The sequence below is a fragment of the Gordionus sp. m RMFG-2023 genome, chromosome 1 (genome assembly GCF_954871325.1).
Source record: "Gordionus sp. m RMFG-2023 chromosome 1, tfGorSpeb1-WG-v2, whole genome shotgun sequence".
Taxonomy (NCBI): Eukaryota; Metazoa; Nematomorpha; class Gordioida; order Chordodea; family Parachordodidae; genus Gordionus; species Gordionus sp. m RMFG-2023.
The window spans coordinates 2,588,548-2,873,834 of record NC_088775.1 but is presented as its reverse complement, the minus strand read 5'-3'; the positions used below and the strand labels follow the sequence as shown (position 1 = coordinate 2,873,834).

At 29.6% G+C, this 285,287-nt stretch overlaps 11 protein-coding genes across 12 annotated transcripts; 7 read left to right on the top strand and 4 right to left on the bottom strand.

Annotated features, from left to right (window-relative positions):
- Positions 1 to 32,167: 32,167 nt before the first annotated feature.
- On the top strand, positions 32,168 to 39,629 carry LOC135922144 (uncharacterized). Its single transcript, XM_065456560.1, has 4 exons — positions 32,168 to 32,247; positions 32,290 to 32,354; positions 32,397 to 32,550; positions 38,816 to 39,629. The coding sequence occupies exons 1-4, from the start codon at positions 32,213 to 32,215 to the stop codon at positions 38,868 to 38,870; spliced, it is 309 nt and encodes a 102-aa protein (XP_065312632.1). The 5' UTR covers positions 32,168 to 32,212; the 3' UTR covers positions 38,871 to 39,629.
- LOC135922142 (sodium- and chloride-dependent GABA transporter 1-like) lies at positions 39,588 to 58,818 on the bottom strand. The gene is made up of 13 exons (XM_065456559.1): positions 58,311 to 58,818; positions 49,881 to 50,012; positions 49,193 to 49,556; positions 48,518 to 48,650; positions 47,953 to 48,087; positions 46,573 to 46,676; positions 45,887 to 46,011; positions 43,943 to 44,055; positions 43,036 to 43,167; positions 42,737 to 42,839; positions 42,587 to 42,687; positions 40,241 to 40,411; positions 39,588 to 40,021 (listed from the first exon to the last, which is right to left on the bottom strand). The coding sequence occupies exons 1-13, from the start codon at positions 58,582 to 58,584 to the stop codon at positions 39,851 to 39,853; spliced, it is 2,058 nt and encodes a 685-aa protein (XP_065312631.1). The 5' UTR covers positions 58,585 to 58,818; the 3' UTR covers positions 39,588 to 39,850.
- A 25,628-nt stretch (positions 58,819 to 84,446) lies between these two features.
- Positions 84,447 to 88,595, top strand: LOC135922746 (uncharacterized). Its single transcript, XM_065457195.1, has 6 exons — positions 84,447 to 84,669; positions 85,207 to 85,365; positions 86,624 to 87,367; positions 87,705 to 87,790; positions 87,878 to 88,244; positions 88,405 to 88,595. Exons 1-6 carry the CDS (start codon positions 84,495 to 84,497, stop codon positions 88,593 to 88,595), a joined length of 1,722 nt encoding a protein of 573 aa, XP_065313267.1. The 5' UTR covers positions 84,447 to 84,494.
- A 5,450-nt stretch (positions 88,596 to 94,045) lies between these two features.
- On the bottom strand, positions 94,046 to 132,648 carry LOC135931652 (neuroglian-like). 2 transcript variants are annotated; one of them, XM_065468905.1, is made up of 15 exons: positions 132,633 to 132,648; positions 118,534 to 118,917; positions 105,993 to 106,193; positions 104,549 to 104,763; positions 102,534 to 102,660; positions 101,079 to 101,183; positions 100,772 to 100,890; positions 100,470 to 100,659; positions 100,234 to 100,356; positions 100,011 to 100,094; positions 99,329 to 99,430; positions 97,311 to 97,421; positions 96,504 to 96,653; positions 96,002 to 96,157; positions 94,046 to 95,031 (listed from the first exon to the last, which is right to left on the bottom strand). In XM_065468905.1, exons 2-15 carry the CDS (start codon positions 118,841 to 118,843, stop codon positions 94,739 to 94,741), a joined length of 2,286 nt encoding a protein of 761 aa, XP_065324977.1. In that variant the 5' UTR covers positions 118,844 to 118,917; positions 132,633 to 132,648; the 3' UTR covers positions 94,046 to 94,738. The 2 variants fall into 2 exon arrangements, with proteins under 2 accessions (XP_065324977.1, XP_065324976.1); XM_065468904.1 differs by lacking the exon at positions 132,633 to 132,648 and having other exon boundaries at positions 118,534 to 119,011.
- Positions 132,649 to 141,809: 9,161 nt separating this feature from the next.
- Positions 141,810 to 143,497, bottom strand: LOC135922739 (piggyBac transposable element-derived protein 3-like). The gene is made up of 2 exons (XM_065457186.1): positions 143,303 to 143,497; positions 141,810 to 142,793 (listed from the first exon to the last, which is right to left on the bottom strand). Exons 1-2 carry the CDS (start codon positions 143,495 to 143,497, stop codon positions 141,810 to 141,812), a joined length of 1,179 nt encoding a protein of 392 aa, XP_065313258.1.
- A 5,253-nt stretch (positions 143,498 to 148,750) lies between these two features.
- On the top strand, positions 148,751 to 157,963 carry LOC135922955 (islet cell autoantigen 1-like protein). Its single transcript, XM_065457506.1, has 11 exons — positions 148,751 to 148,787; positions 148,873 to 149,044; positions 149,174 to 149,246; positions 149,292 to 149,415; positions 152,399 to 152,597; positions 152,963 to 153,187; positions 153,490 to 153,651; positions 155,228 to 155,333; positions 155,500 to 155,608; positions 155,955 to 156,193; positions 156,286 to 157,963. Exons 1-11 carry the CDS (start codon positions 148,777 to 148,779, stop codon positions 156,558 to 156,560), a joined length of 1,695 nt encoding a protein of 564 aa, XP_065313578.1. The 5' UTR covers positions 148,751 to 148,776; the 3' UTR covers positions 156,561 to 157,963.
- A 13,829-nt stretch (positions 157,964 to 171,792) lies between these two features.
- Positions 171,793 to 173,216, top strand: LOC135922738 (nucleolin-like). The gene is made up of 3 exons (XM_065457185.1): positions 171,793 to 171,859; positions 171,933 to 171,992; positions 172,915 to 173,216. The coding sequence occupies exons 1-3, from the start codon at positions 171,793 to 171,795 to the stop codon at positions 173,214 to 173,216; spliced, it is 429 nt and encodes a 142-aa protein (XP_065313257.1).
- An 8,548-nt stretch (positions 173,217 to 181,764) lies between these two features.
- On the top strand, positions 181,765 to 192,328 carry LOC135922724 (uncharacterized). Its single transcript, XM_065457169.1, has 7 exons — positions 181,765 to 181,876; positions 183,319 to 183,378; positions 183,876 to 184,059; positions 187,911 to 188,016; positions 188,440 to 188,491; positions 189,835 to 189,900; positions 192,234 to 192,328. The coding sequence occupies exons 1-7, from the start codon at positions 181,765 to 181,767 to the stop codon at positions 192,326 to 192,328; spliced, it is 675 nt and encodes a 224-aa protein (XP_065313241.1).
- Positions 192,329 to 201,305: 8,977 nt separating this feature from the next.
- On the top strand, positions 201,306 to 202,652 carry LOC135922721 (uncharacterized). The gene is made up of 2 exons (XM_065457166.1): positions 201,306 to 201,599; positions 202,323 to 202,652. The coding sequence occupies exons 1-2, from the start codon at positions 201,306 to 201,308 to the stop codon at positions 202,650 to 202,652; spliced, it is 624 nt and encodes a 207-aa protein (XP_065313238.1).
- A 1,220-nt stretch (positions 202,653 to 203,872) lies between these two features.
- On the bottom strand, positions 203,873 to 217,804 carry LOC135922641 (uncharacterized). The gene is made up of 16 exons (XM_065457062.1): positions 217,655 to 217,804; positions 217,485 to 217,600; positions 217,352 to 217,440; positions 217,152 to 217,298; positions 214,553 to 214,913; positions 214,219 to 214,498; positions 213,462 to 213,671; positions 213,157 to 213,350; positions 212,222 to 212,341; positions 212,029 to 212,145; positions 210,909 to 211,297; positions 208,840 to 209,720; positions 207,689 to 207,840; positions 206,272 to 206,441; positions 205,024 to 205,460; positions 203,873 to 204,796 (listed from the first exon to the last, which is right to left on the bottom strand). The coding sequence occupies exons 1-16, from the start codon at positions 217,770 to 217,772 to the stop codon at positions 204,687 to 204,689; spliced, it is 3,891 nt and encodes a 1,296-aa protein (XP_065313134.1). The 5' UTR covers positions 217,773 to 217,804; the 3' UTR covers positions 203,873 to 204,686.
- Positions 217,805 to 224,895: 7,091 nt separating this feature from the next.
- LOC135922718 (prion-like-(Q/N-rich) domain-bearing protein 25) lies at positions 224,896 to 227,433 on the top strand. The gene is made up of 6 exons (XM_065457162.1): positions 224,896 to 224,936; positions 225,068 to 225,186; positions 226,216 to 226,335; positions 226,686 to 226,811; positions 226,892 to 227,005; positions 227,420 to 227,433. Exons 1-6 carry the CDS (start codon positions 224,896 to 224,898, stop codon positions 227,431 to 227,433), a joined length of 534 nt encoding a protein of 177 aa, XP_065313234.1.
- Positions 227,434 to 285,287: the final 57,854 nt, after the last annotated feature.

Sequence of the window (285,287 nt, the reverse complement as noted above, 5' to 3'; positions counted from 1 at the left end):
TCCCTCCAAGCGACGCACAGGGTGTAGACCTCCATCCTGTGAAAAGTAAAGTAAAGGTCAAAGCAAAGAAAACAAGATTAGCAAGTTTGAATATTGGGACGCTTAAAGGTAAGAAGAGAGAATTGGCATCAATGATGAACAAGAGAAAAGTTGATATAGCCTGCATACAAGAGACGAAATGGAAAGGACAGAAGACTTTGATGATTGGAGATGGGTATAAATTGTACTATAATGGACTTGTTAGCAATAGGAACGGTGTCGGCATCATCCTCATTCAAGATCTAACCTCCTCAGTTGTAGAAGTCAACAGGATCTCTGATAGACTAATGAAGATAAAACTCTGCATTGGTCAATCAATACTACACATCCTTTCATTATATGCTCCTCAAACGGATTGCAAGGAGAAAGAGAAAGATGATTTTAGAGCTATCCTCGATGAAGCTGTAATGGAATTCCCTAAGGATGACCTAGTCATAATTGGTGGTGACTTAATATGTGGGGAAAGCAAGAGATAGCTATAAAAATGATGGTTTTGGATATGGAGAAAGAAATGATGAAGGAGAGCATATGCGCAAGCCTTCGACCTTGCCTTAACCAACACCTACTATAGGAAAAAGGATAGTCATTTAATAACATATGAAAGTGGTACAAGGAAAACACAGATAGATTACATACTAATCTCTCGCAGAAGATTACAAGATGTAATAGACTGTAAAGTCATTCCAGGAGAAGATATCGCCGCACAACACAAGCTACTAGTCATGGATTTACACATCTCAAATAAATCCACTCAAAACAAGATAAAACCGGAACCATGCATCAAATGGGGCAAATTAAAAACAATGACAGATGCCTTTGCAATCAATGCAAACATTGAAACAATAGATTCCTCACAATTCAGTGAAAAAATGTGGACAGACCTTTCATCCAGATTAATAGACACTGCCAAATCGACACTAGGCTTGACAAGAGGAGGCAACAAATCATACAAATAGTGTTGTTAAATGGCCCGTTTTGAGCCGATTTTTAAAAACGGCTAACTCAATATTTCGTCCAGAAAAATATTACGCAAGCCTCAAGATTTTGCTCATAGAAGGAACAAAGGTCTAGGCATATATTATCGAAATCTCGAGGCTTAGGCAATATTTTCCTAGCTAAAATATTGAGTTAGTCGTTTTAAAAAATCGGCTCAAAATGAGCCGTTTAACAACACTACATACAAAGAACTATGGTGGTGGAATGAAGAGGTACAAACCACTATCCAGGAGAAAAAAGCCCTTTATAAAATATGGTACAAATCCAAAAACGCAGATGACAAGACAAGATACAAAAAATCCAAGAGATTAGCTATGAAGGCGGTGGCTAGAGCCAAATCTATGGCATACGATGACATGTAAGAAGATCTACATACCAAAGAAGGGCAAAATAAAATATACAGATTAGCCAAACAGCGAGAAAAGAACTCTAGGGGTATAACGGAGCTCCGAAAGTAATCAAAAAGATGGGAAATTGATAATAAAGGAAAAAGAAATAATGAGTAGATGGAGAGAATATTTTCAGGAGCTTCTCAACTTTAATCCGCACATACTGCATCTAGACAAACACTCCCCTTGTCAAAACCTTGTACAACCTATAACACAACAAGAAATAATCACATGCCTCAAGCATATGAAAAACAACAAAGCTAGGGGTCCAGACGATATTCCAATAGAAAGTCTTAAAGCACTAGGAGATGATGGCTTACAAATCTATACAATAAGATACTTGGAAATGAAGAGGTTCCCCAAAAATGGAGGCAGAGCTATCAAGTTCCTATCTTCAAAAATAAAGGGGATCCACATAATTGTCAAAATTACAGGGGCATAAAACTAATGTCACACTATCTAAAACTATACGAAAAAATAATAGAAAAAGATTAAGAGATATAATCGAAATAGGAGAGACTCAGTTTGGCTTTATGCCTGGAAGATCAACAACCGATGCTATCCACGCAATTAGGCAAATGAGTGAAAAATACAGGGAAAAGAACAAAAAGCTACACATGGTCTTTCTCGATCTAGAAAAGGCCTTTGATAGAATCCCAAGAAAACTTATCTGGTGGGCGCTACGCCACAAAAAAGTTCCCGAAAAATATATAAGAATAATACAGGATATGTATATGGGCCATACAACAATGGTCTGTAGCACAACAGGTACTTCAGCAGGCTTCGCAATAGCCGACAGTAATAGATGTATTAGCACAGTCTATACCTCAAACAGTCCCGTGGAATATGATATTTGCAGATGATATTGTGATACTTGCCGAATCTAAGTATGAAATGAAAGAAAGACTAGTGAGTTGGATATATATCCTAGAAACGCACGGATTAAAAGTAAATAGAGAAAAGACGGAGTATATGGTGATAGGAGGAGATGAAACAGAGAGTATTGATATAAATGAATGGCAGATGTACGGCAATTGAAAGCTGCAAATATTTGGGCTCCACTATACAAACAAACGGCACAATAGAAAAAGAGATAAAGAGTAAGATTAATCAAGGGTGGCTAAAGTGGAGATCTTTATCTGGAGTGCTATTTGATAAAAGAATCTCACACAAATTAAAGGGAAAAATTTACAGTTCCATAATACAACCAACTATTCTATATAGTTTGGAAACATGGCCAACCAAAGAATCAGACGAGAGAAGTCTACAAACCATGGAGATGAGAATGCTGAGGATGATTGCTGGGATAACAAGAAAGGATAAAGTGCGCAGTACAAGAATACTAAGTAGTTTAAAGGTAGTGCCCATTAAGACTAAGTTAATAATAAACAGACTTAGGTGGTATGGGCACACAATGAGAAGGCCTATGAACTACATAGGAAATAAAGTTAAGAGTTTGGAAGTGATGGGCAAACGTAAAAGAGGAAGGCCAAAACTTCAATGGGGTCATAAAGTTAGAGCCAATATAAAGAAGTATAAATTAGATAAAAGAGATTGTATTAATAACATAAAGTGGAGAGAGATGTTGAAGGAGCTTACCACCAGAAAAGGTGAAAGCTAAAGAGAAAAAAAATAAAAATTCTAATAAGTTAAAATTACGGAAAAAAACATTACCACCCAACCCCGATTTATAAAAAAATCGGCTATCCAGCTGTATAGAAAAAAATGATAATATTTAATCTATATATTATAATAATGTATTTAACCATAGCGCTTTCAAACGGGCGGATATTTAATAATTTATATAATTATAAAATGATTTTTGGGAGATGCTAGACACAGCATATCATATTGAACTCTTCGTGTAAAAAATTAAATAGATTAAAGTTGTTCTACCCTCTCATGGACACGTGATTTATAGTTGTTGTAACTGTTGAAAAAAAGAAGAAATAAATTTAATATAATACATCAAATGTCAGTTATTTTCTGACAGGGAAATTAAGTTTTCCTTGGGGGAAGAAGAGGAGATAGGGATCACGGGGTGTGTTTCATTGTTCGGAAAAACCCGTAGTTGGAGATTAAGAGATATTGGATTAGATGTCAGCTGTGGACCTTTGGATGTCAGCTGTGGACCTTTGAGAAATGAAGAATTGGATAATTATATTATGTTATATTTTTCTACATATTTTATGTTAGATTGTTGTGGTTTTATTGGAAATAAAGATAATTATGTTAAATATGGATCGTCGTTAATGGTCAATGGTATTTATTTAATATTATTAGAAAGAATTATTTTGGGTTGTTAAGTTATATAATTGAGAGTAAAGGGCATTTTTATTATATTTAAGGTAACTTGTAATAATAGTCTCTGTATTAAATAATAAAAAAACACTAATACAAAGTGAATTAATAATTTACATTTCAATATATTATTTATATATTAAATTTTACTATGATTACTAGTTGAAATAATATTTTAGTAATCTCGGTATAGAGTTTATTTTTACCAAATAAACAATTTTTCTTTTTATTTAAAAAATTATTAAAACTGGAGATCGTTGGCTCATAATTAAGAAATATCAGTGGAGTTTTATTCTGGAATTTTAAATAATAATAAAACGAGCCATATATGTATCTATATATAATTTTACCTTATTCTGTAGGCTATGTCCTAAATTAAAAATAAAAAATTACTCAAAAGTTTTACGATACGCACAAATTTTGAGAGTTTTGAGAGATACGAAATATGTCCCAAATCATCCATTAAATTTTGAAAATGTTTTGATGATGTCAATGATTTACTAATTCTGTGCTGCATCCCTATATTTTAAGTCGCTATTCCACCATTATCTATGTGGTCTTATATTTACCATCAAATGATATTCACTCGCCATTTTTGTCGCAAAAATTACGCAAACTACAAAACTTTAATGAAAGAAAAATTAAAGTTTTACAAATAAGAATCACGCAACTTGCCCAAATTAAAAAAATCATTTAGGCCAACATTTTAAATTTTCCATTAAAAATGCCTTATATTATTATTTTTTCCATAGGACATAGCCTTATATAGCAAAGATAAATAATTATGGAATATCGTATTTAGCCGCAAGAATATAAATTTTATAAATATCTAATTTTATTTTAAAACAATATGAAATTATATTATTAAATTTTATAAATGTTTTTCAAAAAAAAATTCGAAGATATGCAGATCTAATTTTAACTCCATCATCTGCTCTACTTTTCTAAAAAATATTTGTAACATATCTTGATCTGTTATTTATAATTTAAAAAAAAGGCGCGAACTAGATATCGGTCCAATGGCATACTCGGACAGAATCACAACTTTCGATATAAGGAATAGATGTAGTAAAAACATTATAAAAATATTAGATGCTATTTTTTTTTTACCGACATCTTTTATCATTTATTTATCAAGAGCTTAAACCTTGTTTCTTCAAATAATGTATTTTAATTGGTAACAAAAAAACGAATAATGAATCAATAAATCACATTCAATGTTGATTAGTATAACATCATATATTTTTTTTTAATATCAACTATATGTCTAAAGATGGAATGAAAAAATTTAAATAGGTAAAAGTTTATTATAAAATATATATATAATAATTTAGCTATCAATTTTCAGAAATCTGGATATAAAACACTATGATTCTCAGCCGACGGAGGGGGATGCCAGCGTTGCCCTACCCGCCCCCCGCAAACATTAAGAGATTGCCTTGCTTTTCGGGGGGGGGGGGGTGGACAAGAAACCTTAGGGGCTTTGGCCGTGAATGATCAGGGGTAGCTATTATTTTCGATAGCATAGCTCTCTTTGCGTTCCACCATCCTCAAATCTCCCAAAGTACGAGCCACTTTAAAGCTTCAGGTTCGAAAATGGATCAAAGTTGCTCTCTAGTAATCTTTTCTTCAGAATATCCTTAGTAACGCTTGAAGTGCATAAAGGATCTCCAAGGCGTGAGAAGTCCCTCGCGAGAAATCTCACCACATTTTCCATTTATTATTATGTCCTGCTTAGAGTATCTAAATAATAAAAAAAATGGGCATTTTTAAAGTCTTGTAATTCTCTTACAACACTTACAGAAAAGTAAATGTTTTTTTTTAAAGAAATAAAACACTTTGTTGTTAAACTTGTACTGAAATAAAAAACATAAAACTGTTTAGCTGTTTTTTTAAACCCCGCACCCCCCTGCCCCCCCCCCCTTCCACGCTATATCATTTTATTTAAAACGCACTATTTGAAACAATCAGCAAATACAAATCGCATTTAATTTGAAAGCACTTATTAAATAAGAAAGATTTTAGCTTTTTTTCGCACAAATGCTCCAATAATTTATCGGAAAAATCATTTATAAAAAATTGGTTACGCAACTGAAAAAAAAGAGGAATAATATTTAATATAAATAATATTTTTATTAACCTATAGCGCCATCTAGCGGGCGGATATTTAATTATTTATATAATTATTTTGTGGACACTGAGACTCAGTATATTTATATTCTAATCCTCGCGAAAATTCGAATAGATAAAATGGTTAGGGTCCACCTCTTCGTACGAAACTTTTATGAATATCAATATGGGTTATCCAATCTTTGATTATCTTGTCTATTTTGTGGGAATCTTGGCTATTTTTTGGGGAATATAGTGGCCAATTGCAATACATTGCTTTCTTGCCATGATTTATGCAACGCATAATCGTATCCTCAATAAAATATACAAATTTTTATTTAATAAAATATACAAATTTTTATTTTGTCTAGTTTTCTTAAAAAAATATAAATTATTATATGTAAATTAAATAATAATTACACTTTAATTTCTAATTTTATAAGCTTTGATATTTTTGTTGTGAATTCTCTCTCTAACCTTTTTATAAATTTCATGGTTACTTCAATTAACTAACAATATGGGTTTATCCAATTTTTGATTATTATCTTGGGTATTTTTTTGGGAATATAGCAATGACATTATAATACCTAGACTGACGATTCATTCATTAAAATGTTTTTAAGCGTCGTTAAAAAGTGAATCAGCTGGACCCGACATTTTAGTAATACATATAGTAAATTATTCTCATGTTGAAAAACTACTATTAAATTGATAACTTGCTTCCTTATTATCTCGATGATCCGGTAATTCTTTAATAAAGTTTGCATCAGATATAGGAATAAATTGGGCTCTCGTTCAAAATTTTAATATTAATTACGGTAACCAAGATGGCGTCCACAGCTGATTTGTTTTGTCGCACACTTTTAATTAATGAATCGTCAGTCTAGGTATTATTATGTCATTGATCCCTTTATACACCATTTATGAGGGCTCGAACTATAAATACTCGCATATGATAATGAATAAATTAATTAATATATCAATAAAATTTTATAACAACTACATCTATAATCAATATATAAATATATAATTAAAAGATAGGGATATTAAATAAAAAATAAATTATATATTGGTATGTCGGCGGGGCTTAATGACCCATGTATGGATATGCAGATGAAACGATTGATTTCGATAGATATTCTTTCGTAACCTTTGCCCTATTGTTTTGAATAATTTAAGGGCTTAGGGTCCAAATGATCCACAGGTGTCTTCTAATACCCCTATCTTTCAATTATACATTTTTATATTGATTATAGATATAGTTGTTGTTAATATGAAATTATTAAATTTTATCAAATTTTATAAAATAAATTGAATTTTTAATTATGCAGAGTTGTTAACGCTCCTTTTTAAAAGTAGCTCGCTACTACCTTCTCAAAAGGAGCTAGCTCCCACTCCTGCTACTACATTTTTAAAAGGAGCCAGCTCCCGCTCCTACTTTCTCAAAAAGAGCTAGCTTCCACTTCCGCTACTACATTTTCAAAAGGAGCTAGCTCTCACTTCCGCTACTACATTTTTAAAAGTAGCTAGCTCCCGCTCCTACCTTCTCAAAAGTAGCTAGCTCCCACTTCCGCTACTACCTTCTCAAAAGAAGCTAGCTCCCACTTCCGCTACTACATTTTTAAAAGTAGCTAGCTCCCACTCCCGCTACTACATTTTTAAAAGGAGCTAGCTCCCGCTCCAAGTAATGGAGTGCCACTCCATAACCGCTCCTTTGATTTTCATTTTTTATAGAAGGTATCATATTTTTTTTTATCAAAAAGCTTTATTTATATTAAATGATCTATCAAAATAATTATAACCTTTTATTAGCTTTTATAAGTAATAAATCTAAATTAGAATTTAACAAACATCCACGCCTCTCCCCTAAGACCTGTTTTGCAATACTAAATAGGCACTCCACAGGAGCACTAGTGGGAAGCCGGGTATTTGTATTTTATAAAGATATTTTTTTTAATTCAGGGAATTTATCACAAATAGTAATTTTGGTATTTTAAAATATATTTGTTAAAACATATTATCTTCCTGATGATCCAATTTCATGGAATCCAAAAAAATCTTCCAGCAATTTGTATTTAAGAGAAAGATTTTTTACTTTTAGAGAGCATAACTTAAATACGCGCCCCGCGAAAACTATGCGCCCCCTATCAAAGAAGCTTAATTTAAATTATATTAATGCAGAATCGTATTTAACTTCATAAGATGAGTTAGAAAATGTTTTATTTTTTGATTTAAAAAAAAATGGCAATAGAGTAATATTTTTTAACAAAATTTAGTCAAAAAAGAAGAAATTAAGTTGTATTTTCAAAATCTTAATAAGTTATAATTAGTATTAACATTTTTCGATTCCTTTTAATAAGTTATACATGATTCTGCGTTTATTTTTTTTTATATATTAAGCTTCTTTGACAGGGGGAGCGTGGTTAAGTCATGTAAAAAAATAATTTTTTTTAAAATTTTACTATGTTGCCATTTTTTTACAATAAAAAAAAAACAAGAGAAATCTCAGCATTTTTCCATTTATTACTATGTCTTGCTTAGAGTAACAAAAATAATATAAATGGGCATTTTAAGTATTATAATGATGCTCTTACACAGAAAAGTAGTATATATTTTTTAAAAAAAAGAAACAATGCTCGGTTGTTAGTATTGAACTATTCTTTTTTTTGTTCCAAAATGGGAAAATAATAAAATATAAAATAAACACTGTCACAATTGAGATGTTTGTCATTGGAACTTAAGAACCTAAATATAAAAAGAAATATATACTAAAATTATAGTTGAATCCTGTATTAAATAATAATAAATATAATTAAATACAAAGTGAAAAACATAATCAAAATAAAAGAAAAATAAACTAATATAAGAAAAGAAAAAGTAAATTTTAGTTAAAAAAATATAATTCATTTTCGCATCATAATTTCTCCATTATATATACTTTTTCTTTAATCAACATTTACATAGTCTCAATTTGCATCGAGATTTATTTCTTTTTTCTTGAGTAGATTTGAATATCTTGCGGCTTCGTAATTTTGTTTAAAAGTAATATGCCTATCTCTCGTTTTTCTTAATCTAATAAATTTGAATATTACCAAAATTACAACAAACACAAACTGTTTAGCTGTTTTTTTAACCGCACCCCCTCCTACCTCCACCAATGTTTGCAATTGCGCGATATCATTTTATTTAAAACGCGTTATTTGAAATCAAATAAACAGCTGATACAATCGCGTTTAATTTGAAAGAGGAAAGAAGAAAATAAGAAAGATAAGCGTTTTTCAGAAAGAAAAAAAATCCACTAATAATTGTCCCGAAAAATTATTTATAAAAAATTGGCAGCCCAACTGAAAGAAAAAATATAATATTTTAAAACTACAATAATTTATAACCTATAGAGCCAACTAGCGGGTAGAAATTTAATAACTTATAAATTGACTTTAGGATACGTGGACTCAGTACTTTATATTCCAATCTTAGTAAAAATTCAAATAGATAAGATTGTTTCACGCCATCTTGGACACGTGATTAATAGTTTCTTGAGCTCAAACTATATTTGTTCTACGGTCTTAAATAATAAAAAAAATACGAGTATGAAAGTGAATAAATTATCTATATTTACAATAAATTTTATTTAATTAAAAATATACCTACGATTTGGTAAAAATTTTCTTATATCCATGCTTGTTTATATTTACCAAATTAAACAATTTTTATTTTATTTAAAAAAATAAATTAAAATTTTTAAAACTATCTAAATTAGTTTTGTTATGTTATTAAATTTATAAAATATCTAATTTTGTTTAATTTATATTATTTAAATTCATAATTGTTTTTTTAAAAAAAACATCTTTTCGAGATATGCAGATCTAAATCTTCATCTATGCCACAAATTATTTACAATAATATCTCTATAACCCCCCCCCCCCCCCTTCCTATAACCTGTTATTTAATATTCTAATTCATATAATTTTTAATTTAATATATTTTTTTTTAAAAAATAATATTAAACCATGTAATGTGATCTTTTAAAATTGAAAAATTCTTATTTGTTTGTTTTAAAATATATATTTCATATTGATATTGCTAAATTGAAACTTAAATTAAAATTATTCGCAATAAAAAAAATTATCTCGGAGGTTATGGGGGCGTGGGGGGTTTAACCTTAAACCCCCGTTTAACCCTAAATCCGCTTCATCTTTGTTCTACGCCACTGTTATATGAAAAAACATTTTTTAGGTGTCTACGTCTATTCTATTAAGCTTTTATTAACCATAAAGTATTTTAATTTTTGCTCATTACAATCATAATAAATAGGAGAATGTAATAACATCTAAAAAATTTTTATTAAAGAAAGCCATCGCTATGACAATTTATCAAATTAATTGAATTTCATTTTTGTATTCATTTAATTGTTCCTTTTTTTAAAAAAATTCATGTATATGTAGAGAGCTGCACTGCACGGGCTGCCCCAGTCATGACCCTAGTCTCAGACGGACTTGGGTCGTAGCTTAACCCTAGACCCTACCCGAATATTAAATATTATAAATATGTTTAAAAGTTATTTTGTTACGGGGAAAAGTCAATCAGAATCACATGTTATTTTATATCTTACACATGTCATTCTTTACATAATAACCTATTTAGAGTTAAATATATATTTATTTGAGGTGGCAATGTAGCCCTCTACAAGTAGCGTCTTTTTTAAGTAGGGGTAGCTTTAGCGCACTACTTTTTTAAAGAAATATAGCGATAGCGGTTAGCTCGCTAACTATTTCGCTACGTTGAGTTTTATGTAACTTAATAATTTTTAAATATACATATTTATAAAATTTATTCTAAAAATTATAATTTTTTTTATTAATTTAAGTTTATATTTAATAAAAGATAATTTTAAGTAGCAGATCATTGACGAAACAATTCCAGCGGAAAATGATGAGGATATGGAATTCGAAATATTTGATCATCCAATCCTAAAATTACTTTACAAATTATTATCATATACAATAATCAATTGTATATGATAATACATAGACTGACGATGCATTCATTAAAAGTGCAACACAAATGAAAAACAGCTGAGGACGCCATTTTGATTACCCTTAATCATTATCAAAATTTTTAAACGAGAGGCCAATTTATTACTCTGTCGGTCGAAAATTTTATTAAGGAATTGCCGGATCATCGAGATAATAAGGAAGCAAGTTATCAAATTTAATAGTAGTTTTTTAACATGAAAATAATTACTATATGGGTTATCAAAATGGCGGTTCCAGCTGATTTGCATTCAACGACGCTTTTAAATACCTTATTATGAATGCATCATCCGTCTTCATTGATGTTAATACTATTAGGAGCATCAATAGCCTATATAATCTTAGTAGGGGCTCAACAAAAAAAATTTTTTTTTTTTAAAATTATTCTCAAAATGACCTTCTTTAGTAACGCTTGAAGGACTTTAGGATCCCCAAGGCATGAGAAGTCCCTCACAAGAAATCTCACCATTTTTATTATCAAGTCTTGCCTAGGGGTTTTAAAACAATATAAATGGGCATATTTAAATCTTATAATGCTCTTACAATACTTACAGAAAAGAAGTGTGTTTTATTTTTTTTAAAAAGGCTTTGTTGTTAAAAATTTGAACTGGTATTTTCTTTTTTTTTCAAAATTAGAAATAATATAATAAAAAACACAAACTGCTTAACGGTTTTTTAAACCCCGCACCCTCCTACCCCACCAATGTTTCCGATTGCGCTATATCATTTTTTTGAACCGCAAATACAATCACGTTTAATTTGAAAGCGCTAAAGAAACGAAGAAAACTTGAAGCGTTTCTTCAAAAAAACACAAATAAAACAAATAAATTTTTATTTTCTCTTAATGTTTTAATAAATGAACGCAAAAATCATTTATAAAAAAAAATGGCAGCCCAACTGTAAAATAAATAAAAATGATAATATTTTAAAAACTATAAAAGTTTTTAAACTTTACCGCCCACTAGCGGACATAAATTTAATAATTTATATGATAATTAACTAAGTTGGAACACGTATGCTCAGTATACTATAATCTAATCGTAAAATATTAAAATAGACAAAATAGTTCTAACCCTAATCTTGGACACGTGATTTATAGTTTCTGTCATAATTTTTCTTATCTTATCATTTATTATTATTATTATTTTTTAATCTATATTCCCATAGTGTTAGAAACTCTTTTAGGTTTCTTTGGAATAATTGTAAATAAAAGGCTCCACAGTCTATCGTAAATCATTATTAATCAAAATTAATTAATTAAAAAAATTTTTTTTTAAATATAATTAAATGTCTAATTAAGAAATAATGAGATTTGATTTGAAAATTTTTTTAAATATTTAATTCAGAACGGCCCGGCCCGGATATTTTTTTTTCAAAAATTTTTCCGGCCCGGCCCGCGTAACCGGGCCGTGTTGGCCGGGCCTGCAGGTTTCTGAACACCTAACTACATAAATAAATGGAAGACATTTCACCATATGATATGTTAGCGTCAATGTTCGTTTTTTTTTCAATCAATGTTTTTTTACTACTCGGATTTTAAACGGAAATATGTTCTATCATGTTCGAAATATACCTATCTTACGAATTGTAGACAATTTTGCTGTAAACATTTGACTCATTTATAATTTTGTATCAAATAAAAAAATATATTGAAAAGTTTAATTATAAATTATATTAAATTTAAAAGCTCTGGAAAATTGTCCCTTTCTCTCTTGAAAGAAAGAAAGAAAGAAAGAAAGAAAGAAAGAAAGAAAGAAAGAAAGAAGGGTAAGGTATTCCAAACAATGACGGCATACATTGCTAGTAAAATCAGATTTTTTAAATTTTTTTTAAAAACGTGCTCAAAAAAAATGATTTAAGGTTAATACTTACTACTAGTGTTGTTAAAAGGCTAGCCGAACTCAATACTTTGACCAGGCCTAAGCCTTGAGATTTCTATATCATATGTGGTGTAGACCTTTGTTCCTTCTACGAGCAAAATCTCCAGGCACTTGCGTAATATTGTTCTGGATGAAGTAATGACCTTGAATTCATAGTGGCGCGATTGCGATCGCGATTTAACAGCTAATTGATTTTTAAAATCTGTTTATGAGATCAATTTTATTTATTAATATTAATTTTATCTTTAATTCAAATTTTAATAATAATCTAAGAAATAATGATTTTAATAAAGAATAATTGATCTCATAAACAGATTTTAAAAATCAATCAGCTGTTAAATCGCGATCTCAATCGCGCCACTATGAATTCAAGGTGAGTTAGCCGTTTTTAAAAAATCGCATCAAAACGAGCCGCTTAACAACATTGCCGAAAAAAACACAAATTGACGGAAACACCATACTTGTCTCTTTCTTTTCTTCTATTATTTAATTTACTATTTCACTTGATATCACGATCCCAAATAAAAATTTAAACAGAATTATTTTAAAAAAAATAAAATAAACTGTATTATTCTTACAAACAGACTTACACACATTATTTCTTTTTTTTAATGTGAAGAGATATATTAATTGATATCGTTATTTAATTGATGTCGCATGACACGTGTCATGCTTTCATTGACCATTTAATGTTTCCCAACGATCATTTAAGCTAATTAAGAAATGTTCCACCACGATCATTTAAGTTGATTACGAAGATTGTATCAACGACACTTTCATTAAAGTATACATCAACGTAAAACAGCTGGAGACGCTATTTAGATTACCCATTATCATTAGTAAAAATTTTAAACGAGAAGACCAATTTTATTCCTATGTCTGACGCAAACTTTATTAAAGAATTGCCCAATCATCGAGATAATAAGGAAGCAAGTTTTCGATTTAAGAGTAGTTTTTTTTTATAACATGAGAATAATTACTATATGGGTTAACAAAATGGCGGCTCCAGCTGATTCTCAGTTAACGACGCTTTAAAACGCATTCTTATGAATGCACCGTCAGTCTAGGTATTATTATATGTCATTAACTATAATACAGGAGCGTCAATCACCTTTTTCTAATCTAAGGAGGGTCTTAACACAACTCAAAATGATCTTCAATTTGGTTCTTCTTAAGCTAAGACATTTTTTAAATGACCTCTATTTTTTAGGTATAAAATAAAAATTCGAATCCGCCCGCCGTGACGCTACCGTTTAAGGTGTACTTCGTATAAATAGTATCTCCCTTCCTTAAGCGAGAAATTGTTTGTCTAAAGAGGTTGTATCTTAATTCATTCATCTCTAATCTCGTAGTTTATATTACATTTAGCAGAGATAGATAATTATTTTATTTTTTTTGTTCGTGAAAATCGATTTTTTGATTTTCAAATTATTCAAACAAGGATTTTGTCAGAAATTATGGAAGGGATAAAATTATATTTCGGTTTTAACTTGTGTATACCAGAGACCTGCAGACCCGGCCCGGTCTAGTCCGGATACACGGGTTGGGGCGTATTTTAATTTTTTTAAATATCCGGGCCGGGCCGGAAAATATAAAACCCGGGCCGGGCCGAAAAAATTTTTTCGAAAAAAATATCCGGGCCGGGTCTTGCAAATGGTATCTCAGCAGGTCTCTTGGTCTACACTAACAAATTGTTGGTTTACTAGAGAATAACAAAATATATCTTAAATTTTTGCCTATAACTTAATGAGGGGTTTAATTAGTGTAATCATTTAATTTGATAAGGGGGTTAAATCAGTTTAACTATAATTTGATGAAGGGTAGATGTTTTTAAGAAGTAATATAAATGATATTCATAATTCACGAACTAGGTACAGATTATCCAGTGCAAAACTGGGTCCGGCCCTCTACACAAGTTGTCCGGCCCGGTCTGTTAGGAGAGTTTTTGTAAGGCCTTAACCGTTAAAGTTTCTTACCCAGCCCGGCGCGTAAACGATAATTCAGGCTCGGTACCGCTAAAGTTTTACGAAAAGAATCCATCCTGCCCCGTTTATTTTGTTTGTGCAAATTTTCCCGCCAAAATTTTTTTTTCCCGCCTAATGTCAAATTAAGGCTACTTATAATCTCTCCTTCATATCTATACATCTAACTTATCTATTTCTTCAACAAAGTTTTATAAATCAAATTGTGATGATTCGTATCTTTACCGTGTGTTGCATTTGTATCATAATAGTGAATAAATTTGTATTATTATTATTTAATTTTTTTAATATATTTATTTATTTATACTTAGACGGCCTTTTAAAAAAAAACAAAGAAAAATGAGTATATTAATAATTTATATTTTTTACAATAATAGATTAATATAAAATCAATAAAAAAAAGTTAGCTTAAAAGTTTTAATGCCCGGGCTGGCCTATCAATAATTTTTACAAAATTGAATAAAGAAAGAAAGAAAGAAAGAAAGAAAGAAAGAAAGAAAGAAAGAAAGAAAGAAAGAAAGAAAGAAAGAAAGAAAGAAAGAAAGAAAGAAAGAAAGAAAGAAAGAAAGAAAGAGAGTTTTGCGAAACTCCGCCTTATAAACCCTACCCTATTCGGTTCAAAAAATTTATACGCTCGAATTTCCAGGTCTGTAGGTTAACTTTTTTAGCCCGCCTTTTTTTAAAAAAAAATTATCGGTCCTCGGGTCGTGCCTTTGGCAATAGGCCTGGGGCGGACTTTGCGAATCTTTAATTGGACATGTTAAGTTACCAAATTATTTCTGAACATAATTGTAAATGAAATTCTATTTACCCTTAAAGAGAACCTGACATGCGTTATCTATTTAAGAGATAACTAGCTTATTATGGTCCAACCATTTAGGATATTCTGACCTGCCATCGTAGGGATGTTATCTGTTCCCTACCAGATCTTCCTAGCCATCAAGAACCTTCAATTGTCAGCGACTGTCTCCTGATTTGTATAACAGCTGTTTCCTTTTTATAGTTTAACCGATACTTTCTTACTCAGGGCATCGTATACTTAATTTTTTTTTAAAGGTAAACATTTCCGTTACAATTTTTTTAAAATTAAAACAAATACAATTTTAGTTTTTAAAAAAAAAAAAAAATTCTTACTACGATTAACGAACAAAATACACTTGAATAATGAATATTGTTTGAAAAAAATGATTACGATACAAATTATATATGTATATACATTGAAAACTAAATAAAACAAGCAATTTTATGGTTTCAATACATTTCGGGTTATTTATGTTTCTTAATCTAAATTAATATTATATAGCTTCTTATTCTCCTTTCTTTCTTTCTTTCTTTTTCTTTCTTTCTTTCTTTCTTTCTTTCTTTCTTTCTTTCTTTCTTTCTTTCTTTCTTTCTTTCTTTCTTTCTTTCTTTCTTTCTTTCTTTCTTTCTTTCTTTCTTTCTTTCTTTCTTTCTTTCTTTCTTTCTTTCTTTCTTTCTTTCTTTCTTTCTTTCTTTCTTTCTTTCTTTCTTTCTTTCTTTCTTTCTTTCTTTCTTTCTTTCTTTCTTTCTTTCTTTCTTTCTTTCTTTCTTTCTATCTTTCTTTCTTTCTTTCTTTCTTTCTTTCTTTCTTTCTTTCTTTCTTTCTTTCTTTCTTTCTTTCTTTCTTTCTTTCTTTCTTTCTTATTCAACTACAATATATATATATATATCAGAGACGACAGTGGTAGGATTTGCACGGCCCGGTACGGCCCGGTTTTTCATTTTTATAGCTAATAATGGCGATTTTAAATATTCGGTTTTAAAATATACGGTCCGGGCCGGGCTTCGGGTCTGCAGATCTCTGATATATATATTAAAAATGTTCTATATTTCGGTTATTCACTACAAATATATAATTTTCTTATTTTACTTTTCAGGATAAAATAAAAAAAACAAAACTAATGTGTTTTATTTTTCGTCAATAAAAAACAATTTGTTATAATTTTTTGTTTAAAAAAATAAAAAAAATAAATATAGATAGAATGAATGAATGAAAGCGTATGGCATATTTGCTAAAGAAGTTCTATAGAAAAGACAGATTAACAAGTATGTTTCTGACTTTGGACCCTAAGTAAGTTAACTAATATAGCAAAAAAAAAATCTGGGAATATTAATCTCTAAAACGTAAAGAGAAAGAAAGGGGGGGGGGGATCCCAATTTTCGCTAAAAGACTTGATACCTAGGTCGTGAAAATTTTAATTTTTGTCGATCTTAAGAGAAGCAATATTTAGTATAATAGTAATAAAATAAAATAAAATTTTTTTAAAATCCTAAGTGCTGGGCTGGTGTGAATGGTTTTGGAAAAATAATAATTTTTTTTTTAAAAAATGGAGCTTAAATACTTGTGTGCAAACTTTATAAATAAGCGACAATGATTATTTTATCAATTTTTTTGTCAAAAAAATGACGATTTTACGATGATTTTTATATCTGGATCGAAAATGATGTTGATGTATACCTCGAGGGAAGCGTAGAGATATCTTAAAGTTAAAATGATTAGATAAGGACCTCTTTCGGAGAGTTTCAGAAGTTTAATCGCTACAAAATTCCTGGTGACTAGGGTATAAATGACGAAAGGTAAAGTCGATACGATTAAACACACATTTTGGGCTACGATTAATTTGTGATACTTGTTACTGTTGTTGTTGTTCCTTTTCGGGATCACGATCCTATCATCAGGATATGGATCTCTGGACGATGCCGTAAACCGATTGGGGTATTCGCCGTTTTCGTTCGACAATTCGAGTCGAGGCACGATATTCTGCTTCTTACTCTTAAGAGCTTTGTACAATTCTAAATTACCGGTGAGCGTTAACGCTACAGGCGTAGCGTACATTAAGTAAAGTATGAAAATATCGTAGGAGTAAATCCAGGGCTTATCAATTCCTTTGGAATAATATATCGTGGTATTGTACGAGGAGACTTTAGGATCAGTTCCTACGGACAATGCGGGAATTTCTTTGATTATCTTTAAGAACTCGATCTTGAAAAGGTATGGTATGCAGAAGAGAAAATTTACAAAAGTATACGTGGAAGTCAGAATCAAGATATTTCTCCTCGAAGTCATTTTCTTATAATGGAAAGGTTTCCTGATAGCCACAAGTCTATCAGCGACAATTATCACGTTCATCCAATTAACGTTAAATAACGTCAGCTCCGACAGGGTAAACGATTTAGATATGAAAGCGGCGATAAAGTAATTTGTCAACATGTCACCCTTCATGTAAGTCGCGACGGGCCAAAATAAGTGGCATATGCATGACAAGGTATCGTTGACGATGAGGTAATATATGTAGATGTAAAAATGGCTGTGCCTTTTGAGTTTGAACGCGCAAAAAAAGTAAACAGAGTTCCCGATCAGGCCCAGCACGATCGCCAACAAGTTAACGCTGATAAATATTTTGGAATACACGGATGATCGCATGAAAGATGAAAATTCTGTGAATTCTTCCATTTCCTGCGGCATAGCAGCAAAGAAAATTTAAATATAATATATATTTGTGCGAACAGAGATGAAGACTGTATAAAAAGTAATAAATATTTTTATAAATCTATATTTTACGTGATACGTGATATATAGCGCTTTTGCCCTCTAACGTTGAAGATTCAACAGAGCTACGCTAGGTTTTCCTCATTTCCATCTAATTGGAACAATTTAATTTGGGTATAAAAATAAAAATATGAGGAGCCCTCCACAAGTTTGTGGGCAAGCCGCACGTACTTGTAGGCACAACATTTCGAAAAATGCTGCTTAAACCTCTATAGGCTTTAATTTAGAGGGAGTGGGACAAAGAAAAAGCCTATACCCGAGAACTACAGTATAATTTAATTACTTTAAAGGTGGGTGATGGCTGATTTTAAGCTTAATTTCTTTAATGTAAGTTATATCTGTAAATAAATATGATTAAAATAAAATAATATTTACCACCGGATGAACCCTATGAAATATATTGGTTCCCGTTCTAAATCGCTAAAGTAATCAATCTATATTTTATGGCCTAAATTGATTAAAAAAAATTTTTTTTTTTTAAATATAGATATATCATATCACAGCATGCTTTTGAAGGAAGCATTTCATTTTAATTGATTACACTTTTAGGAAGATCGATCATTGGTTTTGATTCAATTTTCTATATTTATATATATCTTCTTTTAGAAAGAAAAGAAAAGAAAAGAAAGAAAGAAAGAAATAAAGAAAGAAAGATAGATTATTTTCATAATTATACCTTATCTTTTTTAAAGTTAAACATTATCCAAAATTACCTCTTTTTTAGTGGTATAAAACAAAAATATTCAAAATTTTGAGGGTGGCTCTTAAAATTTTTCGGGGGGTGGGGCTCTAGTCCCTGCGCCCTCTCCCTTCAGCTCCTAGGGACGCAACGTCGTTAGATCCTAAGAGTTTTACTAAATAATTTACATTCATCGCATAAATACCAAAATCAATAAACTAAATATTTTGAGATTTCTTTCCTCTTATTATGCTTTTTAAAAAGTTTCGGAAGAAAATATATAATCATGTGGTGGGCTGGGATTAGGCAGAAATAAATTTTGATTTACAGGTTCTCTAGTTCCAAGATTCATTATTAAAAAAAATAAATAATCAAATCGGAATTAAATAATGTCAATTCAAAAGATTAGGTGAGAATAAAAAGAAAAAAGGCAAATGAAAAGAATACTACTTTTTGAAGTTCGGTTAAAACAGCTGGAAAAAAAACTAGGCGATAGTCTGATATCTTTTTTTAATAGTTTACATTTTTTTAAAATATTTTTCTCGGGTGAGTTCGGGTTACGATTATTGTTTCAGGCCAAATCGGGTCGGTAAATAGCCCTTACCCGAAAAGATAAAATATTTATTTTTTTTAAAAATTTGTTTTAAAAATAAGGGTAATTCCAACAGCCACGCATAAAGGGGTTATGATCCAACTAAATGGAATTTGCCGTTATAACAGCTGATTTATTTAATTTTTCTATTACCTCCTATTTATTTATAATCACACGATCTCTCGGAATTTGTACAAGTTGGTTAATAAAATGATTATATTCTAATTTATGTATGTTAACGTCAATCAACTTTAAATCATATTTTGAGCGCCTTTTTTTTTAAATTTAAAAATCCGATCTTACCGGAAATGGATTCCATCATGTTTGGAATACCTACCCTATAAATTCCAGACAATTTTGCCATAAACTTTAGAAAACTTATAATAAAATTTATATTAGATTTTCTATAAATATTTTTCATATAAATTATAATTGACTCAAAGGTTTAACAGCAAAAATTGTTGTTGATTCATAAGATAGGTATTCCAAAACTTGATTGAACGTATTTCCGGTAAAATCAGATTTTTTTTAAATTTAAAAAAAGGCGCGTTAAAAACGTAACACGTTGACGCTAACATATATCTTAACCCTAACTCATCTGCATGCATGTCTCTAACCCATTAATGTTACCCTTAAATACTTCAGATAGATACTTGTTCAATTTTAAAATATCTCCTTCAGCTGAAAATTCCTTGAGTTTGGGCTATTATCCACATACGGATGTACATGGACTCATATTATAATATAGGTTGGTGGAATTCCTGATGTTGGTTAGAGTTTTGTTAAAGAGTTCTCATTGCCAAATCTTACGATTATTTCAATTTGATGTAAGGAATTATTATTATTTTTTTCTATACTTATATCAGCTGATTGATCATCCTTAGAAGAATAAAAAAAAACTATTTTGAATGAAACAAAATCCACCCCCCCCCCCCCTTTTATAGGTTAAAAATTAGTCTAAAATAATAGGCTCTTCCCTGTACAATGTTTCAAAAAACGAATTTTAATTTGTTAGTATACGATTTATTCGCTAACGCGTTCACTTTGGAAGGAATACGCGCGTTTCACTTTTGAACGCATTTGTTTTTGCGACACTATTAAATACAAATCTTATAGAGGAAGAAGAAAGAAGTAATAAATTTCAGATAGGGCTCAACTAAACTAATTTAACTTCGTGTTCATGTTGTTCTCATTTTAAACGAGACACTTCTATTTAGTAACTCAATATTTTAGCCAGAAAAGTATTGCTTTAAGACTCGAGATTTTGTTAATAGATGTCTAAAAACCTTTGTTCCTCCTACAAACAAAATTTTCTCAGGCTTGCGTAATAGTATTCTGAATTAAATATTCAGTTAGCCGTATCAAACACTATTAATTACGATTTATTCACTTAAATAAAACGCTTTTGTTTTTGCAACACTTATTAAATACCAACAATATTTTAAGAGGAAGAAGAAATATAAAAAAAATATATAATACAGATAGGGTTTAAACTAAACTAAATTGACTTCGTGTTCATATTTGTTCTTAATTTAAAATGAGACGTCTATTAGATGTATTTCTTCTACCCATTTACAACAAAACAATGAAATTAAATGGTAAATTACCATTTAATATTTATTATATAATTTTCTAAAATCAGTTCTTTTATATATATATATATCATATCTTATTTTAATTTTTATTTCCACCTTTCCTAAATTTACCTATTCTAAATTGCTTTCTAATAATATAAAAGCACTCACCGGGATATAACTTTCTTAATATATATGGTGTTAAAATATTTAATATTTAATTTTAATATATATTATACTTTAAAATATTGTTAATGAGTAAGGCCCATTTCTTACTTTTATATTAATTATTCATTATAAAAATCGATAATTTATGGCCGCCATTTTATTTAGATTAGAGAATTGCCTTAACAACGCTTCAAAGGATAATAGTAATATACTTTAACAGATGCCCGTATTTCTTGATGAAATACATATGAGCCTTTTTCAAACCCCGCTTTGCGAGCGCGAATAACGCATTTCAAATGGCCTCGCGCAAATTGGGTAAAATTTACCGTTTGGGCGTTAGCAGCCATTTTTAAAAACGGAAATGGGTTTGCCTTTGCCTTTGCCTTTACATTTACTTTTTCTTTATTCTTAGCTTTGTAATATTATATATAAAATTGTAATAATAAATAACTTACTTATAATCCTAAAAAAAATTTAGAATATTTTAGAAAATTTAAGAAAATAAAAAAGGCAGACGATAATATAATTTTCGATGACGAATCATTTTTTTTTTTTATTTTTAGAAACTTATTTAAAATTTTGAATCGGTGCTCATTAATAAAAAGAACAACGTCAATTTAAACAAGGGACGCGTTACGTTTTTTTTTAAATTTAAAAATTACGGCAAAACGTAAACGCTCAATTTGGGCGCGCTATAAGATGTCCTTTTTCACAACAAATTAGGGGGTCATTTAGCAATTCATATTGTCATTTTTTTTCTTCAAATAACTAAAACAGGTTATAAGATTACTATGTTTGTAATTCATGATTACATTTATAATTCCTTTTTCGTTATACAATTAATTTTTTCTTATGAAAAGAAAAACTCTTAGGCCGCGTTCATAGTGGGATCCGATCCGACACGATTTAACAGCTGATTGATTTTTAAAATCTGCTTATTAGATCAATTTTTTTTTAAAATTAATTTTATCTTTAATTCACCTAAGATATATTGGTTTTAATAAAGAAAAATTGATTCTCGTAAACCGATAATCGGTCAGCTGTTAAATCGTGTCGGATCGGATCCCACTACGAATGCGGCCTTAATAATTCTTCAATATGTCATTCCTATTTTTTTTAACAAACTTGGACTCTGGCGATAACTCCGATAATTGGAATTCATCAAATACTATTTTAGATTCAGTAGAAGATAAATCTACCTGATAAACATGATAATAATGTCGTTAATTTGATTGGTCATTAAATTTACTACACCATTTGGTGCTCAAGGCCTGCTCTTGCGCACGAACCCGGAGCTCAGACCCTGAGTTCAGATTACTAAATATCCAATATGTCAAAAAATTAAATAAAACAAATTGACATTTTTATTTTTTAAAAAAAATTCAAATGAACAATTTATATTTTTCCTCTTAAAAGATGGAAAATCTTTTATGTCATATTACTATGCCTAGGTATAAAAATAATCATTTTACGAACAACATTACATTTACGAGAAAATTTTTTTTTATTTGATATCTTATTTATTATAATGATATTTTTTTTAAAAAAAATAAAAAATTTATTTTATTACAGAATAATATAATACAATAACATATTTTAATTCTTCTATATTAATATAAAAATAAAATCATGTCCAAAAATATGATTCTAAAAAAAAACTAGAAATTTAACTAACAACGACTTCATAATTAACGGTATATTAACAATAGATATAATGGAAATATAAAGTATAATAATAGATTTAATGGAAATATAATTAATGCAAATGATTATTTGAGGATATTGTATGTTAATATTGTTAATTAATCTATAAAAGTGCTATTTAGGAAAAAATTATCAATAGCAAGTAAGAAGGCAAAAATTAATTAATCTTAAAAACCCTTATTTGATCAAATCAATTTTTGATTGATGTAATAAATATAGTATAATTTTTTTTTTAAAAAAAATCTATTAATTAAAACAAAAAGTAAATACGCCAACTTGCGGGGCAAATTTTATATAAATATAAAAATGTAATTATAAATTATTTTTTAAACATAATTTAATTAAAGGGGATTTTAAACTATTTATTACGAGATAAAATGGATATTCAACTATTAATGAGTATACAACTATTAAATGTATATTTCCTTTATTAGTGAATATATCTAATTAGGTGTGAATTTTTTTGTAAATAAAGATAAACATTTACTTTGACATTCACTTGTAACATCTATTCTGAGTAAATTGGTCAATGAAATTGATATCTTCAAAGCTAAATATGAACTTTGTATTGATATTGATATAATTTTTGCTTGCAGCAATTTTTGTTTTTTATTACATTTAATTAATATATATTATTTAAAAATATTTTATCTACCATTGTAGTTACACTCTTTAAATATACTTAAATACATTATATGAGTATCCCTTTCCCCTTGTAGGACCCTTTTGAGTATACATAATAAGTAGTTGATTCATTATAATATTTATCTATACGGACATCTACAATTATAGTTAATTTATTTAGCCATTTTTGAATAAAATATACCTTATATTATTGAATTATAAAGTTAAGCTACCTTTTTTTACTGTAATTTAATTATAAATTAGGACTATTTTTATTACTTGGCTTGTTTGAAAATAAAGAGCTGCATTATATTACCAAGAGACCTTGCAGAAGTACCATTTGTAAGGCCCCGGCCCGGATATTTTATTAAAAATAATTTCGGCCTGACCCGGCCCAGCTGATATTATTTATAAAAGCTTATAAATTGAGCAATAAGCCTAAGATATTTGAGCATATAAACTTTAAGCGTAAGATATTTGAGATACAAATTTTAAGCTCAAGCGAAATTTAGCGAAAAGTTTACCGACAAAAATACCTATTTACAACTATAAAAAAAAAATAGTAAAGGCGGTAGGATATAAATAGAATATAAAATTTTTTTAAGTCGCCAAACATATGTAACAAAACAAACATTGTTTATTTTTTTATATATGAAGTATATTCAAAGTAGAATGTTAAAGGAGTAAGTGTGTCCTATATCACTAAAAAATTTGTGAATTTTGTTTTCCAAACCTAATATCTTCCTTTTGAACTGAGTTGATTCCAAAATGGCTCCTTCAAATATTTATTCTTAAAAAAAAAGTTCCAATATCTAAGTTTAGGTTCAAACTTAGAGGTTCCAGTCTATTTTTAAGGCTTGGCTCTATGACTGTAAATTAACCAATATCTATTATTTGTGTAATGTAATATAAGATTATTAATCCTGCTTGCTGAGAGCGTATTATTGCATAATTTAAATGAGCAATAACTGTCTAGTCGGTTATATATCATTAAAAATGGAAGATAATATTAGCTTGGGTATGCTTTTATTGGAATTGGCTAAAAGTTATGCTACATAACAACACTAATCCTTTTCCTGATCCTAGGGAGGGAAAAATTTAAATTTATCTTTTATTTAGAAAAACAAAAGTGATTTTTTTTTCGTATCGTTGCAAAAGACGTTAGCCGGAAATAATCGCTCTGGTTAACTTTGGTATTTTTAAACCCTAGGTGGACCCAATTAAAATTTTTTTTTTGTTAAACTCTAAGCTGAGTTGCTTGCAGGATTTTTACTATTTAACCCCAGAAAACGCCTATGCCTTTTGCCGCTTCTATACTTTTGGTAAATAATTATATATTCGATCTATTTCGAATAACTTTATTCGTCTGAATCCCCTAGTCAGAACCCTGGTTTAGGGCGATTTTTAGACCCAAACCCCGGGTCTGGGTTTTGCATAGCCAACTAATTAACAACACTACAACGATAAAACTCCAAGCACTGCTTGTTTACTCTGGGATCAAATCATAAGGGGCCATAATCAAACTATTAGAAAAATTTTTCTAAAACATATGAAGGCATATTTAAATATTAACGTTTTGTTCCCTAAAAGCAAAAAAATATCCTTATAAATTAAGACGATCTAAATTTCAAAAATTTTTTTTTTTAATTTACTGAAGCATCGAAAGTAAATATTCGTAACAAACTTTACCAGAATTTTAATTTTTTTAATCAAACCAAAGTAATTCATCAAAGTAACTAATGAATTAATCGTAAATTTTGTTATAAAAAAAGTCTAAAACATGCTGTCTCCCAGAGATCTGCAAAAGTAGGCCCGGCAAAAAAAATTCGGCCGGGTGTGGTCAGGGTGGAAATTTTTTAAAATATATCTAAGCTTATCAGTTTTATATCGAATTTTTTATGTAAAATAAAAATATTTGATTTTATTTAATAGAAAACTAGATGCCATATAACATATATCTTTTATTTTGAGTAAATTATAAAAATTAATTTCTATATTTTAAAAAATTCCGGGCCGGGCCGGGTTTAAAAAATTAGGCACGATGCAGACCACTACTGTCATCATCTGATCCTTTAGAAAGGACTATTTAGCATTTACAACTTTGTTTACTAGATGTCATAGAACAGGTTCTAAATAAGGAACTGTTTTGAAAAAATAGATACTTTAAAAAAATAGAAAGGTTATGGCTCTTTCCTAGTTCGGCTTAATTAGGCCCAGAGCAGACCCGACCCTAAACCGGTCCCGGGTTTAGGGCCCGGCCGGGTCGTGTTTTAATTTTTTTAAATATACCCGGGCCGGGTCATGCCCAGATCTCTGATTTGGATACTTAATTGGTTTATAGTATAGGCTAAAAAAAATTTGAAAATGAGGGCACCCTATTTGGGTTTGTCTAGTATGCAGTGTCATTGTTATTTTGAGTAATTTTATTCTCGTTTTTTTTGATTAGGTTTTATTTCATTGTTAATTTTCGTTTCTTTTTTTTAAAAAACAATTTTCTTTTTATTTAAACAAATCTTGATTGACACATTTAAAATAAAAATGAAGAAATTTGGTGGTTGATCTGATGATTTAAAAAACTCGGCTTAAAATTATTTATAAAAATTTAAAAAAAATAAATAATTTGTTAGAATGAAAGTTATGAATGGCGTTCCTTTTCTTTAAAAAAAAGGTAACGACGTTACTTTACATCAAGACTTCAAAATCGTTAACATCTTTTCTCACCATTAGGTAAATACCGTCTATAAAAATTATATATTAAATTTTGACGCCTAATAACGTCTCATATTTTATACCTAAAAATGATTGACTTATCCTACCTATATATGTCCTAAAGTAAGATGCTAGTTTCTGATCGGTTGTCAAATTTGATTTATCTCAGTTTCCCTTACCCGTCAATCAAACACGAGATTTAAGTTACGAAAGGTATATATTATCAGTAAATAATATTTTATTTTTCTATCTTTCTTTAATATACACTCTTCTCATTTATAAAAATTATATAATTTTTTTTTTCATACATTCACGAGTTTTTAAAACATATAAAACGTAAAAGTAAATTATAATAATATGAATGTACATAATTAATAATAACGTCAATCATTACCAGTTTCGATTTACGCATTTATTACTTATGAACTACACGAGCCGGTGTAAATATTTACGGAATAACGGATCGAGGGGGTAAAAAAGTAGGTAGTCACTTTTATAAAGGCTAATCAAACCCACGCGCAAATCCTCTGGGAGTGACTGGAGTAACATCTCGTCGTAATCGGAATAATCGCGCGAAATTGTGTTATTCTTCCTTAAATCGATCAAGGTACGCGAATGAGCGTCACTCAGATTATTCGAACTAATATAATGATCGCCGCCATCTTCGATAAAAGTAAAATATTGTTTAAACGGATTGTAATCTAGGGTGTCCCATCCCGTTAACTCCAGTATTTTCTTCACATCCCGCACCAGCGATTCTTGTTTACCGATGAAGTCTAATCCGTGGCTGCACGGAGCACAGATATCCGAATAGGGTCTCCAATGTTCGTTCATGAGGTACTCCCTCGATGTTTCGTTCCTCAAGTAACGGATATTTAAAAGGAATTTGACGAATTTCAAGAAAGTGACGCTTTCATTATTATAAGATAGCTTTCCCGGTTTAAATACCGCGTCAAAATTCTTGCCACCGATTTCGCTCAAATTATTTGAAGCTAGCAATTCTATGTAACTACCATAACGCGCTATAAAATACTCGTTCTTCCATTCGAACTTGCTTCTGTAGGCCGACATTAATCTGCCTATGGGATTTCTCACGAACATAAATTTTAGGTATTTTCTTGCTTCATAGTTATCACCATTCATGACGAGATTCGATAGTATTCTAAACTTAAATCCATCCACGTAGGGTCCGAAAGAATTATTGGGAGTCATAGAAGATTCGAGTAACGTTTTGTAGGATAAATTATTGGAAACCATGAAGAAGCTCTTCCAAGAAGTCGAGGAAGCCTTAGGCACGTAACAATACATTACCCCCCTTGCCTCGTCTACGATTTGATGGGATTGAGCGTAATCATTCATCACCGAGTATAAAGGTGATATGGTCGAACAGACGTGTTTCAGCCAGCCTATTCTAACGGTGTCCAATATATCTTCGCTTAAATTAAGGTGTTCATGAGGGTCGTATCTCGATACATTATATTTCTTTTTAAGATACTCGTATTGTATCTTTTTGAATGAGATCCGATATAATTTTAAAAAAATAAATAAATGTATTTATTTACCTCGGAATTGGTGATATTTGACAAATATTCATACGGATTCAATTTTCGCAAACATTTTATTAAATCTATATAATTTTGTGCTAAAATAAAATATTAATTTCTAGAGATTTGATTCAAAAAAAAAATGATTGAATGTATAATTTATTGACATTTTATTGATTTTGGAAAACAAAAAAAAATGTTAAATAATTTATGACATTACATACTTTTATAATTTAAGAATTCCATGTAGAATACAGTAAATGCACAGAATATACATGTCCATAACAGATATTTTTTGAATGCCCAAATTATCATGAAAAAAAAAATTTTTGTTCAAATAATTTTATATTGTTATTTAATATATATTATTTATTTCTTCCTTTATAAAATTGCTTACATTAGCACAAAAAAAACCATTTTATTATAAGAAACAAAAATATGGTTTTTTAAAGTTTTTTTCATCCAAAATATTTTTTAAAAAAAAACAATTTTGCAAATATTTTTTAAAAAATAAATTATTATATATATATTTTAATATTTTTTAAAAGACAATTTCCGAAAAATTAATTTTACTATATATTTGTATTACTTTATTTACTTATAGAATCATATTACATTTTTTTCTTTCACAACAGTCATTACATTTTGTTAGTAATATCTTGTTTGCGGCTATTAAGTTAACACAAAACGGTAATTATATATGTATATTAAACTTTTCAATTTTTTTTGTTTTGTTAAAATAAAGTTGTGTACTGTGTGTAATCCCTAAACTAATTTACAACATTTCTTTTATAAAATTTGTATCGGTGCCACCTAAACACTCCCATTCCTCGCTGAGACCGAGAAACTAACGCAAAATGTTACCCCATGCTCATGGGTAGTGGGGTCAATTTTTTTAAAATGGCCCGAGATAGATTATAAGAGATTTGGCAAAAAAAAGAGATGTCCCCCAGGCATTTCTGCCAGCTGTTTGCAAAATCTTTAGAACTTACATGACTTCATTTAGATTAAATCCACCCGTTTCGATCTTTTCAAACAACACTACATATGAGAAAATTTTCGAATTTTATTCTTTTTTTTTTTTAAAGTTATTATTATTTATTCGATCATTTGTTTACATCAGCGAGAAATTTTCACTTAAATAAAAATATGTTTATTTTTTCTTTCAATCCAAATGTAAAAAATCTCAAAAAATTTTAAATATTATAATTAGTTAACTGTAGCAATGCGAATGTTGTGAAGGATTAATTTGCGGAAATGGTTGAGTGCAGATCACGTGAATATTCCTATGATTTTGACGATTAAAGATTGGAGTATTTAAAAGATTCTGTCATCAAATCGTCGCTTTGTATTCTTGTTCAGTCAGGTTGGTGTTGAAGAATTATTGGTGATTAAATTGTTGAAAGTTTTTTATAGATACTCGAAAATTGGAATTATATTTGATATTATTCAAGAATATTTTGAAATGTAATGGCGGCTCGTAACTTTTTCCAAAATGTTGAAAACAAATCCATAATTCTTTGTTAAAAATGCAAATCAGCTGGATAAGCCATTAACGCCATGTTGATTACTTGCCTAATAAAATTTATAATATAAAAAAAATTTGAAAATCAATTATTCCATGGCTAATTTTACGTATTTAGCAAATATTTTAAAATATTCTGGATAGAAGGAAGAATTGGTTGTTTTATTTTATGGGCTACCTATTATATTTTAAAAATATTTTTTTTTAAAAAATATTTATATTGTATAAATTTATCCAAAATTAAAAATTATCTAAATAAATAAAATAGATTATGGAAGAAAAGGTAATGCATAAAAATATAATATGTATAGAACACATATATTATATAAATATAAGACCCATATATAAAAGTTTTAAAATAATAAATAAATTTCCGTTAGATGGCGTAAATTTAAAATTTTAGTTTTTTAAATTTAAAAATAAAACGAAATAGGAGCATAATTCTTTGGATTAATTTATAACTTATATAATCATAAAATAAAAAAAATTTGAAGTTTTCATCGTTATTATTGGAGTTATGATGTCAATTCTCACTCAGTTTAGTCAAATTTTTTTTTTAGATTTTTTGATTTAAAAATATATTATTTTAATCTCGGGAAAATAAAACTTGTAAATTAAACTGCAAAAAAGATTCTTTGAAACGAAAAATCAATAATCAACAATAAAAAATAGATTAAATAAAATTTTATTCTTTGTTCTTTCCAGGTATTATCACAAAGGGGTATAAAAATATATTATTATGATTGATAAATATGATTATCAATAATATATATATATATATATATATTAATTTTAAATTTGCCAAATAAAATTTGCTTTTTCAGAATTTTGATCAGATATTCAGAAATGTTTAGCACTTAACTAAGTTTTTGCTGTAATAAATACACATAGCAGTTGGGTGCCGATTTTTGAAGAGTACTGATATATTTAATAAAATAGCATTTTAGTTTTATCTGAAAACTAAGCTAAAATTAATATTTAAAATTTGTTCATGCAAATAACATACAAGTGTAATAACCATTCTAAAAATTTGGATTCACACTTCTTGCTTTTTTAAAAATATATTGGGTATAAACATTAAGCAGCAGAAACACTTTTTCTATTTTTCCTAGAAAGGAAGGAAGGAAGAATGTGATTGCTAAGATTTCAATTATACTTTTTTTAAATTTCCGCCTGGTATTAGAGTTCTGATTGGTTTGGAATGGCTTCCTGCCTAAAAATTATTTACAAAAAAATAAAATAGGTTTTCTTTTTCAAAATGAAGAGATAACTATAACTTTTAGGGGACTGGGACAAAACAATTAGAGATATATTTATTTTTTAAATTTATAAAAATTTGTTCAATTAATTAAAAATATTTTTATATTTTAAATTTTTTTTTAGGCCAGACGTGTTTTGACAACCATAGTAATTTTCTGATGGAATCGAGGGCTGTAGTATCTAAATTGTCGGCACCTGCTATGTTTAAATGCTTTATTTTGACGAAAATTTTTTCCATCTTTATGATGAACAAAACCAGACCAAACCTGTTGCGATTGTTTTTTTAAATATTGTATACACGTTTTGTTTTCTAATAATTTAAATGAGTAATTTTTTTTATAACTAAGACGGGAATGACCAGGGGGTGGGGGTAGATATAAAAGCTTGAAAAGAAACCACTCGTTTTTTATATAGGTGAATGAATTTTACGAGTTTCTACTTATTTTATTTTTCAAAGTTTTGTTTTTGTCGACGTTATTTTTTAAATATAAACCCAATTGCTTTATATAATTGTATACCTTGATTCTGATAATGAAATAAAAAATTTTTAACGTGTTAATTTATGTCTACCATTAAATAAATATACCCCCAAAATTACGGATTTGTCTGTGACACGGTTTCTGTCGTTGCTTGCGAAAACTCCGTTTAATAAAAATGGAAAAATATATATGCCCTAAAACTAACGATTTTACCATAGTAGAGCACCAATCGTTTCTTGTGAACCCCACATTTTAGTTATGTCTAATAATGAAAATAAATAAACAATGGATGGCCGTGTGGAGCGGCTCCGACCGTTCTTTGCCAATTTGCCCGTTTATTTTTGGTATTTTAGATTCAAGAACGTTGGTTAAAGCACCACAAAAATCTCGTAATTTTGATCATCAAAACGTTCAATACCTTTACCATTAAAATACTTATTTTAATATTCCTACAACTTATCTAAGCTTTTTAGACTCTTATATAATTTATAATAAATACATTCCAAGATCTACAATTTATACAATCTGCTAATATGGTGTAAAAATTGAAAATGATGTACAAAATAACTTTATTTTAAATTTATCTATTAAAAAATATATCTAACTCACTAGTAACCTAACAAATTCTATATATTCATACTTTTCAAAAGTAAATAACAATCAATGTATCTATTAGATTAATATTATGTTAGGTGAAAGAAATAATATAACATGTCCGTAGGTTAATATAATATAAAATAAATTTCGAATGTATTAACACAATCCTCTAATAAAGAAAGTTATAAAAATAGATATTTTACTTCTTTCGATATAATTTTAATTTTTGAATCGACCACCTGTTTGATATTACTAAAGTATTATTAATATGGTAATTAATTTTATTAATTTTTTAACATACTTAATATTAGTCTATATCCTTCAAATCTTAAATTTTAGCCCATATTGATACTTGTTTAATTCGAAGTATATCTCAACTAATCAAAACTACCCTCAGTTAAACATTCCTTAGCTATTTTTTTACACTTTATGGTAAGGTTGAAAAAATTTTTTTTTGATGGAGACGTCTTTTGAAAATGTTTTGGATAAAATGTATGATAAGTATTTTAAAAGAGTAACCATCATTATTTTTAGAATAGCAGAAGATTCCAACATTGAATGGCTTATTATAACGGATAGTAAAGGATATTGCGTTGGGCGTAATTTATTTCCATAAAATTATGATTTAACTTCCATTTTAGATAGAGGTAAAGTTAACAAAGAGATATCTGGAATAGTTTCCGAAATTTCTAATTTATCCTTCTCTCTTTTTAATCAAAATAAAGACGATGTCGAAAAATTGATTGATATTGGTGAGAGTGATAATGAATTAATCACAATAAATTCAAAACTAGGGTAGGTAAATTAATATAAAATTGCCTTATTACCATGCTGTCTAATATATATTAACAGATTTATGTTGAACTAGTTGTTCTTATAGTGATATGGAACTAGTATTAAATGGCTAGCCAGAAAGTTATTGCTCAAGCCTCGAGATTTTGCTAATAGATTTCCAAACCTTTGTATCATCTGCAAAATATTTAGGCTTAGGTAATATTTTTCTGAATAAAACGTTGAGTTAGCCATTTTTAAAAATTGGCTCAAATTGAGCTGTTCAACACTGCATGGAACTTTTATGAAAATTTAATTTTTTTTCTTTATTAAATAATAATTATCTAATTGCATTTGTTAAAAATAATTTATCTCTTCAATGTCAATTTTAAACAATTTTTCTTTTATTTGAATTTGTCATACACATGCCAAAGATTTGTAAATTTATTACATTGGTTTTATTAGTTAAATAGTAGTAGTGGCTAAATTAATTTCATATGTAAATATAATAATCACTTATTGAAATATTAATATTTTGCATCATAAAAAAAGCTATATAATAATTAAAAAATAAAACATATAAGAAAACACTTTCTATGCCAAGATATTTGGTAGCCCATGGCAAAAAAATTAATTAGTTTTCCTTTTAAAAAGAATATAGTTTACTTAAGCTTATTTAATAATTTTTTCATATTCTAGCCTAAACTAAAGTATGGCAAAATTTATTAAATTTTATTCATAAATTAATACTTATAAATTAGTATAAGGCATGTGCCTTATTAAAATCATAAGCTAATTATATAATTATAAAAATTGAAAATGTTTATCCCCCCCCCCATCCCCCATTTATTTGTGAAAAAGGATATTCTATTAGTTCAATCTAATGACATCGTAATATCATTTTAAATTAAATTATGGATAGGTTTACAAGATGGTTTTGTGCCATTTGGCTCTTAAGTAAGTTTTAATAAGCTTAAGATCTGGCGTTCAGCCAATGCGACAGTAATTGAAATGGAATAATTCTCAAAACAATGGATATCTTTGAACAAGTCATTTAACCTATTTGCAAAAAATTTCTTGATAGTTTTAATTTAATTAAAATATCTAGCACATATCACCTTCAAATGAATCTGGATCCATTAATTTTATTTTAGCTCCATTTTAGGTGCAATTGCTGGTATATAGAATAAAACCCCAATATGATTACTAAAAAGTTGCAACTTCTTGAAACGTTATGACAGTGAAATCCTGTAAAACATAAAATAAAGTATTTTCTTTAATGAATGTGAAAATTGCTTTAGAACTTTTCATCCTTGAATGGATGTAATTTTAAGTAGAGCATTCATCTTCTAAACACATTTCAAATTCTTCTTAGAGTCAAGGAAATTCTTAATGCCATTTTCCTTAAAATAATTTAAAAAAAAACTCTTGCATGCTTTCTAAAAGTATATTGGCTATTTCTAATTGAGTATTTGTCCACATGACATTGCTTAATAAATTCACCTCCATTAATTCATCAAACCAAATGACAAAGAGTTACTAAAATGGAAACTTATTTTAAATTCTTTAGCCAAATAAAATGCTTCCTTGCAGCATTTGGGATCAATCGTTTTTTGTAGGGTGTGCCGATCCACGTATTTTTCACCAATCCGATATTGGCTCAAAACCGATCCGATATTTATTTTTTACCACCCCTCTTTGAACCAGATGTAATTAAGAAATCAAAATTTTTTTTAAGCAAAAGAATTATGTATTTAATTTAATTTTTTTATTTCAACAATAATTTAAAAAAATTATATTATAATAGATAAAATAAAATAAATGTAATAATATATCATATCTATTTTATGTTGGTTTATAAAATTGTGATATTTAACATATAAAATTATAATATATTAGATTTTTTTAATAAATATAAGAACTTCTAGATTTTTTAGAAGAATCAAAATATTTCCAAATATAAGTTTTATTAAGAATGGCTGATATTGTTGGCTGTCTTTCAGGGTTCAAATCTTGATTTGTTTATTTTCTAATATTTCTCGTTCTTTTTGTATTTAGTTCTTCGAATTTCGTTTGATGGAATCGCCTTAAATGTTTCCGAATATTTGTTGTAATAAATGAATTTTTCATCATTCCTCCCAATCAGAATTCCGCAGATAACGCATTTTGCAAAATTCTCTTTATCTTTATCAAAATATTTCCATAATTCAGAAACCATATTTAAAATAATTCTTTTATTTAAAGTATAAATAATAAAAATCGGGGTTTTTTTTTTAAAAAAAAATTAAAAATAAATAAAACTTTTGCATTGTTTAAAAAAAAATTATTTAAGAAAAAATTATTTATGTAAAATAGAAACTCACTGAAACTCGGAAAAAATGTATTTTATTTATTTATTTTTTTAAAAAATTTTTTTATATGATGTATAATTCAAAGTTTCATTACTCAAAAGTTTTAAGAATTGCATTTTTAGTAAAAGGATCGGATCGGGTTTTTCACATGTATCGGCCCGATCTGATATTTAATATCGGCACAGCCCTAGTTTTTTGACATGCCTGGTGGTAATGTAAAAGTATTCACATGATCCTTCAAAATTTGCCAATAAAGAATATGTAGTTGGACAAGGCCAAACCGCTAACGCTCCCGCTCCCTCGTTCGCGCAGGCCTGACTGTAATATTGAATAATTGTAATATTTTCAATTGTCCCCCACACTGTCTGATAGTAATACATTATTTTTTTAAAATGTTTTATAAAATAAAAATGTAGAGAGATGTAAATTACCTTCTTGACCCGTGTTATTTTTCTAGATATATAATTTTATATATTACCAGCTGATGGCGCTCTTTCATGAATGACAGGTTATTCGTTGATGAATGAAATCAAAAACTACCCCCCCCCCCCCCCCATTTTCCTCCTTTATATTTGATGATGGACGAATCAGAAATTTTCCTGCCTTGTTGAGGTGATGATTGAGAAGGGTTATTCTAAAATTTTCTAATATTTTTATAAAAACATGTCTAAATGAACTCTATATATTTAGTACCGTTTAACTCATAATTTTTATGAATTTGTTAATTTATATAACCTAAAATCTTGCTAGATGGATAGTTTTATAATTTATTTCTCGATTATTCCCCCAGCAAGACCCTCATCTCAAACCCCTTTTAAATTATAATTAGTTAATGATATTCTTAAATTTAATTAAAGTTCGAATAAGATATAAGTAAAAATGATTCTTAAATTTGATTGCTAATTAGTTACTTTTTTAAAAAAAAATTCATTGCACTGTTGATTTTTTTTTTACAGTTGCACTAACTGCCAGAAATAGGAAGCATTTGGCAAATCCAACTAGTACGATACTCAGTTAATAGCGTAGCTAAAAATGTATCTGTAAATAGATACCGTTAAAATGTATCTGTAAATGGAATACAGCTAACAAGTGTATCTAGATTAAAATATGTAGGACCTAGAAGATAAGAAAAATTCAAAAATTTTGCATCATTGTTTTGATAGTTAGAGCGAATAATGGCGGTAGCAAGTTTGTGTTTTAAGAAGAGGGATTCCTTAGGCTGGTCGGTTTTTTTCACGAATCCTTTTGCCTAATTCTTTAAAAAATCGTTGAGCTTTGCTACCGAAGGTGGTGAGAATTGAGCAGGCGATGGGTATGAATAAGGAAGAAGGGTCTATGGAACTGTACTTGATGATTTTCCGGGATTCTGCGAGGGCGAGGGCATCGACGTTATGGTTAGATGGTGCATTTGGGTCAATGCAAGTGAAGTCCCAAACCAGGAGCTGACCCCTTGACCAGGGGAACAAGGACATTCCATCAGGACGTTTTCCATTGGTTCTGAAAATTCCGGTTGGTTCAAGTCTAGATGGAATGCCTGCTGATTTGAGGGCGTGTAGTATGATGTCATTGCATTTGGTGTGCCGTGAAAAACGGCCTCGACAAAAGCGACAATGGAGACAATGTCTACCCTTGCTATCGACGCTGGTTTCGCAATGTTTACACTGGTACAGTGGACCACTTTCGCCGGATTCCAATTGCAAATCTTAGCTCGTCAATGGAAATCAACAAATCAAAGTTGTTAGAGGATATGGTTTCTAGAACGTAGCCAGATCTTTGGTTAAATTGGTGAAAAACTGTGAGATGGTCATCGTGAAGGCTCGATTTTAGATAAGCGACGGAGCATTCGTTGAGTGAAATATCTCAGTCTCTCTGTGAACACGAGGTCGTGGAGTGTTTGGGACAACGGATTTGTGCCAATTAGTCAGGGCTTCAGCCAATAAGGAGTCAGGAAAGTGAGAAAGCTGAAAGACGGGAAGCGATGAATCTACTAATGGCGTTGATCGCAGGGGTAGACATTGCCTCCTTTTCCGCTTTTGTCGAGGCCGTTTTCCACGGCACACCAAATGCAACGACATCATACTACGTACCCTCAAATCCGCGGGAATTCCATCTAGACTTGAACCGATCGGCATTTTAGAAGAGATGGAAAACGTCCTGATGGAATGTCCTTGATTCCCTGGTCAAGGGGTCAGCTCCTGGTTTAAGATTTCCCCTGCATTGATCCAAACGCACCATCTAACCACAACGTCGATGCCGCCCCCCTAGCAGAATCCCGGAAAATTATCAGGTACAGTTTCCATAGACCCCTCTTCCTTATTCAAACCCATCGCCCGCTCCATTCTCGCCACCTTCGGTAGCGAAGCTCAATGTTTTTTTTTAAAAAATAATTAGGCCAACGGATTCGTGAAAAAAACCGACCAGCCTGAGGAATCCCTTTGCTTACGACAAAGGCTTGCTTCCGCCACTATTCGCTCTAACTTTCTAAGTTTTATCTCTTCCATCGAATAATCTTCCACGTCCATGCTTTCTTTCTTCCCATCTCTTTCCTAGTTTTCATTTATTTTTTTTATCCCTTATCCTTTTCCGTAAATTCTATTTTTATATTTTTGACTAGGGATGTACCGATATTTTTATCGAACCGGAAACCTATTTTAAAATATCGGTTATCGGCCAATATTATAAAATTTGCCGATCCGATATAAAATGGCTTCTTTTTAACAAAAATAAAATTTTATAAATTTTTTTTTTAAAAAGGTTATATCTAAAATCATTTATTTTGATAAATAAAATCGAAATCCATATTTATTTTAATAATAATAATTAATTAATAAACATTCTGCCAAATTGATTTTTTTTTGCGCATTCTGTTTATAAAATTGTGCGATAACCTCTTCAGAATCTGTTTTTAGTGAAGCTGGTGATATTGACAGTTACCATCGCCGCAAGCTGACCTCTGATAAATTGGAAATTTTGGTATTTCTAAAAAGAAATCTTCGATACATTAATGTTAAATATTATTTTTAAATATTTATTTCAAATTTCATGATATATTTGTTTATTACTTATTCTGTATACAGATCAATGTTGTTACTTATTATATAAAAGTGATTTAACAATAAAAAATATTTTATATACTTTTAGAATAGCAATATTGAATATGAACTGTAACCGATCATTATAATTATATTTAAATGACGTAAGTTATGGTATAATTAAATTATAGATGTTATACTAATAAAAAGTATATTGCAAATTAAAACCATTGGTATCTTTACAGAATAGAATACAAAATTACAAAATTAGATATGATACCGGATCGGTAATCGGCCGATATCAATTTAATACCGATCGGATCGGTAATCAGCCGATATCAATTTACTATCGGATCAGATCGGCCTCCCAAAAGTGATATCGGTACACCCCTATTTTTGACCTTTATTAATTTTATCTTAGAAAAAAAAACTGAATTATTTGCTATTACCTTTTGATAACATATTATATCAGCTACTATTCAAATAACATAAACCAATGACCAAAAAAAAAACTTTAATTGCAATACGTGAAATATAATTTTATCAATTAAAGAATAAACAGATGTTTAATTTGTGTCCTACATTTGAATAATAAAGAAATTGACAAAATTTGAACAAAATTTAATAGGAAAATCTAAAAAAAAATTATTCATTATTTAAATTTGTGAAAGTTCCCTTCACACATTTTATTAATTTTTTTCCCGCTATTTTGAATATAGACTAACTATAATTATTTTTAAAGTATAATTTTGCTCAAAATTTTAGTATATAAACTTTTATAATATTTTGATTAGGAATTTAAATATTTAGTTAATAAAAATAAAGATTATATATAAATTATTTATGATTCATGTTTTATAATCACAATGATTACTTATTTAATAAAAAAAATTTTTTTTTTTCTAGAACCATCTATCTCAAATCAAACGGAAAATATATCTTCGCCATGAAAATGAAATGAGCACCTAATTTTCTTTATTTTTTTTGCCAATTATTGTATAAATATTATAAGTTACAATTACATTTGATAATAAAACCTAGACTGACGATGCATTCATTCATAATGCATATGCAAATCAGCTGGACCCGCCATTTTGATAACCCGTATATTAATTAGTCTCCATGTTGAAAACTAAACTATTAAATTGATAACTCGCTTCCCCTTATTATATCCATGATCAGGCAATTCCTTTAATAAAGTTTGCGTCAGACATGGGGAATAAATTTTTTAATAATGATACGGGTAAACAAAAAGGCGTCCCCAGCTGTTTTTTATCGATGTTACACTTTTTAATAAATGTATCGTCAGTCTAGGTATTATTATAATCTCATTGGATAAGAATTTCTAAAAACTTTTCACAAAAAAAATATTATAAATAATCTATCATTGTTAATAATGGATATCTACACTTGTTATTTGAAGATAAAAAAAACCAACTTTACATATATATACATATTTCCTTCTTTCTTTCATACATAGAAAATATATTTTATAACATCATTTTGTTTTACTCAATATAGAAGATACATTTATATTTATTGCATTAAGAATACAATGTATATTTTTTTTATTAAATGAATGAATATTTTATAGAGATTTTTTTTTAAAAAGTCACATCACATAAAACAATATACTTATTTATATATATATAAATAATTTTTACACTTATTATATAAATAACGATATACAAATTAAAGAAACGCATCGTGTACGCATAATTTTTTTATTAATTTTAAAAGTAACGTTTGAAAATATAGCTAAGAGGTATAAGAATCGTTTACTATTAAGACCCAACAGTCACATAATTTAACTTAAAGAAAAAATAAAATAAATATAAATTGAAAAAAAATATCCCTAAATTATGTGTACTCCTGGTATTCCGATACTTTTTTTGGTAAGATTTGCATATTCCCAAGGAAAGGTTTAGCGTTCCTTTATTTTTATACCATGTCGGATCTTGTGATGATAGGATTTGTAATCCATTTTTTCCCGTCTTCTAACCCGTTGAGATCCCTAGTCTTCTGTTCATGATAGGACGGGGGTATACCCGCCATAGAACTTTTTCTTATCTCGTCAGCAGATAGGTCGGGTCTGAAGAGGATTTTAACTTTCTATATAAAAAAAAATATGAATTTATATCAGAGGAACCAGCAGGCAAAATATGTAAGCCATTTCAGGGTCACCTGACCCGAGTTTAAAAAGAATTCAGTCAGTAGTTTAATTCATTTTAATTTATATCATAATTTTGCACTTGTATCTAATATTTTACACGTTACTTTCCTTAGAGACAGGCGGCCTTATTAAGAAAATATTTTTAATCATGATTTTACATCTTTAAAGGTATGGGCACTGGTTGTGCACCATAGGTAAATGGCATAGCCAGGAATGCAAAGCATAGACGAGAAAGCCATCAGCCACCCCACGATATGCGCCCAAACCGGGTATTCGTAATCGATATATTTGATGGGAACGTGCTTGATGAGACCGAAGAAAAACACTCCCTTTTTATGATTTGAAATAAATATTTGTTTTTTAAAAGTCTAGTACATGCCCCGCAAGTCCCCCTTTTGGGGAGAGATATTAAAAAAAACATAAAAATTTGTTTTTAACGTATTAGTCTAATTCGCCAGTGATGGCGAACCCGCTTAGTTTGAAATAAAATCATATCTCGTAAAGGTCCAAGTAGACCGGGCTCAGATCTGCCCCTTATCCGGTCCTTACTTATAAATCCGAAAAAAAATAATATCGGTTGATCCCTTTCCTTAACTATTATCAAATTGAAGATCACATTTCCTGGCATATTTTTATTATAAAGGGTCATCCAAAAAAAAATATACAATTTTTGCCAGTGGTATCCATAAACAATTATTTTCATAAGATTGTTTTGGTTGTTAAAAAAAGTTCATGATTTAGCCAATTCTATTCCAAAATCGCTAAAAAAAAAATTCTAGAATTTCGCTTATTTTTTTTAAAGGCTCTAATTCCGAAATCGGTCCTTATAAAGGTTCTAGATTTAGCCTAATTTTTTCTTTATAGCGGTATTCCAGAGCCTGTTCTAGAAAACAGTTCTAGATTTAGGCTAAGTTATTTTTTTTTCAAGAAAAGTTATTGAGAATGAATAAAACAATTTAATTTTTTTTTAATATTGAAATAATTAAAATTAAAAACACATAATTCGTCAGCTGAGTATTATAGTGTTCTATGTCCATTTTTGAAATTTTTTTTCAAGTAGAGCATTAAAGATATTTATTGTATTTTAGATAGGAGGTCACGCCACGAGAAGAAAGAAGACGAAGGATTATTCAAAATTATATTTTGACATTTTTATTGGTGATAAGGAAGAATACGGCACTGAGGGTGGGTGTCTGGTTTCGACTTTTAGCAGAGACCTGCAGGCCCAACCCGGGTACACGGGCCGTATTTCGATTTTTCAAATATACCCGGCCGGGGCTAAATTTTTTATCCGAGCCTGGCCGTATATTTTAAATCCAAATATTTGAAATAGGCCTTATTTATTAGCTATAAAAATCAAAAATACAATATATTTTTAAAAATTTCGGGCCGGGTCTGAAATATTTTTTTAAAAAAAAGCCGGAGCCGGGCCTGAAAATATAAAATCCGGTCCAAGCAGAAAACTTTTTTTAAAAAAGATACGGGCCTGACCGCGTAAATGGTTGCAGGTCTCTGCTTTTTAGTAAAAAAGAAAATTAGATAAGAAAAATAACAATTCCACCAAATCACTTAAAACAAACCAAAGTAGGATGTCAGCTTTTTAGAGTTGTAGATCAAACGACAGATACTCAAGTCGAATCAGGGCACAGTCTTGCAGATTGATTTACCGAAATAATAACAGCTGACGAAACGTACATATATATAAAAATGATCATATTTTAAAATTTATTTTTAATTTGCTCGTAAATTCGTGAAATAAATTTATGATTATTGTCAGTAATTAAGAGGTCATAGCTCCTATTCCGATTTTTTTTAAAAAAAAGTTATTCCACAGTTCACACTCTTTAAGGTTCGGCTACCGGGTTTTAAATGTCATCTTCATTATTAGATCGCATTAAATAAATTAAGCATGATCTGAATGTATGATCCCGTGATACATTTTAGAGATAAAATTCTTCCACGATTGCTCCGCAATTTTCTTTAACGGGCTTGGTGGGATAGGGTGAATAAATTTTTGTCGTTGGTGACTACTTTATGGCCTCAATGCGCAAGAATTCCACAACTAGAACTAATGTTATTTTTTTTTATCTTGGGTTTATTATTACCAATTGAATTTCCAGTAGCACCAAATATTACAGCGTTTAATACTAACTGCTTGTAGCTGTTGAAACAAGAAGGACCCCCCCCTCTTAAATTTAATATAATACATCAAAATGTCAGTTATTTATCTGATCAGGGGAATTAAGTTTTCCTTGATGCATACGATGAAATGGATCATCACATGGGTGATTGTTTAAGAAACGTTGTTGTTGGATATTTGGAGTGAAGATATTGGATTAATTGCCGAGAAGATGTCAGCTGGGAAGAACAAAGAATGGACTATTTGGGATGAAGCACATATGAAAGCTGGCATAATCGTATATGATTTATAACGCGTCTTTATTAATTCTTAACTCCACGCGTAAAAATATGTAGAAATAATTTAAAAAAAATAAACTATTTACCACGCAAACTGCCGGGGTAAAAAGGACCCAGCAATATTTGAAGTAGGCGCAGGGGTAATAACCAATCATCTCCCTGATATCGTCCCAAAAATGATTGACGCCTAAAAGAAAGAATTTTAAAATTTTGAATCACGCATGTGTTGTATTAACCATATGACCAGGATATCGCTATGCATTCAAAAAATATTAGCCACAAAAGGCACGTCCCGCTTGCCGCGTATTGGTCCAATATTTGAAACACGTACATTCCGCCCTGTAATATATATACATATACCTCCTATAATATATTTATAATTTATGCTTTAAAGTGAAATATAGAAACAGGAAATGGGATCATAAGTTGCGTAGGCAAGAGCACCCCCCCCCCCTCCCCACTTATTTGCGATCCTTCCCCTACCCTCCAAGAAGATTAATGAAAAGGCATTTTAAAGACCAATTATATGGCATACGTTGGTGATCATGAACAGACCCACAGCATAACTAATGAGACAAACTATAGCTATGAAGAGCTCTTTCCTTTTTCTCAAGTAAGTCGGCCACTCATCTATGCACGCCGTTATGAATCCTTCCATTGTACAGAACTGTAAATTAAAAAAAAATTAATTATATCAATTTATTATTCAGAGTGTCACTCCCAGGCTTCTTCTTTTTTTTTTTTATACTTTTGGTAAAGCGATTACATATTATGCAATTTTATACGAAAAACTTAGGTATTATTTTGTATGGAGTGACGGTCAAACATCCATAATTTTTAAGACCGAACGCGCCCCTATTACGCTACTCGATCGGACGCTTCTCAAAGACGCCAAATCTTGAACGGAACGCGTTCACTCCTATTCCACCCAATAATATTTTTATATAAGATAACATAATTATTTTTTTTTTTAAAGTCACATATTGATAAATAATAATTTTTAAGTCACATATTATGCTCATTTTATTTTCATATAAGACGTAGTGTCTTTTTAGAGGGTTTACTAAAAAAGTATATATATATACGTCATATGGGATTCGGATATCCGCGAGGATTCGGAATCTCTCAATTTTAAATCATTTACCGAGAGCCATTTAAAAAATTTTAGAATCCTATTTACCCGGAAATGCATTCTAGCATGTGTAGAGTAATCATGGGTAAAATTTATAAGGTAAATACTCTACACATGCTGGAATATATTTCCGGTTAAAATTGAGAGATTCCGAAATCCCCGCGGATTCCTAATCCTCATGCGACATATATATACTCTGTTTACGTACGATTATACATTCTAAATTAATTTCTTAAAAATTAATTTTTTTGTGTGATCGACTTTACAATATACATTAATGGCGAAAAAATAAATAATTAGTTTTATATACTTGACTATCTAACCCTATCAAAAACAGCATTATGAAGAAGAAGCAAGACCACATGGAAGAAATTGGGAGTTCCGAAATCGCGGATGGGTACACCAAAAACGCTAGGCCTGGTCCTATCGATTTATGAATGAAAAGAAAAGGAAATATATCATTTAGAGTGATTTCTTAGTTTAGACTCTCAAAACCCCCATTTCTTACTACAACGAAAATGAATTGAGAAATATGAAATAATTTTTATTATTCATTATATATATAGCAGTTACATCTTTGTATCGTATCTTGTTAAAGTAATTATTATCAGTTACTTTTATAACGTGTATCAAAGATTATAACCAAAATAATATTGTGTAGGACTAGGATTTAGATCATAGATGCCAGAAAGATTTTGGCTTCTACTCACCAAATCTTGAGGATTATACACAATTTTATTTTGGCTAAAATCTAATCGGGGGCTGTTTTTGAAAATCGATACAAATTGAATTTTTTAACAACACCTAGACGTATCCTAATGTATATACATTATAAGGCAATAAATTAAATTTTATTGTTAGCTTTCCTTCATTTAAAACAGTTGTCCTTATTCAAAATTCATAGAGTTTTTCATTTTTTTTTGATAATATTATAGAATATCCTAAGAATCTCTTTGATATCAAATAAGAGCACTGTTAGTAAAAAACGAATGGTATTACTTTTTTATCGCGAAAATGAGTTATTAAAATGTAGAGATATATATATTCTGTTTTCTTTAAAAGGTATACAAAAATATATTTTTTTAAATAAAAACGCATTGGCGGACTTAACTATTCACAGCACCAAAACCTGGGCAATACCCACGTTATATAGGAACCTATGAATCAACTGACTCTTCCTTATCCAAACTAGCATAATGACACATACATGATAGAATTCCAATCCTAAATTCGTCTGAATTTCTAACAACTGTTAAAAGAGATATAATAGGAAACATGAACTCTTTCTTATCCAAACCAGCGTAATGAAACATACATGATAGAATGACTCCAGCCCTAAATTCGTCAGAATTTCTAACAACTGTTAAAAGGGATATAATAGGAAATAGTTATCTCTTCCTTATCTAAACTAGTATAATGATACATACATGACAGAATGACTCCAGTCCTAAATTAGTCTTATTACCTTTGCATTTCAAATGTGAAATAATTTTTTAAATACGTTTAAGAATTTTTTTTTTTTATATTCTACCACCTACCCTAAATTTAAAAAAAAAGTGATGTATCGAGGCATCAGCACTGGGTAGAATGTCATAGGTGACAAGTAGAATTGCGGAAGAGGTTGGTATAAATCATGGTAAACTGTACGGGATCTTTAATGTTTACCAGCTGACAAACACAAGTTTAGCTCAACCAATAATAACTTTCATCATTAGCACATTGTATAAAAAGTAATGTCAGAAAAAGGGTTGTGCTTGCTTTCCTTTAAGAAGTGTGGTTCCAACTCAAATTTTTCCTGATCAGCCCTGATCTTATTTTGAACAGACACTTTTCTGGGCTCATTTTCGATATTAATTAGAGACCTGCAGCGCTGTCCCGTGTAGCCGGGTAGCGCAAATGGTACCACTGTCGGTCTCCGATTTTAATTAACAAAACTTGATAGACATAAGAAGACTAGTGAGCCCATTTTTGAAAAAAAACGGCTAACCAAATATTTAAGCCAGAAAAATGTATATCTAAACCTCTAAATTTCGCTAATAAATGTCGTCACCTTTGTGACATCTACGAGCAGGTCTGTCTAACATTTTTCTGAGATAAAATATTGAGTTGGCGCCGTTTTCAAAAATCGGCGCCAATAAACGCCCTTTAAACAACACTAATGAAGACGCATAATATTACCCCCCCCCCCCCCTTTGACAAACGAATTAAGAAAAGGGTTAAAAAAATTATAAAATAAATAATACTATATTGTAACCTGACGCGGCGACTTCTCCCACCGGTTTATTTTGCGTCACCGACATAAATCCTATAACCGAAAATATCACGACTCCCGCAATCAGACTCGTGCAACTATTGATGGTACAAATCAATAACGAATCTCTGATTGGTTAACGTTTATTTTATTTATTTTTGTTTTAGTGGTGGTGGGATGGGGGGGGGGTGGGGAATAATAATTAGTTAGTTTATAATATAAATCAATGAGTGTATGGTAAGTGAGCAGTCACTGAGTCATTTATGAATGACTCAGCCGCCACTCACTAAAGTGTGCATACATTGAAGTCCACCAATGGAACGGCAACCTAGGACTTTAAGTACCGTTTTTGTACTTTTGAATGATACAAAATAATTTTAACATCGGTTTAAAGTTTCATGTAAAATTTAAAAATTTTTTTTTAAAAAAAAAACAATTATAAATTTAATTTATTTTATATTTTTATTTTTAAAATCAATATTTAATTTGAAATTATATATATTTAAATAAGGAAAAAAAATACGGTTTTGTATTTGATACGTAAAAAAAATAGTTGTTATAATTTTGCAAAAAAAATATAATTAAATTAAGTTCCTTATTGCAAATAAAATAGAAAAAAAAAGAGAGAAATTAACCTAGAAAAATTATTGTCTTTTTTTTAAAAAAAAAATATATATATAAATGAAAACCTGAAAACATTGTTGTGAAGTTTGTTGTAACTGCCAAGGGCTATTAGGGTCCCTAGTCCCAGACCGTAAGAGAAGAATATCTGAGTTACGGCGTCTACCCAGACCTAAAAAATTTATTAAAAACTATTTAGTAATCAAGCTGCTAATTTTTTAGGCGAAGATGTCGTGGTTTAAAAAATTTTTTTTTGGTTATATAAAGGTATAACTTACGACCAGTAAAAAGAAAGAATTCAAGGAATAGGTAAACCGGGGAAAAATTGTGATTAAAATATATGATAACCATTGTGAATTCTAAACTAGTTATCGGCATCGGACCCAATTTTTAGAGCCTGGCCGGAAATATTTTTCAAAAGAGTTTTGCCGGCCCGACCAGAACCCGAAATTTTTTCGGCGCGAATTTATTAAAATATAGGAATTAAGAGTTTTAAAATATTATAATTAACTCAAAATAAAAGACATATGTGTCACGTGGCGTCTAGTTTCTATAAATAAAATCTCGTATTTTTATTTTACACAAAAAATTGCACATAAAAAATGATAAATTTAAGATATATTTTAGGCCGGGCTCGAGGCCATTAGGACCGGGCCGGTTTCGGGAGTTTACGGGCCGGGTTTACTTTTGCGGATCTTGAATATGAACCGTATCATTTAACGAACAATACATTCTTAAAATGTGTGTGTTTAATGCTGAAATCGTAGTTCTTACTTCATCATCATTTTTGGCCACTTTAAACAAACATATAGAATTAATGTTAGAGGTTATTTGGACCTTAAAATTAAGAAAAATATTTTTTTAGTGGAAATGAAGACTAATAGTGCATACAAATTGAACGCTTCAAAACGCAAAATTTCAAAACGCAAAACAAAGAAAAACGTAAACGCAAGCTATGTTTAAATTGAACCGTTAATTAATATTTTTTTTATTAAATATGAAAACGTCTAATTTTAAAACGAAAAAAAAAATGCTGTCCAAAAGTGCATTATTCGCGTTTTGAAACGCTGCGATAAAACGTTCAATTCTTGCGTCACTATGTAAAGGAAAATCTTCTGAATCTTCTTTTTCCCTAACAAATTTTGATTAGAATTTCTTCATTTGTAAACAGGATTAAAATGCTTCTTTTTTTTTTCAATGTCGACACTAGTGTTGTTAAAAACTTTGACCATCTCTATCGTAGCTTTAATCAAGCCTTTAGCCTAAAAAAATTGAATTAAGCCTCTAAGACGAGTCTCAACTACTTGAAGATTAATCAGAATATTTCTGGATAAAAATATGGCTATGCTATTTTTTATAGTCGACCAATAGGAAGGAAGGAAGGAAGGAAGGAAGGAAGGAAGTAGTTTAACAACACTAGCTCGACACATTATATATATATATTGTACTTGAGAATCCTTAAGTTTCGAGAGATTCGGTGTCAAATAATATTTGAGTCCTACGCCAGCACCGGGTAAAGTGACACCCTTGATCAACAATATAAACATGAAGAAATACGGCGATAACGCGGTGAACCAAACAACCTAACCCGAAATGAATGAATGAAAAAAACATAACTATGTGTTTACGATGATAAAAAAATTTGATAGAGTATAAAAAACAACCAGAATATTTAGACGATGAAGAATCCCCCCCCCTAAGGATTCATGATATTCTGTGAAAGCAGAGTAACCATTCCATTCCTAGTTAGCGGGAATTAGCGGAGTTTCGCCGCCAATTTGCGCTAACTATGAATGAGGGGTTATGTTAACTCATCGACAAAAAAAATAATATTATAATTTCATTAATCGCGTTTTTCCAAGATTATTTTTCGTTTTTAAAAAAAGTTGCCAAAAAAATAAAATAAGGAATATATTTGTTACAATTTATATTTATAATCAATAATATATTCATATAATCTTTAAAATTCTAAATGTTAAAGCTAATAATGGAAGTAGGTTGAATGGTCTTTACTTTTCCGGTCCATTTGACCCCTTTCCATATGGAAAAATAACAAATAACCCAGGCCAAGAGTAGCGTTAGCGCCAATTCCCATCTCACGGTTCCGACCTCTTCGATTCCAGAACTGATTTGTAACACTTTGCGTCTAATTTTATTATTTATTTCAAATTAATAAAATTGAGTAGCTTCAAATGAGAATCTATATCCTATCTAAAAAAAAAATGGATTCTATTTCCTGTTTCGAATGGTTCTCCTTCCGGTTTTCCTAAAAAAAATTTAAAAAAGAGGGGGGTGGGTTAGGGTTCATAAATTTTGTGTGGTTCCCAGGGTTCCAAGGTTCCAATTTCTAAACTCTTGTTAAATATAAAAAAAATATATATAAATCCACTAAAAATGAATCGCGTAACATTTTTGGGCGATATAAATAATTTGAAGTTCGCTTTTGTCCGAACCTGTCCCAAAAATGTATTTCACTTCCGGTTCTTAGGTCTGTTCCGGCTCGGAGTGCTTCGGTTCCGAACCTTGCTCGGTATATTTCTATATCAGGGTATTAGTTAAAAATTCCGCATTCCCTAGAGCGTAGTTCTAGTACGGACAGATCGAATCAGAGTTCTGATACAGGAACTATGTATATATTTGTAAAAGGACTTATAAAAAAAAGAAGGTTATATTAAAAGACTAAAAGACTCCCAATATTCTTTGACGGGTGAGTTGAAGTCGGACGAATTTATCCATCTCAGCGAACCGCCCACTTTGATAGGGCACATCTCGTATCGCGGACTCGCTAGATCTCCCGGAAAATACGGCTTGGGATCTAAAGAATCCCGGAAAATAATTTTGGAAGTCCGAGGATCGACGGGAAAGCGACTGCAGTTCAGGGGCAATTGCTGGGTGTGGGACAGACAATACGGCGTGTTCCACCAGTTGTTGCAACTTTTCCAGGGTAAGGTTTTGGTCAAGGAGGCCACGAAATAGAATATCGCGTAGCTCAAAATGACGATGTAGTACACGTTAAGCCAACACGACATAACGGCAGCCGCGTATCCCACTCCTTTTTTTTTGCGTAACATTTAATTTGTCATGAAATTTAAAAAAAAATGCAATATATATATAATAAATCAATTTTTATAAATTTAATTTTTTTCGAAATGTTTTACAAAATTAGGTTTAAAATGATTTAAATATAGCAAGTGTTTTTTTCCCCGCGTTTTTTTACATTCGAAAAAAACAAAACAAATTTTCTATGTTTTTTTCGTTTTTTTTATTGTTTTTTTTTAGTTAGAATTTTTTTCTTTTTTATGAGAATTTGAAATTGCACAATATTTCAATTGCTTGGCAGGAAAATAATATATGTGTACAAAATATGAATATAAACCTTTAAAAATTGGGCAAATTTTCCAGACCCCGAGTCCGCCTATGGAAAGGTACTGTCCCAACGCTGTCTCCAGGAAATACATCGGTATACCACAACATATGACCGTTAAACCGTACGGAATCAAAAAGGCTCCTTGATTTAAGATATAAAGATATGTATATAAATATTTTATTGATATAAGCGTTTAATTAATAAGTAAAACGCGTTTTGTTTAAGCGTTGCGTTATTACAAAATAAATCCAGTAAATAGGTACATAAATTTATAAATATGAAGGCGTTATGATTTTAAAACGCGGATATTGAAAAAAAACATATGTTGCGATTGCAATTGTAGAAAAAATTAGCGAATTCGAAAAATAAATTATCTCCATTTTAAACTTTAAATTAAATTAGTTTTTTTTTTAAAAACTGGATCAGCTGTCAAACGTTTCCGTTAAACAACGCAACGCTTGAAGATGACAAGTGTGAAACGACCTATAGAATTATTAGCGGAGAAAATAATATACGCCCTGCATGTTTTTTTTTATTAAAGAATAAAATATTATACGATTAACAGACACGAGCAAGAATATTTTTTGATAGGCGTATAGAGACACTTCAAAGTACGACGAATTCTATTAGCGTGTTCTAAAACCCGCTCCCCCCCATAAATATCTAGGACACGCTAGATGATAATTTATTCGTTTTTTGAGGAAGTTGGGGGGGGGGGGTTGAGCTTCCGTTGATTTCTCTACCTGCTAAGAAACCTGCTCTTAGACCCCTTTCAGGGAAAGAGGAAATATTATTATTGGAGGGAGTGAAAATGGTAACCAAAAAAATCCCTAAATCCACGTCGAAGCCTAAAAATTTGATTTTTTTTTGTGGGGATCGTCTAATATATTTTTGCTTCCTAAAGAAAAATATAATTTGTAAATGTTCATTTAAATTCGTGTATTCCATCCTCGGATTCAGAAAATCTTACTATTTTTTTTAATTATTTTTTCACTTTTAATAAGTCATAATAATCAGATTATTAAAAAATTAATAAAAAAAAAATTTATTTTTTTAATGGTTAAAATACATTTAATTTTTATTACAAAAATATATCTAGAAAAGACATTAGTTCTATGAAAAGTTTTGTTGGACTACAGATCCCCCCCCTTTAACTATAGTTCCACAAAAAAAATACGCATAATTTTAAAATTTGCTAAGTTATTAATAAAATGTAAAAAAATTAATTAATTTCAGTTGGAATTTTAAAAATTAAATTTTTTTTTTAAAAAAAAGATAAAAAATAAATACTCTTATATAGATTAAATTAAAATTAATTGTTATTTGTTTTTTAATCTCTTTTGTATTATGAAATAGAAAAAAAAAAGAAATAATCGTTTGGTTTCTACCATTTTTTTTATTATATCCATAATCTATATGGCTACTGTATAGTATCATTATCGTGTAATCTTCAGCTGATTCAAAATTTCTCCTATTTCTTATTGGTTCTTCAGTTTTTTCCTGCTTAATCTTCAGCTGATTCAAATTTTTTCCTAATTTCTTATTGGTTCTTCAGTTTTCTCCAGCTATCTCTCATTGCTATTACCTATTGGAAGTTAAAGAAATAATGGTTTCGTTCCATATTTTTATTATATCCTTTATCTATATGGAACTGTATAGTTACATAAGTAATCTTCAGCCGATTTAAAATTTCTCCTATTTCTTATTGATTCTTCAGTTTTCTTCTGCTATCTCTCATTGCTATACCTATTGGAAGTTAAAGAAATAATGGTTTCGTTCCATATTTTTATTATATCCTTTATCTATATGGAACTGTATAGTTACATAAGTAATCTACAGCCGATTTAAAATTTCTCCTATTTCTTATTGATTCTTCAGTTTTCTTCTGCTATCTCTCATTGCTATACCTATTGGAAGTTAAAGAAATAATGGTTTTGTTTCCACTTTTTTAATTATATCCTTTATCTATATGGAACTGTACAATTACATTATCGTGTAATCTTCAGCCGATTCAAACTTTCCCCTCTTTCTTATTGGTTTTTCAGTTTTTCCTGCTTAATCTTCAGCTGATTCAAAATTTCTCCTAATTTCTTATTGGTTCTTCAGTTTTCTCCTGCTATCTCATTACTATTACCTGTTGGAGTTGGTATATAGTATTATTTTTTCGGAGAGTTGATATATTACCAAATGACATATAATAATACCTAGGCAGACAAATGCATTCATAAGATTGCATTTGGAAGCGTCTTTGAATTCAAATCAGCTGGACCCGCCATTTTGTTAACCCATATAGTAATTATTCTCATGTTAAAAAACTATTATTGAATTGATAACTTGCTTCCTTATTATGTCCATGAATCAGGAAGTTCCTTAATGAAGTTCGAGATATAATGAATAAATTGGCCTCTGTTTAAAAATTTTAATAATGATATGGGTAATCAAAATGGCGTCCTCAGCTGTTTTTTCATCGATGTACACTTTTAATGAAAGCATCGACAGTCTAGTTATTATTATTTGTCATTGTATATTACATACAATATACTTTAATCATCCAACCACATTAATTTGCCAAAATTATTTTATCTTTTTTTTAAAAAAAATAATCTATATTGTTTCCTAAAAATATCGATATATATAAACCAAAGTTAAAATATAATTCATATCACTCATCCACTAGTCAAACGATTTACTACTGCCTTGGGACTACACGAAAATCATCATCAGCTATAGAAAAGCTGAGATTTACTTTAAAAAAAAACAAATATGCTGGCTTTACAAGTACTGCTTCCTGCCAATAGAGTCATCACCCAACACTCTTAGAATGCTGGGTACCTAGATACTCGTACTCATAAAAATTAGGCGGAAAGGAAATCCAAAATATTGGAGATCCCAAAGAAAGGATTCTCTCTCGGTTAAATCTGTATTTTCAGATGATTTCATTCACTAAAGTAAATTTCTTTTATACTGTTTATGAGGGGTTTATGAATCCATGTCTTTGGAAAATTTTGCAATGTAGAGGATAATGTGCGTTCGATGGGTTAAAGGTTGCATTTAAAGATACTATTTTGCATCCTAAACTGATGCCTATGGAGGAGGCTTATCCAGAAAAGTGGAGTTCCTAAATTGGGTGGAAAAAGCTATCCAGTCATTCATATCAGCTTTTAAATATTTGCGTATTGAAAATATACGTTTTCCCTATATAGCAGCTACTGAAAGCAGGGTGATCTTATCTTTTCCGGAGAAATATTGAAAGGACGTATCGAGTTTAGTGTCACCCCGGATTGAAAGGCCCGGGCATGAATAATACTAATTTTTTTATAAAATATTAAAGTATAATAAAAAAAATTTACATTATGATTTATTGTGACTATTTAACCCCCTGGCCACTTATGACCTTTCCTATTTATTGATTAATAAAGAATCTAAATTTAAATTTTACAAAAAAAAATTTTTTTTTTTGGGGGGGGGTGGTAAAATATAGTTTCAAAAAGTGTAAAGATTTCTAATCTATATAAAAATATTAAAAAATTTTAAATATCATTATTTCGCCTATAGCGACTTTGGTTCATTTATTGGATTAGGGCCGCGTTGATTAAAAATAGTGTTTTCAGTGGTCCGGTCTAGTTCGGTCTCATCTGACTACTGAGTCTGACCACGGCCTTGTCCGGTTCAACTGAAGACCGATTAAAAAAAGAGAAAAGTTTACTACCAATTGCTTTTTTTAAAAATTAATTTAAAAATAATTTGATTAATTAATTATGGAAAATCATATAATTGAAAAAACCTTTAATTATTTATAGATTTAAACTGCTCGTATTTTAAAAATTTTCCTTTTGAAGCAAATCGTATACAAAATTATACAACCAACCAACAGATTATTTTAAAATAACGAAATTTTGAAAAAATCCGGGCGCTGCCAATTTCAGCAAATAGCGGACCGGGTTTAAAAATAATATTTTCCTTCAAAACCGGACCGGGTCGGGCCGGGTAATAGGTATAACCTATGCAGGTTCTGATATTTTTGAGCCTAAACAAAACACGAAACATAGAATATTTTGATTTCGATAATCTAACACTTTAATTAAAGATATATATTTAAATATTAATTGGAAATTAAATTACATGTAAGTATTTATTTATTTAATTGTATTTTTTTTAAAAAAAACATTCAAAAAAACATTTGATCTAACAAGGAAAAAAATGAATTGTTTCTATATATATATTTTTTTACGGTTAAATATCAGTATTAAAAACAAAATATCAAAAATATTTTTTTTATATCGTGTCATAATAATTACATTCTGTATTTATTCCCCTTCTATATCTTATTTTAATATGGTGTATGATGGTATATTTTATCAAATATATCATTTTCGTATCAATGACAAGGAAATACTCATAAGTCATCCACATCTCATTTAAAAAGAATAGTTATTTTATTACTCCCTTAGAAAAATCATATTATATAAATGTATCGTTTTAACGTAACTAGTTACATTTTTTTTTAGAGGAGCCATAACTTCTTTAGTATGTCGTTTTAAATTAAATATCGACCAGCTAGTGATCTGCATTGGGCCTAATATTCCTTCAGCCCGGTTCGATCCTGAACAAATATTTCGACCGGAAATATAAATTATTTGTCAACGTGACTTGGCCAGAAATTTTTATTTTAAATATAGACATTAATAAATTATTTCAATTACCCAAACTATCCATCTATCCATTAGAAAGAGATGTATAAGATTTATGAATAGTTAGAAAGACATACATATATTTAAAGTGAATTCTTATTCTCCGAATCAGTTTTGCTTTTAATGCCAATTCCCAATCTTAACATCCTTCCTCTTCATCTAATCTCCTTAATTTTTTTAGAGCAGTTTGGTTGAACCGTTTTCTCAGTAATTCCTGAGAAGTGGAGGGGAAGGTGGAGGCAAAAAATGCGTAGACACGTAAAATCTCATTACGTGTGTTTTTGTACTTTTCACTCACAGGGGAGTTAGATTATGACTAACCTTGGCCGCCAATTATTGCAAATGTTTCTTGTGGATGTAAAGAATCACTATAGCCCTCAACAGATAAAATTTTGTCTCATTTTATTAATTTTTCCATGCCACATCTACTAAAAGTGTGCAAAGTATACTGATGTAGTCCCATAGGAGAGGCAACCTTTTCTCCCAAGGCATAAAGGTTTATCCATACGGCCTTTTGCCATCCATTATGTTTAAATACACGGGTTCTAAGGAATTTAGTATATTAGCCCTTTTTCTAGGGCCTTGAAGGTTATAGTGTCTAATCGGGGGAAAAACATACAAAAAATTGTTTTTTTGTTTTTTTCCTGTTTTTTTTAAAATATTTTTTCTTATTACTTGTACAATTATTTGATTTGTTCGTGTCGCTAATTTGTCATTTAATATATTATTAAAATATTAAAATGTTTGAATTAAGATAAATATTTTTTGTTTTGTTTTTTTTGCTGTTTTTTTCCGTTTTTTGTATTTAAAAAAATTTATAATGAGAATTTTTGAGACCCTGGTTTATAGTATGAAATAAAGAAATATAAGCATTTTTACATCTGTATTAATCATAATCTTTTTTTGTTGGTTTAATTAATTAATTAAATATTCTTCAATTTTCCTAACTAACTTAATATTTATTTGCATTTTCATAACTCTTTAAAATCTAATTAATATATTAAAATAAAAATATTAGAAATTATATTTATAATTTTTAAATAAATGTTGTTATGTTTAAGATATCAGCCAGCATTTTTAATAACATATTTGATATTGAGAAGAAAAAAAAAACGTAATGAAAATGAATCAGGGTGGTAACCGAGGGGGGCGGATATATGTAGGTTATTTCTTTAAAATTGGCATATTTCGTTCTATGTTAGGTCAACTCTTAGTGATCATCAATCAAGCCCGACCCGGCCCGACCCGGCCCGACCCGGCCCGACCCGGCCCGAACCCGGATTTTTTTTTAAAAAAAACTCAAAATAAAACGATATATGTTATAATGGCGTCTAGCTAGAATAAATAAAATATTTTTTATTTTACATTAAAGATTAACATGAAATTGATAATCGACCTAACCTGATTTTTAAAAAAGTGTATTTCAGATCTCTATTTCTACATAAAGATCTTATTTAGACTGATAAAATGTTCTTTATATTAATATATATATGTATATCATTCTAGAACAATTATAGGAATATTAAGCATATTATATAACATTGTTAGCAGTGTTTGTATTGCGCTAATTTTTTTTCCAGTAGCCGTAGCTTTAGCTCATTACTTTCTAGATAAAATAACGGTAACTTCGCTACTCAGCTACTTTCAATTTTATACAATAAATTTCGCATAAAAGTTGTCCAAAAATAATATTTATAAATTAATTCTTAAAATCATAATCTGTTTTTTTTTTAAATTTAATTTTAATTTTAATATTGGAATTTGAAATTTATATTCTTATAAAAATATGCATTATAAATCAAAGTGTTTTTTCAAAAATTAAATTTAAAATTTTAAAAAAAATGTCGACGATTATAGAGAATTGATATTGAAGATAAATTTTGGGTAAAAGATCATATGGACAAAGTAAATTTTCCCTGGAAAAATGATGATGATAACAGCGCAGCCATGTTTTTAACCAAAAATATTCCAATCAATCTTCAAGGTGAGACTCAGCTTAGAGGTCTAATTCAATTTTTTTAGGCTAAATGCTCTACTAAGCCACAATAGGAATGATCAAAGTTAGCCAATTTAACAACACTACGCGACAGGGAATAAATTTCATTGTAAGATGTACCGGAAGGTGTTATCACTTCAACCAGGAACCTTCTGGCACCCAACCCTTAATCGTTAAAATAAAATTTGAATCGAAGCTTGTATCTTATAATAGTATTTTTAAGCTAGCTTGAGTTTTCCGTGAAAATCGATTTTTTTTGGCTCAGTTTCTAAACATGGTTATGTTTCAACTGGCCATAAGATATTATTCAACAATTATATTGTATCAGAACTCATTCTAGTTAATGAGAAAATTTTTTAGAAATTATTTTCTTTTTATTTATCAGGGATTTTTAAGAATGCTTAAAAAAAATAAATTAACTACTCATCTATTTAGATATATATATATATATATATATATTTATAAATTTTAAATAAAATACTTATTTCAAATCCTTCCACATTTTGATCAATTTTGAGAGAAAAATTGATTCAATAGATTAGAGAATGGTGGCCTGGCAAGTCATCAAACATGGTCATTTATGCCACTTATCTCCTACATAATTTTTATCTTAACCATTACTATTATAATATAAGAATAACCTTAGCCAGACCCAAAACGCCATATTGAAAATCTCTTTAGACGCATTTTTTGTTGAAAAGTGTATAATAGCGCGCTACTTTTAAAAGTAACTTTTGATAACACTGATATACAGGTAATAAATTTGGTTAAATAAAACTATCGTAAATGGATATTTTTTTTTGTATTGCAAACTCCTTTAAACTTTTTTTTAAGAGAACTAGTAGAAATTCTCCGGTAGAAGCCGGCTGGGGGGGGGCGATGCAGAATTTTACCAGGGGCCCTAAGAGTTAGGCTATATAGAATACTGTTTATTTAATATTTTTTTTTAAAAAAGGTCTTCTCAAAAATTAGCTCCTTCCAAGATTCAAGACGACATGTATTCCTTTAGAATATAAATATCATTATGTAGAATACTCCGCGACAATAAAGTAATGACGGAGTTCCTTATTGAAGCGTATGAAAGATTGGGGTAGGGGGGGGGCTGTTTAACGACATATGGATTCATTCATAATAATTGCATTTGAAATCTCGTTGAATGCAAATCAGCTGGACCCGCCATTTTTTGGTAACCTATACATATTAATTATCTCATATTAAAAACTAGAAAGAAAGAAAGATAGGAAGAAAGAATAAATTGATAACTTGCTTCCTTATTATCTCGATGATCAGGCAATTCCTTTAATAAAGTTTGCGTCAAACATTAGGAATAAATTGGCCTATAGTTTAAAATTTTTTTTAAAATAATGATATGGGTAATCAAAATGGCGTCCCCAGCTGTTTTTAATTGAATGCATCGTCGGTGTATATATTAATATTTGATGTCATTGGGGATTGTTACAATTAGAACTCGCGTTGGCCTTATATAATATATTTCCGCACATTTATACGAACCCAAAACAGATGACAATACGCGTTATAAATATGGAAGCAAGACCATCCCCCCCCCATAAACTAATGAGCAAATAGGTTCCTTATAGAATGACCAATCATAAAATACCGTATATCGAACTAATGAGTATGTGAAGTGTTAGCCCCACCACTAAAAAAAAATTTAAATGACCCCAATCCTTATTGGTTGATTTTGAAGAGATACTTATATTCAGATTTATTAGGGGGGAAAAAAAAACTGACCTCCACCATTCTTGTAACAGAGATAGGGAAATCTCCACACGTTTCCTAATCCTATGCACAGTCCCATGCAAGAGAATATGAAATCCAGTTTCCCGTCCCACGTTTCCCTTTTCACCAACGTTTGCGAGGAGGACTTCCTTTTCTTGAACGGTTCCAGAATGCTCACATTCTTCTTCCCTTCCTTGACTCCGCTGCTATCGGGTGAGAATTCGGATAAACTCGGGTAATTGCCGATGACCAAGGGATCCTTAACTATCATTTCGTCTTTGCGCATAATAAACGTCAGAATTTTTATTTTTATTTTACATGGATTTTGAGTGACAGAATAGATTTTTTTTTCTTCTAAAAAAATATATAGAATGAGTGTAAGTAGTGCGGTGGAAGTAGGGGGGGGGGGATAATAAATTAGTTTTTTTTATGTTACGTTCTATCAACGTTGCCGATTAAATATCATTTTCTATATAAGAATGATACGTTTAGAATTCACTTTATTAATGGGCATTAACATATTTTTTTTTTTTTTATAAGTTAATATTTTAATATTTTAATATTTAAATTTTTATTTTTATTTTGTAAAAAAATAATTAATTTTTTATATTTTTGCTTTTTTTTTATAAAAAAATAAATAAATATTTAATAAAAAAGTTTTTTTTTTTTAAAAAAAAAAATAAAATATTTAATAAAATATAAAATATTTTTTATTATTTTTAAAAATATAGATCCCATTTAATTTAGTCTAATTTATTGTTTTAGTTTAAGTCATCTGATGTTAAATCGCCAGGCTCTCCATATTCTTGTATATCTAACTTGACCATATATATAATTAAGATATGTTTCCCTTTGGAATTAACTGACTTTTTATTGTCACATCCACTTCGGTAGCTTATGTTGACTCTTAATTGTTGATAAAGTTAGGCCCCCATATCCGGCCCATACCCGGTCTGAGTCCGGCCCGGCCCGGTTGGTTCTGATTATATTTAAAATAATCGGGCCTGGCCTAATATTTGTAAAAAAAAATCCGGGTCATGCCGGGCTTGAAAAATTAGTTCCGATGCAGATCGTTAGTAGAAGCAACGATTCACATTTACAGCTGATTTTTATACAAAACGAATCTTATAAATAATAATAACAAGATATTTCCGATTCTACTTTTTCATTGCTATACTCATTATTACTAAACACATATAGTAGTTCCACCCTTATCATACTTCATATATGGGTGTTACACAAGGTTTGTTGGTATCCTCGAGGAAAAAAAAATCGGCTTAATTATATGGAGGATGGGACTGTCATGTAATTCACGCACGCTCAACTTTGGGCAGGTCCATATATGAGACCAACGTGCTAAATAAAGAAATTTTAAGATAAGTAATATTTTTTTTTAGTCGTATAAAAAAAATGACAAATAATTTTATTATAATTGTTTTTTTTTTGATATTTTGATAAATTTCTTAATATCCAAATAAAAAAAAAAAACTTTGATATTTATTCTTAAATAAATATGTTTAAAAAAACAAATTTTAGAAAGAAAATAAAATAAGCCAGAAATTTATAATTCATTAATTAATTAGTAAGAAATATAAAAAATTATATAGTATATACTAAAACTGAAACGTATCCGAAAAACAAAGTGATTGATTTATAAATAACTTAACTCTTCTTCTGTCAATGACGGATCGATGCATTCATAACGCATTTGAAAGGGTCGTTGAATGCGAATCAGCTGCATCCGCCATTTTGGGTAACCCCTATAGCCATTATTCTCATGTTTAAAAAGAGGAAGCTACTATTAAATTGATAACTTGCTTCCAGATTATAAGTTTGCGTGGCCCTCTCGTTTAAAATTTTATAAATAATGATTATGATGAGTAATAAAGATGGCCTCCTCAGATGGTTTTAAATTGATGTTATACACCTTTCAATGAATGCATGCATCGTCAGTCTACCTATTATTACATGTCATTGATAGGGTGTATATTTTCTTAAACCCCATTTTAACATTCCCAATTAGAAAGCCTTCAAATGGACCGGTTAAAAATTTAAAACATCTGGCGGACTTTTTGGGTGCTAGCGTCGGCGTGTTAATTTTTTTAAACTGTAGATTATTTATTATGGCGCCTTTTTTTTTTTTAAATTTAAAATTTTGATTTTACCGGAAATGTATGCCATCTCGATTGGAATAATTACCCTGTAAATAAGAAACAATTTCGTTATGAACTTTTATTTTCCGTCGATTTTTTAAATATAAATTATTATATATTACAGATGAAAAGGGGGATTGGGGGTTAGAAAATTTTTCTAAAATCGTGTGCTGGCGTGCTACGGTTAGAAACCTCATCGTTTCCAGATATCAATGCCCTAATACCTAAATGTTATGTTATGTTCAATATATAAAACGATTAAATTAATGGGGAAAAAAAATATTAACCTTCATATAAAAACGTAAAAGCTCTAACAAGAAGATACTAAATACTATACTAAATGAGGAATTTATGATCCATTCTATTTTCTTCTTCTTTTTTTTTCTCGCAATACTATGTATAAAGATTTATCAGAAACTCTTCTTAGCATTCGTAATTCTCCCCAATCATACTCTACCTACCCTACTATTCATATTCATATTTAATATGCCATCTTCAACTCCAGTCGTAACCGTTTCAAAACTAAGTGTTGTTTAACGGCTCGATTTGAATCGATTTTTTGAAAAAAGGCTAATTTCAATGTTTTATTCAGAAAAATATCACGCCAGCCTAAAGATACTGCTCTTAGATGGCACATAGGATTGAACATCTATTGGCGAAATCTTGACGCTTGGTCTGGCTAAAATATTGAGTTCGATTCTTTTAACAACACTACTCAAAACCTCCCCTATTTTTAGAGATCTAGCCACATACATCCCCTTTTTTTTCCTTCCTTTGTGCCATCAATGGTTTGTACGAACCACTATAATATGTTCTCTAACATTTTCCTAGTTCCTTTTGATTTGTCTAAGAGTGCATCTAACCCATTCACATATCGGTTACTCGTAACAATTTATCCTTACTTTTCTTCATACTAGGGCTGCCCATTTCTTACCTTAAGTATTTCCCACTGGATGGCTAAAAAAAAGGGGAAAAGGGGGGGGGCGACAAATCGATAATTATGAATCTTGTATACGTCCCTAATTGTTTAAAATCTAGATTCATCTTCCAGGGTGGCAAATACTGTAGGAACCCTGAAGTCAGCAATCTGGTGCCCATAGAAACAACCAGATCTCAAATCACCTAAACAATTTTTTTTTTTTTAAATCTACCAATAGCTTATCTAAGTGAACATCGGGAAAAATCAAAAATTGTGCAATTTTGTAATTTTGCAAATAAATCTTGTAAAAGAGGTTTTTTTTCCCCTTAGAATATCTATTAATTGTTATTAATAGTGGGGCTGATTGTAACCATTTTGGTAAAGAAAACGTATTTGTTTTTAAATAACTAATATAACTTAATATAGAATTTCCAAAATTTATAGTTTATTTCTATTTTAAAACTGCTTTTTTGAAGTGATTTTATAAGTTCTTTAAAAAAAAAAAATCTTAACTTTAATTGAATGATAAATAATTTTTTTTTCTCTTCCTTATTTGAATTTCAAAATTAGGAAGGAATAGAGGAAGAAAGAAAAATCCTTAAAAACAAGAAATCTAAATTTTTTCAAACAAAAATAAAAATTTTAGTGCTATTAATTTTTATATTTTTGATATAGTTTATAATTAGTAAATTTTTTGCCAAAAATAAATAACTTAAAAAAGTACCATAATAATTAATAATTAAAAACTATATCAATTACTTTTAGTTTCTTTATTAAAAAAGGAAAAAGTAATTGATATGTTGAGTGGTAAAACCCATTAAGCTAATTAATAGATTAAGATTCTTCATTATTTTACCACTTTGAAAATAAAAATATTATTATTATTATTATTATTATACCAATTAAAATTGTGACAAATATGGATGGAAAAACAAAATGATTTTTTTAAAGTGAAAATCGATTTTAAAAAATTATTTTTTTTAATACATGATAAATCATTAAGTTATCCAGGGATTTTGCTAAGGGGTCAAGAGAAGGATCAGGGTACATTTATTGCATACTTTTGGGCTATATCATTAACTTTTACTAATTTTTCTTTTCAAATTCTTCCTTATAAATGATATATTGTACACACATTTTTTTTTGGGAGGGGGGGGGGAGGGGTGGAATGGGGTGGTGTGTGTGTGGGGGTGGGAGAAATTTTTATTAGCCCTAAAATGATATTAACGTGAACAGGCAACCCATTGGTTACACCCCAAGTTTTGGAGAAATGTTTGCCTGATCAAAAAAAAATCGTCTAATTTTGGCACATTCGATGGGTACTAAAAGATCAATAAATAAAACTGAACCGAAACAAAACAAAATTCGACATGTGTCACGATTGTATAAGCGAAAGTCAGCTTTGTGGCAGGTGGATATCAAATATTTCGCTTTAGTTTACTGACTCAGAATATCTAGGACACTTTCTCCTTCCCCCTTTTCTTTTTAAAGGAATTCCTTTGGTTCTTTTAATTTTTTTTTTTAAAAGAAAAATGCTTCATTTTTTGTAATATTAAATTGTCTTTGAGATTTTTTTATCGTGTTGATTTCTGTGCGGTGCTGTTATTTGGTAATCAAAATAGGCACTCGGCTAAGGATCGTATATGTTCTCTATACTATGTATCTCCTATCTCCATCTAATTGTATGTTAAATAAAATTTATGGGGAAAATAACCCCTATTACACATCTATGGGCAAGCTGTACATACTTGTAAGGCATAATAAAATTATATTAATTTTCATTTTACCGCTAGCTAAAAAAAAAGAGTATCTCCGTAATTATTTCAGTTACTTTTATACTTCAACAAAGCTTTTGAAAATATATTTTAAATGCACTTTTAATATGACAATCTCCCGTATGGTTTCATTATCTTAAAGAGGTTTTACAATGAATACGATATTATACTATTAAAAACTCGTAAAAACCAAAATATATAAAGATATTTTTACATTTACATTTTCATTTTCAATTCAAAAATTTGGTTTTTATCTATTATAACGTTATAAAAAAAATTTTTTCTACAATCAATATCAATTTATTATTTAATATTATTATCGTAATCGTATTATCCATCAATTTTTTAAATATTATTATATATAAGTTAGAAAGTAAAGTATAATAATACCGTGTAAACATAACTAATAAATAGCTTTACTATATCTAGAAGATTGATACTGGGGTTCATAAATAATAATTATAGGAAAAAAATGTTTAAAGTTTAAAAACATGACTTTTTAAACACCATAATAGGATCATAAGATGACAAAAAATATACGTTTTCCTTTTTTAAAAAATAATAAATTAAATAATCTGCAATTAATTTCATATTAATATATTTCTTTCTTTCTTTCTTTTTAATTAATTAATATAAATTCTAATTTTTTTTTTATTGAGTTATTTTATTTTATTTTTCATAAATATCAGAAGACCTGCAGAGGTACCATTTGCAAGGCCCGGCCCGGGTTTTATATTTTAAGACCGGACCCGGCCCGGGTATATTTTAAAAAATTAAAATGGTCTCCTGATATATACTATTTTATACATAGAAAAAAAGTACGATATCTGACAGGTTTCGACCTTGTCAGCAATCTCGATAAATTATAGTTTTTAAATGATAACAAACCCAGATTTAAAAAAAAAATATATTATACATTTTCGATTTGTTTATTAAATAATTTTGAAACCGGTGTCTTAAACCTTGCCCGCTTTACCATGTGCATTTATCACAGTTAGCGTGGGCGGCTAATTTACAAAATATGCTGTATTTTTTGTGTTAAGAGTGAATGCAGGGTAATATGCAATATTTCTCGGTAGAGTATGTTTGTTCGTTAATTGTATATTTTCATTTTATTTTTAAAGAATAAATTATATATTGGCCACTTGTCTAAAATTTTTGATAATGATATTGGTAATCAAAATGGCGTCCCCAGCTGTTTTCATTGGTGCACACTTTAATGAATACATCGTCAGTCTAGGTAATATTATATATTGATATGTATTTTGGAATTATTCCTCTAGGATTGTGGGGATCTGTTAATTTTTTTTAATTTCTGTCATATACTGATGATGCATCATATTATTTGATATTTTATGAAATTAATAAACTAAAATTTACATAGTAAAAAAACATTAAAAAATGTCATTGGGAGGGGGACACTTTTATAAAATAATTTAAGGGGCTATGGCCCATTAGTATAAATGACAACTTTTTTAGGGTCCTTTACTGGAGTGGAATTTAGCTTTTGTTTTTTTTGAAAAAAAACAAAACCAATCCCGAAATATAAATAGTTCGACATCAAAATGAACAAACTATTTATAATATTGGGGAAGGTTAAATTAAAAACAACACTAACACTTTATGGGATTACAATTTCTATCAAACATCAGAATTCATCGATAATCCAGCTCAAATAACTTTTTTTTGCTCAGGCCTGGTCCGAATAAAATTTTTAAAGACGTTACCAGACCCTGCCCATCGTGCAGGGGGATTGTGGACTTCTAAAGCCGATATCCGATCTTACTCTATATTTTTTAAATTACAATATTAAAATAAGCTTTCGAATTTCAACAAGAGCTATAATAAGTACTCAAGGTGATAGGGGGGGGGTCTATGGTTGTTTCAATCTAACACACAACATATGACACGAACAAGTGTAACAAACAAGTGTGACACGAACTAGTGTGACACAAATAAGTATGACACGAACGAGTGTGACAGGGAGAACAATTTAAAGACAATGTTGATTTTGATAATATAGTAGTTTATCATTCTGAATGGCACAAAAACTACGGATGTTAAAAGAAAAGGATGGATATGAGGAATTCAAGGAAAATGATTCGAAGCGTTGTATTAAAAGGGATAAATAGACTAAAATTTGATTATACTCTAAGAAAAAAATAATATATCAACGGAGTTTTCTGTGATTAAGGGAAAAGTTGCAACTGTTAATTAACCAATACCCAGAGATATTTTTCTTTTTTAACGATTGTTACAGTTACATATAGAAAAAATGGAATTGCAGAGCTATTGGTTGCATTTTTGAAATGATAGAATAATTGGAAGCAGCTGTTGACGACACTGGTAACGTAACGTTTAATTGTTACCCATTATACTTATCCATTTATGAAAAAGGCAATGACATATTATAATACCTAGACTGTCGATGCATTCATTAAAAGTGTACATCAACGAAATACAGCTGGAGACGCCATTTTGATTACCCATATTGTTATTTACAAAAAAAAATTTTAAACGAAAGACCGATTTATTCTTATGTCTGACACAAACTTTATTAAAGGAATCGCCTTATCATCGAGATAATAAGGAGGCAAGGTTATCAATTTAATAGTATAGTTTTTAACATGAGAGAATAATTACTATATGGGTTACCAAAATGGCGAGCCCAGCTAATTTGCATTCAACTAACTCTTTCAAATGAAATTATCATGAATGCATCGTCAGTCTAGGTATTATTAATATGCAGAGTTGTTAAGTATTTAGATCCTTTATCTAGATATAAAAATTTGGTATTTTAGATAGATATTTGATTAAAATATCTGTATCTCGATATTATTTTAGACGATGTATCTGTATCTAGATCCATTTAAAAAGTATCTTTTAACAACTCTGATTATGTTCATTGTTTATCAATACTATCAAATTTTTTGTTTCAAATTATATTTCTGATATTTAAAAAGTTCTTATATTTTTTTATAGTTTAATAAAAAGCCTTGATTTCTAGAAAATAGTTTTTTTTTTTTTTACTGTATTTTTAAAAATAATTTTCATTTTTAAACAATTATTTTTTTTTAAGAATATGACAATTTGTTAAATGATTGCTTTTACGCCACAAATAAATTGAATCACGGAGATAAAAAAAAATATATTATGTTTTAATGGTAAAAATAATAAAAAAAAAAACTTGAAATGAATTTTAATTCCGTGCTGAGTTTTTTTAAAAGTCATATTTGAAAATTAAAAAAAAAATATTTTTTTTTCAAAAATTGAAACATTTTTTTAAAAAACCCCCAAAATTTATTTGAATGAATAAAATCGGAAATCAACATTACAAATCCCGCTTCACTTACAGGAAAGGACAGGGCGACAACAATAACGATAATAAATGGCGTCTAAGGGGTGGCAAAGGCAAACCGTTACCTTTCATCAAAGTAAGGTGTGTATCGGCGAGCGGATTCCGGACGAAAAACAGAATCACTCGAGGTAAGATTTCAGATTTCAAGGACAGATTCAAGGGCGTTTCCCTTCTGAATCTGGCGTACTACGGAGGCAGGGCCAAACAAAGGGGCCGTCGTTTTGGCAGATATTCCCGCGAAATGGTTGGGAGGTGCCTGAAAAATCTTGAATACATGACAAAGGCAACTTCGGAGGAATGGAAGTGCGTGGCCAAGGGGGTTTTATGGAGTTTAAAGCTTTATCGCGTTTTGTTGCCATATTATTACCATTTGAGGGGTATGGACAAAACTGTATTCCTCTCCGACTTACGCGCCCTCAAACCTTCCCCAGCTAGGACGACTTCGCGTAGAAAGAAGAGCGGAAAAATTTACGACTCCCACTATTTGTTTCGATACGATATAAATAAGGACGTGGAATATATTACCGAAATAGTTCGCGTGTTGTTGATCAGCGAAAGTTCGAATGATAAAGAGACAGACGGGTGGAATAATATGGCCGTGATAAGTGCAAAATTGTACTTGAGGCTTTTGCGGTTGGTGTACGAAGGCGCCTTAAGCGAAAAGGAGGTTAATGAGTTACTGTACGCCAGGAGTCAATGGTACAACTTTTGCAAAATGCTCAAATCCGTTGAGAAGGCCTTAACGAGAGGCCTCGACGATTATCGCCGCGAATTAACAACTCGCTTGCGAGAAAAATACGAGCAGACCTTGATCGTTGGTTTTAAGGATTGTATGGTCAATTTGGAAAGGTCCCTGACATACGCCACTAAACGTCATTTGAATGAGAAGAATAGAGAAATCCTCAAAAGAGTTTTCGGGTTATTGAGAAAGGGTATCACCTACGATATATTGGCCAATTACCTTAAACAGTTTTGACACTGAATTATTTATTTTTCTATATAATTAATCAATTTAGATATCCTTTTCAATAAAAAAAGTTGGAATAATAATATATGTACTTTTCAGAGTTGTTGAAAGATACTTTTTAAATAGATCTAGATACAGATACATAGTCAAAAAAAGTTATCTAGATCCAAATACAGATACATCGTCTAAAAAGTTATCTTGATACAGATACAATTTTTTAATGCTTTTATATAATTGCAATGACCTAAATTAGGATTCTATTGTGAAAATGTATGAAATGAGATAAAAACTTTATTGATTAGATATCGCATTTATCAAAATTAAAATAATGATTTTTAGATTTTAATACGATAATATAATATATAAAAATATACGATTAAATGATTATAAATAATTATTAGATTTCCAGTAATAAAATATTTTCAGAAATTTGGTCCTTAAGGCATCCCTCGTTAATCCGCAAAGACATTTTTAGCTATACTAAAAAGCCTTTCTACGGGGGCACTTGAAGGGATTGTGGTGTTATATTTTATGAATAACAATTTTATATCAGGATATTCTTTAAAAATATAAAATCTGGGCATTTTTCGGAAAAATTATTTAAATATTTGCTGAGTATCAAAATTTAAATCATTATTAACAATCATATCTGCTGCTGCGTGGTACCGAAAAAAATAGGATATTAAATTAATTGTTTTTTTTTCGCAGGTTATTTGTCTGCAATCAGTTGAAGATCTTGATAATTCATCAACTAATCTTTGTATTAATTGTTTTTTTTTCATGAACAGTGCTTGATTTTTTCTCCTTAAAATTTTAAATTACAATTTTAAACATTTTATTTAGTATCTATACCCTTAAATGTTTTACAATGTTACAAGTTGAGGTAATGATAACTGAAATTTGCGTATTTTCTTATAGATATGGCAAACATTTTACTATCAGAAATTTGTTTTTTTTTTATTTTGAGGTATTATTTTAAAATATGCTCTATAAATTGGCCATGAAAACAATGTCTGAACTTGTTTGATGCTTCATTGATTATTACTTCTTCCTCTTCCTCTTCATCACTATTATTATTAATCTAAAATAAATTTTTAAAATAAGTATAATAAATTAAAATTAATTAATGCCATTGAAAATTAAAATGGCAGACATTTTAATATCAAAATTTGTCTGGTTTATTGATAAACTCCATTATATTTAATGAATATATATCTATTTTTTTATATATTTTAATATTTGATAAATATACAATTTTTTATTAGAGTAGTCTAAATATTTTTTAATATATATATATTTAAATTATATGCTCATATGAAATAAAATTTTGCATTCAAGTATTTTTGTTTATAATATAAAAAACGTTAAATAAAAGTATACCAAAATGTATCTTAAAAATATCTAAAAACAGATAAAGTTTAATCAAAAATATATCTTGATACAGATACCACATTTTTATATCTAGATACAGGATCTAGATACTTGTATATAGATACTTTAACAATCCTAATAGAAAACAACTCAGAATTATCATAGAAAAGTAGTATTGTTAAACTACCATATTTTGGTCATCTATAAAAAGAGCGTAGCCATATTATCCAGAAATATTCTGATCAATCTTCTAGTTGAGACTCAACTTAGAGACTTAATTCAATTTTTTAGGCTAAATACTTGACTAAAGACCACAATAGAGATAGTCAAAGTTAGGTAATTTAACAACACTATGAAAAGCCTGTATTACATAAATAACCCATTTTCCTCTCTTATAGGCGGTGAGATAAAGTAAAAATAGACACGTATATTTTAATAGATATTTATTTGGATTTTAATGATTTCCAGATAACATTTTAGCACAGTTTATATTATTTACACCATTCATGGTATATATATTTATATTGAGGTTAGTGACAGCTACTTAAGTATCATCAACTAACGTATGTTTGTTATTTCTACGCTAAATTATGATTTACAAAAAGAGTTTTAATTAGGACTTTGCTGGCGAGGCAAATGGGTGGCTTAATTATAAAATTTTTTTTAAAAAATATCAATATCATGGGGTTACTATAGTATAATAGGCGAACAAATATAGCTACAGAAGGTCGCCATTTTTTCGTGGGGTTAGGGGTAGAATTTGGTTTTTCCACCAACAAATTTTCTATCATTTAGAATAGACACCGGATTGACCTCATAAATTCTTTGAATTACTTTGTATTAATATATTCAAATTATTATATATTTCATTAAAAAAAAACTTTAATTTGTATAAATAAAATTTTTCAACATTTATCGAAATTCAAATTTATTAAATTTATGAAATAAGATTAAAGCTTATAATTATAAAATATTAAAATAACTAACACCCGCAAAATAAATATTAAAAGGCAACCAACAACAATTAAAACAGGCATGCAAAAAAACATAATTTGTATAATTATTTGGGGCAAAATTCAATCATTTCCTATTCATTCTAAAATCATTCGTATAACTGGAATCTCCCCATATATTACGATAACAAACAATGATAATATATAACGAAAACGAGGACACTAACAAGATAGGTTCGATAGAAGGGTAACAACATTGACAACGTTAGTGTTTGTTAAATTACCTAACTTTACCATCTCTAATGCGGCTCAGTCATGCTTTTAGCCTGAAAAATTGAATCAAGCGAGTCTCAACTTGAAGATTTATTTGAATATTTCTGGATAAAAATTTCTACTCTAAAAGTAAAACTTTTAATAAAATTATGAGAATAATAGATAATTTGAGATTCACTACTAAAAATTTTGAGGATAACCCGATTAGAAGAACTTATTAGTGAAGAAATTAAGGATGCCAATGTTAAAAAGGAAAATAAAACTATAATTTGAAGTCTATAGCAAAATTGTAATTGAAACATATAAATTAAAAAAAATTAAATCACAGGATTGAATTTAAAGAAATATTTGAGAAGTTAACGAATCAAATATTAGGCCGTGTCTAAAGCTAAAATAAAAATTTCTCAAAAGTTTTCCAAAATGCACAACTTTTGTGAATTTTGAGAGATTACGAAACGATTTATTTTCTATAAAATATACAAAATGTTTGATGTGCATGATTTACTACTTCTATATTTTATATTATTTGAGGATACGCCCTTAGAAAAAGGCATAGATTTTTAGATGACCGGTATATATAATATATGATATTATTTATATTATATATTAATTATAGAGATAAAGGACTATTTAAAATATTTGATAGTTATTCTTCTTACCCTGACAAATTTTGTCAGATGTTCCACATGCATGTGGAAACATTCAATTACATACTTATAAATTTGGAGTCTATAGACACCACTATAGTTAAATTTAAAAACTATCAGTATGATAAGAAGCATAGGCTCTATTTAACACTCATGTATGATGATTATTTTTTTATATAAATAATCGGAATGTATTTATAGAGATAAAGGACTATTTAAAATATTTGATAGTTATTCTTCTTATCCTGACAAATTTTGTCAGATGTTCCACATGCATGTGGAAACATTCAATTACATACTTATAAATTTGGAGTCTATTATAGACACACCACTATAGTTAAATTTAAAACTCTATCAATATGATATGAAGCATAGGCTCTATTTAACACTCATGTATGATGATTATTTTTTTATATAAATAATCGGAATGTATTTATAGAGATAAAGGACTATTTAAAATATTTGATAGTATTCCTTCTTATTTTGACAAATTTTGTCAGATCACATGGATGTGGAAACATTCAATTACATACTTATAAATTTGGAGTCTATTATAGACACACCACTATAGTTAAATTTAAAAACTCTATCAGTATGATATGAAGCATAGGCTCTATTTAACACCCATGTATGATGATTATTTTATTATATAATAAATCTGAATGTATTTATAGAGATAAAGGATTATTTAAAATATTTGATAGTATTCCTTCTTATCCTGACAAATTTTGTCAGATGTTCCACATGCATGTGGAAACATTCAATTACATACTTATAAATTTGGAGTCTATAGACACACCACTATAGTTAAATTTAAAAACTCTATATGTAGTATGATATGAAGCATAGGCTCTATTTAACACTCATGTATGATGAATATTTTTTTATATAAATAATCTGAATGTATTTATAGATATTTGACAACTGGTATGAGCTTTAGAAAAATAGCATTATATGCAAAGATTAGCAAATCATCAGTGAGCACTATTGTCACATAAACATGTAGGTAATTATAAAATTAAGGAAAAAAACTCTTATAAGTATTACTAAATGTGATAAAAGATTTTTGAAACTTAAAACTTTTAATACAGATTCAGCAATTAGATATATTCAATATTAAAGGCATATACGTTATTAGTCGTAATTTCCATTTATCTCATAATAAAATAGTTTAAATCCTTTAATATAATTATATATTAAAAAAAATGATTATAATTACATTATAAAATTTCAATAATATTAAATCCGTAAGATGGCGTATTATTTCATTTTTTTCATAAAATAATACGCCAACTTGCGAATTTAATATTATTGATTATTTAAAAATGAAATTATAATCAGAGATAAAATAGAAATACAACTAATAATATTATATTACTTTATTATTGAATTGTATCTAATAAATTTATTTTTATAAGTTTATTTATATCATAAGAAGATGAATTTCACTCCAATTAATAGAGATATGTATACCAATGAAAAAAATAGTCGGAATTAGATTGTAAGTTAATATTTTTTATTCCAATCAAGTGCATTTTAAAATACTCTAATATTCTATGTGAATTAAAATATATAAATTACATTTTGTACTATCTTAATTTTTTATTTATTACGCTTTATATATCATCTAAAATAATAATTTTAAAAAAAAACCAAATCATTTTTTACAATGTTAATCATTTTTAGTTAGTGTTAATAATAAAACAAAACTATTAAGTTAATGTGTATTATAATAATAATGTAAAAAGAAAGTAAGAAACGCGTTACTTTATATTAAAATTAAAGATTTTTTTATAAATATTATTATTTATTTTCGTTTTTTATTGAAATGTGATACTTCAACAACCAAAAATTATTACGTAAAAATTTGCAGTTTTACCTAGGCCTTTGTAGTTTAGTCAAAACCGGTTAAAATATCTAGTTACTTTATAATAGAGTATTTAAATATCCCAAATTTAGAATTTTTTTTAAGTCATCGTGTTTATGGCATTATTTCAGATGCCGGAGTGGATTATACACAATATGTCAACAAATTAATATAGGTCCAAAATTTTGTGCTATAACTTTTGATATGTGGAACCGACAAATATAGACGGCAAAATTATATTTCATTTACATTTCACGAAATAGATAATAATAATTTTATTTTTGTATTTTATACATTGGCGACACATTATGTCACTCAGAAACATATCGCTGAAACTAATACTTTCCGAGATAGAAAAAGTTGAAAATGAATTTGATTTAGGGTCCAAGAAAATTCAATTACGGATGCAGGACCCAATGTAAAGAAAAGATAATATGACCATCATTTACGTTTGGGACATGGATAACATAATCTAGTGACAGTCGATGGAATAGAAAATCTCATTAAAATGTGAGAGAAATCATGGTTGCCTTAAGATTCAAAACAGCTGATTTTGAAAATATAAACGATATTAAAAATTAGAATCAATATCATTTACATCGGATATTTTTAGAATTGGATGATAATGATCCTTTTTATGAAGATTGTTTTGGGTTGGATGATAGTTGTGCAAGTCAAAAATCAATGAGAAAAAACATGTGACTACAAGTTGGCATGGTGTTTTGATAATACTGGAAGTGTGAGTAGGCAATAACAAAGATCCTATAAATATTCTATTAAATAGAATGGAGAAACCGTATCTCAAATTATTTAACTCCGATTGGGGCATTATTGCATGAATGTTTAAATTTTTCGTAAAACCTTCAAAAAAAACTGTTGAAATTTTTATACGTCGAAAAGGGAGTTACTATAAATTTATCCCTATTATTTCGTAGTTAAAAACCATTTAATCGTAAATGAATAAGATAGTCCTCCCATAGCATCCCTTAAATAAAAATATGCTTACAAAATTCGATCATAGATTTTCCAATAACAGATCTTCAGGTAGTATTTTAAAATACGTAAATTAGTTTTATTTTATTATTTCTCTTTGTTTTATTTATTTTACTTAGTTGTTATGAGCATCTATAAACATAGTAAATGAATATTTAAAGGAAAAAAAATATATATTACTCACGTGCAATTTTTATGTCAACACGCCACCTCTCTGTTACCTTACACGGGCGAATTAACCGAATGTGAAACGGAAGTTACTTCAGAATTCGATTATCTTAAGTCATTGGCTACCAAACATTCGTCTATTCATAACAATAATCTGGAACAACAAGACTATTTAACTATAAGTTGTCTTAGATTTTTGGAGGATAAGGGCATTGGATCTTCCTAAACCTTCAAAATTAGCTAGAAAGATCCTGTGCATTCCAGCTACGAGCATATCCAGCGAGCGTGTTTTTTCTATAGCTGGGCTCACTCTGAACTCTAAAAGATCATATGTCCTATAAATCTAAATAATATATTTATACATATCGTTAAATTATAGTTATAAACATAATAGGGCATAAATTTTATTTTAAAAGTGTTCCCAAAAAAAATTAAGAACCACGGGGAATTGGAAGTTCTGCAGATCTCTAATTTATATGATAAACTTAACACAAATCTCCCCTTTAATCCTTGTACTCCTTTTATTTGAAATCTATTTTAACCAATCAAAAAAATAAATCTTTCAAATGAGTATTTCTCTCCATACAGCTAACAAGAAACATATTTTCCGTAGGCTGTGTCCAAACCCTAAAAAAAAATATATATTTGAAAAATAATAAAAAAAAAATTTTAAAAATAAGTTCTCAAAAAACCAATCTTTTAAAAATATTTAGCTAAAGGGAAAATTACATTAAATTTGTTTCAATACACAAAAAAAATATGGCGAGGAATTATTTTGTCAGCTGGGTATTAATTCTAATAGTGTCATATATTCATATAAGCCGCAAAGGTTATCAGGAAGCAATTCCGCGATGACGTAGAGGTTTACGTTTAACCTATCACATTTAAACATCAAACTTTATCATCTCACACAAATATACTAAATATCTAACACAAACAGGAGAATTCAGGCAGACACTTGCCTTCAAATATATCAGAATTAGCGGACGAGCTATCTGGTACTTATGCAATTCTCTCATCGAGAGTGTAAATTCGGTTGAGATTCCCTCCAATCAGTGTCTACATGAGCGGGAGGGGGGGGGGTAGGAACCGTTTGCATCCTAATATCTATAAAGGGGTAGGTGGTAGGAGGTAGGTGGTAGGAGGTAGGTGGTAGGGGGTAGGGGGTAGGTGGTAGGGGGTAGGTGATAGGGGGTAGGCATTATAGGGGGTAGGCTATAATAATCTAGAAGATTTTCCATTACATTTTTAAATTATCTATGGATATCATTTTGGTATTTTTAGGTGGGTAGATATATATTTTTGAGGGGGGTTTGCATATATACTGTCATGTAGACGCTGCCTCCAATACGGAATTTCTGACAATAAAAGACTTGGAGAATTACACGGTTAACTTGGGAAGATGGTAAGTTTCCTAGTTTGGAATTTTTCCTGCACCTACCCTTTGGCTTCATCAAATCTAAACAAATATTTAAGTAGCATTACAAAATTAAAAAATATGATAAAATATGTGGACATCTCTGCTCAATATCATTTCGTACCAGTCATCATTACCACTTTTTTGTTTCTCAATCTCAAGACATAATATAAAAGATTTAGAACAAATAAATTTAGGTCGAAACAGAGTTTCACAAAGGCAAGATTTTATCTTCGTCAAAGACATGCAATCCGGGTCATTTTATCAATCGCATTCATATTGTACGGGTAAATACGATTACATAAGTCTCAGAATGATCTTGAAAGTTTTCCTATCCGTTGTAGAAGCTCTCTTAGGAATTCTCAGGATAGATCCAACTCACCCAAAGACCTTGTTATTCTGCCAAACCGGCTACATTTATATGACAGGAAGGGCTTTGAAACTGACTCATTCTGGGTAATGTTTACAAGTGCTTGATAGATCAAGTTGTTAGGGGCATGTCTTGTGACCAATAAATTCAATTTTCCTATATTCTGGCTTGATTACATGAATCTAGAGCCGAACAGAAAGAGTGTCGACGAACTATCCAATTTAGAATACAAAATTGAAGGGTAATATATATATATATATATATTTCATATATTAATATTTATACATTAAAATAAATAAGAAATAATTTAAAAAATAATAATCTAATTTGTTTTGAAAAATGGATGGTGGAGGAAGTGTGATCATATTTTTATTTTGACCTTACTTCGGTCTTCCTTGTGAATAATTTGCATAGGATCCTTTACCTTTGGTACAATTCCAAGTTGTTGGGAACCGTCTATTCCCAATTTATCCAAACACTTGCTAAATTCAGATTGGATAAACAAACTATTTGAACGTAATTCATTATCATTTTAAAATGAATATATATAATTAAATATAACTTCCTAGTAAATAGTTATGTCGATGATAATACAATTAATACGGTGAGGAAGAATTAATTAATATCGGGTAATGCGATAAAATATAATTTAACAGCTGATGAAGTTTTGAGGTTTTTCTTATTGACCTCAATTTTATCTTTTTATTTCAATTATAATAATAATATTCTAAGGATTGTATACCAAGAATTTCGTATTATCACAAGGAAGACCAAAGTAAAGTCGAAATATAAATATGATCACACTTCCTCCACCAACCCATTTTTTCAAAACAAATTAGGTCTTGACACTCTTTCTGTTCGGCTCTTTTAGAAATCAATTATATAAAATTGAATTGGTATGTATATATATATACAGACAGAGTTATGTATTTTTAGTATATTAATTTCTTTCCCAAAAACAAAAGAATCCCTAAGCTTAACCTCGTCAATTTAAAATGACTTTTAAAAGTAATTAATTCATATTTATTTTTCCCCTTGTTAATAAACCATTGAAATGAGGAATTTATCACTTTGTTTATTAATTCCAAATATATTGACAATCTTTTTCTTACTTAATAAATGACTTAAACTTAATTAATATTAAAAGGCGAATTTTTATTTATCACCTATAATCCACAATCTTAAGAAAAATGAATGATTAACTACTCCCCCTCACTAATATATCTTTAAGTATATATATATATATATATATATATTTGAATTTAATTTTATTATTAATTACCAGAGTTGTTTAAAGGATCTAGATACAAGATCCTGTTATCTAGATATAAAAATGTGGTATCTGTATCTAGATAGATTTTTGATTAAAATATCTGTATCTAGATATTATTTTAGACGATGCATCTGTATCATGACCCATTTAAAAAGTCTCTTTTAATAACTCTGTTAATTACATTGTTATCTTGATCTATGTATACAGATGTACTCCTGTGAATGTCGGCTCTGAACTTGAATAAATTGCTCGAGTAATTCATTAGTATATATTAAAAAATTTTTAAATATAATAATTTTTATATATTTTTTTTTAAATTTATAAGCCTAATTCGAATGTTTGTTACATCATTTTTTCATGCCCTTTACGTCGTTTTTAAAGCTTTTCTTTGTATGCGAAGATTTGCCCTAATTTTGTCACTTCTTTTCAGATTTTTTTTTGCATTGGTTTAATCACTCTTTGATGTTTGATCAAGGAATAGAAAAAGTCTTGTACAATTATGTCATGTGTAAGAGTTCAAATAGATTCGCAACTTCTAACCGAATATTCTAATCAGGGATATATGTACGAGGATTTCAGACTAAACACTTGACCCGTTTTTTGCCCGACTGGAACATCTTTATTTTCTTGATGGACTGTCAACAATCTAGAACCCAGGAATCATTATTTTCTTCTTCATTATACCGATTAAACAATCACGATTATTTGATTTTAATTTGATATTAAATAAAGAAAGCATAGGGTTCTGATTGGAAAAGGGAGAATATAAAAATGAGGAGGGAAGGGGGGTATAAAAGTTAAATATAAGACCAGTAAAAAAAGGGATAGGGAGAAAAAGATTATTTCGTCGTGCGGGGAACTGATTCTTTTGAAAAGCCTAAAAAATTATTGTTGAAAAATTAATAATAACCTAGTACTATTACAGATTGTCTTGACCAAAAATATATTTAAATGTCGCGTATACGACTTACCATGAACTCATAATGACGCGATCGCGATCGCGATTTAACAGCTGATCGATTTTTTAAAAAATCTGTTTACGTTATCAATTTTTTATTTATTTAATACTATAATTTTAACCTTTAATTCAATTGGTTAAATTAATAATTTAAGAAATAATCTGTCAGCTGTTAAATGGCTACAAAAAAATGGTAAGAAAAAAAGATAATAAAGAAATATATATAATCCTTCCGGGAATTGCAATCGAAAATGAAGACCAAAAAAAATAATTAATTCCAATCGATAAACGAAGCTTTGAATAATTCTTTGGAAACTCTAAACTTTATTGCGGCGAGAACAAGTATCCGAAATTAAGTGATTCGATGGCACTACCTTCTCCTAATCTCGAGAAGCGAGTAATTCGCCTACTAACGGAGTTCAAATGGTTTCGCAACTTCTAACCTTAGCAGCCTTTTCGAGTGGTAAAACTCAGAAATGAATAATTCTAATCAGGGACACAAGTATGAACATTTCAGACTAAACACTTGACCCGTTTTTTTACCCGACGTTCCGATAATGGAACATTTTCTAATTTATATTTATTTTTTTTTTCAAAAAAATATCCTGATTCATTTTAATTCCATTTTATTAGGAAAGGAAATGAGAGTTTTTCCCTAATAATGCTGTTATTTAAGTTCAACTGGAAGAGAGAAATTAGACTATACTAAGAAATTCTTTGTTTTCCATAATTCACTTGTGCTAAAGTTTAATCCTTCTATTGCCATAGGCCTAGAGATTTCGATAAATATATGTCTAGATTTTTTGTTCCATTTGCGAGCTAAATCTTCAGGTTAGCGTAATATTTTTTCTGGATGAAATATTGAGTCAGCCGTTTTTAAAAATCGGCTGAAAACGAGCCGTTTAACAACAACACTAATTGAAGAATTCATAATTAAGAAGCAGCATTAAATTTTGCTTCGAGGCCAGATTTGTAGAGATGAAGAATGTACTACGTACTTATAATAAAGAATCTTAAGTGGCAGAAAGTTATAATCTCGGACAACCCCGGAGTTTAAATCGCATAGGAAAAGAGTTTTTATTAATTGAAAAGAAATCATCAAAAAAACGGAAAAAAAACTTAAAAATAATTATTTAAACTGGGTGATCCAAATGATTTATTTCCATATTGTTTTTCTTCCTAATTCTCCTCTTTCTTCATAAACAATTATACAAATTTATTGCGGATTCTTTAATCGATATGGCAAATCTATCCCCACATTATAAATATGATTAGCAGAGTTGTTAAAAGATGCTTTTTAAATGGATCTAGATACAGATACATCGTCTAAAATAATATCTAGATACCGATATTTTAATCAAAAATCTATCTAGATACAGATACCACATTTTTATATCTAGATACAGGATCAGATCTTTTAACAACTCTAATGATTAGTGTTGTTATAACAGTTCTATTTGTTCCTTTTTCTAAAAAAGGTCTGACTCAATATTTTATCCAGATAAATATTACTCAAGAACCGAAAATTTTACTCATAGATGGCATATAAAGGTCTATACATCTAATATTGTCTAAGGCTCGAGACTTCGCTATTAGATGTCTACACCTTTATATGCCATCTATGAGTAAAATTTTCATTCTTGAATTCATTTTTTTTTTGTATTCTAAAAAAAATCTTAATCAACACATTTAACTATAAATTATAAAATAAATTTATCATAAAAAAAATATATAAAAATTTTTTCTATAATAAATAACATCCATTTTAAAAATATATATTTTTAATAAAAACAAAAAATAAAATAATAATAAATATAGATAAAGCGCCATCTATCGGGTGATTTTATATTGTTTTATAAATTTTGAACCGTTAGTTTATATTTCATGTTAAAATGTTTTTTGAAGTAAGAATAGTTGTCTACCATGTAGAATTTCCTTCCTACCCCCTCATTATTTTAATTTGAAGGAAAATAATTATCTTAATAGTATATTTAAAGAAAAAGAATAAATTTGTACCTATTAGGAAAATTAGGTTATCAAATTATTTCATATGTATATCTACAATATTCTAATATCGATAACGAAATTCCAATAATTATCACGTGATTCAATTTTAAACGGAGACAATTTTTTTTTTTCGTAATAAAATACCATATCGAAAATATAATCGAAAAACGTCCCTGTATCTGTCAATTAAAAATAGGCAGATACAACAAATTAATTAATCGGCCAGCATGATTTGAATAAATAACATCGACTCCTAGGTGGAGTCTCAAAGTAGACCGCACGGACACCTATAGACTTAATATTACCGATACATTATCGATTATTGTTTTATGAAATATCGAAATTACTCATCAACGCATGTTAATAAAAATACAAATTAGTGTTGTTAAAGCGGTACATTTTGAGCCGATTTTTAAAAACGGCCAACGCGATATTTTAGCCACAAAAAAATTGGGTAAGCCTTAAGATTTTTTTTTAATAGGGAAAGGTTTATTTGGACATCTATTAGGCCAATCTAGAGGACTTAGACAATATTTTTCCGGCTAAAATATCGAGTTAGCCGGTTTTAAAAAATCGACTTTAAACCGAGTAGTTTAACAACACCAGAGTTGTTAAAAGATACTTTTTAAATGGACCTAGATACAGATACAACGTCTAAAATAATATCTAGATACAGATTATTTAATCAAAAATCTATCTGGATACAGATACCACATTTTTATATCTAGATACAGGATCTAGATAACTTTGAACAACACTAATACAAATCTTTAAATTGCGACAATATAAAACTCAGTCAACTCATCGGGACATTCAAACTGAAGGAAATTTTTGTTTGAAATTGCGAACGAAATATAATTTAAAATTTGAACAAGTCTCTGGAAAAATCGGGAGCATGAATTAAAGTTAGATGGGAGGACTTATGGGTTAGGCATGGGAGAGAGATTAGAAGCTTGTGCAGGTAAAGATAAATCAAATATGGATCCCATAATTAATGACAACGTCAAATTTCTTGGAGGTTAGGCATGGGAGAGAGATTAGAAGCGTGTGTAGGTAAAGACAAATCGAATATGGACCCCGTAATTAATGACAAGGGTTGAATTTCTTGGAGGTAAAGTGAATTATTTAAATATAAACGGATATAGATTTGAATAAACACAGGCTGTTGTAACGGCAAATTTAAATGTAAAGGAAATACAGATTCAAATAAATCAGCTGTTGTAACGGCGATTTCCGTGAGTTGGACCATATTCAATTACTCGTACCCAACAGGATTCACGAAGGTTTTTGATTACGAGTTTTCTAATTTCTATAATTTTTGAAGGATCGTGAATTTTTCCATATTTCCGAAGGTTCCAGTTTCCAAAAAATGTGAGAATGCTCAAAAATGGCTTCTTTAAAAAAAAAAAAAATTAAATCGCACATCCTTTATTTTTTTCTTCCGCGTATCGTATGAACCTGGTCTCGAACCAAAACGGAACTTAAATAAATCCCCCCCCCCTCCTCTACGTTCTACAAAGAAAAAAAAATGGAGATTAAAATATATTTATTTTTTGACAGAAAAATTTGCGAAAAGTACAAAAGAAAATATAAAAATAAAAAAAAGATGGAGGATATTTGAGGGCGAAAATTAGGCCCTAAAGCCCCTTAAAAGCTGCAAAGACTTACATAAATTAAGAGAATAAAAAACAATTGAAAAAAAAAAGACATCCATTGTTTATATTATTTCGAAGAAAAATGTTTTTTTTTGTACTTTTTCGTTTTTAAAAAACGACTATTTTTTGCTTTGTGAAAAGAATTATTATAAATTTTTTCTTATTAAATTAAAAATAAAAATAAAACATATTTGTATGGAGGAATTCGTTGTGATCCCAACATTAATCGCAACTTATAGGAAGATATCTTTTTAAAAATTTAATTCATATTATATAGAAAACATTTCAAATGATTAAAAAAAACAAATAAAAAACAAATTTTTTAAATGACTTCGTTTTTTTTTGCGGGAATAGAAATTCCAGGCAGGTGTATTATTATAGTGTATAAAACTTTAACCTATAAAAATTTTGAATAATTTTTGGCCGCGAAATTTGAAATTCCATTTTTTTAAAAACAAATTTACGCGCCTAATTAATTATTAATTTAAACTCCCAAACCCCCCCCCCCCCCCAAAAAAAAAATGGGTAATTCGTTTGGCAAGTTATACTGTATAAGTACATGCCTTTCTTTCTTTCTTTCTTTCTTTCTTTCTTTCTTTCTTTCTTTCTTTCTTTCTTTCTTTCTTTCTTTCTTTCTTTCTTTCTTTCTTGCTTGCTATTTCGGGCAAAATCGTGTCTTTTATAGATGATCTAAATACTATAAACTCCATTAACCCCCCCCCCCCCAGAACATGTTTAGACATCTGTTTATGGGAAGGAGGCGAAATGTATAAGCAGGGTCGTAGCCACGAGAGAGGCCGGAGAAAAGGGGTAGCCCCACCCCCCAAAAATTAATTGGTCCCCCCAAACCTGACAAAAAGTATTTTGTTTTACTTAAATTTCAATTTTCACAAAAAAACGATTTAAAATCTATATGAGACAAATACAACAAAATAAGTTGTGAAAACCTGAGCATATATATATTTTTTTATGTAGAGGAAATTTAATAGTCATTCATTATCATTAATTTTACAATGTCTTTCTGCCTGAAAGCGTTAATATAAATGTATTTTTAAAGCGACTCAAATGAAATTAAATATTAATTCATCGAAAGCCAGACTATGATGGTGCAAAGGTAATGTCTGGCCGAAATAGATGAGTATTTCAAAAAAAATTTATAATAAAAACCTTATATTGCTAGACTCACAAGTCGCATTTTTTGTGGTTCAAAAATTGGTATAATAATATTGTTATCATTTCTAATTTAAAATTTAATTATGCATCGTTACATTTTTTTTAGGCGCTTTAACGTATCCCCTCTTAAGATTACTTTTAGGACCAGAGGTGGACTGGTCATATAGAAATGTCTCGTATCATTTATAAGAATTTGGAAGCTATTGATGAAGCATTGTTTTACTTTTCTAATAGAACACTTAATCCATTGATGAAGCATTGTTTTACTTTTCTAAGAACACTTAATCCAGAGGTTTCCACTCATGATTCAGTTCAAAACTTCTGGTCTATTTTTTTATTTCAATATGTTAAATATAAATAACATTTTTACTGGTTATTTTAATTTACGAGGTATTAATAACAATAGATCCACTAAATAAGTATATCTACAGTCAGTAGGTAAACTAATATAGTGGATGCTAAAAAATTGTATTAATTCCAAGATTAACGTATTAAAAAATAAAAGAAATGCTTAATTTTATAGGCTGAAAAACTTATATCAAAATTAAATCACTTCCCTTAAAAATCATCAAGGGTCGTACGTAAAACGCCTACAAATCCTTCAAGATTTTTTTAGTCATTAGTAAATCGCAATTTAATTTGTGAAAAGGACTTCAATTGGAGTTCCTTAAAATAAGAATTATTATAAAAATCTTCCTTTCTTCTCCTTTCTTCCCTTTCTTCTCCTTTCTTCCTTTCTTCTCCTTTCTTCCTTTCTTTCTACAGTTCTATCATGTTTTTAATACATTGGTCCTCACATGACCCTAACTATTTGTATATCAGATAAAATGGTCCCATTAGAAACATTTATCTTAAATTAAATATTGAAAATAACATAAAAAGGAACTTTTAGCTGCAAGACAGTGTAAGGAAACATAAATAAATGCAACTCATCAGCCATCGTCATGTAATCAACGGTTTTTTTTTGTGAGGACCTCATTCTTTTACACTGAAGAGAGTTCCATCGAGTACTTAGAAAATCTGTGAGAGATGGACGTGAATCAAAATTTAGTGCTGCTTATGGGGGGGGGGGGGGGTAATACAGAATTTAGCTTTTGATTTTATTTAAAGTTAACAAATTTAAAAAAATTAAAATCGTCGTATACAAATTTCTATGAATGTTCTAACTATTTGCCTTATATCAAAAAAATATATATTGCACCCCCCCTCTTTTTCTGCTGAAAATTTCTATCCTACGACCCCAGACAAGTTCAAGAATATAATGGAGTTGCATCTAGATGGTTTAAGTTGACGGCGACACCTGAAAGCGCGCACCTTTCATGTTTGTCTGGGGCGCAACCCCCCCCCCCCCCCCCGTAAACAGTTGCACCCCCGATCTGGAAATTTCTACCCTACGACCCCTGGCCATAAGTTAGATAAAGTTATATTAAAGAATATTAAAGAACTTTGCTTTCTAGATGGTTCAAGTTGAAATAAACATGTTTGTCTTTGACCCCTATGTTTAATGTCGCGTCAAAAAAAACCCCTTTCAATTACAATGTTTTTTTTTGGAATAAATTAAGTATATTATAGTAGTACATAAGATAGACATGTATCTTGTTCAAAGATTATTTATTACAGATGCAAAATAAACGTAAAAAAAACCTATTTTAAAAAAAAAATTTATATTTTTTTATTTCTCCCTTTATATTTTTTATAATTACAAAAAAAATGAACAGATTTGTATGTACCTTTAGGGTACTTATTATTTACGATAGAGAAATATTTTATAAAGAATATTAAAAAAAATTTAAGTTGAAATATAATATATTTTTTTTCTGCATTTTTTTTAATATTTAAAAAAGAAATAATTTTTTTTTTGGTATAAAGAGAAAAGAAAATTTAAAGATAAAATTTGTGATGGATATGTTTATGATAAAGGTTTGTTTGACTATTACTCTTTTGGGTTCGGCGGCGTGTTCCGTAGAAGATGAAGGAATTGGACTGAGGGAGAACAAGATCGACACATTTTTGGGAGACAGCAGCAGATTCGATGGAATGGCGAATGAAGATGATGCCGTTCCCTCGCGAAATCGTAAAAATATATTTTGATCTTTCTTTTTTTTTTTCAAATTTAAAGTTAAAAAAAGAAAGAAAAGAAAGAAAGGAAATAAAGGAAAGAAGGAAAGAAAGAAAGAAAGAAAGAAAGAAAGAAAGAAAGAAAGAAAGAAAGAAAGAAAGAAAGAGAAGAAAGAAAGAACCACTTTCGATTATTCGTAGCTTACCTAATATTTCATATCTTTATGGGATATGAATATTACCGGATGTGCTCTTAATCGGGCAATAATATCTTCTTAATATATTCCTGCCATCTTGTCAAGTATTTAAATTATCTTATTTTCGTAACTACTTTAAAAATCATTTATTTGACTCTTTTTGTATTTTTTTTTTTGTAATACATTACGAGTATTATAGCCTATGGACGGCAATACGCGTATCGCTTTATTCACGCGCGTTGTCGGTAATGGGGTATTATATACCAAATCGTAAATATACAAAGCTTAGATCTATTAAAACTCCACGTGAAAAAATTTAAATTTTTTTTTTAATTCGAAATTATAAATCGTAAAAGCTTTGCTGATTCAAATGCTGAAATCGTTCGCCGAAGATAGGGCCTCCCATATGATCAAAAAAACGGCGCCCACCGACGAAACCGAGAAAAGGGACGAAACAAAAATGAACCAATCCAAATTAAACGTCATGTTTATTCGGTCGGACAAGCAATCAGATGGTATATAACATTCTCCTAATTATGCTAGAAAAAAAATGGTAGAAATTTTTATTTTTTCAGAAGAAATGTAAAAGGCGAGGAAAATATTTTGTAAAAATGGAATTAAATAATATTCAAAAAATGATTAAGAATATCTCAAGTGGCTTGGGGGGGTGGGGGGGGTGGGTGATGAAATATAATAATACCTAGACTGACGATACATTCATAAAAAGTGTATACATCAATGATAAACAGCTGGTGACGCCATTTTGGTTACCCGTTCGCAAATAGCATATTTTCGAATAAATATCAATCCGGATCATAAAATCAGGATAATATATATGTATTATAGCAGTTTTTTAACACGAGAATAATTACTATAAAGGTTACCAAAATGGCGGTTCCAGCTGATTTGCATTTTCAACTACTCTTTTAAATGCATTATTATGAGTGCATCGTCTATGCATTGGAAATATATACAGATTGTTAACAAAAAAAAATGAAATTTAATTTTAAAAATTAGAAAAGAGAAAAGGAATATTATACTGGCCATTACATTAATAACAGCTGACTCAATATTTTAGCCAGATAAATATTGCCTAATCCTCAAGATTTCGACACTATATGTCTGGACCTTTGTTCCTTCTGTGAGCAAAATCTTCAGGCTTGGGTAGTATTTTTTTTTGGATGAAGTATTGAGTTCGCAGTTTTTGAAAATCGGCTTGAAAACTAGCCTGTTTAGTTAATAAATGTAAATTAATGCACCGAGAGTTAGAAATTATTAAAGTAATATGGAGGTATGGGTTGCCACAGTTCATATAATTTATCACATATTGTGTTTTAAAAAGAAACTTTAATACTTTTATCAGGCTTATTATACCCTATGTTAGCGGCGATGATGTTATTTCACCAATTTTAAATTTTAGTTCGTTTTTTTTATAAAAAAAATTTAAATAATTCTGATTTTACCAATAAAATGTATTCCGACAATGTTTTAGAATATACCTATCTTATGAATTGTAGACAATTTTGCCGTTATCCTTCGAAATTTTTTAATAATTTATATAAGAAGATCTATGGAAAAAAAACTAATATAAATTATTATTAAATTCAAAATTTTTCATGATAAAATTGTCTGAAATCCATAAGTTAGGAACTCCGTAGATGTGGGAATACATTTTCAGTAAAATCAGATGAAAACAATAACACATTGCCCGCTAACATATTATTTAGTTACTTATTTTTTTTACAAATTTTCTGATTGGTTTATACATTATAGATAAGAACACACCATTCATTCCGGACAAAGCTGAGGATCTAAATCTTTCCTCGTCGGACCCGGACAATTATACTGATCCAAAGTCTATTGATCCTATCGGAGTGAAAAATATTATCAAAATGGTTGATGAGAGCGATTCGATGATCCACAAGAATGTATTAACCGACACTGCACCAGTGATAAGCGACGGCTTGGCGATGAACGCGAAAAGGATCGGTAAAGAGATCCGGAAAAACGTCATGGGTGACGAAGAAGTCATCGATGATAACGATTCTCTCGATGACAAAAGAAAATATAGGAAAGATGGTCCCGAAAATGGAATGACGGTAGATTACCTGACAGCTTTTGTAAAACTATTTGGCGAGAGAGTCTTCCGCGATTTCATGGAAAAAAATTATAATAGAAGGCCCACCAATAAGGGTACGAGGGTGCCTACTATTCCTTACAAGAATGAAGGTTCGGACAAAGATAGTCTTTACTATTACGAGGATTATCCCACCACAAAGAAACCAGCTGTTAGAATGGATTCCTTCTTCAGCTACGACAAAATGGATGACGCGGTCGATGTACCCAGGAAGTACAACCTAGCTCGGATGCGACCACCGACAAATAAGTTCGATATTAAATTACCTTTCGAGACGTTCCCAAAGAATTCGAAAAAAACGCCCGATATAGTTTATACATATTACGACAATTCGCCAGCGGACTTTGATAGGGACTTTTTCGACAACAACGTCAATGTCGGTACTAAAAATAATATTAGTTAATATTTACAATATCGTGAATGAATAGAGATTCGATACATTTGGCCCCTATGTTTTTTACGAACCAAAAATGTAACGAGTAACTGAATTCGTCCCAGGTATACTTGTAAATAGTTATAAATAATACAGCTATGCCTAATTTCCCCCTTTAAGGTGGTCATCTTTTTTTAAAGTGGAGTTTTAAAACTTAGCCTATTCTGCTTACCCCTAAAGCATTTTCGCTCTTTTAAAAGGAAGCTCATTATTAATTTATCATATTTCGAATTTATTAATTTATTATATTTTTTAAAAAAAAAATTGAACATTATTCAATATAGCAGATAGGACATCCTTCCGGAATAAATATCCAGATTCTATGGGGGGCTATATAAAATCTCCATCTTACATCGACAGAGCAATTCTCGTAACTTTTCTTATGAATTTACTCAATAAAATAAAAATAAATGAATGTAAACGGTTATATACATTTTTTATTGACTAATCTTCAAAGCCAAATGACTACCCCCTGCCGATATTCAAGCCAAAGTCAGCTATAAATCCACAATTCCAGCCACGACCAACTACTGGTGGGAATAGGAGAATCCCCTACTCCCTCTTTTCATCTTTCCATGATCCACCCATCTTTAAGCCTTCCGCTCACCCTGAATCAATTATATACTATGATGACGATTACGATGATATGCCTAATGATATAGGATATCAGCAACCAATGCCAGTTCCTTATCATTCCAACATTTATCGTGCGCCAGATTATTTGATAAACCACATCAGTGATATGATAACGATTGAGCAGAAACCAAAGTGGGATCTAAGAAGAGATGACGTCACTAGTTACGCTAGGAAAAAAACAAAAAAAAGTAAATATGACGTCATATAAATGAAAATATTGATTTTAAGGATTTTTTTTTTTTATTTTTATTCGCCAATCATCTGATTTTCCTTGATTATTTAGCATGCGCAGTTGCTTCTTTCTCGAGTCTTATTTATAATTATTTTTATCATTACTATCTAAAACAGCTGTAAATAGGCGCTTAGATGGAAGACCGGCATCTATAAAACAAATTTACCCGTTGCCTGCACAAGGATCTACCCGATCGAAGAAATTACTTAATAGAAATACGATATTTTTGGATAGAGAAGGAAATTTTATGAACGAGTACTTAAGTGACGAAGAAAAGAATTTCCTAGAAAAATTTTTTAAGCAATGATATTATATATATATTTTTTAAAAAAAAATAATTATAATTGTTCAAAAATTTAAATTACTAATTAATTTTTTTTGTTTAAAACAAAAATTTATGCTTCATAATTATTAAAAGATATATATAATAATGTTATAATAACTCTGTATCACAAAAAAATGATAATTAATTTTTTTCATAATAATTTATTAATGAAATTTATTTTAAAAATATTATAAATGAATTTTTATTTAAAAAAATATTTGATTCTTTTTTATTTTTATAATAATAATAATTTAAAATATATATCTTAAAAATTAATAATATATTCATTTTATTTTTAATTCTTTAATAAATGGAAAATCATTTCATAAATCAGTGACGTAACAAAGGCGTCCAGCTTCCAATTGGTTAAACAATTTTAGGGAGTTTCTTTCGAAAGATGCCAATAGGATTTTTGTCGACATTTCCAATGATTCAATCAGTGACATCATTAGCCCAGACTATTTAAGGTTTGGCCTTAAAAGCTACTTTTTTAATTAAAACTTAAGTGCTCAGTGATTGTTCAAATTTAATTAGCTCTTATTTACCCCCCCCCCCCATTTCTGGTTCTATCTCTAAGAAATTTGATGCCGGTTCCCGCCGCAAACGCTGCCTCTGTTAGAGCGAATCGTTAAAAGCTACTTAACAATATATTTATAAAGAGAAAAAAACGATAAGCGTATTAGGTGCCATTATTGGGTTATTTAATTAAACCTAACAATTAATTAATTATTAGATATAATTACGTATTTTCTGCGTTTTTTAAAAATATTATTGGTCAATATTTTGCTCCAATAGAAAATGGGGACTTTTCTTGGCGTTGGAAATAAAATATCAAGTTTTTTTTCTTTATTTTTTCTGTATAAATTCTTTTTTATACATTACTCTTCTGAACCTTAAACATTTGTCAACCACCATTTTTTTTTCTAATTAATTTCCTTCTAAAAAAATGTATATATATGCCCAAAATTGACTCTGCAATATATTGAAAATATATGAGGCATTAGTAAATTTAAAAAAAACGAAAGACCTTCGAACAAAATTAATACACATTCATTCATTCCTTAACTTTTTTTTTAACGTCAATCAATATAAAGAATGTATTTTAAATATTTGATATTAAATGAGTTTTTATCCATCAGCAGAGAATATGAAACTGATGGAGTTAGATCGAATTTTATTAATTAATATATATATATCTTTTGTGTGAGGTAAAAGCCTTCATTTGCACTTCCGGTGTTTCGATGTAATGCGATTCTCTGGATCCTTAAAGAAGGCTAGGATGTGGGTGCTAAAATGGTATGAATAAATGATTGGAAGGTAAAACAGTAAAATATTTGGCAGATTTACCTTCTGCGTCGATAATAGCATCATGTTTTAAGTTAGAGGGTATTAGTGTTTCTACACATGAAACATCCCAGGTTAAGAACTTACCACTCTCCAAGCAATTGGATAAACTATCGACGTTTACCATATGTGTTACAAAGTCCAGACGGCTCAGGGGTTTAAGAAATTTTATCGCAGATTTCAAGGCACGAGATATAGTGTCATTACATTACGTATGTCTTCGAAATCTACCTCTACATCGTTTTCAATGTAGGGAGTGGCCACTTTTTGAGTCAACCGGGGTATGACAAAGTGAGCGTGAGTATGGTACATGAGACTGAGCGCGATAGCATGCTTTAGCTCATTCTTTGTAAGTAGCAAATCAAGATTACTTCAAGGGATAGTTTTAAGAAATTCATAATCGTTTCCCGATCAAGTGGAAAAAGAGAATGGAATATTCCGCAGGTTGACATCTCAATTTAAGAAATGCGACGAGGTTAACCACGGGTAAATCTCAATATCTCTGTAATGACGTTGAAAGAGGATCCACTAGGGAAGGGGATCCCCGAAGATCGATGACCTGATAAAGTAGAGGATCTGGGTAAGTCGTTAATTTGCTGATGATTGGGTCACATAAAAAACGCGAAGATATAAAATTACTGACGGGGAGTATGGAATGGAATGTGATCGTATTCCTATTCCACCTTCTTTGGTTGTTAGGGTGACCTGTAGCTAAAAATAATTCTTCAAATTTAAGATTGACTATTTGTTCGATCAATATTTTGATCTGTTCGTAGGCAGTAAGAATAGCAGGACATTGAAAAATACTTATTGATCATAGGGTACAAAATAAAATCTTCGGAATTACGATTCTTTAGTAGAAAGAAGTGGTGTGCCGGGAGATGCAGTAAGATCTCATGATCCTTTGAAATACCCGCAAAAATTTTAGTGATGGGAAGTGCAGTAAGATCTGATGATCTTTTGAAATACCTGCAAAAATTTTAGTGATGGAGTCATCATTGTCTAAGAGTGATCCTAGATATGTGTGGCACACTTTCTCAGTTGAAATTATTTTGAACATGGTTGTTTATGGAACAGTATTCACTCTTTAAAGGATTTATTGTTAGACCTATATTTTCATAGGATTTTATTATATCTGATGCCATGTTGACTTGGTAGGGTAAGCCAGCTATTATTCCATCATCAATATACCAAGCGTGTAAATTAAGCTTGCATTGGGTATTGGTGTATCCTATTCCAAGACATAAGAGGACCCTTGGATATCTAGTAATGATGGAATTATCTTATCTTCAATTACCAGGTGTATTGGTCTGGAATAGCAGTCCTGAAGGAACCGGGAAAACAGGATAATATGTGTTATCACATGATTTATAATAATACATAATTAAATGAACGAATCACTAGTTTTAGAACATCAATGATATTAAAGGATATTACGAAATTCTTTTTTGACAATTAATCAGAGTAGTGGGGAAAAAAAAATATGGTTTAAAGACATTAACTTAAACGCCCTATTCCTAACCAAATATCCACATTTTTGTGCCCATCTGATTAGACCCCCCCCCCCCTTCCCCGATCGTTGATTAGTCTGTTATCATCAGATCTCGAACTTCTGATAAGGGGGCTTTAAATTTTTTTGTCATAAAGGATATGATTGTATCTGTGGATTTGTAATTGACATATATAGACGTTTTGTCAATATATTTTCTAGAAGATTATTATTGATTTTAATTTTTCGTTTGTTTTAAAACTTTTAAACATGTGATATACGGGTATATAAAGAAAATAAAGATTTAAACAGGATCATATGGTATATTTGGTTTTAATATATATATATATATATATGTGAAATATTGGGTTGTAATAGATGATAGCAAAATTTTGCTCCCAAATTGAGATGTATATATTATTAGCCTTGTGATTAGGACTAATCAAAAGTATAGTATTTGACCATTAAGAATAACGTTGTAGAGGATGCGATAGCAAATATGTATATCTTTGTATCTGTAGCTGTAGGTATTATATAAATACCCCATTATCAGTAGCGCCAATAGGGGAAGGGGGAGCGCGCAGGTACCCTCGAACCTCCTAAAAAATTTGAAGAGCTCCTTCAAAATTTCTTAAATTTTTTTTTGAGCCCCCTGAGATTGTAAAGGCTAGTAACGCCCCTGCCAATTATCCTAAGGTAAAATACACTGTTTATTAATTTTCTAAAATTCTAGCTTCGGTAGGTGATACCCTTGAATCATATGGTTTATCAACGAATGATAGATGACAACACTCCCATCGCATTAATATACTTTTTTAATGTCTTTCTTTACAGCATTTTACAAAGGAAAAGGTTGGGGAAAAAAAAATAAATAACGCGAGTTGGTTGGAACATATTTCATCACAGTTTTTAAGGCTGCCATCCACTTCGAAATTCTGAGACATGGTTAAGTTTAAGTAAAAATTGAAGTTTGATATTAAATGAAAATATTTCAACGAGAATATTTGTAACGAATAAGTATCGATTTTAAAAGGTCAAAATTTCCTTTAATTTTGCTATCTTTCATAAATTTTTAATTTTTTTCTAAAAAAAACCATAATAAACAGGCAATAAATCCTATTATTTAATTAATATTTAAATATTGTGTATAAACTTGTTTTTAAAAATAATTAAAATTATTTTATACCTTTAAAGAGGATATCTTTTTTTTAAAAAAAAGACTTCATTCAATAAAAAAAAAAAATTAATTTTTTTTTTTTTCATATTCATAGAAACCATTTTAAAAATCGGTAATAATTAGCAACACTGAGCCATTACGATAGTTGTTATTATAATTGTTTACATGTTAGAAACCCCTGGAGGGAACTATATTTACTGGAATCAACCTAATTAACAAGTCTATGTATAAAAGTTCATAAAAGATATTAAGATAGAGTTAATATCAGGAGAGTAAAAGGAAGGGGGGGGGGGTTCGCGAATTTGCCAGATTCCGTAAATATCATTTTAAGCTAATAAAAATTGACCCCCCCCCCCACCCCCCACTACCTTTTTCTAAATAATGCATACAATAATATCAATTGTAAGGAAAAAATCCGAAAAGAAAGATTAGTAAAAGTTTTAATAAATTTTTAAAATAACGACTAAGCGAAAACCCTAATTTATATTTATTATAAAAATCTAATCTATCCAATGGTCTACAACAAGTGGACCCAAAGATCACCTAATAGTTCCTCCCTCCCCCCATCCCAACCTTAGCAAAATCCTGGATATGCTACTCACACTTAACCTAAAAATCATATCAATATTTGGTGTGTTGCTAAGTCCCAATATAACCATTCTAAGGTTAAAATATACTCTTACTATTTAATGGGTACATGGAGAAAATAAGTTAAGTTCAATATATATTATAAATATAAAAATGGCTCATAGTTACACATTTACCTAAAAATGAAATGAAATAAATCATTTCACAAGATTAATAAACTCTAATATATTATTTAATGTTGTTACATTTTAAAATTCAATGTAAGATGATAAATCATGTATAATTTGTCAATGGCTTTATTTTCAGAAATGATATCTAGTTAATTTTTAATTGATGCTTTGAGTAAAGTTTTTAAAAGAAATTTATTTTTTTAAAAATATATATATATTAATAATAATTAATACAGGTATATAAAATATAAATTTAAATTGTTATAGCAATTTTTAATTTATAAAGTTATAACATTATAATAAATGTCATTTTTGTGTTTTAAAAGATTATAAATTTAATATATATTTTTTTACACAGTTATTATAAATTATAATTTGATTTTGCATAATGATAGATTGATTCTTTAAAAAAAAACTACTATTAAATGATATCTCTATCAAATCCAAACATTATAGTAAAAATTATACATAAAAAATAATAATAAAAAATAAATGAAAACTTTCTATATGTAAAAATGATGGGCTTAAAATAATAAGATTTAAAAATTTATTATTATAAAACCAAATTTGTTACAATTAAAAAAAAAAAATATAAAATGAATTCACAAAAAACAAAAAAAAATTATACAGATACACATAAAAATAATGGATAATTGGTTATTTATCCTGAATAATATGTGTTATAAATTTCTTTATATATAAAATAGTTAAAAGAATATGAAAGTTATTTTAGGTGGGGAAAATGACTATACATTTTATTTTTTGAAAACTTATTACAATTCACGAAGATAAATAAAAAATATAATAATTTGCTAGCCCCCGTTAACGTTAAGATTTGACTATATCTCAAGAGATTTATAAATATATATAAATATAAAAATGTCCACAAAATTATTACGTTTTAAGCAAAAAATATTATTTCCAAACTATACTATAAACTCTTGTTATTTTTTAAAACTAATTTAGAGTAATAAAATTAAATTAATACAAGTAGAAATAGCCAAAATGTAATCTTAGTTCAATTTTAATGTTTAGATTGTCCCATTGCCTTATATAAAAAATAAATAATGAAATATATATAATTTTTGTAAGTCATATTAATGATATCCAACTTGCATAGTGCGTGGTATTCTTTCTCTTTATTGACTTAAAAAAAACTAATTATATATTAAAATAAGAACAAAAAAAAAGACCGTTGAAACCGCTAAAATCACTGCCACAGCTAAAACTATATATTTTATTTTTAAAATGAATGTCATTGCATTTGCGACCGTTATTTTTTATAAGGGGGAGCGGAGGGGGGGTGGACAGAATGGAAAATAGGGAGTGAAAATAAAAGGCGTTGAGAGCGGGCTTTCTATAAAACATAATTTCGTATTGCCGACAGTGAGGCAATCGAACATGCCAACAAAACAGCTGTGCAGTGAACATTAACAGAATTGGTGCCAGACTTGATACCAGTTTTGGAGACGTCCTTTACGTGCCCGCCTTCACCGGGGCCCGTTTGGGCTTGTTTAGTAATCTCGCAAATGGGCGTGGGGTCGCTAGGATTACTCCGACCTTTTCTATTGGCCGAAATCACTCTGAACCTGTGCCTACCTTCCGGGAGATCGGTTATAACGAACTCTTCGGCACTGGCTGGATGTTTACCTAGAGTTGGAATTATTATTATTTTTTTTTGATATAATATTAATTCTATTATTAATATAGAAGTATATACAAATATAATATGTGTTAGAGTCAAATGTGTTTTTTTTTATCGACAATACGTTTATTTTAACAACTATAAAATCATTTTTTTTTAAAGCGCGTTTTTAAAAAAAATCAAAAAAAAAAACAAACTGATTTTACCGGAATAGAGATCTGCAAAAGTAGGCCAGGCCCGTACCCGGCCCGGTCCGAACCGAAATTAATTCGGGCCGGGCCGGTAAAACTTTTTAAAATAAAATTTCTGGCCGGGCCGGGTTCGAAAAATTAGGCCCGATGCAGATCACTAATAGAAATATCTTATGTCAGATTAATACAGGACCAGTTTATGTTAAAATCTTGGGCGGAGAGGATCATTGCTCTAAAATATGACTTATCCTCTTTCAATCTCCGTCAACATTATCATGGGAATTCCCATTTAAGCCGGGATTTGAAATGCTTCTTCAAGAATAAATAAAAAAAATTTCCAACGATTTTTAAATCTTAAAATTAAAATAATTGAATTTTTGTAATTTTTTAAGGATCTTATTTTTGTTCAAAAATCTTGTAATTTCAAATTTCTGGAATTAAGATACAAAACTGTTCTATTTCGAACAATTTATACCCTTATTTACATTTATTTCTCGCGAAAATTTAAAAATCAGCCTTTTAGGGGTAGTAGTGTTGTTTAACTACCTAACGTTATTCAACTATAAAACGGCGTAGCTATCCATTTATTCCAAAAATATTTCAAATCAATCTTCAAGTTGACAGACTCTCAGCTTAGAAGCTTAATTCAAATTTTTTTTAGGCTATAAAGGCTTGACTAAAGCCCACAATAGATGTGGTCAAAGTTAGGTGAATTCAAACAACGCTAACGTAGGGAGTAAAACCTAAAGTAGATAGCGCCACGTGATCGCTATTTTACCTTTACCTTCTAATTCCTTCCAATCATCGTTGCCCTCCTCTTGATGCTCTATAATGAAATTGGTGACAGGCGATTTTTCGACTGGTTTGACGTCCCAAACTATCTTGGTCTCTTTGGTATCGCATCTATCCAAGTGAACGTTGAATGGCGTGTTAGGTGGTCCTATTAAAATTGTATTATATTATTATTTATAATAATTTAGACCATATAAAAGCTCGAATTTAATATCTTATAGTAGCTTCTGCCCATAATTTTCATTTGGTTTATTTTTTGACAATTAACGTATATAATACCTCCTCTAAAAAAGAAAAAAAAATCTTTGGGCCTATATTAAAAATCTTGTTGATATAATTTACGTCAAATATAAAAGTGATTGACTTAATCCTTCTCTGATGATCCGAATTGCAAAATAAGTTTTCTAAATATTAATTTTCCTAGGGGATGATTGATCAAATAATTTAGCCAAAAATGAAGAAAATAAAATGATAATTGAAGTATTTTGTAAAACTGTCAAGTGGAACCATGAACTTCTGTGGTTCGCTGACCGAGGAGTGATTGCCATTGATAGAAATCATCTGGATTTCGTAATTAGTATTTTCGCTAACGTTCTTGATCATCTTCCAATGTTCGGCCGTTGGGGTAGAAAACCATTTACCGCCTTATATAATATAAGCAAAAAAAAACATTTTTCATGTAGGTCACCTTTTTTACAATGGCCATTTTTCGCTTTATCGGAGAAAAAAGCTCAAAAACAAAAATAATCATATGTTGTATATGTCAATTTCAAATGGACAGATATTGACGTTTTTTTAAATATGTTTCGAGAAGATATCAGAGAACATGTATTAATCTTTGGTTGGTATCACGTGAGTTTATTATTACAATTATAAATCTTTGCTTTTAATATATTATTTTTTATAGGGTATCATCATATAGAAATAAATTTATGTAAAATCTTTGATATCATTACAACTATGGTTAAGACTTGTGTGTGTGTGAGGGGGGGGGGGACTTAGGAGAGATGCGATTTATTAAATTTATTATGCACATTTATATAATTCAGACTCATTTAGTTAATTGCTAGGAAAGGTAAATTTTGAGCTTAAAACAAGGGATTCGTAAGATAAAATTGTTTATAAGATGTAGTTAGATAAAGACTTTAGGAAATTAGGTTTGTTGTTGGAATTAATGATCTTTAGTGGAATATCTCCTTAATAAAATCATTTAAAATCGATAATTAAAGATTTAATATATTATCATTGTTTCTAAAACAAAAAAAAATCAGATATAATTTATAGCTAAAGATCAGTGGAACCTTCTTTTCTGTAGATTAGATAGAAGAATGCGCCTGGATTGCCAGTTTCCTTCTGGGATATGTTAAATCCGTCATCTACAATGTTCACGTCGAATTGCGGTTTATCGGGGGCTTAAATATATTTTATATTTGCGTTTCAAATGATAAAATTTATAAAAATAAAACCAATAAATAAGCGTAAATTATGACACAAATCTCCCACCCAATCAGAGCGCGTTTTTTTTAAAAAAAAAATCTGATTTTACCGGAAATGTATGACGTCATGTTCGGAATACCTAACCCTATGAATTTTCAGACAATTTTTTTTTTCCAAGAACCTTTTAAACTTAAATAAAAATTTATAATCATATTTTCTATAGAATTACCTCACAAAGGTTAGCAGCAAAATTGTCTAACAACTCATTAAGTTAGGAATTCCAAACATGATATGTTGAGTTGAATATGTTGATCGATGTTATTTTATGATTTATTTTGGCAAATTGATTTATTTATATATATATATCAATTTGTATTTTAAATTTAATCGGTAAAAATTTTATATTAACATTTTGTTTTATACATCAATTTGTATTAGTTTAATTTTTTTATTATTGTTTTTAAAAAAAATTTTATATATAAAGAGATAAAAAAAAAAGTGTAATTTGGGATAAAATAATTAAATTATGATTAAAAAATAAACTGATAATCAATGAGAAATGTGATATAATTATCTAACTATAATAAAAACGTGGAATTAATTCAATTTCAACATGATAGATCGTAAAAATAGGAATAACATATTGACGTAAACACGTTGAAGCTAACAAATACAAATGATATTTTTTTAGGGCGTTTTGAATGGTGATGATATTCAGAATTCTTAGTAGTTCATCCTCAAAAAAAACTAAGGGGCGAAAATGTTAAATTTAACTCTTTCTTATTAAATTATTTAGAATCTCTATCTTCTAATAAATACGTTCCCCATTATAAAATCGCTATGGAAAAAAAAATTTCTTAGAATCTCGCCTTCTTAGTAGATTATTTTGAAAATTAAACTTGATAAGATGGCTGGAAAAAGGGTGAACATTAATAAATTTAGATTAAAAAATAGCTAAAAAAAAATAGAGGGGGAATATCTAGGGTTGTAAAAACGGCTAACACTCAATACATCATCCAGAAAAATATTAAGCAAGCCTGAAGATATTGCTCATAGAAGGAACCAAGGTCTGTACATATATTATCGGAATCTCAGGGCTTAAGCATCATTTTTCTGGCTAAAATATTGAAACGAGCCGTTTAGCAACACTTGAAATATCATTCCAATATTCCCAAATGTTGTTATTACCAATTCTAGGCTATTTTTTAGCGATTTTTTTTTTGTCTTTAAAAAAATTCTATTTTAGATACGAGTTGTTTTACTTCTTTAACATCTATTAATAGTATTATTTTTTTAAAAAATTTTTCTAGGGAAGATAATATAAGCAAGATTCCCAATTTTTTTTAGCGACTTAGAAAACCTATCCTTTATCCCAAAGATATATATATATAAATAAATATTTGAAAATGAAAGGTTTATTAATCATCCATCAGGCAAGAATTTATCAAATCCGCAGATATTTCCTTCCACATTGGCTAGCGTTGTTAATCGATCTTCAATATTTTTACCAGAAAAATATCGCCCAGGCTTCGAGATTTCTCTAACAGATGTTCATACCTTTGTGCCATCTATGGATCAAAATCTTTGTGCTCGTGCAACATTTTTCCTGGATAGAATACTGAGTTCGCCAGTGGTTCATACATCGGTTATAACCCTTTTAGTACTTTATAATTAGCATTTTTTTTATAGTTCTTGATATGCCGGCAGTTATAACCGTTTAATTTTTATTATACACATTTTTTTAATTTTGAGTATTATGAAGATAGTCGTTGGTCCTAATAAATTTATGACTCCCATCTACCACTTTGTACTTATACTTACTATAGCGTATGCTTAGAAAAAGGGCAAAATTGAACTGAAAAGGGGGGTTAAAAAAAGATACCTCCGGGTCTAGTTGTCTTGGTAACAACGATGGCCGGTTCGCCGTACCCCGCCGATGTAGCTGCTCTGATGGTGGATTTGTATTTCGTATCGGGGTTTAAACCTAATAAGATAAAGAGATAACTAATGCGGTTCAGTTAAAAAATGGAACACTAAAAATTTGGACGGCTCATTTAGAGCCGATGTTTGAAAAGGGGCTAACTCAAAATTTCAGCTAGAAAATTATTGCCTAAGCCTCAAGATTCCTTCTATGAGCAAAATCTTCGGACTTGGGTAATATTCTTCTGGATGAAGTGATGAGTTAGCCGTTTAACGACACTCAATGCAAATTGAAGTTAAAGTTCCTGATGGACTCTTTAAAGATAAAATATTTATTAATGATTTGCAAATTTTGCCAAATGGTTTTACAATTGAAAAATGTGTTCAGTTAAAAAAAAAATCTAAAAATTTTCCTATTATCATTTAAATGAACAGAATATGAATTTAAAAAAAATGGCCGGACAAAATGTTTTCAGGAAAGATTGATAATTCTTCTTTGACGAGGCCCTGTCAGATTAAAATACGGAAAATGTTGCGTGATAACTTTATATAAAAACACGTGACTCTCATTTATCTGTAGATTTTTTTTTATTTATAACGCGCACGCGCTTAATAATTTAATATATTTTTTTTAAAAAACAAACCTATCAGAAAAACTTCTTGTTGCGTGAGATCCCTGATAGGACCAGCTTCTACTTCCGGTGCTAAGGCGTTTCCGACTTCATCCTCTAAAAAAAATATATCGTTTAAATTATATAAATATGCGATAAATGAACGAATGATCTTAGATAACCAAATATATGTGGTTGTCGGTTAACTACAATATTACAAAATAATAATAATTTATAATTTCCGCTATGCATTTACCCGGGGCATACATGACCCTGTATCCAATGATCTTTCCGTTGGGACTCTTGGGTTTAGCCCATGTCAATCGAATGGCATCTGGACCTAACGCTAACCCTTTGAATTTGTTAGGTTTCCCAGGCACTAAATCGTAAATAAAAAGTGAAAAATAATAAATATTAGGGATTGACTTATTAAACATAATTCCCCTTTTTTTTATAAAAATCTAAATTTGAATCTTATTTTTAAAAAAATACCAGCTTCCGGTGTGTTAATGACAATCTCTTCGCTTTCTGGTCCGTCGAACTTGTTATTGAACACTGCCACCTTGACTATATTTTCGGTGTTAGGCCGCAAGATGTCTATGATCGCGTTGTCGGTGCGAGGAGGCACCTTGACTTCCGTTATGTTGTCGGTTCCATCGAATAGCGTAGTGTAACTTCTTATCTGTCGTAAAAATTATTATGGAACATTTCGTTCTAAAGTTCAATCATCTTCTTGGCAAGAATTTTAGATAGAGATAAGGTCTCTTAAAGAGAGACAGTTTAATAAAAAAAACCTTATAGCCAGCATTTTGTCCTTTAACATCGTTATCAGCTACTGGAGTCCACGATATCCGAGCTCTACTTCCGTTGATGATTTCTACCAACTGCACATTTTCCGGTTTAGCTGTAGGAACTATCGTGCAATTTTTTTTTTATAAATGATATATATTTTTTTTTAAATTATAGCTAGAAAGGAATCAAATTCGCATTTCATCATGGCGAAAGATTAAAAATTATTACAGTGCACCCACGGTTAGCGCGAATTCCCGCTAACTTTGGAATGCAGGGTTAGGGGAAAAAATAGGGTAAAATCCTTATTACTATCTTCGCCAGAGAATCCGGTGACAACGTTAGCGGGTCCCTTGGCGACGCCGTGACTATTAAGAGCGGTGACTTTTATATCGTAAGCCGTGAAAGCGGGAATATCTGTAAATTAATCATAAAAGAAAAAAAAAAGTGAATATAAATAAACAATTTAAAAAAAAAAAAAATGCAGATAGAACAATATGTTTTTGGCTTAGACAAAATTTTCTCGAGGTGGAAAAAAATTTTGAAAACTTATGTTTTCTGTTTGTTTTTTTTTTGTTTTCCATTTCTTATTTTTTTTAGAGAGGATAGATGAAACGTGTAAATCCGATAATTATGTTAGTTTACTAATTAATGATATAATGATTTTGATGGTTATTTTTAGATTAGTGATTAGATACTGTATTAAGGATTGTTTATTTTTCATTTGGATAAGATAATACCAAATTTATTTATAATATATATATTTGAAAAAATGGCGATTTTTTGGAGAGCGTCTTTGACCTAGTCGGCAAGAATGTCGCTTACCAACCCCATGGGTAGGAGGCCGGACTCGACCACGTGATTCCATTATGATATTATGTTTATCACATTTTTAATAAATTATGGTTAGTATTTAGCAAGGATTAGGTTGGCATATAGAAAATTGCTATACCTTGACTTGGTATCATCTATCATTTTATAAACCTTATTTTTTTTTATAAGGGGGAAAACATTATAATGTTTTTAATAAAAGATTTTCTACAAATATAGAAATAAGTTAATGAGCTGCCTTAAATTTTTAAGGAAATTTTGTCATGTTAAAATAGAAATTCTTAATTTAAAAAAAAAAAAAATTTAAAAAATGTTTTCAAAATGATTATTTCATTTTTAAATATAAAATATAAAAAATATATAACTTATTATTATTAAAAAATTTTTTAAGACATATATAGAACGAATACGTTTTTTGTTTCTGGCACCTTAAATAATATAATATTCCTAACAACACCCGTGACGTTTGTGTGTGTGTCCAAAATAAAAGTATCCAGATACAAAAATGTTTAAATGTTATTATATGAATATTTTATTTTCCTCTCTCACTCATAAGTATTCGAAAATTTTTTAAATTGAAAAATTAGTCTTAATCGATACAAAGATCACCTCAATACAAAATAATTTCAAGACAAATCTCGCAGTGTACTTAAATAAAAGTAACTGTTTATGGTAATTTACATTTTCTAAGCGAAAAATAAAATGTAACTTGCAACATTGGAAGAGTATACCTAACAACCGCAAAATTTCGGGCGAAAATTTATATTCAGTTTTTTTTATAGATTTTTCGTGATAAATTACGAGCGATAAATTGTCCGAAATATATATAGGGTAAGGTACACTGCGCATGCTCAAATTACGACACGTGTAAAATATGCAAAGATTCTAGAAATTTCTAGATAATTCGAAAAGAATTTAAGAAAAGAAAAAAATTACCTTTAACTGTGTAAGATGTCTCTTCCGGATTTTCTATAACATGGCTCTGCCATTCTGATTGATCCTTCGGTTTGTATTCCACTTTGTAATGAAAGCCGGGCCCGTTCCATGCTTCCCTATTAACGGCCTAATAATATTATTTTTCGTTTAATTATTATTATTATTATTATTATTATTATTATTATTATTATTATTATTATTAATAATGATCGGTTGTAAAACGCTAGCGTTTATATTAGAGCGCGATTTGGCTCGAGTGATGCCAAATTGAACGCTAGCGAAATCACAGCTGATTCTTCGCAGTTATAACCCCCTTTTGAAATATACGTTAACAAGAGCCGCGAATATCATCGTTTCGCTCCGTATTTATAAAATTAAAGCCCTAATATTATAGACTTGCTTTTGTAAATTACGCGAAAATGAATTCCGCAATCGCTCGAAAAAATCGCGCTCACTATAAAATGCGAAAGTAACAAAATTATCGTGACCGCCTTTGACTCAGTTTTATAATAAAAAAATGGACATTAAGTCGGGGGGGAGTTTTACTTTCTTCGAAAATGTTTTTAATAGAATATGGGTTTTTATTTGTTTTCATTCAACTTTAATTTAATTTTAATATTAAATCTCTTAAATTTTTAAGTGTTTGATTATATATAGAAGAGAAGAGAAGAGAAGAGAAGAGAAGAGAAGAGAAGAGAAGAGAAGAGAAGAGAAGAGAAGAGAAGAGAAGAGAAGAGAAGAGAAGAGAAGAGAAGTATATATAGAGAACTGCAGGCCCGGGTACATGGGCCGGGCCCTATTCTAATTTTATTAAACAAATATCTAGGCCGGTTCGGGTTTAAAATATAAAACCCGGGCTGGACCGTGCAAATGGTACCTTTTGCAGGTCTCTGATATATCTATATATATTTTTTTTTCAACTAAATTTATTAAAATAATTAAAGCATAAAAATAATAATATTACAAAAACTCTGCTACACAAGAATAACGAGGTTAATCTCTGGGCTGAAAAGAAATTAATCGGGCCTTACCGCCTAGTCACTAAATAACGCGTCTAATTTCGGGTTTCACGCCCCAAGTTCAGAAATTACTCAAGGTTCACATGCTGAAGGTACTTCGATAACTCTGTTTAGGGTGCACTGGCAGTTATCTCCGCATATGCGGAAAGCGGATTGCGAACCCTGAGACTCGCCTGAAATTTTGATCCCCGTAAGGCCGCACCCTGAACCTAAAGCACGTCGGTTGGTGGTACACGAACAGTATCCTAAGGATTTTTTTTTACCACAATTCAAGGCCTATTTTTATACTGCCAATCATCCACTCGTGAGAGGCTGTCATTTTCATGCTATATGTATTGAGGGGGGGGGGGTAGTCAAAGTGCCGGTGTTCATTTTTTAGATTTATGTATTTCTGAGTAACTTCTAGCAAACTATCAGTTGAGCCCTGGAGCCTCTAGCAGCTAAAGTGAATGGCAGGAGAGTCGAGGGAGTTGTAAAACCTAGAACGCGCTATTCCCTGACGAACGGTAAGGGCCAATTTAATCCTTCCTGCCAAAGTACCTCGTTACTCTTACGCTAATTGCTAACATAATCACTTTTAATACTTTGAACATTCTAGACTAAAAAACATACCAGAACATTCTAGAGTGTTAGAAGAGAAGAGAAGAGAAGAGAAGAGCTCTTCTCTTCTCTTCTCTTCTCTTCTCTTCTCTTCTCTTCTCTTCTCTCTTCTTCTCTTCTCTTCTCTTCTCTTCTCTTCTCTTCTCTTCTTCTTCTCTTCTCTTCTCTCTTCTTCTTCTCTTCTCTTCTCTTCTTCTCTTCTCTTCTCTTCTCTTCTCTTCTCTTCTCTTCTGATAGTAAACCAAAAAAAATGACACATTTTTTAAAAAAAATTTTTATTTTCTGTTTGATATCAAATAATATCGGAAAATTATAAGAAATTAAGGGAGTAAACATGCTTTAAGTAATTGGTTGGATGATCGAAAAGGTGTGTATAATATATGTATCAATTATTACGTCCCACGTGATGACCATATTGCTAGGGTCCGAACCTTTGCCCACTACGTTGAGAGGGTTATGTTCCGGCGTATCGCCCGGAGTACTGCAAACTTCGGTGGCTTCACTGGGGTTGCTAATGAACTCTTCTCTGTTGATGGTTGCCACCTTGAAAGTATAATTGCTACCCGGTTTTAGGTCCGTCCTGAATTCAGTCGAAGGGGCTAAAGCTTCTCCTATATTTTATAAATTTCGTTACGAAGAAAAATTAAAATGAGGAACATGGTTTTAGCGGCAAGGCTATACTTAAATGACCGGTTGGTTTTTTTTTATATCAAATTTAAAAGTCAAAAGAATTTAAAACGCGCCATTTTTTTAAATTTTTTTTGACAAAATACAAACATTTCGCGAAGTCTTAATAGCGGGGACAAATTTCATCATGAGGTTTTTTTTTGTGTTGTTCTTTTTTTCAGGATTTAAAATGCTTCAAAATAAAATAATCTTCAAAGATTTTTGATCTCTGAAACATTTTCTGTGATTTTTATGCCTATTTTGGGCGAAAAAAATAATTTTTTTCAAAATACTGGTTATTTTGTTTTTAAATTTCATCGGAAAAATCTATAAGAATAGTTCTGAGGTTCGCGACATGATTGTCTGAATTTCAATGATCGTGTTCCTTCAAATTCCAACATAGTCAGATCTAAAGAATGCAACACGGAGGAGTCTTGCAGAGAACTTTTGATTGGCCATGTATAAAATTTTTTTAAATAGGAAATTTCCCATTGTTTTTCCTCCAAAAATTTCCGTTAATTATAGTTTCTCGGGAAATTTCATATCCCTAATAAATACCTTTCAAAAATGAGAAGAGGAAAAAAAAACGGGCGATATAAATGATTCAAGTTTTAAAGATTCGCTAAACCCATTACAAGACTTCTTACAGTTTAATTCCTATAAGGAAATATCATTTTTTTTAAATTTCAATACGAAAAATATAATAACTTTTGATTGGATAAATGAAATAAGCATGAAGTACGGTATTATTGGATTATAATTTTAACCTATCCTATTCGTTCATTCATTGCTATATACAGCATTTTACTTCATAATCGTAAAAGTACAAATTCGAACCTTAAAAAGGATCGTTTTTCAAAAAGTATAAATTGAAATCTTAAAAAAAAGGATCGTTTTTCAAACTTCGAATGTATCGTAACAAATTTGTGATTATTCCAGATTTGTGTTAATCGAAACGGGTGGTAAATTATAATTTTCACAGGGTTTGAAAAAAAGTGTTATACAAACTTGAAAATGGTACACGTGATTAAAATGGTACACGTGATTAAAATGGTACACGTGATTGAAATGGTACACGTGATTGAAATGGTAACTTTGTGAAGTAAAAACGTGTTGTGGGCGTAATCCGATTTATTTATACGCAATTTTAAAAACGAAATACAAAATTAACTACCTAACTTTTCCAACGATCCATCGGGTGTACCCAACAAGTGCCCCAATATATCGTACCTCAGAACGTCCGTTTTTAGCGGGGGGTCCCATCTGATAGAAGCGCTCCGCCCGCTGCACTCCTCCAGTTTAACGTTGGTGGGCGGTTCCGATATTATTAGCGGTTCGTGAACGGCGTCTTCCGGTTTTGGCTGTTGACATAAAACTTTGTGGTTTGTTTTTTTTTGTATAGATTTAAATGCGTTTCTCTTTGTGGGATTAAAATTTGAAAATAGGATTTTATCGGAATATATTCTTATCATGTTTTGGAATACTTCTTATCTTATGAATTGTAGACAATTTTGCTGTTTTGAAGTTATACATAATTTATATAATGAAAAGTCTGTGAAAATATGATTAAAAATTTTATTATTAAAGTTTAAAGGTTCTTGGAAAAAAATTGTCTGGAATATATAGGGTAGTGGGTATTCCAATTTCTTTCTTTCTTTCTTTCTTTCTTTCTTTCTTTCTTTCCTTCCTTCCTTCCTTCCTTCCTTCCTTCCTTCCTTCCTTCCTTCCTTCCTTCCTTCCTTCCTTCCTTCCTTCCTTCCTTCCTTCCTTCCTTCCTTCCTTCCTTCCTTCCTTCCTTCCTTCCTTCCTTCCTTCCTTCCTTCCTTCCTTCCTTCCTTCCTTCCTTCCTTTCCTTCCTTCCTTCCTTCCTTCCTTCCTTCCTTCCTTCCTTCCTTCCTTCCTTCCTTCCTTCCTTCCTTCCTTCCTTCCTTCCTTCCTTCCTTCCTTCCTTCCTTCCTTCCTTCCTTCCTTCCTTCCTTCCTTCCTTCCTTCCTTCCTTCCTTCCTTCCTTCCTTCCTTCCTTCCTTCCTTCCTTCCTTCCTTCCTTCCTTTCTTTCTTTCTTTCTTTCTTTCTTTCTTTCTTTCTTTCTTTCTTTTTAGATTTCCGGTAAAATCAGATTTTTAATTTTTAAATTTAATAGCGCTCAATTAAAAAAAAATTACACATTGCCCCCGGTAATTTATATATATTTCATTATAATTCACCTCTCTAAGTGTGTATAAGATTGGCCCAAAAACGCAAAATATATTTTTTTTATATAAATGAGAATCGGGCACAAATTTCGTGGGGGAGAGACCGGGCCTTCAAATTCGCCCCCGCCCCTTTAATTACGGCTCTGTGGGGTAGGGATTATGCCTAATCACGTCATAAAATACTCCCTAAGAGGGTAAACTTATTTTTTTTTTAATATATACTAAAAAAAACATTATACCCTATTGGATTTACTTTGTTAATTAACAAAGATTTTATATCTTAAAATATAAAAATTAAATAATTTTTATAAAATATTTTAATTTTGTGGGGTTATTTGGAATATTTTAATAATTAATTCATAATTCATTATTATCTGATTAATAGAAGAAAAGTATTAATTATTTTTATAATAAATTTTAAATTTGATAATTAGCATTTGAAAGAAGGATTGTTAGCAGTTTACGGAATTAAAATTTGTTCCCCATAAAAAAAGGTTTAAAATCAATGATTTTCCTGTTACAGTTACTTCTTTATTTGACTTAAAGGTATCTTAATTTGTATCGAATTAAATGATGGATAATAATTTTGAAATATTATTCCACTTCCAGATTTAAATCCTATCAATACCATCAAAACTGTCCCACATATAGAACTCTGCAGGGATTGCTAGAAGCCCGACAGGGTCGGGTTGGGCTCGGAATATTGAAGATTCTATTTTCTCGAGCTCAGCGAAAACTAAATATTAAGAAATATCCTCAATAATCACATTGCTTTCATCGAAATGTCAATCAGAACTAACACATTTCACTTGTTCATTTTTTTAAGTAATTTCCATTTTCCCAAATTAACAATTTCACGTGATCACGATTCGTATTTGAAGGAAGGAAGGAAGGAAGGAAGGAAGGAAGGAAAAGGAAGGAAGGAAGGAAGGAAGGAAGGAAGGAAGGAAGGAAGGAAGGAAGGAAGGAAGGAAAAGAAAGAAAGAATTTTGGATGAAAATTATCAGGTTTTAAATTAAAAAAATATACTATAAGCCAACCTAAAATCTAGCTTGAAAATATTTTGCATTTCATATAATTTTTGTTTTTTATCTAATATATATCTTATAAATGGATGTAAAATTTAAAAATAATTTCAGAAAAGATTAGAAATTTTAAAATATAAAAATACATATGGAATATCTTAAGTATACGGGAAGAAATTTTTAGCTCATATTAAGTTAAACAGTGTGAAAAGTTCCAAATCTATTCTAGTCGGGCTTGGGGTCGGTCTGGAACAGATTTTTTCCGGTTCGACTCAGACCCGAGCTTGTTAAATTCGGGTAGAGCTCCGCCCGCTAAGAGATATAAAAATTTTTTTTAGCCCGACCCAAGTTTAAAACAACTGACATTTTTTTTTATAAACAATAAAAAATTCCTAGCCAAAAAATAAAAAAAATTTCATATGGTTTTTTTGTTAATTCTGTATAGAAAAATATTATAATTTTTTTATATAAAATTTAAAACAGTTGTGTTAATAAAAAAAAATGAATTGAAATATATATTTTTTTAAATTTTTAAATTAAATTTTAAAATTAAATTTTAAATTAATATTATAAAAAAAATTTACCAATAAGACAAGTCAAAAACCTGATGAAATTATAAAAATAACCAAAAAAAAAATTTTTAAATGAAGGAATCAGAGTTGTTAAAAGGTACATTTTAAATGGATCTAGATACAGATACATAGTCTAAAATAATATCTAGATACAGATATTAATCAAAAATCTATCTAGATACAGATACCATATTTATACCTAGATCCTTTAACAACTCTGGTAGGAATGAATGTAAGGAATAAGGGGGGGGGGTAGGATTTTAGGATTAAAGATTTTATTTTTAGATGTTCTTCAGACGATAAATGTTCAGGAAAGGTCATGGAAGTTTTGAATTCATGAAGGATGAAAATTTTATTATAATTCTTAAAATTTTCTAAAAATCTAGAAATAACGATAAAATAAAATGGAATAAAGAGGGAAAATATCATCTGCGTATATATTCAATGAGATATAATAATACCTAGTTAAAAGTGTAACATCAATGAAAAACAGCTGGGGACGCCATTTTGATTGCCCATGTGATTATTAAAAAATTTATTCCTATCCTATGTCTGATGGTAAACTTTATTAAAGGTATTGCCTGATCACCGAGATAATGAGGAAGCAAAGTTATCATTTTAATAGTAGTTTTTTTAAACATGAGAATGATCAGTATATGGGTTACCAAAATGGCTGGTCCAGCTGATTTGCATTCAACGACGCATTCAAATGCTTTATGAATGAATGCATCGTCAGTCTAGGTATTATCATATGTCACTGATATATTATATTTAATCGCGCTAACGCAGTTTCGTATTTTAGCAATTTCAAATAATTTTTTCAAAATGAAAGGAGCCCTTAAACAAAAACGGGCCAATAGCCCCGAATCGCTAAACCCCGAAGAACCCTTTTTTATAATTTATTTAAATTTGTAGCAAGAAGATTGGTTTCTCCCGTGCGACACAGCGCATGCGTAATTATTAAAAATGAGGATTCAGATTGGTTTCTCCGGTGCGACACAGCGCATGCGTAATTATTAAAAATGAGGATTCAGATTGGTTTCTCCGGTGTGACTCAGCGCATGAGCCATTATTAAAAATATCGACTTTTCTAGGATGTTTTGCAATAGAGGCGAAAAGAAAGAGATAAAGAGAAGATAATTAATGTCATCTTTTGTGGCATATTTTATTATTAACTTATTTTTTTTAATTTTTAAAAGGGGAGTAAAAAGATATTAAAAATTATTTTTGAAAAAATTATTCTCAATTATTAAGATGATTCATTATAAAAAAATTTAAACAAAACATTTCTTTTGAAGTTTTTAAAAATATATATAACATCATAATATTTCTTTCTTTCTTTCTTTCTTTCTTTCTTTCTTTCTTTCTTTCTTTCTTTCTTTCTTTCTTTCTTTCTTTCTTTCTTTCTTTCTTTCTTTCTTTCTTTCTTTCTTTCTTTCTTTCTTTCTTTCTTTCTTTCTTTCTTTCTTTCTTTCTTTCTTTCTTTCTTTCTTTCTTTCTTTCTTTCTTTCTTTCTTTCTTTCTTTCTTTCTTTCTTTCTTTCTTTCTTTCTTTCTTTCTTTCTTTCTTTCTTTCTTTCTTTCTTTCTTTCTTTCTTTCTTTCTTTCTTTCTTTCTTTCTTTCTTTCTTTCTTTCTTTCTTTCTTTCTTTCTTTCTTTCTTTCTTTCTTTCTTTCTTTCTTTCTTTCTTTCTTTCTTTCTTTCTTTCTTTCTTTCTTTCTTTCTTTCTTTCTTTCTTTCTTTCTTTCTTTCTTTCTTTCTTTCTTTCTTTCTTTCTTTCTTTCTTTCTTTCTTTCTTTCTTTCTTTCTTTCTTTCTTTCTTTCTTTCTTTCTATCTTTCTTTCTTTCTTTCGTTCCATTCCTTTTTTCTTTCTTAATTATATTATATTTATCAATTTTTAAAGCTAATTAATGATTCCTTACGCCAGAACCATGAAGATCACTGAAATTGAAGTGAGAGGGGGGGGGGGGTAAGAAAAAACAAATCGTTATTGAGTTTAATGGGATGCAAAATTCATTGTCTATAAGCTACTGTTACCGTATAATGATGTTAACTTGGAAAAATGAGACAAAAAGAAATTCGAGGAAGTAAGGTTCGGGAAATATTATAATATAAGAAAAGACCCTAAGTAAGAAAGACCTGGTTTATACGCTGGGTTCTCTGTCGATAAAAATCGTTTTATTAAAATGTGGGAGCCTATATTAAGATTTAGTAAAAAAAAATTCAACATTTTACCGAGCAAGATTATAATCAGAGACCTGCAGAGGTACCTTGCCCTCATTACCGGCCCGGGTTTTATATTTTAAGGCTCGACCCGGCCCTAAACCCGGTCTGGGCCTGAGTGTCTTTGATTATGATGGCAGAAATACTAATTATAAACCAAAACCTCGCAAAAATTTTTAGTAAAAATAAGCCAATATTTGGGCACAATTTAAACAACTATTATTTTTTTTTTATGAGGGACCATATTTATATAATTTCTGCATATGTTCTCATTTTTTTATCGAATGGGAAAGGGGACAGGTGATATAGTCTGTTTGGAGAAGGTTTGGCAGAATTCGGATTTAAATTATAGGAACAGGCTAGTAAAATCGACGGGAAAGGGAATCGCCCCACCCCCAACGCAACACCCCTTCCTATCTCCCTCTCTCCGTAACTGTATATATATATATAACTAAAGCATTTATATAAATATTGCCCCCCCCCCTCTCCCCTTAGAAAAATCCTGGATACGCCTATGAGGATAGATTGTTATTATGATAGGTTAGTCATGTTATTCCATATCTTTATTAGGATCGGATAGTGAAGTGATTGATATACATTCTATATATGCTATCGAGTAGTAAGCTTTTCCCGAATGTTAGATCTTTGGAGTATTACAAAAAAAAATGCTTGAATCTATACAGAATTTCGGTATAAAAAAGTCTTAGATAATTCACAATTCCAAACCGAAACTTTGTCATTTTAACTCTCTCGAAATTTAACCCAGGAGGGATGTATTGAGCAAACTAAAACAGCTGCTCAAACGATTCTTTTAGAAGAATTAGAAAACTTTGGGGCCCAGTTTAACCTGTAATTGTTGGATATAAAAGAATCTAGTTAAATATCAACGAAAAAGTATAATAGCCTCAAAAGGAAAATCTTACTTTTTTTGGTGAAAGGGGGGGGGGGTGTTTAGAATCCGGACACTAACCCTTCAATACGAACAATATGGTAGTAGAAGATTTGACCATATATGTGACACTTATATAGTTAAAGAACAAAAAAAAAGGTAATGTAATGGGAAACAGGGCTGACACCCATACAATTAATGGATTGTCTTCAAAAATATCTGACAGTTATTTGTATATAGCCCTTTCGTTAAACCCCCCGCCCCGCCTGCGCTATAACCATATCAACCCCCAAATCTCCCCCCCAACCGCTTGTCTTCTTAGGGCTTCTCCTTTCGTTACATAAAGGATCGAAGATTTGGATCATGGGCTCCAAGTAGGATAAATTTGTATTATTAATTTCCCATTTTTAATTTTTTTTTCTCTTAAGATTTTTTTTAAAAATTTTTAAGGAATGTTAAATAAAATGTTTAAAAAAATTCACTTAATATAATATAAATGTAAATTAGATTTAAAGATAGATAGATAGATAGATAGATATTAATATCATATATCATAATAATACTAATACTAATATTAGTATATCAAAAACTCCCTTTAATATTTCTTTATTATATCCTTATATCAGATTTTATCTAATATATAAGATTTTATTTTCTTGTTTTACAAGATGGTTTTATTTTATTATTTTTTTTAAATGTTATTTTCTTTAAAATTAAAATTAAAATTAATTTTAAAATGATATTTTTAACCTCTTCTTTTCCTAAAAAAAAAAATTAGCCTTTTTTCACGTGAAAGCAATTAAGAGAAGAGAAGAGATCTAAATCTTTTTAATGAAGGGTTATTTTTAAGAAATTTTAAATTTATTTATGTATATTTTATTTAAATTATCTAAATGCCAACTATGAAAAATTCATATGTTAATTAAATAATAATTTATTTTTAAAAAAAAAATATGTTTGGACCTATAAAAAAGATACATGATTAATATTAATTGATAGTTCTGGTAAGTAATGTAGGTGGTCTATAAAAAAAAATATATAATTAAATCAAATCGAATAATAGTATCCGTACGAATAATAAAACCGGTATTCGGTTCAAATATTTGATTTTCGATATTTTTTCAAAAAAAAATTGATAATAATTAATTGAATGGTGGTTGCGGAAATAAAAGTTCCACAAAAAAAAAACATTTTTGAAACTTTGTAGATAATTTTGAAATTTAGAAAATAATTTCAAATATTTAAGGAATAATTTGATCGTCAGGTACTTTAATTAGACATAAAAATTTGTTTTTTTTTAAAATTCATATTCGATTCGAAAATAACCGTGTTATTTGTTATTCGTAAAAATACTTCGAATAACGGATAATTAGTTTTTTAGTTTGAGTTACGAAACTTTTGGCCAAGGTGAGGGTAGCGGTGATAGTATAAATCAGTGATTAGAAAAATCGTAACCGGGCCCGGCCCGGTTTTAAAAAAATTTCGGGCCGGGTCGAGCCAATGATATATAATGATACATAGACTGACGATGCTTTCATTAAAAGTGTACATCAATGAAAACCAGCTGGGGACGCCATTTTGATTACCCATATCGTTACTTAAAAAAATTTTCAAACGAGTAACCAATTTATTCCTATGTCTGACGCAAACTTTATTAAAGACATTGCATAATCATCGAGATAATAATAATAGTTTTTTAAACATGAGAATAATTGTTATATGGGTTACTACCAAAATGGCGGTTCCAGCTGATTCGCATTCAACGACGCTTTCGAATGCATCATTATGAATGCATCGTCAGTCTAGGTATCATTATATGTCATTTGGGTCGGGTTTAAATTTTTTTTATAAAATACGAATTTTTTGTCAAATAAATTATGATTATATTTTTTTTCAAAAAAATTTCTATATTTAAATAAATTCGGGCCGGGCCGAGTCGGGTGGACAAATAATTTTCATTTTGGGTCGGGCTTTTCGGGACAAATAAAAATTTCGGGCTAGACCGGTAACTGAAAAATTAGGCCCTGATACTGATCGCTAGTTATAAATGTCGTATTTGGGATTATCGGGATAATCTTTTTATTTTAAAATCATTTTACTAAGCGGGGGGGGGGGGCAATTTTTTAAACTTTTGAAATAATCAGATTTGACCCAGGGTAATGTATTCTAAAGAGCATTTCACGCAGTAAAACTCAGACAAGTTAGCTTAGAACTTTTTGGTAATTCTTAATTTTTAGCAATTATAAATACGAAACATAAATGATTTTATGGCGAAAAATTGTCGCATATTTATAGGGTAGTTTTAGGTAATTTTACGTAAGCCGGAGGAAATGTAACTGTTGTATCTGTCGATTTGTAATTGAAATTTAAAGAAAAAGATGGACTTTTAATGGTCTTTGTTTGATATATATATATATATATGCTTACAAATGGGTATTATAAATAAATATATATAATTTTAAATTAGGATCATAACGAAATATTGGGTTTTAATATTGTTATTGGAAAATTTAAATGTATATATATGTCGTACGGGGATTCGTAATCCGTGGGGATTCAGAATCTTTAGAAAATCCAATTTAACCGGAAATGGATTCTAAACATGTGTTAGAGTACCCAAACTGTAAATTTTAAACAATTTTGCCACGAACTTTAGAAACTACTTCTAATTTATATCAATTTTTATATGGATTTTTCTTCATATAAATAAAAAAAAAATACTTAAAATGTCTATGGCTGAAATTTTTCGAAATTTACAGTTTTGGTACTCTGTCTACAGATGCTAGAATACATTTCCGGTTCATTTCCGGTTAAATCGTACTTTAAAATTTTTTTAAATCGCCCTCGGTATAGGATTTAAAATCAAGAGACTCCGAATCCCCATACGACATATATATATATATTGAATAAGCTTGACATTTACTTTAGCTACAGGTATTTTGTTTCTAAATTTATATAATTTGCATGCTTAAATTATATTTTTTTTCCCGCCAGATTTTCCATATTTGTTTTTTAAAAAAAAAAAAAGATCCTTTATCTTAACACCCGCTCTCTCCCTACCCCCACCCCTCCACACCTTCATTTTAACCAATGACATATAATAAGACGATGCATTCTTAATAAGGTCTTTGAAAGGGTCGTTGAATGCAAATCAGCTGGACCCGCCATTTTTGTAGCCCATATAGTCAATTATTCTCATATTAAAAACCGGGGATGCGAACCCGGCAAAATATTTGCCCGGGTTCGGTTCGGGTTCGGTTCAGGGAAATATTTTTGAACCCAGGTTTGGTTTCGGGTTCAACTCGGCTGTAAGAATTTTTGAATTGATAAAATAAAGATATTCCATATTTAAAATCATAATTAACAAACTAGACATAAATTTGGTAATAAAAAATGAATTTTTTATTTTATTTATCGGCTAAATATAGTTAAAAATACATAACATATTCGTGTACAGATTTAAAAAATTTATATAGACGTATTTCTTTAAATAAAAATATCCAATATAATAATTTTTACACTTTGAGTTCACTTTTCATTTTCCTCTAATTAATAATCTTTGAGAATAAGTTAAAAATTAAAAAATATATGGCGTGAAATGTATTTAGCACTTCCAATAGGAATCTTTGAAAATAAATTTTAAAAAAAAAAAATTAAAAAAAATATTTAAGTTTTGTTTAAAAATTTATTATCACTTCACTTAAAAGAAGGTATTATGATAATATTATAAAAAAGCTCAATTAAATTATTAATATTCGTATTTTACAATTATACAAATATCTTGATATATGATTTTAAACAATACACTGGACCCGCTTGAACCCGGGTTCGTAAAAATTCCTGGGTTCGGTTCGGGTTCAGATGTTTTTATCAAAAACCCGGGTTTACTCCTCCGGGTTCGGGTTCGGGTTCGGTTCAAATCCCTGTTTAAAAGCTACTATTAAAATTGATAACTTGCTTCCAGATTTACTCGATGAATCAGACAATCCCTTTAATAAAGTTTGCGTTAGACATAAATAAATAATAAATTGGCGCCACTCGTTTAAAATTTTTTAATAATGATACGGGTAATAAAAATGGCGTCCCCAGCTGTTTTTTATTGATGAACACTTTTAATGAATGGTCAGTTGATTTTAACCCTAAAAATATAAGATCGTATTTGGGGGGGGGGGGGTAAACTAGGATATGTAAAAAAAAATGGTGGTTATATGTCATCTAAAAATAAATTTTTTGGGTATGAGACATTTTACCGAAATCGGTTTTAGGGGGCCTAACTCTTAAAATCTTTCTACAAAAAAAATTTAAAGTCTAGATAAAACTTTTTCGACCCCATAGAGAAAATCATCTAAGCCCTATATGAAAGAAGTTCTGCCCATTATCCCCCCCCCCCCACCCCCGCTGTTTAAAATTTACATTCGACATTTGCATATCCGAAATTTATAATTTATGAAACAGTAAATTTTATAAAAATTTCTTCACTATAATACTCCGTTTAAACTATTAAAATTCGATATTTACAATCAGAAATTTATCATTATAAAAAAGCTTAATTCGTAAATTTTCTCCAGTTATACCCCCGTTTAAACTATTAAAATTCGACATTTGCATATCCGAAATTTATAATTTATGAAACAGTAAATTTTAAAAAAATTTCTTCACTATAATACTCCGTTTAAACTATTAAAATTCGATATTTACAATCAGAAATTTATCATTATAAAAAAGCTTAATTCGTAAATTTTCTCCAGTTATACCCCCCGTTTAAACTATTAAAATTCGACATTTGCATATCCGAAATTTATAATTTGTGAAACAGTAAATTTAAAAAATTTTTCTTCACTATAATACTCCGTTTAAACTATTAAAATTCGATATTTACAATCAGAAATTTATCATTATAAAAAAGCTTAATTCGTAAATTTTCTCCAGTTATACCCCCGTTTAAACTATTAAAATTCGACATTTGCATATCCGAAATTTATAATTTGTGAAACAGTAAATTTTAAAAAAATTTCTTCACTATAATACTCCGTTTAAACTATTAAAATTCGATATTTACAATCAGAAATTTATCATTATAAAAAAGCTTAATTCGTAAATTTTCTCCAGTTATACCCACGTTTAAACTATTAAAATTCGACATTTGCATATCCGAAATTTATAATTTGTGAAACAGTAAATTTTAAAAAAATTTCTTCACTATAATACTCCGTTTAAACTATTAAAATTCGATATTTACAATCAGAAATTTATCATTATAAAAAAGCTTAATTCGTAAATTTTCTCCAGTTATACCCACGTTTAAACTATTAAAATTCGACATTTGCATATCCGAAATTTATAATTTGTGAAACAGTAAATTTAAAAAATTTTTCTTCACTATAATACTCCGTTTAAACTATTAAAATTCGATATTTACAATCAGAAATTTATCATTATAAAAAAGCTTAATTCGTAAATTTTCTCCAGTTATACCCACGTTTAAACTATTAAAATTCGACATTTGCATATCCGAAATTTATAATTTGTGAAACAGTAAATTTTAAAAAAATTTCTTCACTATAATACCGTTTAAACTATTAAAATTCGATATTTACAATCAGAAATTTATCATTATAAAAAAGCTTAATTCGTAAATTTTCTCCAGTTATACCCCCGTTTAAACTATTAAAATTCGACATTTGCATATCCGAAATTTATAATTTGTGAAACAGTAAATTTTAAAAAAATTTCTTCACTATAATACCGTTTAAACTATTAAAATTCGATATTTACAATCAGAAATTTATCATTATAAAAAAGCTTAATTCGTAAATTTTCTCCAGTTATACCCACGTTTAAACTATTAAAATTCGACATTTGCATATCCGAAATTTATAATTTGTGAAACAGTAAATTTTAAAAAAATTTCTTCACTATAATACTCCGTTTAAACTATTAAAATTCGATATTTACAATCAGAAATTTATCATTATAAAAAAGCTTAATTCGTAAATTTTCTCCAGTTATACCCCCGTTTAAACTATTAAAATTCGACATTTGCATATCCGAAATTTATAATTTGTGAAACAGTAAATTTAAAAAATTTTTCTTCACTATAATACTCCGTTTAAACTATTAAAATTCGATATTTACATCAGAAATTTATCATTATAAAAAAGCTTAATTCGTAAATTTTCTCCAGTTATACCCCCGTTTAAACTATTAAAATTCGACATTTGCATATCCGAAATTTATAATTATGAAACAGTAAATTTTAAAAAAATTTCTTCACTATAATACTCCGTTTAAACTATTAAAATTCGATATTTACAATCAGAAATTTATCATTATAAAAAAGCTTAATTCGTAAATTTTCTCCAGTTATACCCCCGTTTAAACTATTAAAATTCGACATTTGCATATCCGAAATTTATAATTATGAAAAAAATTTTCTTCACTATAATACTTTAAAAAATTCGATATTTACATCAGAAATTTATCATTATAAAAAAGCTTGAATTGTAAATTTTCTCCAGTTATACCCCGTTTAAACTATTAAAATTCGACATTTACATATCCTAAATTTTTAATTATAAAAGCTTAATTTGTAAGTTTTCTCCACTATTCACAGTTTAAACTATTTACATTCGACATTTACATATATCGGAATTTTTAATTATAAACACTTTAATTTTTAAAATTATATCCATTAAACCCCCGTTTACACTTATTAAAATTTTATCATTTACATGGAAATTTGTAATTTATAAAACGCTTAATTTTTAAATTTTCTAAAAAACAATAAATTTTTATTTGCACAATAATAATTACCTGTATATTTTGATGTGCGAATAAATAGAATGACTGTTAATATTAGGCAGGGTGAAATACGATTGAATAGATGAAGCGGGGAAACAAATTTGGTGATTTGACGGTGAACCGAAGGTTTGGCGGGAAAACGTCGTTTTGTGGGGTGGTCAGCCGATCGGAGGGGGCCATCTTTACAGTCGTTTTTTTCACTTTTTAGGGTTATAACCGGGTTAAGTGCCCCCCTCGGGGCATTTAGAGTTTTAGGTGTTTTGCCATCGATATTTCGGGTATTTAACGACGGGCGATGTCGGATTCTTTCGATTGCTTCCATAATTGCGAAAAATGGAGGGGAAAAATTATGATAATTGTCTTCTTAGTTTTTGTCGCTTTTATATCTATATTAATCTAACAAAAAATTTTTTTTTTATAAATTATTTAATTATTTGTAATTATAAAATTATAAAAATTTATAAAAATTAGGAGGTTAATTGGGAAAATATAATAAAATAATTGAAAACCAAAAAAAAAAAAACTAATTAGAAAACATATGATGATTTTACGATATTTATTTTTCTCTATTTTTAAAGGTTATATTTTAATTATTATTTTTTCTTATATATATATATTAAAAAAAACAACAAATTGGAAAATTCGCTAAAATTAGATTATTTTATTTTTGTTCGAGATTTCGCACCCTGCCTTTATAGATGTCGAGTAAATTATTTCTGGTCAGGGGTGTTCAAATTAGACAAGTTTTCTTCTTTTTTTTACGAATCTTTATATATTTTTTAAAAAATATTGATTCGATTTTTTTAAAATAATTTTTCAAGAATTTCAATAACGGTTTTTTCTAATAATAATAATAATAATTAACTAACCTAACCTAACCCTACAAGAGTGGTTTTCAAATATTTTATATATAATATATTTGTTTTTTAAAAAAAAAATTTTTTTCTTAAAAAAATATGATTTTTATTTACTCAGTTTGATTGAATAAAATAATATTTTTTGTTAAAAAATGAAAATCTAATTTATAAATGGAGTGGAGAGAGGGGGGGGGATCAATGATCTTCTAAGGAATTGAGAGAATATTATTTTCAATTTATTTTTTAATTTTTCAATTCCTTCTATATTTACTATTTTATTTTATTTAAAAATTTGACATTTGTTTTTTTTTGTTTTTTTTTATAAAGTTTCAAATTAAATCCACGTGAGAAAATAAGAACTTTTTTTAAAAAAAAATAGTATATAAATTTAAAAAACAAATGATCATTTGTGACAAAAAAAAATAGAAAAATATTGTCACAAATCTTTGTCAATTCAATTCCCAATTCCCAATCACTCTAAATCTTCCTCCCCCCCCCCCAAATATAAATCGATTTCTTTATATAGATAATATTCCTTTATTTTTATTAAATTTTTTCACAAATTCAGGAAACATAAAAATAGATATAAATATTTTATCGGGGTTACCTTTACATTTTACTCCCCCAAAAAAATATATACATAAAAAATAATTTATGGATGAGAAATTAACCCAAATTAAGGGAAATATCATAAAAAAAATACTAATTGAAAATAAAATAATTTTTTTTTTATAGTTTAAAATCAATAATTAACACCATTTTGACAATTTTAAATATGATATTATGTTGGTGGGTTAGGGTTATTTAAAGGTTTGGAGGGAAAGAAAGTCACGTGATTATAGATAGATCGAATTAAAATTCAAATAAATCAGCTGTTGTAAAGGTCATTTGAGAATAACCCAAATTAGGGGAATAACTGTAAAAAATACTAATTGAAAAATAAAAAAAATTTCTAAAGTTAAAATCAATATTTAACACCATTTTGACACAAGAAAAATATGATATTAATATGTTAACAGATTTTTATTATTTTTACATTTTGCACCTTTAAATTAAATTTTCTTAAAAAAGTTTAATACGAGTCTTATGATAAATAGCTCAACATTCATGGAAATTTTTCTTGAAACCAATGTAAGTGAGGGTTAGGAAGATATTAGGGTCAGGGTTATTTAAAGGTTTTGAGTGATATGATTAGGGTTCAAGATGAATTGAAATGTCAAATCTTGAAAGTCACGTGATTATAGTTAGATCGAATTGAAATTTAAATAAGAATAACCCAAATTAGGGGAATAACTATAAAAATACTAATTGAAAGAGAGAGAAGAAAAGAAAAGAGAAGAGAAGAATTTTTTTTTTAGTTACAATCAATATTTAACACCATTTTGACAAAAATATAATATTAACATGTTAATAGATTTTTATTATTTTTACATTTTGCATCTTTAGTTTTATTTCCTTCGAGTCATATGGTAAATAGCTCAACACTCATGGAAATTTTTATTGAAACCAATGTAAGTGAGGGTTAGGAGGATATTAGGGTTAGGGTTATTTAAAGGTTTTGAGTCATATGATTATGGTTCAAGATGAATTAAAATGTCAAATTTTGAAAGTCACGTGATTATTAGATCGAATTGAAATAATTCAGCTGTTGGGCCGTTTCCTTGAGTTGGACCATAATCGAACCAAACGTCAGCCCCCTATTTTTTGGGGGGCCCGAATCGATCCGATAAAAATGCAAAAAATGTATAGTTACTCATAATTGTAGGTGTCCGATCTGAGTGAGAATATTTCGAATCAAGGTCCGTCTCGACAGAGTCCGCGATATTCTATCCGATAAGCCTCCCTAGCCAATGGCGGTTAAGACCCCCCTCCCTCGAAAATGTTACCTCTATAGCCCCTTTACCCCTCCTGATCTATAATTTCATAGCAATTCAAAATTAACGGAAAAAGAAAGTCTCAAAATCAAAACTACCCACCCACCTACCTACCATCCTCCAAATTGATACATTTTGAGTTATAACCCCCCCCCCCCCCCCAAAAAACGAATTAAAATTTACCGCGTATGAAACCGACCAGGTCGGTGCAGGCAATAAGTATAAAAAGCAAAACCCATATGAATAATTATGTTTATATATATTGTAAGTTAAAGAAGGCTAAGGATTAATAGTTGAATAATTGTCTTATTTTTTTTAGCCACTATCATTTCCGCTTCAGGGGGGGGGGATTCTGAACTTCGAAGAAAACTTCAAATAAATTAACTGATTCCCTGAACGCATTATCGTTTTTTACGCACGTGCTTGTAGATTAAGCAGAATTCACCGCCTTAGAACAATTAACCTACAACCAGGAATAAACGATCGTTTAAAATAGTTCGTTCGTTCGTTCGTTCGTTCGTTCGTTCGTTCGTTCGTTCGTTCCTTCCTTCCTTCCTTCCTTCCTTCCTTCCTTCCTTCCTTCCTTCCTTCCTTCCTTCCTTCCTTCCTTCCTTCCTTCCTTCCTTCCTTCCTTCCTTCCTTCCTTCCTTCCTTCCTTCCTTCCTTCCTTCCTTCCTTCCTTCCTTCCTTCCTTCCTTCCTTCCTTCCTTCCTTCCTTCCTTCCTTCCTTCCTTCCTTCCTTCCTTCCTTCCTTCCTTCCTTCCTTCCTTCCTTCCTTCCTTCCTTCCTTCCTTCCTTCCTTCCTTCCTTCCTTCCTTCCTTCCTTCCTTCCTTCCTTCCTTCCTTCCTTCCTTCCTTCCTTCCTTCCTTCCTTCCTTCCTTCCTTCCTTCCTTCCTTCCTTCCTTCCTTCCTTCCTTCCTTCCTTCCTTCCTTCCTAATATCATTTGATTTAATTGAAGATGGGAAGAAGAAAAAAAAATTATTTATTTATTTTTTTTATACCGTGAATATTTAATAATATCTTTTTTTAAATAAATTGACCCTGTCCTCATTATAATTTTTTTTTTATCGATAAAATTGATTAATAAATTTTTTTTTAAAAAAATAATTTTTTGACAAAAAAAAATAAGATAAGGCAACCCCACGACCTCTTTTTTAGCCTAAATCTGTGTCAGCAGTTTTGATTCAAGAGAATCCAGTGTGAATCGGTAGATCTCTTACATATAAAAAATTTTTTTGCCGGAAGTGGGGAAAAAAAATTGACAGATATGTCTATTCCCGGGTATATCGACCCATTTTGATGATTCCATAACGATTTGGACCAATTACATTATAGAGGAAGTAGAAATCAAAAATCAACATTTAAAATGTCGATATATATTTTTTTTTCGGAATGTGATCCTTGTCAAATATTTTTTTAATTTGCAAAATCAGATAAAAAAAAATTATGTATGTGAAATACATTTGATAGGGTTTGTAGAAATATAGAATAAAATTGAAGGACAGATGCATATTTTGATAAAATAAACCATGTCAGAATTATAAATATTTGGCACGACTAAATTTTCTCTAGACCAATTCCCAATGACGCGAATTCCACGCACCCCCACCCACCAGTCCCCCGATGACTAAAATATATGCTAACCTAAAAGAAGGTATCCTTAACCCAATGGCATATAATAATAATAATACCTAAACTTGAAAAGCATCTCGGAATGCAAATCAGCTGGACCCGCCATTTTAGTAATCCGTGTAGTAATTATTCTAATGTTAAAAACTACGCATCAAATTGATAACTTGCTTTCCAGAGTAACTCGATAATCAGGCAATTCCTTTATTAAAAGTTTGCGGCGTCTAACATAGGAATAAATTTAACCAAAAAATGGCGTCCCCAGCTGTTCTTCATCCAATGTACACTTTTAAAGTCAGTCTAGGCATTTATGTCATTGACCCCACCCCCGTCCACTGCCGCAGCCGACAATATGTAAATCGTATAACCGTGTTTACGAAATGGATTATTTGTCAGTTAACCCGAACCCGGGTATGAACAACTCTTCGAACCCGGGGTAAAACGGACCTCTGACGGGTTCGGACCTCTCTATCAACTTCCTGTTATCTCAAAATTTCCGCTTAAATAGAGTTTATAATTCCTGATTAAAACAAAGGGAAAAAAATTAATGAGGGGATAATATATAATAAAAGTATTTTGACTTTTAGAAAGAAAGAAAGAAAGAAAGAAAGAAAGAAAGAAAGAAAGAAAGAAAGAAAGAAAGAAAGAAAATTTTTTTTCCTTCGCTTATTTGCTTAAATGAAAATGCGTTTTTTTTCTTTCTTTTCTATCTTAGTAAATATACTACACTTTTTTATTAACAAAACTTACACGTGTCCTAAATCAATAACAAAAAAAAAATAAAATAAATATTTTTAAAATAAAATTTCCGTATTTCTTTGATTATTTTTATTTTTATCGATATTATTAAATTTATAAATCAAATCGAATATTAAATTTATTTGATTTTTAAAAGGAGATTAAAGCCAATTCTTATATAAATAGTGTTTTTTAAAACATACGAAACTATTTTATTTTGATTTTTGAGGTAATTTTCATATTTATTAACGTAAAATTCATATTATTTTGAGGTGATTTTCATATTTTTTTTTAACGTAAGTAATCTATATTATTTTGAGGTAATTTTCTTATATTTTTTTTTAAAATGATAAATGAATAAAAAAATATATATAAAATAAATGAAAATTAAATGATGATAAATATTTTAGTAATTAAAATAAAGAAAACTTGATACCATATAAAACATATAGAAAGAATCCCCTTCTAACTAGCTTAAAAGTCATTGAAGATGAACCACCCCACTAAAATATTAAATAATTTATCTGTAAAATGGGTGGCTAGGTAATGATTGGTCTGACTAAAATTAACCCCCTTCCCACCACCCTCCCCACCTCTTGACGCATCTTACCCGTCACCTTTCCGTGCGTTAGAGAGCCCCGGATCATTGTGCCTCGCTTCTTTTTTTTTATCTTAAAGACGCATAGTTTTATATTTAAAGCCTAGAATCGGAGCCGATAGATGTCGACTAAAAAAGAACCAGGATAACCGGGTTCGAAATCGGATCAATAAACCGAGTTTGAAACCGAAACCGAAACTTAAAACCGAGTTTAATTTTTGCAAAAAAAAAAATCGCTCAGACCGGGGAGTTATATGAAGCCTTAAAAGGCAAAACGTCAATAAAGACTTACTTTGATAATATTGATTGTGTTTTTTTTAAGTTATCTATACCCTTTACGGTAGGCGTCGCTTTTGGCATGATTTAAATCATATTGATTTAAATCATAAATGATATTATTTTTTTTTGAATAAAAAATTATTGATTTAAATTTCATTTCTCTCTTCTTTTTTTTTAAAAAAATTTAAATAAATTTTGCCCTTTTTCGATTAATTTTCTAAAATTTAATTTTTTATAAAATTATTTTAACACAGATCTTCGTCGTTAAAAATCCCGAAATTATTTTTATTTTTTATTTTTTTTGGGGATATTTTAAAAACTTCTATTTTAAGATCGCTAAAACGGTTCGTTTTGAGCCGATTTTTAAAAAACGGCTAACTTAGTGCCGTTAAATTACCCAATTTCGAACATCTCTATCGCGGCTTATTCAAGCCTTTAGCCTAAAAAAAATGGATTAAGCTTATAAGTTGAGTCTCAAAGATTGAAGGATTGATTGGAAGATTTTTGATTCAATACATGGGCTACACTGTTTTATAGTTGACTAAAGTTAGGTAGTTTTTAAACAATACTAGGCTGTTGTAATGTTCAAATGAGTTAAAGAAAAATGAATAAAAAAGATTTATTATTCAGATTAAATAAAGTTCAAGATTGTTTCAGTTTGTTTTTTAAAACATTATGTAAATGAATATTATAGAAAAGTATGTATATATATATATATATATAATCGAGGATATTTTTTCTTGTTAAATATTATGATTTTACGACGAACTTAATTTTTTATATTATTTTATATTTCTTATTTATTTTTCTTTTATTTTGATTAAGTTTTCACTTTATATTTAAGTATTTAATAAAGATTATTAATGATCATAATTTAGTTCTAACTTTTCTTTATTTGACAACGCTTCTAATCTCCCAATTATAAAAATTTCTTTATTTTACAATTAACTCAAAATTTCATCCAAAAAAATAAATATTAGGCAATCCCTGAAGATTTTGCTGGTAGAAAGGATTTTTTTTTTGACTAAAATATTAAGTTAGCCTTTTTTTTAAAAAAAAATGGCTCTGAGCCGTTTAACGACACCTTCTTAAAATTGTTTATAAACTGACTAAGAAAACTTTATTTTTAGTCTATTTTTTTTAAAAAATATTTTTTTAATTTAAACAAATGAGCTAATAATTCATTAAATTCTAAAGTGTAAAAATAAAATAATTGCAGGTTCGATTAATAAACTTATACCACAAATAAAAGTATTCATAAATTTTGATTTAAAATCATTTTTTAAAAAAAATTTAAATCAAATAAAATCAATTTTTTTTAAAAATCATAATATTTCCTACAAATGAACATAAAAGAGGAAAATTTTTCCTAAAATTAGCTAAAAAAAACAAAATCTTTTTTAAAAAAAATCGATATTTATAGGAAGGCTTTCCAAAGTTTTTAGGGGATTTGGGCCTCAGTGCGCCCTTCCCTAATAAGATTTTGAAAGACAAAAAATAAACTCAATCAGGTGATTCATATTTTTATCCAATTAGAAATGATATAAAATTTTCAGATTATATTGCTTTTGCGTATCTTATCTAATTAAAAAATAAATTTCGAATAAAAAATTATATTTTGAGGGCAAGAGGAGATGGAATATTATAATATTCAAACGAAGAATTGTTTGATATTTGTAATTACGAATTGACAAAATATATCACTTTCATTTTCTAATACTATAATGTTTTATATCTATTTTATTTTTTTTTTTCCTCTTTTCATTTATATTTATATTTATTTTTTCTTTCTAAATCTTTTTTTTTCCCGTCTTCCTTTCTTTTTTTAAAATTAAATTAATATTTTTTTTTATATTATACTTTCTCTTTCACTTGCAACATAATAATATATGTATGTCTTTTTAAAATTTTAGATTTATTTTATAATTTAAAATGCGTGTCAGGGTTATCCAATTATATTTACATTGTTTATTATTATTTATTTATTTTTTAATATAAAAATTAGCGAATATTGTTTCGAAAAAGCGAAACATTTTAATATCTTCAGTGTTTCCGCCATTTTGAAAAATGTATATTCCGAATTCAGTAATAGCCTGTCATTTCATTTTTTATTATATTTTTTTTTAAACTGTTTTCTATACATTTTTTTTTCCTATTTTTACGAATGCCTGAAACTAATAAAATAAATAAATTTAAAAAATAATTAAAATAACTGGAAAAGAGAAATGAAATTAATACGGTAAGAAAAGAAAATTATCCTCGTTCCATTTATCCATAATCCATGTATCACGTGAGCGTGACCCCATTTATAATTTTTTTAAAAAAATAAACAAATTTGAATAAATTTAAAATATTAATTTAAAATATTAATTTAAATAAATATTAATTTAAAATATAAATCCAATATTATTTTTTTTTTATAAATGATTTAGTAAAATTAATGTTTCAATCTCTTTTATCTTTTCCGCGTAAAAAAAAATCGAATCATGTTTTTAATTGGAAAAAAATCAAATCATGTTTTAATTGTAAAAAAATCAAATCATGTTTTAATTTGTAAAAAAATCAAATCATGTTTTAATTGGAAAAAAATCAAATCATGTTTGGAAAAAAAACTGTAAATTTTAATTACGGTCCCCCACGATGTAGTACTACCGTCTCTAATAGAACTCTAAAATAGGGTAGAGGGTAAGAGAGGGCTGTAAGGTAATGTACGCTGTGGGGGGTATAATTTAAGAATAGGGTTGAAGGGAGGGGGTGATAGTAGGGTTGTTAGACTACCTAACACTTTAGTCAACTATAAAGCAGCGTAGCCATGTTTTTATCCAAAAGTATTCAATCTTCAAGTTGAGACTCAGCTTAGAGGCTTAATCCGATTTTTTAGGCTAAAAGCTTCATTAAGTCACAATTTAACAACACTAGATGAAACTAGTAATTAGCAGAGTTGTTAAAGGATCTAGATACAAGTATCTAGATATAAAAATGTGGTATCTGTATCTCTATCTAGATAGATTTTTGGTTAAATAATCTGTATCTAGATATTATTTTAGACGTTGTATCTGTATCTAGATCCATTTTAAAAGTATCTTTTAACAACTCAGGTAATTAGTAGTCAAAAATAAATAAAAAAATGTCATCTAATATTTTAAGTGAGACGTCACTTTTTTTTATAATTTACCGTTTTCACGAAGGGGCCATTCTCGTCTAAGCGGGGGATTTTATAAATAATTTTTTTTTTTTACAAAATTTCGACTAATAAATTGGGGAGGTTATAATATCCATAATAATTGACATCTCGGAGTTGGGAGTGACAAGAAGGGGGGGGGCGACTCGACAAACTGTCGAGAGACTAGAGCATTCCTTACCGTCACCCATATTCTGGATCGATCCAAGTCCGATCCGAACCCAACTCGGGTGGTCTGAACTCGGGTCTTCGCTAACTCGGCCTGATTCGTACCTTGATTCTTAAATGTATCTCGAGAGACTTAGGATTAGTTACATATATGTTTTAAAATTTATTTTAGTTTTCATGGCGTTTATTTTGTTGCCGCTTTCGTCGAAATGTTGCATTTTTTCCTGAAAATATGCTGGAAAATTCGAATCGGTCTCAAATCTTATTAGTCGGAAAACCCGGAAAAACGCAACCAAAACAGAGCTTTACATAAATACCCTCTTCTCTTTTTTAAAAGGTTAAGATGGGCCGGGGAAGGAAGGTCTTAAATTTGGGAGGAGAGGTATAGAAAATAAATGAAACAGATTTTGAGTGCGAAAATAAATTAGCAGTTAAATAATATATCCCATTTATTATGTAATTATTTTTTAAATTTATTAAGTTTTCATGGCGTTTTTTTTGTTGCCGCTTTCGTCGTTGCACGAATCGGTCTCAAATCTTATTAGTCGGAAAACCCGGAAAAACGCAACCAAAACAGAGCTTTACATAAATACCCTCTTCTCTTTTTTAAAAGGTTAGGATGGGCCGGGGAAGGAAGGTCTTAAATTTGGGAGGAGAGGTATAGAAAATAAAATGAAACAGATTTTGAGCGCGGAAATAAATTAGCAGTTAAATAATATATCTTATTTATTTTGTAATGACGTATAATAATACCTAGACTGAGGATACATTCATAATAATGCATTTTGAAAGCGTCGTGTAAATCAGCTGGGCCCGCCATTTTGGTAATCCAATCGATTAACTTGCTTCCTTATTATCTCGACGAATCAGGCAATTCTTTCAATTAAAGTTTAGAGTCAGACATAGGAACAGCCCCTCGTTTAAATAAGGATAACCAAAATGGCGTCTCCAGCTGTTTTTCATCGGTGCGCACTTTTTAAAATAGGTATTATTATTATTGTATGTCATTGAACGGAGGAGGAGCATAATAATGTTAAATTTATTATCTTAAAATATGAATAAGAATTAAAAAATCCAAGAAAAGGTAATAAGAAAAAAAAGCAAAAACCAAAAGATTTACTACACCATATGTTCCTCTCCAACACTCACATCCTTTTTATTTTTTTTATAAAAAAATTAAATTTAAATTAAAAAAATAAATTTTTTTAAAAAAAATTACAAAATTTAACTTTTTTTAAAAAAAAAATAAATTAATAAATGAAATAACACAACCATAATGTTTAATTATCATAATTTAGGAGGTTAAATTTAGGTAATATTCAATTTCGTTTCATTTTTTTATTTTTCGGTTGATTCGATTGGTTCATTTTCTCATTGGCTGATTCTAGAAAGCCCTTCATTGGACCTATTAATAAAAAAAATTATCCATGGGATCCAATCCAAATTCAAGGTCAAAAACCGACCGAGTCGGATAAAATGTGTGTCGGTAGATCGAACCCGGGTTTGATTTAAACTCGAATAGTTCCGCGCGGATAGGTTGACTCGGTATATTCGTTCATTCATTTAAAGTGGGATCATTGTGCCTTTTTTTTCTTTCTCGAGATTCATAAGATAAAAAATTGGTAATGTTTATAAATAGTTTAGAAAAGAAAGAAAGAAAATAAAGAGTAAATAGAGAAAAGAAAGAAAAGAAAGAAAAAATGAAAAGAAAAAAATGAAAAGAAAAAAAGAAAGTGAGAAAAGAAAGAAAGAAAGAAAGAAAGAAAGAAAGAAAGAAAGAAAGAAAGAAAGAAAGAAAGAAAGAAAGAAAGAAAGAAAGAAAGAAAGAAAGAAAGAAAGAAAGAAAGAAAGAAAGAAAATAAAATAAAATAAAGAAAGCAAATAGAAAGAAAAGAAAGGAAAGAAATCAATTACCGATAGCTGGAACAGGTGAATTTAATATATATATTTTTGGTAGAATGAATTAAAGTATAAAAGAAATATTTTCGCATTCTTTCGCTATTTTTTTTTTCCTCTTTTCAAAAAAGCAAGCAAAATGAGAAAAATTAGAACAAAATTTTATAATTTTTTATTGAAATCTTACATGAATGTTATATATTTTTTTTTAATAGAAGCGATAAAAAAAAATTTATGTTGAAAGATTATTTCTTCTTACCAGAGATTTCCGATTCCGTTTCGCAACATAAAAAACGCTTGAATGAAAGAAAGTTTAAAGCTTTTTTAATGAAAAATCCCTTAGAAGTTAGTTCGCCTGTAATCATAATTGTTTACCCGTGAGCCAGGGGGACTTCGCTAGCTATCGGCTGGTTTACACCCCATTCCTCCCTTATTCCCACTTCCATACCCTCTCCTAACCCCCCCTCCCCTTACCAAATCAAAATTAGCTAAAAATCAAAAACTACCCCCTTCCCCCCTTTCTATGATTAGTCGTATCTTCATAAATCATTGATCCATTTCAATGACGATCTAGAATCGTAACAAACCCTTCCCTCTCTTCACCCATTCGGTAGAAATTTCTCACGCAGAACTACTAAACTATGCAAATATTACATCAATATCAGTTGATTTGGTTTCAAGAAGTTTTAAACATTATAAGAAATTAGAAGAATCTTCGGCTCTTTTTTTTGGGCATACTTTCACTTTAGACTTTGTCCTGATTCGGAGATTGGTAATAACTGGCCTCCTATGTGATTGTATAATCCGCGGTTAATATTGGTGTTCCATTCATGGTTGTACGTACGCCACCTAGCGAACCTTTTGTATATCTAACATTTTTCTTTATAAGTGGTTTCAGAAAACGCGGTGCCAATTATGTCAAATAATAATATACACGAAGCTTTTCAGTATTATTATTATAGATAGAGACACTTCGGCTTAATGCCAGGGGCGGAATAAAATTTGCTAACCATTACAGTGCGAGATAATATTTTTGCCTCTTCAAAATTGAGTTATATTTTTTTTTTCAAGAACAACATTTTTAAAAAAAACATATGTTTCTTAGTTATAACGTTTTTTTTTCCACCTTGTTAAATCCAACTATACAATCTGATAAACTCTCATTTCTCATCTATACGAAAGAAAAAAAATTTCGAAGAAATTTCATTTGGCGTTTTGTCGTAGTTCTTTTTAATAATAAAAAAACGCCATCTTTATTAATATCGTCGAAATCGAAATTTTAACTAAGTTCTAAAAAAAGGTCAGATTTTTTTTTCTAATTTTTAAATCCACCCACTACCCCCCCCCCTCACCTGGCATTAATAAAATGGGCTACTGCTTTATTTTGAGCGGTATGTCCCAATGACATATATAATATCTAGACTGACGTTCATTCATTAAAAGTGTACATCAATGCAAATCAGCTGGAGACGCCATCTTGGTTACACTAATCATTATTCAAAATTTTTTAAACGAGAGGCCAATTTATTCCTAATGTCTGATTCAAACTTTAATAAATAATTACCGGATCATCGAGATAATAAGGGAGCAAGTTATCAATTTAATTAGTAGTTATTAACACGAGAATAATAATATATGTGTTACCAAAATGGCGGGTCCAGCTGTTTTGCTTTTAACGACGCTTAAAAATGCATTTTAATGAATGAATCGTCAGTTTAGGTATTATATATGCCATTGGTGTAAACGCTTGTATTTAAATTGAAATTTTTTTTAAAAAAAAATCGCTAAAATGGAGGAAATATCATCCAAATTCACAATTTTTTACTTTAAAATTTCCTAGGGAGATATATAAGCCAGATTCCCAATTTTTTAGCGATTTTTGTTTTGGCGATTTAGAAACCTATCTCCCAAAAAATATAACTCCGGAACATAAAATACATTGACGCTAATCTAACATAGAGACCTTCGTGGGCCTTAATTTTTTTGGCCAAACCCGGCCCAGGCCAGCACAGTGGCGTAGCTATGGCGGGGGTTTTCGGGTTTGAACCCTTCCCAGAGCAAAAAATTTTTTTTTTAGATTACCCTTTCAAAAGATTCGGCTTTTATATGCATGGACCCCCTCTAAGGAAAATTCCTAGCTACGCCACTGGGCCCACAGTAAAAAATAATTTTATAGGCCTTGATCCGGCCCATATCTAATATTTAAAAAAAAAATTATAAAGAAGCCCATTAATAAGTTTCAGAAAGAAAAAAATTTCCCAAGCCCTATTATTATCCAAAAAAAAATTAATTTATTTTTTTCTTCCTTTCTTTCTTTCTTTCTTTCTTTCTTTCTTTTTTACTTTCTTTACCTTAATTACAGTTACAGGCTTAAAGTGTACGAATATTTATTATAAATGATAAATAATTTATTATTCCTTTCTAATCTATTGTGTAGTAGAAGTCTATTAGCATCTTTAATGTTTTGAGAAACTCTTTAACTTGCTAACTATTTGAAAGTAAAGATAACTTTTTGTTCTCTAACTATTTGAATTTTTGGGGGAACATTAATTTTGTAATATATCTTATAATATAAAAAAGGTGTTAGTTTAATTATATATAATGTATGTTATATATATTTTTTTAAAGATATAAAGTTCAAAATAAAATTTTGTTTAATAATTCTTTCCCACCCAATCATACTAAAAATTAAAATTTTTGTGACTAGCAATATTTTTTTTGTTTTAACAATAGATAGTCAGGCTTGGCATTTTTAAATTTAGGAAAATAAAATATTAAAAAGGTCACTTATTTTAGATTTAAAGTCTTTCTTTCTTTCTTTCTTTCTTTCTTACTTTCGTAATTTAGCACTAATCTATAAAAAAAAAATATTTAATGTTTTGTTTTTACCTTTTATCTTTTCAAATCGAATTTATTAAATAAGATAAGTATGATTTCGATTTTATTTTTTTTTACCAGAAGTTAAAAATATATTTTTTTTTTACCAAATTAATAACCAATCAATAACCAATCAATTTTAATAATTATTTTTTTTATTATTATTATAAGAGAAAAGAAAAAAATAAAAATAAATAATGGATGATTAGATTAGATTTTAAAACAAAAAAAGATGAATAGAATAAAATTAAAAATAAAATAAAATAATTTGTAAATTTCTTGTTAAGGTTTGCAGAAAATTATTAAGTTATTTTTAAAAACAAATAAATATGATTTTTATTTTTTACGGGGAGTAATTTGTATTTTTTGAAGGAAATATGGAAATGTAAAAGCAATTAAAATATTTTTTCAAATCAATATTGATAAAATATTTTTATTTTAACGGTGGGAAATTCAAAATTTTCTATTTCATTTATATTATTTTATTCTTTTTTCCTAATTTATTTCATTTTTTTTTGATTTTTTTTCTTTCTCATTTCAAAATTTTTTTATTTCAATTTATATTTTACAATTTTTTTTATTTTATTCTTACATTTTTGTTGATTTTTTTTTTCTTTCTCATTTCAAAATTTTCTATTTCATTTTTATTTTTGATTTTTTTTCTTTCTCATTTCAAAATTTTTCTATTTCAATTTTTCTATTTCAATTTATATTTTACAATTTATTTTATTTTATTCTTACATTTTTGTTGATTTTTTTTTTCTTTCTCATTTCAAAAATTTCTATTTCTATTTTACAATTTTTTTATTTGTATTCTTTTTTCTTTTTATATATTTCATTTATTTTGATTTCTTTTTCCTCATTTCAAATTTTTTTTCATTTCAAAATTTTCTATTTTACAATTCTTTTATTTTTATTTTATTTCTCTTTCCTTTTTTATTTATTTCATTTTTTTTCTTTTTTTTCTCATTTCAAATTTTTATCTTTTTTTACATTCTCATTTTATAAAAACTTTTATAATGAATGATTCAACTTTACCCCGATTTAAAACTCCCCTAGGGTTAATATTAAAAAAATAATTTTATTTTTTATAAAATTAATCATGAAATTTTCCCTTATATAATAATATATCGATATCGATTATCATAATAAATATTCTTAAAAATAATCAAATCAATAATTATTTTTAACAAAAAAAATAGGTGTAATAAATATAGATAAATACATCATTTCCTTCCTTCCTTCCTTCCTTCCTTCCTTCCTTCCTTCCTTCCTTCCTTCCTTCCTTCCTTCCTTCCTTCCTTCCTTCCTTCCTTCCTTCCTTCCTTCCTTCCTTCCTTCCTTCCTTCCTTCCTTCCTTCCTTCCTTCCTTCCTTCCTTCCTTCCTTCCTTCCTTCCTTCCTTCCTTCCTTCCTTCCTTCCTTCCTTCCTTCCTTCCTTCCTTCCTTCCTTCCTTCCTTCTCTTCCTTCCTTCCTTCCTTCCTTCCTTCCTTCCTTCCTTCCTTCCTTCCTTCCTTCCTTCCTTCCTTCCTTCCTTCCTTCCTTCCTTTCTTTCATTATTATGCAACACAGGTATATTTTAAAAAAGCTTTTATTACAACGCAATAAAAACAAGATTTAAAACTAATAAATAGAAAAATATTTATTTTTTTAAATTTATCATGACTTTTAAGCATAATTTTTTTAATTTTTTTTAAAAAATTTGACAACTTCAAACAGTAAAGATCAAACAAATCAATCAAGTTTTTTTTTTTTTACATTAACTTTTCTCAATGATTTCATATTTACATATAATGTGTTTATAAAAGTGATTTTGTAATTAAAATAAAGGCAATTTAGGTGATACGCGTTTTAAAATTAAAAATATAATAATCATACATACCTTACGTGCTAATTGATATTCTTCGTTATTTTAATTTAAAAAAATTATACTATGCTAATTTCATAATACGATTCGGAGAGATAATTGATGGTGGGGTAGGGGGTAGAGGTCGGGAAAATAGAATAGACTAATAAATTAAATAAATGGTCTCTATCCGGCTTTGAATCGCTTTGCCGGGTTACGATTAGGACCACCACCCCCCCCCCCCTTAATATCCGTTCCATTTACGAAGATTTAAATCCAATCCAAACTCTTTAACATATCTGGAGAAAAAAAAAAGAGTTACTTAAAATATTCTTAGAATATGAATTCAATTTTCCCATTATTTCCGCAAACCTTAAGAACCTTTGAGAATCGTGCTTTATCCTTTTATCAAGGAACTTGGCTGACACATTCCTAAACTTACGGATATGAACCTCGCTAAGGATCCAGCCATAGCTACATTAGCTTCATGGGGCACGAAGACTTTTTCTTAAAGACAAAGACTCGCCATGGCGATTCAGATGGCTAATCACCTTAGCTTTACGAGCAGCCTCATCCCACTAGATGATTTTTTTAACATTAAAATGTATATTTTTTTTAACATATATATATGATGTGTATTTGAAATTAGCATATTATTACAATTTATATAATAATTTTTATAAATATTTATATATAAATTTGCTTATTTTCATTATTTTTCTTTTATTTTTTAAAATAAATAAAATTAAATTAAATAAATAGATAAAAAGAACGGATTCATCTATCGTGTACAAGATAACATAAAATTTAAAATAATTTTTGGGTTAAGGTTGTCGAGTTATATTCATTTCAAAATTCATTTTAGGTAATAAAATTTAATAAATAAATATGTAAAAAAAAACCTATAAAAATATTAAAAAATTGCTAAAAATTGTTTGCTTTTAAATTTTTTTAAATTTTTTCGCACTAAATTATTAGAAAAAAAAGAAAATTTTTTTAATGTTAAGGGAATGGTTTGGAAAGAACACCGCCTTACGCGTTCGAAACTCCGCACGGTGACATGTTAAGCTCCTCGTCATTTCGTATGACGAGTTGTAATTCTTATTGTCCCTTGCCGCGTTTTCCGGCCAGTTCCAGGACTTCTTCTGTAAGATATATTATCCATGACAGCGGCAAGGTAGACTGATAATGTTGGCAATTTTAAAAGATGCCTCTAAATTTAACCCAATATTTTAGCCAAAAAATATTAAGCAATCCTGGAGATTTTGCTCATAAATGGCGGAAAGGTTTCGACATCTGTTAACCAAATCTTTGAGGCCGGCGTAATATATTTTTTGGTCAAAATCTTAATTTTAAAATGGCCCTAAAATGGAGTCGTTTAGCTTAATGTAAATAATTTATATATTGGATTCTATTTATTTCTAGACATTACCCAGCATTCACAGTTAGCACGGATTCCCGGCAAAGGACACAAAAATGAATGTAGAAATATTGTATTTGTATAATCATATTAGAGTGCAAAAGTAGGCCGAACGAACTTTGAGCCGGTCCTATTTTATAAAAAATAGTATTCGGGTTGAGTCGGGCCTAATAATTTTTAAGAAAATTCGGGCCCGGCCGGGCCTTAGAAATATTTTAAAAATATATCCAAATTTATCAATTTTTTAATGTTGAATTTTTTAAGTAAAATAAAAATATTTATAGAAACTGGACCCCATATAACATATGGATACCTTATTTTGAAGCAATTATAAAGATTAATTTATATATTTAAATAAGTTCAGGCCAGGTCGGGCCGGTAGAATTGGGCCAGGCTGGGTAAAACTTTTTTAAAAAATTTTGCGGGCGATGCAGATCACTAAAGTAATAACTTTACAATGTTGACAATTTAGATCTTATTGTTCCTTTGGATTGTATTGTAAGTTATAACGTTTTAGAAATTTAATTTATTTTCCGCGAACTATATATCTCGATCACAAACAAAAAATATACGTCAGAGGCCTCGGATCGTGGCCGTATTTTTAAAATTATTTTAAAAAATATAACCGGGCCGGGCCATTTTAAAACCGGGCAATTTTAAAACCGAATATTTTAAAACCGAATATTTAAACAAAAAAACTCCGGGCCGGGCCGAAAACCCCGGGTCATGCAAATTGTACCTCTCGCAGGTCTCTGATATATAAAAATTGGAAATTATCTGTTTAAAAAAAAAGAAACAAATATCATCTTTATGGGAGAAAAAAGAAAAATTCGAATAAAACCCCAGATTTACTCCCTAACCAACGAGAGAAAAATTTCACTCCCTACATCCTCCTCCCCTAGGAGCTTATACCCCTATCCCCTGAACAAAAATATATGAAGGCAAAAAGCTGCTTACCCTCCAATCTGACATCAAATTAGACCTGAAAACAACAATGACTTGGGCCAAATGGCGCGTAGCCGAAGTTTTAATTTGATTTTTGATTGGCTTAAGCTTGAGGTTCTTTGACATTTTTATTTTTTTACTTGCTGTACTTACAAGATATAAGCTATTTTTATCTCCTCACAAAACTCGAAAGGATTGTAAGGCACATAAAATGTACAATATTTTTTCAAATCGGCGCCATTATATTTTTTTAACCGCGAACATATTTGCGAATTTTTGCGATTTATTTTATTAATATATTTCTATATTCCAGGGAGCAACCATATGGAAATTGATTATTCTATTTCCACGAATTAATAAATTTTTTTATAAATTGATTTTTTTATCTATTAATTGTTATTGTTTAAATCTAAAAATTTTTTTATTACTTTTCAATTTATAAGTGGTTAAAAAAAAATATATTAATTAATAAATCCCCGCTTAAAATTGTAAACAAAGACGCGTACGTTTTTTTGAGTCTCGGAGCAATACGCGACCCCTCAATTTGTAAGTATTATAACTCGAGATTTGATTTTCGGTTCCTTGAGATTTACCCAGAGTTAGTAACACACACTTCAAATCCTTAGCCGAAAAACCAATGAGTAGACTTTAAGCGAGTGCTATTCAAAGTAGAGATCTGCAGGCCCGGCCCGTACTCGGCCCGAGTTCGACCTGACCCGAACGGGCTTCGGGCCGGGCTTGGGCCTAATTCTAAATCGGGTTCCGGCCGGGCCCAATATTTTTTAAAAAAATTCGAGCCAGGTCGGGTCAGTCTATGGGATTTTTTCTAAATATATCTCTTAAATTTATCAATTTTATATTTGAATTATTTATGTAAAATATAAAATTTCGATTTTATTTATTGAGACTAAACGCCAAATAGCATGTGTTCTTTTATTTTGAGTAATCATAAAAAATATTTAAATAAATTCAGGCCGGGCCGGGTCGGTTACAAAAAATTTTGGGTTCGGGCCGGGCTTGAATAATTCTAAGCCCATTTAGGTGGGAGAGTGGAGAGGTGTATACAATTGCATTCCAAAAAAATTGAGGGAGTGGGTTCTCCGAAATGATGCCCTAAAGGGACCCAACCCAGCCCCACTCCTTATGATTCTAATTACGTCATTGCATCATAGGGCCCAACCGTGATTCAGGACAATGGAGTCAACACACAACATTAGTTGGTATATACATTCTATATTTTAGTTATAAGGAGGGAGGAATTTAACGAATATTCCTTACAGTATTTTTTTTTTCTTACAGTTACCCTCGTGGATCTAAACAACAGCCTTAATTATTTAGAGAATTTCTTTGTAAAAAATGGGGTGCGATCAATGACATATTATAATACCTGGACTGACGATGCGTTCATAATAATGCATTCGAAAGCGTCGTTGGATGCAAATCAGCTGCACCCGCCATTTTGGTAACCCATATAGTAGATTATTTCTCATGTTAAAAACTACTATTTAAATTGATAACTTGCTTTCCTTATTATCTATATGATCCGGTAGTTCTTTTTAATAAAGTTTGCGTCAGACATAAGAATAAATTGGCCTCTTGTTTAAATTTTTTTGAATAACGATATGGGTAATCAAAATGGCGTCCCCAGCTGTTTTCATTGATGTACACTTTTAATGAATGCATCCCAGTCTAGGTATTATTATATGGCATTGAGTGCGATGCCCCGGTCTTTTATAAAGTATTACACACAAGTCTCATAATCTTCATTGATCTAAGGGGGGGGGGGGGGGGGTAGGTGGGTCATATAGGTTAGGGGGCTTAAATCATTGTCAAGATATGAAACTATTGGTAGCATTCTTTTAATATATTACATAGTGGCCTAAAATATCAAAAAAAATTAAATTCAGAAACTTTCGTAATTTTAACGGGAGAAGGTAAGATATTCTTTCTTAATATTAAAACAAGAAACGTAATAAGTAGGAAGAAACTAAAAATTTTTATAAAATTTAAATATTAGCATAATGATTTGATTTTTTTAGAATACAATCTATTCGAGGTTTGAAGATGTAGATATTATTAAATTATCAGAAAAATTTTCAGGATCGCTCTAACGTATGATTGGTCGGGGCCTTAGAAATTTTTTTTTAAAAAAAATATTAAATTTTAAGCCGAATAAATCATAAAAATAAATTCATAATCTTCTTCAACTAACTTAAACTGTTGAAAAATGCACAGTGAATTATTTTAAAGATATGTTTCTCGTATACTCCCTGATCTAGATTTCTAAAAACGGCCCTGTAAAGATTTTAGCTAAATGCTTAGAGATTTTGCTCATAGGTGGCAGACAGACTTGGTCCTCTATTTTTTCTAAATCTCGAGGGTTGCCTAATATTATTTTTGTTAAAATCTTTATCGGCCCTTTTAACAACACTGCTCTCTAATCCCTTTGAAAAACGCAGCTAAAATTATTTAAAAATGATTATAATTTCGCTTATAAAATTTTAAATTAAGAATCCTGGGTCAGGGGGGTGAGCGATAAATACCTACATTCCTAAAGGACGAAAAAATGAATAAAATCTTTATTGGGTGTGTTAGAGAGATCTATACTGAAACTAGGCTTAATATGTTATCAATTAAAATTTAAGAATGTGTTAAAATAGGAAATCCTAAGTTATTCTTTAAAAAATTCTAAAAGTAACGTCCCACCACTTGGCAGTCCTCGTAAGAAATTTTAAATGGCATTACTTTTCTGCCAGTCAAAGCAGGTCTTATGGCACAAATTATACTGACTACCCAGAATATACTACAGGGCGATCTCTAGAAGCGGCGTCAAAATATTTTGACAGTGCAAGGAGATATTTTCATTTTAATAGAAAGGAGTATACCTTCCTTCCTTCCTTCCTTCCTTCCTTCCTTCCTTCCTTCCTTCCTTCCTTCCTTCCTTCCTTCCTTCCTTCCTTCCTTCCTTCCTTCCTTCCTTCCTTCCTTCCTTCCTTCCTTCCTTCCTTCCTTCCTTCCTTCCTTCCTTCCTTTCCTTTCTTTCTTTCTTTCTTTCTTTCTTTCTTTCTTTCTTTCTTTCTTTCTTTCTTTCTTTCTTTCTTTCTTTCTTTCTTTCTTTCTTTCTTTCTTTCTTTCTTTCTTTCTTTCTTTCTTTCTTTCTTTCTTTCTTTCTTTCTTTCTTTCTTTCTTTCTTTCTTTCTTTCTTTCTTTCCATAGTGAAATTTAACTTTATTTTATATAAATGGATTTGATATTTAAAAATAAACCCAAGATACAAGACACATATATATAACAAATCATATATACTGCCAGGCCAATTCGTTATACTTTAAAGAAAATAATATATACAATTAATAGAATTTGGTGGATAGGGGTCGGTTGAGCCCTCTTTCCCCCGCCCCCTCGGGGACACGTGATTAATCTTTCGGAGGGCTCAGAGGGTTTCCCACGACATATTTGAATCGTCTGATTTCTGATATGTTCGATAGTTATTAATGATTGGCGTGTGGCAAAGCTGGATTCTCTACCTAATGCTTGGTTAAATGTAAACCATTTTCCTCTTCTTAATCTTCCGATTTATTCTGGAATTTATGTCCTGTTGGCACTTTGCGAATTTGAAATCTCTCCTTGTTTCGGTTATTATTCCCTATTCATTTAAAGATTTTTTTAACATGAATATCCGTTGGTGGTTCTTACCTACACTGGTTTATCCTGATTGTAACGAGGCTGGTTTAGTTGATAGTGATGGTGGGGTTTTATTTTTCTTTTTATAATGTGTAAAAGTTACTTGTATTTACTCTTATTAGTTATGTGATAGGTTGATTAACTCTAATGTAGAAATTTGAGAAATTTATTATTTGTTACTGGGGTGGGATGTTGAACCGCAGCAGTTGGCATAACAGTTCAGTTCCATACCGATTAAGGATAAATTATTAAACACATTTTTAGCCTGGAAAGGGGGACAAACACCTTGATTAGGTAGCAGAATTATACTTATATTTTATGATCAGACTTTTGTCTATTTATCCTTCAAAAATGCCTAACCCCTCCTAAATTCTCTATCACCCCATTCAAACACACACAATTTTGAAAAGACTCACTTCCTATAAATTATTACATATACAAAAGCCAAGATGGTAATAGCCGTCTACCACATTGCTGCACTTAAATTATCAAAAAATATCAATGTGGGCCACCTAAATGAGATTCTCAAATTAATATCTCTAAAAACAAATTAATCTGTAAATTACACTTTTTTGCTTGTTCACAACATTTATCCTCCTGCCTCGCGGTACTTCTTTTACCGTCGATACACTCAATTATAATTTCTAATGATGAAATCATTTAAACTACCAATTTTTTAACAAATTTCTCTCGTTAGATTCTATGATCTTCACTCTTCTCAATAACAATTTCTTATAAAATTAGTACTCGCTTTCAAAGAATCATTTTTTAATGTTATTTATGTAATATTTTTAGACCTCTCTCTACAAGATTTATCAAATCGTTCATGACACTAACCTTATTGCTTCACAAAAACCTAATGGTGATATCTACTAGTGTTGTTAATCGGCTCGTTTTGAGCCGATTTTTAAAAAACGGCTAACTCAATATTTTAGCCAGAAAAATATTGCCTAAGGCCAAATTCATAATGGGATCGGATCCGACAAAATTTAACAGCTGATCGATTTTTAAATCGGTTTATGAAAATCAATTTTTCTTTATATTAATGGTCAAGATTTTTCTAGTGGATAAAAATGCTCAATTTTTTCAAATTATATTGATTAATGCTCAAATATGATATTCTAAAAAAATCAGCCAAAAAAAATAATCCTAAATAGAAAATCTAGCCTGGTGCATATATGCACCGTTAACCATTAAGAGGTTAAAAAAGATAAAAATTATATAAAATACTATAAGATGTAATTTATAATAAAAACGAGAAAATGTTTATATATTATGAAAATCCTTGAAACATTTAATATGGAGTGCGATTTGACATGTTTGGCACATATATCTTGAGTGCGTATGGCAATATCCATCTTCGTCTTTTTCCATCTATAATTTTGGATAAATAATGTCCAGATGAATCAATAGGGTTTTCACACTGTAATGCAAACTGGCTGGCGTGACCTGTACTTGAATTTTTTTCAATTTTTACTGGCGTTCGAAGGAGGTAGTTAGTAACTTCTCGTCTAAATGCAAGCAAACTCTTCTTGTCATCTCGATTCACGAATTTCCAGATTTTCCATGAATTTACCAAAGCTACATCAATAAAATTGGTGAATATTGGCCACCACCATTTTTTTCCTCTTATTTTTATTCTATATGTAGATATTAGATTATCACATAGATCAACTCCACCCATGTGTTTGTTATAAGCAGTTACCATATTTGGCTGAGGAATTTTTATTTTAGAAGATATTTTCTTAGAATACCTTGAAACATTAGAAAGCAAAGAGATAGTGTGGCATGTCGATGCAACGGTCACCACCGAATTATCATTCCAACGAACTACAAATATTTCGTTTAATTTTTCAAACCTATAATCATAATATCCTCTTTCTTTTTTTGCTACAACCTTTATAGATTCAACTGGGCAATGCTCTATTCTATTGTCCCTCACAGTTCCAGTTGCAAAATATCCCATTTGTTTTAAGTATGACAAGAGTTTAAATGATGTAAAGAAATTATCAAAATATATTTTATGATAATTTGGTTTTTGCAATGCCTTTAATAATTTTATGATTACTTTTCCACCTAATCCATATTCATATTTATTTTCGCTTTTCCCTTGATATATATCAAATGAGAATACGTAACCGTCGGAAGAGGCCAATATCCAAGACTTGTATCCGAATCTAATTGGTTTTCCTTTTATGAACATTTTGCAAGAATGTCTTCCTCGATATGGTATCATCTGTTCATCTATTGATAAATGATGTTTAAAAATTCCGAATTGCTGAAATTTATTATTCAATATTAATGTAAGGCCTAACTTTATAAAATCTATCATGTATATCTATTTTAGTATTGTCTGCCAAATGGATATTATATTTCAAATTTCGAAATTGTAATTGGGTCATTGTATCCCGGATTATTGGAATAGAAATATCGCTGTCATTAGACCAGTACATTCTTTCTTGTGGGAGAGAATGATATCCAGTAAATAATAGAATTCCAATAAATCTCTGAATATCTTGGATGGTTATGCATATGTTAGGTCTATTCATTTGTTTAGCATAAATATTACTTTGTTCTACAATTAAGGAATATAAGTCTTCGTCGAAAATTAAACAAAATATATCTGATGGACTTTTACCATGTAAATCATTTTCAAGTTTTATTACATCTTCCTTTTCTCCATTGAAAGGGCTTGAAGAATATATTGCATCCGTTTTTCTCCATTTTAAATTGTGAGAAATTCGAGAATAGCTTCTTGTAGAATATGGTTCTGGAAGGTCGTCATACTGAATTGTGAATCTCCAATTCTCCAGCTGTATCTGAAGGCAAAACTCCGACATTTGTTAAGTCATTTTCATCGAAATCTTTTTCATCACTAACTGCAGAGGGGTTTGGCGGAATTATAACCATATCTCTTTCTTCAATTGGTTCCTCTTCAAAAAGTTGAGCAAGCGCTTGTTCAGTTGTTAGAAAACGTTTCATTAAAAAAATTTATTAAAAATTAAATATCTAGACAAATTATTTTCGTAGAATCTTGATTTTTTTATTAGTCATCTATTATTTTGATAATTTTGATTGAATTGACAAAACAGGTGCATAATATTTTATATAAATAAAATAAAATCTTCAGAAAGGAAGAGGCTAAAAATAATTTTAAACTTTTGAATATTTATGAACCTAATAATTTCATATAATTTGATCGGGATAAAAAATTATAATAGGAACAATATATTATTCGATTTAATCTCAGGGGAAAAAAATTTTTTTAAATTATTTTCAAAAGGTCTTTTTTGGGTATAAAATTTTTTTTAAAAATTCTTAAGGGGCTCGAGCCACCCACCCCTCCCCTTCCCACCCTTAGTGACGGTAGTGGTTTTAAGTATAATATAAAAAATTATAATTCATTATGTTAAATTTCATTTGTTTGAATTTTTTTAAATAATATATACTGCTAGATGGTTAACGGTGCATATATGCACCAGTCAACTTTATGTGGTTACCTACTAAAATATTAATTATTTAAAAATTCAAAAATGATTGATAAATATTGATATATCTATAAAGAATATATACACACTAGTTTTCATCGAAATAATTTTATAATATGCTCGTGAGATCACTTAGAAAATTTTGCATTTTAGACCTCATAAATTCGCAAAGTTTGAGGGTTTCTTAGGGGCATAAAAAAATATTTTTTTCATATTTTTCTTTTCCAGTTTTGAAGTACAATGTCTGAACTATATAAAAATCTTTTTTATTATTTTTTAAAAAAAAACTACTATGTTAAAATAAGGTATATAGGAGGTGGTGCATATATGCACCGTTAACCAGTAACGGGTAAAGCCAATATTTCTCAGGTTATTATAATGTATAAAATTAAAGATAAAATCAATATCATTTTTAAAAAAGTTGATTCTCATAAACCGATTTAAAAATCGATCAGCTGTTAAATTTTGTCGGATCCGATCCCACTATGAATTCGGCCTAAGCCTCGCGATTTAGCTATTTGATGTCTATAGACCTTTGTGCCATTTATGAGCAAAATTTTCAGGCTTGCGTAATATTATTCTGGATAAAATATCGACTTACGGTTTTTAAAAATCGGCGCAAATCGAGCAGTTTAACAACACTGATATCTACCCCATCGCAATATAATAATGATGCAGTTCAAAACTGAATGGAATAACATACTAAGTACATACCAATTAGGATTTGGAGTCTAAGGTGGACGTGAAATATCCTATGGTGTTATTCGTACTTCTGTAGCATATTTGCGAACATTTCATGAAATGTTTTTATGACCAATATCCTCTGATCATTAAAAAATTTCCTAGAAATATATTAGGGTATTGAAACACCTTTTCTATGCCCACATGTTATCTTCCGACGAAGGTATTCAACAGAACGGGGGACACTTAGACCTCTCCTAGTTTACTTTGGTATTCCTAATTTTATGATCCTAAATGTAAATTCGATTACTATGGAACCATCTGTGTGGTTCTCTACCTAAAATAATCGAAGTTTTCTAATCTTCTTGACGCCGCCAATTCTAAAAATTTAGGACTCATAACTAATAAGAGACAAAAAATTAGCGTTAATTACCGATTTACCTAGCTATAAAATTGTCGACCTTAATAGATTATCATCCATATTAGTCTCACATTTATCAAACATCCTTCCATCTAAGGGAATGTTAATCACAGTTTGCAATAATCATAGGCGTATCCAGGATATTTCTATAGAGATTTGGGGGAAAACATTTAGGTGGATATTCTGCCACAATTTTATTGGAGGTCTTTAGGTCCCCTTATTGCGGACTTTTGCTTATGTTATAATTTTTAAAAAATAATTTGATTTTTCACTTTTTTTATATTTGACCCTATCTATCACGATTCGGTCAATTGACCGGTCAAAATTCAATAAAATTTTATTATTATAAGTGTGATTAATAACAAATATACAAAATATATTACATAAATATAAATGAATATTATTATTTGTGATTTGATTTCATTCTTGAAATACTGTTTCGTTTTCACATCCGGTGGCAGGGTCGTTTTCTGGTTCAATTGTATAATCATCTTCTATTATATTTTTAATTAATCGTAAATCTGATAAACGTAACTAATTTTCCTTGAAATTTTATAATCTATTTGGTTGTATGAATATTACCCAAAAGAATCAATTTCTCTCGGAAGAAGAAGTTAAATTTGGAAGGGTTAACAAGATTTGCTACTTCCCTTAAAGGGCAAGTACAAAGTCTTTTTTTTACCAGCTTGATGACTCTGATTAATAATTGTGAATTCTACAGCAATCCGTATATCTTATTTATCAAAACCACTTTTAGAGCAAAAAATTTATTGTAATACCTAAGATAGCTTTATTATCTCTACCTTCCTGAATATCTAGTTCTTTTCATCGAATTCATAATTTGTGAGAAGATGCTTGATTAGAGGATTTAGTATTTAGGCTGCATTATGAACAGAGTATGTGGACAATTTTTTTATTAATTCATACATATATATAATTTTTATTTTTTCTTCTGATGAAGAAAATATTGAGTTTTGTGAATAATAGGTTATTTAAAGATAAAATACCATTTTTAACTTGGAACAAAGTACATTTGGCTCCTTGACATCTCGACAATGACATAGCTAGCAGTTTAGATATATTTAAAAATTTTCAATCCAATATCGTTGTTGATATGATCACATATTTCTCTTGGGGAATGTATTACATACAGGTTCCTTCAAGGACCGACACTTTAAAAGCTATTTTTGCAAATTTGTATTTGTTGCATACGTTTTGTTGAAAAAGCTTACTGTGGTAAACAAAACGTAACTTAAGGAGGGTGATAAGGCATGTTGATTTCTGTCGCGGGAAAATGCTGCACTTGGTACATATTTATTTTCAAAAAAACCTAAAACACTTTACTCGTTCAAGATCCTGAAAGAATAATTGTTAGGTGAGTGTGGCACCTCCATAAAATATAATATGGTTAAAGTCTAATTTAGATTTTTAAAATTCTTCGAAACTTTCATATAAGACACTTAATCAGTAAATAAAGAATATACTTTTTGTAGGATTAAATTCGTCAATTATATTTTTTAAATATAAGGGAATTAAAAATTGCTGTACGACAATTTTCCTGGGTAGGGAGCCGGTACCATAAAATTTGTAATACTTTCATTTAGGATATTAATATAATCTCAAAAAATAGATAAATGGGAAGCTTTATATATAATATCTTCAACCTCCACATCTATATTTTCAAAAACTTTAGTCCTGTCAACTGCTTTCAAATAGGTATATTATAAACAAGGCATTTACTTTTACAAATACTCTTTTATATATATTTTCGGTAACTAATAAATTCCTTACGAATATAGTTATATGCAAACATTTTAAGTCTTAATTATCCTTTGGTATTTACTGACGGACAATTAGCCGAGCTCCTTAGCCGATGCCCAATTTTTATCTACAGAACCTTTTTTACTGGATTGTTTACTTTTAATAATTTTCATTTCAGATTGGTCAGAGTTTGTTATGATGGACTCAGAAGTTGGGTAGTGCATGGTAAAATAATGTTATCCAAAGGTTGTCATTTTGATTCAATTCTTTATCAATTCAACTATAACTACGATAAATATTTTGTTTTTGTTAATATCGTTTGTTAAGAATTAGGGACATAGAACAACTGATTAATAAATACTTCTTTCATTCTTCTATCCACATGCATAACATAGGCTAATTTACAAAATTTTTATATTGCATTGATTGTGCTTCATTGCCATTCTTCCCTAAAATTTTTCCAAATTTGTTCTTTTGGCATGACCATTATTCTATTATAAATGTAAATTAAACTTTTTCGCTCAAAAGAAGTGATCGATTGTAATACCATCTTTAATGTGAATTATGATACTTTGATTAAGATTTATTTATTGATAAAGAAAATTTGATCTGAAAACATTCTATTAACTGGATATTTAACAAATAAAAATTTAATAATAAAATATTCATGGCGTTTAATGATTAAAGATTATGTAAATCATAATATCGTTATAAAATAATATATGTATAACATTAAGGCAGTTTAGAATATATCGGTATAAAACAATAAGGATCACCTTCAAACATGGCTAGGATTCTAAAATAAAACCTACAAACACAAACTAAAACAAATCTAAAATCTACCCAAACAAATCCTAGAAACTTAACCAAACTTTCTAAAAAACGAATCGTCAAGAATTATATGAAATTATCAAATCAAAAGACAAATAAAACTACAATATAAATCCAAAAATTTTATTCAAAAGAAAATTCATTTCTTTATAAAAAAAATATCCGTAATTTTTTATAAAAATTAATTAATTCAAAATATAAAAAAATCCACATATAATATATTACATCTAATCTTTCTATCCAATCAACCTTATTTTAATTGGTTGATTGGCATTTCGCGTAAAAAAAAATATAAAACGTTCACGTATTTACAAATACGACAGATTCATAAATTATTGATCAGATTTCACCCAGAGACATGGTTTAGTAAGTGTACTATTATAAATATTTTTAAAAAAAACGCTAAATTCAAATGGGAAGATAGATAACAAAGTTTTGAAAAGATTAAACAAATATCCCATTAAAACAATTTCGAACTTTAAACATTTTTAATTGAATCTAGCAAAAGACGATGGTCCAAGACCTGTAAGTTTGACCATCCCCTAGGCAATGGGCGAATTCCTAATTTAGGATTATACATTAGTTCCAACCTTTACAACCAATATTGACAGACATCAAGATGATTACCTTAGCAGGTGACTAAGTAATTAAAATAAGAATCTTAGCAACTTTATATTCGCCTAATCGTATCTTTCATGAATGGATTGCTTTCACCTATCACGTTTAATTTAGAATATTTAGCTTATAAAATAAAAATACACATCAATGAACCTAAGGAATTTCTATTTCTTAAGTTGAATATAGAATTATAAATATAACTATTGTTTCTTTTTAGAAACATAATTATATTTTTCTTAGAAAGTAATTTTTAATTAGAGTAAACTTTTATTTAGTCATTTATTATATTTATTTTAAAACATTTTTTGGTTCTAATTTAATTATATTAATAAAATTATGTATTTAAAATATTTTAAAACTAATAAAAGAATGTATTGCTGCGAAATTTTTCAAGTCAAAGCTTAGTAATAACTCACATTTTATATTAGATTATATCTAAACATTCATACATTGTAAATTCCATGAACGAATTGTGAGATTTTTCTTAAATATTTATACGTGTATATTCAAATCATCTCTTTATTATTAATAAAATTGATAAATTTTTTTAATATTAGTGGATATTCGGGACCAAATTTTGACAGACACGTTGAACATCAAGACAATACTACCATAGGAAAGGTTAAGGAACGTTATTGGATTGCTAAACAGACTTTTCGCAAAAAATTGGGTAAAAAAGAGGATGATTGTGTTATTGCTTGTGATGCTGAGCTAGATGCAAAACTCGAGGTTGATTTTAAATGTTAATATTATATCATATAGATTATTATATTATTATTTTATATGTTTAGCTATATGTAAAGTAAGCTTAATAAACTTTAAATAAATATTACTTAATTGATATTTATTACAAAATAGATCTTTAATTCGATAGCTACCTCTTGCATTGATTTACTTCTTGTTATTGAGGACTTTCAAGAAAATGTTGCAGGTATATAAAGAATGTTTATTAATTTATTTCTTACTAAATATGAAGAATTGGCTGAACAAGAAAATCATTTAGGTAAATTTGTTCAAGATAAAGCAAAACAGGATAAAACAAAGGCTGCTACTATGTTATCCCTTTTTGGAAAATCACAATTACTTTCAGCATATCATAGGTTTAAATCTATTTTTTTAAGAGAATTTTATATTACATTGAACTTTCTAAATCAAAATTATATTAAATGTGATTCTATTATATTGCTTATTAAAAATTAGGTAACTAACGGTATCTCGTGGATCATCTTTTTTATAAATTTATTTATTTTTATTTGTTGTTGTTATTTTTAATTATAGCTTTTTAAAAAGACCATAATTATAATATTATAATGGAATATCTTATTTTTACCGATATCATAAATTGTTATACAAGAACCATAGCTTTTTTTAAAAGACCACGAACTTCTAGATAATCACACGTGTTGTAATAATAATATGATAATGGAGAGAAATGCAGCATTTTATAGAGTAAGATGCAAAATATGTACAAGCAGCAATTCTATATGGAAGGGCTTAACAATATATTATTTTTTAAATTTATTTTATCAAGAAAAAATCTTTATTCTCTAGTATATTATGATTATATAGTTTTAGAAAATTTAAATTTTAAGAAAAAAATCTTAAATATCTAGTATTTGAAAAATTTTAAATGAATCTTAAATAATTGAAAATTTTAAGAATAAATCTTAAATAGAATCTTAAATAATTGAAAATTTCAAGAAAAAATCTTAATTCTTTTGTAAATAAAAAAACAATAAAAAAAAATAATAATATCGAAAATTTCCCCGAGATACCGTTAGTTACCAAAAATTACCATGTGAACCATTTATTTCTTTTTATTAAATTTATATATCCTCTTATATATTATCAATGTGTTTTTTTTGTCATTATGTTATTTTTTCAATTTAAATTATTTTTTGCAGCTGGTTTTTTTAAATTTAAAAATTGTATTGTATTGGAAATATTTTAATATACTTATCTTATTAAAACTTTTAAGTCATTTAATATGGAAAAAACGAATATAAATTATATTTAAAATTCATGATTTAATATCAAAATTATCTAAAAATCACAGAGTAGGTTTTCTAAGCATTCTGGTATACACATTAAAAAAAAAAGATATTAAAATTGAAAAAAAATAGACAGATTGACTGTAAAACATTATCACTAAAATAATTCATAAAAAAATTTCTCTTTATTTTCTAAAGTGGTTTCCATGCTTGAAAGAATTTCATTGTAATATATATGTATTCTAAAGTCATATACTTTTTGGCAGATCTTTCCAATTATCCCATATATCTTCATAAATATTTTAGTTTAGTTATGCTTGACTTGGCATAATTTGAATTTTTGGGGGAACATTAATTTTGTAATATATCTTATAATATAAAAAAGGTGTTAATCATATATAATGTATGTTAATATATATATTTTTAAAGATATAAAGTTCAAAATAAAATTTTCTTTAATAATTCTTTCTCACCCAATCGTACTTAAAAATCAAAATTTTTGTGACTAGTAATATTTTTGTTTTGTTTTAACAATAGATAGTCAGGCTTGGCATTTTTAAATTTAGGACAATAAAATATTAAAAAGGACACTTATTTTAGATTTCAAGTCTTTCTTCTTTCTTTCAAATGGACAAATTATTTTTTTAAAATTAAAATTAATGTATATAATTTCTCATATCAAAAAAATGATAGATATACAATAAATAATATGAAGGATTATTTCTTTCTTAAAGCTTATTTAAAAAAAAATGTATTAAGTTACATTGTTAACATAGTCTTTATAAAAAAAAATTAAGGAACCATAATGTAATTATGATTGTAACCATTGAATTTGAGTAATTGTAACTGGTTACAATTAAATTTTCAAGTAAGATAGTTGTGCTATGAAACTAGCACTACATTTTGGACAAAACATTTTAAATATAATAGTTAATTCTGAAAAATAAATCTAACAATACAATATATATAGTTGTGATCTGTATCGGGCCTAATTTTTCAAGCCCAGCTTGGCCCGAAATTTTTTTTTAAAATTTTTCCCGGCCCGGCCCGAACCCGGAATTTGGCCCGGCCCGGCTCGAATTTATTTAAATTAGAAATGAATTCTTATAATTACTCAAAATAAACGATATATGTTATATGGCGTCTACTTTCTGTAAATAAAATCACATATTTTTATTTTACACAAAAAATTCAACATTAAAATTGATAGATTTAGATATATTTTAAAAAATGTTTTAGGCCCGACTCGGCCCGAATTTTCTTAAAAAATATTAGGCCCGGATACGGGCCGAACCTACTTTTGCAGATCTCTAATATATAGTCTAATTTGACAATTAATCTTAATTGTTAGATTTTTGTTAAAAAATTATTTATATTGGGTTTTTAAAATTCATTAAATATCATCCCTTTTAAAAATAAATATATTACATATTTTTTAATTTTTTTTTTTTTTATTAAAAAACATATTTTTAGCTTTTCAATTTATTTATTTAATTTGTTTTTTTTTTAAAATAAAAAATATATTCACTTTTTTATAGAAGAATTTCTTAAATTTTAAATTAAGGCGCCATTTTATGGAATTGAAAAATTTTAAAATATCAACCAATAGCCGATATTTAAAGAAAAAGACGAATAATTTGTCTTATCCAATAAAAAAAATAGGCGACATATTGTTGGCTCGAAATTATTTTAAAATACCAACCAATAGCCGATATTTCAAAGAAAAAAAGATTAATCGTTCCTATCCAATAAAAAAATAGGCGCCATATTATTGGCTCGAAATAATTTTAAAATACCAACCAATAACTGATATTTCAAGCTAAATGAGTCGACTAAGCAAGCTGACAAAGTGAGAGTGAGCTGAAGAGCTCGGCTAACGGTTCTTTAAGCGGCTCGAGTCGGAGCGTTTTTTACGACCCCGATTCGAGTTCAAATCTGTTAGAACTCGACTATTTACATCTATACAAATAACGGAATTATCGAACTTTTATTAAAACAAATTTGTAAACAATTTAAAAAAAAATAATATTAATCATTATTTTTTTATTTGTTATTTAAAAAAAAATAAACAAAATAAATAATAAAATATTAGGATACAGCTCCAAAATCCGCTGCAAAGGATGTACGACGACATTTGCGTTTTCCACGACCGAGCCGTCAAGGATACCTTTCAAACCATAGAGAACATGGAAAAGGCTCGTCTCAATTACCGGGCAGCTTTGCTGTGGATGAAGGACATCTCCCAAAATTTGGACCCTGACACATTTAAGCAACTAGAAAATTTTAGGAAAGTAAATTACGACCCCATCGAAACCTTTTTTTTTTCCGTATTAATTCCGTATGCTATATTTTTTAAACAGCCCAAATTGTATCTGACCTGAGGGGCGTCACTACCTTTTACAATCTCAGGGGGCTCGAGCCCCTACGCTTTCGCCCCTAATGACTCTACTGTCAGATATATTGTTTACTAAGATTATTAATCTTAGATGTAACTGACTGAAATGATGAGAAAAAATCGTTTGAATGCTGATTTTCGACATTTATTTTTGATATTTCTTGCATGATAAGAAAATTAAATGATAGACACTTCTTCTTTTTTATCAGCTGGTTTGATATATTGTCAGCCAATTTCAAAAAATGCTTTTATACCATTAAGGTTCAAAATCAAGTCAAGAGAACCAAGGCTAGGTTCGAAAAGCTCAAAGTGGATTGCATGCAGAAAATAGACCTGCTCACGGCCAGCCGATGCAACCTATTTTCGAACGTTCTATCTGGCTACCAGAAGTTTCTGGTTAGGTATTGGGGCAGCATGTCTAAAGTTCTCAGAAAAGTTCTCAAGAGTTTCGATGGTTACCAGTATTACGAATTCAGCAAATTGAAGGTTTAACACCATTTAAAAAAACTAAAAAAAACAATTACCTTCAGTGATTTTTTTAAATATAAATTTAAATTTGAAAAGGGTTTTGAAGGAAGGGAAAAGGGGGGAAGAAGACAAGGGGAAATATTTAAAGTAGGGACATGAAGGGCCTGGCATAATTGACAGGCTCATCTCTGTTAGCCACAAAATGACTCGAAATAATTTTTTAAAACCCCTGGATAATTGAGACCAAATCTAGAACTCTCCTAACCAGTTTCAGCGAACAATTTTGGAAAAAATAAACCATTTTATTTTCTCTTTTCTAGCAATTGACGGAAATCAGCAAGAAATTAGCTCAAGAAATGGCTCCAACCGAACCTGGCACATATGGCGGCAATTCCGGCAAAATGGGGGAAGTAGATTTGTCTACGGTCTTTAGCGAAACCTACGAGGATTCTGATCCAGAGACTTGTGGCGAAGAATACAAAGTATAAAAAATATAAGTCCTAAGACACTTCAAATGACACTCCCCTTCCCTTGCTACTAATTTTGAGTGAAGAGCAATAAGTTAGGGGGGGCGGGAACGGGGCAAATTTTGGCAACAAAGTTCTCCAAATGAGGATTGGGAGATTGAATTTGCATCCAACCAAGTCCAGTGTCAGATCTTATATAGAATTGTCAACTAAAAAAGTAGTGTTGTTAAACGGCTCGTTTTGAGCCGATTTTTAAAAACAGCTAACTCAATATTTTAGCCAAAATAATATTGCTTAAGCCTCAAGATTTCGCTAATAAATGTACAAACCTTTGTTCCTTCTATAAGCAAAATTTTCGAGCTTGCGTAATATTATTCTGGATGAAATATTGAGTTAGCCGTTTTTAAAAATCGGCTCAAAACAAGTCGTTTAACAGCACTACTAAAAAGCTTTCTTTCTTTCTTTCTTTCTTTCTTTCTTTCTTTCTTTCTTTCCTTTTTTTTCTTTCTTCAATTTGGGTCGATCAAAAAACGGCCCGATTGAGATTATCATCTCCAACCCCAATTAACCAAGATAAACAAGGAGGAAAAGTGCATCAAAATGATATGGGGGGGGGGTATATCTTATGGGAGTGTATCACTACTGCTCATTGTAGTAATTTGAGGTGTATATTACCTTTTTCCAAAAATAACGCTACGCAATCCTACTAAAGATTTTTGGTCATAGCTGGCATAAATTCTCGGGATATTTTATTTGCCCAATCTTCGATGCTTATGTTAATATTTATTTTTTTTAGCTAAAATCTTAAGTTGATCTTTTTGAAAAAAAATTGACCTCTCAAATCGGGTCTTTTTAACTACACTAAGTTCCTATTCCTATACAATTCTTGTTCTAAATTTGGAAATAGTATTCTTGTGTTTTTTTTTGCATAGTGGTATCCGTCCTCTATAATGAAACGGGCTTACGTCATGTATAAGATATCTGTATATTCGCCCGCTATGACTCCTGACGTGGGAGATGATATTGCACTTCGCGCAATTTCTGACGTCATAATGAATGAATGAATTTAATCGATTTTTTTGACATCGAAAAGATGGATATCTTTAAAAGTTTTTTTTTTTAAATCGCGATCTATTTAAGACAGCCATTTAGAATGCTAACCAAAAAAAAATATAAATACGAATTTAATTTTAGTTTAATGTTCAATAATTACGTATTTTAACTTTTTATTTAAGGGCTAATCTTTGACTCCACTAAACATATCGGAATATAATTCCGGTGTAATCCGATCTTTCGAGAAAACTTTTAATAAAAAAAGAAAAACCGCGCTGATACAAATAAACTTGGAAATAAAAAAGAGTAGCGGAACTAACTCTAAAATAACCCCCCCCCCCCAGAATCTTTACAAAAACCGGAAGCGAAAGAACCGGATCCGGCGTCTGTCGATATCGAATTAAATATCCGAGCCGACATCCGGTTTTCTATACTAATAAGTAATCGAATAAAAGGAAAGTAATAATAAATATAAGTATAAGAGAAGAAGTTTTCGCTCTATATTATTATTTTTCTTTTTTCATTTAATTCTTCCAAGTCATCGAATCAATCTCGCCAAATAAATCGGAACGACCAATTTATCGAAGTAGCCACAGATGCGGTTTCGAGCCTGGGGGAACCGTTCATTAGCAACGAGGATGAGAGTTTAAAAAATAACAATTTTTTTTTTACTCTTTATTTTATTTTATTATATTTGTTTTCCTTTATTTTTCATTCATTCTTTTCTCCATAATTTTTTTTTTTTAAAAAATTTTTATTTGTTTATTTTTTTTGAAAAAAAAAACAAACAAACAAATAACAACAATTTAGTAAACACGAGCTACGATAACGATTTCATCGATAGACTGCTGTCCTTGGATTTAGATGGCGGTAATGACGAGCCCATGGTTCCTTGCGATTCTAGGCCCGCCTTTGAAAAGTTTGTTATAGTTTTGAAATAATGCTTAATCTGATTTTATTCGGAAAATAAAATTTTTATCCAGAAGAAAAAATAAATATATATGGTCATTAACCGGAAACGCTCTTTTAAAACATTGTTCAAACTCTCAATCGAACGGGTTTAAACCCGTTATTAATCGGACGGGTTTCGCTCGGTTTGGCTAAGCCGAAATAAATGGGCCTTTTTGTAAAAGGGAATTAAAGGCAATCTATTTAAATCGCGGGTTTTTTTTTATTTCTTCGAACATTATTTTATCCTTTCTAAAATACAGATCCTCTTTAGTTTTCTCTTTATGCATCAAATATGATTTTTCTATATTTTACAGCAAAACCGTAAATATGACCCTGAAGCAGGGCGACCCTGACACGAATATTAATCTCCTAGAAGCTTCCTCTTCTTCCTCCTCCATTTTCAGGGATAGCTGCTCGAAAGATACGAGAATCGATGATGATTCAAATTTGGCCAAGTATTTGTCTCTGGGAGATAGGTTTAGCGGTGCCGATCTCAGCTGTTTTGGCGATTTCATGCCCTCTTCCTTGTTGGATGACCGATTCTCTAACTCAGGTTTTTTCTTTATATTTTTAAAAGAGGAAGAAAGTTGGAAAGAAGTCCTATTAAAGAGAAAGCAAAACATAATATACAATTTTTTTTTCAAGTGTCAACGTCTACTCAACTCAGCCCCACGCCATATTTACCTCCTCAAAAAAAATCGAATGCTATCTTGGGCGAAAACCCGCTAGATTCCGCCCAAAATCCGTCCAATAAAAACTTGAAACCGACCAATAGAAATGATACTCTTCCTCCCGCCAATAAAAAGATTTTATCCAACGGTTCTTGGCTCGAAAAATTTGCGGATTTAGATCCCCTGGCTAATCCGGATCTCATAGGTTACCTCGGTAAAGAGGAAGACAACGCTTATCGAAATTGTTAAAAATACCCCTTCCCCCCTCTCCTCACCCTCGACCAGTACACCGAACAAAAGGGGATATTGGTATTATTTGATTTGACACCTAAACGACGTATTTTAAATTATTTGACTTGACATTTCTCGGCTTTATTAGCCTCTTAAATATGTATATTATTACCAAACATGAATTATTTGTATCTACTTGCTTATATAGCTAAAAAACGGACGCATTCCAATTACGAATACCGATTATTTTCATTATATATTTATTTTTATTGAAACAGGTTAAAATTAAAAATTTTTTCTCCCCTAAAAAAATTGGTCTTTTTTTTATATAAAATCTTATTTTAATTTACCATTTTTCTTTTCTTTTTGTTGTAATTTAATATTTTTTTTTAATATTTCTATAATAAAAGCAAAAATCATTTTTTTATGTATCATTTAAACAATTAAAAAAACATTATTTAAATTTTATATTTTATTATAATACCCAAATTATTCTCATGTTTAAAAAGATACAACTTTTAAGTCAATTTTTGTCAAATTTTGACATCTGTCACTTAATTAAAGTTTATATCTCTAAAACTCCTCTCATTATAGGGTTAGGGTCTAATTACCGTCCTCTTCAAAGAAGCATTTTGTAAAAAATTTTAAAAAAAATTATCTATTCCAAACAAGTGCATTAATAAAAACCAAAAGAAAAAAAGTGTAATTAAATTTTTCTAGTTGCAATAACCATATGATAAATTATATTCTCCGTTTTATATTTATTTTTATTTTTGGATTTATAAATTTTGTTTATTTTTTTTTACTAATTTTATATATCGATCAATGTTATTTATTATCATCTTCATTTTTTATAATTTTCGTGATATTTGTATTGTACGAAAGAAGAAAGAACGTAACATTCCTTCGAAAGATTTATTCTTCACATTGAATTTAGTTTTTGTTAAACGGGTAACTCAATATCATAGCCAGAAAAATATTGCCTAAAGTTTCGGGATTTCGATAATATATGTCTAGGACCTTTGTTCCTTCCGCGAACAAATTCTTTAGGCTCTGCCGTAATATTTTTCTGGGTGAAATGTTGAGATATCCTTTTCTAAAAAATCGGCTGAAAATGAGCACGAGCCGTTTAAACAACGCTACATGAATTTCCTTATTTTTTTTTGTCCATTGATTTCGCATAATAAATATATTAGTTCAATTTATTATTTTTTAAAATATTATATATATTTTTTTATAAATTACAACTAAACAACGTGTTTATAGTTTTTTTAAATGCACGTGACCCGCCATTTATTTTTTTTCTTTCTCACTTATTTTGTGTTTCATAAACTATTTACGAATAATATAAATTATTTTATTTATATATTATTATAATTCGTTGTTGATAAACACCAATATATGCCCCATGTCCTTTCGTAGTCTTATGATAAGTGTTTCAAATAGGGATACGAAACGATACGCCATTTTTGTATCGAGAGATCGCTAACAACATTATATAAAGGGGATAAATAAAAAACTTAGTGTGTGTCCTGGCTTGACTTATTTTTGATGTTTATTTCTGTTTAGTCTAGGCTAAGCTGTTAACGTAGGCTAATCAGCTGTTGAACTATGGCACCTTATTTTGGTTTAGGTGTTTGATGGCATTTTTTTCTTACTTTTTGTAGTCTGTTTAATCGAAGCTATCAGCCGACTAATCAGCCGCCTGCTTAGTAATAACTTCTAATCAGGAACTGACAAATTATATGTCCACTCCAATCGTTTTATCTTTGGCTGGACATTTTTCTCCCCACCTAACTTATAAGTTTTTTAAAAAGTTTCTAAAAATTAAGACTTTTTTAATGAATCGGGAATATCATCTTCGATAACAAAAAATATGCCATTTGAAATCTTCATATATAATTATGTCTTGTTCTCAAGGAACCGAACTACAAAATGGTGGGCCCTGATAATTTATTCGTTCATGATTTGAATTTATCAATTGAACATAAATATGATTGGTTTATATATGTAGTTAAATTTATTACTTTAAATAAAATGATAAGTCTATCGATACTTTTAATGTATCGATCGTTGAGAATAAAAGGGGTAAAACCGAAATATAAATCCTAAACAATTTTATAATATCCCTGTGGTTTGATAGTTATTTAATGTTTGAGACAACAAACTTTTATGCATAACTCATAATATTAGAGTGTGAGGTTTAAAACCGTTTTTATTATTGATTTTTATATTCGCAAATAAAGTAAACAAATTTCGTGAACTCAATATGTCACATTAGTATTGTTAAATACCCGGCTTTCACAGCTAGTCCAAGTCGCAATGACTTGACTCAAAAAATATACGTCATCATCCTGTAAAGGGTAAAGTAAATTATTCTATATACTTCAAAAAACAAAACAAACGACGCATTTCTAAAAATGGTTTCTTCAGTAACTTATTGCGAGTAGAATTTTGTGAATTTAATCTAAAAATTTTCCCACCCCGTTCCCTACCTGAAAATGTAGTTAAAGTTGTTCTGTGGCCATCGAGAGAATTGTAGAACAATTGTTATCCGCCATTTTACCAATAAATTTTACAAGAAAAAAAACCTAAACAATGAAACCACGTGATTTCCTTAATGATTAGCTCTTTTTTTAAAAAAAATATTTATTTTATATAATTTATAATACAATGTCCTTTTAATGAATTTTAGTTTTTATCACCAGATTATATTATAATCATTCATGAGATTTTTGTCGCGCGCTCTTTGCACACATAGGAAAAAAAAATGGAGGAGATCTACATCCACTTGTATAAATGGACCCTGTTCCTCTTTTTCTTCCTGCATAGACAGAATTTTTGTATCTCGTGATCGTCCGTGATGCAAAATGATTGATTTTCGTATTTGTTGATTCTAGATATGCTTCCCAATATATTTGTGTAGGAGTCTTTTCCGGGGTCGTACCCTATCATGGCCTCGAACAAGGCCTGACTGGGTCTGACTCTTACAACCAGCAGAAGTCTTAGTTCCCGCTTTACGTTGGGATCCTTGACCCCGTCCAATTTTAAGTTGAAGATATTGCCCGGCCTTTTCCTCTTTTTCGGTGACGTTGACAGCGGATCCGAATTAGCAGACGAACTGTAAATCTCCTGCATCAAGGTCGTATTGGAAGTGAATATCACTGCTGAATGGATGCCTTTTAAGACTAAGGGTCTACACAATTCCTTGTAGTTGGCTAAAATGTCTCTCAACTTCATCATCAACGCTTGCGCAGCATTCGCGAAGAGTATGTCGTTGGAGGCCCCATCATTTCCTATCACGTTACAAGGGCAAAATTCTATCGGGATCGAAGCGTTTTGACAACCTCTACTACGAGGGATAGCTTGGAATAAGCTGTATCTCTTCCTTTTTCCTCGCGGAAAGCCCGAATAAGCATTTTTGGCAGATAGTAAATATGGATCTACCATCTTGTTGTAAGAATGGCCAGGGATACCGCTCACCGCAGGTTTGGCTTGATTGCCAACGTGACTTGAATCGAAATCCCCTGATTTTCTTGCCAAGTAAATCCTCTCACCCAAACCCTCATCTGCCATGTCTAGAATGTCGAGTAGGGTCCTATGTACATCGAGAGGCGTGGTAATTCTTGCTCTATTACTCTCCAAATTTTTGTAATAATCAGGATATTTGGTTCGGAAGTCTTTGGGCGTCAAGAGATACAAGAGGGGTAGTCTTTCTTCCATCATGCCTTTTAAAGAAGTGTATATAACACATTTATCTATGTAAAATAAAATAAAGTATAATGAGAGTAAGGTAGACGGTGTTTCCGAGGTAAGCTAGTAATTCCTAGATAATTTTTTTAATATTCATCTCACAGAAAGAATGGCTCTTTTATTTGTGCACGTATCAAAGATTAAAGTGGTCAAAAAATATATGTTAAGAAAATACTCTTAAGATGAGATCACTAGTGTTGTAAAACGGGGTTTGATTTTTTTAAAAAAAGGGCTAATCCAATATTTTAGCCATATTACTCAAGCCCTAGAGATTCCGTTCTTCATAGATATGGCACAAAGATCCCTAACATCTATTAACGAAGTCCTGAGCGCTTGCTTGACATTTATTGGGTTAAAATATTGGGTTAGCATTTTAAAAATAAAATTGAGCCGGTTAAGTACATAGGTGGTCAAAGCTACTTTTACTTATTCGACTTAAGAAAATTTGGATTTATTTTTTAATTATCTTCTACTATATCCGACATCGATATTAACACGATAGTCTTGACGACTCGGTGTGAGTCCTCGAGGCATGCGCATGCGAATATAAACTTCGTAAAGATCTAGTTAGAACTAGACAATCACACTCCAAGCTACTTTAGATCTCTGAACTACCATTTCTATGATGTCCATCAGAACCCTGCATATAGAGCCCCGACCCATTTATCCTCCTTTTTTTAGTAGACTTTTGAAAAGCAAGATACTCCAACGAAACCAAGAAAAAAATAATTTTCGAAAAATCTATTACAATTTTTGACGGTCCATATCCAATTGCAAAAAAAAAAGTTGAATTCTATAGACTTCTAATGAGGGGATCCTTAGATCTTTCTAAGCATTCTGCTACTTTACTAAGAGGAGTTAGATTCTATAACTCCTTAATATTAGTGTTTGCTGAAAGAAAGTATTTGGCGGCGGGGGGAATTGGTTCCAAGGTAACTCCCTGGATAGCTACGCGCCTGGATACCATATGATAAATTTCAGACAATCTTCTCCTCAACATTTGATACTACGCTTTAATTTAGATCAATTTTTCATAAAAACTTTAAAATTTTACGCAAATTAATCATTGTAAATCACGTGAAATCAATTGAGGTAAGGTATGCCCTCCTAATGGTGGAATTCATTTCCGGAAAAATTAGATTTTTTTTCAAATTTAAGGATCTCTTTTTTTAAAAGATTTAGAGAATGAAAACCTTTATAAAGAATCTTATTCGTGCTGGTCGGGTTCTAGGTCGGCCGGATTCCGGGCCGCTCGGGTTACGGGTAGCCAAGCCTCCAATTTATATGCATATCTTTTAAAACTATTAAAATGAACGAACCTGTAAACGTCTTGCGAAAGTGTCCAAATCTTAGCCCATGGTCTCCAAATATGAAAACGAAAGTATTTTCCAGCATTCCTTCCACGTGAAGATTTTTCAAAAACCGGAATACTATTTCGTCCACCATCTTTAAGTTGTAAATATTTTGGTGGGTCACGCGGGAAGTGAAAGCCATACCAAAGTAAGGTTGGCGGCGTTTGATCGAATTGACGATGACATTTTGGGCGTACTTGAAAAGGGTTCGAACTTCTTCCAGTTTGGTGAAACAATGGCTCCCGCCCTGATGCATTCGCCTCATGGACATGGAAAAGGGCCGAAAGTAATAATCCGTGGGTGTTCGGTTGAACCCTTTCCGTAGATAAGAGAAAGTGCTCATTTCGGAGCCGTCTTCGAGATACATAGTGGTATACCCACGTGACTTGTAACGCTTCCAAATAAAGTCGTGTCTATCTAGGGGTTCGGTTTTACCCAAATCACCGCTAGGGAAATCTGTGACCAGTTTACCCAGGGTCAAAGCGATCAAGTTGGGAAACGTGTTGTCCCCTAATTTGATGTAACCTTTTGTTTATTTTTTTCATGTAAATCTTGTGTTTGTTAAATGGCTCGAATTTTCTAGAATATTTTGCCAGAAAAATATTATTATGCGAAAAACGATTAATAAGTATAAATTATTTATTTATTTTATTTATTTTTTTTTAAAATGGCCACTTCCGGGAATTATAGATACAAATTTTTTTTCTTTAAAGATTCGGGTTCTGGTTTAATTTTTTTTAAACTTCTGCCCGGATTTAAAAAAATCCGACAAAGTTTCGGGTCGATACCGGGCCGGATTTTATATTTTCGAGCCCGGCCTGATCCGGATTTATTATATTTATTTTTTAATTTTTATAACTATTAATGACGATTTAGAATATTTGGTTATAAAATATACTACCCGGCTCGTGTACCCGAATGGGGCTTAGGGCCGAGCCTGCAGGTTTCTGATATATATATGTGTAGTAATTGTAATTATGTGATATAATTACTTTTTATATAATTACTTTTATAGTTTTGTATCATAAAGAAACCTTTAAAGAGGAATGTCCTTTCCTTCGCGACGCGATTCAAATACGATCGAACTTTATCCATTGACCTAAGAAAATTCAATCTAGAGGTAGAATCTATCCCTATCATCAAAACGTTCGGTTTATTTGACACCTTTGATGGTTCGGTAAATAAGTTTCCATCTATCAAATATAAATTTTAACGAAGTGTGCAGATTCAGATTAAGGGGATTTAACAAATTTTGATCAAAAATCTTTTGATGATTCAACGAAATTGGAGATTTTTTATGCATAAATATCACAAGAAATTTACCTTTTTTTAAAAAAAATTATTAAGAATAACATACATAAGGCGCCTACACAACGAGAGAGGGGGAGGGGGCTGGAAGACAAGCCACCCTCACCCCTCCTTCCCTCCCTTCTATGCTGAAAATAAATTCTGACGACGGCTAAAAATAATAATAATTTTTCAAAAATTATTACTCGTTTTATGATTTATTAATTTATATCTTATAACCCTTCATACCTCTTTATCCGTTTATAAATATAAAAAAATCAAAGATTTAGCAGATTTTTATTGGATGTTAAAGGTATCTTAAATTGTAAACTATTGTATAAGAAAAACTAACAACTAATAATAATTTCAAAATTAGACTATTTTCATGATTATATTAAAATTTATCATTTATGAAGTAACCGCTACCCATAGTACTTCTATCAATGAATTACTTCTGAAAATTGATATGAATTGGTTTAGCCCTTCTTAATACACATAGGGAGTTTACGCCAAAGTAGCTGATGAAATCATTCGAAAGATAGCTTAATCCCCCCCAAAAAAAGATTTGAATGTCGCATTATTAAAAAAATTTATAATATGCTTATTAATTTTATTTTATTTTTTTAAACTATAATTTAAATTTATATATATCAAAGTCTATATTATTTTTTGTTTATAAAGTCATTTTTTTCGACACATTTATTAAATAGATAGTCACTAGTGCTAGGTCCTAATAAACTTCTGAAACTCTAGATATTCTTTAACTGCTTAACAAAAAATTAATTACTACTCCCCTCCCCTACCACAGTAAATTCCTGCATAGGCACGTAACATATAAAACTATAAATAAAATGTAGAAAACGTAACATAATAAAAAAACTATATTAAATTTTTTAAAAATAACATATTTTTATAAAAAACATAATAAGACGGGAAAAAAACAATGATTTTTTGTAAAAAAAGAGGTTCCAAGGAAACTTAATTAGAAATTTATATTAATTGTAAAATTTTGAAATTCCTCATTGATTTTGAGAATTTTCCTTTTTAACCTAAAATCTCAAAGAGAAAAATAGCTAGGACCTAAGGAGGTAGAAAATAAATTGAGATGACGCGAAGATCTGAAATGTTCCTGGAACCTTTCGGCTATTAACATCGGGTCAAGTTTGGATTAGAGGAAAGCTGAGAGATACAGGTTAATCCTACATCGATAGATTCACTCTTAGGAATATGGACAAGCTAGACCATGTCTGCCCTTAGAATCGGACTTGTATCCATTGCATTCACGAGGCACACATAGATCGCCTAATCTATGCTTCATAATTGCCCTCAGTTTCTGAAGAAGACAAAGATTGGCACTTGGAAGAGCTTCAAGCCATTCATGGCTCGAGTTATGCACCATTATTTGAAGATGGGAGTAGGGATTGATTCCTACCAATTCCTTATTAACCTATAGAAAGTTTAAAAAAAGTCTCTTTATGCCATGGACTATGTAAGAGATGAAAGACTTAAATTTTTCTTTCATAAGTCAGCGAGTTCCAAATAAGACGACCTCTTATATGCTTACTAATAACCTCTACGCATTTAAAACACGAAGAAACTCAAATCACTTTGATTGGTCGGAAGTTGGGTAATCGTCCAATTAAAACTCAGGAGCAGTAACTTTTAAGATTACTTCAATAGAAGTTTTTAATTTTCAAAGTTAGGACAGAAAAGAAAGTTAAGAATATTTTTTTTTTACAAATTTTTTTTTCCAGAAAATCAGGAAATTCGATCCTGTTTTAGCATTCTCAAAAAATAAATCCTCATTTTTTTTCTGATCTTTCAAACTTAAAGAAGAAATGAAAAGAAGAAAATTAGAAATAGAATCAAAATAAAACAAAATAATGAGAAGAAGAAGGAAAAAAAAACAAGCATATTTATTTACTTCCTCGATGACCCTTCTCCTCTCCCTCCTCAGAACCGCTAGCACCTCCGTTCCCCATGTCATTAGTATGAACGTTAGCGTACAATATCCTTTTTTCGATATCCCCCACATCGTAGCAAATTACCCTCACGAATTCGGCGCTTATCTTTCCGCTGACATTGTTAAAGAATTCGTGAGTCAGTTCTGGTTCGTAGACTATCTCCATGTCGGGTCTTCCGCCCTCGTAATCCCGGAAGATCGCGGCCCAGGTACATAAAAGATTTCCCCTGATCTTTCGGCGTTTACGATAGTTTTCCAACACTTTACCATCTATTAGTATGGTCCCATTTACTAATCGGGTCAGATCTGGCTCCCTTTTCTCTTCCCCATCGAGCAGTGGGCACTCATTAATAGCAGCTTCTAAACTGGAGTTCTTGGAAGCTTCTAGGTAGGCTCTAATCGATTTATCGAAGGGGTCAAGATGCGGTATCTTGCATAGTGGAAGATCTATATCGAATATTTTACTCTCCCTTTCGCTCATTTTATCATCCATCGTCGGTGATTCGATAAAGGATTTACGGAGTCCATGAAAGGACACTTTGGTGTTGGCTCGAAGATTATTGTCGGGATAATGAGAAAGTTCAGAGGCAAAATAATCCTTCTTTCCAGAATCTTCCTTCGTAAGTGCATCATTATAAACTTCGAGAGAGGGCAAAGGCAGTACCGATTTGTATCCAGAAAAATATTCGGTCCTGTGTTTTGTCGTTTGAAGATACCCCCAGCTTTTGTCCGGTTGTCCCCAAAAGTGGTTGATCAACTTGCCCCAAAATTTCTGTTCCCTTTTGATCCTCAGTGGAATCATCTGGTTGAGAAAGATGTACTTTTCGGTGAACACGATCCATAGCAGCGTTGTCAATAGCAGAAGAGCGGAGATTTTTTTGAAAAATTCGGCCCTATTTCGGCATGTCAGGAATCTGATAAACCTTTAATTAGAAAAATGAAATACCGCGCGTTAAATGTTTGCGTAATAATTTTCGTATGAAAACGAACCAAATAAAAAAAATCTCATTTTTTTAAAAAAAAAACATATAAAACAAATTTTTTTTTAAAAAAAATACAAATAAAAAACAAATAATTTGTGTTTTTTTATTTGAATTTAATAATTAAATTTGTTTTTTTTAAATATTCTAATTTTTTTGTTAGTAAAAATAATAAAAAAAAAATATTTTTTGGTTCGTCTTTTTGCTCTCGATCGCTTCCATTAGTGTCGTTAAACAGCTGGTTTTTGAGCCGATTTTCCAGGAAAGATAATACCTAAGACCTCGTGATTTTGCTAATAGATGTATGTCCAGACCTTGGTACCATTCTATGAGTAAAAATCTTCAGGCCTCCTTGCGTAATATTTTTTTCCGGATAAAATATTGAGTTAGCCGTTTTTATCGGCTCAAATCGAGCCTTAACGACACTAGTTTTCGATAAACTTATTGAGAAATACATAGCCGCTTACTTTATGTACGCTTTTTAAACGCTTTGAAAAATAGTGCGTCAAAATTTAAGAAAATGTTTTTTCCCCCCAGAAATCAGCTGTTTTGAAAGGCTGAGTTATTCGGAAACTTGGACCTTTTTGGATTGGTAAACACAGAAAGTACCCTACGCATGGCTCGGGCCGGATTTTATTGTATCAGGCCCGGCTCGCGTATATTCGAAAAAATTAAAAGACGGCCCGGCCCATGTATCCGGGCCGGGCTTAGCGCCGGGCATCGGGTCACTGGCAAACATAAATTATCATGTTAAAATAACCCATGTAAAATTTCAATTTATGTTTTATTGATAATTTTAAAAGGTGAACCAATTCTAAATAATTAAAAATATTTTAAGTTACATTTATAAAAAACATCTGTTGAACTGTATGTTTAAAGCCGAACGATGAGAGACACGAATCTGAACAAAAAAAAAGGAATTTTATGCGCCTTTAAAATGCCGCAATTAAAAGAATTGTCCAGGCAGGAGGATGGCTTCTTTAAAAAAAAACAATCATCTTCCGAAAAAAAAACAACAATTAAGATGATTCATAATAAAAAAAACAAGAATTTTGTTTTATATAAACCAAGTTTATTCCACCCTTCCCCATTCAAACATTTCAAAAATACGAGTTAGTCGAGTTATAAACAATGACATATAACAATACCTAGACTTACGACGCATTCATAATAAGACATTTGAAAGCGTTCGTTGAACGCAAATCAGCTGGACCCGCCATTTAACCCATATGGTATATTCTCATGATAAAAAAATCTACTATTCAAATCGATAACTTGCTTCCTTATCATCTCGATGATCAGGGCATTTCTTCAATTAAAGTTAGCGTCAGAACATAGAAATAAATTGGCCTCTCGTTCAAAAATTTTTTCAATAACGATATGGGTAACCTAAAATGACGTCCCCAGCTGTTTTTCAAGTAATGCACAGTCATTGGTTAAAAATTAAATTATTAAATTATTAGTTCTCACTTATCCATCCATATTCATTGACCAGATTTTGAATTTAAAATTAATAAAAATTATTTTTAAAAAAACATACGAATTCACTATTATGGAATTAAGGAAAAAAAAAGGAACATGTTAATTTGTTTTTTTAATGTGGCATAACCTATTTAAAAAAAACATCTAATTGTTTTATTTTAATGTCTATAACGAGATCAAAATTTAAAGCGTGAATAAACTCTTTTTATTTATTAATAAAAAACAAAGTCATTACTGCGTATATTTCTTTTCTTTTTTTTTCGCGAAATAATCCCGAATCGAACCTCGACAATCCCAGTTCAAATTAAATGAGGGTTATTAATTAAATAAGTGAATATTTTCGCTATTTTTCTTTTATTTTCTTTTCTTTTCTTTTCTTTTCTTTTCTTTTCTTTTCTTTTATTTATATTTTTAATTTTTTTAAAAAAAAATAATTAACATTTTTATTATTATTTAACCTATCTTTACCTCTTTTTTTTTTATCAGATACTAAAAAATAAAATAATACAAATATTACGATTTCGTTCCATATATTATAATTGATATTTGATATTTATAATTTATATTTATATTTTAATTATAATAATAATTATATAATCATAAAATCATAAATCGTACATGATTATAATTTCCCTCATCATCATTTTGGAAAGAAAGAAAGAAAGAAAGAAAGAAAGAAAGAAAGAAAGAAAGAAAGAAAGAAAGAAAGAAAGAAAGAAAGAAAGAAAGAAAGAAAGAAAGAAAGAAAGAAAGAAAGAAAGAAAGAAAGAAAGAAAGAAAGAAAGAAAGAAAGAAAGAAAGAAAGAAAGAAAGAAAGAAAGAAAGAAAGAAAAGAAAGAGAAAGAAAGACAGACAGAAAGAAAGAAAGTTAAAATTCAACAGTTAAGATAAATTTAAATAAATACGAATAATTTCGAATAATTTGATCGAATAAAAAATTATTCGACTAATACATTTTTCCTTATTCGTATCCGATTTGGAATATTCGTTAAAAATACAAATCGAATAACGAATAATTGATAAATGTTGATTATCACAGAGGCAACGGCAACAAAGGTTATTCAAAAAGTATCTCGATACGCTTAAAGTTACTCTATAAAAAAATAGTATCGTCATTACATTCAACCTTTCTCCTATTCTATTCTATTCTTTTCTTTTATTCGTTAAATATTTTATCATTTATGCTTATTTTTAAAAACGACTAACTCAACAATTCATCCAGAAAAATATTACGCAGACCTGAAGATTTTGCTGATAGAGAGGAACAAAGGTTCTAGACATATATTATGGAAATCACGAGGCTTAGGCAATATTTTTCAGGCTAAAATATTGAGTCAGCCGGTTTAAAAATTCGGTTCTAACCGAGCCGCTTAACAACACTACAACTTTCTTTCCTTTCTTATATCAGCAACTTTGTGCCGGGGTAAAAATTTTTTTAAAAAACCTGATAGGTTTATTTTTTGTGTATATTATTGTTTCGGTGGAGGAAAAATTTGACAAGAGCAAATGAACGAAAAACAATATATTTTTTATGGGTTTGACTGAAACTGCTAATAGCTTAAGTTAAAAAAAATTTTTTATATGATAATATACTCGATTAATTAAGGTGAATCTCGTTTTCTTTACGTGATAATAAATATATGATATAAAAAAAAAATTAAATTATTAGATGTATTCAATAAATTAAGGAATATATATATGTGCCATATTGGGATTCGGAATCTCTAAGATTATAAATCATCTACCGAGGGCGATTAAAGAAAAAAATTTTATTCCGATTTAACCGGAAATGTATTCTAGCATGAGTAAAGTTTTTTACACACTATAAATTTCAGCCAATTTTGCCATGAACTTTAGAAACTACTTCTAATTCGTATTAATTTTTTATATGGATTTTGCATACAAATCCAAAAAAAATACTGAAATGTATATGGGTGAAATTAGCTAAATTTATAGGGTAAATACTCTAAACACAAGCTAGAATACATTTTCGGTTAAATCGAATTTTTAAATTTTTTTAAATCTTCCTCGGTAAAGGATTTAAATACAAGAGATTCCGAATCCCCATTACGACATGTATATTAATATTTTGTTATTTCTTTTTTTTTATCTCATTAAATTCCTTTATTAAAATAATTACAATTACAATTTTAAATTACATTAATAATTAAATCCTCAAAAAGTTGGCCTATTATTATTTGAGAAAAAAAAATTTAAAAAAAAATAATACGGGTTCTAGGAAGTGTCTGAGGTAGTGATGTTAAACGGCTCGTTTTGAGCCGATTTTTTAAAACGGCTTGCTCAATATTTTTAGACAGAAAAATATTGCCTAAACCTCGAGATTTCGATAACATGTGTCTAGACCTTTGTTCCTTCTATAAGCAAAATCTTCAGGCTTGCGTAAGATTTTTCTGGATGCTTTTTTAAAAATAGGCTCAAAACGAGCCTTAGCACTAGTCTGAGGTTCGAAATATTATTTTTTTTGTAACGGAGTATCGAATATGGATATAATTATTAAATTTTCCCCAAAAAAATATCCTTGTGACAAAATGACACATTTTTTTCTTTCTTCCTCTTAATTCGGAAAACACTTATTAAGGCAAATATTTGGAGAGGATTGGCCTAAGCGACAGCTGGCGCTACTTTCCGTGTTTATCGAAAACCGAAGAATTTAATAGAGAGTATCTGTTTTTGTCACAGAAAGGATAGTCAAACATGCCCCGAACATTGGGTTCTTTTATTTTCCGATGTTGAATGAATATTGGTTAGTTTGTGCCTTTAAGAATAAACAATTCACATACATGATAATAGGTGGGGGGGGGGGGGAGGTGATAAACAATTAAAATTCAAGGTAGAAATTTTCTTCCTGTAGGTTTACACTATCTTTATTTCGTTAAAGTGCCACTCCAAGTTTAATTTCGGTGATATTGCAGTGATGCGCTTTACCCGAAGTTGGCCTCGCAAAGGCTCAATGTCTATCAAATTATTACTTAGTCATTTGATAAAAAAAAAAATTAAAACTTTAATATTGAATCAATTTTTCGGAATTCTAAATTATAGGGGGTGGGAACAAATGTTCCTCAAGATAATTCGGGGGGTGGGGGGTCGGTATTTTCGGAGGGTAAAGAGCGACTTCCGTCCTTCTCCCCCCCCCTCATTTAGTCATGCCACTAAAGAGAGGTATTTTACCATGTTTTGATGCTCCTAGAGGGACATTTTAACTAGCTTTAAATGAAAATTCGGTTGAAGATGAAAGCTATTCAAATCAAATAATTTATGGAATCATGATTGACGTGTGTATTTCATTTGTTTCTTTCTTTAAATTTACGAACTCATATTTAATATTTTTAAACTGGGAGGTCGGTTGAAGATTTAAGGTTAAAGGTCAATCACTAAAATCAAATCAAGAGTATACTCAGCTGTCCCGCTAAATTTTTTCGGATCGTGATGAGGACCTATCAATCATTTGATCGAGCTCCTGGATAATACAGCTGATCAGATATAGGCAAAGATCCGATCCGCCCGAAGGCCCGGCCCGTGGCAATTTATACATAAAATTTAAGGTAGCTAACCTCGCAGTTTTCCTAAAATTTTTATATTCCAAGCGCGGGGAATTAAAATTTTGATATATATATATTATTTTTTTTGAATTACAAGCTAATATTTTGATATTAGGAAGGAAGGAAGGAAGGAAGGAAGGAAGGAAGGAAGGAAGGAAGGAAGGAAGGAAGGAAGGCTCAATGTGAAAATAAATTAACCAAATATGATCATTCATACGTATTTTTGAAATATTATTTAAACCTATAAAATATAATACGAATAATTTTTCGAGTAAAATTTAAATAAAGTTGGTTTATATGATATGATAATGATCCAATTACAAATGCGAAATAGATTTACTAAAACGTTTGTTGTTAGGAATAGATAACCGTAGATATAGAATAGTAAAGGTGTGAGCGAAACATTTTAAAAAAAACTTTAAACATATATACAAATTTATTAATTATTTGCTTATTAATTTTATTTGAAAACGGCTAACTCATTATTTCATCCAGAAAGATATTAGGCAAGCCTTAAAATTTTGCTAATAAAGGGAACAAAGGTCTAGACATATATTATCGAAATCTCCAGGGCTTAGGCAATATTTTTCTGGCTAATATAATTAAGTTAGCCGTTTTGAAAAAATCGGCTAAAAACGAGCCCATTAACAACACACTATGAAACAGTCAGAGGTTTTTCTAAGAATTTTTTAAAATAATATTTTAAATTATTTTAAAAAATTCGTTTTATTTTTATTTAGCATTAGTTTGCCAAATTTGGTTAATAATATTTACTTTTTTTATCGTTGAATATTTTAGCTTAAAATAGATATATCTCCTAAATAATATTTTAAAAATTCGTTTTTTTTTCTATTTAAATTTGGTATAAATACGATGAAATTTTATGGATATTTAAGTTTGGCTTTACTGATTCTATGTTTGATTATCGGAAATATTCAAGGTAAAAATCGATGTTTTTTTTATCTCTATATATATTCCTTTTTAATTTTCGTTTTATTTAATTGATTATATAGGATCTGCTTCAGAAACCGACTTTGTTCCAGCAGAAGGATCGCGATCTGGAAAAATCAGAGGTTTATATATCTTAATTTTTGATTTTCATATCTCCAAAAAACAAATAGAGTGTAGGGAAGAGAGAGAGAGAGAGTATAGATCAAAATTTTATATATATATTGGAAAACTAGTGTTGTTTAACAAAGGCGAGATTTGAGGACGATTTTTTAAAAAAACGGCTAACTTCAATATTTTATCCCAGAATAATATTACGCAAGGCCATAAATTTGGGCTCATAAGATGGCAACAAAGGTCTAGACATCACTTAGCAGAATCTCGAGACTTAGGCGATATTTTTCTGGCTAAAATATTGAGAACTATTTGATTTGTAAAATGCAGATAAAGACAGTTCTTTCTTTTCTTTTCTTTTCTTTTCTTTTCTTTTCTTTTCTTTTCTTTTCTTTTCTTTTTCTTTTCTTTTCTTTTTCTTTTCTTTTCTTTTCTTTTCTTTTCTTTTCTTTCTTTCTTTCTTTCTTTCTTTCTTTCTTTCTTTCTTTCTTTCTTTCTTTCTTTCTTTCTTTCTTTCTTTCTTTCTTTCTTTCTTTCTTTCTTTCTTTTTCTTTCTTATTTGGGTCATATCTTTGTTTTTTTTTAAATTATTTATTTGTTATAGGTAATTGTTGATTTAAACCCATCAATTTGGGGTCGATATTTTTAAAACGTCTGAATCATTGCCAATTGCCCTAAATCATAGGAATTCGCTTAATAGTGCCCAAAACCTTTGTGCCAGCTGTTACCCAAAAATATTCAGGCTTTGAAGTGATAATTTTTTTGGAGATAAAATATTGAGTTATGCCCGTTTTTCAAAAAATAGACTGAACTCAAATCGAATCGTTTAATCGGGTTTCTGTTTGTAAACTGTGTTATCAAAAAAAATTTCTATTTGAATAATTGTTTTTTTTACCTCAAATATAACTAGCAATTTTTTCTAAAAACATATAGGTAAACGACAAGATGAGGATTATCGTTTTAATGATTATGAAGATTATTATGTAGATGAACGTGTAAATAATCGTGAAGATGAATATGAAGATGAATATGATGATGAATATGAAGATGAATATGATGATGAATATGAAGATGAATATGATGATGATGATGAACATGAAGATGAATATGATCTTGATGATGATCCTGAAGATGAATATGAAGATCTTGAAGATGAATATGAAGATCCTGAAGATGAATATGAAGATGAATACAAAGATGATCCTGAAGATTATAATGATTATGAAAATATGTGAAATTCTCGAGAAAAAAATATACTGATTTTGCATTATTCATTATATCACAAAGAATTAATATTTTAATGAGATAATATTTAAATCTTAGTAAAAAAAAAAAAATTTTTGGGGGCAATATGATTTTATTAAGAAATTATTCAGAAAAAAAAACTTAATATTCTTTATAATTTGTAAAATTCGCTTATTCATCATATAATAAATATTTTTAAATCACGTGTTGATGCTCTCCTTAGATTGGTTAAAACGCCAATAGGCGCGATTTTTGAAGGTATGATAAATTGAAAGACATTTAAACTATATCCAATGAAAAGTTAGGGTTGTAGATGAAAAGCTCTTCAAATAATTTAAGGGATAATGATTGACGTGTATTTCATTTGTTTAGAAAAAATTTGAATTTAGATACGCGACTGGGAGTTAGGCTGAAGATTTAAGATCAAAAATCAATCATTAAAATTAAAAGCGTATAATCAGCTGTCCCGCTAACATTTATCGGATCTTAATGAGGACCTAAATTCACTCATTCGATCGAGCTCCTGAGTATTACATCCCTGATCGTGCATGTAGATGCTGCCAATCAGAGATGTGCAAAGACCCACTAGAGTTACTAGGAGGGGTTGCGCAGAGACTCGAGCCCCCAGAAAAATTTGAATAGCTCTCTGAAGCAAAAAAATTTTGTTTTTCTTCTGGCTCTCCCTAAAAAATAATTTTTTTTGATAGCCCCCTAAAAAATTTGTTTTATAATTCTATTAAGTATTATATATATATATATTTGATTTTATCGCCGGGGTGGCCTTATGGGTTATGTAAACAGAATGAATCAGGTTCAATCCTGGTAAGGAGCATGAAAAATTTCAGGTTTTTCTTCGATGACTGATGTGTAGAGATAAATGATAAGATAAATTTCGGAGCTTAGAGATGACACCCCGGTCACCAACAGGCTTGGACACCGGGTGCTAAGGATACTTGTCCAATAAACAAAATGAAGGAAACAAACAGAAATAGGGGCGTTCCCTCCAAGCGACGCGCAGGGTGTAGGCCTCCATCCTGTGAAAAGTAAAATAAAGGTCAAAGCAAGAAGACAAGGTTATCAAGTTTAAATATTGGTACACTTAATGGTAAGACGAGAGAATTGGCATCAATGTTGAACAAGAGAAAAGTTGATATAGAGAGACGAGATGGAAAGGTCAGAAGACTTTAATAATTGGAGATGGGTATAAATTGTACTATAATTGAATTCTTAGCAATAGGAACGGTGTCGGTATTATCCTCAGTCAAGAACTAACCTCCTCAGTCGTAGAAGTTAATAAGATCTCTGATAGACTAATGAAGATAAAACTCTGCATTCGTCAATCAATACTACACATCCTTTCAGTATATGCTCCTAAAAGAGTTGCAAAGAAGAGGAGAAAAATGACTTTAGAGCTATCCTCGATGAAGCTGTAATGGAAATCCCTAAGGATGACCTATTCATAATAGGTGGTGACTTAAATGCACATGTGGGAAAAGCAAGAGATATCTATAAAAGGCATCATGGTAGTTTTGGATATGGAGAAAGAAATGATGAAGGAAAGCATGTACAAATTTGCGCAAGCCTTCGATCTTGCCTTAACCTACACCTACTATAGGAAAAAAGTATGAAGTGATACAAGGAAAACACAGATAGATTACATGCTAATCTCTCGCAAAAGATTAAAAGATGTAATAGACTGCAAAGTCATCCCAGGAGAAGATATAGCCGCGCAACACAAGCTACTAGTTATGGATTTACACATCACAAATAAATTCACTCAAAACAAGATAAAATTAGAGCCATGCATCAAATGGGGTAAATTAAAAACAATGACAGATGCCTTTGCAATCAATGCAAACATAAACAAGAGATTCCTCACAATGCAGTGGAAAAATTTGGACAGACCTTTCATCCAGATTAATAAACACTGCCAAATCAACACTAGGCTTGACAAGGAGAGGTAACAATCTTACAAAGAACTATGGTGGTGAAATGAAGAGGTAAAACCACTCTACAGGAGAAAGGCCTTTATAAAATATGGTACAAATCCAAAAACCCAGATGACTTGACAAGATACAAAAAATCCAAGAGAATAGCTACAAAGGCGGTGGCTTGGCAAATCTATGGCATACGAAGACATGTATGAAGTACTACATACCAAAGAAGGGCAAAATAAAATACACAGATTAACCAAACAGCGAGAAATAAATTCTAGGGATATAAACGGAGCTTGAAAGTAATCAAGAATAAAGATGGGAAATTGAAAATAAAGGAAAAAGAAATAATGAATAGATGGAAAGAATATTTTCAGGAGCTTCTCAACTTTAATCCCCACATACTACATTTAGATGAACACTCTCCATGTCAAAACCTTATATAGCCAATAACAGAACAAGAAATAATCACATGCCTCATGAAAAATAACAAAGCTGGGGTCCAGATGATATTCCAATAGAAAGCCTTAAAGCACTATGAGATGATGGAATACTTTCCTCACAAAGCTATACAACAAAATACTGGGAAATGAAGAGGATCCTCAAAAATGGCAGAGCTATCTAGTTCCAATCTTCAAAAATAATGGGCATCCACAAAATTGTCAAAATTACAGGGGCATGAAACCAATGTTACACTGTCTTAAACTCTACGAAATAATAATAGAAAAAAGGTTAAGAGATATAATCGAAAGGAGAGACTCAGTTTGGCTTTATACCTGGAAGATCAACAACTGACGCAATCCGCGCCATTAGGCAAATGAGTGAAATATTCAGGGAAAAGAACAAAAAGCTGCACATGGTCTTTCTCGATCTAGAAAAGGCCTTCGATAGAATCCCAAGAAAACTTATCTGGTGGGCGCTACGCCACAAAAAGGTTTCCAAAAAATACTTAAGAATAATACAGGAATGTGGGGGCCATATGACAATGGTCCGTAGCACAACAGATACTTCAGCAGGCTTCACAATAGACGAGGGAGTTCATCAAGGTTCGCCTCTCAGCCCAATTCTCTTATATACAGTAATAGATGTATTATCAGAGTCTATACCTTAAACAGTCCCTTGAAATATGATATTTGCAGATGATATTGTGATATTTGCCGAATCCAAGGATGAAATGAAAGAAAGATTAGTGAGTTGGATAAATATCCTAGAAAAGCATGGACTAAAAGTAAATAGAGAAAGAGTATATGGTGATAGGAGGAGATGAAACAGAAAAATGGCTGATATCGGCAATTGAAAGCTGCAAATATTTGCGCTATACAAACAAGCGGCACAATAGAGAAAGAGATAAAGAGGAGTAAAATTAATCAAGGGTGGTTAAAGTGGAGATCTTTATCTAGAGTGCTATTTGACAAAATATCCAACACAAATTAAAAGGAAAAATTTACAGTTCCATAGTACAACCAACTATTCTATATAGTTCGGAAACATGACCAACCAAGGAATCAGATGAGAGAAGTCTACAAACTAAGGAGATGAGAATTCTGAGGATGATTGCTGGGGTAACAAGAAGAGATATAGTGCTCAGTATAAGAATACTAAGTAGTTAAAAGGTAGTGCCCATTAAGACTAAGATAATGGTAAACAGACTTAGGTGGTATGGGCACACAATGCGAAGTCCATGAACTTACATAGGAAATAAGGTTGAGAGTTTGGAAGTGATGGGCAAACGTAAAAGTGGAAGGCCAACTCTTCAATTGGGACATAAAGCCAATATGAAGAAGTATAAATTAGATTTAAAAGATAGTATGAATAACATAAAGTGGAGAGAGATATTGAAGGAGCTTACCGCCAGAAAAGGTGAAAGCTAAAGAGAAAAAAAAATTTATTGTATCAAAGGATTAGAAATTTTTTAAAAAAAATTTCCAAGCAAATTCATATTACATAATTTTCCAATCGGTATACATAAAACTAGTGTTGTTAAAATACCCGATCTGGGTTCGATTTTTTCATAACGGCCCTATTAAGGTTTTAGTTAAAATAATATTATGCAAGTGATCTAGATTTGGCGAATAGATGTCCAAGCATTTCTGCCAGCTAAGAGCAAAATCTTTAGGCTTGCATAATGTTCTTTTGGTTGCTTTGCAATTTAATTTCAAGAATTTGGGCACACAGCCGCCCCTGATAACAGTAATGTTTGAGTTTTTGAAATTTATATATATATATATATATATATGTTTGATAAATTTTTTTTACAAAGTGCAGATTTTTTTTAATACCTAATATTTTTCATAATTTGTGTAAAAAAAAATGTTTCATGCTGGGCGGATCAGGGTATAGAGTTAAATCATCTTCATCCGAAGAAATAAGCACTCTATTGACAACATACTCTTTATTATAGAGAACCTAATAGAACATATCGCGGTTGATACAATTTTGATTATAGATTAATGTGGTGTTGTTTTATTTTAGGGGTCTCTTTTATCACCCCAAGACATATATAAAAAGTTTGTGATCCGTATAACCAAAATAAAATGTCTTCCACCATAAATATATAGATGAAACTTCTCGATAAGCGAACATGATCGCCAAAGCCTCCCGATCAATGGTGGCGTAATTCGCTTCCGCCTCCGAAAGTGTCCTCGATGGGTAAGCAATCGGTTTCTCCTGGCCAGTAAGAAATCGATGAGCAATCCTAAACCATCTTTGGAAGCGTCAGACACGATAGGAATATCGGCTGAATAAGGAACTGTTTTATCCTCTTTTTGATAATAACGAATATGTGATTACATTTAAAAAGGGAAAACTATGGTGGCTTATCTGAATTAAAAATTAGGGTTTTACTAAAAGGAACGACTTACTCGTTATCTTTTGGGGAGAAGTAACGAATGACGTTTCTTTTCCTCAAAAAAGTAAACGTTACTTTAACTGACATTACTTATGGAGAGTTTCATTTGTCATTAGTCCTCCTATTTCCAAAGTAGAAGAATGACTCGAAAGATGATTATATGTTTTTTTTCCTTGAACGGGTGATTTAATTATTAAAAATTGTAATGAAGTACACCACGACCGTCATTGAAAAGGGGTAACTTTTCCAAGATCAAGATCGGGAACAGATCATTAAATGCAGGATAAAATTTAGCCAATGTTTTATGTACGCTTCTGGGTTGTTACAAGTGTTGTTAAACGTCTCGTTTTGAGCAGATTTTTAAAAACAGCTAACTTAAAATTTCACCCAGAAAAAAAATTTTGCTCATAGAAGATACTAGTAATAATTATATTCCTAATAATAATTATAGACCTAGTATCAAACCTAACTCTATTCAAAAGAAAGTGATATGCTTTCGTTGAGCGAAAGATTGTAGAACCCATGCCATGCAAATGATTCTGCCACGGACACCTCGCCTGTCATTTTCAAATAAAGCAACCATCGATGCGAAGATAAATGGGTTGCAGCTAGCTATGGAGTTTGATACCGGCGCCGCGTGTAGTGTGATTGATGAGGTCACCTGGAATCGTATTGGCAGACCACAACTATCACCGGCTTATAAATTAGTGGGATATAATCATATCCAAATCGAAGTACTAGGTAAATGTATCGTAGAAGTCAAAGTAAAAAATATTTTGAAATTTTTACTTATTTGGGTAGTTAAAGGGGAGAATTCCCTTATTTTTGGGATGCCTTTCATTAGAGAATTTGATATAAAACTACCGGAAGAAGTTCGTATTAATAAAAAATCATTGGTATATTGATAATATAAATAATTAATTCGGAGATTGTAAAAAAATATATTTCGATTAAAGATAATATTTCGTTCAAAGAAGGATTATTATTTTATAATGAAAAGAATTATGCCACAATTGATCGGGAGGCTTCGGCGATCATGTTCGCTATCGAGAAGTTTCATCGATATATTTTTGGAAGACATTTTATCTTGGTTACTGATCATAAACCATTACAATATATTTTAGGTGATAAAAGAGATCTTAACAAAATAACAAATAACCGTTTAATACGGTGGGCGACGAAGCTATTAAATTATGATTATGAGATAATATCCCATCCTCGTCGCCAATAAAGTGTTTTATTAAATAAGTAAAATAAGTAAAGTAAGTAAAAGTATCTTTAATACAAAATATCACGTATATATATATATAATGAATTCAATCCTTCAGGTTATGTAATTTACAAACGAAAAGTTAATATTATATTCAATTTAAATTCAAGGGGTTACGAAACTCTTTTTTCGAGAGTTGTATTCTCCATGTTCTGCCTTTTCCACTTCTTCGGTCAACGTAACGGGTATTTCCTTCTCTTGTTATGTGCATCCCTCAATTGATCTGCATGCTTGTTTTTAACGATCCCCTCTGATTCCACATCGTACAATATTGCGCTTTTTCGTTGTAACCCTTTTCCTTCATGCCACCACCCTGCTGTCCTTTCGTTTGCTATCCAAACTTTTTGCTGCTCTTCAAACTCCCGAGGTTCAACACTTCTATCTTTGTAGTACTTTTGTTTCCATAGAGCGTTTTCCGTCCTTTCTCTCGTTGATAATTTCCACTGATCTAATGTCGTCCTAAACCTTCCAAACATCATCTCGGCAGGGGATTTACCAGTAGTTGGATTGGGAGTATTACGGTGAGTAATTAAAACATTCGCTAAATTTAACTGGTCCGGAGTCCCACATCTCCTTCCAGCATAGAAACGCGTCTTTATCGTCCGTATATATCGTTCAGCCAAACCATTCGATTTGGGGCTATAAGGGGCCAATCTAAAATGTTTTATATTGTTTTTAAAAAGAAACGTTTTGAATTCAGATCCAGTAAACTGAATACCGTTATCTGAGACAATGTAGCGAGGTAACCCAAATCTAGCGAAATAATTACGCAGATTATTTATTACACTCGTCGAATTAATATGTGTTAAAATTGTAACTTCAACCCATTTGGTAAAAGCGTCTACGCAAATTAACCAATACTTTCCAGATATTGGGCCTGTCAAATCAATGTGTACTCGTTCCCAAGGTCGGGTAAGAATGTTCCAATTGTATAATGGCACTTCTTTAGCTCCCGGCCTTCCTTCTTGACAACTCTTACAACATTTAGCAAAGTCTTCAACATCAGTATCGCGATTTGTCCAAAAAACGTAATATCTACACAATGATTTCATCCCCACTATCCCAGGATGTCCTCGATGAATCACATTTAAAACCTCCTTTTTAAAAATATCTGGAATAATAATTCTATCATTATAAAATAATAATCCTTCTTCGAACGAAATATTATCTTTAATCGAAATATATTTTTTTACAATCTCCGAATAATTATTTATATTATCAATATACCAATGATTTTTTATTAATTTAATAATCTCTTTTAGGTTTATATCATTGCTCGTTTCACTTACGACTTTACCTCGAGTGAACGATAAATCTTCTATTAAATTAATTTTTAATCCTCTGATTTCTTCTTCGAATTTTTTTGTAACTTCATTGGTTTTTGCTTTCTCTACCCCCAAACGGGACAGAGCATCGGCACATTTATTTTGATTACCTGGTCTATATATTATCTCATAATCATAATTTAATAGCTTCGTCGCCCACCGTATTAAACGGTTATTTGTTATTTTGTTAAGATCTCTTTTATCACCTAAAATATATTGTAATGGTTTATGATCAGTAACCACGATAAAATGTCTTCCAAAAATATATTGATGAAACTTCTCGATAGCGAACATGATCGCCGAAGCCTCCCGATCAATTGTGGCATAATTCTTTTCAGCCGCCGAAAGTGTCCTCGATGCGTATCGGTTTCTCCTGGCCAGTAAGAAATCGGTGTGCAATAACAGCTCCTAGACCATCTTCAGAAGCGTCACAAGAAATCACGACAGGGATATCGGCTGAATAAGGAATTATTGTATCTTCTTTCGACAATATATTTTTAACTTTAGTAAATATTTCATTTTCTTTAGCTGACCAAAACCAACCAACATTTTTACTCGTTAGTCGGTGTTAAGGCGCACAAATAGAATGCAAATTTTTAATAAATGCCTCATGATAATTTCACTATTCCAAGAAATGAACGTAGTTCTTTAACATTGGAAGGTGTTTTAAAATTTTTTATAGCGCTAATCTTATCTTCTATAGGGTGAATTCCGAAACTGTCAATAACATGACCTAAATAAGTGACTAACTTTTCTCCCATTTTAATTTTATCGGCCGAAATCTCCAGGCTTAGGCGATATTCTTCAAGCTAAAATATTGAAGAAAGAAAGAAACTCACGAGTTGTTTAACAACACTAGTTGTTACTGTCCTATATACCGCACCACGCGTTTTAGAATTCGTAACTCTAAAACGCGTGGTCCCCTCTTTTTGAGTGACATTTTATCATCAATTTTTCTTGGAATTTTCTTTCAGTCCTTAGAGATCAAGGTATCTGTTACAATTTGACCTCAAAACCCTAAATTGTTTAATATTTTTCTTCAAAAAAAAATGGTACCAGATGGATTTCCTTTTTGTTTGGCTTTGGCCCGACCCTCGCCCTGAATATTTCGAAATAACTGAAGCTGAGTTATAATAAGGATTGCTAATGTAGATTAAAACGATGCCGCCACTTCCGCGGGATGAAAAGAGTATGACCCAAGATCATCACATCGAAATTAAAAACGGAAAGGAAGTTTGTAGACGCTATCGTCGTTGGAATAAAGGAGAGAGGGGTAAATGGAATCTTTAGAGAGTAGAAGGCGGAAGGTATGCTAATTTATGAATTTTAATTTCCTCTTTTTTTTTTGCTTAAATAAGTAGGGGTAGGAAGGTATGGGGTAATAGGGACATTGACAGGGACATGTAATCTAGAAATGTGTACTATGGGGTAACTTAAGACCAATTTATGATAGTTTTGGAATGATTTTTTTTTTAATTAAATTTTCCCAAAATTCTTTTCAAGATTGACAAAAATGACATGTTTTTTTTTTCAAATTCATAATTTGGTAAACCTCATAATGGCAAATATTCGGAGAGGATTGGCCTAAGTGTCTACTACTCCCCTTCCCATGTTCATCAAGACTAAAGACTAACGATTCAAATAGAGAATACCTATTTTTTTATCAGATGGTACCTTTATTAAAGTGCCACTCCGTATATACTTTCGGGTGATAGTGTATAAGTGATCGGAAGCTGGAATATAGTCCATTTATTACACTTTTTTTCTCAATTTACTGATCATTTGTTAAAAATTAAAACTTTAATATTGAATCGAGTTCTATTAAGTAAGGGGGGGGGGGGGCAAGTCGGGCAAGTTTTCCGAACGCCATTTTTCATTTTTTCGGAAGCTGATATCCGATTAACGCTTATTTGGCGCTTGTTTATTTTTTTCAGGGGGATGTAAAAAAACCTCTTCATTTCAACCTTTAAAACCCCTTCAAATTCTTAATTTAATATAAAAATTCATACAAAAATGAGTAAACAAAAATTATACAAATTACATTGTGAAGATCCACCTTATTTCATAATATTCATCTTTTAGATCATTACGCGTCTGGCATCCATCTCTCCACACAAAAGACACAAAGGAATATTTGTTGTTCTTCACCAAAGCCCCATGTGATCACTCCTTTCCACTCCCATCCCCAAGGAAAAATTAATTATCATATCAAAAAATGACTGACATTTAGTATATTATATTAAACTTATTTCTTCTTTTTTTCTAACGGCTACAACAGGAGAGACAAATTTTATCTCTAACGTCAGAGAACTTTTCGAAGAATTTTCAAATAATATTATTTTGATTCTTAAAAACATTAGTTCGCAATTTTAAATATATAAAATTTATTTTTTTAAAATTTTTGTTAAATAATATTTACTTTGTGACGTTGAATATTTTTCGCTTAAGATAAGATACATATATTATATATATCTCCTCTTAAATTATTTTTAAAAATCTTACATAATATTTTTTTAAAGAAAATATTCATTTTATTTTACGTTTTATAATTTTGAATAAATACGATGAAATTTTATGTATATTTAAGTTTGGCTTTACTAATTCTCTGTTTGATTATCGGGAATATTCAAGGTAAAATCTATTATTTTATTATATTTTTTTTTATCTATATAAATATATTCTTTTAAATTTTCCTTTTATTTTATTATTATATAGGATCTGCTTCAGAAACCGATAATGACCCCACAGAAATTTTGCCACCGGGAAAAGTCAGAGGTGTATATGATTTTAATTTCTCAAAAAACAAATAAAATCTTTGAAGAGAGGGTATAGGATCAAAATTTATATAATTTGAAACACGTTTTATTTTTGTAAAATGCAGATAAAGACAGTTATTTCTTTATATAATTATATGGGTCAGGCCATTGTATATTTTCTTTAAAATTATTTATTTGTTATAAGGTATTGTTGATTTAAACCTATCGATATGAGGCGGATTTTTTTGAAAACGGCTAACTCGATATATTAGCCGGTTTCCTTATATCTCAAAAGTGCTCAAACCTTTGTGCCAGCTGCTAACAAAAAATCTTCATGCTAGAAGCAATATTATACTTTGGAGAATAAAATATTGAGTTTTGCCCGTTTTTTTAAAAAATAGGGAAATCGAACCGTTATATCAGGTTTCTGATTGGAGAACCGTATTATCAAAAAAAATTTTCTAGGGACGCAAGATTAATATAGTTTAAATATTTGTTCTAATTTTTTTTATAAAGGAACTATGGATGAAAGTCAAGATGTTTATTCTCAAGATAAGGATGGTGAAGATGAACGTGAAGATAATCGTGAAGATGATCGTGAAGGTATACATGATGAAGAACATGAGGGTTTTCAAGAAGATGATTATGAAGATGAAAATGAAGATGAAAATGAAGATGATAGTGACGGAAAATTTGATGAGTATTATGAGTAATGGAGGAAAAACTAATTTGAACATTATTCATTGAATCACAAAAAAAATAAATTATTATAAACATTTTTAGGGGGGGATAATATTTTAATTTTAATTTTTAAAAAAAAATAATTTTTGGGGCAAAATTTTGTGATTTTAGTTACGAAATTATTCGACAAAATAAAGGATTTGTAATATGTAATTTGTAATAAATTTGGATATTCAATTGTTATAATAAATATCTTTAAATATAATGGGTTTTATATTCTATCATTTATGTAACTTTAATAAGGTTTTGATATCATTCTCTATTAGTGGTTAGTTAGAAAAGAAATATCCTAAAAATTTGATTTTAAATTTGCGATAAAAAATATTTTATTTATAGGTGGAAAATAATTTTCAAAGAAATAAATAATTTGAACATAAATTGAATATAAATTCAAAAATTGGGTTTAAATATTCCTCTATTTTAAATGATATTATTTAATTTATTTTAAAATTTAATTATTCAAATTTGTTGATTATTCTTTCTCTTTTCTTTCTTTCTTTCTTTCTTTCTTTCTTTCTTTCTTTCTTTCTTTCTTTCTTTCTTTCTTTCTTTCTTTCTTTCTTTCTTTCTTTCTTTCTTTCTTTCTTTCTTTCTTTCTTTCTTTCTTTCTTTCTTTTCCTATTCGTTATTTTTTTTAAAAATTCCATTTAGTATTATATATATAAAAACCTTAAATTTTAAATACAACAAAGTGGAGTTCTATCTCTTTCGCCTATAACAATTTCTCCAAAAAAAAGCGCCAAAAAATTCCAAAGAACCAAAAATAAGCAAAATGTAATAATTAGCAAATTTAAAAGGTAAATGAAAGCCAAAAGGCTAAGCAAAAAAAGCGCCAAAAAATTCCAAAGAACCAAAAATAAGCAAAATGTAATAATTAGCAAATTTAAAAGGTAAATGAAAGCCAAAAGGCTAAGCAAAAAAAAGCGCCAAAAAATTCCAAAGAATCAAATTTAACGGAAAATTTATATATTATTATAATAAATGAGCAAGCAAATATATTGGCATAATTAGAAAATGTAATTTAAAAAAAAAAAAATTAGAAAATTTAACGGTAAATAAAGCAAAGATACTAACAAATTATAAAAAAAAAACAATACCCTTCCTCCTAAGAGCGCCAAAAAAATGCTAGAGGACTAAATTCTTTTTAAAACAAAAAAAAAAATACTCGAATTTTATAATAAGTAGGCATGTTAACAATAAATTAGAATATATGATAGGTAAAAATGACCAAAAATGACTAACAATACTATTAGAGAAATTCATCTATTTTTTTTTTTGATTCGCTAACCAAGGACGATAACTACTTGAAAATCTATCTAATAAATTGAATTCCTCTTATAACTAGCCATTTAGTATCGTTAAACGACCCGATTTAAAATCCCAAAAAAAAAACTTACTCAAGTGTATTAGAGATTTCATTAAGAGGATGTGTCCCAACCATTCTGTCATCTACGAGAAAGATCTCACAAGCCTGCATATCATTTTAGGCTAAAATATGGGGCCAGTCATTTTTAAAAATAATCGATCCGTTTAACAATAGCTAGCAGCCGTGATGTAATCGTATTTGGTTAATCGAAATAAATATATATATATACCTCAGCAGATTTTATTTTCCGGAAGATGATATCCGATTAAAACTTGTTGGGCACTTGTATTTCTTTTTTAGGGGAAATAAATATTTCTGGAACGAATTTCTCCCCTCCTACCTTCCCAAAAGGAGTCATGCATGCCACTGAAATATATAATTAAAAGACGGAAAATCAAAAAAAAAAATAATTTAGATATATATTTAGGTATGATTGGCAGGGCTTAATGACCCATGTATGGATATGCAGTTGGAACGATAGATTTCGATTGAAATTCCTTTTCGAAGGCAGAAGCCCTCTTTTGAATCTCACACATGGTTAAACATAAACAACCTATTGTTTTGAATATTTTTAGGGCTTGGAGTCCAAACGATCTACAGATGTTTGAGACACCTGAGCAAACATAACATTATTAAGTTGGCAATATTTGTTGGTTTTTGATTCTTCGCTTTCGTCATGGAATATTTTGATATTGATAAACATTAATGTAAGAAAATAAATTAACTAAATATGATCATTTCTTTGTATTTTGAAATATTTAAATCTATAAAATATAAAACAAATATTTTTCGAGTAAAATTTAAATAAAGTTAGTTTATATGATATGATAATGATCCAATTAGCGAAATAGATTTACTAAAACGTTTATTGTAGAAATAGATAATCGTAAATAGAGAAAAGTAAAAGTGTTGTTAGTGGAAAATTTAAAGGACCAAGGGTGAAACATTTTAAAAAAATTTAAACTTATACAAATTAATTCATTATTTGATAATTCATTTTTATTTGAACAAGTCGGAGAACTTTTCCAAGAATTTTTATATAATAATATTTTATTAATTTTAAAAATTGTATTTTTTAATAGCAATTAGTTTGCTATTTTAAATATTACAATTTATTTTATACTTTTTTGTATAATAATATTTGCTTTATGAAGTTGAATATTTCTAAAACTTTTTAAATAATTTAAAAATCGCAAAATAATATTTTTTTTTTAAATATCTTTAAAGATATTATAAAATTTCATAGATACCTAAGCTTGGCTCTATTGATTTAATGTTTGGTTATAAGAGAAGTATTCAAGGTTAAATCTATAAAATATTGTATTTTTTTCTATATTCTATTTTTATTTTCGGTTATTTTATTATCATAGGATATATAGCGGTTCGGTTCGGTTTTTTTGTCCGGTTTACGATTTATAACCGATCTTTTCGGGTTTATTCCGGTTTTTAAAATTAATCATAAAACCATATATTATAATCTTAGAGGGTTATTCTTTTTAATTTATATTTTTTAATTAATTTCTTATTTAATTTTAACTATGATAATTCTTCTAATAGACATCTTTTTTTATATTATACTTAGTAAATATAAATTAGACAAATTGACGCAAATACAAGGTGGAATAAAATAATAACGCATAAATATAATGAAATTTATGCTATTTTATATGTTTAAAAGAATTAGAAACGGATGACTAAAATTTTTTCTAATATTTCAGGATTTAATTTTAAGTTCCCTGCGCAGAAAGTATAAACTTAAGTCGAGAAAATGTTTTTTTTTCTATGGATACCTGCGTAGCTGGAACTGCACAGTTAGAGCTAACTTATAAAGTTCTGGCATATACAATTCCTCACATTTTCCCCAATAATATCAAAAGATTGTATCATTTTTCTAATCTCTCTCTCTCTATATATATTATCAAATGACCAAATTATATATTCTATATTCTATACATTTATTATAATTTTCTATGCCCTGAATATTATTCCTTATTAAGACATGCGACTTTATATAAATCTTTCAAAATCATCATCTAAATCCTTTCTAGAAATGTGAACACGTAGGCATAGTATCCAGTATTTCAATATTCAGATTATTTAAATCTTGTATAAAATTCCAAGTATTTAGAAAGATGTTTTTTGGCTATCTCCTTTTCTTCACCTTGAGTCGAGATATATTGCTGAGCAAAAAACGTCATTTTTCGGATTTATTTCTCGTGCTTTTATCGTTAGAAACTAAAAAGTCTGGCAAATGGACTGTTTACTTTCCGTGATACGTTAGATCCACGCGACATAAAAATCGTCTTTTGTCAAAATATAAGCTGTAATATATCGCTTTAGGATATTAAAATTAAAATTAATTATTTTTTCACACCATCTGGAACCAACCGGTTTAAAATATTTATAACAGTTAGGTTCGCTCTTTTTTTAATTTCTTTATAAAGGTTCAATTACGGTTACGGTTTATTCCGGGTTCAGTGGTTCGGTTTAGCTCGGTTCGAAAACGTCAATCAAGAGTTTATTGAAGAGCTCACATCTTCAACCGAACTGGTTGAAATGTCCTTCAATATGAAGCACATGATTCGATATCACAAAAATTATTGAAGAAAAACTTTCACGTTCAACAAATTGGCCATTACATCATTTTAAAAATGTCCTACCATATGATGAACCCTTATAAAATTAGGTTAATTTTATCTACCCCATGTTTTATAAAAGATTTTAAGGCAATCTGAGAGAGAAAAAAAATATATATTTTGAAGAACTTTTATGTAATAACGCTCATCTGCCAATCATTAGCCATTTAAAATTCCATTTTTTGTTTCTGGCAATTTGATTTATTTTTTGCTACTCACTATATTGGCACAATAGCTCTCTTTAGTGGCAGGATCACGTGGGGGGAGGGGGAGGGGAAGAGGGCGGAATTTGTTCCCCACCCTCCGGAAATATTTGTCTCCCCTAAAAAAAAACAAGTGCCAAATTCGTGTTGATCGGATATCAGCTTCCGGCAAAAAAATTTGCTCAGGTATATATATATATATCTATATCGATTAACAAAATATGATTACATCATGGGCTTTATAGTGTTGTCAAAAGGCACAATTCTTTTAAAAAAAATGGTTATACCTGTCTATATTTTAGGCGAAAAAGATATCCAAGCTTAGGAACACATCTATTAACAAAATCTCTAAGCTTGAAGAAATTGTTTTTGGATAAAATATTGTATTAGAACTAATTAAAGATCGGGCCACTCAACAATGGCTATTTATAAGAGCAATTAAATATTATTGGTTAGATTTTTTCTAGCAATTATCGCCTTTCGACAGCGAATCAAAAAAAAGGATATGTCGAAGATGAAAGCTCGTCAAATAAAATCTGGGATAATGATTGACGCGTGTATTTCATTTTCTTTATTCATTTTTTTTAAAAATTTACGAAACTCATTTTTAGATTTAAAAAAAAATAAATATTCGAATCTAGATATGAAACTGGGAGTTCGGTTGCAGATTTTAGGAATAAAAAAAATCAATCATTAAAGTTAAATTAAGAGTACTCAGCTGTCACTCTATATTTTTCGGATCTTAATGAGGACCTATCAATCAATTGATTGAGCTCCTGGGTAATTCCCTGATTGTACAATGTCGATGCTGCTGATTAGATATAAGCAAATATCCGGTCCGCCGGAAAGCCCGATCCGTTGCAATTTATAGGCCTCGCAAATCTCCCAGTTTTCCTAACCCGGGAATTAAGATTCTGATATATATATTTTTTTGAATTTCAAGCTAATTTTTTGATAGATTAATATACTAAATGCGAAAATAAATTACAAAATATGAATCATTTCATTTGTATTTTTGAAATATTTAAATCTATAAAAAGAAAGAATATGATAATATGATAATATAAGATCCAAATTACAAAATACGAAATCGATTTACTAAAAACATTTATTGCAAGAAATAAAATAACCAGAGATATAGATATTATTAGTTGCGATGGCCAGAAAATTCGGGAAAAAAAATCAATTTTAACGGGCCAGAAGGGCGTTATACAAATTTATTAATTTATTTAGGTTTATTTTTATTTTATTTGAACAGTTGGAGATTTTTAGATTTTTTTTTAAAAAATATTTTTATAATTATTTTAAGAATTTTAATTTATATATTGATTTTATTTAAATAATTATTTACCTGAAGTTAAATTTGAAAATATGATGAAATTTTATAGATATCTAAGTTTGGCTCTAATGATTTTATTGGTTATTGGAAATATTCAAGGTAAATCTATAAAATATTTTTGTTTTCTATATTCTTTTCTTTTCTATTTCCATTTTCATTTTCGTTTATTTCATTGTTAATATTTTTATAGGATCTGCTTTGAGATCAAAAATCGATTTGGATTTTTTAGACAATTCGCCTTCTAAAAAGAGCAGAGGTTTATATAATTGTTTATTTATTTAATTTTTGATATTTTATATTTTTAAAAAATAAATAGGGTCGGGATGAGAGAGGTAATGGTCAAAATTTTATATATTTGGTTACACGTTTTACTTTTGTAAAATGGAAAGAAAGAAAGAAAGAAAGAAAGAAAGAAAGAAAGAAAGAAAGAAAGAAAGAAAGAAAGAAAGAAAGAAAGAAAGAAAGAAAGAAAGAAAGAAAGAAAGAAAGAAAGAAAGAAAGAAAGAAAGAAAGAAAGAAAGAAAGAAAGAAAGAAAGAAAGAAAGAAAGAAAGAAAGAAAGAAAGAAAGAAAGAAAGAAAGAACCAATGACATATAATAATACCTACTAAGTGATGATGCATTTCATTAAAAGTGTACATTGATGAAAAACAGCTGGGAACGCCCATTTTGGTTACCTATATCATTACTAAAAAATTTAAACTATAGGGCCAATTCGTCTGACGCAAACTTTAATTAAAGGAATTGCCTGATTCATCGAAATAATAAGGAAGCGAGGTTATCAAATTTAAATAGTAGTTTTATAACATGAGAATTATATTACTATATGGGTTGCCATAATGGCGGCTCCAGCTGATTCGCATTCAACGACGCTTTCAAGCGCATTATTGAATGCATCGTCAGTCTAGGTATGGTCTTCATTTCAAAATTACTTATAGGTATTATGTTGTTGAACCGATCGATTTGAGGCCGATTTTTAAAAACAGCTGATACAATTATTTTTAGCCAGTTGTCCGAAATCTCAAGAATTCGCTAACAGTGTCCAAACCTTGTGCCAGCTACGACAAAAATTTTCAGGCTCGCGTTATATTTTATTTGAGATAAAACATTGAGTTAGCCCCCGTTTTCTAAAATTATGGGTTCAAATTGATAACGATACTAGTTAAAAGAAGATACATTTTCTATATTCCTTCGGGTAATTACAGAACCTTTGTATTCTACCTTCCCATGTATACTCAAATTATAAAATATATAAGGGAGGGGGAGGTATAATACCTAAGTCCCGCCACGTCATGATCTTTCCTTCCATTTCCTGTTTCAACCCTGAAGATAATTGTAATAATTTTTCCTTCTATTATTATTAGTTGGTATTGCACCTTTTAAATTTAGATACTCATGGGGAAAAAAATTAGAATCATTTTTTTTCACATAAGTAAGTTTCCTGGTTTTTGGGGTAGAATTCCATTACTGTTTTTAAAAAAAAAAAAAATTTTGGTGAATAAAAGCCTCTTATAAATTTAAAGGTTCGAACTAGCCCCGGTAATAAAATTATACTCGGTTCGAATGAATTTTTTATAAAGAGTGTCTCTGTTTGGATCTGTGTTCTCAAAAATTTATAGTTTATAAATATTTGGTTTTTTAAACCCCAAATACAATTATATTTGTTTGTATTTTTGTTATGATATATACGAAATGTCAATTATAAGCCATCTTTTAAAGTTAGATTTTTGTTAGATGGGAGAGAAATGATCACATGTTTGAGGAAGCTTTGTCTTCAGATATAATGTATATGTCAATTTTTACCAGATGGTTTGATGCTTTTGTTCATATAATTATGATTGTAAATATTAATATCATACATGGGAAATAAGGTTGTTTTTTTTATTATATGTATTCTTTTGTGTATTTTATAGTGATGTGTATTTTTATCAGAGACCCGGAGTGAACCGTAAAAAACCGTTAAAGCATTACAAACCGTTATAAATAACGGTAACCGTAACCGTAACCGTAACCGTAACCGACCCGATATAATTATTTTTTGAAGGAGTAAAAAGAACCTTTATAAAAAAAGGTTTAAACCGGTTTAAGTGGATCCGTTTTTATATTTTAGGGAATCAAAAAAATTTGAATGCACAGAATTATATAAACTTGCTTTTATTATACTGATGGTTCCCGCAACACAAGTTTCTGTAGAAAGAGCCTTTTCTGGGATAAAATTTGTGATATCGTTACCCCGAATAAATATGAATCCATTTAAATGAGAAAATATATTACTTATAATATATTTAAAAATGAGTTATTTTGAATCTTATATATATAATTCATAGATGCTTATAATAAAAATGAATTAGACGATGGTGTTGCTTCAATAAAAAAAAAAAATTTCTAACCAATGAACCTTTAATATTAGCTGAACCGAACTATTGTAAAAGATTTTTGAGAACCATAACCAAACGGGAACCATTATAATTTTTTACATACTGAACCGTTATAAATAACCGTTGGCATCCCTGATTTTTGTGTTTAAAATAAAGAAAAATTATATTAATAAAGTACATCATATAACAATAATATCTATTTTTTTTTACAGGACCTATGGGACAAAGTCAAGATGAGGATTTTCAAGTTAAAGAAAATGACGATGATGTTCAAGATAATTACGATTATGAAGATATGCTGAAATGATGGAGGGAAAAAATTTGCTAATTTTGTATTATTCATTATAGCAACAAAAACATTAATAATATTTACAATTTTAGTGGGGATAATATTTAAATTTTATAATTAAAAAAAAAAAAATTGGGGAGGTAAAAATTTTATGATTTTATTTACCAAATTATTCAAAAAAAACGTTATAATATACTTATAATTTGCAGAGTTGTTAGAGGATCAGATACTATCTAGATATAAAAATGTGGTATCTGTATCTAGATAGATTTTTGATTAAAATATCTGTAATCTAGATATTATTTTAGACGTTGTATCTAGCTTCAAAGAATAATCGAATCGCGGTTGGTCACGTGCTGACCTGTTTTCAAGGACATGAGAGATAATCAATGCGACAAATAAGAGCTTCTTTGTGTGTGGCACACTGTTGATTAAATGGCTGCTCACTTTGTAACTCAAAATTATAGTTATAACTCTCTCACATTACGGGTTCTAGAGTGAACTAAGGAAGAGATAGGAGTAGGAGCAACCATTATTGTCCAAGACTCGAGATTTCGCTATAAATAAATGTCCAAATCTTTTGTGCCATCCATGATTAAAATCTTCAGGCCTTTGCGTAATATTTTTTTGGGGTATAAAATGATTTTTTAAAAAAACGCCTAAAATTCGAGCCGTTTAACAAACACTAGTGCGGAAAGGTTGGCTATGATTTATAAAAAACTATGAAACATTTTTTTTTTTTTTTTTTTTAAAAACAGATAAAAAAAACACAAAAAAAAAGATCGAAAATATTTTTTTTCATCTTCTTTCATCCAAAATATATTTTTCTTCTACTTTTGTATTCGTCTCCTCCCATTTTGAAATATATAGTTTTTTATAAGAAAATGATTTTTATGGATGATTTAAATAGTGTTGCTATAAACTCCATATTTTAGCCAGTAAAATATTGCCTACGCCTTGGAGATTTCGTTAATAGATGTTCAAACCTTTGTGCCACCTACGAGCAAAATCTGCAGACCTTTGCGTATTTTTTTGGGTATAAAATGTTGAGTTGCCGTTCAACACTAGATTTAAATATGTAATTCTTTTTTCTATTTAAATTATCAAGGTTAGTAAATAACGGATACACACCGCAACCGCCATTGAAAAAAATGGCGATCATCTTCCAAGATCGGCACAAACAGATGATACAGTTCCACCAATGTTTCATGCATATATATATATGGATGGGTTGTTATGACCATTTATTCAAGGTCTCAAACAAAAAAATCTTGGCGCCTTTTCGAAAAATCTTTACGTAATAAATCTAAAGATGGGTCACTCATGGAATTTATTTTCTTTGTTTTTTTTTTTCAAAATTTGTTTTTGAGTCGGTTGTTTTTTTTTCAAGAAAATTAAGGTTTAATCTAACTAAATTTAGAATAAAATTTTGACTTTCATCCTTTTTTTTTGTTCCACGGGGGAATGAAAAGAAATGAATTTTGTAATTTAGAAAACTCTATAATTTCAGGAATGCGTTCTTCTCAAACTTTACAATCAAAAGTTGCTGACAAATATTCCATTAAATTTTTCGGGGATATATTTTTTCTAGCACATTTTTACAAATATACAGTTGCTCCTAGCCACCAAATCTCTTCTTTAGTACAGTGCGACCTTAACCTTACTATGGGTTAGGGTGCGGAAAAAAATTGTAATTCTATATTGATTCCAAAATCGTTGTCATAATTGTTGAAGGTTTAGAGTGTTTTTTTTAAGTATGTATTTTATATACATCGGTAACAGATTCCATTGAGAAGAACAAAGAAAATCCTTAAAATCCTATCAAATTTTATTCTAGAATATTCGCTGAAAAGAGACTATGTTACCGTTTTGAGCGGGATTACCACCCACCATCTACGAGTAACCATTCTTTGAATGCGATGATAAAAATTCTCATTCATATCATATAATAAATTAAGTATCTCTTTAAGTTTTAAAGTGGCCGGGGGCAAATTTGGCATTTCTTTGAGTTGATAGCAAAGCTGGGTACACTATGCTGTGTTTATACTCCCTTTATAGGATGATATGGATAGCTGTCGTGGCATAATTTGCCGCCAAATCATGATAAGTTTAAGACTTTGACGAAACGCGCAGATGTTACGCCTGCAAAAATGCGTTTTTTTATATACATCTTAAGGAATGCAAACTTGTCGAAACCAAATCTAAAAAAACAATAGTGGGATTTTTTTTATAAAAATATTACACCAAATTATTGTCTTTTCCACTCTACTGATTTTGTTGTATTAGAATATTTGAAATATGACTTTATGCCAAACATAACTAAAAAAAAATTTTTTTTGTATTGCCAAGGAACATTCCTAATTTTTAAAAATAATATTTACAAATGGAAAATTATGATTTCTGACTATGACCAAATTAAATTGGAGCAATGACATTCTAGCAAATTGTTTGACAGAAACATCAAAAATTACTAACCTGACCCAGGTGATCTTTATTGGTGGGGATATTCTTTTATTACTTTATTAGAGCGAAAGATCCTTGGGTAAGCACGAACTCTTAAGGGGACAGTGCTAGAAAACTGGTGCAGTTATTCATAGATGCCGTAAAGTATGATATTATCTTATATATATTTATATTAGGATTAAGGGGCATGCGACTAATATTTGAAGCTCGATAAATTCTTGGTACAAGAATGCTCGATCTAGACTAAAATGTTGTGTGCTTGTCATGTTCAACCATCATAAAAATTTTCAAGAAAATATCAAAGAAGGTAGGGTTAGAAACGAAGGTTATTTTGTAATAATGGAAATACAACATAAGCTATTTTATTAATTATTTAGGATAATTGGTTTTTTTAAAAAAATATTTGATCAGTTGGCGGCTTTTAAGATATTTATTTTTTCTATATTTTTTAATTAATTTTTTAGATTTTTTTTAGCGCAAATATATGTTTATTTTGCTATAGAATATTTTCACTATTTTTTTTTTGTTTAAATATAAAATTATCTTTAATAAAAAATATTTAAAAAAATCCATTTTTTTTTTTGATTTTGAAAATTATGATAAAATTTTACGGATACCTAAGCTTGGCTCTATGGTTTCTTCTATGTTTGATTATTGGAAATACTCGAGGCAAATTTATAAAAATTATTTTCGTTTTTCCTATTTTCTTCCATTTTTTAAATAAATATATTGTTTATAGGATCTGCTTTGAGATTAAAATCTGGTTTGGATTCTACTGACAGCTTGGATTCATTGGAAGATAGTAAAGGTTTTTCATCAAAATAAATTTTTTTTTATAATTAGACACCTCAAAATAAACGGGGCGGAGGAAGGAATTCTTTTAAATCAAAATTTTTTATATTTAAAAACTAAATATATTTACCCCTAATTACATAATATATGGTTGGGTTGTTTTTATTGGTTATTTTGTAAAGTGGATATAATTTTATAATTTTCCTTCTATTATGCAGAAGGAGCAATTAAAATATATATTTGATATTTTTAACAATTTCTCTTTCTCCGATGTATAATTAAAAAAAATATGGAGAGAAAAAAGAAAGAAAGAAAAAAGAAAGATAGAAAAAAAGAAAGAAAGAAAGAAAGAAAGAAAGAAAGAAAGAAAGAAAGAAAGAAAGAAAGAAAGAAAGAAAGAAAGAAAGAAAGAAAGAAAGAAAGAAAGAAAGAAAGAAAGAAAGAAAGAAAGAAAGAAAGGATAGTAGAACCTAGTAAGTAGTCATAAGCAGAAAGAAAGTTAAAAATGGCCCAATTTTACTAACTTTTTGTTTTAAATTTTCGAGTTAAAATGGTTTTAATTACCGCCAAAATTTGGAAATGCCCATAAAACGAAGACATTTTTCTATTGAATGAGAGATATATTTTAAATTATTATTAAATTTTAAGCTTTTACGTAGATATTTTATATAAAGGGGGGGGGGGGGGGGGTAACCAAATGATTCCATATTTAATATATTTTAATACTTAAAAGAAACCCTCCCTCACTTGTTATCCTAATCCTATGATGAGAGAATAATAAAATCATTCATTTATTTTTAACGCGTATAATAAGTGTGTTTTAGGCATTATTCATTGTCGTTGTTTCTTAACTTTTAGGGAATAAATTCAACCAATTTATAGTTGAATTCTATTCAGGGTTTAAAGAACCCAAAATTTGAGTCATTTAAAATTTTGAACTCGATTTTACCCAATCGAATTTCTGCAAGGGGAACCAATCAGAGAATAGCCATGGTTTTACGACGTTTTCCACAAATCAGGTCCCTGTTTTGGCTCTCTGTGTGTTCTCAAAACTTTCTAAAGGGCGAAGGTTTTGAAATATTAAATATTAAGGGGTGGCCTAGTGGTGTATGATGTATTAAACCGAAGGTCCCAGGTTCAATCATGGTAAGGAGCTAAAAATTTTCGGGTTTTTCTTAGATGACGGATTTGTACAGACATATGATACGATAATTTTCTGAGCTGAGAAATGTCACCCGGTTACCGGCAGTGGACAGCCGGGTGCGCTAGGATATTTGTTCGAAACCAAATAAGATGGCCAGCTGAACTCGTGGGTCATTCAAGGATGATAACGATCTCTTGGCCAGCGCTAGGATAATGGTGACCTCGGGGGGCGTTCAGGCACAATGTATACCAAGCTACAATGGACTTGATAACGATAATCCGGTGGGAGATCAATCGGGATTGATCCCCGGTGGGAGATTATTACAATGGATTTGATAAGACTCCAGTGTACTCCGGGTGGGATATCTGTCGATATTGATGCTTTGGTGTGAGGAATACGTGGAATATCTATCGATATTCATAGTGTGAGACCAAGATATAATGGCCTCGATAACGATACTTCGGTGGGAGATCCAAATGAAATCGATCAGAGATATAAAAATAGATAGAATGAGTAATAAAGTTGAGAGAGATTGAAGGAGCTTACCACCAGAAAAGGTGAAAGCTAAAAGGAAAAAAATATATTGAAACATGTGGTTTGATTTAAATAATATATTTTCTCCAACTCCCCGCATGTCATTAATCACCTTTTCCCCAAGCATTAAGACACGGACACCATCTGAGTGTATTAAGAAGCCAATCTATTTCATTTTTTTTGTCGCTGTATCTCCAGCTCCGCGTAAAAAATCCCGCTCACTAGGCGGCACAGAAGAAGCTTGAGCGCCTAAATAATGTATCTCCAGAGAAAAAATTATTATTTTTATTCCTCATATGTAATTATTATATATTTCAAACATATATATATTTATTTGAAAGATTTAATGGGGAATAAACAATTTGGCTGGGGAGGAGACCGTTTCGATGATGAAGATGATCAAAATAATTGTGAATATACAGAACCCGACCCTAATTGGTTTAAAGAATAAAATATAAATTTTACCATAATTTTATATTTGAAAATACATAATACACACACACAAAAATTTAACCTTTTTGAAATGGGTATTAAATTTTAAATTATTTTTGGAAAAGTTTTGGTTATATAAATAATTTGATATATTTTTTTTTGTTTTTAAAACGAAAATTGTTCCAAAAAATTATTTCAATTATATTTTGTGATTTTTATAATGGTTTTTTTTTATTATTTCAATTATATTTTGTGTATAATGGTTTTTTTTTATTATTTTACATTATTTTTGGTTATTTTAAAATATTGATACATTGGTGGTTTTAGAAAACTGATCTGACTTTTATGTTTAATTTGTGGGTAAAATAAAAATCGGTTAAAAATTAGATTTTCACGACTAATTGAAGTATTGTAAATAGGGGAATATAATCACCAGAGTTGTGAAAAAATCTATATACAAGTATCTAGATCCTCTATCTAGATATAAAAATGTGGTATCTGTATCTGTAACTAGATAGATTTTCGATTAAAATATCTGTATCTAGATATCATTTTAGACGATGTATCTGTATCTAGATCAATTTAAAAATTATTTTTTAACAACTCTGTTAATCACTAATAATTTTCTAATTTTAATATAATATTATAAAACCAATTGGAAAGGGATGATTAGTATCATTTGTGAAATACTTATTATCTTTCCAGCTTTAAGTCAATTTCCCATGTTCCATCTTTATTTTATGAACAGAATACGATCATTGTATATTTTTTTATGCAGTATATTTTTCAAATATTCGTTTTCTATGGTGTTTAAAAAAAATTTCTTATCTGTTCTCTCCAAAATTTTTATCTTCCCCTCCCTCCCAAATGAGTGAACGCTAGAATCGAGCCTGCCCCACCCCTTCCCCACCCCTCATAACTTCTAGAATATGTTGGAAATCCTGACATTATGATATGCAGACTCACTTATTTCTGCTATCTATGACAATTATCGTTCCTTAATTAATAATATCGAATCTATACCTAAGCCATAATAAACAAACTTTAAATTTAAATAAGTATACAATTTCTCTGATATTCAATCTCCAGATGGAACTTGTTTTTAAGCTCCGACTTCGACGTTTCGGATAAAGTTTAACGACGTTTCAAATCCCTTACTTTTATAAGTAGGTATCTATGTAATTATAAAATTTACATACAAAACTATAGTGTCGCATTATCAAATGACTGAGTGATAAAGTGTCACATTATAAACTGTCACATGACAAAGTGTCACATGATAAAGTGTAGCCGTGATAAAATGTCACTAGCTGATGTTATATATAAAAATTATAATTAAAATATAATTATTTTGAAAACCTATTAAAAATTTTTTAAAAAAAATTACTATGGAAACAAAAGTTTATAAGCCAGTAATCTGGCGCGAATGATAAGCATTCTTTAAGATCGCCGGATGGCACTGAAATCTTATTTCCTATCGATTTTTAAAAGATGAGGCCTTCATATCCTAAATTACCAAGTGTCGTGGTGAACATAGGGATGCTTATTTCCAAATGAAATAAAAGAAGAGAAAAAAAAATATAAATAAAGAATAGAATAGATTAGATTAGAAAGAAGAAAAAAGAATATATATTTAGAAAGAAGTAATTTTTTTATTAAAAAAATGAAAAAATAAAACTTTTAATGATTATTGGGAAATTAAAAGCTATTGTAATTGAGTTTTATAATTTCCGTTTTATTTTTATTCTTTTATTTTTTTAAAATAAAATATATTTTGCGAAATCAATAAAATTACATATACAAATCGATCTTAATAGGATCTAAATAAAATTGCAAAATAAAAAAATAGAAAAATAAAATTAAAATCTAAAAAAAAAAAATGATATTTTTTCTGAGTCAAAACGTTCTGATCTACTTAGCATTCTTAGCATTCGAGATGAGAGGTTAAAAAAAATATATATATAAAATAAGATAATCGCTTAATAAATTGAGCATTTTAGCGTTTCAACATTGTGTCTCTTTGTTTAAATTAAATGTAGTGTTGTTAAACAGCTGATCTGAGCCGATTTTTAAAAATGGCTAACTCAATATTTTAGCCAGAGAAAATATTGTCTATGCCTCGTGATTTCGTTAATAGATATTCGAGCCTCTTTGTGCTATCTATTAGCAAAAAAAAATCTTAGGGCTTTGCATTAATATTTTTCTGGATGAAAATATTGAGTAAAAAAATGTCAAATAAAATAATATTTAGAGAAGAAGAAAAAATAAAATAAAAAACACAAATTGATACCACTCCCGTTTTTCATTAATCTTAAAAAAAACAAAATTGTTTAATCAATTCAAAAAAAAAACATTATATTGATATGGTGGCTAATCAACATAAATTAATTTGTTTAAACGACGACCAAATTTTGTTAAACAGCTGGCAAATTTTTATTTTAAATGAGATTAAGACCCCATTTTTTTATTTTAATGTACATTAACGGGAATCACGTGGTCATTTCCGATATTCTCCAATAGCATGGAGCCACCTAGTCATCAGATATAAAGCCCTGTCCTTGCTGGATTCGAACGCGGATTTTTATGGTAGGCGATATACCCGCTCACCGACCTGGTGACGGATGCTAACTAGAAAAAGACCACATTAGCTAATCCACCATTTAAACAAATATCACGTGATAAATCAATAAATTTCAAATCAATTAATTCATCATTATAACTTTTTAATAATATTTACATTATTTAAAATAAAATACAAAAAATGGAACACCCCAATTTATTTAGGCACATAAAATATTCTTCGAAAATTCAATAATTTCTATAAAAAAAAAATTGCTGCTTTCTGCGATATTTTGAAAAGATCTAACACTTGCTTACTAAACTGTTAGACATCAGATGTAATCCGTCTATGAATCATTTTGTCCGTGATTATTTTTTGACCAGCGTCTTATTGTCCGGGGTATACCTTTGCGTTTTTTTTGCCCAGGATGTTTATGTCGGCGAGTTCATGTAATGTTCTCTAGATTATTCCTAATTAATTAGCCATTTCCGAATTATTGTCACGATAAGGTCATTCTATTTAAAATAAATAATACACTTAAACTATACTTAAATTTTAATTAGGGTTACAAACATATGTGCGTATTCAGGCGATACGCGTCATATCTCACAAAATGGAATCCAAATTCGTAGGGTAAGGTCAAAATACATTTTTCGAGAATGCGGAATTCAAAAAAAAGAACGCTGCGAATAAATTAGTTTAAAGTTGGTAAATAGGACACGCATTTTTTGAAAGCGTAATTTGAAAAAAAAAATCTAAATATTTATCCTAAAACTTTGGACAATTTAAATGTCACCCTTTGAGGTCATTTTAGATTTATATACCGGACAATACTGATATTAATTTGATTGACATGTAACATATCTCTTCATGTGAGAATTAGGTTATTCTATATTAACATTTTATAATGATATTTTTTTTTTATAATTATTACAATTCTATCTACATTCGATACAAGAAGGTTTTTAACAATCTTATTGAAAATAATAAAATTACAAAAAGTGGAGATGGAATATTTTAATTCTCAAATAGCAATATATAGCTCCAACCATTATCTGTTATAAAAAAAAATGGAATCAGTCGAAGAAATTCAAAACATCCCGAAGAACAAGAGCGACGTAAATGCTACCCCGAAAAATTATTCTAACGCTTCGTCATTACGTTTATTCATCGAAAAACGCCAAGCCGTTATAACGAGTTTAACCACCACAAACACGGTCCTTTCCTCCGCCAAACCCGGCAAGTTAGAGTGTTATATATGCGATGCCACTTTCAAAGTGGATTCCGATCTCGATGATTCCTGTTTTATTAATGCCAGTTCCGGAAATTTGATCACTTGCACGGATAAAAGCAAATTTTGTCAAGTAACAACAATGATAAATAGAAATTGACACTCCTGGTGGGTTGAAATTGTCTCAGATATAAAACATATAATATTAGGCAAGAGGGAATAGTGTGATGTAGGGAAAGCAAAATAGCTCCATATGAGCAAGCTCTTTTTTTAAAAAAAATGGCTGACTCAATTATTTTTATCCAGAAAAATATTGTCACCTAGATCTCGAGATTTCACTAACAGCTGTTCCAAACCTTTGTGCCATCTATGACCAAAAATCTTCGGGCATCTTGCGTAATATTTTTCTGCATAAAAATATCGAGTTAGCCATTTTGTTTTTTAAAGAAGTCGGCTTAAATGGGACGATTTTGCAACACTAGTATAATAGGTGATTGTGCCCTTATTTAAAATTATTTATGAAGGGATATTTAACTCTTTAATACAACAATTTTATAGTTGAAGGTTCTGCAAATGGCAAATCTTTTAGTTGACCTAGTGTTGTTAAATTATATAATTTTGACCATCTCTATTGTGTTTTAGCCGAGCTTTTAGATTGGAAGCCTCAACTTGAAAATTGATTAGAATATTTCTGGATAAAAATATGGGCACGCTGTCTTATAGTTGACTAAAGATAGGTAGTTTAACAACACTAAGTCGATCTCTAAGGCAAAAATTTAGTATTTTTTTTCTAATGTTGAAAGCCATAAAGTTTAATCCAGCATATTTTGTATAATACACATTATATATTATACAGAATTTCCATAAAATAAAGGTTCAAAGGGTAGAACTAAATAGGGTTATATCCAAGATATCTAGGTCTTGCACCGATACATGTAAATTCGGTTGCGCGCTAAATGGGTACGGGGTTACCTACAAGACCTGCACTTCCTGCTGCAATATTTCGGGTTGCAATGTCGACAACGCGTCTACGCCAGGTTATCGTGTCGGAAAACCTAATTACTTATCCCCTCGTCACATCCTAGTTCTTATATTAGCTTTTGATGTATATTTTTTGTGTGACATTGTAAATTTATTATGTCCCCTCCTAAAATTATTTGACTGCGGCGAATCTCATTGTAAATAAAATGAACCTTTAAAAAATTTTTTATTTATATTTTGGATCACGCATTTTACATTACAAATTTCGTTCATTATATATATGTCGTATTGGGATTCGGAATCTCTTGATTTTAAATCTCCAGAGTTGCTAAAGGATCTAGTAGATATAAAAATGTGGTATCTGTATCTAGATATTATTTTAGACGATGTATCTGTATCTAGATCCATTTAAAAAGGATCTTTTAACAACTCTGTAAATCTCTTACCGAGAGCGATTTAAAAAAATTTTAAAGTTCGATTAAACCGGAAATGTATTCTAAACATGTGTTAGAGTAACCCAAACCGTAAATTTCAAACAATTTTGCCACGAACTTTAGAAACCACTTCTAATTTATAGTAATTTTTATATGGATTTTTCGTATAAATTAAAAAAAAATACTAAAATGTCTATAGCCGAAATTGGCTGAAATTTTTAGGGTAAATCCTCTACACATGCTGCAATACAATTCCTGTAAAATCAGATTTTTAAAATCCAAAAATCGCCCTTAGTAAATGATTTAAAATTGAGAAGATTCCGAATCCCCATACGACATATATATAAAGATATTTGTTTACTATGTTCTGTGGCCTCAGTTATAATCATAGATAGAACAGAAATTTATTGAATTCTCATCCTAATCGGGTTAGCTATAAACTATCTATTTGTATTTAGCCGACGCAGCTTTATAACCTTTTGAAAAAAAATATCATTATTGTAAAATTATTTTACTGTAAAACGAACGTAAGATAATCTTTTCCTCTTTCTCCTACTGCAAAAAAAAATATATATATAACAATCTTTATTTCTTGGTTACTTCTCGTTATTACAGTTACTTTCAACATCAAAAAAATAATCGAATATGAGCTACAGTTACATTTAAAACACTAGAAAGTAACTAGCTTTGGTTATGTTAGGTTTTTATAAAAAAAATTGATTGTCACTTCTTTTTCCCTCAAAGATGCCTTTTATTTTTTCTCAAAATTTTGATTTGTTCAAATAATTTACTATTTTATTTGATCGGTTTTAAAGGAATCGAAAAACTAATACTAACGCTATTCGATCCGTTTTGAATAAGGACTCACGTATCGTTAAGCTCGAAATAAGGGCTAGCGGATTTTGAATTGATAGTCGATAAAATATGTATTTGTTGTTTTTTTTTCCTTCAGGAGTTAAAAAAAACAAACAAGAGGAACTTTATTGTTTGAAAGTATTTCGTTGAATTATTATCTTATAAGTATAGATCCGAATATCACAAATAATAATTTTTGATAAAAAAAAAATTACGTGCTATAATAAAAAAAAGACCCAACTTTAAAGAGTGATTTATAGAAGCGTTAAAAAAAGAATATTTAGCCAACCCCCTTCCACTCCCCGCATATAGGTTGGCTGATTCTTTAGTGATTTTCTAAAAATGTATAAATAATAGTTTTAAGTATTTACAAAGCTATATGATATTCTCCGATTGGCCAAAAAAAAGGGAAATTTGAAATTTTTAAAAATGTAGATTTTTAAAAAAAATGGCGGATACGTAGTATACACTGCATAGTAAATTTTTATGCACAATTTTTTTTTTTTTAAAAAAATATAAATTATCGTATATAATAATTTTCATGATTTATAATAATATATAAATATACGCGAATTTTTTTTAAAAAAAAACGAAATTATAGACGGCAATCGTGCATTTATTTTTTTTAAGCAGATGGGGTGCTGAATTTTATTGGCTGCTGCCTTAATCACGTGATTGATAAACGACCAATTTTTGACAACTTTAAACACCCCCCCCCCCAACACTTTCCCGCATCTTAACGAGAAAGGTAGTGGTGGGAGAAGCGCAACTGTAGATATAAAATGCGTTTTTTTGGGTTATTAAATTTTTTCCTTTTAAATGCTTCGAGAACTTTAGTGTTTTTTTTTAAATATGGACATTATCTTTATGTTCATCTAAATAATTATCTATAATAAAGGGGGGTAGGTATTAACCCTTTTTTTAAAAAAAAATCAAAGTGTATGTATGTGTCAATCGGAGAAAGAAACATTTTCCCTTGAGGATTCGCAGGAAGTAGAGGTGCAAGAAGGGGAAGTAAAATCGTAGAATTGCTCGTTTCCCGCAGCTTGACAACGCGCGTCTAATTACGAAAAATGAACGAATAAATGAATACAAAGCAGTTTAAACCAATAATTAGTAACATTTCTCAGCTTTAACTATAAACAATATATAAGCGCTTTATCTTACTTTCTTTAACTCTTCTTTTATTTAGAAAGAAAAGAAAAGAAAGAAAAGAAAGAAAGAAATTTTACTAACGATACTTATTATTTTTTTTAAAAAAATGAACAGATCCAAGCTTGTACCTACCTAGATCATTTCCGTCGCCATCTTTTCGGGGTGTTTTGGGGTCATAAATGACTCCCAAACTGCGACCCCTGGCCATCTTGTAATGGTGGAGGCCAGGAAGAATATTCATGGAATTTCTGGAAAAATTTTGGAAGGCTTGTTTCGAGCTTCGAGAATATCGCTTCGGGAAAAAATTAATCCCCGAGCCCGATTCGACGTTCGTTAGAGGGAGATACGAGCAAAGCGGGTAAGTCAGCGAATGGTACTTGCGAATATTGTTATTTTGAACCGACTTTGGCGGCGTTTCGGGAGGTTTAACGATCAAAAATGTTTTGTCGATATTCGATTCGCGGTTTGGGAAATCGCGATTTTGGTCGAACCTCGAAATTCGGAGACGATTCGAGTTGGGGGTTAAACTTTTGCGAGTAGCGAATTTATTTTGGTTGGAAGTTGTGGGACTTTTGTCGATAAATCAATTTATTTTTTTAAATTAACTGGCTATTTTTCTTTTCTTTTCGAAACCGTAAATTATATTTTACAGTTCAATGTCGCACTTTTCGAATATAATGGGGTTCGGTCAGTTCTATCGGTTTCGAATGGAGACGAAAGTAAATATATACGAGTTGGGGTTGTTTTGGTCCAGTCTAATTTACATAAATTCCTAAGGTTTCTTAAGGGTTCAGCTTTTTAGAGAACTTTCAACAAAAAAAAAAGAAAGGAAAGAGTACATGCGATTTGGATTTTGGACACCATTCTACGCGTTTGAACAGCTGATAGAGTTTATTAAATTTTTTACAAATAGGATTCATTTGTTTTCTTAGTTAATTAATTTTACCTTGCATCCAAATCCTGATGATAATTTAGGAATATAATTAATATAAGTTTTATAAAATAAATGGTATTCCAATATATTGGTTGGCGTCAGGAAGGTGTCAATCCGATTTTTCAAAAAAAAAATAGGCAGCTTCGATTTTTCTATTCCTAAGACAAGAGAGTGGTTATAGCTATCCTTAAGGCGAACCATCAAAGTTTCAGATGGCAGTTCTTCTCTGAACAGATCTTCGCTAGAATTACTCTTTACTATCCTTATTCTCTACATTTTTTACGCTATATTTTGTGTTGTATATGAAAAGTTATATAAAACCACATAAACTCGTAAAAAAAAATAAAATAAATGGTTTATATGTATTCTCAGAACACCCGAGAAAAATAAATAAATGATTGGCATTAACATAATCTAAAATTTAAAAAAAAAAAAATTGTACTCACTCGAGAGAATAGCGGCCATTTATCGCCATACTATTTACAAACGAATTGACGTCATCGATCAAAGTATTTTGGCGTTGAATGTCGCGTATCGAGAAGCCACGTGATACGTTACGATCTTTGTCCGCCTTTTCATCGAGCCTAGGGGAACTAGCGCTAGGCCTTTGTTGAATCTCGAGAAAGGATAAAGAAAAAAAAAATAAATTAAGTTTCCATTCTTGGATAAATTCCTCTCACTATCCACCACAAGCACGCATTTTTTTTTTAAGTAATATATATTTCAGCCGGAGCGAGAATCCCCTAAAAAATGTGGCTATCGTCCGCTGTATTTCACCCGAGTTTCTAACTAACCCGTTAAAAATATTAAAAATTTGAAATGATAGTTCGTTCGCGAACCGAGAAAATTGTGTAAAAAAGCCCAATTAGGGGTGGACATGATACCTCTTAAGCAGCAGTCAACATTGAAGCCTAAAAAAATGTTACCGGAAGTTAGTGGTTGTTAAATAGCCCGATTAGGATCGTGTTGCTAAAAATAAAACTATGTAAAAGTTTCGAGATTTTGGCAAATAGGAATTCCAAACATTTTCTGTCCATCCACGATAAAAAAAAAAAAAATTCTCGTAGACTTACATGAATATTAATTTTTTTTTTCTTTGGCGTAAAATCTTTAATCGCGCCGTTTTCGATAAATCGGCGAGAATCGGTCTTTTTAACAAGGCCAAACAGAAGAGCCTGGAGATTTTGTTTCCAAGGAATCAGTGAAAATCGTAGGCCCCTACCTTGTTGGACAGTTTTAAGATGATTAATAGCGCAAAAACCTTCTCTGCATCTTCCTAAAAAGAGAAGAAGCTAACATCGGTATGGAACACCATTCATTTCTAGAAGATCCTCTTTACAATCAAATTTAAAGGGTGTCAGAAAGGTTGTCTGTCCCGTGGTTACAAAAATCTTCTACGAAATCATCCTAAAAAGGGAAGACGTTAACACCAGTATTGGAAACTATTCATTTCTAGAAGATCCTCCTTACAAACAAATTTGAAGGGCGCCAAAAGGTTGTCCCATCTGTTTAACGAATTCTCGAAGCTGACATAGTATTAATTTAGCTAAAAATCTTATTTTAAAATTTGGTGAAATCGAGCCGCTTAACAGCATTACAGGTCAGAGAGTTCTCGGGAAAACGTCGAATAAAATTCTTTTTTTTAGAAAAAATTATTTTCCTCGGGAGCTTATAATTTGCCATTTCGCTGAAAATTTCATACTCGCTCAAATGTCCCCAATTTAAAAATAAAAAATTCGGGCTTCTGCCTTTATTTGTAAATATATTACTCGGAACTGATTGGTCGGGCCAAAATCGAGGTCCGATGCCAGGTTCCATAATATATATATATAGAAGTAATGTAGTAGTAGTAGTAGTAAATACCTCTTCGACCGTATCGTAAAACACTTCGGTAGATTTTTCGGCGCCGATTTTATCCTCCGAAGTCGATTTGGCGGGAAAAACGTAAAGGGGACCGCGAACCCTATCGGGGTAGTCGTAATAGGGTTCGTGAAGATTCATTTTTATAGAGTAATCTTTTCGCACAAAAAAAAATATGTAATTATAAATATTCCAATTCCTATTTTTTTTAATACAGCTGTCCTGTTATAGGGAATTTTATCTATCCACTAGGAAGAGAAAAAGAAGCAAAAAAACGAAATATTACTTTAACTTAGAAAAAGAACAAACACGTACAATAAAATACGGTAAATTACCAGGTTAGCCGATACTTCTTAATAGTTATCGTTGCAAAAAAATGTATCTTAGAAAATTGTTTCATTTTTCCCAAAAACTTTGATCAAAAAAAATCCCGTTTTAAAACTAGTAATGTTAATAAGCCCGATTTACATTTTAGCCAACATAATATAATGCAAGTCTAGAAGAATTTGCTCAATAAATTACCAGGTTAGCCGATACTTCTTAATAGTTATCGTTACAAAAATGTATCTTAGAAAATTGTTTCATTTTTCCCAAAAACTTAGATCAAAAAAAATCCCGTTTTAAAACTAGTAATGTTAATAAGCCCGATTTACATTTTAGCCAACATAATATAATGCAATCCTAGAAGAATTTGCTCAATAAATTACCAGGTTAGCCGATACTTCTTAATAGTTATCGTTACAAAAAAATGTATCTTAGAAAATTGATTATGTTAATAAGCCCGATTTACATTTTAGCCAACATAATATAATGCAAGCCTAGAAGAATTTGCTCACATAAGTGGCAGAAAGGGTTTGGAACACCTATTCGTCAAATCTCGATGCCCTACATTATATTATTTTCTCGGGGCTAAAACCTTACTTGGGCGTTTTTTAAAAAATCGTAACCAATTTTAAAGGTATTTTCAACACTAGCTTAGAAAAATCCTCAGAGGATGATATAATCTTTGAAGATTTTATTTTAATTTTGAAGAGCATTTCTACGAGGAAGCCGATCCCCCAAAATGATAATGAATTTTCATCAATTAGGCATTTCGGTATTCGACTAAAAAAAAAATGGACGTATCGATTAGAAAATATAAAAATATGCGTTACACTCGTTCTCGTTTGTAGCTTCATCCCCACCTTTCCCAGCACGAGAAAACGGGGAACCATTAGGGTCCTTGTCACATTTTCGCCCTCTGCGACCTCGAAAATTGTCGTCTACCAGACGCTGACAAGCCGAAGGCCCGTTCAGGGCTTCTATAAGGGGCACGGTCTCGAAGCCACGGGGCAAATTACCCCGGCCAACTTTGTGGGATAACGTGGTTCGGGGTCTGTGTTTTGGCTTGGCGTCGCGTTCATCCCCCGTGGCGGGATTAAGGGGCGTCTGAAAGTTGGTGGTGGTATAAAGGGGGGGCTCACCCGAGCAAATGGTGTTCTCGTGTTCTTTAGAGTTTAATTCGATGCCGTCGCGGTTATTAAACCTCGTTTCTTTTATATCCGAGTATATGCGATTCAATTCTAATTTGCCAGCGTTACGGTGTCCGCCGGTTTGAAACCGTATTTCCGGAAATGGTTTTTTCTTGAACCCAATTTTCCCGATTCGGCCAACACCTGATTCGCGTTCTTCGGGAGTAGCGTACGCGATATCGATAGAATTACTAGTAGTCGGATTTTTGCCGCCGACAAATTCATTAGGACTACCTGGCCGGTTTTTTATATTCGATTGAACTTTTTCGTTTAGTTTTGTCTTGCTTCCTCCCGGCCTGAGACTTTGGTAAACCGGTTCGATATCCGATTTCCCGTCGTTATTTTTATCGGCTAATCCCAGATATCGGCCATCTATTTTATCCGAGCGAATTTTGTCGCGAGCTGAATTTTTTCGAATCTCTTTAAGGTCAGCCATTTTTGCGGCGGTTATTTTTCTCATGACCTCGCATCTCAAGAGCGCTTTAAACGGGATTCTACAGACCGGACAATTACCGTCTTGAAACCTGTTTTAGCGGAATACAAGAAAATACATTTGAAAGATGGGATTTGAACCCGTTTTATCATTTTTTGCCCCGGTTCGGGTTCAATAAAATAGGTTCGCGAACCCTGCGAAGTACGCTCGAAATCGGGAGGGTAAGCAAAATATGCTATAATATTCTATCAAATCACTCACTTACGATGAATTAGTAAAGCTAATTTAAGTGACGAAAAATATCTTTTCGTGATTTGGGACCGTTATAATAATCTGGGAACATATATATATATTTTTTTTGTTTGCTTAATTCAAAGAAATTAAAATAATATTGTATTGGGGTATCTCTGAGAGAGAGAAAAACTATCAAGGAATTGCCAGCAAGATTAAGTATAAAAATGATTGGAAGTGGTAATGCGAAGAAATAAAACTAAGATGGCTTTGGGCATATGTAAAGTAAGACAAACGATGACTGGGTAAAGAGAAGCATTTTTATGGAAGTAGGAGGTTCAAGACCTAAAGGAAGGATCAAAATTACGTGGATAAATGTAATAGAGGCGGGTATGAGAAAAACGAATCTTACAAGTATTGATGCTCAGGACCGTCAAAAATGGAAAAGAAAAATCGGAGGGGAAAACTGGCCAGCCTGGGTAAACCTGGAAATAGCCATTGAACCGAGAAGTTGAAAGTGAGCAAAAAAAATATGTATATATATATACATACACCTAATAAATCGTGATTATTGAAAAAATAGGACATTTTAAATTGGCGCTAAAATTCAGAAAGGTACGTGTCTCATTAGCTAATGCGAAATTTTATCATTATTTCAAATTGGGGAATAGAATAAAAATTCGCGATAAGATAGGCCGCTCACAAATCGCAATAAGTGTCCCATGCCCATCTTTTAAAAAAAATTATGAGGGCATTTTTTTTTCCTTACAAAATCTTTATAGGTACACTTAAAATAAAAGGATTATTTTCAAATTATATTTTGACATTTTTACAGTTGCTATGGAAGTACAGGAAATAATGCATTTGGCAAAAAAAAAGAAGTAAATAGAACATTATAATATTCAAACTGACGTTATTTTGGGGCAGGAAATCAAAATCCCTCTTTCCTTTGAGCTAAATTAAAAATCGGTTAAGCTAACATGCCAAAAAAAATGCTTATAAAAGAGTAATAAAACTTAAAAGCATTTATTTATTTTATAAAAAAAACCTTAGCACTGTCGCGCATGCGTGGCACAAACAAAGATGACGGCAAGGCAAAAGTAGGGTATCACGTGCCCTCGACAAGCAAACCACGCAATCCGATTGGTCTACTTGACAAGAGTCATCTTCGGAAGAGGAGCAAGAGACCGGACCGGGTGCCGTTTCACATTTTGAGTCTGATACTGGTTGGCAACGATCACTATCCAATATCGTTATAGCAACAGGTGAAGATACCGGTATTAAACTAGGGACCGATTTGTACTCCGAATTCAAATCAGATATCGATTTTGAAACGGATAACGGGTGCGAAAGTTTGTCGTCCAGTCGAGTCAGCGGAAAAGGGGCGGACACCTCTTTTAAATTCGGATTCGAGGAGTTAACTGATGGGTTTTTAATCTGTTATAAAGTAGGTAAAAATGTAATATTTAACATCAACCAATGCGATTTTGAAGAAAAAATTGGTTTTAATACCAATGTGGTAAAAATTTGTAAAAATGCGAGGTGGGGGGGGGGGGGGTGTCAGAAATCTTATCGTGTCCGTCCAGACCAAAGCCTGGGAAAAACATCCCGGGAAAAGTGCATAAATGTTCGCGAACATTTTTTTTTATAGGAGGAACCGGACAAATTTCGCGGGCTGGATCAAATCAGGATAAAATATTCACGGGTTGCGCTGAAGAAAAAAAAGCCCTGTCGATCTCTAATATGTGGGCCTCTTCTTTAGAATCGAAATTATTGCAGACATTTCTTACTGACACTAAAAACTCTCATAAAAAAATGGTAAAATTTGAACGCCATCAAATTTGAGAAATAGCAGATAGAACGTTTTAAATAATTCTTGAGCCGATTTTTAAAAACGGCTAACTCGATATTTTAGCCAGAAAAATATTGCCCAAGACTCAAAATTTCGCTAATAGATGTCAAAATCTTTGTTCCTTCTACAACAAAAATCTTGAGGCTTAGGCAATATTTTTCTGGCTAAAATATTGAGTTAGCCGTTTTTAAAATCGGCTCAAAACGAGCTGTTTAACACTAGTTTTGAAGAAATTTGCCAAAAATAAGATATAACGAAGTTTGACTCCAAATTATAAATGTCTTACTGCTAGTATCTATTAAATTTTAGGTTCTACCAGTCGAGTATTATCAGAATCGGATAACGGTTTAGAAAGCTGATCGAATAACGGTTTAGAAAGTTGATCGAATACCGGTTTTGAATTTTTCGAATAAGAAAACGAAGGCTCATCTGCCTTTAGTTGATAATAAAAATATGTTATATTAAAAATTCAAAAAAAAAATAATTAAAATTTAATAAAAGAAATTAACCGGATTATAGGCCAGACCGGGTATTTGAGTCATGTCGCTTAATACTGCCTCGGATAACGGATTTGAAACCGGGTTAAGGGATTCTTCGGGTACATGGGAGGTAGTAATGGGAGTAGATGTCTAAGAATAATAACGGAGATTATTTTATTATTAAGGTCGTGTCCCTGGTTCATGAAATTTTCTAGACACTTAGTCTGTTTTGACCGGCTATATAGCTTCACTCTAAAAAGCCTAAAAACAATAAAAGGGGGCCATTTTGATTTACGTTAACGTTAAGGCGTCTTTGCGGACAAGAAAAAATATATAAATAGCCAATAGTATTTATTTAACGTACCGCACTTAAAACTAACCAAAATAAGGGTGTCCTTGGTTCAAAAATGGGTTTAAGCTTGGGCTAAACCGAAAATAAGTATTCGAAAATAGGTGGAACCAATGGACGCGGCCTAAGTGTGCTTAAAATTCAAGAGAAAATTTTGCAAAAGTTATTATTTAAATTTACTCATTAAACTCACTTATATTTTCCTTACACGGAGAGAACGAGAAACAGAGGGCGGATGGAGAGGGGGGGGGGCTATTTTTTTTTAAAGAATTACTCACGCACTTTCGATAATTTTGTTTATACTTCCGGTTTTCGAATGCAAACCGATTTCATAAAGTATCATTTTCTTTTGGTGATGTTGTTCAATTTTTTGTATATTTATAATTTTAATAAAATAGGGTGCAAAGTAAAATACTTATATTCACAGATACATTTGTATAAGGGTAATATAATATACATCACGTGGTTACACTTTCTCAAAATTAACCTATTAATATTTTTCGAACGATTAAAGAAATCGAATTTATTTTTCCGATGGTCAACGGGGAAAGGTTTAGCCAAGACATTTAATATTCATATTCAATAACGCCAATCTGTTTTTTCTTCCCTAGTGAACCTCTTTTTTCCCGGGCGATTCCGTGACGTCATCGTTGGCCATTTTGTTTTCGATCCCGTAAATTTCTTGGATCAGGAAGCACAAGCCGTCCGATATGAGTTTCTGTTTGAGAGGTTTGAGAACGTAACCGCCCGTAGTTCGGTCTCGACTCGTTTCTATGGTAGCTAAAGTCACGTGGATTTGACGGTTCATATCTTTTATTTTTGTAAAATGAAATTCTCATTTCCGTTTTCATTTAATATGCATTTTTATTTTCCTTTCTTTCATTCCCCTTTCCGTATTTATAAAAAAATTTGCAGACTTACCGGGTTCTCTAGTCACACAACAAATAACCACCGGATATTTGACGGAATTTGGCTTATCGTCGTTACCCTGAGCATTTTTATCCTTTGATTTAGCATCTTTCACGTTCAAATTGGCGCTTATTGATGGCGGCAAATCCCTTTCCATCAGCTTGGACATCTTGATGTAAGTGTCGTTGTCGCAAGTTTCGATGGTTTCTTGAAACGTACCGCCTGAATACGATGAAAAAATTTTTTTAAAAAAATGAGTGACATGTGGAGAATATTTTTTTTTTCTTTCCTTTTCTTTTTCTTTCCTTTTCTTTTTTCTTATTTTCAAAGATAAAAATAAAATTACAGTTATCGAAATATTTAGAGAATAAAAAAAAAATATAACAAATAATTTCCATATGGATTATTATTTAGAAATAAATATTATTAAATTCTCTGTAAAAAAAAAATCAGAGTTTCAAGGAAGACTTCTTGAAGGATCTGAAGATTTTTCTTTCTCGTTCTGCACAAGATTTTGAGCAATTATAAAAATATTTTTAGGAAACTAACTTAAAATTTTACAAATTTTGTTCAAATGAAATCATGAAAATATTTTTTTTTACACAAATCGCTCAAAAAAAATGTCTTCCTTTTTCTTATCCATTATGGCATCTCAAATATCGAATGTCAAACTCTGGGTATACAAACTGACACCTGCCATCAAAAGGGTAAACCACGTCAAATAATTCCATCATAATTTATATACATATATAACAATTTTTTTCTGCACCTTTATCATTCGGCGCGGTGCTTTTATTTGAAGTCACGGTGTTGGAAGCATAAGAGCAGGATCCTGTCTTGTGAAATGGAACGACGACATTTTGAGGGGACAAAAAAGTCGTGGTCTTATATAGGGCTTTTTGGTTAGGGAAAACGGTGCCCATGTTGTAAGAGTAACGCCTTTTGGTAGGATTAATAGTAACGGCAGTAGAGCTTTTACCAGGCATAGTGCCACTCAAACTTGATTTGACATCCGTCATGGGTTGTCCAGAGATATCGATATTATTAACCTTATTACGGGAATGTAGAATCTTATTTATAATCATAAAATCAAGCGTATTTACCTCAGGAGTATTGTGGCTCATATTAACCCCGGTAGAATCAGTGTTCAGTGAATTGTTCGTGTTTGTCCTACGAAAAAGATTGTTGAATTTGTTCAAGTTTTGTAGACCTTTAAAATTGAGCGGAGACAATAGGGATGATGAGGTGTGGGTAGACCTGGATGAGTTATCATATTTGCCAGAAGCGGTTCCCGGATTGGCCTGAGAGGCGTGACGATGGCAATGACGGTGTTTACGGTGTTTGTGCTGGCTTTCGAGAAGGATAGCTGGGTCCACAACGTGGGATGTTTGGCAGAAAATCTGGCCCGAACCGGATTCGTAATTATACGTGGGGGACTTCATAGTTTTGTCATCTAGCGTATAACTTTTTTGGGTTAGGTTTAAATAAATCACTATTATTATATATATATATTGTTTTATATCCACTTTTTTTTTCATGCCAATCATTTTATTTATTACTTTTATATTTCAATAAATTTTTAAAAATGTAACACAAAAAAAATGTCATACGTGAACTTAATTATTTATTTTGACCAAGTTTCCTATTCTTCGCACCTTTGTACATTGAGCATCATTATAATCGAGAGAACTAATGATGAGAAATCAAACTCAATTTTGAACCGAGCTTCAAAAAGTGCCAACTCAATATTTTTTTTAGCCAGAAAAAAAAAATAATGCCAAAAGTCTCGTTACGCTGATAGATGTTTCTAGCCTTCGTACCCACTATGAGAAAAAAAAATTTCTAGAACTTGCGTAATATTTTTTTTTCTCTATAAAATACTGAGTTGCCCATTTCATGAATAGACCTCGCAATCACTTATACAAGATAAGCATTAGGAATCTTCTAGAATAAAACCACCACAAATTATATACCTCGTGGATCACTTTTCGACTATATTATTGATTTCTTTCGTGTTTTTTAGTGGAGAAATAAATTTTAAAGAAATATAATTATCGTATTAAATTTTGGATTACATTAATTAACCTCACATTTAACAACAAATACGGGTATATTCACCGATACCTTTTTTTATTAGATCACGAGGTGTTTCTGAGGATGAACCGATCCGACCCCTCTAGCGATTCCCCATGTAGTGGGTGGCATTCTACCCCGTACTGATATGTCCCGATAAATCAAAAATCAAAGGATTAAAAACTTCTTTTTTTAAAAAAAGAATGACTTTATAACCGGGATTCGTAACAAGGCCATCTTTTTTTTTTGGTTCTGTTCCGTTCCAGCACTTCTAAAATTAATTATGAACTATCGGTACCAATCACTAGTGAAGGTGGTCATAATCCCGAAGGTAACTCAAGGATCCCTTTTCATCCATTTATACTTCGTATCTATTTTCACTCCATTATATTATCTTTAATTTTATTTTATAATCAGGGCTGCGTTCAAATCAAAATATCTGTCCTAAATATAATTCCAGGAAATTTTAAAAATTTCCGAATTTTTTTTAAAAAAAAAAGATTTAGGACATGACTCTAATAAAAAAAAATTAAAAAGGTTAATATCCATTTTTCTAAGAGGTATTTGGAATTGAAGCAAGGGACATTAAGTCTTAATTATGGTAAGCGTTAAATACCGCGATGACGCTCAAGCGATTGAGTGATATATAAAATAAATGGATAATATTAAATTCATAGGTACGCTATGGCTTAAAAATGAATTACGCGCCGTGCGGCTTAAGCAATAACGCGGTACGCGCTCACCATAAATGAGGTCTTAATGGGCAGGGCATACTTAATTTTTATATATTATATATAGACAACAGTTTCATACATTGATAAACGTTGTATTGTCTTATCTGTCTTATGTCTATTTATTATCATGATAAAATTATTTATATGGATGCTATGGACTCTTTTCTCTAACCAATCCCAAACCCAAGGCATATTTTTATGGATTTTAGTCATTTTTAAAAGCAAAAATCTATTTTCAATATGAAATCAAAACATTTTTGAAGATTCTTACAAAAAAATTAATGTTTTTTTGTGTGTTTCATTCCAAATGTATTTATAAGGATATCTCTTTCGGTTTACAAAATAAACTAATAATTTCTAATCATTTAAGTTATGGGGTAGTTTGCTAGTAATTTCTATGGACAGAACCTGGATCAAAATAAGATCTAGGTTTTGGTCGGTCTGGGCAAACCACATTATATAAAAAATTACAAATCTAGACCTATAATAAACCCTATGAAAATTTTGTGAGATCCGTATCCCTGATTAATAGGGAATATATATTATTTAATAAGCTTCTGGGTTTCATGAAAGAAATGAATAAAATAAAAATTACGCCAGAAAAGAAATGTAATAAAATAATGAAAATATTTTATTTTAAACCAATCCCAAATTTAGTCTGGACAAGACTGTCACTAAAAAAACAGCTTAATACTAAGAGTATTGAAAAGAAAATTGGTCTACGTATTGGTATTACTTAATTGGAGGTGATAGGACTAGACCACATTTCTTTTGAGATTAAAATATTTATTCCCCTTTTCATAATGAAAATTCTGGACCTCCACCCATTCACATGTATCTCAAAAATAAATATTTAAAAAAAACTAATTCTAAAAGTCAGTGGTAGAATACTTACATAAGTTTCCCTGAGGCAAAATTTTCTCTTGCAAAGTAGTAAATGGTTATTGCTATCTTAACATCAGCATCAAATATAAATTCTATACAATATTTTGGAGAATCATTACAAATATCTGTGTTATGATCTAGTTCATTTGTTTTCATTCTATTTTATAGTTTATATATATTTAAATGATAAATAAAATATATATAACTAACCTTATAAATTTTAATGTGTCTTTCCTGATATGTACAAGACTCGTCAATGTTCTGACAGGTTCAAACCACATAGGTGCTTTATAAGGAAACTAATAATTATACAATAATAATATTGAAAAGAAGTTATATTTACAAGCATAGGTGGACCAAGATATTTCAAATCTGTTAAATCGCCAAATAAAAATGTCTCAGGATAGGTTCTTTCAAATTTATGACCTCCCATTATAAAATATGGTGCAAAATATGTATCTTAATTAATATAAATAAATTAGCCAACATATATATATCAAATTTTTATTTTACTTTTGTTAGCATGATTTTGAGATCTAAGTTTAGTATCACGAAATCCAGCTTCAGGATTTAAAAATGGACTCAATATATTTAAAAGCCAACTATTCTGAATTCCTAACCAATTACCCATAGCATAGGTATTGAATATATATATGTGACCTGTGTTCACTCTTTTTGTTATTTGCCATATATGGATAGAATCATCCACATATGATTATGGTTCGAGGTGTTAAACAGATTATAAAAAAATAATAACTATTTTCATGTTGTTAAGTTGTTATATATTATATTAATTCCTTATTTTTCAAAGTCAATTATAACAAGTTTGGAGGATATATTTTTTGTACTATTTATTGTTTAAATAACTAAAAGTTTAATATTAACGTAAAAACATATTAAATTACTAGAGGCTAATGTTGTTAAACGGCTGGGCCGATTTCTGGAAATGGATGGTTTAAGATTTTAGTCAAAATATTATCACGGGGATTTTGCTTACAGGTGGCAGAAAGGTTTGAACCACTATTTACAAATCTCGAGACTTACATTATTTAATTTTTGCTAAGATTTTAATCAAGCCGTTTTTTAAAATCAACTAAATCGGGCCGTTTAACAAGACGACTAGCTGCAGATTGGGCCAAATATTTATCGCCATCCTGAAAAAGGCCCATATAGGTTTCTATACAGGGGGTACGAATTAGTCTTATCGAAATTTCGAGGTGGTATAATCAGAACCATAATCGATATTTCTCTATAAAAATAGGGAGAGCACGTTAAAATGGAAAAAAAAGAGATAAACTTTTTTGATAAAATTTGAGATTAATTATTGGGAAACATATTATATAATTTAAAAGAGATATCATCATTATTATGTATGTTCGGTATCTATCGAACCCTAATCTAGGACAAAAATAATTTTGTTCAGATATCTTAGTAATAGGGGTTCCTTAATTCAACAGAAAAAAATTTCTGAGCGATTTAGTATTCCTTCTGAGAAATTCAATAAAAAAATCAAATTTTTATTTTCAAAATTGTCTTTAATTTTAAGATAAATATCTGTATAAATCCTTAGCTATAAGTCCAAGCGTTACAGCTTTTATTCTGAGGGAAATAATATAAGTCTTTTAGAATTAGATTTTATAACATTTTAAGCAACCATATGAAATGTCTAAGACTGGCATGATTGGAGCCTTATCATGTTTAATTAAACAAAAATATTTGAAAATTGATAAGAAAATGAAATTCAAAGCTCCACCAAATCAATTAAATCCTATTAAGTTCCGATGGCCTCTACTTTTTTTCTGATCAAAATTTTTTTTATATAAATTTTAACTACCTAATTTAAAGCAAATGTTTTAAAAAATGCTCCGATTAGGACGTGTCCCATGGGGATTCGTAATCTTTCAATATTAAATCATTCTTTGAGAACGATTTTCATATTATAATAATCTGATTTGCCGGGAAATTATTCCAAAAAGTGTATAGTATCCACGTTCTAAACTTCAAATGAATGTCAACTAATGAAACGGTAGAACTAAAATATGATGCTAAATCTTTATTAAATACTTAAATATAAAGTGAAAACGTAATCAAAATAAAAGAAAAATAAAATTAATATAAATTAAAATTAAAAATTATGTTCGCAATTTCATAATAATAATTAACAAGTAAAATATCCTCGATTATATATACTTTCTATCCTATTCATTTACATCGTCTTTACTCAAATTATCTAATAATTCGTTTCATTTCTTTAACAATCGATTTGAATATTACTTCTTTTTTCTCGATTTTATTTCAAAGTAAATTTAGACATTACAACAAACTTATTAATTTTTATAAAGATTTATCATATAAATTCAAAGTGTTGTATTTGGCTATATTTGAGTAATATAATTAAAAGATCATTTTATTATAATAATATATAAAATTTCATATTAAGAATTTTATAATATAAAAAAATTACATTTTAAGAATCAACTAATTACTTTGTATCTATAAATTCGCTCTATTTATATCAACATTTCATATATTATTCCTTGAGCGTTAATTTAGGTCAAAAAAATGGTTAATATTAATTTAACTTAAATTATTTGAACAATAAAAAATAATATAAATTATAAAAAGTAACAATTTAACTTCAAAATAAAATGGAAATACAACCTTAGGAAAAATTGAATTAATAAATAGAAAACAACACAACACCGCCATTAACACAAAATTACATCATAATGTTGCTGTAGATTTGTTTGAAATTATCAATAAAGGGGGGGGGGGGGGTACTCTTACACATGCTGTAATACATTTTTTGGTTAAATAAAATTTATCGGAATTAAAAATTTAATCTCAGTAAATGATTTAAAATTAAGATATTCCTAATCGCAAATAGTTTTTCCATAACCCCAGTTAGTCTGACATATGGTTAATACATTATTTATGTTTTAATTTTTAAGTAAGAAAAATAATATATGGGTTGTATAGCATAGATGACGTCGTTTGTAAGAGAGAGAGAGAGAGCAATATAATTTATATTTAAATTTTTTATTATATTTTTATAATCCAAAGATATGTGTCCGGCTCAATGACATATATAATACCTAGACTGACGATTCATTCATTAAAATGCATCTTTAAGCGTCGTTAAAAGCAAATCAGCTGGGCCCGCCATTTTGGTAACACATATAGTAATTATTCTCATGTTAAAAACTACTATTAAATTGGTAACTTGCTTCCTTATTATCTCGATGATCCGGTAATTCTTTAATACAGTTTGCATCAGATATAGGAATAAATTAGGCTCTCGTTTAAAATTTTAATAATGATTAGTGTAACCAAGATGGCATCTCCAGCTGATTTGCAATGATGTACACTTTTAATGAATGAATCGTCAGTCTAGGTATTATATATGTCATTGGTCCGGCTCAAGTTTTTTTTAAACATTTCTCCAGGTGCCTATCATGATTAGTAACGGGATTGAGCTTGGCTTGAGCTACTAAATTGAACAATCAGATTCTGAGAGCTCATTACAATTTAACCAGAGATTTCTAAATAACCATTATATTCAATGACATAATGATATTTATTTAGACTCACGAGTCGGTTGTTAAAATGCATTTCGAAGCGTCATTTTAGAATTCCATACAAGAGTTTTATAAAAAAAAAAATTTTACAAGAAAAACCAATATGGTGTCACCAGCTGATTTCTTATTGATATAACTTGATTTTTCCAATTGGTATTATATGTCATTGAATGCTCCCTATAATTTTTAGTTTGATAAAAAAGTAAGCATATAAATTTACATAAGGAAACCAAAAATGGCATGTCAATAAATGAGTTGCATTGATTTGATATACATATTTAAATTAATATATCTTCAATATGGGTGACGCAGTATTCAATACAATTTTTCTTATATCTAGATTTTGACCGACAAAAGCTTCAAATGGTATCAAGCCCTTAACCTCCATGTGTTATTTTTTTTTTAAAAAAAATAAAAAACATAATTATTGTTTTTAATTACAATTCTAGAAATATCATGTTATTTAACATTTTATTTTTTTATGAAATCTTTTTGACATTTTGGACCATTCATTTGCATTTATAAATAAATATCATGAAATTATATTTTTTGTGGTCTCAAAAGTTAAGGATTAAAATCCTATATCTATTTTTTTTTAAACTTATGCCTTAATTAAAATTTATTTTTCCCTTCCCGGATGAGATTGGAAGATTTAGCACATGATTCTATCCAAAAATTCATTTATATTCTCAAGATTTATTCTTATCTTCTACTTGTTATTCTTAAGGAAAGGTTATTAAAAAGAGTGCCTTCTAAAGCTATAAAAAAAAATTGGGCTTATTTTATTTTATTTTATTTTCTTAATTGATTTATTTAAAGCTATCGAAATCACAACTGATTTTTCATAGCGTTAACAATTATTGTAATAATATATCCAACCATATGTTTTTCGAATTTTATCTTATCATTACGCTCCATATTTATAAATTGTAATTATTTATTTGCTTAACATTTTTAATAACGCTGCGTTAAATAACGCAATGCGTGGACATACCGCGTTTATAGCTATATTGTTTCGGCTTATTTTCAGAGTTTGAAAAAAAAAAAATAGTTTTTAAAGATCTTTAGAAGAATTTTTCCGCCATAAATTTTGAGCGAATAAACTTTGAAGATCATAAAGTTGGAAATTTATTTTTATCATACATTTATTTTAAGCATAAAAATCACATAAAAGATTTACTTTTTTAAAAAAATTGAGCATTCTCGAAAACAATTAGAAATTGTTGAAGATCTTTCTATTCCCAAAGAAAATTTCAAATACTGATTTTACTTTTTAGAGGACCCTTAAATTCTTATATTCTCTTTCATCTAGGAGTACAAACATACACTGACTGTTCCGACTCCTGCCTCCCACCTTACAAATACGAAAACGATAAAATCTGTTATCATATAGGACTTGAGAAGATGAGTTTCCAAAATGCTATAGTATATTGCGATCATCGCCAGGGCGAGTTGTACAGATTTGACGACACTGAAATCAATGTAATTAACATTAAATAACTATTTCTTAACGGGAAATTTTTAAAATTCAATTGTGACCATTTTTAAAAATTACTGAAGAAAAAAAATTATAATATTTTAAATGATGGTATTAGATTCTTTGCGCTTGCGCGGTATAAGGATTTATAATTTTACTGGCTAAATTATTATCAAATTATCTTTAATTTGGGAGGTTTAAATTATATAAATATATATATATTTTGCTAAGATCCTGTTGTTGTTTTAAATTGGATATTTAATCTTTTAAAGATATCTGTCATTTTACTAAATGGATGTGTTATTTAATCATATTCCATTATGACAAAAAACGTCGAATATGGTATATCCAATGACATATAATAAAATTTAGATTGACTATGCATTCATAATAATGGCATTTGAAAGCGTTGTTAAACGCAAATCAGCTGGACCCGCCATTTAGGTAACCTTTATCCTACCTGCTTCCTAATTATCGGCAATTCTTTAATAAAGTTTGCATCAGATATAATAGGAATAAGTTGGTCTCTCTTTTAAAATGTTTAATAATGATATGGATAACCAAAATGGCGTCCCCAGCTGTTTTTCATTGATGTAAGCTTTTAATGAATGCATCGTCAGTCTAGATATTATTATATACCATTGAGTATAACTAACTCTAACCCATGTATGGCCTATTTTTGAAGAAATGAATTTTAAAAAAATGTGGATTCTATCCGAACCTGAAAGAGTCGTTAAATCGGTATTAACCAATAATCACAGAACAGTTGAGAATGATCGATAAATATTAGTCTAGCTATTTTTCGATATTATAACGTATTATTAAATCGTCGCCTAATTTGACTCAAGTTACAGGTTCGTGGTCAATTTTTTTTGGTGCTTATTGTAATAGACCTGAGCTCAATCCAGTAGTCCGAAATCTTACTTATTTTTTTATATCAAGCCAACCCCGAATTTTTAGTTTAAATAAAATTAAAAATTACTTCTTATGGTCTTTCAGATTTTGTTATTTAAACCCAAGCTCCGATTTTCTTTTGAAAAATTATTAATGCCCTTAAACTAGTGTTGTTAAACGGCTCGATTTGAGTCGATTTTTAAAAACGGCTAACTAAATATTTTATCTAGAATAATAATACGCAAGCCTGAATATTTGGCTCACAGATGGCACAAAGGTCTAGACATCGATTAGCGAAATCTCGAGACTTGGGCAATATTTTTCTGGCTAAATCATTGAGTTAGCCGTTTTTAAAAATCGGCTTAAAACTTAACAACCCCCCTTCCTTAAACTCTACTTGCAAGGTGGGCTTATAATATATATTATATTAAATTCTATTGTTTTCTGATATTAAAATACCATACTTTGGCGTTGTCATTATTAGTTTCTTTCAAATTTGAGCAGCTATATTTTTAAAAACAAAACCCTATTCCAAATTGATGGTTTTCGGCTAAAAACTCGGATTAGCCAATTTGCTAAAAACATAGTAATTACCCAATTATAGTTATTATGCACCTTAAGAATTTTAACCTTGTATAGTATATATATATATATATCTTCTATTGAAGATTATAGGGATTAGCTTATAGAACCAGAATATTCGATAGTGATTTTATTATATGGTAGTAAATTAATGTAAAGTTAAAATCGATATATTATCAATATTATTGATCTTTATATATATATAAGTAATTTTGTTTTTCTTGTTAACATGAAAGTAAATTTTATGTTTTTTATATTATAACAAAAATATCGCCTCAGAACAGTAAAAATATAAATATTTTAAATATAAATTGAACATATTCATATCACAACAAAGATAAATGGGTTTCAATATTTACTTGCCAAAAATTGTCTTTAACGGCTTAAAAGATAGTAAATGCAATCCTAATAATTTTAACATTGTATAGTATTTATATATAAATTTGTTTTATTGAAGTTAAATGGGTTTCAATAATTACTTTTTACTTGAATCATTTCCTTTTATTAAATGTATCCTCTTATTTAGAGTTACATATCAAGTGTGAATGGTGCAAACCTGTGGGTAGGCTTCCAACGATATCTGGAGAACAATTCTGTTGTCGTTAAGGACTTGAAGGGAAAATTTGTAACGCGTTGTTTAATAAATACCACTTGCACCCACCAGTATTATCAACATCCAATGTAAGCTAAAGGAAGATAAATATTAATGGAATATTTCTTTATTCCTTATCAACACTTAAACCGTCCTAGAATTATTTGGGAAGGTTTAGCATGATTAAAAAGTTCTCAAAATGTATCTCCTAACATTAAATAAGTTTTAAAAATTTGGTTTTTGATTATGTTGTAATTATCTAAATTTGTGTTTACGAAACAATAGTATAATCTCTCGGAAATTTTTAACTCATTTCTTGGTCTTATTTCTATTATTTGTAAGTATAACCCTAAATTCACAGTTAGCGCCTATTAGCGGCGAATTATATTTATACAAATTTAGCGGCAGGGAATACAAAAATACACAGCATATGGGGTATGCTCCTCTTGCGACATATGTTACACTTGTTCACTCCTTTTTTAGTGTTTTTTTTAATTCATGATCAATTTGTTAGTTTATAATTATAGGGAGGGATTAATGACAAGTCAATACAACCTAGAAAATTTATTTATTTATACATGTATCAATGCGAAACCGCACTTGACACGCCACTTTGGTTTTCCTCGGTAAGATGATAGAATTAGAAAAACTTACAGGGGAAAAATCAAAATGGTGAGTCACCAGCTGATTTCTATTCATCGCACTTCAAAATATTTTCTTTTAAATGATATTCGTTTAGGTCAGAATATTATGATTGACATATTTTATAATATATATATTATTATTTAAATTGTTTAAACAAGGAAATGGCACAAAGAAACGATATTAGATCCCCAAAAGAAATGCGTCGTCAGAACAGGACAAAATTTTAGCGGTTCCCTCTGTGATTCTGGGTATCCTTTGTGCCTCAAAGCTAAATGCAGTATATCAAATACAAGAAAAAATATGTTTTTTGGAAATCTAAGTTTCTTCTTTACTCGGTAACACTTATCTAGTTCAGAAAAGGCGAGAAATTTATTTTCTCTAAAATTCATGACCTTGAATTCATTCCAAAATCATGATAAGAAATAATTCTATCTGAAGTGGCTAGGCAGGATATAATAAACTTAGAAACCATTCTTCATAGTATCTTATTATTCACCAATCATTTACCTCTTTGATAAACCAATAAATTTCAGCAAAAGTCGGCTTGAACAAACTCCTGAGCCGGCTCGAGCCAGCCGAATCATATGGCTTAATGGCCTGTTTGATTCTGCGATTTTTCGGCTTAATTTGGCTAAGTTTAGGGCTAAACCGGCTTAGATCAGCTGTCAACACTACTCTTTACATAAAGATTAGCCTTTATATTTGAACGAGCTAAGCTTCTTTTATCATATACAGCTGATACGTTCTAGCATGTTAGTTACAGATCTCATTCGACCACATTCACTCAAATTTGTAAGTTCTTCCTTTAAACCTCTTATACTTCCATTTCTAAAACATGTTATTTGTTTAACCATCATTCACGTTTGCCTTGCGATGGATCATGGCGTGCTTATAGATGCGGAGATTAATTAAGGATCTTCTCAAAACAACTTTTATGTATAAACTTTTTTATATTGGCATTTTTTAATTGCCGAATTAGAAAATAATAAAGTCTACGATTAATAATTTCTATCCTCAATAGTATTAATTTGTTAATAATATTACACTATGATTCATAATTGTTAAAATGAAATTGGTGAATAAACAGCTTGGAATATGAATTAATCATTATTAAAAACAGTTTGCATTAATGCTACTTTATTTTCTATATTTGCGATCCCTTTTAATAGACATTCAAAAATTAATTGCAGATATACATCATCTTTTTTTCTTTCTTTCTTTCTTTCTTTCTTTCAAGGAATTTCGTAAATCCCCGATACATTACCCTGTCGATTTTTTAAAAAAAATATATAATTTTTTTGATAAGATATAAAATCCGGAGGTGCATGTAAACACGATAAAGAATGCGCGTCAAATAATTGTTTTCAAGACACCTGTCAATGTAAGATGGCCTCGAAACTTAAAAATGGCGTATGTGTCTTGGATGGTAAACACAAAATATTTTTTTTAAATATTACATTTATTTCTAATCATTTAAAACGGATAATTTTTCAATATTTTACCATTTTACGCTTATACTTTACTTATCACTTTTCAGAGTAAGGTAGGAATGTTTTAAATAAGTTGAGTATAATATGAACGTGATTGCTGTGCCAAATTTCTATTTTTTTTAGGTTTCGCAAATCGCTCAAAATAAAAAATCTTCAGATATTTTGCCTTCAAATGCTCACTAAATTCGAGTTTTGTCAACCTTTAAAAAAATATAAAATTCAAATAATAGTTTCGATTTGGTTTGCTTTCTTTTTAATATAAATGAAATATGAACTAAACGTTCAGATCAACCATGCAACGAGAATATAACGTGCAAACAAAAATTGGGCAATCTTAGCTATTGTAACGTCAATCAAAGTCAATGCGAATGTTCTAGTCCTTACATTATTGTCAATCAGGATTGCGTGAAAGGTTATAATTTATCATTTTATTATTAACTCCTTCTATTTCTTTCGTAAAAGATTATTGAAAAAATATATATATGCTCTTAGAAAGACTCATTGGGAATAGATGCTTGAATCATAGCGAATGCGTACACAAACAGTGTAGATCCAGATGTCAATGTCCTACTGGAACCTTTTTCGATCAAACTATATGTTCCGAAGGTCTTTTCTTTTCTTTTATTTTCTCTCTTTCTTATCTTTTCTTTGTTTCTTTTCCAAGAAACCGTAAAAAAATAAATTGGAAATGGGTATGCTAGAAAAATAAATTCGTGATAACGGAGCGCGGCGCGCGACTTTGTGATTTAAAAATATTGTAATATTAAAGATTAAAAAAAAAAATTAAAAAATTAACTGAATTATCCTCCCGCGCGGTCAATCAATGTCTAGGCCTGCCTTGGATAGACATATTAACTCGGTTAGATTGGGGCATTATTTTGTAATTTATTTCTGACGGGAACTAGAACCTCTTACAATTTTAATTAATTTGTTTTTTTTAGTAATATTTGAGGGGATGGGGGGGGGGGGAGGTTGGGGGATAAAAAACAGATTAAAAAACATATAAAACAAAAATTAAAGAAACAAATTTTTAATGTAAAAAAGGGGGTTAAAAACAAAACAGAATATGCTTAAAAATTATTTTAACCAAATTTCTTCAAAAAATTTTAATAAAATTTCCTAATAAAAAAATAAAAGATTTGCGATTAAATATTTTTTTTATTATTTATTAGGCAGGCGCTTTAACGAATCTTGTTCAAACAACGAACAGTGTGAGGCGTTCAACGTGCGGAGTACTTGTGATTCGTCTAGCGGTGTTTGCAAATGCAAAGATGGTCATGACCGTTCTATAGGGGACAAATGCGGGATAGCTAGTAAGTGTTAGGTATTATCGTTATTTAAAAAATCCGCTAAGGAAGAAAAGGGAAGATTTTAAAAAAAAATAGGTGCAAAGAAAAAAAAAATTCGAACCTCCTATATATCCTTCCTCGAGGTATGAAGTAAAAAAAAATTTAAGAGTGGGAAGGGGGGTGAGTTATATAGGTGGTGTTACTTTTGGTTATTTTTCCATTGCCGTGAAGAATTTTATTGCACTCTCTTAAAGGTACACATAATTTGAAGCGGTTTTGTTTCGCGTTAAACGGGTAGCGTGCAGCAAATCGATATGCTCTTATTTTTGCATTAAAAAATTTCAAAAGTTTGTATGTTTAACTCCACTTCAATTTTCTTTTCCAAGGAAACATTAAAACCTTGTTAGGGTAAATAGCATTAGTGCACCCATCGGCCATATATTAACTACACCAGATATCGGCCCAGTATCGATCAATATTACGGATGTAGGATACTAGATACTGATATCAAATTTTTCAAAAATGAATTTCCCAATCTCCATTTTCAACAAAAAAAAATTATTTTTGATTATTAATTTAATACCATAGAAAAATGCCTTTCAATTTCAAATTAACCCTCTCAAAGTCGTAAAATTTCTTGTCTTTTTGCATTTATTAATATATTTAATTTTCAGCAGAAACATTTTTATAAGGAACAAAACAAAAATTTGGAATTCTTGTCTGGTTTAAAAAAAAAATTTGTCGATCAATTTCTCTGCCGTTGATGTAGATCATTATTTTACCCAAAACTTATGAGGATTAATTATTATTTGTGGGTTAATATAGAAAGGCCTCATCCGTGGCCTGCACCTCTGACGCATAGCAAGTGGCAAAGGAATCTACCCCAACCCGGTAGGGCCCAAACGGGCTACGAACCGCACAGGGTCTATTTTTTTGAAAATAAACGGGTTTGTGCTGGGTCGGGCCTAATATTTTTTAACAGAATTCGGGCCGGGTCGGGTTCTTAAATTTGCAAAATAAAAATATTTGATTCTATTCATAGAAACTAGACCACATATAACATTATATCGTTTATTTTGAGTAATTTAAAAAAATTAATTTTCTAGATTTAAATAAATTCAGGCCGGTCCGGGCAGGTAAATTTTTTCAAAAAAAAATTTCGGGTTCGGGCCCGGTTTTAAAAATTAGACTCGATGCGGATCACTAAAAGGAATGTAATCACGATATCGCAAACAAATGCATTTATTCCTAACCTTCAATTCATAGTAACGCGATTGCGATCGCGATTTAACAGCTGACAGTTTTTTATATTTCTTAGATTATTGTAATTGAATTATTGATAAAATTGATATTAATAAATCCATCAGCTGTTAAATCGAATCGCGCCACTACGAATTTAAGGTAAGACGTAGACTAATTTTCCTTTTAATTTTTTTGGGGGAAAAAATAAAAAACTATATTCAAGAAGAACACATTTATTGCCTGGTGTCGGTACGTATGTATTACGATGATTTGCAGGCGTTCGTTAACTTGACAGGATATCAAAAGATGTTGATGACCAGAGATCTGGAAGATAAGGTTTGACTGATGAAACTTCGATGATATATTCGTTATACAAATATGTATTTGTTGTTTTCCCTTTTATCTTTTACTACCATGGGCACTCGTAGAATGGAGGGGTGGGGAGATGGCGGGGTTGGGGGGGGGGGGGTGATGGTGTTTAAACCACATTCATTCATTCATTTGATTTGAACAGAAGCTTAATTTCGTGAAAAATTATTTCCGTAAAATAAAAGAAGAAAAAATTGGATAGATGCAATGCAAATCACGTATACTGAATTGCAGACGAAATCCTTGATACATGAGTACATGAAGCAAATACCCCAGGGAGTAATACGTAATGCTCCCTTTAATAAATAGGTATTGTATACGCGATAATATTCAGTAGCGTGGCCAGGATTTTTCCACAGAGTAAGGGTGGGGGGGAGTTTAAATTTCCTATAAAAGATATTATTTATAATTGATTTTTCCGAGGTTGTATTTACATATCATTTCCGTAAAAGTTGGCTGAACAATCGGAAGTACTGATTTCTAAAATATGCAATATTATTATGCTTAATTACTGTCTAACTTTAAAAGATTTAAGTAATCAGGATAAATAAAAAAATTTATAAGCAACAAAATTTTGGCCACAACCTTACGATTTAAAAAAGCGACTCTAAATCATTATTCTGGAAAATTTTAGAGAAAAAAAAATTGGGCATTTAGCTTGAATGGAAAATATATATATATTAAACTATATAACTGGAGTACGCTACTATTTCTACCTGACCAGTACCTACACTCCTTATAAGACGGCACGCGTTACGTGTGAAGTTAGCCAAGTTTTTTAGAAAAATCTTGAAACCTTACACCAAACCCTTAAGTAGGGATTTATTATAGCATTTTTTATAGGTTTATTCTGTTTGGTAGATGGTTTAAAGAATATTTGGCAAATAATAAAAAAATGCCTAAAATTAGCATCATGTCAGAACGTAGAATACAGAAGTTTTAGCCTTTACCTATTAATTCTTAAACTAATTTCGCCAGCCAAAAAAGTGACCGAATTATGTACAGATGGAAACTATAAAGATAAGGAAGCATTAGCTCCGATATTTATGTCGATAATTAAATTATCATGTAATTAAGACGTTTTAGTAACTGCTTCGACCCGTTTGGTAGATTATTAAAAGAAAAATGTTTGATATAGTAAACAAGTTTTTCTTATTCTTTTATTTTGTAATGTAAAATCAAAATCAGCCTTTATTAGATAAATTAATCTCAAAATATATAATAATGATAAAAATAATCATTTTACAAAAAATAACAAAAAACAAACACCAATTTAATACACATGATTTATCCCCAGTCGATCTGGTTTCGATCGTGTCCTTTTGGGATATCGATCTTGACTTGTTTCTTCCTCCCTCTCCTTTGAATTCATTTCACGTTATTTTTTTGTTTACTGTCTCTTTGTTTACTATCTCTTTGTTTACTATCTCTTTGTTTACTATTTCTTTGTTTACTATCTCTTTGTTTACTATCTCTTTGTTTACTATCTCTTCGGTTTTCTCTTCTACTTCAGTACTCTCTTCAAATTCGTATTCTTCAATTAATGCATTTTCGGTTCTTTTCCTTAATTGGTCCGTATAACGTATAATCGAATTAACCGCTATACTTATTTGATAACATTGTAATCCGAGTATGCCTTCAATAATGGCTTCTTCCCATTTTTTTTCTTTATTATTGTAAGGGCACGACCAAGCTTTTTCATTTATCTGAAATTTTTGATTGTGGTATTCAAACTTCTCCTTTTTTCCCTGTTCGAAAATTTGTTCTAACAATCCTCTAGGTTTAAATTTTAGTAGTATTTCAGCGGGACACTGTTCAGTTTCTGTTCATGGTGTATTTCTGTAATTGTGGAGAAAAATAGCTAGGCTGGTTTCTAAATCCCTCTCGTTTCTTCTATTCATACTCTATTTAAAAGCTCGAACTAAACGTTCGGCCATGTTTGTCTGAGGATGGTAAGAACTTCCGTGCACTAATTGAAACCTGTTTTTTTCATAAAAATCATTGAAATATTTGTTGCTGAATTGGGGTCCGTTATCAGAAACGATTATTTTGGGAGATCCGAATCTTGCAAAAATATTTCTTAATATTTTTATCGTGCTTTCGGTTGTAGTGCTAGTCATGGGCATTTCTGGCCAGCGACTGCTAGCATCTATCACTACCAACCAATAATGATTTTAAAATGGTCCAGCATAATCAATATGTACTCGGTGCCATGCTTTTGGTGGTTTTGGCTAATTTTGAATTGCTGTCTTTTGAGGCATATCATGTTGTACCTAGCATTCTCTATATTTTTCGACCCAGGTTTCTATATCTTGGTTTTTATTAGGCCACCACGCGTATTGTCGTGCTCTCATCTTCATTTTTACCTTTCCGATATGTCCTTGATGTATCATGTTCAACACGTTGTTTCGGATTGTTGTGGTATTATCATTTTTGTTCTCCACAATAAACAACCTCTCTCAGTTGTAATTCCTCTCCCCTTTGGCTATACTCCTTTAAACATGCATCATAGTTTATTGGAGTATCCATCTATTGTATATCTGTATACTTTAGAAAGTATATCATCTCGCATTGTTTATCTTTCAAATTAGCTTGCATTTAAAGGTGTTTCTCCCACTTGTATTTGATCTAGCGCTTCTTCTTTTGATATTGAAAGTTCCCTTTAGGGAATTTCTAGAGAGCATGTCAGCATTTGCTATTTGTGTACTACTTTTGACTTCTATCTCATATTGATAACCGGCTAATAATAAACCCCACCTTTGTATTCGGGCAGATCATGTTGTGGGTAAATCTCTTATTGGATGAAATAAAACCATTAATGACTTGTGATCTGTTTGTAATTAAAATTTTTTCCCATATATAAATTCTTTGAATTTTGTAACCCCGAATATCAATTTAGCTATAATTTTTTTCAGCTGCATTTAGTGTTCTTGAGGCGAATGCGATTGATCTCTCCTTACGCCCTTCTATATGTGATATTACTGCCCCAATTCCTATAGATGATGCATCTGTTGCTAATATAATGGGTAATTTTGGATCATAATGTTGTAATATTGGAGTACTACTTATTTTTTGCTTTATTTTTTTATACGCATCTTTGCATACATTAGTCCATTTTCAAACAACTGCTTTTCTAATAATTTGTATAATGGTTTGGCTTTGGCTGCAAAATTCGAAATAAATTTTGAATAGTATGTTGCTGACTTTAGAAATGACTGTAATTGTTTCAAATTTGTTGGTTTTGGTGCATTTTTACCTCAGTATTTTTTTCGGTAGTTGTAATTCCGTTTTTTGAAATATTGTGTCCTAAGTATTCGACATTTTGTTTGAAATATTTACATTTTGCTATTTTTAGCTTGATTCTATTTTCATCTAGACATTTTAGTACCTTTTTTAAATTTGTTTAGTGTTTCCCGGTTATTATAATATCATCTAAATAACAAGCTACTCCTTCAAAACCTTTTAATAAATTCTCGATGGCTCGTTGAAATATTGCTGGATAGTCTTGTATATATAAATAATCCTCTATGCGTATTGATTACAAGATATTTTTGAGACTCCTCCTCCACTATAATTTGAAAATAGGCATCTGAGATATCCAAAATTGAAATTTCCTCTCCTTTTCCCAAATTGGCTAATAAATCTTGGATTCTTGGTATTGGATATGAATCAATATTAATATTTTGATTTATAGATCTTTTAAAATCCCCGCAATTCTTAATGTTTTATCTTTCTTTTGAACAATTACTATGGGTGATGCATAAAGTGAATGATTAATTTTCTTTAGTACTCCTATTTTTTGCAATCTACTTAAATCTTCTTCAACTATCTTTTAATGCGTATGGTACGGGACGTAATTTACAGAAAATTGGTTTCTTGTTTTTCATATATATTTTTGTAAGCAACCTAATTCTTACATAAATAATTGAGGAAATTCATTTTGTATATTAATCTTATATGGTCCTTTCAGGTAATTCAGTCATTTTGGAAAATTTAATTATCCAATTTTCCAATTAGATTTTTGGTATATCCTTTTGTAATTATGAGAGGTAGTTATAATGTTCGCCCTTTATATTGTACTTTTACTACAGTTTGACCTACTAGTGGTATATTGGTTCCTGTATAACTTTTAAGTTTTAGTATGCAATTTGTTAATTCAGGATAATTAAGTATATTTTTCCAATCTATTTCGTTAAATATACTGACTCCAGCTCCAGCATCAAATTCCATTCTTACGCTGTTGTTTATTTTGACATCCACCAAAAATTCTGGATTATATTCGTTTGTTTTATTATTAATAAAATTCACTATTTTAATTTTATTTAAATTATCATTATGTTCCTCTTCTAAATGATCGATTTTAGTTTCGTCATTTTGTATTTTTTATTGCTGTTTCTACTACAGTAGCTATCTGAATAGCTTTATTTATGTCTATCTCGTCTTCGGATAGTAATCTTTGTAAAATTTTTGGATTTTTTATTCCGAATATAAATTTATCTCTTAATGCAGTATTTAAATATTCCCCAAAATCACAAGTCGTTGCTCTTAGATTTTGTATATAATCTATTAGTTTTTCATCATTTTGTTTGATTATATTGATAAAAATTATATCTCTCTACTATTAAATAAGGTTTAGGATGAAAATGCTTAAAATATTGTGTATTTCTAATACCTCTTTGTTTCCCGGACTATCAGGTGCACATAAATTTACCAGTATTTTGTACGTATCACACCCAGGGTTGCCATATCTTTCCCCATCAGCGGGAGACTCCGGCAATTTTTTAGTTTACACGCAGACATCTCTTTCCCGCAAAACTACCGCAATTGAAAATCTCCCGCAAAAATCTACCGCAATTTTTTAATTTTTTTGTTTTTTTTTAGTATTTTAACGTTTTTAATATATAAATAATAATTTTGAGAGACATTAATTGATTATTTTTATTTTTTTAAAATAAAATTTTAATATTTATTCAAAAAACATGTCTAGTTTGTAAATTTATTTCTATTCTATTTTATTTTTATCCAATAATAAATCAAAATCATTTTATTTATATAAGTCAGTACAGGGGAGTATATCAACATCGATTGCAATACAAAAATATTTTCAAAAATAATAAATAATACAGATGCAACTACCTTTGCGAAAATCGTATACATCTATCATGTAGTTCAACATTCACAGAGTTATATCATCACAATGTGGGTCGAATCTTTTTCTCGTGATATAACGACTCCAATATAAGTGCAAACCTTACTTGTGGCGAAACAAAAATGAGCACAAGTGTTTTAGTACCTATTCTAGACGATTTGAAAGATGGGCATCCATATGCAATTCTAACAGATGCGTCTAATAAGGAAAATATTAAAACATTTCCATCGATCCTTCGCTATTTCAACAAGAATAAGAACATTTTATTAAAACTGTTAAAAAAAATTTCTCCGGATAGTGAAAAATTCAACAATGTAGCTAACCACATAATGGTGAATATAGCTGATTCAGGTTATCAATGATTTGCATGTCAGCTTTCAGCGCTGATAATTTCTCTGTAAATTTTGGCCAAAAGCAAAGTTACCAAATTGAGGCAGCACAATAATGAATTAATACCAATTGGCTGTATATGCCATATACTACATATTCTTCAAGAAGGCAATGAATTTACTATCTGTGGATGTCGAAATAATAGTGATGAAATGTTTTAACGAATTTAGTTCATCTATTAAAAGAGTTATTAAATTAAAAGAGTTGGTGAAGTGTTCTGAATTGGAATGGCGTGATTTGTTGCGATATGTACCTATTGTAAAGACGCCCCTTACTCTCAACCCTTCTCTTTAACTTAATCTACACTTAAATTGAGTCAAAAATATCCCAAAAGTCCTTTCAAATTCCTTATTCACAATGATAATATAACAACTATTATAAAAGTAAACAAATAACCAATAACCATCCCATTTACGTAACTGTAAACAGGCCCCTGCACTAACTGTAAAAACGCCCCTTACTCTCAACCCTTCCCTTTAGCTTAATATACACTTAAATTGAGTCACAAATATCCAAAAGTCTTTTCAAATTCTTTATTCACAATGATAAAATAAACTAATACAAAAATATATAAACAAATAACCAATAAATATACATTGCAAAATCTTCAAAATCAGTCCAAGTCTTCCAATATATACTCTTTGTTCTTCCCCAGCTGGCATCCCGTGATTCCCCATTCTCACTTCTTTTCCCAAGGAAAATTAATATATTAAATTTATTTCTTCTTTTTTCTAACTGCTACAACACCTATCAGGTGGTTATCATTAATACCTGCCAATGTAGAATTAAAATTTTAAGAACCCTTAAAAAAATATTTCTTAAATAAAAATTTTAAAAGCTGTCCTAAAATTTTGAAAAAATTTTTGAGATGAAATGCAGAATCTTATTTGGGATAAGTTTCACACGTAGGAAATCTACTTCATGCAGTTAAGATTCAGTTGCAATCAGAATATTCTTTATTAAAAAATATTCACAACAGCCCTGTTAATCTCTACAGTTAAAAATTAATAATAAATTTTGTGGCGCTATTGCTAAAAATATTATATTAAAATGTTCAAATAATACTATAATTAATACATTTTTAAATGAAGCAGATATTTTTATTAAGACAATTTTAGAATATTTACAATTAAAATTTGATTTTAATAACTCTATTTACAATGTATATATATTATGACCTTGGAGCAGAAGCCATCAATTGATGGTTTTTATAATTTAATAAATATTAAAATAACCGTAAGACATTGATGTCTTGTTTGAGGAGATTGTAATTCTCTCTATTTTTTATGATTCGCCAAAATACTTAAAGTTTGATGGTCTAAAAGCTTAGGAGAAATGTGTAGAATTTTTTCGTATTAACGATAAATACCCATGCTTGGAAAAAAAATGCGAGTATGCCTTCTCCTTACCTTATTCTAATGCCTCATCTGAGCGAATTTTTAGACTGATGAGGATTGCCTGGAAAAAGGAGAGAAATCGGATTGATTTAACAACATTAGAGGCCGAGCTAATGGTTAAACAAATATATAATATGTCATGCCAGGAATTTTATAAATATCTCAATATCGACGGTAAACATTTAATTCTATTATTTAATCAAATATAATATAATTAAGTTTTAGCATGGCATCATAAAATTTATTGTCAATTTTTAAATGTAAAGATGAACACATCTGAAGCATAATTTTGTGAATCTTTGTTAAGATTCTTCTGATTGCAACTACACATTAACAGCATGTAGCAGATTTCCTATATGTGAAATCATTCCTAAATATACCTCTGCCATTCATTTTTGAAAAAAATTTTCAAAATGTTAGGATAGTTTTATAATCTTTATTTAATATATATATTTTTAAAGGTTTATAAAATTTTAAAATTCTATCTATGACGGGTATTAGGAACATATCGCAACCAAAATTGTGCTGACTCAATTCTATAAATATATTCTGTTTTTACCAAATTCACTGAGGCATTATCAGATCAGAAAGCTGACATGTAATTTCTTGATAATCTCGAATCTGCTATATTTATCATTATGGTTAGCTATGTCACTATTTGAGGGAAAAATTTAATAGTTTTATTGAAACGACCTTAATTTTGTTGAAATAGCGGAGGATCAAGGTATTAAAATATTTCCCTTATTAGATGCATCTGTTAGAATATATATATGCTCATCTTTCAAATCGTCAAGAATTGACCTCCTGGATTTAGGTATCTCTGTGAATGCTGTACTACAAGATAAGTGATTACAATTGCAGCAACTGTAGTTGCATCTGTATTATTTCTTATTTTTGGAGTACCTTATTATGTATTTAAACTTGATAACTGATAATTAAGCACCTAATCCTATAATGTTATACACACACACGGTAGATTTCCATTTGCGATCGTTTTGCGGGACATTCGCATAAAATATATTTTTAATTGTAAAATTAAAATCGTTTTTTTTAATAAAATTTTATCTTGTTTACATTCTTTTATATTTAAAAAAGATCGTTTGTTTTTTTTATTTTAAATTATTATATTTTAATAAATCAAGATGTTATTTTATTTTGAAAAATAGTTACCGAGTTGTATTTATATAATTTAATTATTAAAAATAATAGGCGTTAAATTATGGCCAACAAAAAATTTATTTTAGCAATTTTTATATTTCTACTACAATTTTCATATTTCTTCCGCATATTACCAAATTTCTCCCGCAATTTGAAAATTTTGTCCTGGCAACCCTGATCACACCCTATTGTTGTTAATAACAGAGATTTTTCTTGTGATGATTGGTTGCGTGTTTTTAAATTCTTGAAATAAGTTGTACCAATCTTTGTAACACAGGTTTGAATCCGTTAGACTTTTTGTAGACTGCGCCATTGTGTAGTGTATTGATATAGTAAACGAGTTTTTCTTTCTTTTATTTTGTAATGTAAAATCAAAATCAGCCTTTATTAGACAAATTAATCTCAAAATATATAATAATGATAAAAATAATCATTTTACAAAAAACAACAATTTAATACACATCAAAAAACATTATTGGCAAAATAATAATAAATTACTACAAGATTGACATTATGTGTTTAGGAAGGAAAATTATAATAAGCAAATAAAGAATATGTGTAAGGCATGAATAGCTAATTCATCAATCAATTTTTTCTGATCAATAAATAAAACCAGTTATAAGCGAAAAAACTGTTGAATAATTGTTGCTCTATTTAGCCTATTTTTAGCTGATTATTTTTTTTCTAGCCATAATTAGCGTTAATTAGCGGTTGAAGAATACTAATTGTATTCTTCATCGCTAATTTGCGCTAACTGATGTTCATCACGTGCCCTAACGATTAAACCAAATTAGCCTATTTTTAGTCATTACTCATCCATATTGGACAAGTATATCCAAAAACATCAATATTGATTTATATTGATCTATATTGATCTATATCGATTATTCGTTTATTAAAAGTGTATACATACTTGAAATCAGCTGTACAAGTGTACATACATAAAGTCAGTGGGCAATTACTTGTCATTGAGTTATATTAGTAGATTCTAATTTGGTGTTATTACATCTAAAACCTTTTCACATTTCCTTTTAATTACTTTCAATGGCGTACTTTAATGTATATATACACACTTCTTTGTGGTAATTTAAAAAACGAATCAATAGTTAGCTAGTTAGCACTAATGTCATATTTTAATAAATTATCGATTATACGACAGATAAATCAACCAATCAGCTCTGGAAAAAAAAAATTGTATCAATCTAAATTTTTTTTGTAAACCTCTCCAGAAAAACTTTCGAACAGAAGCCCTCATGTTTAAAATTAATCATTTTTTGGGGTTTTATTTTTCATAGATTCATGCCCGACTGAAGCAAGAATTCCATAACTTTGCCGATCTCTTCATAACATTTAACAAGTAAATATTCATGATATTTTAATTTTTATTAAATAAGTTTTTGGTTCTGGAATAGAAAGTATCGTGTTAAACTCTATGTATTACCTTATTATGTATTTAAACGTGATACTTGATAATTAAGCGCCTATCCCTATAATGTTATACACACACACGGTAGATTTCCAATTGCGGTCGTTTTGCGGGACATTCGTATAAAATATATTTTTAATAGTAAATTAAAATCGTTTTTTTTAAATAAAATTTTTATCTTGTTTACATTCCTTTCTATTTAAAAAAGATCGTTAGTTTTTTTTTTTAAATATAAATTAATATATTTTAATAAATCAAGATGTTATTTCATTTTGAAAAATAGTTACCGACTTTGTATTTGTATAAACTAATTATAAGCCCTCAAAAAAATTTATTTTAGCAATTTTTATATTTCTACCGCAATTTTCATATTTCTCCCGCATAATACCAAATTTCTCCCACAATTTAAAAATTTTGACCTGGCAACCCTGACCGTGAGGGTAATTTATAATTTTAATGGAAGGCTTAACAAAAAAATACAAAAAATAATTAAATTTTTATTTTATTTTTTATTAATCATCATTTCTTTAACATTTAGTGCTCTATTTTTTTACATTTTTTTACATATTGAAATAATAAATTTTTTTAAAAGGTTATATAAAAAAAAGAATTTCGATAAGTTCGTCCTTAATTTATAAAAAGTACATGAAAATTTACGAAAAGGTCATTTAATTTAAATTTATAAAGTTTATTCGAAATTCACATATTAACAGTAATTATAAGGGATAATAGGTTAATTAAATAATATTTTGGATCCACCCCCCCTCCCCCCACTTTACCAACTCTTATTCACTCTAGTATAATAAAATAATGTAAAACTATTCTAAGTCTACTTCGCGTATTTTCTTCATTTTAATTTTCAAAAAAAATATACAGCAATTTTTCTCCAGATCACAAAAGGCCGCACTTTAATATGTACTTATATCTTAATCACGTAGACGACTATCTTACTAACGTAAAGCGGGGATTAGTTACTATCTTACCAGCCGAGTTCCGCTCCGCCCCTTACGAATATTGGGATACCCCTTTAAGCGTGACTATAGATAAAGTCGAGATACGACCCTTCGATGGTAAATAAAAATAATTATATTTATCAAAAAACAGGAGAATCGGATAAAAATAACGGTTCAAGGTTCAAGTTCGGTTTGTAAAAAATTAAAATATCGGTTCGGTTCGAGCCTTTAAAACCGGTTTGAACACTTTTGTATTCAAACCCACATCCGAATTATGTAAAGGGAAAATATTTTTTTTATTTTATCATCAATTTAAAAAACACATGTATATAAAACCTTCAGTTTTATTAATTGCACATTATAAATTTATAAAAATAAAAATCAATAATTAATTTTAATATGAACAATATTTTATTTTTTTTACCGCACAATTAATATATTTTCAAAATTCGTCTCACTCAAATTACATCTATAAGGAGATAGTATAAATTTAATTGTTGAAAAACATCTTTCCAAATTAACTTGGATAGCCGACACTGCCAATATGATATCAGATTTGATGTGTCATTTATAATAATATTTTGGATTTAATTTTTCTCTAAGCATTATAATTCATAAGCTTAAAATATTTAAAAATTGTCGCAAAATGACAATATACTAAAATTTATAAAAATTATGACCGACACTTATCAATCAAATGTGATTGATGTTAATCTTTAAAATATTTCGAATATAATTGAAATTTTTCAATATACTAATAATAACTTACATATTATTTTATGGATAAAATCATGAGGCTTGAACCAGTTCAGGGCATTTTAGCGGTTCGGTTCAGGTTCAGTTAGAAATTTTTTAACGGTTCAGGTTAGGTTTAGATCCCTGTCAAAAATTATAATTTAAAATAAAATTTTGAATAATACTCAAAATAAATTAAAATAATAATTATAAAAATATTATGTAAATTAATTTAAATATATTAAAATAATTTATAATAATATATTACAGGGTTGTTTCAGCCAATTGACCGATATTTAACAGGTCAAATATGGTCAAATTCAATTAATTTTTTTTTAAGTCAAAATTAACTTTATTTTGAATATATTAGTTTAAAAAAATGAATCTATAGTATTAATTTTTTAAATTCATTGTCATTCAATAACTAACGTTCAGCTCTCAGTAGCAGAGCCTCGTTCTGATTGATATTCAATGATGTCTTAGATTTTCAATCGATTTCCGTTTTCGTAAGAATATTAAACCAAATCGACCTATTTTTTTTCTAAGGAAAAAAAATTAGATCTAGGAAATTGTTGGTTTTTTATTGGGAATGGTTGGAAAAGTTTATTCCACTAACTTTAGGGTCGTCGTAATTGATTGTTTCTTATATGGAAAAATTACTTCTTTCCGCATAACTAACTATTTAAACATGCCGTTTTTATATTTTCTGAAATTAATTATATATCACAAAAAATATTATGGCCATCACCACCTCGTAAAATGGCTATTTCTTGTATTATATCGCATACTTCATTAAATTCATTGTTAATGAGATGCTCTCCTCTTGATATTGGAGACCCCCCAAAAAATAAGAAGCATTGTGATCACATGTATTTATACAATTTTTCCTCCTTTCTTCAGATTTTTTTTGAGTATCGGTTCAGGTCAAATACTCCTCGGTCATCTGACCGGTTATTTAACTGAATTGGACCGATCATTTGACCTTGCCAAGCCTGATACATTATAATAGTCGAAGGACCGTTTAGCGATTTATATTTTTTATAAACTTTTACTTGTTTCAAATCTTTAACCCTTTTTATTTTTGATGGCATTCAAATTTTTATCCTAAAAAAATATTCTATAAAAGTGCAAAATTTTTATCTATACCACAATCACATTTTCTTAATCTTAGCTAGCCATCACTTGTTTCCAACAATGTTATTTTTTTACCTTTTTTTGGGTATCTTTTCCTAATTTTTATCTTCTTTCTTTCATTGTATTTGTTATGTTGGTCCTTTATTAATTTAATAATATCTAAGGTAATCAAATAACATGCAAACTATATATAAAATAACATATATATATATATATATATCAGATACCCGTAGAAGTACAATTTGCACGGTACGGCCTTAGTTTTATATTCTTAGGCCAGGCTCAGCTTTTTTAATAAAAACTTCGGGACGGGCCTGATTATATTTATTTCATTTTTTTTATAAATAATAATAGGTGATTTCATAATATTTGGTTTTAAAATAACCGGCCCGGCCCGACCCGATATTTTTTTGTAAAATCGGGTTCGGGCAGGGTTTAGGACCGGGCCTGCAGGTCTTATATAGCAATAGAATTTAAAATAATCATTTAATACTGGAGATGGCTACGAATCATTACATAAATTAGAATTGTAACGTAAAAATTAAATTTGAAATAGCGATATCTAAATTAACTATTTTACATGAGACTCCCATATGGCAACATTTAAATTACCATACATTTAGGTCGATTACAATTACACTTTTCATATTCTGAATGAATTATGGTTAAATTGAATGAAGGCAGATGAAGTGGATCCCCGCTGTATTCTTTGTGTTGATAGAAAAGTTTTTGTTTATGCTAAATCTTTATATGGTTGGGATAACTGGATAGAGTTGAAATAATTTGGATAAACTTCTAAAAAGAGCTTTGAATCGTAAAATTAACGATTTAAAATATTGAATGGAGGTATATTTATTTTATGTCAAGTTTGACGAATGCTTGTTCTGAAGAAAATATATCCAGTGCCTTCCCTAGCTGTGTCCAGCAATTTTGATAAGAGATTTAAGAACGCCTTCCTTTTTTAAAAATATTTGTTATAATAGTATTTGAGTAAGTGTGCAGCTATTAAACCACTCTTTTTTTTAAAATTATTATAATATTAACCCAAACCTAAATCTTTAGGGGGTTTCTAAACTTAAACCCCCGAGAGCTCAGCCAATAGGTTGATTACAGATAAAAATTAGTACTACACTACCATTGTATTCTAATAAAGTAAAAAAAAATAAATTATAGTAAAGAAATTTGGCTCTGATAGCTGCCTTAGAATTATTGTTTTTCTTCTATCAAATTGGAAAAACGTGCCACCAATAAAACGCCAAAAGGCCTTTGTGGAAAAAATTTCTCATAATTTTGGGAATATTTCCATTATTGTCTAATTGAACGATATTTTTTCCTTTTTTTCTTGTATTTATTTTTTTTGTGACTTAATGTTTATTTTTTAAAATTTTAAAAAATTAATAAATTATGAAGGTATGTGCATGAACGATTACCACAATATCGCGTACGTATTAGCGTTGGGAGGAGCATTTTGCGCGGTTATAGGGTTACCCGTAATTTTCCTGTGGTATTTAAAAAGTAACAAAACTATCTTTATAAAAAATTATATGAGTTATGCTTAATTCTTATATCTACTGTATTCTATTACTATTCAATTTTTCTTCATTAAATATATATTTTTTTTAATAAGGAAAACGATTACTACAAGCCCGTAACCCGTGGAACCAATCTTATTTCAACCGCCATATGATAATCCCTTATACGGCTCAAGAGCTGAAGGTTTCCTTGACATATCTCGATATCATCGATGAAGACGATATTAGAAGTGGGCTTATCACCGAAGAAGAACAAGTATAAAACCTCTTAACAAATTATTCTGCATATAAATTTTTTATCTTACATTTTGGTCAAAAGAGATCTAAAATTTCTGTCATCGAGAAATCTTGAGGCTCAGAAATATTATTTTGTCGACGAGATTTTTAATGACACCACTTCATGAAATTATAATATGAATATTATTTATTTTCTCATAAATATAGGATATCTCCAAAGTTTACGATATTTTCCTCAAAGTCTATCTCAAGTACTATTACGAGTTATACTACGACTTTGATTACAAATACGATTACGATATCAAATTTGACTACTGGACTAGGTATTCCAAGGTCAACAAATATGCTTGGCCTAGATCAGATTACAGCGCTGAAGTTTTTGAGAAGTTCATAGGTCCCTCTCATAAAGGCACCAAGGTTAAAAGTCTTAAGGGTCCCCAAAAGTACATGGATTCTATAGATACTGATTTATCATGACTAAATACGGCAAGTTTTAAAAAGTTTCTACACAATAACTCAACTAACTCAGATCATCACAATTATAATTATATGTTTTCGCCGCGTATTATTGTTATTTCTCTATATTTTTTTTTATAGGAAGAAATAAAATTGTTAAAATTTATCAAAATTGTTATAATTTATCAAAAATTTTAAAGGAAAAAAAATATAGCAAATCAAGAAACATGAAGAACACACTGAAGAAAAGTTTTAAATTAGAATTGGAAAGATTTATTTATATTTAATATTGTATGTTTTAGTTTTGCGATGAGATTCAATGAAAATAGGCCATCTTTAATATCTTGGGCGTATTACATAAAAGACTCAGCAAAGGCTTTTTTATTCATTACTGGAATGGGGTTTTACGAGAAATGGATAAACACCTCTTCCCCCATAACTCATGGTGATAAAGTGTATCTGGGATAGAAGTGAGTTGTTTCACATTGAGAAAAATGATCGTAAATGACAAAGTTTAAAAAAAAAATTTAATTCACTGCAAAATTTTTAAATTTGACACTTAAACGACGGTTTCAAACCATTTTCGTATACATTTGGTAAGTTGGTTTGGCTAAGAAGTTTAAAAGTAGAATATTTTTTTTTCTTAAATCTTTTCGGTGATAAAAATTATTGCAGATTTCAATTTTTTTAGGATGTACCATAAACTTAAGAAATTATGAAAATATATTTTATTTTATTTTTTTTAGGAAATGTTGAGAAGTAATAAATATAAATTTATTATTTTAACAAAAAGATCATAAATCATTGGTGATTTTGTTCAAGGTACCTATCTCCATCTTAATTTTTAAATCTTCCATTTGCCTGTTAAACTCCATAAGTTCCCTCTTCAAATTATTATTTATTAAAGTTTTACCATATAATAAATGTATATTATATTATATAGTCATACACAAACAATAAAAATGGCTAACATTTTTTTTTGTAAAGCATAATGAATGATACTTTAGAAGACGAGCTAGACCGTACTATACAGGTTTAGTAACCAGGTTCCTGCATTATGTGGCTACCTGTTGATTTATTTTAAGTCAAATTCATTGGCGTCCTTGTAAAAGAAAATTATGAAGAACAAGCTAAAATTTATTCTTCTCCCTCTTAAGTATTTTTTTTATTACCTACCATTCTAGAAGCGTATAATCTATTTCCGCTCGGGATTTATGTACCCGGTCTCTCTTAGTTAAAATAATGGCCAGCTGCGAAAGTAGCGTAGGACGGCAAATTCATATAAATTGAATATTTACTCCTAGGCAGCATCTACGTCAAAGAGAAGAAAATTGAAAGTCAGCGCGCATGAGATTGATTCCCTTCCCCCCAAAATATATTTTTTACTTCCTACCCCCCATAATATCCTAGCCCCACTATCTATCTTAGGAATTGTACACAATTTTGTCCATAACCTTTGAGTCATTTTTATAAGTTTATATACAAAATGTATGGAATATTAAATTTATATTAAGTATAAAAGTTTATGAAAAAAAAAATTGTCTCATATTCATAGGGTAGGTATTCCAAACATGACGGCACATACATTTCCGTTAAAATCGGATTTATAAATTTAAAAAAAAAGCCCTCAATGATCCAAAGTTGTAAAAATTACACATTGCTGGAAAAAAAAACTGACGATAAAATATATACTAAACAGTGATTTAAGATTATAAACTCTATTTTAAAATATAAAATAAACTATTTTTTAAGAACACTTTCACCTTTCCTTTTTTTTTTACGATTTAAATAATAACTTCCTTCAAATCATTAATCCTTTGAAATAAAATTAATTTGTTTAAAATTTATTTGATATGATGCATATGGTACTTTCACTTAAAATTGTCAACAATTGCTCAAAACAAGTATAAAAAATATCAAAAAAACTGGTAAAAAGGCCAAAAATACCATTGGTTATCTTTTTTGTTTATGTATCATATGATTGGTTGAATTTTATTTTATTGTTTGGCAGAATGATATTATTTTCATTATCGAAACCCATTGGTTCTTAATTTGTAGACATATTTTTTTTCAAAAATTTTTTTTTATAATTTTAATTTTTTTTTTAATGGTGAGAATAAATGTTTAAAATATTTTTTTGTGGACCAGGTATATAGAAGTATAAATACCCTGTCCACAGAGCACATCTTTGGAGTGATATAAAAACAAAATATGTTAAATCTGGGAGGGGTTCAATTTATGGAATATTAAATATTTAGAATACATATTTTGTCATTCATTTTTTATATATCGAATTTGAAAAATAAATATTTAAAATAAAATGTTGGGGTATTTAATTGTATGCTTAGATAATATCTAATTAGATATAAAAGAATAAAGAATGCTCACAAGTAGTGTTGTTTAACGTCTCGGTTTGAATCGATTAACTGCTAACTCAATATTTTAGCCAGAAAAATATTGCCTCAGCCTCGAAATTTCGTTAATATATGTCTACACACCTATGTTCCTTCTATGAAAATCTTCAGGCTTTCGTAGTATTTTTCTGAATAAATATTGAGTGCCGTTTATATAAATAGGCTCAAAACGAGTCTTTTAACAACACTACTCATAAGTAATGATATATGTGACGTGACCATCGAGAAAGAAACATTTGTTAAATAAAATTATTTATTTATTCAAAGTGAAAATGGGAAAAGATATTTAAATTACACATCTGCACGGCATTTTTATAATCCATTAAAGATTTTTTTTTAACCAACTTCCATTTGTTTAAAATCGTGCCACATCTCATTTTCATTTATCATTTTATAAAAAAAAAGAGGGCTAATTATTTTTCTATAATAAAAAATATCATTATTGAAAAAGGATAAATAAATAAAATTTCAACCAATCATATGAAATATAAATAAATAAAATTTCAACCAATCATATGACACATAAATAAATAAAAGATAACCAATCATATGACACATAAATAAATAAAGTATAACCATTGGTAATGGCTCACACACAAACCATAACCATAATCTTACCAAAAAGCTTATGATTTTTTTTTTTTAGATTTAATAAACCAATATGATGATAACCAATAAAATATTTAAATAATTAAAATATTTTGACAAACGTATATAAGTCGTATGGGGATTCGGAATTCCTTGATATTTAATCCTTTACCGAGGGCGATTTAAAAAAATTTAAAAACCAATTTAACCGGAAATGCTTTCTAGCATGTGTAGAGTATTTACCCTATAAATTTCAGCCATATTTCATATAAAAATTATGAGTAGTTCTAAAGTTCATGGCAAAATTGTTTGAAATTCACTTGGGTACTCAACACATGTTTAGAATACATTTCCGGTTCAAGCGGATTTTAAATTTTTTTAAAATCGCCATCGGTAAAGGATTTAAAATCAAGATATTCCGAATCCCCATATATATATATATAAGTTTTTAAATAAAAATGTCATTGTATAAAAATATATTATATTAACATATGAAGTATACATGGGAAGATTTCAAATTAAATTTTAGTTTTAAGTATTAGGTATGATTGGGGTCGTTTTACATAATTTTTAGTTTTCAAATTTAAGACGGAAATAACATGGTATTGTAAATAAATGGTGCCAATATCAATCTTGAATAAAATTGTGAATATTTATGCTCAAAAAACAGGAAAAAGCCATGACAACTCATATTTGTAAATAAGAATGTAAATTTACAATTTAAATTACTAAATTTTAAGTTTAAAGGTTCTTCTACTATCTTCTACACCCAATAAATTTCCATAATCAAATTTAAAAAAAATAGGGAATAAGGTTTATAGTACATCAATATTTGCATGAATTGATTTAAGGACTCCTAATATGTTACTAAATAATTATGGAAGAATTTGTGGTGATCCACCGATACGTGACCCAAGCATTGGTGATTACTACTTACAGCACGATTTTGGAAATAATGAAGTGTCACAATACGAAGTGACGTCAGTTATTCTTTACCATACCTTCTGATAATCTTAATTTTCTTAAAGCATGTATATCCTTTACAAATAAAAAAATATTTTCCTTAAAACTCAATAAACATACTTACAAAGCCGCCATACATATATAAGGTAATTTTCTACCAAATACGTACTTTTCCTTTCAGTCATCTGCGTCCACATTTGATAACAATTTATAAAATTTCTTATCCAATATATTTAGATTAGGGTAGACTGGGGTTAGTTGATCCGATTTTTTGAAAATTGGCTATAGCTTCTGGTTTCTTTTAGATAATATAAAAAATAATTCATCACTCTATACTCTATAAATGCCTTATAAAAAGTTTAAGAATGTAATTATTTTTTTTTAATTTTATTTTTTTTTAAATGAAAATAACAAGCCCCAATAGCGGGGTGACACAAATTCAATTCAAGGTGCTTCCTAAATCCCTTGGTTTTATTGAAATGCAGTATTTATTAATACGCATAGAATAATTTTATTGTTTTTTGTTAAAAATATCATAATACATATAAATTGAAACTAATTATATACAAAAATTGAAACCTAATTTTGGTTAATTTATTAGATATAAAAAAAATAGGATCTTAAAGAGAGATTATGATTTCTTAGCAAAAATCCTAAATAGCAATCATAAACAGTATTGTAATCGCCTTTCAATGATTTTTAAAACTGCTTAGTTGACTTATGTTTAGAAAGTCACTTTACCTCTAAATTGACAAATCATGATTGAAATAATATCTTGACATAATAAATACTTATAAAACTTTCCCAAATTTTAGAAGAGTGTTTTAACTATGATATAAAATTTATTTAATCAAAATTAAAATTCTGTCATGTAAAAATCTTTTGAAAATTTTATCAAACTTATATAAAATTTTTAATAATTAATTATTTTAAAATATTTTTTGTCTAAAGATGTAAACTAATAAAAGCTCTATTAGGATTAACCTTCTTGTGTATTTAACTCTAAAATGAGATTAAATGGCTTGCCAAGACCCGGGGTTTACCTAACCCAGTCTCATTATCTTGTATATTAATATTAAATATAAGAATTCACTTAAGACTCAATAAACATACTTAAGCCATACATATATTTGGAACGATTAATTGCTTACCAAATACGCCCTTTCCGTCATCTGCATCCTTATATGATAATAATTTATAAAATTTCTTCTCCAATAGATTTAGATTACAAGCAAATCTTTGACTTGACAAAGTAAACAAATAAATAATATAACGTTAAATAATTTCACTTAAAAACATAAATATAAATTAATATCAGGATTCTAGAGAAGAGTATAATAGGTAAATTTGTATCTGACAAAATAAGATAAAAATCACTAAAATTTTATTAAAATTATATTTATCCTTTTGAAATTTTAATCGATTATTATACTTTTATGTAGTATCTTACATAAATATAAATTACCCCTGAATTATCCCATAATAGCCATTAATAATATAACCCATACAAATACCAAGTAAATTGACGTAAAAAAGTTTTACGTATAAAGTTAACTAAACAATAATTATAACATATAATAATATCAAAAGCAATAATTATAAATGATGTACCAAAGCGATTTTAATAAAATAATCAATTCCATTTAATTTATATCGGCATATGATTAATTAATGAAAAAAAGATTAAGCAATATAATGTATAGAAGTTTTTTTAAATAATGAAAAAATGATTAAGCAATATAATGTATAGAAGTTTTTCTTTCTATTGATTCATCTTCTTTCCTTCCGAATCTTGTAAAATAATGAATATTAAAAGTTTACAGATAAAATTATATGTGGAATATTTTTCTAAAATGTAAAAGCCAAATGGAATAAATGCCCAAATATTTAAATATTAATTGTATAAATATAATTTACATCCTATGATGTGAACCTCTGTTTATAGATTAATCTTGTGTAATCAATCTAGCAGTCTAAACGATTAAATACACCAATCTACAACAGTGATAGATGCAAGTGATTTAATGATACTATCGAAGCTAGAGAGCAATAAGTAAAAATTTGAAACTAAATGAAAATCTCGCTAAGTCTAAAGTTTATAAAAAATATTTTATATTATTTAAAGAAATCTTGCCTTTAATAGAAGAAGCATTATCTCGTGAGAATTATATAAATGAGTACATTTTTTAGAAAAAATCTTTCGTTATATATATATTGGATTAAAAAGTTACATTGTTTTAAGCCAAAATTTGCCGTAAAAATTAAGTCATTATTTTATTTTTATTTAATTATCCTAATAATATTTTTAAAAATTTTAATTTTTTTTTTGACACCCACAACCCTTGAACCCTCACTTTTAAGAAGGGTCCTTATCTGGGTTTAATTTATACCAAAATACCGGGGTTCAGGAGGGTTCAGGGTCTGGTCTCACATCCCTTTTAAATTTGCTTTCCTCATGGTTATTTTATTTTAACCTAGTAAAGATAGGTTTAATTTTTTTAACGTAGAAAAAATAATATATTTTACCGTAATAAATATAATAGTAAATTTTTTTTAACAAGTCATATTATTAGTATTTTTTTTTTAACAAAGTATAGATTGCATATTTAAGAAAAATTTTAAGGGAAATACTTTCCTTACTTATATAGACGCTTCCACATATAATTTCGCCCAAATCAAAATTTATGCAGGAGTTGCAATAAAATAAGTGACAAACGCTAAATATTAGGAAGTTACAGGTATTTCATAATTTTGTATAAAATATTGTTAACGAATAATAAATTTTTAACACAAAGTTATAATTATTGAATGTATTGCATATCCAGTCATTTTCTCTTTTATAAACAAAAATATAAGGATAAATATAATATTGTTATTATTCAAGGTTACTAAGTAATGATATAATCATAATTTATTAACCTATTAAAATATAAATTTCTTTGACATTTGCAACTTATTACAATTTCTTAAGAAAAATATGGACATAGAAGTATTATTATATGGCTCCATTTTAGCTGATATTTAAAACTTGTCAAATGAATATTGTAACCGGAACTAAGCTTTAAGATTACATAGATATCCAAACCATTTTGATCTATTAGCAAAATATTCAGGATTATATAATATTTTTCTGGGTAACATATTGAGTTAGCCATTGTTAAATAATCGCCTCAAATCGTGCCATTTAACAATATTAAGTAAAATAATATTTTTTATTAATCATTTCCATTTCTCATCTCTCATAAGTATTAAACTGAATTAGATTGTATGTTAATATTCAGGGTTAAACTTAATTTTGATATCTTTTTTATACTTAAAATTTCCTTTTTGCTAGAAAGGAATTATTTAAATAAACGATTTCCTGAAAGACTGTGTTGCTATTTTTATTGAAATAGCTACCTTCATTTTACCTGTTATCAGCTTTGTAGTCATGTTGTTGTCCTTTACTAAACAAACTAGATTATGGTAGATATTTCATAACAAGTCCATTATGAATCTTCATCATCTCCTTACCATAAAGATTTATTATTAACTCATTGCTTTAGTTTTTCTCTACTTTTGTTGAAAAATTATTTTTGTTAATATAATGTAATGCTATTCTTGATCAAGCTTAAGAGTAAGGTTTCTTCATCTCTAATTTTCATTTTATAAAATTAGTATCTCTAAAAGATTTATGATGAGATCCATAACTATCGGAGTTTATAAATATTAATCTTCAATTATGAGTACGAAAATATTTAACATTTGTAAATCTTATAAGAAAATCTAGATTATTTTTTCTATTCCAACTATTAAAAATAAATTATATAAAACTGAGCAGATTTGATGTTGTCTTTATGGTGCGCCTATGTATATTATTTATATTTATATGATCATTGATATCTTTTCCTACTATACCTGCATATTACTATATCATCTTTTTCTGTACCGAAAATAAGTCAAAATTAATCAATTCATCCTAGTTATTTTTGAATAATAGTTCTTAACTCTATACTCTCAATTTAAGAATTTGTCCCAAATTTAAATTTATCAAGGAAAATAATTGTTGCAATTAAGTGAAAAAAAACGCTTGATGCTTGAAGTTTTAAAAATATCATAATTAATTTTGAAAATTATTGCTTAAAATAAATGACATCCAAAATTAAATGTTTTATACTTGTTGTGTCCTTCTTTTCTTTTTTTATTAAAAACAAAATATAAAATTAAATTAAATACAATATATTATATTAATCAGTTAGAATATCATATAATAGAACATTTAAGATATTAGTAATTTATGTAATACTAAATATAAAAATAAAATCATAAATTCAATATTAATTAATGAATAAAATTTAGATATAAATTGTAAGTAATTAGGGGGTATCAGTCATTGAGAATATGAAGCTGAGGTAATTGGATTTTATTATATTGATGGCTAATCTTTGGCGTAGGTAGTAACCCTCGTTGGGATCTTCGGTCCTAGTAGAGATCCGTTTTCCCAGCTCTTTAAAGAAGGCAAGGGCGTGAGAGCCGAACGATGTTAGAGTCGTGGCGATTAGTGGTAGGAATGTGTAATTGGCCGGAAGCGATGGCGAATATTTAGCGAGTTTATTCGTCTCGGCGTCTACTAGAGCATCTCTATTTATATTGGAAGGGGCAAGGGGATCGATGCATGAGAAATCCCAGGTTAGAAATTCCCCCCTCTTCCAAGGGATCATGGTAGAGCCATCGGGACGCTTACCATCAGAATTGTAGAGTCCAGTGGGTTCTAGGGTTGATGGGATACCGGCAGATTTTAGAACCCTGGCAATAGTATCATTGCATTTTGAATGTCTAATGAATCTGCCTCTACAGCGCTTGCAGTGTAAAGAGTGACGGCCTTTGGAGTTGACCGGCGTTTGACAAAGGATGCAGTGATAGGGTATTACCATATCACAATTAAGTCTTAGACCGATGGCGTGACGTAGCTCATCATTGCTTAGGAGCTGGTCAAGGTTTCGCGATGGAAAAGCTTCGAGAAATTCATACCCGCTGTCTGCGGAAATGGAGAAGAGTAGAGAATGGTCCTCGGGTTGGCTCCTCGATTTAAGGTATGCAACGGAGTTGCCAACTAGAAGCTTATCCCAGTTCTTCTGCAGTGTCGATGAGGGAGGATCGACTAATGAAAGAGATTTCCATAGATCAATTGCCTGGGGAAGTAAAGGGTCAGGATGTTTTGTGAGTGCGTGTATGATGGGCTCGCAGGACAGGCGAGAGGATATGAACGCACTAACAGAGAGTAAGGAAGGCGATCGTATGCTAATGCCGCCGGATTTGGTTGGCAAGGTAGCTTGTAGCCAAGATAGGTCTCCGAATTTGAGATTGAGTATATCCTCTGTAAGGTGTTTAATCTTTAGCTCGTGTGCAGCGAGGTTGACGTCGTATTGGAAGATACTTGACGATCAGAGTGTATATAGAATTTTTGGGATTAGGAGGTATTTCTTTAATAGAAAGAACGCTTGGTGGGCTGGGAGGCGAGATAGTGTATCGCGCATAAGGGATATCTCTAGTAGAGTGTCGGCGAAGAACTTGACAAAGGACTCGTCTTTACCCACTGGAGATCCGAGATGTGTTAAGAAGTTCAATGGTGTATGATTGAACATAGGATCATAGTTAAGGTCGATGATTCTAAGAGGACAATATTCGCTCTTGTCTTGATTGATTCGCAGTCCCAAACTGCTCTCGCTGGATTTTATTATTTCGACCGCCTTCATAACTTCGCTGGGTGAGCCGCCTAGTATACCATCGTCGATATACCAGTTATGAAGGTTTAGTTTACATTGGTCATTTATGCTTTGTATTAGGCTATTAATGCCCAGACTGAATAAGAAGGAGCCTAGAGGGTCACCTTGTTGTATTCCACTACTAGAAGGAATCAATCTATCTCCAAATTAATGATGCGATGGACTAGCATAACAATCGAAGATGAATTGCGAGTATTCTGGGTAAAGGGTAAGGATGGGATTAAGAAACGCTGTACGTTTTAGAGAGTTAAAAGCGTTTGAAAAATCTATCTTAATTAGGATATCACTGTGGTCTGTTTGTAGATACATTCTGGTCATGTGTAAGGATACCTCGCATCCCCCTTTTACGTTGACTCCTAATTGATTAGGGCACAGGTGATTAGATACTGTGAACAATATTCTGCTCACTACTAGCTTTGCGGTTAATCGGCGCCAAGTGGTTCCAATAGCGATAGGGCGAATATCTTTATTAGGTTTGTGGAGGGCGATGAGTTTAGCTCCATAAAGGAGTGGAATAATGGCGGGTGGTAAGCCTCCAGCAAGCATACGGTTGATGAGTTGAGTAATTTTTTCCAAAACGTCGCATTGTTGTGTGATGTAAGGTGCGGTTAGATCCTGTAGGAATATTGGGCGAAACCCATCAACCCCCGGTGAAGAATCGCGTTTGAAGGAGAGAATAGCCTTTCTAACCTCGCTTGAGGTAAAAGTGGTTGCAATTAGAGCTTCGGGGTAAGACGGTATTTCGTCCTTAAGATCGTGTGGGTGGTGTTTTAGGAGAAGAGCTTGATAAGTTGTTTGATCGTAGGGAGCTAGCTTATTGTCAGATGTTGCCAGTCGTATGGCGGATTTAACATTCAGGTTATCCAGCTTTTTAGATATAAGCTTGGCCTTGGTGAGTAGGTCATTTTTGTGATTTTTATTTTTATCAGTGTCATCACCTTTAAATGATGTGGAAAAGTGATTGATGGGTAAGGGGTAGATAGTAGCATCCTTGATTTGCTGTGTCAGAGATTTTTTACTGGCAGGATCAGGAACTTGCAAGGTAGTAAAGGCAAATGACAGGGTGTCTAGCCAGTGTTTTATGGAAGAATAATTATTTATCAAGGAAGTCAAGTTCTTTGAGAGGTGTTTGGCAACTTGAAGTCTTGCTCCCTTAGGTATACGTGAAATCACAAATGGTTTTGGTGTGACTAGAAATATTTCTACATCTGTGGAGTCGATTGGATTGAAAGTGAGAGCATTTTCGGCGGTTGAGGTGGGGACTATTGGGCTAGTAGGCACATCAGTCAACGTGGGAATGGTAACTATAGGTTGTGCAAGGGCAAGGGCAGAAAAGGCATTTAGGGTTCGAGGGATAGCTGGTGATAAGATGGGAAACCCAGATTGAGGACATTTTATCTTCTGGTTTCGATGAGATGGCAATAGCCCCAATTTGGTTACTTTAACGAGTTTATTACATAAAGGGCAGTTAGATTTGGTAGAAGCTGTGCTGAGGTCTAGTAAGCTCATGAATTAAAAATTTTTTATCAGTTTAAGAGTGAAAATGTTGGATATTATTTTTATCTTCAAATATGGATTTCTTGTGGGTTGGTATATTAAGGAAGTTTAATGAGTTATTATTTTCTGTTGGCAATTATTTTATTTTTTGTAAAATATTCAGTTTCTCTTTCTGCTTTTATAGCAATATTAGCTTGCTTTAAAGGATTTGAATCAATAGTATAATTAGATAAGAGATTAAAAGTCTTATCCTTTTCAAGTGTGAATATTGATTGTGTTTTGTGCATTTAAATAAAATGTTTGGATGACAATTTTATATTAGTCAACTGTTTTTGGTATAAATAAGGGTAAATTGTAAAGATTGGTAAGATTGATAGAATTGATAATGTAGAGTGTTTGTTGGGAATAATATAAAAGAACTTGTTGGTTATTAATTGATGTATAATAATTGAGGATGATTGGTAATCTAAAAGTAAAGGAAATATTAAAGGAAAAAGTATTTACTTAAATTTTTTGTATCATTAATCTACAATTAAATTTTGATATATTGGAATTGTATAGAATTCATTGATGCAAAATTATGAAAGAGGACTGAATATTTTGGATGATAAAATCATTTTTATGTCAGGTTGTGGTATTGGCAGTGGTTGTAGTGTTGGCAGTGGTTGTAGTGTTGGCAGTGGTTGTGGTGTTTGCAGTGGTTATAGTGTTGGCAGTGGTTGTAGTGTTGGCAATAGTTGTAGTTTTATTGTTAGATTAATCAGGCGTAGCTTTTATGATTTTTCTAAGCTTGCAATTTGTTTATTTTGAAATTGGATATCTTGCTGAGATCCACTTATTAAATTGTTAACATATTGCTGGATTTAATTTTATAAGGTTGGGTGGCAACATGATGATACAAAGGATATTGATTGTGTTTTGTACATTTAAATAAAATGTTTGGATGACAATTTTATATTAGTCAACAGTTTTTGGTATAAATAAGGGTAAATTGTAAAGATGGTAAGAATGATAGAATTGATAATGTAGAGTGTTTTGTTGGGAATAATATAAAAGAATTAAATTTTTTGTATCATTAATCTACAATTAAATTTTGATATATTGGAATTGTATAGAATTCATTGATGCAAAATTATGAAAGAGGACTGAATATTTTGGATGATAAAATCATTTTTATGTCAGGTTGTGGTATTGGCAGTGGTTGTAGTGTTGGCAGTGGTTGTAGTGTTGGCAATGGTTGTAGTGTTGGCAGTGGTTGTAGTGTTGGCAGTGGTTGTTGTGTTGGCAGTGGTTATAGTGTTGGCAGTGATTGTAGTGTTGGCAGTGTTATTTAAATTGAAAATATAAACTTTGTCAGGTTTTAAACAAGTTCTCCTATATTCAAAGGCCCAGCCGCTGAAAGCACTCTTTCACTACTAGCCGAGGAAGCAGGGACAGGCAGGAATTTAAGAGCCAAAATACTTCAATTGGGAAAGTTGTTTTGATAATTCTTCCACCAATTTAAGATTTGGTAAATTATTTTAATTATTGTAAATTTGAGGCTATTTAATTAAATGGTATATAGAATATGTTGTAAATTATGTAATACTACAAAAATATGATAACAAAATAGTTTGGTAAAGGATGTTAAGTAAAATAATAATAATTAATTTATGTCAGAAAACTGGGGACAGTTGTTTGTTATTATTTTTAGGCCCGTAAAGGGAAATTAAAGATTATACTATTTCAAGGTTTCTGATAAAAATATTTATTCTTTTTTAACATAAAAACCGTGATAATTATAAATGTATGTAGTAATATTGTTTATTTTCAGCTAGTTTATTTCTATAATATAGATCTAATATAAATAAATTAACATTCTATCAAATTGAGGCGAATAAATTTCAAATGGAGGAATTAATTCCACTCTTTCCCCCTCACTTTACCCATCCATAGAGTCCGCATCCCTTTTTATATGCCGCTGATATGTATAAAATAATTTTATTGTATGAATTATACATTGGTTCTAATATAAAATAAAAGCGATTACAAGTATTATCCATTTCTTATATGGTATTATAATAAATATACAAATTTAAGATTCAAACATTTTTGAAGAATCTTTACAATGGATCTAAATTTTATTCATTAATTAATATTGAATTTATGATTTTATTTTTATATTTAGTATTACATAAATTACTAATATCTTAAATGTTCTATTATATGATATTCTAACTGATTAATATAATATATTGTATTTAATTTAATATTTAATTTAAAGTAATATTGTTTCCGATTTTTTGGTAATAAATAAATATGATTTATAGTAATAAAAGAAATATAAAATTAAAAAAATATTAATATTTAAAACAAATTATTCGGCCCGGCCCATATTTTATTTACTTTTTTTAAGTTCGAACCATCTGATAACAGAAGATTTATTATAGGGGAATATATAAATGGCCTTAATTCGAAGTTATTTGTTAAAGAAATAGCGAAATTCCAATGTCATAAAAATGTTTTATTTAAGTTGCAGGTGAAGGATTGTGAAACAAATACTCATTTTGTTGATTCATCTATAAATGTCTATTCAAATATTTGTAAATTATATTTCAGATTTTATTCGTAAAAGTTTAGGTTTGGTCATAAATTAATGCGGTATTGATTTTACAATATTGTAGAATCAGTACCGTATTGATTTTAGATGGTATTGATTTTGCAATACTACACTGAGCCAATCATTATTTATTTAAAAATAAAATGCTTAGAAATGGCCAAAATTCCTTTGAAAACTTAGATAGAAAAAAATCAAATATAATACCTTGGTAGAGATGAAAAAAGATAAAATTAATGTTATTTTACTCGGTTACTCGGTGATATCTTCCTTTTTCTTTCTATTAAATATAAAATTCAAAAAAAAAATATCTTCAATTTTGAGTACGAAAAAATTTAACATTTTAAATGGGTCTGTGTTTATGGTCAATTTTTAGAAAATCTAGTTATTCCTTTTGATTCCAATTTAAAATAAATAAAACTGGGCAGATTTTACTATGAGAAAAACGTACCCTATAAATTGTCCTATATTATAAAACTTTCGTTAATCCTTTGCTTATTTATGATGCGATATAAATCAAAATATAAAATTTTAAATATTTTAGTCAAATTCTCTTATCAAGTTAAAGTTAATAAATTTAATTTGGTATTATTTTGCAAAAAAAATAAAATAAACTAAACATATCTTATGGTTTTTTCATAAAATTCGTTTATTATTGATACTTTAATTTAATAAAATTTAAGATATAAGCCTATTAAGATATTTAATGTGATAATAAATTTTTCATTAATTTTAATGAATGTGAAATTTATAATATTTAAATTATTTACCTACACTTCTTTTTCTAATAGTAAATAGGAGAGACTAGGGTTAGGTAAACCCCTGGGCTTGGCAAACCACTTAATCTCATTTTAAATTTAAATATACCAGAAGGTTAAAATTTTATCCTAATATAATTTTCATTAGTATAAATCTATGGCCAGATATTTTGAAATAATTAATTACTAAAATTTTTATTTAAGAAATAAAATTTTGCTGATTTCAAAAGATTTTTTACATGACAGAATTTTAATTTTTATTAAATAATATAATCATTAATATGTAAATTAAATTTTATTACAAAGTTTAAACATTTTTCTATAATTTGGGTAAGTTTTATGAGTATTTATCAAATCTAGATATTGTTTCAATCATGATTTGTCAATTTAATCTGGCGGGGTTTGTTAAACTATACACGTCAATTATGGCAATTAATAATGAAAAAAAATTCAAAATCTTGAAAAGGCAATTTCATGGCTGATTATGATTGGTATTTAGGATTTATGCTAAGAAATTTTAATCTCTTCTTAAAATTCATATTTTTTTATGTGCAAAATGTTTATTAAATAAAGCCAAAATTAAGTTTCAATTTTTATATATAACTAGCTTCAATTTATAAGTATTATTAAATTTTGAACAATAAAACAATAAAATTATTCTATACATATCATTATAAATAAATAAAAATGCATTTCAATTTATTATGGCCTAAAAAAACCAATGTTTTAGGAGGTTTAGGAAGCCCCTTGAAGTGGTTTGCCTCACCCCAGCTTATGGGGCTTGTTGATTAAAATTTTCACTTTTACAAAAACTAAAATTTAAAAGAATAATTATAATCTTAAGATTTTTTTTAAGGCACCTTTATAGAGTAGAGTTTTAGGTATCCAATTATATATTATTTTTTATATTAACTATAAAACAAGTGCTATAGCCAATTTTGTAAAAATTGTTTCGACTAACCCCAGTCTCCCCTACATATAATATTAACATGTGAATATATGATAATCCCTTCAGAAATAGGGGGTTAAAACCATTTACATCATCCTCCCCCTCTCCCTCAGTTATAAAACCGTTGGCCTCATCAAATCTACAATTCATCCAAAAATCTTATTTGTGATAAATATATATTGATTTAAGATAAATAATATATTAAAAATTGATAGAATCATTAAGAAAATAATATTATATTAAGGGAGATCTTTGAATCAATGTTGTTATCAATGACGTAACCAAAATTTTGAATTCGGATAGAATATGATAATTTTTAAAATTTTATATTAAATTTGGAACTCTGTAAAATTATCTACCCATAGAAATATTTTCACTTATTGTTTCTATTTTACTGCTCCCTTGTACTGGTTTATAAAATTATGATTAAGCACCAAGTAATAAGGGTTTCTAAATTATAGCAAAATAAATAGTAGAGTGGGTGTCGCAAAATAGAGTTAAGAGGGGTGAAGCCCTCTAGGTTTGGAGCCCATATTAAATTAATCACGTGGGCTGGCCTGATAATCTGTCTCAACAGAAAAAAGACATTAAACAAGATTAAATTATGAAAATTTATATAAAATCCTTACTTATATAAACGCTTCCACATATTTTTTCGCCCAAATAAAAATTTATGCAAGAGATAAAATAAATGAAAAACGCTAAATCTTAGGTAGTTATAAGCATTTCCAAATTTTGTATAAAATATTTTTATCGAATAATAGATATTTAACACAAAGTTTTAAATATTGAATGTATTGAATATATACCAGGTCTAATCATTTTCTCTTTTATTAAAAACAAAAATATAAGGATAAAAATAATATTGTTATCAAGGCTTCTAAGTAATGATGTAATCCTAATTTATTTACCTATTAAGATATAAATATCCTTTACATTTGCAACTTATTACAATATTTCTTAAGAAAAATATGGACATAAAAGTATTGTTATGTGGCTCCATTTTAGCTGATATTTAAAACTTGCTAAATGAATATTGTAACCAGAACTAAGCCTTAAGATTACGCTAATAGATATCCAAACCTTTTGTCATTTAACAACATTAAGTAAAATAATATTTTTAATAATAATAAATTTTTTTAGATAGATTAATACCATTATTAATAAAATTTCCATTTCTCATCTCTTATAAGTATTAAATTGAATTAGATTGTATGTTAATATTCAGTGTTTATATAACTAAACATTTGATATCTTTTTTATACTTAAAATTTCTTTTTTGCTAGAAAGGTATTATTTAAAAATAAACGATTTTCTAAATCTTCATCTTCTCCTTATCATAAAGATTTATTATTGACTCATTTCTTTAGTTTTTCTCTACTTTTGTTGAAAAATTATTTTTGTTAATATAATGTAATGCTATTCTTGATCAAGCTTAAGAGTAAGGTTTCTTCATCTATAATTTTCATTTTATAAAATTAGTATCTCTAAATAATTTATGATGAGAACCATAACTATCAAAGTTTATAAATATTTATCTTCAATTTTGAGTACGAAAATATTTAACATTTTAATGGGTATATGTGTAATGTAAATCTTATAAGAAAATCTAGATTATTTTTCTATTCCAACTAGTTGTCTTTATGGTGCTCCTATGTATATTATTTATATTTATATGATCATTGCTATCTTTTCCTACTATACCTGCATATTACTATATCATCTCTTTCTATACCGAAAATAAGTCAAAATTAATCAATTCATCCTAGTTATTTTTGAATATTAGTTCTTAACTCTATAATCTCAATTTAAAAATTTGTCCCAAATTTAAATTTATCAAGGAAAATAAATGTTGCAAAAGAGTGAAAAAAAACACTTGATTCTTGAAGTTTTTATCGTACCATCTGATACAAGAAGATTTATTATAGGGGGATATATATAAATGGCCTTAATTCGAAGTTATTTGTTAAGGAAATTGCGAAATTCCAATGTCCTAAAAATGTTTTATTTAAGTTGCAGGTGTAAGATTGTGAAACCAATACTCATTGTAGTGTCAATACCGTATTGATATTATCATTATAGAATCAATACCGTATTGATTTTTAAGAGATGTTTTCATCGCTTCAAATATATTGTTAGCCATTAAAATTGTAAAATATTTACTCATTATATATTTTTTTATCGTTTAAAATAGATTTACGGTCATTAAAATTGTAAAATAAAATCTATTATTATATATTTTTTCATCGCTTCAAAAATATTGGCGGCCATTTTAGATTTGTAAAAAATTTATTTACAATAGATTTAAGTTTTAAATATATTTTAATGATTATAAAAATGATTTTCTATTCTTTTAAGGAAATTTTTCAGAAAATTTATTTATTTTACAGTTTTTGATATCCTATATAATTTTTATTTATTTACTCATTATTTTAATTTTCTTCTTATGGTTAAAATTATATTGTTTATACAACTCCGTCCTGTAGAAAAATTAAAATTTTGTGATGTGCTAATCTATAATTGTCGATTCATCTATAAATGTCCATTCAAAGATTTGTAAATTATATTTCAGATTTTATTCATAAAAGTTTAGGTTTGGTCATAAATTATCAATGCGGTATTGATTTTACAATATTGTAGAATCAGTACCGTATTGATTTTAGATGGTATTGATTTTGCAATACTACACCGGTCCAATTATTATTTATTTAAAAATAAATTGCTTAGAAATGGCCAATAATCACGCGGGCTTGCCTGATAATCTGTCTCAACCCAAAAAGAGATTAAACAAGATTAAATTATGAAAATTATAAATAAAATATTTAATTAGAAACCATATAATATAATGGCATAAAGCTAATTTGAGGTATCTAAAATGGAATAAAAAATTTAAAAAAAGAGACAAGATTTTATGCCAAACAATTTGATCTATTTGATACTAACCCAGAACATTGATAGCTTCCAAAAATTAACAAAGCTTTTTTGGCAGCCTCATTTTAAAAATAATACAACCTATCTTGGAAAGGATCTGCACAAAAGAGAGACCCTTTATATTTGCTTTAACCTGAATGTTGTCTTTATGATCCCTCTATTATGTACAGCGTCTACATGACAGGATTTTCAATGGATGCAAACCACCTTCAAAAACTTTTGCCTACCCTCCTTCTCGTTATTTTCACCTATTTATTTATTGATACTCTTTTCAAAGAATTTATAAAAGATAACTTAAATTAATCTATCTCTACTAACAACTAACTATATTTTGTGAATATAAAGAATTTATTTTTTATATAATAAATTCAATTAAAACCTCCATATTTACAATGAATTAATTATTATGGCATTATAAACTTGCTAAAATATCTAAACCTTTTAAATTACATTTAAAAGGATAGTTTATTTGGAAAACAATGTGCATGATTGTTTGCAATATATAGATTTGGTCGATGAATTGTATTATAATAATACTATAATAAAACCAAAAAATTTATCACCCCCTTTAATGCAGTTTACCCCTTACCCACTCAAAAAAATAAGATACAAACTGTTCCTACCCCTCCCGCTCATGTAGACGCTGATTATGTACATTTTATTCAATTTTATCTTTTCCTACTATACAAGCATATTACTATGTCATCTCTTCCTATACCGAAAATAAGTGAAAATTTAATCAATTTATCCTTAGCTCTTATCCAAATGCTCTCAATTTAAGAATTCAATCCAGATAAAAATTATCAAGGAAAATAAAATTTGCAGTCAATAAAAGTGAAAAAAAAGGCTTGATTCTTGAAGTTTTAGATGCGTCATAATTAATTATAAAAATCGTTGTTTAAATGAATAACATGCAAAATTAAATGTTTTATACTAGTTGTTTTGTTCCCATTTCCTTTTATTAAAAATAAAGTAAAAAAAATTATTATTATTTTAGGCCTAAAAATATTTCGGCTCGGCTTATATTTTATTTATTTTTTTTAAGTTAAATCAAAAAAAAATTTAATTAAGAGCGAGAAATATATAAAATAGCCTCACAATTGACATTTTTAAGATTTTTGACTTGAAATGGATTTTAATTTACCTAATAATTATATAAATAATACTGGATTTAAAAATATTAATTTATGGCGATGTTAAAGCACTGTTAATTCTGGGGTATTTTCGTAATCTTTGATAATTTATAATCACACATTGTGTATCTTTTTAAAATTATAAAAAATTACGATAAGGTAAACGTGGAAAAAATACAATTAAATATTGGCATAATTTTTTATTCAGCAATTTATGAATAAATCAGAATTAAATAAAGATTTTATGTCTATATTTAAAATTTTCCTAAAAAAATCTTTGAGTTGAATAAAGTTTTTGAGTATTTTGAAATTCTTGTTTAAATAATTTTGAAAGTAGATTTAGAATTCATACCAACTAAATGTGCTCAGACAAAAAAAACATCAAATTACATATAAAATTTAATTGGGGTGGCTAGATAAATGCCTTTTAGGATTTCTTAATATATTGAGTAAAATATTTGTTGCTATATATGTTAATATATTACCTATAATATTTGTCCGATTTTTCTTCTTACATTCTTTATAAATTTTGATTTATATATAAATATAATAATTTAAAATCTCGTGGTATGTATTATTCCTACATAAATTCCCAATTCGACTCATTTTAGCACTCAAAATAAAATGTAAAATACATATTTAAATTTTTTTTCCTTTAGATAAACTTCTATTTTGAGATTAATTAGTATAAGCGAGATGTTAAAGAAAAATTGCCAGTCTACACCTATATTTAAGACACTTATAACTTGAAACAATTCAGAAATGATTACTCACAGGAAGTATACAGCATGAATTTCGGCGATTTTTAAATAAATAAAGATTTCAGCTAAGATAAACATTGCATCTTCTTATTTATAATTACAATTATTACTTTTATTAACAATATATAATAATATATTAAAAATAAGCACCATTTTATAAAACGGAATTGGGTTTACAAGTTCTTAAGAAACACGAATAATAATTATTTTTTAAATAGTAATTTGAATTTGTTTTAAAAACAAAATTTTTTGTTTTATAATGTAAGAGCTTTTATTTTTCGACCTATATTTTTTGAAAAATTTAAAGTTCCGCTTGACAATGTCCAAGTGAAGAGATAACGATTGGTATTAAAAATATAATTTTGATTTATAATGTTATTTTTTTAATCTCGTGTATATTAGCAGAAGAAGAGAACAGAAGTTATACCATCTGGCCTTAGGTTATCTGATAATAAATTAGCAGGCTCCAGAAGGTTTGGTATTCGGGCTTCCTAGGAGTATGAGTAAAAACTTAATTAATCGCTCTGTGCCTTTCATGTCTGCCTTTATCAATTAACACCATATGCCATATTGGAATCGAACTATATTTAACATTTTATACACATGCATGTGGTTGAAGAATGATACATCCAATTTGGTGGCTTATGGAAACTCTTGTTCATCTGATTAGGTTACCTATGTTAAGACTTGGTAAGGCTTCCAATCAGTCATAACCACTAGTACAATCAGTATTTTGTAAGAAGCTAAAGATATCCAAGCAATCAAGGCCAAATTTAAAAGATTATCTTTAGGAGTGATTGAGTGGTTCATCAAACGTGATGCCAAAAATGAAGATAATTATTAATCGACCTCTCATTTTCTACAGTTAAAATTTACAAATTCTAAATTTAATATATTTCTAAAAAATTCTAGAAAGCAATTAATGATTTCATTATTTAAAAAAAACGAATATATAAAAATATGTAAAATTAAAAAATTAAAAAATTTTGGTGAAGGTATTACTTTTAAAAAATTTGCCATTCCCAATAAGTTTTTAATTTCCTCATGAACACCTTACAGTATAAAAAACTGCTGATAGGTAGAAGAAGATAAATTTTACTTTCTCAATTATAGCCTAAACCCATTCGTGGGCATTTAAATTTAAAAAAAACATATAATTTAATATTTAAGATAAAACCCTATATATAGAGAATTCAACTCTATATAATCAATCGCTACTTCATTTAATGGTGCTATCAAACAGATATCATGTATTTATGTCTATGATAAAAAGAGTAGTATTTTAATACGTATGCTCATAAAGATGATAGGACCCAAAGGTTATTCAATTAATTAATATTTATAAACCTTACGCCTAGAAATTTTCCCAAAAGATGTCAGGAAAAGTAAAAAATACTAGGATAAATTTAAATAAATTTAATTTTTTTGAACTTAATAATTCATTTATATACTGTATACAAATATGATATACTTTCATTCTTGTGGTAGCTTACTAGAGTGATTTTTAAAAAATAAAATAAATTTTAACGATTGTAATTGTAGTAACTATATTCTAGACCTAAAACCTCTTAAGTTGACTTAAATAAACAGATGGTCTTTCTAAGAAAGTTATACTGAGAATCACTATAGCTAGCTATAACATTTTAATATAATATTTTTATCTAAAGCATATAATAATTAATGTGTTACATTGAAGTTCTTGCTTTATTTCTTATAATAAATTTTTATAAAAAAAACAATAAAAATTATATAAGAAAAAAATGAGTATATAATGATTTTCAGTGGATGAGATACTATGCACTTAGAGTAAATTAATCTACTTTTTGTTATAAATTGAGTGATAATTTTGGTGATGATCAAACAATTTATTTAATTTAATGGCCTTAAACTATATCATCACGTAAATCTTATGCTGGTGTTACGGGAGTTCTGCCATTGATGAATTACTATGATAGAGATCGAACAAAGAAAAATTGGTTTTTAGTCTATATTTGTTCGCTGATAAAAATTGAGCAATGTTTACTTTTATTATCATTATATAAAATCTATTTTACATTTTTTCACTATTAAAATGAATATAGAAAGATGGTGAGGGTAGAATAATAATAATACTAAAAGATGCTTCACATAAATCTATACAATAATATACGTTAACTATAGTTATATATTTTTAATTATGAATATTTTATTGAAAATGACGATAGCACAGGATGGTTAAAAACAAAATGGTCAGTTTAGTAAACCAGAATAATTTTAAGATTTCTAGGAATCGTGACTAGACAACCAAGTAATTTTTGAATAAGATAGAATTTAAACAATTTTTACTCCCTCTCCAACCTCATTAATAAATAAAAATGTTATCATACAAAAAATTTATATATTGCATTTGTAAACATTTTATTTTTATAATATATAATCTTGTTGAACATTAATTATATTATATATCTTTATTATTTTATATAGACTTCATCAATTTTACAAATTTTTTATAATTTTGTAAACAAACCTTTTTTATAATGGTCTTAAATTTGATTTACTAACATAAAAATAATAAAATCTTTCTTTTATGATATAAAATTAAGTTTAGATTAATAACCAACAAAAGTATATGAAGAATTAACTAAAAAAGAATGAAAAACAAAATAATTTATTTAACTATTCATATCTTAGTTAAAAATTTTCAATCTGGTCGTTAAAATTTGAATTTATATTTAAAAAAAATATTGTAGTTATTATTTAAAATTTTTATATGAAATTTGTAGGACTAACTTATTAAAGTTGTTTATAAAAAAAAATCTAAAAATAAAGTAAGTACAATAATTCATTGAAATTTAACAATTTTTGACATTGTATTGATTAGCAAATTGTGAATTCTAAAAATATCGCTGTAAGTTTATAATTGAATTATATAGCATAGATAATTCCTTTCTAGAGTACAAAATTAAAATATAATTTTCTATGTAAATTATTTTTTTAATAAAAAATTAATCTAAGACCGCGCCCAGACCGAAATATTTTTAAATTAGGACCTATCATATCTTCATAGCATGATTTGGAGTTTCTCATATTACTAAAAAATATAGGTATTTGTACCAGTTGTGAGAAACCCAACTCCTTATTAACCTTATCCATGTTTAGTTTCAGTTCTTTCATGGTGTCGGGGGTTGTATCACTAACCGTGCAGGAAAAGGGGGGCTTAGGGTGCATTTTCTCTATCAGAACCCATTGAACTTCGAAACTTTTTATAAAGAGTAAGTAATAAAAGTGGTCCGCATTTATCAGATTTTTGCCAGACAATTCCCACCCATCCGGTATGCGGAGAGGGTTTTCAAAAATATTTTAAATATTGGGACGGGTAGGTTGAAAATTATTTTTAAAACTTATCAGCTTTAAATATTTTTGAACATTAGGCTGGCTGTACGATTTAAAAAATTTTCTAGATAAATTGGCGGGCGGGTAAATTTAAAAAAAACGTGGGTGTCGCACAGGTTGGTTGTAAAATTCAAACAATGAGTGGACGGGCTTGTTGACTAAAAACAGCTCATTACCGACCACTAGTAAAGAGTGCAGGTTAGGTCTATCTGTTAGTCTATCCTCAGTGGTTGAGGGGTTATCGTGTCAACGTTGACTGGGGTATCTAAATTAGAGTATGAGTCTCTTCTTTTATAAAAAGTTAATCCATATCATCCCACTTTCCGATCAACTTGAACTAGCTTGAAAGACCTAAGTTGTTAGCATCGAGGAAGAAGATACTAGGCCATGCACGATGATATTGTTGATAAGAATCGCTGCTGGCTTTTTAGGGGCTTCGACTAAGGCTTTGGGGGGAGGAGGATTTAATGACTATAAAACGCTGTCATAACTTTTTCAATCATTACAATAATCTTAAAAGGGTGATAAATTTCATCAAAATAAATATAACAACGTTATCATCAACACGAGGTTCAATTCCCCGCCATTTAAAAATCTTCATAAGATGAAGATGAATAGCAATAGTCAACTAAAGGGCTATTTTCAAAGATTCGGCCAATTTACTAATACTCAACTTAATCTCGATGATTACCTCAGAGCTGAAAATGACATTTAGCTCGAGTGTGGAAACATTTAAAGCTTGCAAATGCTAAGAGTTCATATTCGATAACTGTTATCAAAATTTTTGGCATGATCCATCCAAAGTAGAATCATCCGATAATGTTAATATGTTGAATTAGTCAGATCGAGTGAGATCTTGATGACCTACTATTAACGGGCTTAAAACGGATCCTGCCAACGCATCAACTCTTTTAAGATAAAAGGTCAACGCCTTTTCTTCTAACATCACCTCGTTTAATAGTTATATCAAAAGGATCAAATTTAACCAAAAAACAATCCCGGCGCCTTAATAAGCTATCGATAAGTGGACAGAAAATTGATTTGGTATAAAAAAAGTGTATTAATCCCAATCCGTTACTCCCTCAGCTTTGACATGTTTAACGTCCAACGTTGGTGTTATACAAACGTATGGATTATAGCCCCAATTCTTAGTCTTTGATATTTAAACATTAAAATTAAGAGAGCTCTGATAGTGAAAATGGACCTTTATTCCGCTTTATTTTTTGGTGCGATTCAGTTCTCCCCCCATCAGCGGGAGACTCCCGCAATTTTTTTAGTTTACACGCAGACATCACTCTCCCGCAAAACTACCGCAATTGGAAATCTCCCGCAAAAATCTACCATAATTTTTTAATTTCTCCCGCAATTCTTTTTAATAGTATTTTAACGTTTTTAATATATAAATAATAATTTTGAGAGACATTAATTGATTATTTTTATATTTTTAATATATTAATTATTTATTCGAAAAACATGTCTAGTTTGTAAATTTATTTATATCCTGTTTTATTATTAACCAATAAAAATTCTTTCATTCATATATGTTAGTACAGGGGAGTATATCCACATCGATTGCAATACAAAATTATTCTCAAAAATAATAAATAATACAGATGCAACTACATTTACGGAAATCGTATACATCTATTATGTAGTTCAACATTCACAGAGCTATATAATAACAGGGTCGAATCTTTTTCTCATGATATTTAACGACTCCGAATAAGTGCAAACCTTACTTTAGGCAGAACTAAAATGAGCAAGACTATCACATATGTTTTAGTATCTAATTCTAACAGATACATCTAATAAGGGAAATATTAAAACATTTCCCTCGATCCTTTGCTATTTCAACAAGAATAAGAACATTTCAATAAAACTGTTATTTTTTCCTCGGATAGTGAAAAATTCAACAATGTAGGTAGCCACATAATAAATAAAGCTGATTCAGGGTTATCAATGATCTACATGTCAGCTTTCTGCGCTGATAATGCCTCTGTAAATTTTGGCAAAAACCAAAGTTACCGAATTGGGGCAGCACAATATGAATTAATACCAATTTGCTGTATATGCCATATAAAACATGAAGGCAGTGAATGTACTATATGTGGATGTCGAAATAATTGTTATGAAATGTTTTAACGAATTTAGTTTATCAACTAAAAGATTTAATGAATTAAAAGAGTTGATGAAGTGGCCTGACTTGGAATGATGTGAGTTGTTGCGATATATACCTATCAGGTGGTTATCATTAATACCTGCCATCGATAGAATTTTATATTTTACAAACCCTTAAAAAAAATATTTCTTAAATATAGATTTTAAAAGCTGTCCTAAATTTTTGAAAAAATTTTTCGAGTAATGGCAGTAGCATATTTGGGATTCGTTTTACATGTAGGAAATATACTTCATGCAGTTAATATTCAGTTGCAATCAGAATATTCTTTATTAAAAAAGATTCACAAAATCAAGCTACAGCTCTGTTAGTCTCTACAGTTAAAAATTGATAATATATTTTATGGAGCTATTGCTAAAAATATTATATTAAGATGCTCAAATAATACTCTAATTAATACATTTTTATACGAAGCAGATATTTTTATTAAGACAATTTTAGAATATTTACAATCAAAATTTGATTTTAATAACTCTATTTACAAATGTATAAATATTATGACTTTGGAACAGAAATCATCAATTATAATTTAATAAATATATTAAAAATAACCGAAGACATTGATGTCTTTTGAGGAGATTGTAATTCTCTCTATTTTTTCTGATACGCCAAAATACTTAGTTAGATGATCTAAAAGCAAAGGAGAAATGGGTAGAATTTTTTCGTTTTTTTTTTATCTTTAGCTTTCACCTTTTCTGGTGGTAAGCTCCTTCAACATCTCTCTCCACTTTATGTTATTCATACAATCTCTTTTATCTATTTTATACTTCTTTATATTGGCTCTAACTTTATGGATCCATTGAAGTTTTGGCCTTCCTCTTTTACGTTTGCCCATCACTTCCAAACTCTCAACTTTATTTCCTATGTAGTTTATAGGCCTTCTCATTGTGTGCCCATACCACCTAAGTCTGTTTACCATTAACTTAGTTTTAATGGGCACTACCTTTAAACTACTTAGTATTCTTGTACTGCTCACTTTATCCTTTCTTGTTACCCCAGAAATCATCCTCAGCATTCTCATCTCCATAGTTTGTAGACTTCTCTCGTCTGATTCTTTGGTTGGCCATGTTTCCGAACTATATAGAATAGTTGGTTGTACTATGGAACTGTAAATTTTACCCTTTAATTTGTGTGGGATTCTTTTGTCAAATAGCACTCCAGATAAAGATCTCCACTTTAACCACCCTTGATTAATCTTACTCTTTATCTCTTTTTCTATTGTGTGGAGCCCAAATATTTGCAGCTTTCAATTGCGGATATCTGCCATTCATTTATATCAATACTCTCTGTTTCATCTCCTCCTATCACCATATACTCCGTCTTTTCTCTATTTACTTTTAATCCATGCGTTTCTAGGATATTTATCCAACTCACTAACCTTTCTTTCATTTTATCCTTGGATTCGGAAAGTATCACAATATCATCTGCAAATATCATATTCCACGGGACTGTTTAAGGTATAGACTGTGCTAATACATCTATTACTGTAACGAAGAGAAGTGGGCTGAGAGCCGACCCTTGATGAACTCCTTCGGCTATTGTGAAGCCTGTTGAAGTACCTGTTGTGCTACGGACCATTGTTGTATGTCCCATATACATATCCTGAATTATTCTTATATATTTTTCGGGAACTTTTTTGTGACGTAGCACCCACCAGATAAGTTTTTTTGGGATTCTATCGAAGGCCTTTTCTAGATCGAGAAAGACCATGTGTAGCTTTTTGTTCTTTTCCCTGTACTTTTCACTCATTTGCCTAATTGCATGGATAGCATCGGTTGTTGATCTTCCAGGCATAAAGCCAAACTGTGTCTCTCCTATTTCGATTATATCTCTTAATCTTTTTTCTATTATTTTTTCGTATAGTTTCAGACAGTGTGACATTAGTTTTATGCCCCTGTAATTTTAATTGTGTGGATCCCCTTTATTTTTGAAGATAGGAACTAGATAGCTCTGCCTCCATTTTTGGGGAACCTCTTCATTTCCAAGTATTTTATTGTACAGATTTGTGAGGAGATGTATTCCATCATCTCCTAGTGCTTTAAGGCTTTCTATTGGAATATCGTCTGGGTCCCTAGCTTTGTTGTTTTTCATATGCTTGAGGCATGTGATTATTTCTTGTTCTGTTATAGGTTGTACAAGGTTTTGACAAGGGGAGTGTTCGTCGAGATACAGTATGTGGGGGTTAAAGTTGAGAAGCTCCTAAAAATATTCTTTCCATCTATTCATTATTTCTTTTTCCTTTATTATCAATTTCCCATCTTTATTTTTGATTACTTTCGGAGCTCCGTTTATATCCCTAGAGTTCTTTTCTCGCTGTTTGGCTAATCTGTATATTTTATTTTGCCCTTCTTTGGTATGTAGATCTTCGTACATGTCATCGTATGCCTTAGATTTGGCCCTAGCCACCGCCTTTGTAGCTAATCTCTTCTTGTCATCTGCATTTTTGGATTTGTACCATATTTTATAAAGGGCTTTTTTCTCCTGTATAGTGGTTTGTACCTCTTCATTCCACCACCATCGTTCTTTGTATGATTTGTTGCCACCTCTTGTCAAGCCTAGTGTCAATTTTGCAGTGTCTATTAATCTGGATGAAAGGTCTGTCCAGATTTTTTCACTGACTTGTGAGGAATTTATTGTTTCAATGTTTGCATTGATTGCAAAGGCATCTGTCATTGTTTTTAATTTGCCCCATTTGATGCATGGTTCCAGTTTTATCTTATTCTGAGTGGATTTATTTGAGATTTGTAAATCCATGATTAGTAGCTTGTGTTGCGCGGCGATATCTTCTCCTGGGATTACTTTGCAGTCTATTACATCTTTTAATCTTCTGCGAGAGATTAGCATGTAATCTATCTGTGTTTTCCTTGTACCACTTTCGTATGTTATTAAATGACTGTCTTTTTTCCTATAGTAGATGTTGGTTAAGGCAAGGTCGAGTCTTCCTTAGGGATTTCCATTACTGCTTCATCAAGGATAGCTCTAAAGTCATCTTTTTCTTCTTCCTTGCAACCCGTTTGAGGAGCATATACTGATAGGATGTGTAGTATTGATTGACCAATGCAGAGTTTTATCTTCATTAGTCTATCAGAGATCTTATTAACTTCTACGACTGAGGAGGTTAGTTCTTGACTGAGGATAATACCGACACCGTTCCTATTGCTAAGAATTCAATTATAGTACAATTTATACCCATCTCCAATTATTAAAGTCTTCTGACCTTTCCATCTCGTCTCTCTATATCAACTTTTCTCTTGTTCAACATTGATGCCAATTCTCTCGTCTTACCTTTAAGCGTCCCAATATTCAAACTTGCCAGTCTTGTCTTCTTTGCTTTGACCTTTACTTTATTTTTCACAGGATGAAGGTCTACACCCTGCGCGTCGCATGGAGGGAACGCCCTAACTTTCATATTCATATTTCCATTAACTTCTGTCATTTTGTTTATTGGACAGGTATCCTTAGCACCCGGCTGTCCAGGCCTGTCGGTGACCGGGGTGTCATCTCTAAGCTCCGAAATTCATCATACCATATGTCTTTACACATCAGTCATCGAAGAAAAACTTGAAAGTTTTTGTTCCTTACCAGGATTGAACCTGCGTCTTTGTTCATACTCGTGTTTCCAATCTTACATCTTACCCATTAGGCCACCTCGGCGATTTCCCAATTGTAATTATTATATTCCCAAAAAAGGAAATAATGACTCCCTCTTCCCAATTGTAATTGTTTATTATATTCCAAAAAAAAAGGAAATAATGACAATAATTCCCTCTTCCCAATTGTAATTGTTTATTATATTCCTAAGGGAAATAATGACAATAATTCCCCCTTCCCAATTGTAATTGGTTTTTATATTCCATTATAAAGAAATAATGACAATAATTCCCTATTCCCAATTGTAGTTCCTACTATCCCCATATATATATTATTTTTTATACAATTCCTTGTTAATCTTAATATAAGTATTGGGTATTATTTTAATAATTAAACCATTATTGTAACATTATATATTAACCTTATTACACATTTAACATTATAAGAGTTATCTCCCGCATGTCAAGCGAGCTCTTTCCTTCCCCATTTTTTTGTACCATGATGTGTTTTCAAGATTTAAATTTTTTTTTTTGAAGGTTCAATCAAGATATTAGAGTTAAATTGGACTTGTTAAAACCGTTGAAGAAGAAGGAGAACAAAATAAACTTTACTTTACCACGAAATAGAACCTTTAACGTAGGAGATTTTGTTTGGTACAAAGTACAAGGTGATGACAAATGGTGTAAAGGCATAATCACATACAAAGATGGTGACATGATGTTCCAAATTAAGACAGATAAAGATATTTTGAGAAGACATTTAGATCAATTAAGAATTAGAAACTGTTTTAACACACTTATTTTATGACTCTAAGGATTCTTTTTAGGAGAGAAGTGTGGACAAAAATATAAAAATTACTGATAAAAATGATATAACACCGATTTCTAGACCACTGCGAATTAAACAAAAACCTGCTTATTTAAAAGACTACATAACTTAAAATAAAAAAATATAATAAATATTAAAATGCATAAAGTAAATTAAATATTAAAACGCTTACACTAAAACGCTAAAAATGAAAAATTATTATATAACAATCTTATTGATTTATCATTCTTCATTTATTTTAATATCCAACTTGATAAACTATTATTTCTCTTTATTCGTAACTTACTGATGATAATAACAATTTTGAAAATTGATAATAATAACGACTGAGCATTACAAGCAAGCTATATGACAAATTCACGATTTATAAGGACAACTTACGATAAAAATCACAAGCTTACGATTTAAACAAACCAACGTGCAAAATCGATTTAAAAACCAACGATTGGGACAAGCCATCGATTACTATGACTTATGAAACAACTTGATGGTCAAAACGATAAACCACTTGGACAACAAACTAACTATGACAGCTTAATTGAAATTATGGGAAGGCTTCTTTTAGAAGAAGGAGAATGTGTAAATTATTATTTGTTATTCAAATCTTAGTTTTACTTTAAGATTATATTTTCATTTTAGTTTTACTTTAAGTCAATTTTTTTATATTTCAAATCTTAGTTTTACTTTAAGATTATATTTTCATTTAGAATTTAATATATAGAGAAAGATAAAAGGAAGTATGCTATTTAAGAAAAGCCCCAACAAAGGACGGGAAAAAGGGTCAAAGGCTGATTAACAGGTGGTCAGGAGGCAATGTCCCCAGGCTTTTATAGGTTTGGACCCCCTCATCATAAAATTTCTAGTTACCACACAAATATTAAATGTTAATATCAATCACATGTTTTCAAAATACAAAGTAAATAATAAATACATGCATTTTATAATTTTTGAAAGTTCTAAGAAAATTTAAATAATAACTATAGTAAAACCCTACAAATAAATAGATCATTTTGTATACCAACACATTTCTTATAAGCCTACCAGATCAGCACCACACCTACCTAATATAACTGTCCATTATGTAAAAAACTAATTATAACCAAATGGGGGTTCATCTCATCATAACCAGAAACATAATGTCCTCAATCTAGGCTACCCCTCATCATCACCGATCATTCCTCGAACCTTAGGTTATTTCCGCTCTTTTTCTTAGTATAATTAAAGCAATCTGTGGTTACCATTTCTAATCTACGTGTATATTAGTCCAACATCCTACCTCCACTGGTGCAGATAGTTCTATGTTTTAGCCTATGACTTTACACAGTGTCTACATGGTCGGGGTGGATAGGAGACAAGTAAAGTCTCCAAAATATATTGGCATTTTGATCAGTAGGTATAGATATTTGCGATAGATAATTTTTTTAGGGGGTAGGCATTAATTTTTGGCGGTAGGTATTGCCCCTCCTCACTTCTAAATTCTTCCGTCTTTTATATTACTTTTTATATCCTTTAATATGCTCAAGAATAATGTAGGGTCAGATAAACGGAAATTTGTGCAATAACAATAGCTCTGATAAGTGGATACGGTTTTTTAAGCAAAGGTAGGTCTAAATCTTGAAGATAAGTACAAGTATAGCTTTAAAAAAAATATGACTTAAGATAAAAAAATAAAAAAGTTAGTTGTTTATTTACTGGATTCAGTCTTCATGAGAGAAGAAATTTGGAAACAGCGTTACTAACCCCAAATCTAAAATTATTTTTACTTAATACCCTAAAGAGTCTAGCCTACCACCCTCTTCCCAGGTCATGTAGACGCTGCAATTTGTAAAAGACCCGAGAAATTGGGCGGATTATTGATAATATAAATATGTATCTTATTGGTGTTAAAATACAAGGGATGCTTCAACAATTAAGGTAAATATTAGCAAATATATAACGATTTCTGCGAATCAAATAGTACACTTTATAATATTTATTGTTATTTTTGAATAAACTTAAGCTATAAATGTAAGAATTTTATTATTACGTTAGAATTGTGAGAAGGCAACTAACGGAACGTTTTAAACATGTGATTCAAACAAATATTTCACATTTTAACTCCAAAGAATTATATGAAAAGATATATACGTATAGAATGATATTAAAGATCTTGTTCCTTTTAAAGTTTGAACTCTAACGGGATTCTAAAAGAAATTAAATTTCTAACAATTTTAAATGCCTTATCCAATGATGTCATTTGCATAATTTTAAATTTATTGTGAAGCATTATTTAGCTTCTAAGTGGTAATGAAATGAACAAGAAATTTTCAAACAATCTTTTCAGTTTTAGTAAATATAACCTAAGAAAATTCTGGATATGTCAAGTGGAATTTGAAGCCGCAAATTGGACCAACCATCCTTTTATTTTACTTTACAATTTACCTAAACTTAATTATATAAATAAGTTTAAGTTAGAGATCTGCAGAATCAGGAATAACCCGCACAAAAGCCTGCCCGTGAACCGAGCCGTGAATTATAACGAATTGGGCTGAACATGTCATATATAAATTTCTGGTGGGCCTTAGAATGGTTAGGCCAAGCTTTCATAACATTCTAATATACATTTTCTAATTATATAGGATTTATTTATAAAAAAAAAATAGGCAAATAAAAATAATATTCTATTCAAATATATTATTTTAAAGTTCCACTTCTACCCCCCCCCCCCCATACTATTTAAAATTAAAATATAAGTTTAAAAAAATACTTTTATTTATTTTATAGTAATTATTGGACATCTTGGCTAAGCAAGAAATTTCTATATATTCCTATACATTAGAAAAATATCCTTCACAATCCTGTAAAGGAATAATAAAAAAATGCCATTTATTTAATATTCGCATAAGTTTTTTTGACAATATAATATTATATGAAAAATATAAAGTGATTGCCCGGTTAGCAGGTAAAAACAAAAACTTTCAGATAAAAATGTAAATAATCATTTTTATAATATATAAGAAAGCTTAAGTGTAATCAATGACATATAATAATTCCTAGACTGGCGGTGCATTCATTAAGAAAACAGCTGGATGCGCCATTTCGATTACCCATATCATTATTTAAAAATTTTAAACGAGAAACCAATTTATTCCTTTGTCTGACGCAAAATTTTAGAATTGCCTGACCATCGAGATAATAATAAGGAAGTAAGTTAATCAATTTAATAGTAGTTTTTAACATGAGAATAATTGCTACATGTCCCAAAATGGCGGGTTCAGCTGATTTGCATTCAACGACGCTTTCAAATGCATTATTATGAATGCATCGTCAGTCTAGGTATTATTATATGAAAACACTTAAAGTAATTATTGAATTTTAAAGGATTTAAAAGATTAACTTTTAAAAAATCATCATAAATATCCAAAAATCATTCATTTTAAACATGGCTAATGTATTTTTATTTATATTCCATTTCCTATAAATTTGAATGTTACATAAAATGTTAAATAAAAATGATGAAGATAAAATAGTCTAATATTATATGATATGATAAGCACGTAACAAAAAGGGACCCCTCATAGCAAATTTTGCTGGTTCTCATAAATATCATTTTAAGCTAATAAAAAATCCCCCCTCCTTAACACACCCCTTTCTCCCCCGAGAAATATACAACAATATCACTTCACTATAAAAGCAAGAATTTGAAAGAAAAATTAGTAAAAAATTTAATAATAACTTCTTAAAATAACGTCCATAATTCAAATTTTTTACTTATGCAAAAATTCTTAAATTGCCTGGCCCTGCAAAACCTCATGTTTATGTATTAAAACAAACATCGATTTTTTTTAAAAAAAAAAAATATATTATTATTATGGTTCAATATTATTTTAAAATTATAAAATCAATATAAATATTGTTACACAATTTTAAAGGAAATATTTGTTATGTAACCAGATAGTGTGTTGTTATAAATAGTCGAGTTCATTCGACTCCGATGCAGAGTCGGTAGTCGATAGTCTATTTAGTCGACAAACTTAGTTCAGAAATCGAGTCGCGAATAGTGTTGTTAAACGGATTGATTTGAGTCGATTTTTTTAAAAACGGCTATCTCGATATTTTAGCTTGAATGATAAATAGATGTCCAAACCTTTGTGCTGCTATTTGTGGGGAAAAAAAAATCTTTCATGCTTACGTAATATATTTTTCTGGATAAAATATTGAGATACCGTTTAAAAAAATAGGCTCAAAACGATCCGTTTAACAACACTAATCGGTGAACTCGAATTATTAATTCTTGCGTTTGAATTCAGGTCGCGAACTCCTACTTAAAAAAATAATTATTAATTTTTTCTATTTTCTTAGAAATAAATCTAAATTAAAAAATCTGGGAACACGCGCCAAGCTATTAATTTGGTAAAAATTCGCTTTTTTCGGTGAAAACTTTGGGATTTTTTGTGAACTGGAATCGTTTTATTCGGCAATAAAATCCAATAATAAATTTCTAAATAATTCAGAGTTTAGAATCCTTTTATTACTAACCAATCATTTTTCATTTGCCTAAGGAAGCAAATATAGATGTCCAAAGTTAGTGTAAAACGGCTAATTCAATATTTTAGCCAGAAAAAATATTGCCTAAGCCTTGAGATATCGTTGATAGATCTCCAAACCATCGTGGTCTTCTATGAGCAAAATCTTAGGGCTTTGCATAATATTTTTCCGATTGAATATCTAGTTAGCATATTTAAAAAAAAGAATGCTTTAATTGATCGAACCCTTTAAGAAATACTAAATAAATTATGAAAATATTTTTTTATATGGAATAGGCATTAATAACTCAGAATTACTTTTTTTACGGCATTTATCATAAGAAACAGTTCGTTTACCAATTATCAACTTAGCCAAGATGTCTATTATACAAATCGTTATTGCTTGGGTTTTTATAAAATAACTGTTTGATATACCTCCTGGAGCTATAACGGTAAATGGGGGAAAATGGCGAATAGGTGAATTCGCAAGTTTTGTTTTAGAAGCATTTATTTTAGTTTTATTTGTAATTAGGAAATAACTTTAGGCAACGGACACGAGAGGGGGGGTAACCCAGGCAACAGACACGTGAAGTGGTGGGGGGGGGGGGGTAAGAGCAATTTTTAAAATATTTTTATAGGATAGCAATATTTGTACACTTGGGCAAAGCAAAATGATTGGTTAAATAAAGGATTTAAAATCTAAATTATTCGGCCATTTTTAATTGATTTTAATGCTCAATTAAACGATTAGAGTCCACAATAAAAATCAAGGTTTTTATTTTTAAAAAAAGTTGGGGAAGGTAATTATAAAATATTCGTTCTCGAGTTCATAACTTTCGAGTCAGTTTTGAGTCGAGCTTCGGTTTTTGGCTTTCGACTAGATTCAACACTAGTAAAAATTGCAATATTTTTTTTTAAAATTTCTAGCACTTTTATCATTTTTATCTTTTGTAAATACTTAACAAAGGCCTTAGCAACTATTTATAATCATTGTCTGATTCATGTATTTAATAAATTTTATTAATTTCTATAAATGCTGATATAAATAAATAGTATTGTGTCTATCAGAAGCTTGGAGGTCATTATATAAAAACCCGATTAATAGCTTTAAAACCTTCCCGGTAAAAAGGCGTCGAATTTTTAGAGAGGTAGTAATAAGTTTTAGGGGGAGAGGGGGTCGCCTCTAATAAATTTTCTCTCGGCACTGTGCAGAACCGAAATCGAAACTAGACTAAGAAAGAAACACAGCCTAAATTTTATAGAAGTTGATAGGCGAAATTAAATATCTAGATTGGTAAATATGAAATGATTAAATTAATATGGAAAACATCTCTACCCGAAAAGAATAATAGGGTTAGAATATAAATGATAAAAAAAATAAAGAATTGTTTGATTAGTTTAAAGTGGAGTGAGATCAGAACTCTCTAACATGAAATTTTATGTATTCGTTTTCGGATTGAAATACAAAATTATAAACTATTCACTAAAAATAGTAGTCGTAAAGTTTAGATTTTTTATACTACTTTTAATGTCTTTTGAGATCATTAAAAAGATGGCTTATACACTTATATATTTTCCCTTATTGTTACAATATTTAAGGTCACATTAATTTATCGTAAGCTTTCTATAATAATATCACGTAGGCTGTGGTGTTGTATTATATATTTTATTTTCCGTGCTCACAATTTATTTATTTTTAAATTATTGTTATGTTCAATGATGCGCAAATAAATAAATATTTTTATTTGTTACATTTTTATATTTAAATTTTTATTATATAAAATGTATTTAACTTGTCCATTTATTTAATATAATTTTTTTCTTTTTATTATACTAAAACTTTTACAACACTAAATTCTACTAGCTCACATAATAAATGAATGGATGAATGAATGAATGAATGAGATTTCAAGTATAAATTTACCTCGAATAAACATGATTAACGTTTGTCAATCTTGAATCTATTTTTCGAATTGAATAATGTTTCTTATTGCGAACAAATATATTTGATTTTGTATGAATACGCATATGTTTGAATCGAATACGACAAAATATTCGATTTGATTTATATTTTGATAGGTCAAATTGACAACGCGTATAATATTTACAAAATTTTAGGTTTTATAGTAATGGCACTAAAATCAAGACTTTAGCAAAAAATGATCTACCATCCTTCTTATACCCCCAGGCTTGGCTAATTTTAATTTTGACGGAAAATCTTGAATTACTCGTTTTTAAAAATCGGTTCAGGTCTGTTTTACACTCTAGATAGGTTCAAGGTTAAAAAAAATTAACGGAGTTCGGTTTAAAGTATAAACTCCTTATTTGAGTTAATCTATATCAGAGACCCGCAGAGATACCAATTGCACGGCTCGGCCAGTATTTTTTTTCAAAAATTTTTTCGGCCCGGCACGGTTAATTTAAAGGTTTGGTTTAAAATATACTGCCCGGCCGGATATTTTTTTAAGAAAAATGTCACGCACTGCCGGCCCGGTTATATTTTAAAGAAATTGTAGCTTACAAATCTCTGATCCTTTTACATAAAATAATAAAATTATTTATTAATAATCTGAGGTCTTACGCATTTTTTTAAATTAACAGTAATTTTAGTTTTTAATTTTATTTTTTTAATTTTAAAATTCAGTATGCAAGCAAAAAATTGACGGACTAAATAGTTTTAAAAAATTAATAATGAATAACTTACAATTTTAAAACACTATCATTCATAATTTGAGAGTGCAAAAGTAAAGAGTTTTTTTTAATGATTAACTATAAATTTCTTTTCTACTTGTTCAAATATTTATTTTTGAGATGCTCTTACAATTACAAAATTGATCGTAAATAAAAAGATGTGTTCAAGAAAGAATCTATAATGAGGTCTTTAAGATCTCAGCCAGATATTCTTAACTCTTTGTAGGGTATAAATGCATTTTTTTTGACACCATAATTTTAAAATGTCAAATTTCTGCTACCGGCGCTAGCTACTTCATCAGAAAACCACCAAAATATTTTAAAAATATTAAATAATATTTATTTAAATCATTCCAACTTTACAACCCCCAAGTTATATAATATCGATATTTGAAACAGGAATTAATCGTTAGCTGACATCTACCGATGTTTAATTATTATCTTTTTGATGATTGAAACATATTAAATAAGATAAAAGATGCAATCAAAGAAACCTTCCCTTCATTTAATTATATTTTTAAGATTGCTATATGCTAGAGATCTGCAAAAGTAGGCTCGGCCCGGGTTTGGGCCTATTTTTTAAAAAAGAAATAGAGTTCAGTCCGAGCCGGGCCTAATATTTTTTTAAAAAATCGGGCCGGGCCGGGTCGGGCTTTGGAAATTTTTTTTTAATACATCTAAATTCATCAATTTTATGTTGAATGTAAATTTCTTTAAAAAAAATTATATGCCTCCCTGATATGGCCGGTTACACTGTTTTTAGAGAAATATTAAGCTGAAAAATTATGAGCACCTTTTTTCCGACCTCATATGGTGATAGCCTTCTTAATGGTTTCCTGAGTTGGATTGAAGTTTTTTGGCCTAAAGTTTTAAATGAGTAAAAAAGCTATTGAACTGGACATATCAACGGTATTTGGTGCTATAGGAATTAATATGATGTTATTAAAATTTCTACATTTTTTTCCCCCGGGTCCAATAGAGGTGAGAAGAGAAAGGCGCAAGTATTTCAGTACACGTAGTCGCAGACTAGATAGATTGCATTACTTTAGGGCATGAGTCACGCCGTCCGTCTAGGTCTGGCATTATCTTCGGAGTCTCGGGTATAAGGTTTTAAATAAGGAAAGAATGTCAGCTGAGAGAAACCTGCCAATGATCGCGTTTAATTGCAAGGTGCCAAATGAAGTAGTGGGTATTGGTTAAAGTTGTTAATGAGGGGTGGCAACAATTCGGGGAAACGACAATTTTAGTCGACAACAAGTCGGGAGCTCTGATCTAATTAAGTTGCAATTTATTTAAACAAATAGATTTTTATATGGCATTTATCAAATTAAATGTCTTGGACAAAAATATCCAGGACAAAAAGACACTAGACATAAATACCCTTGAACCAAATGGCATGGGACAAAAATACCACAATTTTAATTTTAAAAAAATTAAATGCATAGAAAGGGGGGAAGGTTTTACAAAATAATTATTAATTTTTTCCACAAATAACTTCTTTACTTTAAAAAAAAATATTTAACTAACGATGTGAACCTACTGTGCATTTTTTACACAAATTTATTCTAAAAAAACGCACATATTTGGAGTATTGTGGGAAAGTTTGGATGTTGACTAAATGTATTGTTACGAGGCTCATGGCAAAGCCTGATCTGTACTAGGGTTAATCTAAGCATAAAAGTAGATTATGAGAAATAATTAATTTTTATTAAAACCCAAACCCACTACAGTTGTTAAATTTAATAGGTATTTTAGGGCTCTTGAAGAATACAAAGCAACCAATAACTATCTATTAGTTTTTAACTACGCTGTTCAGGCTAAGACCTGATATCAAGCTCATGGATGGCATTAGGAGTTAGCTTAGGGCTATGTAACAAAGATAAAAATTAGTGTTCTAATTATAGTAAATAAGGAGAAATGCTAATTTTATTTAGACACCAAACCCACTACATTCGGTAAAATAAAATCCAAAGATACTTAGGGCTGCTAAGCATCACGATACTGCCTATATGTTATTCGTTTTGTTTTATGATGTCCGAAAAGTGAAAACTAAATTTGAATAATTAACTTCTATCATTTTATCGAGCGAGAAATAATGGCCTAATATGAAAAGTTACATTTAATCTCATAATTTTATATTCGATAGTGAGTTTAATATGATTAAATATACTGATTTTATATTACAAATCACACATTATATCTCCCATACATTATATTTATATATTACCTTATTTACTTAGATTATTTTAAGTATTTTTGGAATGAAGACCCTTTATTTTCTATTTCTTTCATTACTATACTCTACTAAACACTTATATGGCTCGGGTGAAGTTCCACCCCTATATAGCTTTATATCTGGATAGGTTTTTTTTGGTATCCTTGATAAAACAAAATATCGCCATCATTTTTATTGAGGATGGGCCTTCATAATAATTCACGTACGCTCATTTTTGAGCAGGTCTATGACCAATGTGGATAAGATATTCCATAAGTAAATATTTTATTCTGTAATTCATATGCGAGTTATAAAGCAGAGTTGTTAAAGGATACTTTTTAAATGGATCTAGATACAGATACAACGTCTAAAATAATATCTAAATACAGATTATTTAATCAAAAATCTATCTAGATATAGATACCACATTTTTATATCTAGATACAGGATTTAGATACTTGTAGCCTGATCCTTTAACAACTCTGTTCATAAGACTTTTAAGTTTTTCGTTTATATATATAATGACTAAATTCGTATTAAAGCACCATTTTACTTTTTCATTTATATATATATATATATATATATAATTTTTGTCTTTTAATTTATCTTAATTTTTATTAATTAATAATTAAATACAAAATTTTTACCTTTCGTTTGGTACCAGACCAGTTACATTTGAAACAAATTTTTATCGAATTACGTGGTTTAGGCTAAGGCCAAATACTAAGCTCGTGGAGACCGCGTTAGAGGTTAGCTCAGAACTATGGGGCAAAGATAAAATTTTCGTGACGAGAAATAATACTTATTTTATTAGACACCAAACCCATTACGTTCGGTAAAATCTAGCACATACTTAAAAATTTGTGTAGAATAAAATAATATATGTTTTTAAATTCCAAAATTTATTAAAATTGGGCTATTTTTCTTCAGTGTCATTTTGTCCGGGATATCTTTGCGCAGGAAATTTATGGCCGGAATTTAAATCATAAGGACCATTGTTCGACCATCAATATGCCCATTAATTTGACAAATGCCATAATAAAATGATTTTCAAATAAATCGCAGCTTAATTAGATCCGCTCCGAATAGTAGCGTGCCGAGTTGGCGTGTAACCGGGGTAGTTACGCTTTGCACATATGGTAAGTGTGATAATGTCGCAACCTAATCGAGGCGAAGAGCGATCCAAGATTGTAACTCTCATGCCATTTGTATAAAATTAAAAATAATGAATTCTAAAAAATTGAATTTCATTTTTTTTGTTTTTTTTATAGGAGCATAATGGATTTTTAAAAAAATATGTAATTAAATTACTTAAGACTCTTTTTTTTAATTATAATTTGGTCAAAATTTTGAAAATATCATAAAATATTCCTTAAATCTCACTTTAAATAATAATTTCTTAAATACTTGAGATAGGAATTTGTAATTTCTATTATTAAATAAATACACCGAAGTCTTTTTTATAAAACAGGGTTCACAAACATTTTCAGCTTGGATTTTCTCCAGAAAAGGGTTAGGGTACGGTTCAGGAAAACTTTCAAAGAAAAAACCCTGGCAATCTGGCTAAGGCTGCTTTTGTAGTAAAACTGACATCCGTCCTTCAAAAGTAAATCTCATATAAATGTTACTAGTATGATCTCCTCAAGTCAATGTGATAAACACTTATAACATTTTTAATTAGATTGACT

Coding starts and splice junctions, on each gene's coding strand:
- LOC135922144 (XM_065456560.1), top strand. CDS start 32,213: ATGGAGACGTCTTTTGAAAATGTTTTGGATAAAAT. Junction 32,248..32,289: donor GAAAATGTTTTGGATAAAAT/GTATGATAAGTA, acceptor CATTATTTTTAG/AATAGCAGAAGATTCCAACA. Junction 32,551..38,815: donor ACAATAAATTCAAAACTAGG/GTAGGTAAATTA, acceptor TTTTTTTTCTAG/AACCATCTATCTCAAATCAA.
- LOC135922142 (XM_065456559.1), bottom strand. CDS start 58,584: ATGCGCAAAGACGAAATGATAGTTAAGGATCCCTTGGTCATCGGCAAT. Junction 49,557..49,880: donor AATTTGCCCAATTTTTAAAG/GTTTATATTCAT, acceptor GCAAAAAAAAAG/GAGTGGGATACGCGGCTGCC. Junction 46,012..46,572: donor CTTCACAACAATGTTTTCAG/GTTTTCATTTAT, acceptor TTAACCAATCAG/AGATTCGTTATTGATTTGTA.
- LOC135922746 (XM_065457195.1), top strand. CDS start 84,495: ATGGATATGTTTATGATAAAGGTTTGTTTGACTATTACTCTTTTGGGT. Junction 85,366..86,623: donor GTCGGACAAGCAATCAGATG/GTATATAACATT, acceptor TATACATTATAG/ATAAGAACACACCATTCATT. Junction 88,245..88,404: donor TAGGAAAAAAACAAAAAAAA/GTAAATATGACG, acceptor TATCTAAAACAG/CTGTAAATAGGCGCTTAGAT.
- LOC135931652 (XM_065468905.1), bottom strand. CDS start 118,843: ATGGAAGCAATCGAAAGAATCCGACATCGCCCGTCGTTAAATACCCGA. Junction 100,660..100,771: donor GACAAAATGCTGGCTATAAG/GTTTTTTTTATT, acceptor TTTTTACGACAG/ATAAGAAGTTACACTACGCT. Junction 97,422..99,328: donor CAAGACAACTAGACCCGGAG/GTATCTTTTTTT, acceptor AATATATTTAAG/CCCCCGATAAACCGCAATTC.
- LOC135922739 (XM_065457186.1), bottom strand. CDS start 143,497: ATGAAACGTTTTCTAACAACTGAACAAGCGCTTGCTCAACTTTTTGAA. Junction 142,794..143,302: donor AATTGGAGATTCACAATTCA/GTATGACGACCT, acceptor AATAAATTTCAG/CAATTCGGAATTTTTAAACA.
- LOC135922955 (XM_065457506.1), top strand. Junction 149,416..152,398: donor TTACTTTCAGCATATCATAG/GTTTAAATCTAT, acceptor ATAAAATATTAG/GATACAGCTCCAAAATCCGC. Junction 155,609..155,954: donor TCTAGGCCCGCCTTTGAAAA/GTTTGTTATAGT, acceptor TATATTTTACAG/CAAAACCGTAAATATGACCC.
- LOC135922738 (XM_065457185.1), top strand. CDS start 171,793: ATGAAATTTTATGGATATTTAAGTTTGGCTTTACTGATTCTATGTTTG. Junction 171,860..171,932: donor GATTATCGGAAATATTCAAG/GTAAAAATCGAT, acceptor TTGATTATATAG/GATCTGCTTCAGAAACCGAC. Junction 171,993..172,914: donor GCGATCTGGAAAAATCAGAG/GTTTATATATCT, acceptor AAAAACATATAG/GTAAACGACAAGATGAGGAT.
- LOC135922724 (XM_065457169.1), top strand. CDS start 181,765: ATGCCGCCACTTCCGCGGGATGAAAAGAGTATGACCCAAGATCATCAC. Junction 184,060..187,910: donor AGTGACGGAAAATTTGATGA/GTATTATGAGTA, acceptor TTCTTTATAAAG/GTTCAATTACGGTTACGGTT. Junction 189,901..192,233: donor GCCTTCTAAAAAGAGCAGAG/GTTTATATAATT, acceptor TTTTTTTTACAG/GACCTATGGGACAAAGTCAA.
- LOC135922721 (XM_065457166.1), top strand. CDS start 201,306: ATGGAATCAGTCGAAGAAATTCAAAACATCCCGAAGAACAAGAGCGAC. Junction 201,600..202,322: donor ATAAAAGCAAATTTTGTCAA/GTAACAACAATG, acceptor TATATTATACAG/AATTTCCATAAAATAAAGGT.
- LOC135922641 (XM_065457062.1), bottom strand. CDS start 217,772: ATGGGTAATTGGTTAGGAATTCAGAATAGTTGGCTTTTAAATATATTG. Junction 211,298..212,028: donor ATTCTGATAATACTCGACTG/GTAGAACCTAAA, acceptor ACTTTATAACAG/ATTAAAAACCCATCAGTTAA. Junction 205,461..206,271: donor AATGGCCGCTATTCTCTCGA/GTGAGTACAATT, acceptor TATCGACAAAAG/TCCCACAACTTCCAACCAAA.
- LOC135922718 (XM_065457162.1), top strand. CDS start 224,896: ATGATAGAATTAGAAAAACTTACAGGGGAAAAATCAAAATG. Junction 225,187..226,215: donor GTGCCTCAAAGCTAAATGCA/GTATATCAAATA, acceptor TTTTTTGATAAG/ATATAAAATCCGGAGGTGCA. Junction 226,336..226,685: donor TGGCGTATGTGTCTTGGATG/GTAAACACAAAA, acceptor CTAAACGTTCAG/ATCAACCATGCAACGAGAAT.